Below are 221,610 nucleotides of genomic sequence, written 5' to 3'. Positions count from 1 at the left end.
GCGCCTGAAGGGGGCAGCACCTGCCTCTCCCCACTTAGCCAGGGCGATGCGAACTCGGCACACGGGTTTGCACAGCGCCCGTCTCTCGTCTAACAAGGGCCCTCGCCCATTGCTCACGCTCACATGCCTACACACAACACACTCAACACTCACACGTGTACACACACAGTCGTACACACACTGGCACACACCTACAGCGTGTGTAACAGCTGTACACTCACACATTTATAGTCACACTCCTCAGCTCCTTATAGCAAACGTCCACTCACACGCGGCCCTGCAGCGTCCAGAGAACTGTCCTTCACACTTTATCTCACAGCATCCTCACACCTGCCTGTGGGCCGGGAACAGTCACTGTGTCCCTTTTGCACAGGCAAGTGAGGAGGCTATGTTCACGGTGGCCTTAAATCCTGGTGAAGGGCCAGCGGGGTCTGATGGCGAGGGTGTCTCGAGGGGCAGGGGCTGAGCGCTGGCCTCTGCGGGGCTGGATCTGAACCCACAGGGCTTCCCCAGGGCGGGGGCAGGGCACGGGATGGACGTGGGTGCTGAGCTTGTTCTCTTTGCCCCAGGCCTGGGGCCCTCTCTGCAGTACAGTCTCGGTGGAGAGTGGCCTGGCCATGGGGGTCTGCAGGCTGGTGTGAATGTGGACTCAGAGCTCAGCAGCTGTGCGGCCTTGGGCAGGTCACCTCCCTTCCCCAAGCCTCCGCAGTGTCATCTGTTAACTGGGGGCAGAAGTCCCACCTCACGGGGTTGCTGTAAGGATTAACAGGACAATATAGGCATGATGATGGGCACATAGTAGGTACTTAACTTAGGGCTAGAAACAAATAAAATAAGGCTGTTGTGGCTCAGTGGATTGAGTGCTAGTCTGCAAGCCAAAGGGTGTTTAATTCCCAGTCTGGACACATGCCTGGGTTGTGGGTCCCCAGAAGGGGGCGAGAGAGACAACGACACGCTGATATTTCTCTCTCTCTTTCTCCCTCCTTCCCCTCTCTCTAAAAATAAATCAATAAAATATTTAAAATAAATAATAGTGACAGTGAACAAGGTACAATATGATGATTTATTACCTTGCCAAAGCTTCCCTACACCCACGGAAAGCCTGAGGAAACTATTGAATGAATGTATGTGAAGCTCCTACTGTGTGTTCGTGCTAGCAAGACAGTGTTGTGGGTGGTGCTGTATTCATTTGGGTGCTCGGGGAGCCATCAGACCAGCTCTGCCCCCCAGTCTGCCCTGGGGGAGGACAGCCCTGAAGGGACGGCCGGTCCCGACCACCACGGGTGCCCAGTGCCTCACAGGGCCAACTGTGCGCTTGCCCTTGTGTGGAGAAGGAAAGACGGGTCTGCCTGTGGCCAGGCTCCAGGGTCCTGTCCTCTGTAGCCCGGGCTGTGGAGGTGGAGCGTCCTGTCTCTTCTTCCCGTTGTGGATGGACAGGGCCTGGCTTGGACAGAGGGTTCTGACTCACCATGACACAGGACACTCGGTCTCAGCTGCCCATGCTCCCAGCTGGCAGCCTGGCAGCTCTGGGGGCAGAGGGGACAGGGCAGAGCGGATGCTGGGGAGCTCTCCGTGCCCCCTTCAGCCTAAGAGGGGGGCAGCTGGGTGAAGCTGGGCAGTGGTCCCACCCAGAGTCACTTGCTCACCAACTCAGAGACATCCCAAGGATGGCATGAGAAATTCTGGCTATCCTAACTTCCGGCATCAGTGCTGGTCAATTCCACATTCTCATTGTATAGACTGGTGCTCAGAGAGGGGCAGGATCTTGCCCAAGGTCACTCAGCAAATTGATAGCAGAGTGGAGACTAGAACCCAGGTCTCCTGCCTGCCAGCCCAGCCCTGGCACCGGCCTGAGATCGGGCCACGCAGGGATGGGCAGCTCCCCCTTGCACGCCCACATTCACCTTCCCAGTCATTGGAATTCTGCTGAAGCAGACGATTCCCAGATTCCCAGACAGTCCTGAGATGCGTGCTTGTCCTTCCCCAGGGCAGGCTGTCCTTTCCCAGCTCAGCCCATAGCCCATCTGCCCTGTGCCCTTCCACTGCCCTCCCCCAGCAATGCCCCTGGCCCCACCCATCCATGAAGAGAGGAGAGAGGGACCTCTGGTGGGTGAAGGGACCAGAGGAGAGAGTGCCCAGGCTGTGCCCTTCACACCCCCCCGGATCCCATTCTCCTGTCGTAATTTTGCGGATCCAGCCAGAGCCCCCAGCCCTGGGGCCTGCCCCCACTCGCCTATTTAATGACAGACATTCACTAGCCCTGAGTGCCCGGCTCGTGGCTGGGCGCTGGAGCGTGGAGACCAGATGCTGCAGAGTCTGATCAGAGAAAAGCTTAATCAACAGAGCTGGCACAGTGATGAATCAGACTCAGTCCCTGCCCGGGCAGTGTTGGGAGAGGGGCGCAATGCAGCAGGGGGGAGCCACGTGCATAAATAACTTGGGTCACGGCAGGCAGTGGAGCATCCCCGTGCCAGCCAAGTGCTGTGAAAGGACAGTTGCTTCTGGCAGGGTCATGGCGTGGCTTTGAGAGGATGGGGATTCTGCAATGGCATTTGGAAGGTTGAGTGGGATGTGGCAGGCAGAGAACGGGGGTATGGAGGTATGGAAGCAGAGATGTGGGGGGCACCAGGGGATGGGTATACACATATGTGGCTTCTGGGGGGCCGTGGGAGAAGATGAGACTTCAGACTGGGATTGCCCACCTCCAGGCCACTAACATCTCCTCAGCAGCAGCTCTCCCAGGAAAGGCAGAGCTGGGGGTACAGAAGGAGAATGGAACTGGGAGCCAGGCAGATCTGAGTTGGGCTCAATACATAGTAGATGCTCAATCAGTATTTGTTGACTGAATGCAAGACAGTGAGGCTTGTCCAAAGTCACACAACTAAAAAGTCATTATAGCCAGGAAACAGATTCAATCTTTTATTCATCCAGAAAATGCTTATGGAGCACCTACTGTGTGCCTGACACTGTGTGTTGCTGAGATTCCAGCATGAATGATCCAGATGAGGTCCCTGGGGGAGGGAGGCATTAACCCAGGAAGGAGACAGGGCAATGGAGAACCACAGCCTTGAGAAGCACTGGGAGGGCACAGGAGAAGAGGACCTGATCTGGTCTTGGGTGTGGCGGGAGCGTCCGGGGGAAGTGGCAGTGACAGAGTCCACGGCTGACAGATGAGCAGGATTTGGCTTGGCAGATAGAACAGCGCAGCAACAGTGTGGAGGAAGGGATGGTTCCCGGGAAGAAGAGAGGGCCCTGATGGCCAGAGCCCGGAGGGTGAGAGGGAGAAGGTGGCAGGCGCCCACTCCCCCAGGGCCTCCCACTGGGATCTGTCTGGTCTTTATCTGAAGAGCAGTGGACGTCCCATCCTCTGCTCATCTGCAGACTAAGCTTCCTACCAGTCTCTCTTGGTGGAATCGATTTCTGGATGAGGCTTCCAGTCCAGTTCCCTGTTTCTCGGGAAGCCCAGCCTGTCTTGGGGTCCCAAGGGCCAGGGCTTAGGGCCTTTCTGGGGAGGCTGAGAGAGAAGGCCACACAGGCTGACCTTAAATAATGTGCTCACTCTTAGCTCTGACTGTGGGCTTTCAGCAGGAGTGGGGTGGCAAGTCAGAGTTCCGCATGGGTGACCAGCTGGACCAGGTGGGGGAGGGAGAGACAGAAGGGCAAGGCCCCACGCTGATGGGGGAGACACAACCATTGGGCTGTACACTGGGGACACTGGGGCAAGAACAGCCCCCGTCCTGGGGAAGCTCCCAGCCAGGTGAGTAAACAGGTGCACTGAACTTGTCTCTAAAATGCCTGGCCTGGTCCATGGTGGCTCTTCGTGACAGAATCCCCTTCTCAGGTTCTAGAGGCTGGTATCCCTGGGTGTTGGGTCTCTGCAGGCAGGCAGGAAGTCCCCTCCCCACCCCCCAGGACTAAGGCACAGACACAGGTAAGAGTCACCTGAGATGCTTTTCCAGAGCCATGGGTGTCATGCAGCATCTGGCCACCAGGGGGCAGATTGAGATAGCACCATTCTTCACTGCTTTCCTTTTCTCCCTTGGCCAATTGACCCAGAAAGTACCATGGTGCCAACTCAGATCCGGTCACACGGTTCAAGGTTGGGCATTGTGTACCCTGTACAAAGGCGCCCAATGGAGGGGGAGGGCGTGGAAACCCTGCTTGTCACCAAGCCCTGAGCTATGGAATAGGCTGTCAGCCTGGGTATGGGCGCCTTTTTCTAGCACGAAGGTGTCATCTCCTTGCTAAGCTGGGCACTACAAGGCTGCATCCACCTAGATTTGCACAAAGTCTCCATCGAGCAATGTCCTGAGCCCAGACATCGTCTGCTCCCGACCCCCACCGCACGGATGTGGGGACCGAGACCCAGGAAAGGGACCAAGGCCCGCTGGGAGCAGAGCTGGGGCTGAAACCCCACAGCGGGTGGGACCTCTGCTCGACCTGAAGGGCTCGGGTCTAGGCGCTACCTCTGGAGGCCAGGCCCAGCCTGAGGGTCCCAGGGCCTAAGGTTTGGGGTCTCTCTGGGAAGCCTGAGAAAGTCACAGGCTGTGCTCAGAATGTGCCCTCTCTCAGGTCCTGGCTCAAGACTGGACATCTCCAGTTGGAGTGGGGTGACAGACTGGACTAGATGGGGCGTGGTGAGACAGAAGTGGAGCCCTCAGTGTGACAGAGTAGACACAACCGACATTCTGGGCACGGGGGGAACCAGCCTCTGTTCCCTGCCCTGGGGAAGATTCCAGCTTGGTGGGCAAACAGGTGGTGGGGTGTCCCCAGCACTAGACATTCCCCCAGTTCCTTGAGGGACAGGCTTTCTTGTGGCTGTCATAGGCCCATCCTCAGGAGGGGAGAGACCTGCCGACCTAGTGGGGGCCACTGGTGGGAGCTTGGGAGGCCGTTTCAGATGTCTGGGTCGATTACAGCTGCAGGAACAATCATGGCAGCCGAGGCCTCCCCGCGTGCCGTTGTTGCGCCGAGACCCGTGCTGGGCCTGTTCTGTTTAATCCTTCCAGTAACCCTGGGAGGTCTGGCCACACTGGGCAGCCCTTAGTCTCCCAGGGGCCCTCCTATTTTGACCTCTGGGGCTATTCGGAGCCTGGTAGCTCTCAAGTACAGACAGCACCCCTTCTATCCCTGCCTCTGGGCGTTCACGCAGGCTGTGCATGGCCCCCATCAGTTCACGTCACACAAGTCCCTGTCATCCCAGGCCCAGAGGTCATGCCTTCATTCATCAAACATCAATCGAATCCCTGCCTGCAATGTGTTGTCTGCCAAAACAATGGGACACAGCTGAGTGTAATCAGACAAGGCCCGAATATCTTGGAGGTTAGAGTAGATGTCAGCAAACTATGACCCGTGGGCCGAATCTGGCCCTTGGCCTGCTCTTGTAAATAAAGTTTTATTGAAGCATATCCATGCTCATTTGTTTACCTATTGTCTCTGGCTGCTTCACCTTCTAATGGCAGAAACAGTGTAGCCCTCAAAGATGAAAATATCTCCTTTTAGGCCTTTCACTAAAAGTTTGCCAACATCTGGCCTAAAGTCAGTCCAAGAGAACACAGACATTAACGAGTCACTGGAATAAATTAATGCATTGACACATTGGGAGGAATGCGAGGAAGGACATAACAGTGGCTGGAATTGAGGCTCAGGGTTCTACTGGTCACCATGTCTCCTCACCTCCCACCGCAGATCCTCTATAAACGTGCAGGCGCCTCTGACAGTCAAATCTTGGGCTGGAGCGGCCTCCCGGCCCCATGTGTGCCAGGCAGGGGTGCAGGTCTGGCTGAGTCTGCAACTCCGCAGCTGTTCTCTTCCCCTCCCCGGACCTCACCTGGCCTTGCAGCCCGTGGTGAGCGCTCCCACCCCCGCCTCGCCTAGTCCCCTGGGAGGCCCTGGAGGCAAGTGGGGAGGAAAGCTCCTTTTACAGACAGGACAGCAGAGCTCTTTGGTTTACTGACTTGGCCCAGCCTTGCCGAGCTGCAGGCAGGCAGAGATCTCTATGTCGTGGGAAAGCCCCGGATGGTATTTAGGCCACTAAGGTTCTGGCCCAGGACTCACTTGGGCAAGTCTGTTCCCCTCTGGGCCTCTGTTTGTTCATCGGTAAAGGAGCAGGTTGGAGAAATGGGCCTGTTGTAAGCTCTTTTCTGGATCGGCCAGCAGGCTGGGGCTCGCCCGCCCCTCTCCAGGCCTCAGTTCTGATCTGTAAAATGGGGAGGGAAACGCTCAGCCCTCCCACACTCCTGGGGCTGGTCCCAGGCCAGGGAGATCACAGATGGGAAAATGCTTTGAGGTCTGAGGAAGAAAAGAGCTCTATAAACCCAGGGGGTTATTAGGGTGGTGGGGATGCGGGTAGGGGCTGAGGGTGCGAAGGCCCCAGGTCAGTGTTTGGTCTGACCAGCAGAGGGCGCTGTGGGAAGCTAAGGCTGGATCCTGAGCTGGAATCACTGTGTCCCTCTTAGGACACAGACCTAGGTCCTACTGTGTGCCAAGCCTGTGGCACTGGATGTGGGGACACGGTTGTGAATGAATGGGACATGAGATGCTCTCAGTCTAGAGGTGGCACAGGGGTGAGGACATGTAGCAAATAGGCCCAAACACAAATGAGAGCTATGGTGGGGGCCAGGCAGGGACAGGGACCCCTGCTGGGGCCCCCTGGAAATCAGGAGGAATGTCCAGCCTGGAGCTGCTGCGGGGCAGGGGTCTGGGCTGCAGAGCCAGAGGGGTAAGGGACAAGGGGAGCACACGGGCTGCCCGGGTTCGAATTCTGACTCGGCCACCTCTAGGCCAGCGACTGCACCTCCCTGGACCTCCTGCTCCTCACCCGTCACATGGGAAGAATAACAGCCCCCTACTCACCGCTGTAGTGAGGATTCTACTGGCAGCTCTCAGGTAACACCTCCAGAGCAGGGCCTGACCCAGGCAAGTGTCTGAAGTCAGTGGTTTGGGTGCTGGGAGCTGGAGCCCTGAAGGGTCTGTGTCCACTTGGGGGGGCAGAGGTGAGGACAGAGCTGAGGATGGGGCTGCCTGGGGGAGGAGGAGGAGGAGGAGGAGGAGGAGGAGGACAGGGAGGCACATGCTGAGAGATCTGGGGGGAGCACAGGGTTGGGGGCGGGTGCGGTGAGGCGAGGGAGGGGGTTTGGAGGAACAAAGACTAATCAGGCAACCCCCTCCTGCCCCTCAGCTGTGTGCCCTTGGGCATGTCCCTGGGCCTCTCTGAGCCACAGTTTCCTCCTCTCTAAAACTGGGAAATAAAATGGGGAAATAGCCCCTGTACCACAGGGTCTCAAAGATCCCTCAGGAAGGCCTGGCTCTGAGCCATGTAAATGCCCTGCCCCCACATTGTAGCCCCCAGGGCCATGACCCCCCCACCCCCTCACCCCCATCAGCCAGGTCTTTTGTTTAGAAAACGAGCCCAAGAGGAAACCCCCCAAACGAACACACCTCAGCTGATCTCCCCGGCCCTCCCCGGCCCTGCCCAGCCCTGCCCTGCCCACTGTGGGTGGGGTGGGCGTGGGGAGAGATCGGTTCCTGGGAAACTGTTTTTCCCAGCTCACATGGGGGTGGGGGGGCAGCAACCAGGTCAGGGTGGGGCTGACAGTGGCCCCCAGGACTCTCAGGAGAGAGATGTCCCTGTCCCAGCAGGTAGGACAGTGGGCATCAGAGTCCACTGGGGACCTGGTCCAACAGGCAGGTTCCACAGGTGGAAAAGGTGAAGGGACGGAGAAGCACACGTTGGCAGTTACAGAGTAGTCGTGGGGACGGAAAGTACAGTACAGGGAACACAGTCGGTAGTATTCTAACAGCTATGTGTGGTGCCAGGTGGGTGGGAGGTTTATCAGGATGATCACTTAGTCAGTTATATAATGCTAATCACTGGGGTGATTAGAAATGAATGAGCTGAAACGAATGTAATACTGTATGTCAACCATCATTGAAAAATAAAGTTATTTAAAGTAAAAAAAAAAATCACTCAGGTTCCAGAGCCCTGCTGTACCCCTCCCCTGCCACACACAAACACACACTTGCACATGCTTGCACACAAATGCACACACGGGGTCTGATTCCTTAGTCTGCTGAAGAATCCGTGCTGGGGTCCGATGGACGAGGCCCAGCCATCAGGCTGAGACCTGCTGGGACGGACAGAAGCCCCTTTGGGGAGGGGGCCAGGTGAGGTGGGAGGAAGAGGCTCCGGGACAGAGCCCGTCTGACGGTGGGGACACTTCCAGCAGGCTTGGATGCTGAGGGGGTGGCAGCTGTGGAAATAAGGAAGTTAGATATGTGGGGAGCTGGGGAGAGACACGGATGAAGGGCCAGCAAGTCCAGTTAAAATAAACATTCGTAGGATTCTGCACCTCCTTGGGTGAAGGCCCTTATTCACATGACTGTCCTTTCAGTTCTCACCACCAGCCTAGGAAATGGGGGGACCATTGTGCAGTTGAGGGACCTGAGGCTCAGAGGCAAGTGCCTGGGTTCCCTACCCATCTTCCTAGGAGAGCATGAGCAGGGATGAGGGGTGGATAGGGGTGGGGGGTGGGTAGGGGTGAGGGGTGGGCAGGGGTGAGGGGTGGGCAGGGGTGGGGGGTGGGTAGGGGTGAGGAGTGGGTAGGGGTGAGGGATGGGTAGGGGTGGGGGGTGGGTAGGGGTGAGGGGTGGGTAGGGGTGGAGTGTGGGCAGGACTGAGGGGTGGGTAGGGGTGAGGGGTAGGTAGGGGTGAGGGGTGGGTAGGGGTGAGGGGGGGGGTAGGGGTGAGGGGTAGGCAGGGGTGAGGGGTGGGTAGGGGTGGAGGGTGGGCAGGACTGAGGGGTGGGTAGGGGTGAGGAGTAGGTAGGGGTGAGGGGTGGGTAGAGGTGAGGAGTGGGTAGGGGTGAGGGGTGGGTAGGGGTGAGGGGTGGGTAGGGGTGGAGGGTGGGCAGGACTGAGGGGTAGGTAGGGGTGAGGGGTGGGTAGGGGTGAGGAGTGGGTAGGGGTGAGGGGTGGGTAGGGGTGAGGGGTGGGTAGGGGTGAGGGGTGGGTAGGGGTGGGGGGTGGGTAGGGGTGAGGGGTGGGCAGGGGTGAGGGGTGGGTAGGGGTGGAGGGTGGGCAGGACTGAGGGGTGGGTAGGGGTGAGGGGTAGGTAGGGGTGAGGGGTGGGTAGGGGTGAGGGGTAGATAGGGGTGGGGGATGGGTAGGGGTGAGGGGTGGGTAGGGGTGGAGGGTGGGTAGGGGTGGAGGGTGGGCAGGACTGAGGGGTGGGTAGGGGTGAGGGGTGGGTAGGGGTGAGGGGTGGGTAGGGGTGAGGGGTGGGTAGGGGTGGGGGGTGGGTAGGGGTGGAGGGTGGGTAGGGGTGGAGAGTGGGCAGGACTGAGGGGTGGATAGGGGTGGGGGGTGGGTAGGGGTGAGGGGTGGATAGGGGTGGGGGGTGGGTAGGGGTGAGGGGTGGGTAGGGGTGGAGGGTGGGCAGGACTGAGGGGTGGGTAGGGGTGGAGGGTGGGCAGGACTGAGGGGTGGATAGGGGTGGAGAGTGGGCAGGACTGAGGGGTGGATAGGGGTGAGGGGTGGGTAGGGGTGAGGGGTGGGTAGGGGTGGAGGGTGGGTAGGGGTGAGGGGTGGGTAGGGGTGAGGGGTGGGTAGGGGTGAGGGGTGGGCAGGACTGAGGGGTGGGTAGGGGTGAGGGGTGGGTAGGGGTGGAGGATGGGCAGGACTGAGGGGTGGGCAGGGATAAGCAGGGCTGAGGGGCAAGCCGCCCTCTCCACATCAGGAGGTGGAGACAGGAGGTGGGAGGCCAGGATGAGTCACTGGGGCTTTGGTGAGAGCTGGTCACTTTGGGGACGCTGAGGTTCAGAGCAGTCACTGTGACCCTTCCAAGCCTGTCAGGGGGCAGGAGGAAGGTCATGGCTGAACAGGGGCAAGGTCTGATCCTGGATGCCTGGGGAAGGGTGGGCATCGGGGGTATTGCTAGGCCTTGGGTGCTGACCCCGAGGCAGGAGGGGCCAGTGGTCACTTCTCGCCAGAGGAGCCCAGAAGGGCAGCCCAGGCTCTGCTGTGCCCCCGGGTCACATCGGGACACCCTGCACTGCCCTTGGGGCCTTGCTTTTCGGGAGACACAGCTGTGCAGACCCCGACCCCTGGCAGAGTCAGCCAGGGGGGCTCTGAGGTGTGTTCCGTGGAAGTGTCACTGTGGAGACTGAGCCACCTCTCCTCTCCCTGCCACTGAGAAGATGCCACCCGTGATCGGGCCCTGGGCTCCAGGTTTTGGGTTGGGAGGTCTGGTCCGAATGTGGAGATGAACACGAAGTGGCCAGGCTGAGGGAGAGGGACAGACGTGGGCAGGCAGGAGCTGACCTCTGTGGGACCTGGTTCCCAGCCTCAGAAACCCCCAGCTAGGGGCTCTTCAATCCACTGATTCCTGATCCCAAACGGGCTGGCTCCCTGCCAGGCCAGCACTCTGTCACCCCCCCTGCGCCCCCCCCACCGCCCCTTTACTTTCCCCATCACCAGTTCATCGCCCTGCGTCTCCCCGCCCCTCTCCCCCCTCCAGCTGCAGGCCTGGACCACCTGGGCCCAAGTGCCTCTGATCTAATTTGGACCTTCCAGCACTTCCTCTCACTTGTTCATGCCCGCCCGGGCTGAGTGCCTCCTGGGAAGAGGAGAGGGAAGACAGGCTTCGAGATGGGGGTGCGAGTGGGGAGCAGATCTCAGAGCAGGAGAGCGGAGGGAGGACTCTGTGGGGTGCTGGACAGAAAGGGGAAGTTCCACTGTGGCCGAGTGGGCCTGGCATCCTCGGAGGGTTCCGAGGATGCGGGGTCTGCACTTCCATGTACTTAGAGAGCTCGGGGACCTTGGCTGTGGTTATTGGAGAGTGGCCTCACCTGACCCTGTCTCACCTCCTCACTTCTTACGGGGAGACCTAGCCTCAGAGAGGGCGTGGGCCTTGTCCCAAGTCACACAGCCCTCGGAGACAGCGGCTGGCGCCTCCCCAGGGCGGGTCCCGTGGGGCAGGCTCCTCCATTGTGCTCTCCCTGGCAGGAAACCGCTGCGCTCAGCAGCCTGGGCAGCGGGAGAGGAGGAACCAGTTTGGCTACGTGACCGGCAGGCCCTGGAGGCTGAGCCGGGCCCGGCTCCAGGAAAACAACCTGCTGGGGCTGCCTGGGCAGGGCAGCTGGGGTGGGCACCCGGGTGGAGGCCTCCTGCCTGGAGAGGGCGTGCTGGGAGGCGGCCTCAGGGCCCTGTGCCCCAAGCCTGCCTGCGAGGGGCCAGCTGGTCGAGTTCATTGCTCCCTGACACGCAATGCAAGGCTGGTCGGGGGCGGAGCGGGCCTGGGGGTAGGCGGCAGAGCCTGAGGGCGCCCTGGGTCCCTGGGGTGACTTGCACAGGCTGCCTACTCATCAGCTCTGGTTTACAGGGGTTTGGGGGGGCAACCAGGAGTTTGGGGAACACAGTCCTTGTCTGGGCTGCCCAGCCAGGGGGCTTGGAGCGAGGTGCAGTCTCTCTTTGTGCCTCGGTTCTCCTTGGGGATGCCAGGGACCGTTTTGTCCCTCACCTCCAGACTTGGGGCTGACTCCGGGCCAGGAAGCCAGCTCTGGGGAGAAAGCCCCCCAGGCCCAGGTGGCTGTTGTCCTGGCCGGTCACAGCAGGGAGGGCACCAAGCACCAGACCCAGCAATCAGGACTTAACAGAGGCCAAGTGGGGCCGCTGAAGGATTCAGCACAGGGGTGGCCATGGTCAGATGAGGCTGCTGGGCATGGCTGGACTGGGGGCTGGAAGCTGGAGGGGGTACAGCTGGGGCAGCAACAGGGGACTGGAAGGGAGTGGGGAGCAAGGCTTCATGGGGGCCCGAGCGGATGAACTTGGAAGGGCCTGCCTGGGGTCTGCCCCTGCCTCCCTCCGCTTCTGTGTGACCTAGTGTGTTAAATTCCCTGCTTCTTGCTCTATGAACGTAAAACAAAAGCGAGGTTGAAACTGACTCAGAGCAGAGAGCCTCTCTGCCTCTCTGTCTGGACACCCCAGCGCCAAAGTGCCCCCAGAGGGGAAGCCCAGAGCCGGGCAGTGCTGCTCAAGGGGGCAGGGCGCATGGGCGGGACGGCAGTCGGAGCTCCGGCCTGGACGGCAGAGGCGCCAGCGAGGGAGCTGGTCTCCCTGGGGCAGGTCCGAGGGTGATCCCATGCACAGGGGGTGGCTGGCATTGGCCAGAACCTCATCCTGGGGTCAAGGGTGGGGCCTGGGTACCAATCAGTGTCCTTAGAAGCTGCTGTGCAGCGATGACAGTTTCTTAAGGAAACGAAACTGGGGAAGGCGACTGGAAGAGAACATCATGCCTGGACCGCAAGGAGCTCCCCCCGAGATGGGGCCGGCTGCAGCCCTGAGCCCAGCCCAGAGCCTCTCCTCCTGCAAGCCCCGCACACCCAGGCCTCCGCCCGGCCTCACCGCACTCCTGCGCTCTCTGAGGGAGTGGGACCTGTCCCAGCTTAGCACGTGCCTCCCTTGGACGTGCTAGGCTCAGTTTTCTCATCTATAAAATGGGCTATAATGGCGACTCCTCCGAGGGCCAGTGGGACGTGTCCCACCAGGGAGTGGTCTCACATGGGCCCTGAAAGGCAGATACACTCTGGCCATCACACATGAGGCTCGGAGAGGTCAGAGGGATTCACCCACGGTTGCCCTGCCCCGCTAACTCCGTGACCCCCAAGCCCGGGCTCTCTCCAGGGGCGAAGCTGACAAGTGGAAAGGGGTGGGCGGGTGGGGAGGTCGCCCACACCGCGCAGCCCTGGGTCTCTGTCTCCTGGTCTGTCTATGTCCCCACCCCATAAGCATCCCTTCCTGACTCCAGCATCTCTTTGGGGGCTCCCTCGACTCCCTCAGGTCTCACGTGAATCTTTCCCTTCTTAGCTACAGCCTGTTTCCGCCCCACCGGCCTCTGGGCCAGCCCCGGATGTGGAACAGAGAGGTCACCAACCCCTTCTCCACGGGAGTTGCTGCGGGCCCAAGCGAGAACCCCGGGCAGAGCCGGGGAATCAGATACCCGGTTCTCAGTGAGGGTCCAGAGTCCTCTGTCCCCAGCTATCCCTGCCGGTGCCCAAACCCAGCAGCGGCAGAGCACTGAATGCCGGCAGGAGCCAGGCAGGAGCCCGCCAGCTTCTGGGGCACCCGGCCAGGGGAGCAGGCAGCGAAGCCAAGAGCCAGCTCATCGCTCGGGTGTAAACAGCAGCCCAGTGGGAAGTTGGCAGCCGCCTCCTCTGCCCTTTCCCCCACCCCCTCCCCGTGAGCCCCACCCAGGGAGAGAGGGTGTCCCGACTTGTTGGAGGAGTTTTCATCCCACACCTGTGCCCACTGTGTGGGGGTGTAGGGGTGGCTCTAGGGGCCCACAGAGAATCTTTGTCCTCCAGACGCCCCCCCACTTCTCCTGGCTGGTGCTGGGAAGGTGCCAGGGTTCCTGGAATGCGAGGCCCCCATCTCCACCTCCCCACCCAGATGCCTTTGCCACGCACTCTCAGGGCCCACGCCAGCCCGACGGAGCCCGGGCAGCCTGGGAGCCAACTGTGCACTGAAGGGGGCCCTCCTGGCTCTCGTTCCCATCAGACGAGAGGAAGGGGTGCAGCTCTAAGGTTCCAGGAGGAAGAAAACAAATTTACACCCCGTGCTGAACCTGATGAAGCCCCGCACTTCGCAGACATTGTCTGGAAGATGGGTACCGCCACCCCACTTTGGGGATGGGGGGCTAAGCCTAGAGCAGCAGTTGAATGAGCGACTGGACTCTGTGCCTAGTTTGCCCCTCGTCTCCTCAAAGCCTGCATAGAGCAAGAGCTCCAGCCGCACTTGGGGAGCGCACGAAGGAGGTTCAGAGAGGGCAAGTGACCTGGTCAAGGTCACACAGCCAGAACGTTACTCAACTGGGAAGTGACTGAGGCCCGTTTGCATCCTAACGCCAGGCTGTTTCTGAGACCCACCACCAAAGCGGGGGCATCACACATGCACATGTAAGTGTGACCCCACCCTGCTGTCGGGTCCTGCCACACTCACACACACCGACACGCGTGACCCTCAGCTGACAGCCCCCGTTTGCTGTAACCACTCAGGCCCATGGAGCCACCTCCGGCAGGGACACAAACATCTTTCTGTGTTGGTCTCACACCCTCCTCTGTCACCACCCCCTCCTCCAGGCCTGAAGAAGGCAGGATGGTGCATGCCCTCCTCCACCCCCACAGCCCTGGCACCTTCTCTGCCTCCCCAGGCTCTGGAAAAGGCCAGGGAACCACAGGTGGTCAGCACCAGGAGGGCACCATCCCGGCATCCGGATGGTCAGACTTGGGAGGGGGAGTGGGCACAGTCAGGGGCTTGGCTGCCTGCAGGGCCATTCCAACATCTGGGGCCCCTCCCTTGCTGTGTCACGTAGTTCAGCCCCGGGAGCAGCTGAAAGTGCAGACCAGAGGGGCCACAACCTCCTCGAGCTTTTTGTAACCACAGATGTGCCTGGGGACCAGCTGGGGTCTCAGATTTCTAGGCAGCGGGGCAAGGGACTCACACCCAAAAACAGGCCGAGCTCCCTGCTTCCCCACTAATAAGGGGCCACAGGGCAGGATGGTCAGGGAGGCAGGGACCCCTGGGGAGTATAGGTCAGCAACCTGGGAGATAGGCACTAATTTATCTTAGGTACCAATGTTATTCCCATTTTCTAGAGGGATGAACTGAGTCCTGGAGAGTTTAGGCACGTGCCCAAGGTCCCCAACCCCCAGCATTTGCTAGGTGTTTATTTGTTGAGTGGATGAAGGTGCAGGAGACGCACCCCAGAGCATGTGTGGAGTCAGGATTTGAATCCAGGTCTGACGCTGGAGCCTCCGTCTTCCCTGCCTCAGCAGAGCTTCCTCTGAAGCTTGGGACCCACAGACAAGGCATGGCGGGCATGTTCCCTCCTGGGCACCCTGTGTGAGGTGGCCAGCTTCCCAGGGCTCCACACTGCTGCCTTTCAGACTGAGAAAGACAAAAGCAGCCCTCTCAGCGAGGCCAGGGTGCGCTCCTGTTATGCATCAGCCATTTTGCAGATCGCCAACGTGAGATAAGGCCACGCAATGACCGTGATGGATCAAAACAGAAAACAAGACCACTCTGCGGTCAGGTCGGAACACAGAGAGAAAAGCGAACATGGTCCAAACCTCAGAAATGACCCCGTGCCCCTCTATCCTGGCTGCGTGTGTGACGGCTGCTTCTTTGCCAATCGCAGCTTTGGCTTCCGTTCCTCCTTCTTCCCCTTTAGATCAAAATTAAGACACACGGTCACAGAATTACCCTTTTCACGCTGGCATCCAAGCCGGGGCGGAGCTCCGCCCCTGAGCCTTCCCCAGAGCACCCCACGCAGGTGACCTGGATGCTGTCCTAAGTCCTCCCTGCTGGCCACTCACTGAATGGCCTGCTCTTGCCCCAGGCGTGTGTCCCTACTCCGCGCACCCGCGAACCCACTTTGTCCAGGTGTGTGTCTGCTGGTCTTGGCTGGAAGGCGTTGACAGGGACTTAGGACGACTGAACAAAATGTGCTTTGTTCAGCCCATTTTGCTGATGCTCCTGGAGCCGCAGGCCAGGAAAGTGTCAGCATCTGACGAAGCGTGACAGGGTGGGAGAGGAGCCTTCTTCTCCCTTTGTTCCCAGGAGGCCGAATTTCAGGCTCTTGGGCTAGAGAATGGTTACCTCCTCGGTTAACTCCTGCAGCACCTGCCGGCTCCATCCACCACAGCCCGAACGTGAGCCTGGAACCCCCACTGCCACCCGGGCAGGGCCTCATGGGGCATCTGCGTGGAGGGGACTCAAGAAGAAATGAGCTCTGGGCCAGGGCTCAGGAGACCTGGGTTTGAGCCTCGCCTGTCTCATTTGCCATGTGACCTGAGCCTCGGTTTATCCATCAGTTCGATAGCTCGGGTGGGACCGAGTGGGATAAACGATCAAGGGAATCCCTCCGAGGTCAGAGTGACTTACCCAACGCCCTGCTGGAAACGCTTCAGTGGTGAGGACAGACATCTAGTCCTCCCCCTTCAATTCCTGGTTTCCTGGGGATGAACCAATCTTCCCCTTTCAGGCTTGATGTTGGAGTGGCCTGGGGAACAGGTGAGGGGCCGCAAGCCCTATGTGTCCCCGTCACTAGAATCCTGGATGAATAGAGAGCCTAGTACTTAGGACTGTTCCTGAGGGTTCAGGGCTCGGTGCCTCTGCATCCCGCCCCGTTCGCAGGCCAGGGACCACGTCCAAGCCAAACAGGATGGTGAGGACGGCACCGCAGGAAGGGCCTCGGGGCCTGATCAGTGGACACTCTGGCAGGGGCAGTTAGAAAAGACAGTCTCTGTGGCTTTATTAAGCTCTACATCCTGCTTCTCCTGAGACAAGGGGATGTGGCCGGTCTCCATTCTGCCCCAGGCAGGAGGAGAGGAAGGAGGTAAACCTGAGGGATGGAGGCAGCCAAGGATGCTGACCTTGACTGAAAGGCATTGTTTAGCCCAGAAGGTCAAGGGAGTTTACGTTCCCTCAAGCGCAGGGTCCTCCTGTTTGGCAAAGTCAGACGGGGTGCCGGACCCACCTCCCAGTCTCGGCCCTCGGTCCCCTCCGCCCTTGGACTCCGTCCTGATTCACCAGCTCCACTCTGCGCCTCCACAGACGATCGTCACACTGCCTGTATGCCCTTCCCTCCCCCAGCCCTGTTCGCCAGGTCACTGGTGCACGTCCTTCAGGCCTCAGCTTAAATATGGGCTCCTCTTGGAAGCCTCCCTTGCAGGATTGTCTTGCAATGCAGCCCATGGCTCCATCTGCTTCCCCTTCTGAACCTCCATCCCACTGGGTTACAACCAACTGTCTATGGCCCTCTTTGAGGGTAAGGGGCAGCCTCTGTGCTGTACACAGGTGATCCCCAGTGTCCGGGATGGACCTGGCATACTGAGGTGCCACATAAATGTTTGGTGGTAAATAAATGTAGGGATGGAGTAGGGACTACAGCTGAGAGCAAGGGACCTGGAGTGGGGAGACCTTCTGCTGGCAAAGCTCTGTGTAGGGGCTTTGAGATTACAAGTGCCTGAGATGAACAGAGAGCGGGTGTATCCCAGCCTGAGCACAGCCTGGGCAAAGGCAAGGAAATGCCGGTGGGAAGTTGTGGCTTTGCAGGGCCTTCTGCCTCCAGTAATGGGGGAACAGGTCGTTGGACTAACCCTGTTGCTGAAAACAAAGTCCCTAGATCTGATTCAAAAAGACCATCTTTTTAAAAACAATTTTAAAAAGATTTATTATTGTTATTTTTATTTTTAGAGAGAGGGGAAGGGAAGGAGAAAGAGATGGAGAGAAACATCAATGTGTGGTTGCCTCTCTCGCACCTCCCTACTGGGGGCCTGGCCCGCAACCCAGGAGTGTGCCCTGATTGGGAATTGAACTGGTGACCTTTGGTTCGCAGCCCGGTGCTCAGTCCACTGAGCCTCACCAGCCAAGGCAAGATCATCTGCTTAAGATCATCAAACAATTAACAAGGTGGTGAAGAATTCCCTAGCAAGGATCTAGGAGAAGCCCATGTGGAAGACCGCAGTGGTCCAAGGGCATTTGCCAATCTGGAAGAAACAGCTTCCAGAACAGGCCCTGGTTTTGATGGCTTCCGGGGGTGGGGAGGGGAGGAAGGAGGACACAGGGTAAGCCCAGCCTTTTGTCCAAAATAGGGAGCCGGACACCTCACATCTTCTTAAAGCTGAGACATCCTCAGAATCAGGGTGAACCAGAAGGAAATCAGGCCGTGAGCATAGGGACCTCAGTGACTCAAGAAACACAAGACTTGAACTTGAATTCAAGTGTTTCCGGGTGCTTGTTAGATGCAAACAAAAAACATGTCTGGAGGGAGGTGTCATTATCTTAGACTGCGTATTCTTTTCACGTGAAATCTTCAAACACAATGAGCAAAACACAGTCAAAGAAAACCAGGCTCCATGAGCAAGAATCAGCACAAAACAAAAGGCAACTGAAAAAACAATTATGTAACAAAACATATTGCAATATATGACTGTATTAAATCATCATGGGTACACCTTAAATTTACTCAATGTTATAGGTCAATTATATTGAAATGTACAACAGGTAACAGAAATAGACCACGATGACTTCAGGTATTGGCCTTCGGAAGTTACGGCCTTGGAATCACAAGTTCAAAGACCCTAGTGGACAAGTACAACCCTCAGTGCATCCAGAAACTCGAGGAATCTAGACTAGCCATGACGATTCTGAAAACAAAGAACAGACTTGGAGGACTCACACTTCCTGATTTCACATCTTCCCACGAAGCTACAGTAACCAAACAGTGCGGCACTGGCATCAGGAAGGACGTAGAGAATCGAATGGGGAGTCCAGAAATAAACACATACATTGCGGCTAAGTGGTTTCTGATGCCGAGAAAATTCAACGGGGAAATAGTCCTTTCCACAGATAATGTGGGGACAGCTGGACTTCCAGGTGCACATGAGTGAAACTGAACTTCTATTTCACACCACCGTACAGCACATACTCCATTAACTGAAAATGGGTGAAAGTCCTAAATCTAAGAGCTAATAGTATAAAGCGATTAGAAGAGGTGTAAGTCTTTGTGACCTTGGATGAGGCAATGATTTCTTTTTTCTTTTCTTTTTTTAAAGTTTTTAAAAATTATTTATTTATTTTTAGAGAGAGGGGAAGGGAGGTAGAGAGGGCAAGAAACATCAATGTGTGGTTGCCTATCACATGGCCCTTTACTGGGGAGCAGGCCCGCAACCGAGGCGAGTCCCCTGACTGGGAACTGAACCAGCAACCCTTTGATTCACAGCTCACGCACAGTCCACTGAACTACACCAGCCAGAGGTTTCTTTGATAGAACATCTAAGTACAAGCAAAGAAAAAAAAATGAATAAACTGGACTTGATCAAAATGGAAAACTTTTGTGCTTTAGGAGAAACACTACCGAAAACGTGAAAAGACAACCCACAGAATGGGGAAAACATTTGCAACTCACATATCTGACAGGGGCCCAGAATCCAGAATCTATAAAGAACTCCTATAGCTCAATAATAAAATGACAACTCAGTTAAAAAATAGCAAGGGATTTGAAGAGGCATTTCTGCAAAGATGATACAAATGGCCAATACGCACATGAAAAGATGCTCAATACTATCAGTCATGAGGAAAATGTAAATCAAAACCACAATGAGATACCACTTTGCACCCACCAGACGGTTACAAGAGAAAATACAGACAGTAACAAGGGCTGGCAAGGGTGTGAAGAACCCAGAACCCCTCGCATTGCTGTCGGGGACGTAAAACGGAAGAGCGGTTTGGCAGTTTCTCAAGGAGCTAAACAGGGCTACAGCCCCAGCCCATGCCAGGAGGTAGCCTTGCTGTGAGTGCTGGGCTGCGTGGACGGGGCGCCTTCTGCTCTTGCTGCCCCTTCCTCCGCCCACCACTTGCCACCAGCATCGGGGGTTCCTGGGCGCTCCCCTTGGGATGCCTGCCTGACCACCAGGCCTTTCAGCCTGTCCCCCCTCGGCCTGACCCTTTTTGGCAGGACCTCTCAGGCCCAAATTCCCTCACGCAGTCCTGGAGGGCACAAAACTCCAGACAGGTTTAGGAGGAGGTTTGTGTCTCTGGGTTTCACACTGGCTCAACCCTACAGAGGTCCCCATGTTCACATGACACACGTCTGCCCCCCCTGGGGGGTTGGCGGGGAAGAAGCAGCCACTCGCTTCTGAAGGAGGCCCCTGCCTTTTGCAGTGTGTCATGGAGATGAGTCAGTATCCTCCAGCCAGTGCTCATGGCCTCAGCCTCCTGTGACCTCTGACCCTAGCAGCGTGCTCCCCAGAGAGACTTCAAAGACCATGACTTACAAGCAGGAGATTTTGTCCATCGGAAGAGACATCTATTAAAAAGTCTCTCCAACCTCACTGGAACGGACTTATCAGGTGCCTAACTGCAAATGGACATTTGCCCCTGTCTCAAGACACTTGTTTCTGCCTGCAGGGGATGTCAAAGACTTCCCGAGGACAAGAAGCCGCCAGCCTGGGCTGTAGATAGATGTTCCAAGACATTGAGGGGGCCCCTTTGCCTGCAAATTGATGGTGAACTTAAAAAAAACGTTTGTCTTTACCGGTCTACTAACACGATTAGTCGTAGTAATAGTCACTTGTCCTTTGGGTCTCCCTCAAACCTTGCTCTTACATAACCCAACTGTTAATGATTGCTGAGGGTGTATGCGATAACTTTTTGCATTATTGATAATACTTCTTTATGGTTTCCCTTTTGAAATTTAGAAGGAATGTTATTGCATAAGGAAGGAGATGTGTGTGTGTGTGTGTGTTTATAATCCTCACCTGAGGATATATTTTTATTGATTTTAAGAGAGAGAAACATCAGTGTGAGAGTGAAACATCTATTAGTTGCCTCCTGTACAAACCCCTACCAGGGATCAAAACCTAAACTTAGGTACGTGCCCTGAGTGGGGATGAAACCCACAACCTTTTGCGTTATGGGGTGATGCTCCAACCAGCTGAGCCACCCAGCCAGGGCGAGATGTGCATATTTTTGAGAGAAGTTAAAAGGAAGCAGTTTGTTCTCATAAGTTGGTTATTTCTGAATGAGTGAAAAGAGACAAACTGAGAAAGACAAAGGAAGTTGTAGGTGGTAGAAGAGGTATCTTGGACAAGAAATTTTATGCACAAATGCTAGAGCCCAATTATGGGGAGGTGCTTAGCCCCTAACTCAACCAGGGCCACTCTCTTTTTTCAGATGGAAGGTGAAGTGGTTCTGAAAAAACCGCCCTCGGCAAACAGCGGCTGCCACACGGTAAGTTTGCTTACGATCCTGGCCTCTGGAAACATTCAATGGTAATTATAATCTACACCATTGTGTTCTTACAACCTTGAGGCCAATTAAACCTTAAAGTTACAGTTCCCAATTTTACAGCTAGCAGGAATCAGGTTAATAATGAATGGCACTTGACTGCTTCCAATGGGAAGTGCACGGGCCATCTTAAAATAACAATAACAATGACATCAAATGGGGACCCATCTCGTGGTCAGATTGCAAAAACCGAAGAAGAGTGTGGTTGTGCCCTCAAACCATGGTTGCAAAATGCAGGAAAGAGAAGCAGGCAGCCAGTCGTGGGCAGTCACACCCTGGGCCTGCAGCTTCATGACAAAGGTCACTCTTTACCTCGGTGAGCCCATCCATTTTTTGTGCATCTGAGATAACCTCCCTTTGAACTGCCAGACCCGTAGCCCCCTTCAGATCCCTCAGGCCATAACCTCTGAACCAGAGCAGAGACCTCGGAACCCTCGCTGTCCCCTTGTCCCCAGAACACACCTCTGCAGGCTGCAAATGTTGATATCCTAGTCCCACCGGTAGCAAAGACGCATGCTTCTCATTTTGCCTTTTTATCCAATTCAAAAGATTACCTTGCTTTGCTTCTTTCTGCTGCCTGCATCTTCCACTGGTGGACTTCACGCCGCCTCCTTACTCTCCTCCTCGGATCGTAATATACGAAATGAGCTGCCAACTGCCGTTCCCTGGGGCATTTTCTCAGAGAATTTAGAATTCAGGGGTGTCAAACTCATTTTCACCGGGGGCCACACCAGCCTCACGGTTGCCTTCAAAAGGCTGAATGTAATTTCAACTCCTTAACAGTTAAGGAGTAGTTACATTTTTACGATCCTAAAATATTTAGATTATACTTCTCAGCAATTGTCATCAGTTTGGTTCAAATAAACTCATTAACATTCTTTAAAAAAAATTAACATTGGGAAACCCCCCTGGGAGGAAGTACTATTATTATATTCCCATTTTACAGACGAAGAGACTGAGGGTAGAGTTCAGGAAGCTCGTCACAGATGCAGGGCTGAAACCAGGCGGTCTACTCCACAGACTACGTTCTGCACCACCGAGCTGCAATGTCGTTCACAGGTTTATGTACAGAAAGAGTCTTATATCCAAGAAGCAGAGAATACTCGTGTTTTTCAAACGCACTCAAAATATTTAGAAATAGGTTAACTGACAAACTAGTTCATAAAAAAGCCTCAACAACTTTATTTTTTAATTTTAATTTTAAAAAAGATCCTATTTGTTTATTTCCAAGAGAAAGAGAGGGACAGAAACATCATCGATGTGTGAGAGATACCTCGACCGGTTGCCTCTTGCACTCCGCCATCTGGGGACATGGCCCATCCCTCAGGCGTGTGCCCTGACGGGGAATCGAACAGGCGACCTTTCAGTTCACAGGCCGGCACTCAGTCCACTGAGTCACGCCCTCCAGGGCAGCAGTTTCTTCACTAACAAAAAAAAAAAGAAAGAAAAAAATGTCTGTTTGGAAACTAAAACCACACTCTTAAACGACAGATGGTTAAAGTTGAAATCACAATAGAAATTACAAAGTATTTAGAATTAAATGACACCCGATATGCAACTCAAGTGCTCATGAAAATAAATGTATGAATTAAAGCTAAAAGCCTTTATATAGCTACATTATAAAAAATAAAAGCCAAAAGAAACATTTAAATTTAGAAGTAGAAAAGGGACAATAGAACAAAACTAAGAAATATATTTAGAAGTAGAAGCTAAGAAATATTTAAAATAGGACCAGCCCTGGCTGGTGTAGCTCAGTGGACTGAGCGCTGGACTGCAAACCAAAGGGTCACCGGTTCAGTTCCCAGTCAGGGCACATGCCTGGGTTGCAGGCCAAGTTCTCCAGTGGGAGGCATGAAAGAGGCAACCACACATTGATGTTTCTCTCCCTCTCTTTCTCCCTCCTTTCCCCCTCTCTAAAAATAAATAAAATCTTTAAAACAAAACAAAAATAAATAAAATAGGACCAGAAATTAATGTAATAGAAAACAGAAAGTTAGAAATGATAAAAATACAAAAAAACCCAAGGTGTTGTTTCCCTGACATAGAAAAACTGATCTAAACAGACCCCGAGAAAGCAAGACAGCCCAGGAAATCACACGGGGAATGGAAAATGAGTCGCTGGTGGGGACACATTGGAGTTAAACTTCCTCTAGGCCGGCTTTATCTTGATTGCAATTTCAATGGGAAAATTTCTAGCTTAACCACCAAATATGATGATTAGAGTTTTTGGAGAGGTTGGTTTTTTAGATTAAAGAAGTTACTATATAGTCCTAATTTTCTAAGAGTTGTTTGTTTCTTTGTTTGATAATGAATGGGTATATAATTATATCAAAAGCATCTATTGAGATGATCATGTGATTCTTCTCCTCTTATCTACGAGTATGATAAGTTGTAATGATTTTTCTTAAAGCTAAACATGGAGTTTCCATTTAATCCAGCTTTTCCGCTCCAAGAAAGATACCCAGGAGAGTGAACAACATAGGTTCACACAAAAAATTACACTTGGTTGTTCACAACAGCATTATTCATAAGAGCCCCAAAGTGGAAAAGACTCCATCCATCAACAAACATGGAACATCTATCCGTATGATGGAATATTATTCAGCCACGAAAAGGAATGAAATACTAATACAGCATAAATGAGCCTGGAAAACATTGTGCCAAGTAAAAAAAGCCAGAAATAATACTGCATATTCCATTTTACATGAACTGTTCAAAATAAGCCAAGCCACTGCGACAGAAAGTAGATTACTGGTAGCCGAGGGTGAGGGGCTCAGAGAATGGGGAGGGACTAATTGGCCCTCCAATTAGTTTCATCAACCCAAAGTACAGACAGTAACAAGGGCTGGCAAGGGTGTGGAGAACCCAGAACCCTGCGCATTGCTGTCAGGGACGTAAAACGGTGCAACCACTCTGAAGAATCAGATACTGTGGATGGTTGCAGCAGGATGGTAAGAAGCTAGGAAAATTCCTGGGCAAGTGCAATGAGGAAACTGAGACAAGATCATTAAACAAGGACAAAAATAATTTAAACAATTTACAGCCAGCTAGTGGATTGCGAGGCTTTATCTTCCCTAGCCAGGGCTCTTGGGAACAAACAGTTTACACCTCTCCTCCCTTACTAGAGAATACATAGCTTAAATCACCCTGGCCAGAGAGATAGAGGCCCGCTGAAAGCCATTTGTGCCAGCCAGACCCAAGGACCGATGACGTCAGAGAAACAAGTCACACAAACCCCATGAGAGCTGCACAGACCCAGGATAAAAGCAAGGCAGTGAAGCTGGCCAGAGAATAACCCCAAACTCCCTTATATGCTCATTTTGATGCATCAACATTCTAAAAACGCACCCGGAAAGCTGATACATATTCTGCCAAAAACTTCCCCTAAGACCGTCCCCTGCCGGAGAGAAATGAAAAACCCTCAGGGCAAAGGATGGCAGTGTGGGCTCTCTCTCTGGAGCACATGCACGCGTGTTCTCGGGCACTTTCTTCCTCTCAAACTCCAAGGGTCTCCGTGACACTTGCAGCCAGGGGAGCAGCGGGCAGCAGCTGCTCATCCTGGGCTGAACCCCTGAACCTGCCTCTAAGGCTCCCTTGTCTCCGACTTCCCGTTGAGCTCAGACAGGCCCACCTGGGCTCTCCTGTTGCTTCTTTTACCCTAAGCCCTTCCTTGTCTCACGGTTCCCAGCTTCAACACACGTACTCTCAAAATCACCTGGACTCGTACTGTGGAATCTGTCCACACGAGGTCCAGCGCCCCCACCCTGCTGGCCGGCCCCAGGCAGACACGCTCAGGCTGACCCCTCACCTCTGCCTGGTACTGTGGTCACGTAATCTTGTGAGTCAGCTAAAAACACCGGAAATGTGTGTTTTAAAGGGGTGAATTTTATAATATATAATTGTATTTCATTCAGAAGAAAGGTCCTCAGAGATCCTGTCAGCTAGTAACAGTGGGGGTCACCTCGAGCTTTATGTATCGTTCTAAGGGCTTTACATCTATTAATTCAAGTATTAATTCAAGTATTGCTCTCAGTTACCGTAGGTAGGTACTATTATTATGAAAACTAAAACAGAGAGAGGTCGCTTGCCTGCGGTCATCCAAGCCAGCTGGTCATTGTTCGGACTGGGAAGCAGAGACCGAGAGGGGCGTTAACTTGCTCGAATCACACAGCATCGCAATGGCAAGGCTGGGACCAGAACCCTGGGTTCCTGCCTGGCTCGCATCAGGAGGCCTTCAGAATCAGGTCTCACTTGAGCTGAGGCTGCTATTAGGGGTCTGTGTGTCCTTAGAGGCCTCAGGAAACTTTTTTTGTGGAGAACTTAAAAATAAAAATAAAAATAAAAAAGGCTCCTGCGAATTAAACACCGCAAGCTGGGTGCTATGCTCAACACTCTATGCCTCCTCCCGGCGGAGCCTCCAAAACCCCTATTTACCGTCCTCATCGTTACTGTTGCAAAACTGAAGACTCAGAGAGGCGATGGGACGTGCCCAGGATCACGCAGCAGGCAAGTAAGTGGTGAAACAAAATACTGACCCAGCCACACGGATTAGCATCCATGCCCCGGCCACTTGCACAGTGAAAGAATGAACGATGACAAGTCAGGAGTTCCCCTGAAGATCCCAGGTCCAGACCGTCACTGGATCGCCTCTCCACAGATGCTAGGCAAGGGGCCAGGGCCAGAAAAGGAAGTTTCGGGGAGACTGGGGCAGGACGGTGCAGCCGCTGTGTTAGCCAGGAGGTACCCGTGCCTGGCAGAGAGGACCCAGGGATATGCACAGAGGGGTGGCTGCTGGGGCCTGGACTGGGCCAGCAATCTGGGCGGAAAACAGCTCTGGGCGGCCTTCCAGGTTCCTCTCCCCAGCCCTGACAGGCAAGGGCACCCACAACTTCCTCCTGTCCCCACTGTCCCCGCCGTGACGTCCCCTCTCGGTTGTGGTTCTTCATGAGGGGCTGCCAGCTGGAGGAGGGAGGGGCCTCAGTGCAGGGCTCAACACAGCCCTGGGACTCCCCCTACCCCGGCCCGCCTCGCCCTGCCAGGGAGGCACAAGGAAGGGGCGCGTCTCTGCCCCCGCACCCAGGAGTGCCTGGGAAAGTCAACAGTGACTCAGGGCAGCCGCTGTGCCCTGGTGCAGTGACTGTGATGGGGGATCTGCAAAGTGAGGAGCCCTCCTCTCTGGGTCCCCGAGTCTCCTCACTGGGGGGACCTGCCGACAAGGGCCTATCTCCCTGCTCACTTGGAGCAAAGATAAGGAGCACCCCTGACCTCTTCCCCTTCAGATACCTCAACTCTATTGACAGCAGCACCCCAGATCTGGGGTGGGGGAACGGGGGGCCAGGGGACGGTGCAGAGAGTCTTTCTCACGGAGAAAGACAGGGGCCTGGTTTGTGGGAACATGCACCCCGGTGACCTGGTCATACATCCACTCAACTCACATTTGCAGACAGACTGTGCTGAGCACTAAGGTCATGAATGAGGAAGCCAGCCTGTCTGGGTGCCAATCCCAGCTCAGGCACTGACAAGCTGAGTTACTTTGGGCAAGTCGTTTGACCTGCCCAAGCCACTGTTTCCCCATCTGTGAAATGGGCATAACACTTCATACCTCGTACAACTGAAATGAGTTGATATATGTAAAGGGTTCCAAGCAAAGAGTTTAAAACAGCCCCTGGCTATTCTAAGCAAGCTCTCCATCTTAATGCCCCATCCTTAGCATCTGGGCACAGCTGGGAACCGGTCTTCAGCTGTCACAGAGCTCCCAGCCAAGGGGAGGGCGGACAGACTATAATAAGGATCTGAGTAAATAAACAAGATCGCCACGGTGCAGAGAGAAGTGCTGGGAGGGAAGTCATCAGAGGTTTATGACAGGCAGTGAGGGAAGGGTTGTGGATGTCAGGGGGAACTGCTCCAAAGGGGGCTATTTGAGCAGACTCTGGAAGAGTGAGAAGGCAGAAGCTGCATGGTCATCTGCAGAAAGCATATTCTAGGCAGGGCTAACAGCAAGTGCAAAGGCCCTGAGGCAGGAGCTGATTTGGCTTGTCTGGGAATAGAAAGGAGGCGATCGTGCTGGATTCCGTCGCAGAGGCTGTCCTGTAGAGTGAGACCTCAGTACCCACTGGCTTCAGGACTCGTCAGACCCTGTACTCGCCAAGTTTTGACGAGAAAAAGATGTTTCACCACTGGGGCCTTGTTTGGTACTCACCAGTTTCAGCACTCATCCCGAATTCCAGAACAAATTAACGATGAGTACCTGATAGGATGCTTAGCCAGGTCCCTGGCCTCTGCCCCATTGAGACCAGCAGCATACCATCCCAACTGTGGCAACCAGGAATGTGTCCAGACATTGCCAGCGGCTGCAGTTGAGAAGCGCTGGATTAGGGAGAGCAGGGTGGTACTGAGGCAGCCATGGGGCCTTGTAAGCCACTTAGGGGAGCTGGATGAGGAGAGGTCCCAGAGGGGTTGGGCTGAGGCTGGGGCTGGTGAGGAGGGGACCTGACCCTGCCCTAACCCTGCCAGGGTGTGGGCCTGCCTGGCTCTGCACCAGCTCCCTGCATATGGCAGTTGCCCTGCTGCCGCTCCATCTGAGGTCAGCCTCCTTGCCCCTGTCCTCCCCTGCTCTCAGGGCATACCTCGGGACCACCACCTGGGCTCTCCGGCCTTGAGCTTGGGCTCCTTCAAGTAGACCCCAACCCTAGAATGCACATGTAACAGGTCCTCAAAAAACTGCATTAAGGATGGGTGACCTCAGATGACCTGACAGGGACAAAAACCAGATGTGAGGTGTTTTCCCTCAGTCCCCTGTCGGGGAGGGGGACGTGTGAACAGAAAACTCCGCAGACTGACGCCCCCTCCCCTCCAGGGCCTCCCCTCCCTGCTCTCTGGCTTTCTCTTTCTCAAACTCGGCCTTTCCCTGGGCCTCTCCTTGCCTCCCCACCCGACCCGACAGCCTCCATCACCCTGTCTGTCTGTCTGTCTGCCCCCCTTCCACCTTGTCCCTCTGTCTCTCTGTCTTTCGTTGTCTCTTCCCTCTCTTCCTTGGTCTCTTTCCCTCCCTTGGTCCCTGGCACTGCCCGCCTCCCCCCGCAAGTCTGTCTCTCTCCCCCCGAGTGGCTCCAGTGGTTTGGACGAGCGCAGCTCTCTTCTGCCCAGATGACCTCACTTCCCGCCGCACGCATGCACACATGCACTCACAGTCACACTCAAGCACACACACACAACACACACACACACACACACACACACACACACGTCTCTGGCTGGGTTTCACCCTGAATCTGAAGGGCCCCAGCCCTGGTCCACCTGGCCATGTCCCTGCGAGCCAGCGAGCGGAGGGCCCAGGCCAGCCTTGCCGCAGGCACACTGTGGTCCCTGGTCTCTCTCTGCACAGCATCCCCTTCCCATCAACAGTCCTCTCAGCTCCTAGGCCTGAGGGGGCAGCTCATGGGTCAGGGTCCCTCTTCCCCCTCCTCAGGAAGGACAACCTGTCCCCACTGTCCCCTACCCACCCCTCTGCCTTCTGCTAAGGCTGCTAGCCCTGGCCTGAGAGCTGCAGACCTCCGGCTCGGCCACCAACACCCTGGGTGACCTTGGGCTCGTGCCTCAGTTTCCTCCTCTGTAAGAGGGAATCTTGACATCAGTCTAGCTGTTCTGCTGGGAGAACAAATGAGCTAATTCAGCCTGGTGCCCGGCATGCGGCGGGCACTTGGCAGTGGCAGGCATGAAGATTTTTGTGGAGAGTCGCCCGCCTGCCCAGCCTCTCCGGCCCCCCAGTCTGCACCTTGGGCACCTCAGTAGTTAGCCCCCCACTGACAGCCTGTCTCCAGGAGAACTTCCCGGCAGACTTGGGGGGTCAGAGGGAAGGGGGAGCCAGGCTCCTGCCTTCTAATTTAGATTCCTGGGTTTATGGCAGGAAGCGCAGCTAGGCTGATGCTGTAATTAAGGCGATTCCTGAGGCTGCGGGAGGAGGCAGGGAGAGGAGCCCACCGCAGGGCTGGCCCCCCACTTCTCCCTGCCCCTCTGCCAGGAGGCCCGGCCTCAGACCTGCGCAGCAGCTCTGCCTCAGAGGCCCTGCTCCCACACTTCACAGCCCAGGAAACCGGAGACAGGCCGTTGCACACCAAGGGTCACTTAGCAAGCGGGGACGCATGCCTGAGCCACCCACCCTTGGGGGCCCGCTTGCCAGCTGCGGTCCAACCCAGAGGTGCTGGGAGAGTCTGGACACGTGGCTTCTTTGTTCTGTCCACCCCTAGACCCCCGGTTCCATCTTCCCTGAGCCCCCCTCCCCCTGCATTCCTGAGGTGTCTGGGCGGAGTCCGGCCAGGGCTATGGCAGGAGGGTCAGGTCCCCCGCCCAGGGCCCAGGGGTCAAGACCAGGGCAGCTGGGCCTGAGCACTCTCCTTTAGGTGGCCAGGGCGGGGACCCTGGGGCTCAGCATTTCTGAACGTCCTTCCCATCCTTGGGGTCGCAGGGCTGGAGCTGAAACCCTTGTTCTGCTCCTCACCGGCTGACCTTGGGCCTGCCCTTCCTGAGCCTCAGCCGTCTCCTCTGTTCACAGGGGAAAACTGTCACCCGGGGGGCCCCTCCTCCCTGCCCCGGCTGGGATCCGAATGAGACCCCCACCAGAGCCTGAGTGTGCCCTGCATCAGCCCCCACTCTCCTCCCCCCACCTGCGCAGCAGGCTCTGGGGCCACCAGTGAGCCGTTGCCCCTCCTGGACCCTGCACCTTCCTCTGCAAAATGAGGGGCTTAAACAGAGTCGGGGCTCAGACTCTGGGGTTTCACATAGGTTCAAAAAATGGGGTAGGTGTGGGTGGGGCTGTGACTCTGCTCTGCCAGGTTAGGGTGTTTCTAAAAACATCCTCGAGCACAACGGCAGGAGCGCAGCCAAGGTGAGGCAGGGCACGCACTCGGCAGCCTCTCTCCTTCCCAGCCGGGCTGCGGCCCGGGCTGAGCTGTTTGGGGGACGCGTGTGGGTGCGCGCATGCGAGTGCATGTGTGTGCACACATGCGCATATAGTGGGCAGAGGGAGTTGCAGAGGGTCAGGGGTGCACTCCCACCCCATGAAGGGGCGGGGCTACCTAGTAGGCTCAGGGCAGGGCCAGTGCCCAGCTGAGCCGCCCCCTCCTGCAGTGACCCCGGAGCAGGGTATCTGGGTCTGGGCTAACAGATACGGATCAGGGTGGGGGCGGGAGGGGGTGACAGGCATTCCTCAAGCTGGGGAGAAAGGGGACTTTGTTGCCTGAAACTGAGCCGCCCCCGGCCTCTTGTGTCCCCCCGGGCACTCTGCCAAAGGTGGAGAAACCCACTTGAGAGTGGGATGTGCCAAGGCCTCTCCTGAGGCTGCTGGTCCCCCCACCTAGCTGTCCCCAGTCAGCTGAGCCCACCGCCCAGCCCGGGGCCTAAACAGGTCTTTGAAAGGGTGCAGATGCCAGCCTGGGAGGGGGCTTGGCTGAGGGCCGAGCCAAGGACAGACGGCAGTTGGGGTGGTGTGACGACTGGGAGATGCCCTGGCCCCACATCCAGCTGGGGTCCGGTGAGGGTGGGCTCTTGGCGAGGAGCAGTATGGCGGCACTCACGCCATCCCTCACGACAATCCTGTGAGGGGCTACTGTTAATCCTGTTTTATGGGCCAATAAACAGAGGCTCAGTGAGGGGAGGGCGTGCAGGTTAGTGGCAGAGGAGGAACTGCAAATCGGGCCAGCTGGTCACAGAGCTCCAGCCTTGGGGAGTCCTGCCCCCTCCTCCCTTACTGACACCTGGGAGGAGGGGCCCCCTAGCCATCCCCAAGCTAGGTCTGCCTCTCTGAGCGCCTGTCCAGCATGACCAGGTCTGGGGTTGGCACAGGCCACACCACTTTCCAGGGTTCCAGGGTCAGATGGCCTGTAGCGCACACCAGCGTGGCTCTGATAAGTGCTCACTGGGCCCCGGCTGGTGTGGCTCAGTGGACTGAGTGCCGGCCTCCAAACAAAGGGTCACCGGGTTGACCCCAGTCAGGGTACACACCCCAGTTGCCGGCCAGGTCCCCAGTCGGGGGACGTGGGAGAGTATCTCTCACACATTGATGTTTCTCTCACTTTCTCCCTCCCTGCCCCTCTCAAAGTAAATAAATAAAATCTTTTTTTGAAGTACTCATTGAGGATGCCGGGTGACAAGTCCGGTCCCTTCCCATCTGTGGGATGGGAGCACAGGCTCCCATCTGTGCCCTGAGGCCTTGCCCCCCCCAGGCCTGGCTTCCAGGGGCTTTTGCCCACCCTGGTTCCAGCCGGCTCCGCCTCCATCTCCCAGCCCAGGACCTTGATGTCCCTGGGGGCCTGCCTTCCTCATCTCAGAGGCTGACCATCATGCAGGGGACCCAGGAGGAGGTTCTGCCTGTAGCTCCTCCTCGCAGTCTCTGGCCTGGTCTCAGGGTGACATGGGGGGGAGCCCCTTTGTCTCTGTTGTCCCACTTGCTGGGAGCCCAGAGAGGAGGCTGGGGACATGGGGCAGCGACTGGTGGCGACAGCAGGGCTTCTGGCCTGACCTAGAGGCCCAGCTGGGGGAGATGGCGGGCTCTGGAATGCACAGCTTCCTGCTGTCCCTCCCTCTGCCGCCTGCGATTCACTTAACACAGGGTTAAAGCGCCGAGCAGCTTCCTTTGTCCCCAGCCCAAGCTTAATAGGATTGGGCGGGGGTGGGGAATGGGCCGCTGGGGGGCGCTTCCCCCTCCCCTCCAAAGACACAAAGGGGCCCTGTGACATCATGCTGCCCCCTGCTGTGATGTCAGAGGCCACCACAAAGGACCTTTCCAGACAGATGGCTAGGGGTGGGGCGGGTGGGGCGGGTGGGGGGCTGGGCGGGAGCACCTGCGTCCTTGGTGGGGGACCAGCCTGTGGGCTCTGGTCTCACAGACCGCCAGCAGCACTTCATTGACACTCAGATGACTATCGGTTAACACACACTTTTTTTACAAGGGGGACCGCACCATTTCGAAGAAAATGAAAGTTGAAATTTTCTTTTCCATCCTCCCCTCCCCCTAGTTAAGAACCATTAGGATAAGAATAATGCCCTTAGCTGGCTGGGCAACAAGGCCTCTGGGTTCAGGGCCCTCTGCCCCTCTGCACCCTTGACCTTTTCCCAGCTGCTCGGGCCTTTCCCTCAAAGCTGCAGCCACACTGGCTTCCAGACCGAACACCCTTCATCCTCCCCCTATTACCTCGTCGGTCAAGTCCTCTCAGACACCACTTCCTCCAGGAAGCCTTCCCGGACCTGCCCCAGACTAAGTTCCTCTTTCTCTGGATCCCATAGTCCCCATGCTGCTCGAACCATGGCGTTTCTATTCTGAGTGATCTCGATATTTCCACAGGCCTCCCTCCACGGCAACAGAAACCTGTGAGGGCGCTCTCTGGCTTCTCTCACTCCCCACTCTCTCCCTAGCACCAAGCACCAGTCTTTGATTCTGTTGTCAAACATGTGGGGGCACCCGGGTGTCTGGGGGCCCAGGAGCCAGGACCAAACAGACCTGTCCTTGCCCTCCCTGGACCGGCAGGGGCAGAAGGTGGGATCAGTGGCAGTCACCACGGCCAGCCCGTGAGCCCAGCGCGGCGAAGGGTCAGAGGTACACAGAGGAAACGTAGCAGAGTGGGGACCACCCGTAAGGAGAGAGAGGCTGCCACCCTCTGCGGCCGGGACCCAGGAGCTGAGAGGTGAGGGGAAGCCAGTGGGTCGTGGAGAAGACCTCTAGGCGGTGGGGCCCGCCGTGGGCCCTGGAGAGCGCTCGGGCCCACTCACTCTGAAACCCAGCAGTGCAGAGGAGGGATCTGGGGCGGGGCCTGGTTCGAATCCTGCCTCGGCCACTTTCTAGCTTCGGAGCTTTGGGGTGAGCCCTTCACCTCTCTGTGCCTGCTGCCAGGGTGACCAAATAAAATGTCATCCAAAGAGAGACAGAGTGAAGGGGACACTATTACTAATTAGACAGAACAGCAGACCTAAAATGGGCCATGGGCAATGGGGTGCATGTACCATTCCACCAAGGGGTAATATCTTTTTTTTAAAGATTTTATTTATTTATTTTTAGAGAGGGGAAGGGAGGGAGAGAAACATCAACGTGTGGTTGCCTCTTGAGGACCCTCCACTGAGGACCTGGCCTGCAACCCAGGCATGTGCCCTGACCGGGAATCAAACCAGCGACCCTTTAGTCCACGGTATGGTGCTCACTCCAGGGCCATGGAGTTCTTGAAGAAAGTAATAGGGAGAAGGGAACTGTGCTGCTCAGGGGAGAGAGCTGGACAGACAGACACCTCCGAGGTCGTTCCGCCCTGCTGGATCCGTGTGCTGAAGTGGGAGCATGGGGAGGGGGGCCTGATTTTTCCCAAACAGTTGGCAGCAGGGCTGGTTCTTGAGGTTTCTTGGAGGATGAAGCATTTGAGTTGGGCTTGGAAGGGTGAGTGTATTTTTTACCAGCAGAAATAAGGCGGGTGGTGTGGGGAGCGGGGAGGGCTCAGACGGAGACGTGACGGCAGGTTTGGGGTCTGGATGGAATAAGAGCGCAGTGGGAGGGGTGCGGGGTTTGGGGCAGTCGGCAGGGTGGCCGTGTCCTGAGGGCTTGGGGGTGTAACCGTCTGTGCCCAGACGCTGGGACGGGTCTGCCTGGACCCCGAGGCCTGGTCCTTGAGGACAGGACCCCTCCACTCAGCGGGAGACCTGGTCATGAGCGGCCCGGCTCTGCCAGACCAATGTGGAAAGTGCATCCGTCTGTCCGGGCTGCCGAGGCTGCTGGGGAATGTGATGAGGCTGCTGAAACGGGGCCCAGGCCCAGAGGGAGAGGGGCCCCCACCCCTGGCAGGGCGGGCTACGGCCGCAGCTTCCCAGAAAGCCAGTCTGGTTCTGCCGATGGAGAGAAGGGCTGGCAGGGTTTGGATTGGAGAGCCAGGCCTGGCAGGGCTGGAGTGGGGCCTGCTGCCCGTGGCTGCGTGGGGAGAGGGTGTCAGGAGAGGGGAGCAGGCGAACCCCGGGCGGGGCAGGAGCCCCTCACGCCAGCCAGGACGGACTGCCTCGAGCCCTGTGTGTTACTAAGGGGGGAAACCGAGACCCAGGGACACAGAGGGTCCCCCAGCAAAGTCAACGGAAGACACCCGATAAAGCCTGTCTCCCTCTTCCAGCAAAAGGCTCTTCCTGCTGCCCTGCCCCCTGGGACCCCCAGGACCCCCAAATGTCACCCCCTGGCTGTGGGATCTTGGTTGGATACCATAACCACACATAACCCCAGTGTCCCCGTCTGTATAACAAGGAAAAATCCATGTGTTGAAGGGTCACTGTGATTCTTCAATATGACATGTGGGTGTCGGGCTTGGCACGCTGTCACACAGTAGGTGTTCAGAAATGCTGGATCCCTTCCCCTTACTTCCTGCATGGCCCTGGCCAGCCGGGAGGAGGCGGGAACTGGGAGCCCGTGTGGCGCAGACCCCGCACCACTGGTGTTTAGGTGTCCTGAACAGTCTGGTTCCATATGCTCCACCGGGCCCTCGGGTCCCAAAACTCTGGCCCCTCTTCCCCTCATTCATTTGTTTATTGAGCAAACAAACAAGTTCATGGAGGGTCTACTGGGTGGGAGACACTGTTCTGGGGAGAGGGCGAGGGGGTTCACACAACCCCCACTCCTGCAGCGCCCACTGCGTGCCAGGCCCTATCCTCCGCCATGAGCCACGGCTGGAGTGGGGCGGGGCAGAGAGCGTGCCCATTCCTCTCGGATTTACTAATTAAATAGGAAATCCAAGGCTGGTTCCTGGTGACACAGTTGTAACTTGCCACCCAGACTGGAAGCAGCAGAGAAAGATGGTGACTCCCAACCAGGCACCCTCCTCATTGCTGCTTTCTCCTCCTTGGGGGCTTTGCTGGTGCATCAGAGGGCCACCAAGGCCCCGCAGCTCAGAGCACGGAAGGGCCATGCCCTGCGGGCCCCCTTCCCAGCTGAGATGAGGGGTCAGAGGTGAGGGTTCTGCTTGTGGTGGGAACGAGAGCAGGGCTGGTGTCATAGGGCTGCTCATGACAGGAGAGCCAGGAACTAGGGTGGCCTTGGAGCCGCAGTAGGGCTTGTCCTTGTCAAATGGGGGGACCCAGCCCTATCCACCAAGGTCTGGGGCATGGAGGTCAGGGACAGGCTCTTCTGGGGACACCTCTTTCCCCCTCACCTGGTAGACTCCTACTCGACGTTGGTCTCAGCTTGGATGGCTGGCTCTCTTCCTACAGGAAGCCTGCCTGAGCCTTCCAGGCTGAATCGAGTCTCCCCGCTCTGGCTCCTGTAGCACCCAGCTCCTCCCCCTCTTGGCCTGAGTCTTGGCGTATTTGCCGTGGCCCCTCCCACCTGCATGAGTGGCCCGTGGGACAAGGACCTTCCTTATTCTGTGGCCCCAGGGCCCCACCCGGCACAGAACAGGAGACGTCGACTGAGGAACGGAGTCAAGCAGCAAACCCGCCTCTCCACCCTCTCCTCCTGCTCCCCAATCTGGGTGCCTGGGTGGTGGGGCGCTGTGGCATCTGGAGACCTGGGGCAGGTTTCCCCAAAACGGGTGCCTCTTAGACTGCGTGTACCAGGTGGCCATGGTAGAGAGGGGATGTCCTCACTTGGCAGCTGGGAGCAGCAGGTGGACTCTGTGGGACCCAGGACCAAGAGCACCGGGGCTGGTGGCTCTGGCGGGTTACCTAACCTCTCGGTGCCTCAGTGGTCCGGTCAAAAAAATGGTGACACTGGTACCTGTCTTGAAGGGGTGTTGAAAAGATTAAGTAAATAAACGGGCAAAGCACTCAGAGCGGTGGGTGGCACCCCGTATATCTTTCCTGTTTGCTGACACCGATCTTAAATTCAAGCAACATACTCCTGCTGCTCTGGGTTTGTTTGTTTGTTTGTTCCCCTCCCATTAACGTTAACTTGGTTACCATGGCGCCATGGTTACCTGGCACCATGGTGGTGTTGCCAGGCTTCTGCAATGTGAAAATTTTTTTTCAACCCTTTCTGCGCTTCCTTTTTTCGTAAGGGTGTCCCTAGGCCGGTCCACAGGCCAAGCCATGGGGAATGAAGTCTCACCCGCTGGAGCGGGGAACCTGTGTGGATTATTTGGAAGTATTTTCCTGGTCCCCCATGTATTTATTTCTTCAGTCATTCTTTGTATCAGTATGGACTCAAGTACTTGTATTTTCTGCTTTGACTTAGAACCTAATTCTATGTTATGTGTTGGTCATTTGGGATCTCTTTCGGATGGGCTCCTGTGTCTGACACCCTCATCTGCTTATTTTTCAAGCATTTCCTGTCTCTGCAGCGATGAGATGCTCCAGACTCATCTTGTATTTTCCCCACCTCAGCCCTGGAGTCAGCCCTTTCTCTAAGGGGCCCTGGTTCCTTTCATTAGAGAGTGGTGTTTAGGAGCCAAGATCTGGGGCCTGGATGTGCTCATTCTTGACAGGGTGTCCCTGCTCCTCAGCCCCCTAGAGGACAAAGCTGGGTTTGTTTTAACTAAGTTTCCCCTCTTGCCAATTGTGGGGCCTGTTGGAAGCTCCAGACAGCAGCCCACTGGCCTTGGAACGAAGACCCATCTGCAGCCCAGGCCTGTGTGACCTCATGTGCCTTAGCGGGGGCTTCTGTCTACCAGGGTTCTGAGGGAGAGCACGTGAGGCCACCTTCCTCCAGGCTGAGCCACTTCCTGTGTCCACTCCTGCTCTCCAGTGGGGCCACTGGGTGGCTGAGCTGCTTTGGGAAGGGGACTCAGGCCTGGCCTCAGGTGCTGTGGCAGCCCAGGCTGCTGTGGGAATGCCAGCTTGCTCCCTGCAAAAGCAACAGCTCTGCCAACAGTGGTGGCAGCAGACGCAGCCCGGAAGCAGAGCCGTAGTCTCACACAGGCCAGACAGGGCGAGAGCGAGGTCCCAGGAAGGCCCGACTCAGCCACATGCTCAGCGTGTCCAGGCGGCTCAGCACCACCAGGAGGAAGGCCCGCCAAACCCGTCCCTACGCTCCCTTACCTTCCCAACCCCAGCCCTGCCCGGCACCCAGTGGCGCTCAGTGGGCCAGGCCAGGCGTGGCTCCCCACGGAGGTCAGGGGCGTGGGGGGGTCCTGGCAGAGTCTCTGGCCAGCCTTAAGACACCAAGGCAAGCTGAGGGCAGGCCTTCAACTTCACCAGAAATCTCTGCTCTCCCCCCACAGGCTGGGAGTCAGGAAGCCTGTCACTCGGGCCTGCCTGTACCAGCGACTTCTGTCTGGAGCACAGGAATCACACTTCTTCCTGCGTCAGATGTTCAGGGACTCCTCCTTGCCCTCGGCTTAAATGCCCTGGGCCGGGTGGCTCAGTTGGCAGGAGCGCCATTCCATACACCAAAGTGTTCCGGGTTCAACTCGGGTCAGGGCACAAACCAGGGCTTTAAGTTTGATCCCTGGTTGGGGCGCATATGAGAGGCAACTGAGCAATATTTCTCTCTCACATCGATGTCTCTCTCTCTCTCCCTCCCTCCCTTTCTCTAGAATCAATGAACATATCCTTGGGTGAGGATTAAAAAAAGAAAAAGCTCCGCTCCTAGATTTGCCTTGGAGGCTCTGGGGAGTCTCTCCAGCACCCACGTCCCACCCTCATCAGGCCAGACTGCCTGTGGTCCCCCTTGCACAACTGCGGCTCCACGCCTCCGCAGTTCACTCTGCCTGCATCACGCTCTTCTGCTGCTTCACTGGTTAACCCCCAGTTGTGCCTGAGGTCTGGCCTCTGGGATCCCCTCCTCCAGGAAGCCTTCCTCCTGTGCCCCAGTCCGTCTCGGCTCACCTGGGCATGTCCCCCGGTCACCTGTGTGCCACATCTTCCTAGGATGTGAGCAACCTCTGGCATTCAGGGAAGCAACCTGGCGTAGCAGAGAAGGCTCAGGGTTTGCAACCGGAACTCTGGCTTCCCTCAAGGCCTCTGCTCCTTCCGGCGGTGTGGCTTACAGCCAAGTCACCCCCATAAATTCAACTTAAAATTGTAACAAAAGCAAGTCACTGCACATCTCTGAGCCTCAGTGCCCTCTGGGAGAACAGCGTCTAATTGGGGTCTCCAGCCCTGCTTTCAGTCCTGACTCCTGTCTCCAACTTGCTGTGAGGCCTCGGGCCAGCCCTGTGGCTGGACCCGGCCTCAGTTTCCCTCTCCTGTAAGCTGGGGCCGCCCACAGAACTCAGTGTGCCGCGGCTCCAACCAGCCAAAACTTGTGAAAGTCTTTTTGTCAACCTCAGAGCCCAACACGGGCCATTGAAGGATGTGTTTCACAGCTCTGTGGAGACGTGTAGGAGGGAGGCGGGCGGCTCTCACCGCTCTGCACCGCCAAGCCCCCCAGAGCCCACAGATCAAAGGTGACAGAGGCCTGCTGGCAGGGGGGCCGGGCCTGGCTGGGCCTGCTCCCTGGCTCGCTGCCCACCTGCCACCCGCCCCCACTCCCAGGGTTCTATGGCATGTGCCTTGCAAAAGAAGCTGTTTAAACAGGCAGGGTGGGGGTGAGCCCCCCACTGCTTCTAACACAGAAGGCCCCTGGACCCCACAGCCCCTCCAAAACTCAAAGCCGAGATCAGTGTGATCTATCTGCAACTTTATTCCAGAGCAGAAATAAGTCATTTCCTAACAATAAATATAAAAAAGTAATAAATTAAGGTTCGAGAAAATAACCAACAAAACAAAATCATTAACACTGTTGGAGTAATGATATTGTCTTAAAGCGGCAAGAGATGGATGGACCAGCCCCCAGCCTGGGAATGTCTGACACCGGCTGTCCTCTGTCCCAAGCCCTGGCTGGGCCCCCCTGTCACACACACATTCTCCCCACAAAGTATAAAATATATATTTTAAAAACCTCAACACAACCAAGCATCCTGTGAGGGCCCTTGGGAGGCAGGAGTTTGGCCCACGGGGGCCGAGGACAGGGCCTGGGGCTCTGCAGAAGGCACCGGAAAGTGAGGGAACTACTTTGGGTTTCACCCAGCTGAGTTCGCTGTCTGTCCTCTCCTCCTGAGAGGGTGGGGCTCGAAGTACCCTGTTCCTGTGGCCACCTCTCGAGACGGCGAGAGGGAGGCCAGTTTGGAAATGTCCCATGTGTATGTCCGAAGGCCTCGGTGGGGCTCCTGCCTGCCCCAGGACGCTCCGTACAGGTGGCGTCTGCTAAGAGCTCGGCTGGCTGTCCTTTGTGGGCGCCCAGCCTGGGGTCCCTGAGCATGTCCTCAGTTCAGGCCAGGGCGTCGTCCGAGAGCCCCCTCTGCCCGGAGCAGAGGCCTCGAGGTGGCACCAATGAGAAACAACTAGAAATAAATAAGGTCCCTGGTGGCCAGGTGCAGGGCTGGCGGGGAGGCCACCGTTCCTTCAAGTATTCTTGGCCGAGGGGCGCGCGAGGCCCTGTCGAAGCTCAGATGGGGATCCCCACTGTGTTCACCTGGTCCTTGAGTCCCAGCAGGCTGTAGGCGATACGCTTCTGGTGGCCGGGCAGCCGCACCCCGATCTTCTTGATGTCACTGTGGGTGGGAAGGGGAGAGGCAGAGTGAGGGGCTGGCGTGGCGAGGCAGGCAGCTGCGGGAGGGAGGCCCAGGAAGAGAGACGAGGAGGGGGCCCTGGGGACCTGGGGGCGCGCGGGCTCCAGCTAGGCAGAAGCCTCTCTATACCTGAAAGCTGGCTACCTTGGACAAAATTAAGAAAATGATACAAGTGCCAACTGTGAGCAGTTTTTTTGTTTACATCAAATCGGCAGGATTATCTGTGAGGCAGGTGCTCTCTTCACAGTCATTTGTTAAAAACTTTTTTAATGTATTTTTTCCCATTACTATTTAGTCCCCTTGTATCCCCCTCCGACGCTTATTGTCTCGAATGGAAACCTGCGGCTCAGAGAGGTAAAGTGACTTCCCCAAGGTCACACAGCAAAGAGGTGGGAGGCTGGGAATCACACCAGCTGTGGCCATCGATTGCATTCCCTCTCCCACCTCGGGTCTGTCCCTGCTGTCCCCAGCTAGGGCTTCCTCCCAGGCAGTTTGGAGGCCGACAACAAGGAAGAGCAGGGACCCTCTAAGGCTGCTGGCTCAACGGTCTCTTCCCAGCCCTCAGCTCATCCCACCCACTCCCTCCAAGTTCCCACGGCCAGCCGCTAACTGATCAAGGACTCGGGAAATACTTGCTGAAGGACCCTCAAGGTTCGAGCCCTGCTGGTCCCTAATAAGAGGGCCTTGTAGGTGGTTTCCCTTCAGCATTCTCAATTTCCTCACCTGTGAAATGGGATCATGGTGCCCACCTGGAGGGTGGGAGGCCCCGGAAACTGGTGGCGGAGGGGGAAGGAGGCATGGGTGCCAGACAGAAAGGTGTGCCTGGGAGCGCACAGCACCACGTGGCCCCCCCATGCCCCTCCATCCCCTCGTAAAACCACCCATGCTTGGGGAGCCCTGGAGCAGACCGGCTGTTGCTCACTCTGGGAGTTTTCTCCTCGGCAGTCCTCACCCACCAGCCCAAACCCATGAAAACACCCAGGTTTTTACGGGCCATCTTCTGGCTGTAAATGGAGCTAATTATACAGTGCAAGCTCCCCACTGGCAATTCCGGAGACATGACTTTCCCACCGGCTCTGGGAGCCCTCGGAGGAGTGCTGAGCAGGGAGGGCACACCTAGGGGGGTGCGGAGGGTGGCCCGGAGGTGGCTCGGGGACCTCCAGGAGGGGCTGGCGGCTCCCACTACAGCAGGAAGGCCAGGGGTTGGACACCTGGGAGAACTTCCTAACCTTCGCTGCAGCGTCATTTCACACCGAAGCAGTTGGGGGTGCTACAAAAGAATTGTTTTCCCCGCCCCTGGAGGTCTCATCGTGGGCTCCCAGAGAAAATCTGCACCACTGGGGGAAGAGGTCAGATGATCCTGGGCCAACCTCCAGACTCCCTGGCCTTGACGTTCTGGAGGTGGGGCAGGGAGTCTGCATGTTATCAGCCCCCAAAGACCCTGACACGATATAAGAACCCATGGGCTATGTGAGCTATAGGAGGGCAACGGCTGAGACCTGGTCCCCTGGGCCCATCCCTCTGCTCCATGCCCTCCTGAAGTCTAGGAAAGGCCTGGTGCACAGTAGGTCTTCAAGGAGTGTCTGCTGAGTGAAAGAAAGAATGAATCCTTTGCTGAACACTGAGCCACTGCCCAGGCTGGCGTGGTTCACGGGACGGTGGGAGCCGAGGCTGCTTCCGAGACCCGTCTAGGAGGAAACACCCTGAGCTGGGAGGCAGGAGGCCAGATTCTGGGCCTGGACTCACCAACGCCTTGGGCAGTGGTGTCCTGTCTTCGGGCCTCCGTTTCTTTATAGGTAAAATGAGGGGCTTTGATTAGATGCCCCGGAGCCACCTGCCCCAGCCCCATTCTCTCTCAACGCATAGCCCCCCAAGACTCCCCTGCTCATTTCCCAGCCACAGAGACACGCCAGCCTCCACTGCCCACTCGGGTCCAGGGCTGTCCCTCCCTTCTGCTCCCATCATGGGGGTGAGGAGACACAGGGCTGAGGCCAGCGTTTCTGGGACACTTGCAATGCCTGCCCTGGCCCCAGAAAATTCAAAGGCCACACCTCTCCAGGGAGCACCTACTACGTGCCCCCTGGACACGAGGACAGGGGAGTGAGAAGTGGCCTCACTGCCGGATCGTCCATTCACACAGCGAACATTCCATTAGCGCCAAGCCTGCGCCGAGGGCATGCGGAGACCAGAAGACCCCTCGGCCCGTGTCCCCCACCCCTCAGAGGACGTGGCAGGCAGCGACCGCAAACACTAGGTGGGGCCTTTGTGAGGCGGAACATTTTCCTGGGGTACAAAACCACTGCTTTCACTTGCTCCTCAAAACCATCTAGGCCCTGGCTGGTGTGGCTCAGTGGACTGAGTGCCAGACTGTTAACCGAAAGGTCTCTGGTTCAATTCCCAGTCAGGGCACATGCCTGGGATGAAGGCCAGGTCCCCAGTTGGGGGCTGTGTGAGAGGCAGCTGATCTGTTTCTCTCACAGCACATTGATGTTTCTCTTCCTTTCTCTCTCCTTCCCTTCCCCTCTCTCTACAAAATAAATAAAATCTTAAAAAAAAAGACCACTCGAAACCTCTAGTCTGGCTAGAACCTCTGTGACTCCGGAACAAGGTGGTGATGCCCAGGCTGACAAAAGGCGGCCGCTGCGGGAGGCCACAGGGCCGGGAAGGGCCTTGAGGCCTAAACCTGGACCCCACCGAGAAAGAGCTGAATTCTCCTGAGACCGGCTCAGAGCCTCCCACCGGGGTCCGTGGCACGGACGGACACAGCCTTCGGGTTGAAGAAGTGCTTTGAGATCCCCGTTTATCAATTTGTTTCAAACAAAGAGGGAGGCCGGGATGGTGTAAGTCACGCAGACCCCAGCTCTGAGCACCAGCAGCTGGGTGGGAGGAGCAGGGAGCGTGGAATGACTTCCTGCCTTTATCCAGGCCTTTTCAAAACACAGCACGCACGCACACACACAGACCCCATCCATCCAAGATAGTCCCGTCACAGCTCGTGGGAAAGGAATTGGCCGAGGAGCACCCCGGGCTATTCTGGGAAGCCATTGAGATCATGTGTTTCCTGTAAGCACTTTGTGCCCTCAGCCCTCCTCACCCAGAAGAGAAGCCACGTGCTGTCCTTGGTGGGAGCCCCCGGAGGGGAGGGGGGCTGTCCCAGGTTCCCAGGGGAAAGGAGGGGGCCCAGGAACCAGGCATTTGCCCACGGGCTGTGGGCAGGAAGCAAGGGAATAGAGAATTGAGCCTCTACTGTGTACCAGGCACGCAATCTGTATTGTACCCATGCAATCCCCACAATGGGGAAACGAAAACCAAGGCTCAAAGGTGGAGCCAGATTTGACCAACGTCACCTGCTAGGAAGTGGCAAACGTGGGACTTAAACCCAGCAAGCTTGGGACCCTGCAGCTGGCTGGCAGGCAAAGACATCCTGGGGCCTGTCTCCTCACTCCCCATCCCAATGTCTCCCTCCGGTCAGCTCTGTCCTCTCCTGACACCCATCCCCAGCCACTGCCTGGGACTGGCCATGGTCTGGTCTCAGAGGCCTTGATTAGCAGTTTGGAAGCCCAGCCAAGCAGTCTTCAGAGGCCCTGGAGAATGTTCACGCACAGGCCCAAATCCCAGAACTTCTGGGACCCCGAACTGTGGGAGGCTGGGGTCGTCCCCTGCGTGTGGTTCCCAAAACCGCCTAGCCCCAGGGCCCATTCCCGCCATGACCTTGGACCCTGTACAAGTGCGGCCTTTGGGGGACATACCGCTATTTTTAGAAGTACAGAAGGCCAAGAGGGTAATGTCTCCTCCCTGCTGGGGTGGGAAGACATGTCCCTGCCAAGGCCGTGCTGGGAAAGGTCCCCAGTGCTGGAGCTGGGAGGAAGATGAGCTCCTGCAGGGCAGCCTGACAAAGGACAGACCCAGGACTGGACAGGGGTAACTGGCACTTCTCGTCATGCTAGAGCACAGGGCTGACAGTCAGCCACGTGGGGGAAGGTGCTGGGGAGAGGCTGGCCCAGGCCCTTTCTCCTGGGCATCACCAGGGTGTCCAAGAGCACTGGCCATTTCTCCTCAGCATCCTGGGGAAGAGTGCTGCTCCTAACAGGCTGTGTGACCTTAGGCAAGCTCTGTGACCTCCGAGCCTCAGATTCCCCACTTGTGAAATGGGGGAGTGATGATAGCATGTATTCAAAAGGCAAACAGGGCACTCGATCAGCGATGGCTGTGAAGGGAAGTCATCCTTTTCCCGGATTCCTGGCTGTGAACTGTGGGGCCTGAAGAAGACCATGTAATCTCGAAGCTTCAGTGTCTCCACTGAGGACCTCGGTGGTCCCTGAGCTCTGGACCCGGACTAACTAACCAGGGCTGGAATCCTTCTTGCCCTTAGTGGCTGCAGGACCCTGGACAGGTCACTGCACTTCACTGATCTTCACCTGCCCGTGGAAAACGCTGACAGGACCCGCCTGCCGAGTTAGTGTGAGGGCTGATTCAAGGGGCTTGCACATGGGGGCCTGCACATGGCCCGCCCTTGGCACACGAGGCTGCTGTTATGACAATCACTATTACTTTCCCACTCTGGAAAAAAGATGCCAGAAGAAGAGGCAGCCAAGCAGAATTGCTGGCTGCTGGCTGGGTCTGCCCGTCCTGCGAAGCCTTTCTCCAAAATAGAGAGAGAGAGAGAAAAGAGAAGAGGCTAGAGAGGAGCAGGAGGGTTGGGAAACTGGGGGCGGGGGCATGCCCAACTCACTCGTTGGTCATCTGCACCACCTTCTCGATGGCCGTGTAGCCGGCCGCCAGGAAGTGCTCCGTGTACTGCTGCATCTTGATGGACTCCAGCCACTCGGGCACCGTGCGAAAGGGCACCCCCTCCGAACCGCTGGTGCTGGGCAGCCGGATGGACACCCTGCAACATGAACCGCCCACCCTTCAGTCAGGGGCTGAGCACCCAGCCTTCCCTGGGCCCTGAGCCTGCAGCTCCCTGACCTGGGCCGTTCACCCGGCTACCCTAGGCCTATTTTCTCCCCTGGGCAACAGGAAAGGCAAACCAGGTAGGTTCGGGGAGACAGCCTGGCATATTGGGAGCACTCAGAGTTTGTAGGTTATGCTGCCCCCTGACCCCCTACGGACTAGACCACTAACCACAAAACAGAACAACCTTAACAGAGACTCAGCTTCCTTGAGGCACGGTTCCAGCCTGGCCACTTGCCAGCATGGAAGATACTTAATTGCCTTGCCTCAGTTCATCTACAAAAGGCAGATGACTCTGGGCCTACCTGTAGGTTGTTTAAATGAGTTACAACATGTGAGGGCTGAGCGCTGTGCCCGGCACACTTACCACAGCGTTGATGGCTTTAATTAGTGGTACCTGAGCCAGCCCCTGTCCCGTCCAAGCAAAGCCCATGCACAATTCCTGAGCCCCTCGCCCACTAGCCCCGGTTGGCCATGGCACCAAAGCAGCTCAGGAGTAAAAGGGGGGGGGGGCTGCCACGGCTGGAGGGCATGGGACTCACCGGGGGTCAAAGTCAGCCAGGGTCTTGAGGGAGTCGGGGGCTCGGATGAGCTTGTCCAGGATGCTGACGATGTCGGCGAACTTGGGGCGGCGGGCCCGCTCCTGCTGCCAGCACTGCATCATGAGCTGGTAGATGGCGGAGGGACAGTCCATGGGCGTGGGCAGCCGGAAGCCGTCGTTGATGGCTTTCATCACCTGGCGGGGGTGGGGGCAGGATAGTCAGGGTGCCTCCACAGCCACCAACCCCATGCAGGTCCCCGGGGGAGCACCAGTACATGGAGGTGGGCAGAGGACAGAAGGGGAGCCCCGGAGACAGACAGGATGGGTCTCCTTTCTTGGGCCGACTCACAGCCTTTAGAGCTGCACGAAGGGCAGGTGCGAAGGGGCTGTCTCCAGAGTTCCATGGAGGAAGGGCCTCCTGACCGGACCCCTCCCAGGGCACCCCAAGCGGCAGCCACACCGGGCGCCCAGCAGCCAGCCTCCCTCCGGTCTCTGGATGTCAGTACTACAAACTGCCTCCTTCGGCTAGAGTCCTCTTCGCCTCCCTGTGTCCCCGGCTGCCTCACCATGTTTAGTCTCAACAGAGACGCGACCTCCTCTGAGCAGCCGTCCAGACCTCCAGGCTGGGTGAGGCACCAGGCATGTACACACCCCCATGTGTCCACCCATGCACACAGACACGTATGTGTACACGTGAATGCACGTGCATGCACGGACACACAAACATGCACACGTGCACACACACCACTAACTGGCTCCTTTGTCCTTCTGGTGACTGTAGTCAGAGACTGGGTCTGGAGCCCCGCACAAGGCCTGGCACACAGTAGGCCCTCAATAAACACCAACTGAACAATCCCACGATGGTCTATACCAGATGAAGACTGGCTCCCTAAACTCTTCTCTGCCTAGTTCTTAGGGTTGGGAATGAGTGAAGAGTTTCGGTTCAGGTCCAGGGCAGGCCTGGGCAGGAAGAGGCGGCTACCTCATGGTTTGACAGCTCCCAGTAGGGCCGCTCGCCGTACGTCATCACCTCCCACATGACAATGCCGTAACTCCATACGTCGCTGGCCGAGGTGAACTTGCGGTAGGAAATGGCTTCCGGGGCTGTCCAGCGGATGGGGATCTTGCCGCCCTGCAGGGGACCCAGGCCCGGTCACCACCGTCCCCTCTGATCGGCCGCAGGACTACTGCAGCCAGACCAGGTTTTGCTGTCGGGGTCCCTCCCCTCTACTCTCTATGGTATTTTTGCCTCCTGAGGTCTATGCCCAAGGTATGTGGGTACAAGGAACCACGCAGAGCAGGGCCAAGGCTGCTTCACCCTCAAGCCCCCCACCTCGGTAGTGACAGCCCTCTGGCACTCACACTGGTGGTGTAGGTGGCCTCGGGGTCGTCCTCCAGCACGCGGGACAAGCCGAAGTCAGACACCTTGCAGACCAGGTTGCTGTTGACGAGGATGTTGCGGGCGGCCAGGTCGCGGTGGACGTAGTTCATGTTGGCCAGGTACTTCATGCCGGCCGCGATGCCCCGCAGCATGCCCACCAGCTGCAGCACGGAGAACTCGCCGTCCTTCTCCTGCCGGGGCACAGGCTTCAGCCACCAGCGACCCCGAGCCCAGCGGGGCACCCTCATCAAGCCTGCCACCACAGGTCCCGGCCACCCCAGCCCACACCCTTACCCGAAGGAACTTGTCCAGGGCCCCATTCTCCATGTATTCGGTGATGATCATCATGGGCTTGTCTGCGGGGGTGGACACAGGTATAAGGGGACGGTGCCGGGGCGGGGGGAGGTGTGCAGCTGTGGGTGTGGATGGCAGGAACAGCCATGGGCGAAGCCCCTGTTCAGGGGCCCTAGTGGGCGGCTTCTCTCCACTCCCCTGAGGATCAGGCCCTCCCCACCAAGAGCCCCGCCCCCCGACCACACTCCTGGTGACAAGCCTCACATTTGGAGACGACGCCCTCCAGGCGGATGATGTTGTGGTGGCTGAACTGGCCCATGATGCTGGCCTCGCTGAGGAAGTCCACTCTCTGCTTCTCCGTGTAGCCGGCTTTCAGCGTTTTGATGGCCACTGGCACCTCCTTCTTCCCCGACGCCTTCAGTGTCCCCTTGTACACCTCCCCGAACTCTCCTGCGTGCGGGCCGGCACGGTGGGCAGAGCAGCCCGGTCAGCCTGGACCGGGCACTCCCAACCCGCTCCAGGCCCCTCCGCAGGTGTGCCAAACTTACCTGCCCCGATCACCTTCTGCCGCGTGACACAGGACGGATGGATCTCAGTGGTGAACTTGAGCACGGCCTGGTTGGGGTCCTCATATGTGTGGGGGTCCACATACGTCTTTAGGGGCTTCAGTTGTTCTGGAAGGGGGAATAAGGGCTGGGTCACAGGCAGGTCAGGGAGGGTCACCAGGAACTGTTGCTCTAAAGGAGGATGAGGTGGCTCCCCCATGACTTGGGGCCAGGAGACTGGGACCAGCCCATAGGACATGGAGCTTCCGGCTCAGTCCCTTTGCGCTGTCCCAGGAGGTTCTGGGAGCGCCCTGGCTGCCAGCTGCCCCTGTCTCTGCCACAGAGCTGAGGAGGCCGGTGGGGACAGCAGGGACAGCGGGGATGGATACAGAGGGGCTGCATCTCACCTGACTTGGAGAAGTAAACGTCCTCCGAGGATTGGCGGGTCCGCAGGCTCTTCCTCCTGAGAACCCCACAGGGACCAAACACACAGGGAGGTCAGCAGCCTGCTCTGGCCCCGAGTGGGGACTGAGCGCGCTCAGCACCCTGCCCAGTTGGCAGAGGGCGCAGGGAAAGCTGGGGCGGGGCAGAGAGGAAGTGAGCAAGCGGGCTTGCTCCTTGGGATCTGTGCCCCGGCATGGCCAAAACCAGGGCTTTCCTCATTAGCGCTCTCTGGCGCTTCCTGCCCGAGTGTCCGGAGGAAGTGTGGACACACCGTTAGTAACAACAGCAGAGATAATGACCGCCGTGGCCCAGGCCCCTGTGGTGTGACGGGAGCTAGACCGAACACTTCATAGCTCCTGGCATCCTCACACCTCCGAGGCAGGGAGCGGATACCATCAGTCCATTTTCCAGACAGGAAATTGAGGTCCCCACCCATCTGTGTCCCACCTGAACCCAACAAACCTGCGGTGGATGAAGATGCCGACTCCCGCCAGCACTAGAACCATGACGATGACCACTACCACGCCGCCAATCACCGCCATGTTGGCAGATCCTTCTGTGGCTGTTGGAGGAGACCCACTGATGACAAGGGTGCCCCCCCACACCGACTCCACACTCCCTAATGCACCCAAGGCCCGCTCCAGGGACCCAAGACATGCGCTGAATTCCTTCACTTGTGGTGGTTTGGAAGGGTCTTTATTCCCATTTGACAGATGGGCAAAGAAAGGCTCCCCGCCAGCATTACAGCAGGCAGTTCCAGGTGTGCAGGACTCTTTCCACAAGGGAGGATTTGAAGTGGGTCTGCCAGTGCCAGCGCCCACGCCTGTCCTTCCCACAACACTGCCCCGGGCCCCTTCCCTCGGCTGTCAACCCGCACAGGCTGCCCCGGAATCAGGCTGACCAGGAGGGAGGGTTTCTAGGTTTTATAACCCATTTCCTTCTCTTGTGATGTCCTAGCTGCCCCACTTCAGGGCCCTGGCCTGGCTCACGCCCTGGTCCCCAACTCACACAGTGTCTGGAACTCGTGCACCTTGCTGCCGGCACCCTGGCCCTCCTGCGTCAGCGCCTGCACTTGGACCAGGTAGGTGGTGTCTGGAGCCAGGTCATCCAGGGTCACGGAGAAGTCCTCAGTGCGGCGCACGTTGTAGCTGTTGGAGTCCCCCTGCGGGTGGCCAGCGGGTGCAGAAGCAGATGATGAGGGCTGGCGGGGGCCTCGCTTGGCCCACGAGTGGCCACCCTGGCTTAGCTCGCCTGTGCTGGCCAACTCTATGCTCCCCTTACAGAGAAGGAGACTGGGCTCAAAGCAGTCATAGGCAGCAAACGCACGGCCGGGACTCAAGCCCCGGTCTGCCTGACTCCCCAGGACCTGGCTTTTCCCCGACCCCCGACTATCTTGTCTGGGAATTCAACAACACTGCGCCTTCTCTGCCACAAATCTCTGTCGTGCTGGCCCAGGAGGGCTGACTCAGGAAGAGCCCAGACCTCAGTCTCCCCATCTGCAGAATGGAACTTCCTCAGATGGCTGTCACACAGGGAGCAACTGTGTGGCCAGCTGGGGCCACCCCTGACCCTCTGTGAGTTACCTTCTTGCTGTAGGTGACCTCGTACTTCCACACACGGCTACGCTGTGGCAGGGGGATGGTCCAAGACACGCTCAATGAGGTGGTGCTGCGGTCCTCCAGCTTCACCTTGGGAGGCTCTGGGAGAAGCAGCGGGTGTGGCAGGGGTGTGAGGAGCCACGGTGGGGGGGGGGGGGCTGTCCCCAGACCCATCCACAGCGCAGGCTCTTTAGAGCCCAGCCTGGGATTCTTCACTTCCTGCTCCAGAGCATGGAGTCCCAGCCGCGGGCCCCCCCCCCCCCCGCCAGCACAGAGGTGCCCTGAGAACAATTACGAGGGCACAGGTAATAAAAACAAGATAACAGCCCCCTCCTGCTAGCTCCTTTCTGTGGACTAGGTACTGTTCTAAGAGTCTTATACGGAAGAATTTATTGAATCTTCTCAATAGCCCTGTTAGCCATCCTCCTGTTACAGGTGAGGAAATGGAGGCTCAGAAAGGTTAGGCCCCTTGCCCACAGTCACAGAGCTCAGAAGAGACTCCAGAGGTTACACTTTTAACTACTTGCCACTGCCCCTCTCTCGCTGAACACAGCTGAGCCCTGGGTGGCTGTCCTCTCCCCGGAAGCCCCACCTGGGCAACAGCCACCACTGGCAGGTGCTCACCTGTCTGGTTGATGCTGACGCTGGCGGTGCGGACGCTGCGGGTGGTCACCAGGTCTGAGACGCCGTTGCGGGCCTCCACGGCAAAGGTGTAGTTCATGTGGGGCTCCAGGTCGCTGACCGTCACGCTGGTGCGGGTCAGCGAATCCGGTGGCTCAGAGTAGCGCACACTGGCCTCGCACAGCCTGCACTCGCCCGACTCGGGCAGGCACTGCTCACAGGTGACCTTGTAGCTGATGTCTTCACGGCCCCCATTGTCCAGTGGGGGCGTCCAGCGCAGCTCCACTCTGGCGCCCATGCCCACGGCTGTGAGGTAGCTTGGGGCAGAGGGTGGGCCTACACGGAGGGTAGAGGCAGAGCTTCAACCCCGGCCACGGCCAGGCCACGCCCACCGTCCGGCCACGCCCACCTCAGCCAACCTCCCCACCCACCACCGCTGACTCACGAGTGCAGGGCATCGAGAGCAGGTCCTGCGGGGCGCGGAAGTAGCCCTCCTCACATTCACAATAGGTGGCCCCCTCGGGGGACTGCAGGGTGTGCGCGGGGCACTCCAAACAGGGGCTCTCAGTCACCTCCGACTTGAAGAATCCAGACGAGCAGGCTGGCGGACAGAGGGGGACAGCATTCGGTTCCGCCAGTTCCCACCACAGGCAGCCGTTTCAACCCCTGGCCTGGGACCCTACCCAAGTCACTAAAGCTCTCTGGGCCTGCGTCCTCGTTCGTACAGGGTCTTCTGATGACAGAATGCAGGGCCGGCACCCAGCTCGCACCGGGCACTCAGGAAATGCCTCATCTGCTTGTTCCAAACCTTCGCATCCCTCCCCACTGGCTCTTGCAAGAAGCACCGCGGCCCCAAGCTAGACATTCAAGGCCCACGCCTCACCCTTCAGCTTCCAACAAATCCCATCCCACGCCTGGCTCCGCACTGGACAGAGCAAGCTGCATCTCCTTTAACCTGTGCAGACCAGCCCAACGGGTGCCCACCGGGCAGTAACTGTGTCTTCTTCACTGTTTGTTTTGATGACTATGGCCGCCACCCTGACGGATTGGCCAGGCACAGCAGCTCAGAATGCCACCCCCGCAGGTGCTCTGCTCACTCCAAGACCCGACCGCCTTCCCATCTTAGGGCCGGCCGACCAGGAAGCAGGAAAGGCCAGGCCCCGAGCGTTTTCTCTGGGTCTGTTTCCAGGACCGAGTCATTTCCGCCACTCACAAAGGCAGCCAGGAAGCAGCTCTTCCTCCCCCTCACGTTAGGTCCTGTCCTGGCCTGGCCAGCTAGGGGCTCAGGCACCTGACTCCAGAGGCTTCTTCCTCCCACTGCCCTGTCCTGCCCCTGGCCCAAGCCCCTTCCTGGACCCACACGCAGGAAGTTGCCCAGACATGAGGCCTACTGTGCAGGGCTGTCTGAGACTTGAAGTGGCCAGAGTACGGTGGGGTCACCTTAGAGACCTCTTCTAGAACCCTAAATTACCAACACCCTTCCTCAACCTATTCCATGGCAAGAGACCTGGGACACTTCTAACCCCAGTGTCCTATTTCTCAGTCACTGGCTGGCCCTCTATTCTGTGCTCGACCCTGTGCCAGGCATGGGCCCTGACCTCAGGGAGCGAGGCCTGGGGCAAGGTCAACCATGAAGGGCACAGGGCTAAGGGGGCAGAATCAGCTGCAGCCTGAGGTCTGAGGAGTCCTAGAGGAGGCGTTTCAGCTGGGGCTCAGAGGCTGGGCAGGTCAGCAGGACAGAAATACTGGGAGGGTTAGGGCGAGAAACAGCAAGACCAAAGAAGGCATGAGGGGCTTCGTGGACACAAACTAGGGGGAGCAGCAGGCAACAAAGGCCGAGAGGTCTGCAGGAACCGGAATGAGAGAGGCCTTTAATGCGAGGCCAGGGCAGGGTGCTGGGACTTCGTCCTGAGGGCCACGAGGGCCTCTGAAGGTTCGGTAACAGCACAGTCAGATGTGCACTGTCGGGGAAAATCTTAGACGATGTCTCCCTCCCGTCCAGTCCCCTATTTGAGCAGAGGTGGGCAGGGGATTGGGAGTCAGGGGCAGGACTCAAAGTACACCCAGTTCCTTGAGGTTTGGACAAATGACTTCCTGTTAATGACTCTTCCTATAGGAAGAACATGAGGACCACCCCAGCAGTCTCTCTCACCCTCTCTGCTTGGGCCCCAAACCTCAGCGCAGGCCCCGAAACAGCTTGGGCATGCGCTGTAGGAAAGGGGGCTTGTCCGGGACAGAGGGGGCCTGGGACCCGACTCCTGCTCTGTGCAGCTTCTGGGCCAAGCACTTGGCATTCACTTAGTCCTCACAATAAGCCTGTTGTACTTGGGCACTGTTACCACTCACTCTCCTTTGGAGGTGGAGACACTGATGTGCAGAGAGGCAAAACAACTTGTCCAAGGTCAGCAAGCTCCTAAGGCCCAAAGTCAGAACCTAAACCCAGGATGTTGGACTTGGATTCCCTCTTCTTGCGCATGAGCGTCTCAGTTCAAAGCAAAGAGGAATCGATGTTCTGGAACAAGCCCAAAGGGAGAGGAGATGGGGCCTGACCTGCTTCAAGAGCCAGAAATCCAAAGACTGACTTCAGAGCGGCTGGAAAGGGGAAGGGGGGTCTCCTAACATAGATAGGTCTTCTCACGCTGGGCACACTATGTCCTAGGGGAAGTAAAGAGTGGACCCAGCCCTGGCTGGTGTCGCTGAGTGGATTGAGTGCGGGCCTGTGAACCAGAGGGTCACCAGTTCGATTCCTAGTCTGGGCACATACCTGGGTTGCAGGCCAGGTCCCCAGCAGGGGGTGTGAGTGAGACACGACCACACATTGCTATTTTTCTCCCTCTCTTTCTCCCTCCCTTTCCCTCTCTAAAATAAAAATAATCAAGTCTTAAAAGATAATAAAAACATAAAAAGGTTTTAAAAAAGAAACAAAGAAAGAAGAAAAGAGTGGAACCAAACCCAGGGGGCGTTGGTTGGGGAAGCCAAAGCAGCCTCCTTCAAGCCCCAAGATCCTTCAAATCTCCTATTGCATTTAAGAAATCCATGTGTATTTTGCATTCATCCGCATAGCCCTTCTAATACAGAAATACTCTCTCCTCTCCCAAATCTTCAAGTGAAAATGAGACTCCAGAAAGCTGAGCCATGTTTAAAATCCCAGGATTTCAATTCCCCCAGATGCTCTGCCCTGGGGCCTGCCCCCTGGGGAAGTGCTGGCTGCAGGAGGTCCAATCCCAGCAGGGATGGGTGCTCAAGGGCCTCTAGAATCACAGTCAGGCCTTCCCAGTCCAGGCTCTCAGACTGGGGAGGGGACCACGAGCCCCCACAGCTCAGGCTTGGTTCTGCTAAAGAGGCTTTAGCCACCTGCAAAGCCCCACCGTGCCCCTACTCCACATCACGTGGCTACTCCCCAGCCCCGCCCAGCCCTGTGCCAAGAGGAGGAAGTGGGGGAAGTCGGGTTCCATTCTTTGGCCCCAGAGCCTGGGGGTGGCCCGCCTGTTGCCGGCAGGAAGGAGAGAATTTGGAGAGATTTCCGCTGCGGATGTGCCAGATAATACAGTGGAGAGGCAGCATCAACAGGGCATGTGCTTGCCAGGCGAGAACATGCTGCCCCCTCCTCCAACCACGGAACTCCAGGGGGCCGTCCCTGGGGCCACACCAGAATGCGCCAGCTCTCAGGGGCCTCAGAGTTCATGTGCAGGACACCAGCAAGTTCCTGGGTCCTCCTGATTTCGCCTGGCTGGATTTCTTGGCATTCTGGACAGGTAAGTGGGGACAGGGGTCACACGCTGGGTGCTCACATACACTCAGAACCCGCCACATACACAAGATCCTCACTGTCCCTTAGCCATCCTGCAGGCTCCTATGCATCCTTCAATACCCAGCTTGCGGCTTACGGAGCTCCTCTACACGGCCCGCCCAGACTGCTCAATTGCTGGCGGCCTTCTGCCCCATCAGGGTGTCCATTACTCAATCTTATGTTTAACAAACAGAAATTGAGCACTCCTACGCATCTGGCACCATGCTGGGTACTGGGATACTGTGGCGAGAGAGATAAACACCATTTCTGCTCCAGGGGAATTCACAGCCAGGTTTCAGGACTCCATCAGAAATGATTTCTGCACATACTAGGAGCCTCTATGAGACTGGCAGCTCCTGGGGAGCAGAAATGGAGCCCAACAGAATCTGCGTCCGATTGGCCCAGCACAGGGCCTGGCACGCAGCAGGTGCTCAGCTAACGTTTGGGAGGATGAATGAATACATGTGCGAGTAAAGGGCAGAACCCATGACATGCACAGTAAACGTGCGTTCCGGGACCAGAGCAGTGAGCAGTGTCCTGGAACCCAGGGAGACCCCGCAGGGAAGGCGCCCCAGGACACGCACTTGCCTGGCCCAAGCACCTGGCTTTGCCACACCTGTGGGGACCTTCTCGGGCCCCAGTTACCCAGCAGGCCCCGACCATTCTGACCAGGGGAACTAGGGCGCAGTGGCTGCACCCTGAGTTGCACCCCAGTTTTTCCAGTTCTCAGTGCCAGCCCCTCAGGTGGCAGCGTGGGGTGACTCAGGGACAGGCTCCCGCTGGTGTGACGCAAATCCAGCCCCTGGCAGAACTCCTCCCCCCAGGCCCAACCACCTTCCAGGCCAATGGTGGTAAGGTCAGAAGGTCAGGGGGTCATGGCGGCGATTCACCCGGGGCCAGTCACTTCCTCAAGCCATGTCTAGCTGGTGTGCGCCACCTCGGCCTGAGGATGTGGACTCTGTCAATGGTGACCCATAAGTTACTGACCCAGCAAATGAGGGGAACTGATAACTCCAGGCCCTGGGAGCTTCTCACTCCACCGCAGGCCCTTTTGTCCCCACAGAAGCAGGTGGCCCCGATGGCTGCCAGCACCTTGCCCCTTTCACACATGCCCTGGGGAATTATCTTGGGGCGAATTCCTCTACCAAGCCATGATAAGCACGGAGGCTCCCCAGCCTCCCCGCTTCCTGCTCTCTCCCTACCACCGGCCTTTTATCTTCTGTTTGCTTTCCCTCACCTCCTTCCTTCTGTTCTGGGGACCCACTCACCTCCGGTGAGGGCGGGAGGGGCCTTCCCAAGGAGCTGCCAACCCCTGACTTTGCCCCCAGTGTGAACTGAGGGTGGCGTAGACAAAGCAGGAAGAGTGGGGGGGGGACTGCCACCCACGGCCCGCCCTCTCCTGCCGGCCAGAGGTAATTCCACAGAGCTGAGGCCTGGTGGCACTCCCCAGGGAGGGGACAAGCCCAAGTGCACACAGAGCCCCCAGCCAGGTCCTGACAAAGCAGGGTTCCCGCCACGGCCAAGGGCCCCGCTGCCTAAGAGCCACTTCAACCAGAGCCATCTCCTGCCCCGGGGATGCCTCCTCTGCAGCCACGGACCCTGGACCCGGCTCTGGCCACTCGGGACGACGCCAGGGCTAGGACTCTGCTCCTTGCCACACGTGGTGAGTCACAGGGTCAACAGTCTACCAGAGCAATCCAGGTTCTCGGACGGAGCCACAGCACAAAGTCTCAGGAAGTGGACCCTGCTCGCAGAGGTCCAGAGGGGACTCACCAGGGTCACACTATTGCGTGTAAAAAGACACACACTAGGTGCAAGTGGGATGGCGCAATGCCCCACTCATGCCAGGCCCCGGCTCTTTTGGCCACTGGCTGCCACTTCCATTCTCTGGGCCTCAGTTTCCTCATCTGTAAAGTGGGGATAAAGTCCTCAGCCCCCACTGGGTTGTTTGTGAAGAGGGGAGAAAACCTTGCTTGTGAAATGCTTAGCAGGGTACCTGGAATGGGGTGACCCTATGAACCAGGAATAGAGAAACTAATATGGAGAGGGGACATTCCCAAGGTGCTGGGCCCCTTAAGGGAGCCGGAGTCTCCCAGGAGGGAATTCCCAAACGGTTGCCTCCCCTGCCTCCAGCTCTGGCCTCCCAGCTGCTGGGCTGAGTCTCCGGCCGAAGCCGCTGGCCACCTGCTCACCTGGCCGGCAGTCCCCGTGGCCGAGGCGCCAGCCGGGGGCCTCCAGCTCAGCTGCCAATGCCAGCACAGGAAGCAGAGACGAGCAGGGAGACAAAGCAGCCCCAGGGGAGATGACTGTCAGCCTGAGTGACTCCACTGTCCTCCAGGCAGGGACGGGGGGACAGGGCGGGGGCGGCTGCAGCGGAGCTGGCTCATTCCTGACATAGCTCACGAGAGCTCTCCGGGCAGTGTGCCCACCTGTCCGACACAACACCTGGGAGGTGCCTCCCTTCCGTTGTCCGTTTAACTCTTTCCTGAGCTCCCAGCTTCCTGGGGAAAGACCCCTGAGGAGAAACAAACTCTGGGAATAACGCGCACCAGGTGCTGGGTGACCTCGGGCACCCACGCCCCCTCTCTGGGCATGGTTTGTCCTCCACAGAAGCCCCAGTGGGAGAATCCAGGTCTACGGCCCCGTGGAGGGTCAGGCGGGGGAGGGACAGACCCTGCACCTCCCTCAATTTCTCCCTCAACATGCTCAGTAACTGCCCACCAATCACGCCACCTCCTGCACCAGGACCTGCCATCCTGGGGCTGCCCTGCAAGCCGGCCGCAAGGCCAAGAGCTGAGTCAGGGATTCCGAAGGAACTGGTCATTTCCCACCCCACTTCCTGACCTGGCCTCTAGCCTGGACGCCGGCCTGGATTCAAATCCTGATGCAGCCTCCTGTTAGCCGGGTGATTCCAGGCAAGTCTCTGAGCCTCTCTTGAGCCCCAGATTCCTGTCTGTTAAATGGGATTGATAACCATCTCCACCTCTCAGAAAGGCGGTAGGAACTCAGCAAGAGCATCCAGGCAAAGCACTTGCCTGGCTTGTGCCTGCCCTTGGAAAACACCTGTTGTGGAAGTTACTGTTATTCTCTCCGCCGGCATCACGGTCGATGGTGGCTGGGAGAAGTCTGGAGGGGTACGGAGTAGCCGGGCTGGAGGTTCCCAGGCATACGGAGGGCCCCGAAGGCACACAGAAGGGAATTCTGATAGGGGGGTCCCAAGGAGGGAAAAACAAGGCAACAGGTGGCTGGCGGTTGAGAGGGTCCCACCAGCAAAGTCCAAGATTTGGCTCTTGGAAGCCAGTCCTCCCTACAGGGGGCTTGCTAGCTCTTCACAAACAAAGCCTGCCAGAATCCTGACCCCCCACCTCCGGAGGAGGGAAGGCCACTGCCCTCTTCCTGGAGAGGCCCCCCCCAACCCCAACCATCCACTTATCTCTGCAGGGCCTGAATCACCAGCCTGTGGAAAGTTTTCAGCGGCCCCTCACCCCCACCCCTGCATTCCTGTGTGAGGATGTCATGTGGGAGGAGTCCGCTCAACCCACTGGGCTGCCTCAGCACCCCCCCAAATCCCACGGTCATTGTCTGAAACTGGGAGTGTGCACTTGAGGTCACCTAAATCAGGTGGAGGTGGGGGGCCACGTCACACTCAGCAAAGGGGAGCTGGGAGGACCACCAGGTGGTAAGAAGGGTGGGAACAGACTCCACACCACAGGCTAATGGCCGGAAAGGCTCTGAGGGGGTCTTCTCATCTGAGGGTTTGAAAACTGTGTTCAGCAAGGTGCTGAGGATCTGTTTTAGGAGGCAGGTGTTTTAGAAGTCCTATCAGAAAGGGGCGCAGTCTCCTCCAACACTTCAGCCCACTTCATCGGTTGCAGGATCCATGGCTAAGCACCAAGTACGAAGTCAGCTGTTCAACTTGAACTTAGCATTTTATTGACAGGAAACCTGGGGCCAGAGGTGAAGAGAGATCTACCCAAGGTCGCCCAGTGGGTATGTGCAACAACTGTGGGGACTAACCCCCAGTTTCTCAACACCCTGCTTATCTCAGCAAAGAAGCTCCCAGAGAAAGGGGATGAGCTGGCTTTCCAAAGGTCGGCCCGCATTCCACAAATGCCCTGCCCCACAGCCCTTTCCAGAAAAAAATCACCCATTGAAAAAAACCCACGTTGCTGTAGAGATTTCCGCTGTCATAGGCCCTGACCGTGCCAAGCCACAGCCTCCCCATGTGAGCTCGCCAGTGCCCAGGCCCTGTTCCCAGAGGCAGTCTGAGTGCATTGGCCCCCCTCTCTGGGCTTGATCTGTCACCAGTAGAAGCCCCTGTGACAGAATCTGGGTCTACAGCCCTGGGGAGGGCCCGGGGAGAGGGTAGACCCTGTGTCTACCCTCCACCCTCTCCCATGCACAGGCATTTTTCAAAACCTCCCCAGGTGATTCTTATGTGTGGCCAGGGGATATGAATCCTGTGTCCCATTTACTTACCTCCATGCACAAAAAAGGAGCTTGAGACCCAGAGAGGTTAAGTGACTTGGCTAAGGTCACACAGCGAGTTAACCGAGATGGGACTGGCCCTTGGCACTGTCCCAGGTGCCCACAGTGCTGGCACATATGCAGTCGATACTCAAGACAGTCTTGTGGAATGGAACAAAAATAACAACCACACTTAAAGTGCTTACGTGTCAGACACTGACCTAATCACTTTACAAGCATTAAGTCACTTAATTATCATAGCAACTCTACAAGAGGGGCACTATGTCATCTCCATTTCACAGAAAAGAAAACTGAGGCACAGAGAGGTTAAGGAACTGTCTTAAAATCACACAGCTCCTTTAGAGCTGGGGTTTGATGCCAGGCATTCTTGTCTAAGAGTCCTTGCTCGTAACCTCCATACTAGCCTCAAATCATTCATTTCTCAATTTGTTTATTCTTGGTGAATGGATGAATCCAGTCATAAGAGATAAACCTGAAGTCCAGGAAGGCTTTGCAATTTTCACCAAGTGAACCACTGAACGTCAGCGCACAGACGACCTTACCAAGGTCCCTCAGTCTCAGAGCCAAGAGTAGGGCCTGGGAACATATCCTCCACCCAGCACCCCCTTTCCTGCCACCTCTGCACAGTGACTCACCCTGGCAGGCGTCCTCCACTTTCTCGTATCCCGCCTCGCACAGGCACTGACCGATGGGCACCAGCCATTCGCCGTCGACCGCACAGTGCATTCGGGGCTCGTCTCCCCCAGGTGGCACCATCGCGTGATCTACGCAGGTGCCGGCCACCGTGGCCAGAGAGGGTGCATCGGAGCCTGCGATGGTCTCAGGGAAGCGGGCCAGGCCCTGCAGCTGCTCAGGACACTTTTTGTAGTATACTCGGACAGAGAGCAGTGCCACGCAGGCGCCGATGTCCTGGAAGGCCAGGTAGAAGCCCTTGCGGGTGAGCGGCCCCACAGAGCGCTCCTCCACATTCAGCTTCACGTGGCGGGCCTCGAAGTCGCTGCTGACCGTGATCTCATCGGGTGCGATGGTGTCGATCTTGGTGAACTGGCGCTTCTGGAAGTTGGTTCCATAGTCTACATCTGACTCGGCGTAGTAGAGGTTGAAGGTCTCCTTGCAGGTGCTGGCGCCCCCCGGAAAACTATTACAGTCACGCACGGTGAACTTGAGCTCGATGAAGATGCGCTCAGCCTCGCCGCGGTACACCCAGTTGGTGCGGAGCCAGTTATCCTGATCACCAGCTACCACGTTGCACACAGAATACATGTAGATGGGCGCATCGTTCATGATGTTCTGCATCAGGTCCCACTGCGTGGGGTGGACAGGTTAGCGTGGGTGGGTGCCTGGGGGCCACCTGAGGCCCAGAGGCACTGCCCGGGCAGCCCAGCTGGGCATCCGGAAGACCCTTGGCAGTTCTTGCCGTCCTTATTCTATAGGGAAGGAAACTGTGGCCCCGAGAGGTGCTGCCTCTTGCCCACACACACACCGGAAGTGATGAGCCAGGAGTTGACACCCCCCCCCCCCGGTGTTTCTGACTCCAATGTCATGGTGCTGACCAGAGGGTCACCTTGGACCGCGAGTTGGGGCTGGAGACTGGGGGCCCATTGTGACCTCAGGTGGGTCACCGAAGCTCGCTGTGTCTCAAAATCTACATCTGCCTGCCGGGGACAAGATCTAGCTCACAGAATCGCTGTGAGGACCGACGACAGAATGTCCACAAATGCTGAGCACACTGCCTGGTGGGGCAGGATGCAAGAGCTGGCACAGAGGCTGCTGGGAGCAGCGGCAGCAGCATCATTACCCACTGTGTGCGTAGGTGAATGTGAGGGGCAAGGGAAGAGGTTAAGTCAGAAACAGCAGTGATCCCCCATCACATAGGTTTTGGCTTTGGGACAGATGAGTGCATCTTTTTCCCTCTCAGAACAAAGCTCAGCCTCCTCCAGGAAGACTTCCCAGGTTGGGCCAAGGTTGGGCCAACTGCCCCTCTCTGGCTCCTAGTCTCATGTCCCCTTGTTGCGATACTTGGCACCTATGTGGTAACACCTACATTTGGCTCCCACGCCAGGGCCTGAACTCCTCGGGGCAGGGATTGCATCTAATTCATTCCTGTATGCCCAGGGCCTACCTGGAACAGCAGGTGCTCAGAACAGTATTTAATGAATGAATGAATGAATGAACAAACGAATGGAAAGGGGCCAAGGAGAGAGGCCTGGGCCTCACTGTGTGACAAGCCGAGACCTCAAATGCCTTTGGGCCTCAGTTTCTCACTCTATATAATGACTAGGTTAGATTAAATGGCCTGAGATCCCTCCCAGCTGGACATTCCAGGATCCTGGAAATCCGCTAGAGCTACACCCCAGGCCTCCTCGGAGCTAAGGTGACCAGGGACGAGCACCTAACTCACACAGATCTGGCCCGCAGTGGGGACTGACCCAACTAGCCCCCTGGAGATACACTTCTCCCTGGCTAAGGGCCCAGGACACACTCAGCAAGGACAAACCCATTATACAGAGGGGGGAACTGAGGCCCAGAGAGCTACAATATCTTCCTCAAGACCACATGGTTGTGTCATGCAAAGCTGGAGGAAAGACCCCAGTGTCTTGCCCTCTTGTCCTGGTCCTAACAGTCCAGAGCAGAGGGTAGAAAACCTGGGTGGGGATGAGGCAAAACCAGCTAAACCAGCTCAGCCCAAAGCAGGAAGGGGAAGCAACAGCTGGGGGAGCAGAGGGGCCCAGCAGGAAGGAATATGATCCTTTTCCTGGCTGGGGGCTGCGGGCACCTGGGAGGCACTGCTCCCTGTCTCCCCCTCACCCCTTACCTCCTGCACTGGGACCTGGAAGACACGTGGGGGGCCTTTAACCCCTTCCCTCCCAAGATGGTTCCCCGGACCAGCTGCCTTCGAAGGCATCCAAGGGTCTCTGCTCTGCTAGGGCCTCCAGCTGTCTCCAAGCTCTTTCCACCTCTCGGGTCCCTTCCCTACCACCTTTCAACCCCCAGCCCACCCTGGGATGGCTGCTTCTGAGCCTGGTGTGAAAAGCAGGACACTAAGTATGAGCCCTGGCTGAGCTGTTTGAGGCAGGCTGGCCCCATCCTCCCTGGGTCTCAGTGTCCCCATTTCCACACCCTTGCCCGACCCCAAAGTCTTACCCCTTTGCCATATGGGTGTGTGAGCCAGCCGAGTTCCCCTTTAGCTTCAGCGAAGTCCAACAATACAACTGGAAGAGACAGGAGGGGAAGCCAATTAAGTTTGGGGGTATCTCTCAGGGTCAGACCATGGTGGAAAAGGTGAGAGCCCCCCAGAATCCCCAAGAACCTTGCTGGCTTCCTCAGCCCTCAGAGAGAGACCCCACTATATAGGGTCACCATAGCCAAGAGACCCACCCCTCAATAAATAGGGAAACAGAGGCCCAGGGAAGGGATGGGACCTAGTCAAAGTCACAGAGCAGGTTGGGTGAGGACTAGGCCTCCTGTCTCCTAGGCCACAGCTCCAGTCACGCCACCTTCTCTGTCAGCCTCCAGCTGGGCACAGCAGGACAGAGCTCAGCCCAGTGGGGGGACAGCAGCTGGGCAGAGAGCTGGGGCCGGCAGGGCTGGACTGTTAAATGACACCACGCTGCCCCGTCTGCTCCCTGGAACGAGGCCTCTGTGCCGCACTTCACATGCAAGCAAGCTTTGGGTGCCCTCGTGTCCACTCCTGCCCGTCCCCTGCCCCCAGCAAGAAAGACCCTCAGCCCTAACTCACACACATGTACACACGTGTTTCCTGGCACTCCAGGGAGGGAGGGCTGTTAGCAGGTGGGAACTGCTCCAAGGAGGGGAGGGCGAAGCAGTGGGGGGTGTCTGGAAACCGATCTTCCCACCACAAAAGCCACAGAGCAGGCGGGATAAAGCCCTGAGCCCACAGGGGCTTTTAGGAGGGGCCCAGAGGTACAGCTGGCGGGGTCTCCTCCTCAGGAAAGCCGCTCTCGCTGCCCTGCCCCTCATCCCCTGGCCACCGCTCGGCCAGGGGTGCTGGTGGGACCAGGAATGGAAACCCTCAGAGGGGATTTCCAGGCCCAGAGGGACCAGGTTTCAGGACAATGCTGTCCCCAGAGAGGCAGCTGGAACCTGAGGAAGGGACTCACTGCCAGGGGCTTCCTTAGATCTAGCAGCTCCCATCCGTCCACCTGGCTCTCCGCCAGGCACCGTGGAGGCAGCCAAGTCCCAAAACCCTGGGTACTGCCCCTCCTCCATTCCCAAGTCGAGTGCAGGTAGCTACCAACAAGGGCCGCCCACCCTGGAGGAGGAGGGAACTGGGGAAGCCGAGGCATGAAACCTAAGCAAGGTCCCCGGACTCAGAGGGTAAAGCCCTAACTTGGAAAGGGTGAGGGACCAAGTACCCCTTCCTTTGGACCCAATGCCGGCCCAAGAAGCAGCAAGCCTGAAGGCCAGGGCCCAGGAGAGGGACTCTAGGGTGGGGCTCCAGGCAGGCAGGGAACAGAGTGGGGCCTGATTTGGAGAGGGGGGTGAGCGTGGGTCAGGCAAGGGACCTGCCAGGAGTCTCAGAAATCCTTCCCTAAGGTGAGGCTGCCCGGCTGGCCTGCACTTACGTCCTGGTGTGAGGCACTGCCACCTGACTGCTCACCGGGGCCAGATCTCTCTAGAAAGGGCCCGGCAGCCCAGACCAGGGGTCGGAAATCCGATGTGGCACCTGCCCCAAGCCTGTGAGGGCTGGGTAGCGGGGCTAGAAGGTGGATGGAGCAGGGATGTGTTCAGACATGCCCAGAGCCCAAGCTTGGAAAAACTAACTCCTCTAATACATGGAACGTTCCGGCTACACAGGAAGGAGCCTGGAGGCTCCTGGCTCCGGCTGGGTGGGTCGGAGGACAAGGGTGAGCCCTGCACATCCCTCCCCAGAGAGGGAGGGGGCTCACGGCTCCCAGGCTCTGACGGGTTAACCTGACACAGAGGGACCCCCACCACCCCTGCCAGAGGCTCCTCTTCCAGCCCCCACGCCTGGCTCTAGAAGTGTCACAGGGCTCAATCTGAGTGGACAAGGGGCCTTCACACAGGAAGGAGCCCCCTCCCGGGAAATTCCCTAGAACCGATCACCGGGAACAGGAGCCCAGCCCTGCCGGCCCCTCCGCCCTGACTCGGGCGTGGCTCTCCCCTCAGCTCTTCCAGGGATTGGGGCACCTGCTCCCTGAAAGCAGGGGTTCTGGGGGCCCCTCAGCTACCCCAGAAGGCTTCACTGAGGGGCCTGGGCTGGGCAGGGCTCATCCAGGAGCCGTGGGTCCCTCACCCTGGCCCATGGAAACCCTTCTTCTCTGTCTTAAGTTCCATCACCACTGTCGCCCTTGCACGTGCAAATGCAATACTACAACCCATTCCCTTAGTGTCACTTCCCAGACTCCCGTCCCTCTGAAACCAAGACTGGCTCAAGGGGGAGGCGAGAGACTCTGGGGGAGCCCTGGCCAGTGTGGCTCAGTTGGCTGAAGCATCATCCCATAAACCGAAAGGCTGCAGGTTCAGTTCCTGATCAGGGCACATGCCTCGGTTGTGGGTTCGGTTCCTGGTGGGGGCACATACAAGAGGACAACTTACTGTTTCTCTCACATCAATGTTTCTCTCCCTGCCTCCCCCCCTCTTCTCTCTCTCCCTCCCTTCCTCTCTCTCTCTAAAAATCAATCAGCATGTCTTCGGGTGATGATAAGCTCTGTGGGTGGATGAAGAAAAAAAGAAGAGAGGAATGTAGGCTCTTACAGAATCAAGAAGTCTAGGACTTTCCAGGCCTCCTGAGCCACCTCCAGCCAGCAACCCCGGCGCCTCTGCCCAGCTATTCCCGCTGCTGCTCGGGAGAATCCACCATGAAACCACAAGGCAAGGGGCCCTGGGCTCTGGCAGCCCAGGAAGCCAGATGCTCAGCTCTGACCCTCGCTGTGCAGACGGCGCTGACTGGTGAGGGCTTGGGCCTCCCTCAGTTTCCCCTTCTGTAAAGATTCATAGTCTGTTGAGAATTTAACGGGCTCCATCTGAGTCTCCAAATACAGCCTGACTCCCCTACCCACGGGGAGGGGGGCGAGAAAGAAGAAGGGAACTGGGTGAAGGTGCAAGGGGCGTATGTGTCCTCTGGCCCGCAACCCACCCCTTAGGCAGATCCACCCCAAGGAACGTAAACCAGCAGCTGCCAGCTGGGCCATCATTCCCCGCGGCCCCCACCCCCACCCCTAAGGCACACCTCCCTGCTGGAGTCTTTCACAGGACTGACTCCTGAAGCCTACAAGGAAATGCTGCCGTCCCGGGGCTCTGCAATACACACCCTGTCTTCCCCCACCCCATGGACGTAGGGGGCTCGCCATCCAGGCTGGAGAGCCCTCAACATGGGAACACAGGGACAAGGCAGCTCCAGGCTTCCAGGCTGCTGGCTGGGGCGGCAGGATAACAATCGCCCAGCGGTGTCAGGCCAGCCTAATCCCCCCGCCCCCACAGGCAGCCTTTGAGAAAGGCCTGTAGTGATTCCAGCTGTCTCTCCCCTTCTCTACAACCGCAGTCCCCCAAGGAAGGGGGAGGACCCAAAGCTGATGGAGTGGGGGGTCCGGAGGGTCACAGAAATCCCTGCCACCCGTGCCTCCTGCAAGTTGGGACCAAGAGCCTTGACTGATGCGGGACAGAGGCTGGGACAGAATGCCACCACACACCTCCTCCTCCAAGCGCTCCAGCTCTGATTTTTACCTCCCAACTTGCAAGAGCCAAGCCTCCAGCCTCAGCTTGGGGGGTGGAAAAAGGCACCAGGCTCAAGGAAACTTCTCACAGGGCCAGGGCTTCCTCTGAACTTCCCCCTGGTGGAGTCTGGGAAGCCTCCTTCTGCCCAGGCCAGCAGGGAAAACTTGTTCTCACTTTTGGAAACCGAAATCAGCCTCTGCTGGCTGGACAGCAAGATCCTTGGCCACCAGCAGGAGCCCCCATTCTCTGTTGGACCCTAGCTGAGCGGCAAAGCCCTCATCCACGCACCAGCCAGCCCAAGGCAAAGTCTGTGGCCCCCTCACCCAGCACCATTCTGGGAGCTCCGGGGCGGGGGTGAGTGATTCAGTCCCCAGTCTCGGGTGCTCGGACACCCTGGTGGCCGTGGGGTGATGCCTCCACACCTTGAGAGGCCGCGCCTCCACCTGCTGCATTTCCTCTTTCTGAGTCACCCACTTGCTCAGAACGCTCGACTTTGGGACTTCCTGCCCGCACTCGCGGTCGCGAACCTGCCCCCCAAACCTGGGAGTGTGGGATGGGAAAAGTTGCGCGTGGGCAAACTGGCCTGAAACTCCCCTCTACCTCTCGTGACGGACTGGAGGGAAAAGGGGGCGTGGAGAAAAAAATCTCAGGGAGCAGGGACTTCCGCGGTGTGCTCCCTGCCAGCCAAACAGCCCCCTCCCCAAAATGAGAGGCCTCCACTGAAATGCCTTCTTCGCAAAAGCGAAGCAAACGGGTTAGTGAATTCAGGTCACCAAAAGGCCGAGTCCGCGCACGGAGAGCCCTCCCGACACCCCATTCTCCAAGAAACCCCCGCACTCCGCCGCGACGCGTTCCTGAAGCCGCCGCCGGAGCTGCGACCACGCGGCCCGAGTCGCGTTCCCTTCTCCTCGGCCTCCGAGCTCCCTGCTCCCAGGCCGTTACCCCTTAGACCCCGCGGCCCCTAAAACCCCGGGAGGGGGTCCCAGATTCGTCCCAATCGCAGCCCGAGCGCCGGGACTGAGCGGCGCCAGATCCGTTTCCCAAGTTGCGCGCGTCGAGGCACTGGGGCTCCGGGAGGCGCGGAGGTCTGCGAATCCGGCTGTCCCGGCTGTGTCGGGCTGGGGCGTCTGCCGCGAACGCACTCACCTTCCTTGCCCTGCGCCACGACGGCGCCCAGCACGCAGCCCCACAGCAGGGAGAGGCAGGCACGGGGCGCCAGACGCTCCATGCCGCGCTCCTCGCTCTTTGCGCGATCTGTGCTCCCCTTCCGAACACCCGCACGCCGGCCTCGGTGTTCCGCTCTCGCCAGCTGTTCGCGCGCAACTTCTGCACCCTCCTGCCCCAAATCCTTAATGGAAGTTGGGTGAGAACCGGCTCGTGTTCATTCATGCCCTGCGCCGACGTCACCGAAGCCACGCCCTCAGGAATGTCTTTAAAGGGGCCGGGCTGGCAACCGGAGAGAAGGGAGGGGAAGTCCCTAGAGGTTTGCGAGAACTGTGAGGTCCTCTGGACTCGCTGGCGCCCCCACTCGGCCCTCCGACGTTTGAGTGCCTCAAAGCGTCAGTGCCCGCAGGGCTAGGCCTACGTGATCCCTGAGCCGGGACCCTGAGCCAGGACCCTGGCCCCAGGCGCCGCGATGGCGACGCCGAGCCTCCCCACTCCCACCCTTTGCCCTCTGGGACCTGGATGACCCTTGGCCTGGCCTGAGACCTGGGCTAAAATGAGCAGGGTGGCGGGAGGGGCAAGATGCAGTTGCCTCCTTAGCATGGATAGGAGGGGAGCTGCAAAATAGACCCAGATGCCCTTCTTCCTAGACCTCTGAAGTTGGAGAGAGCACTTCTGCTCAGGGGTCTCTAAGAATACAGTAACCGCCCTGGCTGGTGTAGCTCAGTGGACTGAGCAGGGACCTGTGAAGCAAAGGGTCACTGGTATGATTCCCAGTCAGGGCACATTGCCTGGGTTGCAGGCCAGGTCCCCAGTAGGGCACACAAGAGAGGCAACCACACATTGATGTTTCTCTTCCACTCTTTCTCCTTCCCTTCCCCTCTCTCTAAAAATAAACAAACAAACAAATAAATAAATAAAAGAATACAGTAACCTTCAGCTCGAACCTGAGTCTTGTTCTCTCGCCTTCTTCCCTGAACTACATGGACTTCAGCACCCGCTCTGGCTTCTCCACCAACTACCAGATCCTGGGCTCCGGGAAGTCATGCAGGCACTGACCTGGCCTGCCAGCAGCATGGCCAGTGTCCATGTAGGTGCCTGGGGCTTGGGCTCCCAGATCCCTGTGCCCCACTCCACCATGTCCAGCTGTCTAGGGGTCTGAGGGACTTGCCCTGGAGATGGCCGGGGGCCTGGCTGGCCTAGGGGGCATCCGGAGCAAGAAGGAGATTATGCAACGTCCGAATTACCACCTGGCCTCCTACCTGGAGAGGGTGAGGAGCCTGGAGGCTGACAATCAGAGACAGAGACCAGAGAACAAAAATCTGGGAACGACTGGAGAAGGAGGGACCCCGGGTGGCAGACTGAGGGTGTGACTTCCAGACCAAGGTCCTCATAGAGGGGCTGCTCTTCATGGTGAAGAACCACGAGGAGGAAGTAAACGGTCTACAAAACCAGATTATCAACTCTGAGTTGACCATGGAGTTGGATGCCCCCAACTCTCAGGACCTCAGCCAGATCATAGTAGGCATCTGGGCCCAGTATGACGAGCTGGCTCAGAAGAACCTAGAGGAGCTAGATGAGTACCGGTCCCAGCAGACTGAGGACGGCACCACAGTGGTCACCTCACAGACGGCTGAGATAGGGGACATACAGTCCAGTCCTTGGAGATCAACCTGGACCGATGAGAAACCTGCAGGCCAGCTCGGAGACGTGCCATGGCATGCAGATGAAGCAGCTCCGTGAGATCCTGCTGCACCTGGAATCAGAGCTCGCCCAGACCCAGGCAGGGGGCAGTGTCAGGCTCAGGAGTAAGAGGCCCTGCTGAACATGAAGGTCAAGCTGGAAGCTGAGATCGCCGCCTACCACCACCTGCTGGAAGAAGGGGAGGACTTCCATCTTGGTGACACTCTGGACGACAGCAACTCCACACAGTCCACTCAAACCACCACCACCTGCAGGACTGCGGATGACGATTGTCTCTGAGATCGAAGACACCAAAGTTCTGAGACGTTGAGGCAGCAAAAGCAGGCCCCCGCCCCTTGGTGGGGCAGGAGGTCAATAAACAGCTCAGAGACCACTGAACATAAAAAAAAATACAGTAACCTTGGAGCAGCCACGTCTAGAAATGAATCTGACACGGTTATCTCATGTAATTTTCATCTGGGAGGCAGGCATTATTATCCCATCTTATAGAGGAGGAAACAGGACTTCTAAGGGCTTCGACAATATGCCCGAAGGTTGCACAGCCCAAAGGTGCAAGAGCTGGGATTTGAACCTGGGTAGTTTCTGCTTCAACCACTGCCCCATACAGGGTAAGGGCGGGCAAGGCACTGCTGTGCAGAGCACCTACCCCCCGACCCTGGCTCGGACAGAATCGGTTGGTCTCTTTGATACTTTGGAGGACACCTGCCTCCCACCTGCCTCTCCCCAAAGGTTCCTCAGACATGAGCTCACCTCCCCTCTTGACGGAAGCGGCTAGCATTAGTGAACAAACGGGAAATGTCCCTTCACCTGCCTGCCTGGCCACCCACGGCTGTGTTGCCCAATCGCCTTGTGGCCCGGCGGGGAGGAGCAGCCGTCGCAGGCCTGGCTCCCGGGGAGAACCCAACCCCTTCTGCCTGCCTCCTTCTCTCCAACCCCATCCTCTCCCTGGCTCCCCTGGACCCGCTGGCCGCCTCCACAGCTCCTCTGGGCCACTCTCGCACCCGGGCCCTCCCGGCCAGATGTGGACTTCTGGGCCTCTTGGCCTTGGCGCCTACCTCTGGGAAGCGGGTCCAGACGTCTCCCCTGGAGGGGAGGGTTAATTACAGGTGTTGGGGCAGTGTGATTAAAGCCTTTGACCAGCGTGGTTGGAGGAGAGGCTTGGTCTTCTGAGAGTGAGTGTGCAAGCGTCTGTGAGAGTGTGTGTGAATGTGTGGGTGTGGGTGTGGGCGTGTGAGCATGTGTGGACACGAGAGGATTTGCCTGGGTGTGCGGGTGCTACACATGGCAGTGGTCGAGAGAACAGAGACTAAGGAGTCGGCCTGTGGGGTTTTTTTTTAACTATTCTTTTTTTAAAGGATTTTTATTTATTTATCTTTAGAGGGGAAGGGAAGGAGACAGGGAGAGAAATATCAATGTGTGGTTGCCTCTCATGGCTTCCCGGTTGCCTGCCCGGAACTGGCCTGCAACCCAGGCATGTGCCCTGACTGGGAATCGAACTCCAGTTGTTTGGTTCACAGGCCCACGCTCAATCCACTGAGCTACAGCAGCCAGGGTTAGCCTGTAGTTTTTGAACATTTCACTTCTTAAAGTCTCCAATTGCTCACTTGGAAGGTGTAGAAATGCTTCAGAGATCACATAATGTCATGTAAACCACATGGGCCATGACAACAGAATGCACTTGTTAAACCTCAGCTGCCGTTACTGTCACACGGGGCACAGCCAGAGGAAGTGGCATCTGCGGCGAGAGGGACGCAGGGTGCGTGCACAGGGCCCTCAGTGTGCGTGTGTGCGTGCGTGCGTGCATGTGTGTGTGCTACACAGAATGGATAAGTGTTTCCCACGCCGTGTCAGACCTCTAGGCTGTGGACGCTGTGCTAAGACTTCATGTGTGTCATATGTGAGACTCTGCCTGTACCTGTGTGCTACATGCCATTTGCAGGCTCTGCATGGGGACGTGTCACCGGAAGACGTGCTCCGAGAGGGCAGGGAGTCTGCGCAGAACAGACGCCGTCTGACCTACAGCAAGTGTCTGGCAAACCTTTGCTGCATGAACGGACTCAAGAGCAGACGGCAGTGCGGGCAAGTTCTGTGTTGGTTGGTCCCGTGTGTGGCACGTGTGGGTTTCCACGCATGGCTGCTCGCGGCTGGACCCACGTGGCCAGGGTGCGGGCAAGCCCTGCTGCCTGTGTGGGCTGTGGGGCCGAGAGCACCGCCGGGAGTCGGTGCGGCTCATCTCTGATGCGCAGTGTGGGCAGAGGCCTGGGAGGAGGGGCCGTGGGGGAGGTGGCGGGAGGGCCGTGGGTGGGGCGGCTTCTCTGTCTCTAGTCACTCACCTGGTGACACACTCTCCCCTCTCTTCCTGCTCCAGCTTGGAGTCTTTCCCGCCCTGGGTGACCAACGGAGAAGGAAAGTTCTTCAGTGAGACTTATAAAGCGGCACTGAACGGTGGTATTTATAGTGACATAATAAACCCTAATGGAGATGGAATTACCCCGTAAAGGCCCCAAAGAGCCCTCAGGGCCCGAGTGCCAGTGCAGCTCGCAAGGCTTCTGGTTCAGGCAGGGGGAGCCCGGGTGTGTTCGGGGGCAGCTACCCAGCCTCACCCGCCCATCCCCAGCAATAGCAGCCCACGGGCCTTCTCTAGGGCTGGGCAGGGGGCTGGGGCAAGCAGATGACAAAGATAAATGCTCAGACAATACTTTCGCTCTCCCCACCATTGGTCTGCGCCTGCCTCTGGCGAAGAGCACCAGGAAAAGTCATTGCAGCCGATACTTAGTGCTTGCCCTGGCCAGGCCCATTCTTGGCACATCGCCTACCTGACCCCGTTAGTTCTCATCGTACCCCTGTGAGGCGGCCAGGCAGTCGTACTGCCCCCGTGCTGCCGAGGAGCAAACTCGCTTGTAGAAGTTGGAGCTGGCCCTGGCCAGTGTGGCTCAGTGGGTTGGAGCATTGTCCCATGAACCAACACGCTGCCGCAGGTTCGATTCCCGGTCAGGGCACATGCCTAGGTTGTAGGGTGTTGGGGCATGTACAAGAGGCAACCAATTTGATGTTTCTCTCTCCCATTGATGTTTCTCTCCCCCTCTTTCTCCCTCCTTTCCTCCCTCTCTAAAGCATGTCCTCCGGTGAGGATTAAAAAGTAAATAAATACAAGTCAGAGCTGGATTCTGGTCCACGGTCCGGACCCAGTACACACCCTCACAGGTCCCTCTCTTGTCCGTTGCCTCTCGAAGCACTGAGTCCCCCAGAACCCAGACAACCATCCCCCAGGCTGGAACAACGTGCCCGCTCTCTGGTGCCAGAGTCTTCAAGCCTGCCTAATGCCAGGCTCCCAGGGACCAAGCCCTCCCTTGAACTGAGCCCCCATATTCCACAGCCACTGGACCTTGGTTTCAGTGAGCCAAGCTCTTTCTGGTCTTCTGGAGCCTCTGAACTGTCTATCTCCCCAATGAGACTGTGAGAACCCCAAGGCGAGGAACGAAGGAAACACCCCTTTGCATTCCAGGCACCAGCTCCAACAGTGCCGAGCACACAGGGGCCGCTCTACCGAGGCTCACGTTTGACGCTGATGCTCTAAACCAGTTCCCTCCATTTATTTCAACTCACACTCCTTAAAGGCCTCTTCCGGGCCAAGCCACGTTCCCCATTGTGAACTCCCCGCAGCCCTGAAAGCAAAAGCTAATAAATACTGTCCCCATTTTTGCAGGTGAAGAACATGAGGCTCAGAGAGAAGCGCGTTGCCTGAAGTTACGCAGCTAGTACTCGACAGAGGAAGACCTGGAAGGTCGTGTGCCTCACCCCAGAGCCCAGTCTGCCTGCTCTTTTCGGAACACTGCGTGTCTTTACACTGCATCCCTTTGTCCAAGCTGCACCCTCTCCAAGGATGCCCTCTCCTCCTTGGCGACTGCCACTGCTTCTTCAAGACCTATCTTGGAGCAGCATAGGAGAAGGGGAACCCTGGAGCCCCCCATGCAGGCGACGGCCTGGTCTCCGTTGTGTGCATAATGGATCTGGTGGGTGGGATCCATGAATGAACCCAATGGGGGCCTGGCAGTCCTCTATCCGGCCACGTATTCAACTGTGAAGCCTGGGACACGCCTCGTTTACCTGTAAAATGGGCATGGTGACGCTCTCCTCCCTCCAGGGCTGCCGCTGAGGTTAGGTGAGGTCATATCTGTGAAGCCCTTAGCACAGCGTCTGGCACACAGTGAGTGTGAGTACATCTTAGCTGTTGTTACTGTCACCATCTGAAGTCACTTCTGCAAAGCGGGCTGTTCGCCCTGGAACAACCCTGCGCTCACACTGCCCTACAGCGACCTCCTCACTGTCCCTCCCCCTTTGGCAGGGAGCTCCTTGAGGGACAGAGCCCCAGTTTTGGGGGGGGTTATTTTTAAGATTTTATTTATTTACTTAGAGAGAAGGAAAGGGAGGGAGAAAAAGAGGGTAAAACTGATGTGTGAGAGAGACACCAATCCTTTGCCTCTATGCACGCCACCAGCTGGGCCCTGACCAGGAACCAGACCGGCCACCTTTTGGTTTGCAGGCAGGCACCCAGTCCACTGAGCCGCACCAGCCAGGTCCAGACTCCTGGTCTTATTCCATCTTGCCCTATAGTATGTGCTCAGTAAATGTTTGGGGGTTGCACACTCATGGAGGTATTAGGGCCCCATCTTTTTCAAAAGAACACATTTCCGAATGGCAGCTGCAAAGTGAAACTCCATGTTCAGCTTTTCAGGTGAGCTTTTCGGGGTGAACGTGCCTGAGCAGTTTTGCTCAACTCCCCTCCCCCAGTGAGGCGGTTTGAGGCCGGGGGAGGAGAAACTTAAATGTGGGCTCCCGCATTGGGAGGGGGACAGTGTGGGAGGAAGCCGCCCCCGCATAATTGTGGGGCTTCCCCTACCCCCAGAGCTGGGTTAGAGGCTGTGCTGCTTCCTTTGGGGCTTGGTGAGACTTCCTGGGACCCTTTGAAGTGGCTTCCAGATAAATCCTGCCCGCAGGGCTTGGGTACGGGGCGGAGCCTCTGAGAGGGGCGGGGCCTCAGCCTGAGCCTGTCACGGGGGCACTGCCTTCCGCCCACCTCCCACCTCCCACGTGGATTTACAACACCCCCCACCCCCACACCGCCCTCTGGACTCTGGATCCCGGCCGGCCGTCACCCCTCATTCTTCATGGTTTTCCCTTCCCCATCTGACCGCATCCTCCTATCCTTCCAAACTCAGAAACCCCTCACTCCCCAAAGCCTTCCCTAACGACCCCGACCACTGGCCTTTCTCCCTCCTGAGTGCCGGCGTTTAACCAGGTTTTTTAAAAAACCAAAGTGCCCCACTTCTTGAGCCCCGGTCGTGAGCCAGGCCTTGAGCCAAGGGCTCTGCAGCACCACCTCGCCTCATGCACACGGGCACCCTGAGAAGAAGGGACTCTCCCCTCATTTTACAGATGAGAACTTTGACGTTCAGAGAAGCCCGTCACTTGCTCAAGGTCAGAAGCCTAAAGGGCCAGAAGTGTCTCCAAAACCTTTCTCTGACCCCCAATCCCCTCGCCTTCCTTGACCGTGCATGGAGAACCCGTCTATAGCACATACCGTGCAAGGGAATCTTGGGAGATAAAGTCCAACCTCCGTATTTTATGAAGGAGGAAACGGCCCCCAGCAGGGGAAGGGCTTGCTGGAGCTCACAGAGGCTCCCGCCTTCTCCCCGCTGCTGCCTTCTCGGGTGATCGCTTGTCTTGTCCCCAGTGCAGCCCCCAAAGGCTGTCTGCTGCATGGAGGGGGCTTGTCACCTGTCAAGTAAGTGAATCTAGAATGCACAGACAGACGGCCTGCCTCAGGGCTTTTGCACTAAGTGTCGCTCCAGTCCCCATCACCGGCTCCCCGGCCTATTTTCAGGGCTGGCCCCTCCCCTCGTTCAGAACCCCAAGTGAAGTTCAGCTCATCTGTGATACTTGACCTGATCACCCACCCCTGGACTCCCCACCTCCCTTCCCTGCGGTCTTTGTCTCCATCGCACGAGCTGCCACGTTCTACATGTTATTGCTTATTGTCTATTGTCGGCCTCTCCCTCTCCCGTTAGTGTGTAAGCTCCAGAGGGTCGGGTGCCCACCCGTCTGGCACTGAGCATTGTTAAATGGGTGAGCAAACAGTGCGGGGGCTTCCCAGCAGAGTGGTACCGAGAACTCACCTGGGCTAGTTACTTCTCCTCTCTCTATCCCTTTCCTCATTGGTAAATTGGGGGATAACAGTGGCTCCCCATCTTAAAGAGATATGAACATGGCACAAGTTACTATATGCCAAGCACCGAGCTCAGCCACACCCAGAAGCCCACTATGAACGCCAGGACAACTAGGGGACTAGTGGGAGATTCCTGCTGCTGCAAGAGGTGGGCTGACCAGTGCCCAGGAGCCCCCCGTGGCCTTACCTGGGTCCCGGGATCCTCTGCTGAGGCCCTGGGGTGCTGCGACCTGCCAGGTGCTTCTCCTGCATTGCCTCATTTCATCCTCACCACAGGCCCTGTGAGCGGCATGTTCCCCATTTCACAGACAAGGAAACTGAGGCTTAGGCAGGTACAGGGACTACTTAATGCTATACAAGTAAGTACAGAGCCAGACACTGAACCCCAGCCCGCCAGACTTGATGCCACCCTGCGGTGCTCAGCTAATAGTATGACCTCCCCACCTTGTGTCCACCCCAGTGCCCTCCCTGCTCTGCGTTCTGACCGTCTAACCTCACGAGCAGAGTTCCCTGGGCAGATGTGGCGAGGAGGATGGGGCTGTGGGTGACCAGGGGCTGAGGGGACACCTCTGGCATCCTAGGGTCATCGCTCACTGTGAGAGCCAGGGAAGGAGCTCCACCTCTCCCTCAGGGCTTCTGTTTTCTCCCCGGTCAAGTGGGGATAAAAATAATGCCATACCCACCTTGTTGGGGGGCGGGCCATGACGGTGTGGAAAAACCATTGGCGCACTGCCTGGCACAGGGCAAATCCCCTACAAACGTCAGCTGTGATTATTTTTTATCACCAGCACCATATTCGGGGGCCCATGCTGGCACCATACCTGCAAGGTGCCACCCTGCTTCCTGTGTCCTGCTTCCTGTGTCCTGGTGGGGCCCCAGGAGGAAAAGGGGGGAAGGGTAGGGAAGCTGCTCTGTTTGTTTTCTGAGACCCTCCAGGTGTGACCCAGCCCCTTCCCTTCCCTTCCCTGGTAGCACTGATGGGCAGGCAAGGCCCCAGTCACTGAGCGGGTCCAGGCCCGGGTCCCCTCCCTTTCGGGCCTTGCTCCCTGAATAAACCCACCAGGACTCATCCAGCCCCTGGGGAAGGGCAGGGACCACACACTCCAGGCTCCTATTTCCTCCGCATCACCAGCCTGTGTCCTCACGGGCTGACACACACCAGGGAGTGCCGAGAACGCAGCCCTGCCCCAGCACTGCACATATCTGTGTATACACCCACACCCACGCACACGCACACACACACACCCCTTTCCTGCACGCAGATCTCAAGGGCTCTGTGGGGACTACCTCAGCACAGGAGGAGGGCTCCTACCCCCTCGCACCCCTGCCACTCCTTCCTGTCCTGAGTCCCTCCATGTGTTTATCCATCTCTATCAGCCAATCAGTCAGGTCCAGTGGGGCCCAGGTCACTGCTTCCCAGCTCCCCCTCTCCCTCCCCCCACCCAGCCACAGTCTGTCTGTCTGTCTGTCTGTCGGCAGTCAGCTCAGTCCTATGCCTCATCTCCGCACAGCCTCGCCAGCAAGACCCCGTCTCCTCTCTCTCAGCAGGGTCCCGTCACTCCTCCCTACCCGTCCATCCCCACCCCCTCATCTGTCTCCCTCATCTGTCAGTCTGTCTGTCCATCTCTCCACGCTACTTCCTTCCTCCCGCATCTGCCTGGCCTCTCTCAGCCGGCTCTGGGTCCCATCCATCACTGTCAAGACAGCCTTGCCCAGCCAGGTAGTCACCTCCCGGCAGCTCCCAGCTGTCTGTCTGTCAGTCTGTCCACCAGCCCATCCATCCATCCGTCTGCCATCCCATCCATCATGCCACTGCCACTTGTCCATAATTGCCACCGCTCCCCTATTCTCTGCCTGGGCCCCCTGCAGCGCCCTTCAGCCAGCCCAGGGTAGGGGCGCGTGCGTGGGGACACGCCCGTTCACATCTGTGGCTGTCTCCGTGGCCTCTGACCCACATGCACTCAACCTGTGCAGAGCTCCAGGGACCAGGGACTTGGACACAGCCCCGCACTGAGGAGCTGGCGTGTGCGCGTGGGGCGTGTGTGTGTGTGAACTTGGAGCGTGGTGGGGGCGAGGGGTCCTGGGAAAAGGTTGGCTATTTTCCTGTGTATTCTCCCTGTGTGCCCTTTCACCACGTTCATCAGTGATCTATTCAAAAATAAAGATGTAATTTGGAAAAAAAATCTAGCCTCTATTCTCATCTCCTGATTCCTTAAGAGGGGTTTGACCAAATGCCTCCACGGGTGGGACGGTTGGGACACTGGCATCCCTGGCCCCGGAAGTCCCTGCCTGAGGCCATCCAGTCCCCTCCCCCTCCGGGTCTTACTGCCGAGACCTCCACACAGGGAGAGACCGAGAGGCGGAAACTCGGGGGAGCCCAGAAAAGGGCCTGGAAGAGCCGGGCCGCGTCCAGAGGAAAAAGCCTGGAGGAGGCCGCAGGGAGGGGAAGGCGGAGCGAGACAATGGGGGCGGCGGCGGGCGACCTCGGGCTAGGCGAGAGGACGGGGTGAATTAACGGGCCCTGGCAGCGGGCAGCGCTCTGGCGGGGGAGGGGGGACGGGGCCAGGCCCCTGCCCCGGATACCTCCCTGGTCTCGCACCCCGGCTGCCCGGGCTTCCGGCCCTGCAGGTGCTGCCTTTGAGGGTCGCCGCGTGCGGTTTACTGCCGGGCCCAGCCCTCCCCTGCTGCTAGGAGCCGCCTCTGCGCCTCGTAAAAGAGGTGGGGGCCTGGGGAAGGGTGGCCCCTGTCTCCATGGAAATGGGGGCAACTCCGGGGACCGCGATAGGGGACCGGGATATCCTGGTGTAGTGGGCGGATGACACTTTGTAGACAGTTTGCTTGTTCCCCTGAGGCCCCGGCCTCCCCTCCTTCCCAAGCCCCATTAACTGCCCCCGCCGCCCCCCCTGCTTAAAAATCGCTTGCTCCAGAAATCCTTCAGCCACTACCACCGGGCCTAGAGGCCTCAGGGGTGCCTCATAACAGTAATAATTAATAATAATCACAGCTGCATTCTGAGCTCTATCTCTGTGCCAGGCACTGGACTACCTGCCTCACAGCCATCATCCCATCCATCATCATTTGTCCTGGTACCAGTCCCAGGAGCGAGGTGGACGAGGAAGCTGATGCTGACGGACAGGCCGCTTCTGGCCTCCAGCTAGCGCACTGCCCCCCTCTTCTGGTCTCAGTTTCCCACCTGAGACATGGAAGGTCGCGCCTGGGGCCTCCGCCCACTGGCCCCAGGAGCTGGGCCACAGGCGAGTCTGGGTGTGTGCTGAGCAGCGTGTGAAGGCCTGGCTTTGAAGGTCTTCCGACGGAATGTACAGCTCCTGCGTGCCCCAGAGCCTGCGCTTCACACCCACCCCCACACTGTGAGTCCCAGCCCTGTGGTCCTGAGTGGGTCTCCCCATGCCAAGCCCCTGATGACTCCAAACCAACTGTAAGGAGCCTCCCAGCTCTAACATTCTGGAGAGTCCCAGGTCACCAGGGGATGCTGTGCGGCACCCCTCCCCCCCACTAGATGCCCCTGGGGAAGAAGGGTTGTGCCTCTCTCATTACACTGCCCCCCCAAGGGTAAGTACATCTCTGACACCTCCCCAGGCCTGTGGTCACCAGAAATTCAAAGCCCCGAGTGGCTGACCACACCGGTGCACCCCACCCCTCACCCTGCCCCTCAAGATCTGGTGTCCCTGTGACTGGGCGAAGAAATGCAGGCTTTGCTATGGAAACAGATGGCCTCGCCCCAGAGCCCGAGACCTTCCCCCAACACAGGCTCAGGAGGGGAGAAAGGGGCTCAGGGACCACCTGCTAAGGAGCAGCCACACGGAACCACCAACCTTCTGCTTAGTGGCCGTGCCCAGCGCCTCCACAGTGTGGACAGCAGCCCAGTGAGCCGGCTGTGTTCACGCCCGTTTTCTAGAGGGGAAACTGAGTCTCAGCAAAAGAGAGTCACTTGATTATGATCACCCGCCCCCGTAAGTGGCCACCCCATTCTTCTCCCCGGCACCCTGCTGCCGCCCCTGTGCATCTCCCAGCACGCCCCATTCCGACTTGAAACTGGTTGTTGCCTCCTCACCGCCAGTGCTGGGTGAGGGAAGGAGGGAAACAGGGTTTGGTTTTGCTCTGTTTTGTTTTCAGTCTGAGGCCCCGGTGCCCAGGCCAAGACCCGGAATACAACAGGATTGTTGAATATACCAGATAGGTAACACCTGTCACCTTCCACACTCCAGGAAGGCAGGGGCTGCCTCGCAAGGTCAACCCAGCCAGGGTTTATGGAGCGCCTACCGTGTCCTGAGCATTTTATACACTTTGCACCCCTTCATACAGACCAGCGCGTAGAATCAACCCCCTCTCCCGTGGCCTTCCCATGCCTATTCACGTACCCATTTTACAGATGAGGAAACTGAGGCTCAGGGCCAGAGTTGGCAGTTCAAGCCAGATCTACATGTCTTTCGCACACATCCTCCTCCTTGCCAAACTGGCATTTCCCTAGGAGAGAGGGTGAGGTCCCCGCCGAGTCTGCCTGGGACCTGGCTGACTTGAGGGTCCACCCCAGAGACAGAAAGCTGCAGGTAGAGGAGTGAGGGCTCCCTTTGGGGTCTGGGAACCCTGCCACAGCCCCCCCCCCAACTTTAAATACACATGCGCATGCATTTCCGTGAAGGTCTGTGAGCAGGGACATGTGGGTGTGTTGCATGGCGGGGGGGGATGGGAGCAGGGCTGCACAGACTACGCGAGTGCCCAGGCGAGTGGGTAGGAACGCATGTGCTCGTGTCTCCATTCCCAGGGGAAGGGGATGGGGCGGGGGCCGGAGGTGCTGGCACACGTGAATATTGTATACCGAGGTGTGCATGCTATTATGAACCTCAGAAGATCCTCAGAACCTGGGGCTTAGGGAGGCGAAGGGACTTGCTTAAAACCATATAACTAGCGTGTCTGTCTGTGTGTGTGTGCAGGTGTGTGTCTCTGCACCTGGGTCTGTGTGTGTTGGGGAGCTGTGGGCAGGGCGGGGTGGGGAGGGCTGGGGTGAGGACGGAGGGCTGCGGCTCCGAGCCTGTAATAGACCCTCCCTGTCTCGCCGGGCCTGGAGGAGCGGGTGGTAATAACTGTTTTGCACAGAGGATCTGCCTCATGTCACAGCCTGAAACGCACCTCTGGACCAGTCTGACGCAGACCCCCACCTCGCCCCAGCCAGAGCCTGACCCCAGGCTGATCCCTGGGGTGTGTGTAAGGGGGGGAACAGGGGTGTCTCTGGACCCTGCCCTGCGTTCTCCAAACCGGCCTGAGCAGGCTTCACAGGGGAAGGGCCGGGTGGTTCAACAGTCCTGCCAGTTAGCACAGTGCCTGCCTGCCTCCACCTTCAGACTGAAGCTCCCGCCTGAGGAAAGGGGGTTGCAGCTCCCCCAGCAGACTGGGTTCTCTCCCACCGCAGAGATATTATTCCCAGGGCAGAGGCCGGGACTTCCGCCATCAGACTGGGGCATCCTCCAGCCTGTCAGCACTGCGGGGTACGTCTCAGAGGAAGTCCCACAGACACCTCTCTCAGCCCTGACCCCTCAAATCACTGTCCAGCCCCCTCGCCGTGAGCCTGCTGGGGGAGCCAGGGCAGTGGAACAAAACCGCTAAGCAACCTGGGAGTCAATGCCTCCTGCTCCTCTCCCACCCACCCCACCCCCGGCCCACCGTCTCCCACAGACTTCGACCACTCTTCTTTCTCTTACCGAAACGCCACTACAATTAACCCTCAAAACTCCTGGCCTCCTTACCCCGACATCCAACCCTGCCCACCCCTCTGCCCCCACCCCTCTGCCCCCGCCCCCGGGCACCCGGGGCCCACAACCCATCAATTTGGTTCCCAGGAAAGCCTGGTGTGGGGGCAGAAATGGCACTGCAAGACCGTCATCTAAGACCCCTCGGGTCCCCACCCTGCCCGGCACAGCACCTCCACCGCCACTCTGGTCTCCCCTGACATGAGCCCCTCTGTGCCCTCTGGATGCCAGAGCAGGGTGGGGTGAGGTGAATGTGGTGCCCAGGGACAGCACCCATAAAGCTAAAGGGCTCTGAAGGCAAGGAGACCAAAGTCTGGCCGGAGGGCGAGACCCATTCAAGGGAGGTGGCTTGTCCCTGATGAAGAGCAAACAGCGCTGATGAGGAAGTTGTGGGCCCCTCATCTTCCCGGCCTTCTCAGGGCTTGGACAGGCCCTCAGCTGAGCACTGCAGAGTAGGGAAACTGAGGCCGGGGAAGGGGCCAGTCCAGGCTCGCACAGACAGGCCGGTGGAACAGGGAGTCCCACCTGCCCTGGGCACAGTGAACAAGGGCCTGAGTCACAGGTCGGTCAATGCCCTTTACTCATTAAGGACTTGGTGCCCCTCAGGTTCCCCACTTGGACAACGGAAGATAACGATAGCGAGCCAGTTTTATTACAGGAGATAAGAGAACTGCACAAAGCAGCCGGCAGGCGCCCAGCGCAGAGGTGACTTGCAGTTGCCTCCTGTCTGGTCTGAAGTCCTCAAGCTGGGCCTGAGCTCCCGGCCCCCAACTTCTTTCCTGGCAGGAGGGAAGGTGGGGAGGAGTCTCACTCCCCCCCCCAGGAGGACCCCCTCCCGGCTGTGACTCCCCCCACTCTCAGCCTGTGTCTCCAGGTGCGACCCCAAGGCGCGCCCCCTCCCCTTCAAGGGAAGTGGAGCTTCCTCTCCCGCTCTGCCACCACCTTCCTGGTGATAGTGATTCGCTGGGAGTGACCCGCGGCCCAGCCTGCTGACTCAGCGCCTGGGGCTGGGGCTTGCATAGCAACAGGCACAGGCCCTGGGCAAACAGAGCCCTGGGCAGCCACACCCCCACCACAGGAATGCCGCCGGATTCCCGGGGAGGGGGGGCGGGGGGGCAGTGCCACTAGGCCTGCCACTGGGGGTGGGGCAGGTAGGCACCTTCCTTCGCCACCTTGGCTCCAGGAGGGAGGTGTGCTCCAACCAGGTCCCAGGGCCCCACCGCCAGCCTGCTGGGGTCCAGCCCACAGCCAGGGCCTGGCATCCTGAGGGTGGGGTGCGAGCCAGAGTGAAGCCACGAGGCTCTGAGATCTTTACAAGCTGCCTGGCCTTGGGCACGGCTCTGAGCACCAGTTTCCTCATTTATCAAGGGGCAGGGGGTGCGGGAATAACAGCAGCCTTCTGGTGGAGCTGCCGTGAGGACCAGATGAAAGCTCGCAGGGTCTCACCGTAAGGATTCAGGGACAGGGACCCTTGGGATCAAGCCCACACCCTGTGACAGAATGAGGGAGGTCTTTGGGCTCTGGGGCCCAAGATGGAGACTGAGGCTCAGAGAGGGATTCGTATCTCCCTGAGGCCACACAGCAAGGCCAAACCCCAGGGCTGTCTGCCCATCACACCACTCCCACAGCCAGTGTTAGTGAGACCCACAGTCCCTTCTCTCCTGGGCCAGTCTGAGTCCCAGGGCTGGGTGGACCTCCAGGCCCCACTCCGAACACTGCCCAGGGGCAGACCTGGCTGCACGAGGCTCCAGGTGGGGACCCCTGCTCTTCCTCTGCTCTGGGACCAGACTGGGCACTGCCCAGGGCAAGGCCAGCGGAGTCGCTCCAGCACTCATCCCCCCGCATCTGGCAGTCGGGTGGAAGCTTCCCTCAGGAGACCCACTCCCCTCTGCGCCTGCCTCTACCACCTGGTGTCTCGTCCTCCCCTCTGTCTGCCTCTGTCCTTCTCTCTGTCTCTGGAAGAGGCCACAGGACAGGCTGTCTTAAGCACAAAGGGACCCTGTTTGTTGAAAAAGCCCATGACTGGGAGCTGGGTCACCTGGATTTGCACCCCTGTTCTGCCTCTGACTTGCTGCGTGACCTTGGGCAAGTCCCTTCTCCTCTCTGGCCTTCCATTTCCCATCATCCCATCAGTCGCCATGAGGATTACACAAGATCGGAGAGTGCCCAGCACACAGTAGGGAGTTCCATGCGAGTGCCCCAGCCCCCCCCCTTCCCCCAGCCTCTCTCACTGTCTCCTTTAATCCCCCCAGATCTGCCCGCCTTTGATATTCCTGTCGGTGGCTGAGCCGGGCTCTGAATAGGAAGCTGAGGGCTCACAGGCAGGCTTGGGGGGGCGCGAGCAGGAGCAGAGCCTGCCAGGCCTGCCTTCGGGAGGGGACCGGGGCCCCTCACCATTCACCGCTAAGCCTGGATCCGGACGCCTTTGTGCCAAGAACAAAACCCAGCGGATCAGCTGTTCTCAGAGCTGCCTCTCTCAGCTCCGGAAGGGACAGGAGCCTGGGCCCGAGGGTGGACTCTGCCCTCCGCAGGGGCCCTGGTGGCTGTACACCCCAGGAGCTCCCCAGCACCCCCAAGTGTGGGGGCCATGATGGGTAAACAACTCTGGGTTCAAATCCCACGTTACTCATCGTGAGACTCGGTGAGTGTGCTCACTGCTCTAAGCCTCGGTGTCACGGTCTGTAAAGTGGACATTATAGTGGTCGGCCACACGGAGCCTGAATGGCACCAGATGAGCTCTCCCGGGCGTGGCAGCGCCTGCGGCCCAGTGATACTCCACAGGCTGCAGCTGCTGTTCGACTGACTACCTTGATTCTTGCCTGGATACGTGGGGTTTAGGGCAGGTCCAATACACGGCCTGAGTGTAAAATATAGGTGGGGGGTGTGTGTGAGTGTGAGTTGGGGGCTCTGAGCAAGCCTGGCCAGGGGCTCCCGGAGTCAGCTCATGACCAATCCCCGCTTCCTCTTCCTCCTGAAATGCCCTCCACAATCCCCGGGGCACAAGGCCCAAGTACCCTGGGCCTGAGGCTGCAGGGGCCTAGAATGCACCCCTAGAGAGGAAGGGTGGACGGGTGGAGCCTCTGGGGAATTCGGGACCCCTGCTGATCAGGCCCCCAGGGAAACCCTCCCTTCTCCGGCCCTCCTCCCTACCCCAGTCCTTTGCCAGCCCTCAGCCCCAGGCCTGGTGGGGCTGGTTGCTGTCAGCCAAGTGGCCACAAGGCTTGGCAGGGGCTGCCCTCTGAGGGCATGTGGGAGAGGCCTCAGGGGGCCTCTCCTGGGACCCTCAGGGACAGGCTCTGTGTCAGAGGTGACCCAGAACAGGCCCCGGCAGCCATCAGTTGAGTTTCCCAGGCGGACGGCCAGGAGGCCTGCGGTCACGCGCAGCCTGGGGCTGGGCTCCGGCCAACCGTCAGCAGCGGAGATTATTAGGTGGGTTCTCTTTTAAGCAAAAAAGAACTTTGAGTGGAAACATGTGTCTCATCCCCCCTCTGCAGCTCTCCCTCCCTTTCTCTCGCCATTTCATTTTTAAATATTTCTCTTTCTCTTGGTGCCTCTTTCTCGGTTTGTTTTCCTCTGTCTTGCTCTATTTCCGCCTCTTTCTCTCTCTTGACTTTCTCTCCATCTCTGCCTGGTCTCCATCTTTCTCTCCAGCTTCCCCGGGTCAGGAGCGGTACCATTCTCGTCGCTTGCATGTGGCCCAGGCCCCTGCCATTCCACCCTCCTTGCAGATGACATCTCCAGCAGGTGTCACGGCCCCAGGCAGGAGTTCTGCCCTAGGAAGGGCTACTTGTCCCCTCCAGGGTGAGGGGTGTCAAAGCGGTTTAGACTCCAGGACCCCGCGCCTCCACCCTCCTGTCTCCTTCCTTCTAAGCCCCACCTTCCCCCAGATCCACCCTTCTTGTGTTTCTTTTTATACCAAGCATGTAGAAATAATTCTGTAGCTTAAAACAAGTTTTCAGCCACCGATCTGGTCCAAGCCACCCATTCTGCGGCCGAGAGACTGGTGCCAAAAGGGGGACCACACGGCGAATTAGGGGGAAAGCCGGGCAGACCCCAGTCCCCATTGCAGGCACCTTCACCTGCACCTCAGGAAGGGGAGTGTCCCACCCCCAGGGTCACAGTCACACGAGTCCTCAGTCCTGGGTGTTGCAGAGGGTGGTCAGCTTCTGGGGAGCGACAGACTTTCCCTGAAGTGGTCACCAGCATGAGAGGTGCCCCAGAGAAGTCGCTGGTTTGGGCTGGTCGCCCTTCCCTCCAGGACAGCCCTGTTGTCGGGTCTCTCTACCTTCCAGGCCCCTCTGACGCTCAGCGGAGAGCACAGAAAAGACACTGGCCATCGGGCACTGGGTCCAGGTCTCGGCTCGGCCTCCGAGTCCTTCTGAGACTGCGCACGTGAGCTTCCCCTTTCTGGCCTCGGGTCCCCCACCTTCATAGCAGAAGCTTGTCTTTGCCCCTGAGCACCTTTCTCCCGAGCATTTTATCCTGTCCTTGTCTGCAGAACCCCTGGCCAGAGTGCGGTCTTCCCTCCCAGCGTGGGAGTGGCCCTTTCAGCGTGAGCAGCTCCCCTTAATTTCCAGGATCAGTCGCTGCCCCCAGGGTACAAGCATTTTGGATGCCACTGCTGAGAGGAGAGATGCAGAGTAGGGGATGTCACGGTGATCTGGTGCCCCTTTGTCTCAGGTGTGCCCCTGGGGTGCCCAGGGTCCTGCCAGCACGCAGGTAGGAGGAGGAGGGGTGGAAATGGGGATCCCAGGGGGTCCCTGCCTGGGTGGCAGAGGGGAATTTCTCCCCTCTTCTGTGCTGCCAGGAGTTAAGCCAGGTAAATGAGGGGGATTAGCCAGACTGGGGCAGGTGAGCCTGTCTTTCCAGGTTTGGGCAAACTCTGCCATCACCACGGAGCTGTCCTGCCCTCCCCTGCCCCGCCTCGCAGTTCGGCTTTGGGAAGTGGCCCAAAGGGAAGAGCAGGGGGCTGCCTAGTCACCTCCTCCAGGCAACCTGGGAATCCTTGGGCCAGGGGTCAGGAAGGAAAGATAAGCCTCCCGGGAGCCCAGGGGTGGGAAGGGGGTGAGGGGCCAGTCCCCACAGTGGCTGGTTCTCTCTGCCCTCTGGGACCCCACAGCGAGCCCCAGCCAGGGCCTCAGAAGTGGGACCTTCTACCAGTCTTGCTGCTCTCCCCACGGCTGGGCAGGAACTTGGAAATGAATCATTTCATCTTCACCAGGGCCCTGCAGGTATGAACCTTAGCCTCCCACTTTACAGATGAGGACGATGAGGCCCGGAAATGGGAAGAGGCTGTCCTGAGTGTGCGCAGAGCCCGTGCCGGGCTGGCTCAGGGACAGCGGGTGGTTACATCTTCGTGAACTTTGGAAGGCAGGTTTCATTCATACCTGGGAATCATTGGTGAGTGGAAATATTTACACCACAGCAATTGGCAAATGAAACAAACCTGGGTGTTTTTTTTTTGTTTTCTTTCAGAGAGCGAGTTGTTAAACATTTACCAGCTCACCACTGGCTGGAGGCCACAGCTTTTATAGTGTCTCAAAAAGGTCCCCGGTTTAGAAGGTTTAAGAGCTTAGCAAGACTGCTCCCTTGTCTCAAGACCTGTGACAGATCTGAGCCTGTCTGACTTCAAAGCCAAAGAAATTCCTCCTTTTCCTCCTGACACCAAGGGTTAGCCTCTCTTTCTGCTCCACCATGAAAACTTCCTGTCCAGGGCAAGAACTGTCCTGGCTGTCCCTTGTGGGCAGGGTTTAAAGGTACTGCAGGGTTCAGAGTGCTGGGCCAACATGCCCTGCCCTGGGACACTGTGATCAATTCCATAAATATTTACCGAGCACCTCACTTAACCTCCCTGAGCCTGTCTCTTCAGCTGCGAAACGAGGCTCTTCAACCTGACAGCACCCGTCCAGCCAGCCCGCCAGCCAGCCATCTCCTGGCTCTCCTGCGCCAGCCGACCCCTGCTCACGGTCCTGGCCTGCCACCGGCTTCCCGTGTTACCTTGGGCCTCAGCCTTCCCATCTCTACACTGGCATCACCTGTGAGGGTTCCTTGCGATTTCTCGCCCCATTTCAGGAGGGGCTGGATCCCAGAGGAGACTGTTGGGGAAGAAATGGTTGTCAGGGTAACCAGCATAGCTGGGGACACAAAGGATCAGCAGTGGTTCACACCCTGGACATAAAACACGCCTGTGTGACTCACGCCAGCAGGGTCCCTATTTCTGTTTACTTGAATGCAGAGTCCAAAGAGCAAGGAGGTGTGGGACATTCGGGGCAGACTTCCTGATGGGTTTATTAATGCAGTCACGGCTAATATTTGGTGAGCACTTACTATGCTCCAGGGCCTGTACTAAACACCTGCTTGATCCCACTTAATCTTTACAACAAATTCACAAGGGATAACATCCATTCCTTTAGATAAGGAAGCTAAAGCCCTGAGCAGGAAGCAACTTGACCAAGGTGCTTATTCATTCAGAAAATATTTATTGATGGGAAGTTATTGTCCCAGGGATGGTTTCTGTCGGGATGATGAAACGTTTTGCAGATAGCGGTGATAACTGCAGGACAATATAAAAGCACCCAACGCCACTGCGCTGAATAGTTCGACGTGGTTAAATGGTCGATGTGATGTGTATCTTACCGCAATAAAACCTTCATTGAAAAAGTCTTCGCCGATCCCCAGCTGTGTCCCAGGCACTGTGCTGGGTGCTGTGGACAGCAGTGAGAAGCAGCCAACTATCCCTACCTTCGTGGGGCTGCTGTTCCAGAACAGTGTTGACCGAGAGAACTTTCTGTGGGTGGAATGCCGGCCGGTGTTTTCTATCTGCTCTGGGCCACATCGTGACCATTAGGCACGTGGGGCTCCTGAGCGCTTCAAATGTGGCTGCTGTCACTGAGGGACTGACTCCAATTTTACTTCATTTTAACTAATTTAAATTTAAATAGCCACCAGCCCTGGCTGGTGCGGCTCCGTGGATTGAGTGCTGGCCTGTGAACCAAAAGGCCACTGGTTCGATTCCCAGTCAGGACACATGCCCGGGTTGCAGGCCAGGTCCCCAGGAGGGAGTGTGCAAGAGGCAGCCACACATTGCTATTTCTCTCCCTCTCTTTCTCCCTCCCCTTCCATCTCTCTAAAGTAAATAAATAAAAGCTGGAGAACAAATGAATAGCCCGCAGAGGCTAGTGCCCACTGAACTGGACACTGCAGGTCCGGGTCAGTCAGATGACAGGTCGGTGGCAGAGCTGGGCTGGACCCCACGCTGGTCCCCCCAGTATCGCTCCTCTCAGCTTTTCCCTGCTGCGGTTCTGCAATCGGGCCGCCTGCGCCAGGATGGCCAGGGCTGCGTGCACATTCCCCAGGCCCCACTGCAGACCAGACACACAAGGAGGGGGCCCCGGGTCTGCATCTGTGTCGGGGTTCATGACAAAGATGGGCTGGTGCACCAGAGGTCCGGTTTGAGACTCATCGCCCTCCTCGTTCGAGACTGCCAGCTGGGAAGGCCTTGATTAGGTCCAATGTGTGATGTTGGGCCTCCTGGGCCCGGACAAGGCCTGCTGAAGGGGCCGTGCCCCGCTCAGGGCTTCCCTGCCCAAGGCTAACCCGGCCTTGAAGGAATCCTGGCTCCCAGCCTGTGTTTCCTTACCACTCTTCCCCAAAGAGCAGAAAGAGACGGTCTTGTCAATACTCCGGGCAGAGGGGCTGGGGAGGGCTCCTGAGTTCCCTGTGTCATCTCCCACCCGTCCCTGGGGCTCCCCAGTCCATCAGCTCGGGGCTCTGGCCCTAGCGGATGGGCAGCGGGAGAGAGCGGCTTGGCCTGGCGCCCCACCCTGCAGACCAGCCTGGCCAAGCAAGGGGAGGAAGGAAGCAAAGGCAGGCCAGGGGCCCAGCAGGGACAGGGGTGGTGGTGACGAAGGCCTCAGGAATTTGAAAACAAACATGTAGCCAGCAAAGGAAGAGGCTGCTGTCGGTTGCTGAGCCAGGACGGGCCCAGCTCCCTCCCTCCCGGGGCACAGGGCCTGCAGGAGTGAGTCCCAGCCCTCCTCACCGTGGCCCCGGTGCCCGGGCAGTTTCCACTCCGCTAAGCAGATGGGAAGGCCTCTGGGGGCTGTGGGGACCCCTGGGCTCTGCCCGGGGAAGCAGAACATCCGGCCTAGAGTGAGGGGAGGAAGCCACAGGGAGCAGGGCGATTTGGGAGCACCCGGGAGGAGGCCGAGCAGCAACGAGGTGCCGCATCAAGCATTTATTGAGCACCAACAGTATACCAAGAATTCAGAGACAAAAACATTTCCCAGCTGGTAAGGGACGCAGGCACAGGGGAAGGTGGTACTGAGGGAAGCCCAGGAACATGTGGGCTCTCTGCAGAGGAAGTCAGGGAAGGCTCCCTGGGCGAGGTGGCCCCTGAGCTGAGCCCTCAAGGGCAAATTTTGCCAGGGCAGAAGAGAAGGTCATTAACCTCACCGCTCCATCTCCCGGAACCAACACTCAGTGAGCTGATGAGCAAGCCAGTGGGAAGGAGGGAAGGAAGGAAGGAAGGAAGGAAGGAAGGAAGGAAGGAAGGAAGGAAGGAAGGAAGGGAGGGAGGAAGGGAGGGAGGGAGGGAGGGAGGATCATTTGGAAAATGACGTCTGAAGCCTCAAGGTCCAGACCGTGAAGTCCGTCTTCGACCCCCTCGGCTGTATGCTCCCTCCATGGCACTGGGGCGACGCTTCCTATTTGATGCCCGGAGCCTGAAGCCGACCTGCACGGTTCTGGTGCCCACTCAGGCACTTACCAGCCATGACTTTGGGCCCCTTACTTAACTTCTCTGCACCTGAGGGCGGGGGTCCATTCTCTGTAAAATGGAGGCAATAATACTGCCTGTTCATGAAGTATTTGTGAAGACGGAGTGAGTTCAGGTAAGCGCTTAGAACGGTGTCGGACACACAGTCTGCGAGAGCCGCAGAAGTGGTAGTGTTCTCGGGCACTACCCTCCCCATGAGTATAGTCACTCTCGTGTTCATTCACTGATTCACGCCCCTGTTCAGTCCCCCACTCACGCACCCCTCCCGCTGCACCAGTCATTTCTTGAGCAGTCCCTCTGCCCGGGCCCTCTCCTCCCTGCCTTCGGAGCCCCCTTCGCCAGCCCGGGAAGGTGCCCACCTGCTGCTAATTACTGTGACAACTTCACTAATTCCTCCCAAAGCCAAAACAAACAAGAAGAAGCTGTCTGAAGCAGGGGTGACACTAAGAACCAGGGTGTGGGCACCGGGCCTCCAGCACGAGCCCCTTGACCAGGGGTCATTACCCAGAGCTGCCTCAGAGAGGGCCAGGCCTCCCGGTCTGGGGGTGCCAGCAGAAGCAGTCCCCAGGGCGGCCTTGCCCACGCCCCTCTCTGACAGGCTGGATTCTTCCAAGTCCCAACCTTGCCCGGACAGTGGCCTCTGCAGGGCCCACTCCCGACCCACCCCTAAGACTCCCTAAGGCCAAGGGCGCCAGCGCTGCCCAAGCTGGGAGCCCAGAGCTGGCAGAGGTGAGAACTCTGAAGCTCAGTCCCATTGCACAATTAGAGCTGTGTGTTGAGCATAACGATTGCGTGCTGATTAATGTTAGATGGGTGAGCAGAAGATTCCACGGCTTCCTTCTTCCCCACGGGCCCCAGGAGAACAGGTCATGCAGGGGACGAGTCTGTGAAACCACTTCCTGGACACCTCCCACAGGCCGGCCACTTGCTGGGCACTTTCAATCCTTTTAACAGTGTGTCCAGTGGAGGTGATAACCTGAATCTCACCCATGATGGGGAAACCGAAGCTCAGAGAAGTCAAGGGACTTGCCCAAGGCCACACAGCCAGTAAGTGTGGTTCTGAAATTCACGCCCAGGTCTTCTACTACCTCAGGGACGATCAAGTCTGGCATCTGGGGAACTGGAGAGAGGCTGGGTTTGGGCATGAGGTGATGTTTGAGCCAGAGGGTGGGGTGAGAGAGGAGAGGCAGCACAGGGCGGGTAACGGGAGCCTGGCCAGGCCCGGGGCTCCCGGGCAGGCCCTGCTGGGTCCTGGAAGCAGCAGGCTCGTCCTGTAGAGCTGCCAGGGCGATACCAGCTTGATCTGCCAACTCAGCGATTGCGTCGGTTTTCCTGGAAAACAGCAGACGCGGTGGGGGTGTCCAAGAGGGAGTCACCTGTTTGGAGAAAGGGGGTGTGGGCCCTCCAACCTGCCCTGCAGCTCCTCCCCCAGCCGGTCCCTATGGACTTGCCTGCAGGTGCTTGGGCCAGCCCCCTGCTGTGTGTTCAGACCCCCAGATCAGTGGGTGCAGCTGCAGAACTGACTAGAGCTGAGTCCAGGGTGTCCCTGGGCCCCTAGTGACCAGTGCTGCCAGCCGCCTCCTCAGCCAGGCAGTGAAGCCTCCCAGGACACGTCCACACCTGCCTTCTGTGGCGCCTTGTTCTGCCCCACCCTATAGGGGGCAGGTGTAGACGGGCACTGAAGTAAGGTGGATATGACACCTTTTGGTGTCACTCTTCCTTGGAAGATGCCACGGGTCACAGCTTTAGGGACACTAACGATCTCTACTGAGTCAGGCTTGAGGCATCTCACTGCCCGGCGGGGGATGTCACGGGGGATCAGAGGAGGGGCTGGGTCAGGAGCACCCCAACTCACAGGTGGGAGGGGGGCAGGGGGCCCCACTCAAGGGCATTTGTCACACCCTGGAGGGGATCAGAGGATCATCCTCACGTGAGGCAGGACAGGACAGAGGGAGGGACGGCAGAGGCACTGGGAAGGCCAGGCCGATGGCCTGCAGGCATCTCCTGCAGGCATCTCCTGCAGGCATCTCCGTTCCCCTCCCCAGCATCAGCGCTGTGCTGGTAAACGATTTGCAACTGGCTCTGGTGCCGGGCGAGGACGCACTGCCGGGGGCTGCCGTCTGTAGTGTAAACACTAACACGGCCAATTTCCAGCACCGGCTTGACATCACTGAATGCAGGGCCAGGAAGAGCAGCTCCTGAGAGCCGCTCTGAGTGAGCTCCAGAGGACACGGCCCACGGCTCCCCATCTCCGTCTGCCCAGCCTGCAGGGCTGCTGCGAGGCCAAGGTTGCCGGGGAGGTGGTTGTTACAGCAAAGGGCCTCAGAGAGCAGCTGGGGCTCCCCAGTGAAGCGGGCCAGGGTTCAAAGAGGCCCTGCCTCTCACTTGCTTTGAGACCACAGGCAGGTCCGTTCCCCACTCTGAGCCTGGGTTTCCTCCTCTTTTGTAAAATTTGGATGATGCAAGTGGAACCTGCTGGGAGGGTTGTTACAGGTTAAGGAGGCAATCAATGCAGATGATGTGGCAGGCAAAGTTTAGTACCCCTGGTGACTTTCATGGGGGGGTCTCCGGAGTCTCTGGGGACAAATATCTCTCAGCCTCAGGAACCCACCCTTCCCCCTCACCCCACTTCAGGGCAGCCTCAGAAGGAAGGGGTGCCGGGTCCAGTTCAGACACCCCCCACACCTGAACTCAGTAAACCTGAAGCACCCCCAAATGCCACAGCCCATGCTAGGGCCCCCCAGAAATGTCAGAGAGCACGGTCCTCGAGGTGCCAGCTGTCCCGTGGGAACACAGAGATGGTGACATGCCTTGTGGTGCTGTTACCCCCGAGGCCAGGGCGATGGGGGCAGGAAAGGGGCTGCTGACCCATTGCTGGGTCATCAGAGAAATTCCTGGAGGAGGGGCTGTGACCAACTCCCATCTTCTTCGTCAGAACTTTTCCTCTCAGGGCTGAGGTCAGAGCTGTGGCTGTGATCCCATTTCCCCGATTCTGTGCCCTCCCTTGCTCCCGCCCTGCCTGCTGCCCCGCATCCCCACCCACCCGCACAGCTACGAGTCAGGCGGTCTCAACGCTCTGGAACGTAAGAAGCAGGTAGGGCAACACCCTCAGGACCCCTGGGTCCCAGCCCTGGGTTCTGCTGCCCCCTGGTGGCAGAACAAGGAAGGATACCACTGCCACCCGGCTGGGGGGTGGGATCCAGTTAATGAAGAGCAGTCACCACAAAAAATAAGATGATGACATTCATCACAATTAATCTGTAAAGTACCTTCTCAGTCAACCAACAGCTGCACAGAGCAGACTGAAATCAGATGGGGACTGAAGTCCTGATTCAGTTTCCAACTGGTTACGTGACCTCGGGCGAGTCTCATCTGCTCTCTGAGCATCGGTCCCCTCATCTGTAGAATGGGTGACAGTTGCCCTGACCCAGTTGCTTCCAGCGTCGCCCCATACTCAAAAAGGTTGTGGGTTCGATTCCCGATCAGGACACACACCTAGACTGTGGGCTCATCCGTGGTCAGGGCGTGTACGGGAGGTATCAGATCAATGCTTCTCCTCTCTTTCCTTTACTCCCTCTCTAAAAAAATCAACAAGCATATTCTCGGTGAGGATTTAAAAACAACAGGGTCGTTTTTTAGGATTAAAGGACCTCGTCCTTGGCACACAAGTCTAACTGGAGACAATAACACCACCATGGTTATTGTAACCAGTCGGGCCTATACCACTTCCCCTTTGCATAATGCGTTTTGCAAAGTCCTTTCCCAGAGTGTCACATCCTTGGATCTGCATTATTATTCCCATTTACCAGGTGAGGAAATTGAGGCTCCGAAAGGGAAGTGACTTTCCCAGAGCACCTGGCTTGTCAGTGGTAAAACAGGACTGCAAGCCGGGTCTGCCTGACTCCCCACCTTGGAAGCTCTAGTGCATCTGAGAACTTCCCATGTCTCCACTGCCTCATTTGCATGAGCAGGCCCTTCCAGCCTCTTCCTCCACCTTCTCCCACACCCACGCTGCCGTCTAGAAAGCCAGGCCCAGCAGCCAGCCCTTCCCTGCTTCCTGACCACGTCCCCAGCCCTCAGGGCAGCTCATGAGCCAAGAGCTTGAAAGTGGCTTCCACAGGTCATCCTGTCCACCCCCTGCACTCCTCCCAAGCAGGTGACTGTTCGTCCTGTTCTTCGTGCCGTGCGGGGAGGGGATTTCATACCTGCACTTCCGCCAGCTGCCCAGGTGTTTGTCACTGCTGCCACAGCTGGGAAAGTGTACCTGTTGTCTAGCCAGAGTCCCTCCTGCCAAAGGGGTGGCCAATGTCCCTTTGTTCTTTCTCCCAGGAGTGTCAGCAATGCAATCTGGGGAGGACACCTGAGGCCCAGAGAGAGGGACCCTGCTGCGGGGAAGGGTCACTCGAGGACAGGAAGTGAGAGCCGAGCCCAGGTTCAAATTCAGGTCAGGGCAGCAAGAGTGGCCCAGCCAGTCTCTCGGTGCCCAGGGTGGCCTCAGCCCAGGTGGGGCCACCTCACCCATGGCCTGCAGGCACCAAACCCCTTCCTGCCCCTGTGGCTCATAGCCTGGGCTGGAGCGGGGAAGCAGGGCAGGTCTGAGGGTGTGAAGAGCTCAGGCTTGGGGTTGGTGTGGAGCTGGGTTCGAATCCCTTTTGAACATCTCTGTACTGAGCGCTGCACTGGGCACCGGGGCCACAGCCAAGGTCCCAGGGACTGAGCTCCTGTCCTCCTAGAGCTCACAGTCCAGTGGGGGAGGCGACAGTACACAGATTGATAAAGAGATAAACAAGGAACCAGAGTGGTGGGCGGGAGGGTGGTGAGACCCCACGTGTGAGCGTGACCAGGGAAAGTCTCCTGAGGAGGTGGTGTTTGAGTGGAGGCCTGAATAACAAGAAGGAGCCAGACTTCAAGATGTGAAGGGAGAATATTCCAGGGAGATGAGCAGCCAGGGCAGACTCGGGAGACTGGAACGAGCCTGGGGCCTGAAGACCAGCTAGAAAGGAGGCCGGGGCAGCCGGCCTGCGTGGGGCCCGCCCAGTGCCTTGCTCTCAGAAGTCAGTTTTCTCATCTGTAAAACGGGATCTCCAATACTGCTTACTATGGAGACAGATGCACAGGCCTCATCCCAGGTGGGTGGTCCCCAAGGGGCACCTAGCATTTTATCACTGCTCTAATGTCATCTCCATTAGTGGCATCCTTCAGGGTTTAATTTCAACCCCATCTCCAGCCCAAAGCACTCATATCAAGCACACAGGGCCACCCGACCAGTCAGTCAGGCGTGGAAGGGTTTCAGGCTTCTCCGAGTGCACTGCACTTCACAGTTTACAAAGCGTTTCCTCTGAGCCTTCCATTGCCCTTCGAAGTCAGGCTGCCATGAGGATCCCTGGACTTGCGCCCGACACAGGGCCTGGCAGTCCCTGGCCCACAGCAGGGCCTTGCAGAATGTCAAGTCCAAGTCTAGGTCCTGCCACTCACGCCCCCTTGACGAACTTCAACCTTCCAAAGGCCTTGCTTACCAAACTTCCTCTACCAGAGAAAGGGCCACTTTCCAGTCACACAGATCCCTGAGTGAGGAAAGTTCAGGCTCACAGCTTAGCTCTGTTGGGATCAGAAGGTACCTCCACCAAAAGCCAGAAAAATTATCGGAGCAAGAAGGGTCTTTGGGCCCTCCCACATGGCAGCAGAGCAGGAGCAGGCCAATGCCACGCTCAGGTCAAAGCCAACACCAAGCTCAGGTCAAGGAGGCAAGCCACTGACTCCTCTCTTCCTCACTTCTCAAGTCGCTGGTTCCCAGGGGACAGATCCTGGGTCCAGCTTGGTCATGTCCCTGACCCACCACCTGCAGTTCAGCTCTCGGGATGTAGTTGGGGGGGCACTGCCCCCAGGAAGCCCGCCCTGACCTGCTGTGAGAGCTGACTTCTCCCTTACTTGCGCACCCACAGCCACAGGGCTTCTCCCACCAGGGTACTGAGGGGAGGAGGTTCTGTTAAAGTGTGACTCCAATGCACAAAGGTACAGACCTTCAGTGTGCTGCTCCACAGGTTGTCCCAAAGTGAACGGTCTCTGTGAAGAGCACACTGGTTAGTAATCCTGCTTCGGGGACCCCACTGTGACCTCAGGGCACCTCATTCTGACCTCTAGCCATCAATTCATTTGCCTGCTTTGGTGCTTTATGCAAAGATAATCACCTAAGACATCCTCTGTCATGTCTCGCTCTCTCCCATTATGTTTAGACTTGCCCAAGCCCTCACATGTAATTGTGGATGGTCTATTCTCATCACCGGGTAGCGCTCCCCTGTGTAAACAGACCACAGCCGATCCATTTTCTCGTTGACCTGCATTTGGGTGGTTTCTAGTTCTCTGGCAATGAATGCACAGTGCTGCTAAGAACATTCTAGTTTGCGTCTTTTGAGACACATCCCTGAGCATTTCTGTTGGGTCTACACCCAGAGAGAGAAGTGGAATCGCTGGGTCAGAGTGTGAGCACATGCGCAGCTTTGGCAGATGCGGTCACGCTGTTTTCCAAAGCAGTTGTGCCAGCGGACACCCTGCCAACAGTGCAGGAGAGTTCCTGCCACCCCACATCTTCGCCGCCTCCCAGGGCCGCCTGGGAGTCCCTGCTCTGGAAACCAGCACAGGAACAAGTGACTGCCTCCATGCTGGGGCCCCATGCTGGCCACCCAGAGGTGAGTGCCTGCTGGCGCTCCTGGTTCACTCTGAAACCTCAGTGTGCCCTGAAAATGAGCAGCTGAACAGGAGTTTTTATAACTTCTATTCAGGATAAACTCAACAATAGGTTCAGGTAGGGGGACTGCAGAGAAGCGGGTTGGCCCTGGGTGGGGACGGGGTTGCCAGAAGCCATGGAGATGGGCTCCCGACATTCTGTGGTTTGGAGACGCAGAGCAGACGGCCTCGGGGGCCAGAATCCCGGCCACAGACATGCCCCCCCCCCACCCTGCCATCTCCCCTCCTTCCCAGTACTACCCCACCTCCCTCCTCCTCCTGCAGCAAGCAAAGACAGGGCCCTGGGTCCCTGGCCAAGGCCAAACACCAGGGCAGGGCCTACTAGGCAGAGGCAGGTACCACTGAGATAGGGGCTTTTCCAACCTGTCTTGCTTGGATCTACTGCCTGGGCAGGTGGGGAATGAGGGATGTGGGCCTGGTGAACCTTGTGCAGCCCTGGTCTCCCTGCCTGGCAGCATGTCCTCAAAGCCAGCGGACCTCCCAAACCCCCATCCCAGCCCCCGAGAATCTAGCCCAGACACAAGTGCCAGCCAGCATGCAGATACTCCAGGGCAGGCTGAACGCGTTTCCTGTACTTCGCCAGCCTGGACTCTCACCCTGCAGACTCGGCACTGGAAGGGCAGAGACCTGTCGGCCTTCACTCAGTGCAGGAATCCCATTCTTGCACTTCCTGAGTTCCTTAAATCCTCAAGAGACAGAGGCCTCACCCCCTCGCAGGGGCCCCCATGTTCTGGCTATGCAGCTCTGGCTCAAGACAAGCCACCTTTTTTTTTTTTTTAACTTCTTTTGGGCCACGTACTATGTCAACCTTCCATAGTTTAGTTCACAGTAGTTCCATGAAGCAGGTATGGTTTTCACCATCCCCGTTTTTCAGAAATGCTAACTGAGGACTAGAGCCACTGTCTTGCCTTAAAATCACACGCATGCACACATGCACACATACACACACACAGTCTTTTTACCTCTATTCAGTAGGAGGGACGAGCAGCAATGACACCTCAATAGCAGTGAGCACCCAGAATTTGGCTCCTAAACACCACTCACCAGTGAAAGGAACCACACGCCTCAGAAATGGTGGATTCTACCACTGAGGCAGGGGAATACAAGGGGAGCTCGGAGCATCTTCCAGTGCCAGAAAGTAAGGAAAAGCTCGGAAAACAAAAGGATGGGAGGATGTCCAACCAACAGGAGCTAATCTGAAAGAGCTCCCAATGGCCCAGAGCGGAACAACTTACACAACAAAATAAGTACCTTAGGACTGAATTCCAATCCAAAGGATAAGAGAGATAAATGAATACATGGGTCCATGCTGATAGAAAAAAATGGTTGGTTAAATAAGTTGGGGGCGGGGGAGGAGGGACAAATCTCCCTGGACAGGAGAATCCCATATATTGGGGGTAGATACACCCTCCGGGAGGTGGGCCCTGCCTCCCACCCCACCTCACACACTTTTTGGTGCGGGCTCCGCTTACCTCCACAGAACAAAGCCTGGCACACACCACTGGGAATAAGTCACCTGCCTCCTGAGCTCACGTGATGAGAAAGGCACTTGGCCTCTGTGGAATTCTTGCCCCAAACCCATAATTCCTGTCTAGCCAGTTGAAAACATCAGAGAAACCCCAAATAGAGGGACAGTCTAACAAAGCACCAACTAGAACTCCTCAAAATGGTCAAGGTCATGAAAAATAAGGGATGCCTGGGACGGTCACGGACCAGAGGAGACAGAGGAGACGTGACGACTGAGTGCAACGTGGGTCGTCCCGCAGTGGGCCCTGGGACAGAAAAGGGCCGTGGGCAGAACAGCTGGTGAAATCAGACCCCGTCTGTGCTTCGGGGAACAGTCACGTGCCCGTGTGGGTTCCTCGGCTCTGACAGCCGTGCCAGGCGACACGGGGCGTGGACAACAGGGAGGACTCAGAGCCCGCATGGAGCTCTCTGTACAGCCTCTGCCACGTTTCTGAAACTAAAAGCTTTATTTTTAAAAAATCACACAGGTATAAACATCTGAGCCAGAATTTAAATTCAGAACGTGCCCGCCTCCTTAGCCGGCACAGTCCACTCCCTGCACCGTCCCCTGCACGTTAGAAAGTCACCCTCAAAGGCCTCCTGTGGGCAGGGCCTTCTCCCCACTTGCCCACATCCACCCTCTGGGACCACCCCCGACTCATGGCTGCTCTGCCCCACGATTTCCTGAGGGCTGAAGGATGCTCCCGTCCTCACAAGTGTTCTCTATTCCCTGGTCCTCCTACTCCTTTTGGGTGATGTGGATGCCAATGAATTGGCCTCCCCAGCATTTATTTACCCTTCCTTTGCAACTGCCACCGATTCCTTTGGAGGGGGTCCATAGGGTTTCGGGGCACACATTTCCCCAGCCTGGCTCCAGGGATAGAGCACACAGCCTGGACTTAGGTCCATCAGTACACACCACGCCCTGGCCTCCATGATCAGCCCAGAGGTGACCCAAGCTGGTCCTATCAGAGAGTGTCCCAGGACTCTGAGAATGTGGACACAAACCCAGTTCTCTTCTTCTATGCTGGATGTGAATGAAGACGCCCCCGGGAGCCTTAGGATGCAGTTGACACCAAGAACGACAGAGCTGAGAAATGTAAAGGGCTGAGCCCTCAGAGACAGCAGTGAGCCACTGGATCAAGCCTTGCCTGAACCCCACCCTACTCTATACTCCTGTCATGAGAACTGTGGTACAATGAGAAAAGGTCTCCCAAAATACATCTACATTCTAATGCCTGGAATCTCTGAATGTCATCTCACATGACAAAAAAAAAAAAGGGGGTGGAGCTTTGTAAATGAGATTTAAGTTAAGAATTATAAGATGGATTTTTCCCCAAAGATTTTATTTACTTATTTTTAGAGAGATGGGAAGGAGGAGAAACACTGATGTATGAGATACATTGATCAGTTGCCTCTCACACGCCCCCAACCAGGGACCTAACCCACAACCCAGGCTTGTGCCCTGATCATGAATTGAACCAGCGACACTTCAGTTGGCAGGCCGGTGCTCAATCCACTGAGCTGTACCAGCCAGACTATAAGATGAATTTATGTTAAGAAGTGAGAATCAGGGTGGGCCCCAAATGCAATCACAGGTAGCCTGATAAGAGGGAAGCAGAGGAAGACCTGACAGATGCTGTGGGAAGGCAGTGGTCTCAGGGACAGAGACCGCCAGTCTAGGGGCTGGCAGCCGCCGGAAGCTGAACTAGGCAAGGAACAGATCTCCCCTTGAGAATATCTCCGCTGCGGCATGGAGCCCGGACGTCCAGGCACCAGGGTTTTGACCCACTGATACCAGAGACTGCCGGCCTCCAGAACTGTGAGAGAACAAACTGCTGCCGTTTACATCATCTAGTTTGCAGTGATTTGTTAGAGAAGCTGTAAGAAACAAGTACAAGAACTAATATAGTTTCTTTAATATTTCAGCCTATTTGAATGTGCTATTTTGTTAGCAGCCCAAAGCAGTTGACGCACAGTCCCTCCCCAGCCTCCCCTGGTTGAGAGGGGAGCTCTATAGAAGAGCAAATCCCTCATGGGAGGCAACCCAAGGCCCTCCTGGTCTTTAGCTGGGGAGATGGGGCTGGGTGGGCGCAGCATCAGACGGCTCACAGACTCCAAGCAAAGACATGATGGGAGTTTATTTACAGACAAGTAGTAACCAGGGCCCACGCAGGCTCTGGCCAGAAGACCCCGATACATACAGCTGCAGGACCCATTAGTACCAGAGCCTTTCCTCGCCAGACCCCTGGTAAAGGGACCAGGAGTCAGGCAGCGTCAAGGACATGGAAGGCAGAGGGCCTCAGTCTTTGCCGGATATCAGGTCACCTGTTGTGGACCCTATGCCACCCCACCCCCAGCCCTGGAGAGTGGACACCAAGAAGCGTGAGGACAGCTGTACTCTCAATGCCCGGCCACAGGGCAGAAGTCCCAGCAGCAGTGGCTTGGGGCACAGAGACACTATAGGCCCCCTCCAGACCTGTCCAGGAGCCAGGCGTGGAACTGGTGTCCCAGGCCATGGCTGTCCATCACACAGGAGGCTCCCCGAGTTTGCTGGTGGCACTGGTGATCCGCTTATTCTCCCGAAGGTTTCGGAGGCGGGCACTGAGGCTGCTGATCTCTTCCACGTAGGCCTGGGGCACCCACCCCTTCTCGCCATCTGCCAGGCGGACCCCCTCCAGCCAGCCTAGGGGCACACAGGTCGGGAGCAACATCAGTGACATCAGAGCCACACCGGGGCCAGGTCTGCAAAAAAAGTCCCCTAGGCCCTGATGCAAACCTCATCTGCACCACTGGGGCCAAGGTGACGTCATCTGAGCGTCTCCCAGCTCCAAGAAGGACCCTGCTTCTCGGAGTCTCATAGAGGAACTTCTGGCCTGTTTTGCCTAACATCCTCAAAGAAGGGTATTTCCCACTCTCCCCATCAGTCACTGTTAATCCTACATCTTTACAAGTAGGAAGTTCCTCCTCTTGTCTAACTTCATTCCAGCATGCTGTGGCTGGTTGATCAATGCTTGCGTAACCTTTTCCTGTGATGTCTCAGCCATCTAGCTACCTCCTACTCATGCCAGCCCCATCAGGGAGCCCTTCCCAGAGGGCCCCTCTCACCGTCACTGGTCCGGGTCCTCACTGCCAGGATGTCAGTCTTCTCCAAGGTCAGCTCGTCTGGCTGCAGTGCCTTGTATGTCCTGACACACTGAACCTGGGGGCGGTCTGACAGCCCAAGAGAGACTGAGGGAGTCCCAGAGCATGATGGGGTGGGCAGGGAGGGGCAGTTGGAGGAAGTAAGGGGGTGGGAGGGTGCTCGCTGCTGCTTCTTTTCCTCTGCCCCTGCCTAGCCCTCCCTGGCCACTCTTCTCCTCTCTTACCCTAAACACAAGCCCGAGGTGAATTCAGTCTCTCCCAGCTTCAGTTACTGTTTCTGCACCCAGGGCTCTCTCCTCCCAGCTCAGCCCGACACCTTGCTCCTGACCTCCAGGCCAATGCCCAGCTGCTCCCAGAACCACCCCCCCCGAAGGGTAATGGCCCCATGATATGCTCCCTAATGCTACTCTGGTACTCCCCTCAGGCCATTGTTCTCGATTGGGATTCAAGCCACATCACTCCCCCCATGTATCACCCTCCGGGGCTTCCTACTCCTCTTAGAATAAAGTCCTAAGTCCTCCCAGCAGCCTACAAAGCCCTGTGCAGTCTTGCGTTGCCCCCGGCTAACCTCATCTCCTCCCCTCTTCTTTCCCTCTCCCCTTCGCTCGTGAAGCTCAGCCACACTGGTCACCTCCAACACTCCAAGCTCCCTCCTGCCTCAGGGCCTTTGCACTGGCTGTTCCTCGTACCAGGAGCGCTCTGCCCCAGGTCTTTTCATGGCTGCCCCTCCTCATCCTTCCAGGCCCTTCCCTGACCACCTCTTTGGAATGGGAAGCTCACCCACCAGCCCACACAGGATTCCTGCAGGGCTCATGCCAGAGAATCTATTCCAGTCCAGGCTCTCAGCTCTCTCTACCATACCGGGTGGGCTGGTAGTATTGGGTAAACTTAGACAAGTCACTTTACCTACTGAGGCTCTGCTTTCTAACTTGTAAAACAGGCTTCTGTGGGGAGGAAACAGGAGGATATAAAAGGCCTTGCCATCTCCCAGGTACTGCCTGTGCACACGGGGGTCGGCCTGTCCTCTGTAAATTCTCCCTGTCCTTCAAGGTTCCGCAGAGCCACCCAACTACCCTAGGCCACTGGATCGCTGTCCTTGGTAGCCTCGCTGGCCACATGGTGCCCAGGATTGGAGGGAAGGGGGAAAGCAACAAGGTACCGAGCCCAGGGGATGTGGGCCTTGGAGGGAGGAGAGTGGCAGGCTGCTACCTTCCCCCTCGCTGATGACCTCCTTGTCCTCCTGGGGGCTGGAGGGGCTCATGGCAGAGATCCATCGCTGCTTCTCACTTCTAGGAAGGGAGGCTGAGTTATCACAACATGCAAACTGCTTTTCCCAGGGCTGGGGTGGCAACATGGTTGGGAGAATGAGGTATGATGTCCAGACCTGGAACCCAGGTCAGGTCTTCCCTGCCCCAGGACACACCTCCCAGCCTTCTTCCCAGAGCCCTGTGCCCCACCCAGCTCGATCAAAAGAACAGAGCAGGCCCAGAACCCCCTGGGTGCCAGCTCTGTTCATGCCCTTAAACCAGAGAAAAAAGGCCAGTGCCTGCCTGAGGTGGGGTCCTCTCTCCCCATGGCCAGGACCACTTACTCCGTCTGCGCCCTCAGCAGGAACTGGTGCTTCGCGTGCTGCCCGTGGAGAAGCTGAAGGAGGAACACGTGGCCAGGGATGCCTTGGGGCTTTAGGCTCAGGTCCTTCACCTGCAGCTCGGCCATCTTGGCATGGACAAAAACGGCAAACTTCCCCAGCCTGAAGGACCAGGGAGGCGAGGTCAGCCAGGCCTCACCCTCAGGACAAGCCAAGTTTCTATTAAAGAAAGAGGGGGGTCACCTGCCCCTCTAGGACCTTCCCCAAGGAATCTTGGCTGCGCAGAGCACTGCCTCCCTGGCAGCCAGCAAAGTCCACTAAAGGAATTGGGAGCTCCGTTCCTGCCAGGTTACTAACAAGTGGAAGGTGAGCAGACCAGCCCCTGAGGGCTGGCGTGCTAATACCTTCTCCTTGAGCCTCTGCCCTGAGCCCATTCTAAGAGCCAACGGGCAGAAACTTCCATGAGACCTCCACTCTGTTTAGTGCCTGACCCACTAACTGGTCTGGAAGTGGGACTTTGTCTCTTGTTCTGCTCACTCTGGTCCAGTAGCCACTTGCAGGAAGGATGGGTGGGTTGTGGGGCGGTGTGGGGGGGGGCCGATTTAGGGATGTTCCATAGGTTCCTTTGTCTCAGCTCATCTAAACAGAATGTGGTATCTCCCACCCCAAACCAGATCCCTTCGCTGCTCCCCATTCCAGTGAAAGACCCCTCCTGAGAGGGAACTCGGTCATCATCCTTGCTTCTCCTCCCTCTCCCCTGACCCCACACCAGCAACTACATCCCATCCATCTACTTATTGTCCCCAGAATCCACCTGTCCGTTCTGCAGCATCTACTCTCACCTGAGCAATTGTGAGAGATTCGGTCTCCCCCTCCCGTCCATCCTCCACATTGGCCAAGAGTAAAACGCCACGCCTCTGCTTCATCCTCCATGTTTCCTACTGCCCTCGGAAAGTCCAACCTCTCTACCCTGACTTTTGACACTCCAACTTCCCCTCTGCACATCTGGGCACATAGGCTTCACTCCCTACCACACACACTCTGCTCTTACACCTTCCTGTGACTTTACCATATTCTCCCAAACTCCTTCCCTACCAGGAAAGCTCCTACTTATCCTTCAGAACCCACCTCAAATGTCCCTTCCTTCGTGGCGCTTTACTGATTCTCACCCCACACTGGGGTGTGCTACAGTATGAGTACACCCTTCCATCAAAACCCTGACCAGGTGCTTGTCGGGATGTGTTTTCCCTGGTCTGAGACTCCTGTGAGCAGAGAACAAGTCCCATTTACCTCTGTGTCCCCAGCACCTATGAGAGGGCCCAGTACAGAACAGGGTTTTAGGGACGCTGCACTGAACAAAGAAATAAATCAGAAATGAACTCTTCCCATAGCGGAAGATGTCCATTCTTGATCCCATCCAGCCTTAAGGCTGACCTCATTCAGGAAGTCTTCTCCATCATCCCAAACTTATAATAACCACAGTGTAACACTGAGTGGAGTGTTTACTATGTGCCAAGTGCACGCTAAGTTCTTTTCGTGTATTGTTATCATGTGACTCTCCCTACATAGTTGCCTCTATTTTACGGGTGGAAGCCAGGGCAGTACAGTTGTTAAGAGCTGAGATCTGGCATCACACGGACCTGGCTTCCTCCTGACTCCTGCATTTACCAGCTCCAAGATATCAAGGATAACAAGGGCAACTACTTCCCAGGGAAACACTTAGAGGACAAAAGGGAATAGCCCACACAACGTGCCTGGCATGGAATAGGCGCACAGTAAAAGTTGGCTCCTATCATTATGACTCAGGGCAGACCTGGGACTCCAGGACTGCGCTCTTTAATCTCTGCTCTAACTGACTTCAGCTCAGAGCTTCAATTCCTCTGCACATAGTCCGGCTCTTGATTCTGAAAGATGAAGTTGCCTTGAATCTGTCTTTTCTGCCAGTGCCTCCCGGGCTCAGGGTGCCCTGGCAATACTGTCTGGAGCTGGCCAGGGTTTCCAGGCCCAGAGATGGACTGGTTGTGAGCCAATGAGTGAAGCAGAAGGGAGCCTGGCTCCAGTCAACCTTCCCTCACACCCTCCCCCGACTCACTCCTTCCGCCGGGAGAGAAGCAAGCAGTCGTTGAAGAGGTGCAGGTAGACCGCCTTGCTGGACAGCTTCAGTTTGGCTGGCGGGGCGGCAGGCAGTGGTGCCAGCTCCACCAGCTCCCCGTGCCGCACCAGCCAGCGGGCCTGAGAGATCAGTGGGAAGATCTGGGAAGGTGGAGGAGGCAAGGCAGGGAACGGGTCAGGCCCAGAGCAGCAGGGCAGAGGGCACAGGCCAGGGATGGGAGGGGACAAGAGCTGCCCTTTGTGTGCCTGTCCAGCCTGCTGTGGGCACACACCTTGCCCTCAAAATGGATCTTCTTGCTCAGGTGGATGAGCTCCTCTGTCCTCTTCATGGACTGCACGCTGGCATTGCATTCTTGCACCAGCTGGGGAGGCCATAGGTGGGTCACTTGCAGCCACCAAACCCTGGTCCTAGAGTCCAACCTCAGACCCCCACCTGGGGACCAGAGGTTCCGAAGGCTGGGGCTGTTTTAGAGATTCACTGAGGCTCCGGGGAGGCCCCTGGGAGCCAGACAGCTCCTGCCCTGCCAAGCTCACCTCCTTGAGTGCATTGAAGGCCTTGGTGGCCATGTCTTCATCTTCAGAGCCCTGTGCTGTCCGCTTCAGGATGTTCTAGAAGGTGGGTGAGTTCAATGAGGCAGGCTATGACCACCTCCCATGATCCTGCCCACCCGTGGGTGCCCAAACAGGGCTGTGGAAGGCCCAGCAGCCTCTCCTTCACCAGCCCTCACTGCAGCCCGGTGCCTGCCCTGTAGGTACCTCCACCAGCATCTTGAGGCGGGTGATCCTCTGAAATGGCAGGATGAGGAAGGAGGTAAGGGGCAGACGTTGGCACACGGGAGACTCTTCTAATCGAGCCAGGATGCCAGGGAACTTGGGGTTCTCCAAGCTGGAAAATGGGGAGGGATCTGGGGTCACAGTTGGGCCTGAACTCCTGGGATTCATGAGCCAGCTACCCCATTGGTTCTTCAGGTGCTTTCTCAGCATGACCTTCCTGCATTCTGGCCACAGATCCCTTTTCAGGGACCCCTCCCTCTCAGGTCACCCTTCCTCACCCAGTCCTCTGCACCTAATCCCACCTGAGAATCCCTTTATCATCCCCCCTTTCAGAGTCCCCAGCCCTACAGCAGGCGCTGGTAGGTGCGCTCCTGGTAGGCCTGGTTGGTAACGTAGGGCAGGTAGACACGACGGAAGGCTGGGCAGTGGTGCAGTACAATGTCGCATACACTGAAGCGCAGTACATTTGCCTCTAGTCGCTGCTCCAGGTCCTGCAGGAACCTGAGGGGTCAGCAATGGGTCAGGGCCAGGGCGAGACCAGAAACCTGGGAGCCTGGCCAATCGCAGGCTTGGTCCCCGCCCCCAGCCAGGCCAGGCCAGTCCCTCACCTCTCGCTGGTGCTCTTGACCTCAGGCAGTTTGGAGAACAACCACTGTTTGTCCTGCGCCCCCAGACACTCACTCAGCTCAGCTGAGCCTAAGAAGTGGTCCACGGCCACCGATAGGCTGTGGATGTATGAGGCCTCGGACGTGATCAGCTCAAACTTGGCCTGAGCAAGGGCAGATGCGGGGTTGAATCTGCCGGACCAGACCACCAGGACAACCCCTTCTCGAAGAACTCCCACCCCAAGCCGTGGACATCACCTCCTTAGACACAGCCACACCCCGTGTTCCCGACCCCATCTCTAGCGCCATCCCTGATCTGGTGCCTGGTGGTGTTCGGGACCCATCTCCTGTCGCGTGCAAATTCAAACCAAGCCGAAGCCTTGGATTAAGCCCCTAGCCCAGCGTTCAGAGCCCTGCCAGTCATCCAGTGGCCCCGCCCTCCAAGACTCTGCCCCAGCTCTTGGCTACTCTATAGGCTCTAAAGCTTCCCGGTCCCAGCTTTCAGCGAATTCCCTCCTCCTCTAGCCCAGCCTGAACCCGCCCCTCCTCTTGTCCCTGCCCTATCCTAGGCCTTGCCCCGTTGGACCCTTCCCTCACCCCGCCCCCTCTCTCAGCTTCTCCTCTGGCCTTTGGCTCCAAGGCTCCTCCTTCTTCGCTTGCAGCCAGCTCCGCTTTGTCAGGTCCTAGCAACCACCTTCGGATTTACCTTTCCATTGGTACCTTCCTCCTGTGGCCCCGAGTTCCCCGCCTTCTACAGTTTGCTGTCCTGCTAAATCTCGGGACCGGGTACTCCTGTCCCGGCTCCTACTGTTGCCCCACCCCCTCTGGGCCTTAGGACCACTTCCCACCACTGGCAGCTCTGCTGGCCCCGCCCCGCCCCACCCCTCCAAGTCCCCGCCCGCACCTCCTGCAGTTTGCAGTCGCGCAGGCTCAGCGTGGCCAGGACGCCGCTCCCTCGCACATCGGGGATGTCTTGCCACAGGGAGAAGGTGGAGCCTCGCGCGGAGCGCTGCGCCCGGAAGGAGCTGCTCGGGGAGAGGTTGGCGCGCGGTGGCCCGGGCCCCTCCTCCGCGCCCTCGGCCTCCTCCCCGGGGCCCTCCTCCTCGCGCTGCTGCCGCCACAGTTCGCGGGCACTGGCCACGTCGCTGTATTCCTGGTAGAGGACGGCTGGGAGGGGAGAAGGGCAGGGGAGGGCTGTGGGGAGCCCGCCAGCCGTGGTCCGGCGCCTCCTGGGCTCCCCCAAGAGCCCGCCTCATTCAACAAGTCTTTCTGAAGGTTCAGATAGCCGCACACAGCGAATTCATTCATTCATTCACTCACTCATTTATCCCCAAAACATTGCTTGAGCACCAGCTGCATGCTAGCCACTGTGCTGGATACTGAAATTCAGTTCTCCCCCTCTCACACGATCCCTGCTTCTCAATTCTTGGAACCCGTTTCCCAGATTCCCCAAACCCCTAGCCTCTACCTCCAAGACCCCCTCCCGCGTACAGTTAAGGAGGAACCGTGACTGTCGTCGCTCGCTGGCACTTCTGGAACCCAGAGCCGGCTCTTCCTGCGATTCCAGCCTAGGAAACAGAGAAAGTCAGGGCTCTTTGCCTGCGCCCCGCCTCACACCTGACCCTGGAGTGGGAGATGGTACCTGGACTCAGACCAGCTGCCATGGCCCGTGCCCGGGTCCACAGGGGCTGCCATTGCCACGACGTCTGCCTTCATCTCTACGCTGTGCGACTCCCTTCCAGATGCTTTCCCTGGAGAGGGAGAGACCGGAGGGTAGGTGGCCCAAAGAGAGTGGCCCTGGACACCCAGGCACCACACTCCAGCTGACCAGCACCCAGTCTCAGGTGTCCAGTGAGTGAGCCTTGCTCCACCCTGCATCTGGTTCATGGGCTGCTCTCAGGGCCAAGGGGAGGAGCAGGTACCTTCCCGAGGTGCTCCAGTGCCTGACCCTTGGGTCAGTGTCCTGGCTGCTGAATTCCGCCCCAGGCGCAGGGAAGAGTGCAGCCGGGTCATCAACTCAGAGGCAGAAAAGCGCCTCCGCTCAGGCCCCTCGAGGCCCACTCGGCTGGGCCCAGACAGCTCTAGTGACCTAGGCTCCTCTGTGCCCAGGGACTGCTCTGCCACCTGGCCAGGCTCAAGGAAGACGGCGTGGGCCTCTTCACGCTGGTACACCCGCATCTTGCGCCCTGCAGGTGGGGTGAGGACACAGGCTGGCATCCACTGGGGTCTCTCCCCAATGCCCCCTCTGCTGCTGCCCTGTGGCCCGGAGCATCTGAGCAAGATGCCCAAGGGAAAGGGCAACGTTTTGGCCAATATCTGCTCCCTGGAGAAACGAATTTGACAAGAGGGGTGGAGAGAGTGCAGTGCCTGAATGCAGTGGGGGGAGTCTGGGCAAAGGGCCAGGGAGACCAGGACAGCCACTCATGTGCTGTGTGACCTCAGACAAGTCACTCATCTTGCCTGAGCTCCAAGTTCTCTGTCATAAAATCCACTTGTCCTGCCTATTTGGGGAACTCTGGGGCTCAGGAGTCCTAAAAAGCCACCCAACCTGCCCCCTATTTGTTCCCTGGGCCACCACCCCCTCACCCAGAGTAACTCACAGGCTGACTTCTTCTCTGAGCCATGGCTGGCCCGGCGCTGTGGCTGGGGGTGCTGGGGACTCCAGGGTCCCTCCAGAGCTGGGGGCTGGGCACTAGGACAGTGTGGCCAGCTGCCAGCCCTGCTGGGCCGCATCCCCCCACTGGTAGCAGTCTCGGTGTCTGGGACTCCTGGGGACGGTGGCCATAGCAGCCCTTGGAGAGGAGCAGGGGTCCCCAGGGACCAGCGGCTGCCAGGAGCCTGCAGCTCCTCTGGGGTGACAGGAAAGAGATCCAGACACACAGGGCTTGGGGGCTGCAGGGTGGGCAACTCCGCAAAGGATAGACTCTCCTGCTGGCATACAGCTACTGGGTGGCGGGCAGTACCAGGTGGCCCAGCCAGGTGGGACTGGAGGGTGGCAGGCGGCCCACAGTCCATTCCTCTTTTGCTCTGCCCCTCACCTGGGCCTGCAGGGGAGAAGGTTTCAAAGCCAGACACAGGACAGCAGGGCTGGCCAGTAAGCGACCATGTCCTGGAGGCCTGGACAGAACCTCATGTAGACGTATGCACACACCTGTCCAAGCACACCCACATGCCTAATTACACAGGAATAGCTGATACTTACTTGGCATTTAATGAATGACAGGCCAAGTGCTTTATGCATATTATCTCATTTAATCCTCACTGCAACCCTGAGTTGATGCTATTTTTAGCCCCACTCTGTAGGTGAAGAAAGTGTGGCGCAGAGGTTATTTGGTGACTGGTGGAACCAGGGTTTGAGCCCAGGCAATCCAGCCTTAAACCACCTGGTACATTCTCTCTCGCTGACCCACCATCAGATGCACAGACAGGCGCACTGTCACACAAACCCACACGTTTCACAGGCATCCACACACACTTCCTCCCGGGTATACATGCTGACATACACACTCCCACAGGTACACTCAGACATTCACACTCACAGGCTCACACACCACACACACAACTACATATTTTCACACACACTGACCCAGCAGTTATTTACACATCCACTCAAGCTTTCTCACACTCCTGTCCCATTCACGCTCACTCACCAGGATGCAGACACAAACATCCAGGCCCAGAAGTCCCGGCCTTGGTGTTACCCAACCTCCCTTCCTGTGCCCCGAGTAGCAGCCTTCAGTGCTGAGTGGTGCCCACACCCATGCCAAGCTGGCTGGGAGGGTCACAGACTGCCAGGAGTGCCACCACGCAGATCAGGCTGCGCCCTCCCAGGAGGACAGGGCGTTGTCCCAGCCCCCCAACTTGGGGGGAGGAGGATTTCTTCCCTGCGCCAGCTCCCAGCCCAGGCTGAAGGGATCCTCTCTGCCCTAGGCAGTCACCCCGGGGAGGCTGCTGAAGCCTCCGGACAGGCCTCACGATCCAGGGGTCCAAGCTCCCACGGCTCTTGCTGGGTGGCCCTCCGCCGCCTGCCCTCCTACAGCCCCTCACCTCTCCAGACGAGGCGCGCTGCTGCCGATGTTCGGCTGCTCCGGCAGGGGAAGCCCTCTCTCTGCCCAGCTGGCTGGGGGAGATCCCACCCAGACAAAGAGTTTGATTCATCAAACCCTGTGGTGAGGCAGGCGGTAGGGAGGGAGGGAGCAGGCAGCGGCTGGGCGGGGGCCTACCCTAGACTGGCCTCGCGGTGGGCAGGCGGGGCAGCAAGGAACCCCCCCCCAACCCCAGAGGCCCCTCAGGCCAAAAGGGCAGTGCCCAGCCTGGCAGGGCTAGAAGGCCCAGGAGACAGAGACCAAGACAGCGACCCTTTAGACAGCAGCTTAGAAACCGAGACCCAAAGTGCTGAAAACCAGAAATCACAGACTCTGGGACATTCAGAGACACCGAGATGGAGGCAGGAAGAGACGCGGAGAATTTCAGACAGACCAGACACTCAGAGACAAGGGTGAAGCCCAGAAAAACCCAGGGAGACAGATGGACGAACATTTCATGCCCTGCGGGGTTGCCAGTCCAGTGGGGAAGCCAAGAATGAAACGGTTACAATGTAGGTTGGCAAGAGCAGAACCAGAGGAACCACAAGAGCAGGGTGCTGGGCTTGACTCAACCTGAGCATTCCGGGAAGGCTTCTTGGAGGAAGTAATAGCTAACCATTCTGGCTGAAATACCTAGTACACAAGGAGAAAGCTTTGGCCTGAGAGAAACAGTGACAGTGTCAGTGACCCAGGGAGAGAGGTAGGGAGGAGAGAGTAGAGGACCCAGTGGGGACAGCTGGGCCTGTGACTGGGCCCCACTTTCTCTGCACAGCCCCTCAACTCTTCCCCTGCTCTCTTCATCCCCTGCCTGGGTCGGGGGCATGCTGCTCCTAAGGGACAGTTACTGTCCCCCACAGGGGCAGCTTTAGCTTGTACCTTAAACCTCTATCCATCTAAGTAAGTATCTCAGTTTCCTCATCTGGTAGATAGGATAGTCATGCCAGCTTCAAAACACAAATGAGAATTCAGGATACCATAGGGGGAGCTCTGTCATTAAGGGTCATCCTTCTGAGTATTATTAGTCTTTCTCCAGTTCTGGAGATGGTTGGGCTATCACACAGATGGAAAACCTGAGGCCACGAGGGCGAGACACACCCTCCTTTGCAGAAGCATCTAGCAGGTGACATGAGACCGAGCACTCTCTGCTGGACAGGTCTTCTCTCCAGGAACCGGAAGTCCTCAACAGCGGTCCCACTTGCTTCTGTGGGCACACACATGCAAGAATACGCACATGCCCCTGCTCCCTTGTATTCTGGGAGATTTTCTCCACTTGGGCTCTGGAAGTGCCTGAAGGGCAGGAAGGAACCCTCACCTCACTGTCAGTTGCAGAGATAAATGAGCAAAACATGGAGCCCTTGGGGCAGGAATAACCCTCCTAAAGCTTTGGGGGGAAGAAGACTGGGTGAATATGGGGTGGTGGTGGTGGTGGAAAGCTTTCTGAGGGGAGATGGGGTTTGGAGGCAGGTCTCTAGGGGAGAAGCCAGGGTCCAAGCCAGGGAATGACCCAGCTAGCTGTGCTGCCTGCCCTGTGGCCTTCCGGAGATGTGGCCCACCTGGCCAAGGGAGCAGGGACATTACCTGCCCAAGACATGACCACAGGACACTCCAGTGCCCATGAGGCCAGAGTCGTTCTGGAACCCACAGGGAAAAACCCTGCCAAAGTTCAAGGCCCTGTGTGGACATGGACAGCTGTGCAGCCTTATGCCCTGGCTGGTGTGACTCACTTTAGTCAAGTCATAGTCTGCCCCTGGGCCTCAGTGTCCCCATCTGTAAAGCAGCCCCTAAGGCCCCTTCTGGCTGCCCCTTCCAGGAAACCTGTGTCATCAAGAGCATCTCTGCAAGCTGAGAAGGATGGGCAGGGGCCAAGGGCCCATCCAGTGGGAACTGCTAATCACAGGACAATGGATCCCCTTGCAAGGCTGGCAGAGTGGGTCCCTGGACACCACCATGGTCCAGGCAAAGCACCTCTGGCCTCCTGTGCCCAGTTTTCCCTACCCCTTCCGTGGTGCCCCTTGCCCTGTTGCTCAGAGTAGGGACCCTGCTAAGATCCCTTTGCCCCTAAAGGGACAAAGCCAAGCGGAAGGTCATGGCTGGAAAAGGGGATCCAGGCCAAGCAGGCTGTGGAGCCCCAGGAGGCCCTAAGTGAGTGCGGTCCAGGATCAGAGGCCAGTCAGGCAGCACAAAGGACTCAGTCTGGAAGACTGGCGGGAGGAGGACGGGGCTGCTGGCCGCCGTGGGGGCCCTACCTCAGCTGGGGAGCTCCGTCCAGCCTCCGGCACGGTCCAGGGCTCCGGGCCACCCTGGGGGCTCTGGGGTTGCAGCCAGGTCCTCAGGGGGCGATGTCAGCATGGCCCCTGAGCCCGGGCAATGCAAGCTCCTGGGTATTGTGTGGGGCAGGGAAGGGGGGAGGTGAAGGCGGAGGGAACCTTGCAGGCAGGCAGGCGGGCGGGCGGCTGTCTCAACGTGCCTGCTCCCCGCCCCCCTTCCCCAGAACCGGTTTGGCCAGTCTGGGGTACAAGAGGGGGGCTGGAACAATGGGAGTCCTATGCCCAGGAGAGGATCTGAAGGACCCCAGACCGAGTCCTAAAGACGGGGAGGTACTACTTTTCTTCCCAGCAGACAGGACACCCTCTTCTAGAGCTTCCCAAATGTGAGATGTGATCAGGAGTTTCCTTGGGGCAGGAGAGCACTGGGGGAGCTTCTCAGGGAAGCTCTCAAACCTTGGACTCTTCAGGGACCTTGAGAACTCCTCAGTGGGCTGACCCTCTCTGAGCCCACTCCAGCACCTACCAAGCAGGGTCCCTGGTCTCTACGCCTGGGGGACAAACTGAAATCAGGAAGGCAAGTGATGTGGTGCATCTGGCATCATCCTGGCCAGTCCTGCCAGCATCACCGCTCTTCATGAATGACACATCTCAACACCTCTAATGGCCTCCTCCACCAGGAAGCCTTCCCAGACTCTAGCCCACACTCAATGAGCCCTCAACAAACCAACTGAAATAGCCCAAGCAGAACCAGCATCAGGGAAGGAGGGCCTACTCTGTGCTTGGCATGCAGTCTTCCCACACCTGTGAAAGGGGAAGCTGCCTTCTCCCTAGAGCCACCTGCCATTTATTTGAGCACGTGGTAATTGCCAGGCACTTAGCATGAACGTGAATATGTACCTAAATACTAATATTCATGTTGCTAATAACTCTTATTGTACACTCCCTGTGTGCCAGGCGCTGCTCTGGATGCTGGGACGGCTCCTGTTTTTCCGGTGAGGATACGAGGCTCGCACAGGTTGTGATGGGCACTACCCCACTGAAACCTCTCATCAGCTCTAAGAAGCACCTATCTCACAGACCATGAAATTGAGGTTTCAGGAATTAAATAACTTGCGCAAGGTCACACAGCTGATAAGAGTCAGAAGTGATATTCAGTGGGAGGTCTGTGAGGTTCCACCACCAACAAGTGTCCTTAATCACTGCCCTGCACTGCCTCGCCAGGCTTTGGAGAGGGTCTGGCGAAGAGTGTGAAAGTCCTACCGGGAGGGGTCTCAGCTGACCTGACTAAATCCTTATTTTCAGCCGTACATGACGGGCCTTGATGAACATACGGGGCAGGGCGTCCAGGGCCCAGGCCCCAGTGAACTCCCCCTGCCAACTGGTGACCATTCAGCTCAAAGTGATTCCTGGCCTCCACTCCCTCATATACTCCTGGCCCACCCCCCACAGAGCATCATCACATAATGAGGAGACACTACACAGAGGGAATGGGGACCAGGTGTCCAGGGAGAGGCAGCAAGTGCAGACGCAGAGAGAGGTGTATTGTCAACATTGCACCCAGGGCAGGACTAGGGGTCATCAGAGAACTCTGACCCTCTCATTCTGGCTCTGGGGCGACCTTGAGGACGCTGGCCAAGGTACTGCCCAGACCCCTAGCTAGAAGCAGAGAACCATAATCGAAGGAGCATTCTTGGGGAACTAGGGTCCTGGAAGGGCAGTCCTGCCTCACCCGCTCCTGCATCCAGGGTTCCGGGGACAGAGCTTCTGCTGCAGCGAACGGAAATCATGACTTTGTCAGGCTGAGGAGGCTGGCCCGCAGAGCAGAGTAGACCCGAGCCAGTATCTAAGTTTAAGAGGGGCGTGGGCGGAGTTTGGCGAAGGGCTGGGCGAGGAGATAATTAGAGGTAATCGGGCCAATCCTCCCTCCGGCTGGGACAAACCAGAACCCGAGGGATGAAAGTTGAGCTAAGGCCCAGGGAGGGAGGGGGCGGGGCCAGGGGCGGGGCCAGGGTCCCCAGGCCCTCTGACTGCAGGCGGCGCCCTTGCGGTAGCCCGCTAGCGCCTGCTTAGCCAGGTAGCGGTCGCGCTTTATCTTGGTAGCCAGGTCGGCTGGCACGTTGGGCACAAGCCAAGCAACGAAGCGCAGGAAGAAGAATACCACGTGCTGGGGAGAAAGGGGACCAAAGAGAGAATGATTGCCTTAACAATCTTAATTTATAGAGCGCTTACTAAACGCAAGGCACTATTCTGAGGGCTGTCCGAGTATTAATTCATTGAATCCTCACAACTCTAGAAGGTAAATACAGCTCCATACCTGTTTTACCAGTGAAGAAACCGAAGCATAAATAAGTTGTCATTTGCCCCCAAACACAGACATATCATTAGAACCCCTTCACACTGGGACCCTGTTAGAGGCAGGGCTAGAAAAGAGGGATCTAGAGCAAAGCTGGAGAGAACAGGCTTCCTCCCTACCCCCAAGTCTGCTGCCAAGAGGTGGTAGTAGTTGTAGTGGTGAGACTAAATCACTGAGAACTTACGATGTGCTAGGCAAGTGATGGACATCGAATCCTCGTGATGATACTATGAAATAGATCCTATTCTGTAATATATCCCTATTTACAACCAGCCGGCGGCAGAGCCCGAACTTGAGCCTACCTCGAAAGTGATGATGAAGCCCAGACGGACAGCCAGCAGCTTCCTGCAGAAGAGAGGGAGGTTCCCCTGCGCGGAAGGCTTTGCCCCTGGGCTGCGGCGGGCGCCGGATCCTGCGAAGCTCTCGATTCCACTCCGCGCACTTCTGCCCCTCCTGGCCCCGCTCCTCCAGACCCAGCTTCCTGCCTTCCCAGCTGGGTCCCGCCCCACCCGGTCCACCCGTGCCCTCCCCTCTCAGAAAGGTCCGGCCCCCTCCCCGCCAGCTCCCACCCCTCATCTGGTGGATATCCCAACTGCTGGGCCTGTGGTTGCTCTGGTCAGGGTAGGCTGGAGATGCAGGCGCCAGCATTGAAGCTGACCTCGCAGCGCGGCTGGTGGCGCTGTTCCTACTGGTCCGGGAGACGTGGTAGTCCAAGGCGAAGGTGCTGGGGAAAGCTTACAGGGCTGAAGGGTCTTCAAGGAACAGTCTTCTAACTCACATCCACCTGGGTCCAAACCCACTCCCACAGGGGTATTATGGTCCCTATTGCCCCCCCTTCACTCAGAGAGAAGCAAAGACACAGAGCTTTACAGGAGATAGAACTAGCCCACATTCTCCTTCTCCTGACCCCCAGTGCGGGAGTCTGTGCTTCATTCCCATGTAAGCCCTCCCCTCGGCCTGACTAGGCCCAACCTGGTGCCCCTACCCCTCCTGTACCCACGGCACGACGAACTCCTCCAGGCCACTGACCAGCTGTTTGCCCACCGTGATGATGAAGAGATGCTAAGTGAGCTCGAGGAGGCAGCTGCTGGGTCACACCGTGGGTGGCAGACACAGGGCACCGCACTCCAGGCCTAGAGACTGTCTGGGGAGGCCCCCACCTCCCCGTCAGAGCACGGAGCTGGGCCCCTGCTCTGTGGAGCCCCACAGGCAGATCCTGCCCCTGCCAGACCTGAGGGTGGGACGACCCCTGCAACCCCTAAGAGCCACCCAGGGGGCATTCACATCCCCATTCTACATGCTTAGTAACCAAGGTGTCCCACACACCTGCGGGTATGTGCCCTCCTGCGGCGGAGCCAGGCCACAGCTGAACCCCTCTGCCCTCTATGCCCCTCCCCTGCACTGAGAGCCAATGCTGGTGACAGGACCTGCCCCGTCCCCACTGGCCCCAGAGGGCTGCGTTCCCAGGGGCATGTGGGACCAGGGCCCATATGTACTGCTCAACCCCTGAGCAGCCAAGGAAGGCCCAGGAAGAGGGTGTCATGCTTGTGGGGACAAGTTCTTTGGGTGATTCCCCCTTCCATTCCCATCAAATGCAGGGCAATTACAGGGTAACGCCTCCCCCTGGGAGCCTAGCCCTTCAGGACTCCTGACCAGTCGTTAAAAAACAGAAGCTTCCTGAGGGAATGAAAAGCTCTGGTTTATTCCTGTCCCAGCATCCAGTCCAGGGTGCTCAGCGAAAGGTTGCCACAGGGATGGCAATGACCCCAAACTGCACCACCAGGAGGTAGGTGAGACAGACCTGGGCCCCCAGGGAAAAATGAGTAAATGAATGCAGGTGTTAGAGTTTCACATTTGCCCTATGAGGTGTTGGTCTGTTCTGGCTGAGAAAACTGAAGCCCAAGGAAATCAAGGTCCACTTTCAAGGTCAACAGCAAGACCTTGGTAGAGACAAGTCTGGAGGCTCAATGATGCTACTGCTCTCCTGCTGGGCCACGTCCTTGGGAGGCAACAACTTCAGAAGGCAGGGGGCCCTCACCTGCCCTTGAAGAATGCCGCACAGAAGGGAGAGGAGCAGAAATTGACAAACTGGAAGATGATGACTTTGAATGTGAAGGCATCTCCATGGAGAGTCTGGATTCTATGCATCTCTGGGCCAAGGGCAGAGCTGGTCCGAGTTCTATGTTTATGGGGGCTGGCACAAGCCATCTTCCCCTAATGCCAACCATGTGTCCCTGGACAGCCTCACTAGTGAATGGCTGAGCAGGCTAGTGACACCAAGGCAGGAGCTACAGGCTCTAAGGTGTGGGTAGACATTCCTTGGGACTCTTAATTCCCAACTGATGGCAGGACACCACTGCGTCCCCCTGCCCTCACTCACCTCTCCTGGTGAGCTGCTCAGCCAGCGAGATGCAGACCTGACCCGAGAGGAGGGTCAGTAGCAGGTTGAGTAAAGCGCTGCTGATGTTTGCAATGTTGCCAGCCTAGGCAGAGTGACAGCCATCACCTAAGGGTCCCCACTTTGGGCCTGGAACCTGGAACAGTGACCCCAAGCTCTGTCCCCCCAGGTCACTTGGGCCATGAGCAAGCGTTGCCCATACGAAGCACTGCAGTGCATACGATGTCACAGTAAATGACAAAAATGCCCAGACAAAGCTGGGGACTTGCAGGCCACTCTGCCAGAGCTGGAAGGCAGGCCTCAGGGTCCCAGTGACCCTGGAGGGGACTGTCCTTCTACAAGAAAGGCCCAAAGCGGCCTCACTATGATGAGAATGGCTACAGAGCCAGTGAGTAGGCCGCAAAGGCAGACGTGGGGTGGGAAGGAGGGCTCCTTGGGACCTGTCACTTGGTTCTGGGCCATCTACAGAGCTGGGACAGCAAGCTCTGATGTGAGCTCACCTCTCAGAGGGATGACAAATGTTTATCCCAGGGCCCGAGAAGCTGGGAGTCATGGCCCTGGGGTGGAAAGCCTGCCCCTTACCCTGCTTGCCCAGGGAGCTCTGGAAGTGCGGGAACGTGGGCTGATTCACTTTGGTTTCTGTGGGTGGGGCCTTCTCCCTCAGGGCCTGGCCAGGAACTCGTGGATGGGTGGGACGGATAGCTGGGTGGACGGACACATAGGTGGGCGGGCAGATGAGAAGCTAAAAACAAATGGATGCACATTCGTCTGTGGGTGGAGGCCTGGATAGACGATGGATGGGTGGGTAACTAGACAGGAAAATAACTGGCAGAGCTCCACAAACGAGCACACATGGAGGTGTACGGGAAGACTGGTGGACAGATGGACAATGGCTAGGTGGGGGGCAGATGAAAGCGTGGACGGTGCACATGAAGATGGGGGGCGATGAACAGATGTGTAACACATAAATTTACTCAATGACTGCTAACTGACTGCTGTGCAGTAGATATTGTATATGCCATGGTGACCAGACTGGGATGGTGCATGGCCAGACTCTAAAGCCCAGGTCCATTTTCTCCCCTGCTCTGTTCTTCCCCAGGGAGCTGGCAAAGTGAAGGTGGGTGATGGGTGAGTCTCTGGCTGGAGCAGTGCCACCAAGGATAAGACGGGCCTGCCTTGTTGTTGGGGAGACCTGGGTTATTTCTCCAGCGCCACCTTCTGGCTCTTAGCAGAGCTGGTGCCCAAGGATCCAGAAGCTTCCTTTCTGGTTGAGCTTCAAGCCCAGAGATAACCGGCTGGGATGTGGAGTAGCTGGAGGGTCATAGTCAGGCCCAGGGGCCACCTCCCTGGGTCCCACTCCCACAGTTGGCTGCTGCCCTGGTGGGCCAAGGTCAACAGGAGCTAGGAACAGAGGGGACCAGGCTGAATGCTACTGTCTGCAAGCAGAGCCAGAGGCCACCGTGGGAAGGTCTGGGGTCTACTGGCTGTGCCACTGTGAGTCTTGGGGTCCTGCCCCGACATTCCTCCTCTAGGGCAAGATCAGGCCTCAGCTATGAACTGATTTGGCAGTAAGAAGATGCTGGTCAGTCCTTTGAGTCCCAGAAGGGTTGACAAGCAGTGCCCTAGGGAGACAGACATGGCAAGTGCCGCACAGGCAGTGTGCTCCCAAGCGTGAGCGGGGGGCACGTAGGATTCCCTTGTGGGGATCAGGAGGGGGGAGCCTCCGAGGACAGTGCTGGGGTGTGTGTGCACACTCACACATGACCACGTGTGCATGTGGGTGTAGAGCTGCCAAGGTTGACTTCTCAAGAGGGGGCTCCAAGGGCCAGCTGGCTTTGGGGGTCACTATACCTAGGCCCCCCGGGCCCTGCCCTGCGGGGTCACTCAGGCCAGGCCTTACCCAGGGGGCAGTCTATGGAGCCAGGTATCACAAGGGGTCGTCAGAAAGTGTCAGAAAGTGTAAAGGCCCCTTTCGTCGGCACCCTCCTCCCCACCCCTCACTTCAGCTTGCATTACCAGTGTCTCTCGCCGGTGGGGCAGAGGTGAGACACAAAACCCAGCAAGTTCACCCACCTTCCTGCTCCTGTCCTTGCTGGCTCCCCTCAGGGCAGAGCTGCCAGCAGGCCCACTCACTCCCTGACCCCCACCTGGCTCAGTGATGCTCTCTGATTCCCCCAGGGCCCCTGTCCTAAGGCTGGCCTGACAGCCTCAAGATCAAGAAGGCACTGCAGTGCAAGGGGCTCGCCTCCTGGACACACAGGTGGACTACATTTCCCAGTCTCCCTAGCAGCTCCATGTGACCATGTGACAAAGTGTTGGCCAAAGGAATGTGGGCAGAATGAGGCACACTGCCCCAGGCCAGGCCCACAGAAACCTCCTGGGTGACCTCTCACTTGCACGTGTCGCGTTGGTCTGCTCACTGGATGGCGGTGCCCCAGGAAAACTGGGAAGCCACATGCTGAAGATCTCAGAGCCCGGGTCTCTGAATGAGTGCATGCAGCAGAGACCCCCCACGGCCACTGTCCCCTCCACCTGAGGTAAGATGTAAACATGAATAAAACTTCGAGAGAGTTCAACCTCTGACAGTTGTGAATATGTGAAACAGTTTATTCTTATATTATTATTTACTAGTTATTGTATCGTTTTCCGCACAAACAACTGTAAACCTATTTTTTCCCCACCCTGTAATACGAGCTCTCAGTTGAAGTCACTTCAGGTCCATGGCTCACCTGAGCCACACCTTCTCCCCTGTCACCCTCCCCATCTGCTACAGAAGGGGAGGGACAGCAGGTTGGTGGAGATGCTACAGTCCGGGGGCCCTGCCTATTTGATTCCTCAGTTTCCAGAGCCTGGAACCCCAGGGCCCTGGGAGAAGGCAGAGGGCCTCCGACCACCACCCTGGGAAGCCCATGTACCCACCGCACTGCCACGGATTCTGCAAAGTGCTGCTGGGGCAGAGTCTTTACAGGCCACCAGCCTCCCCGGCCAATCCTCAGGAGATCACTATCCCTGTCCCAGCCCTAGGACTGGATCCTGTCTCCTGCTCCGGGTCACCTGAGACCTGGGAGGAGGGACCACATGTGCCCACTCATGTCAGCTGGGTGTGTCTTCTGGGGGGTTAGGGAGCAGGCCAGCTGCCACCTGGTCCTGGTGCCACAGCTGCTCTGCCAGGCTATTAAGCACGTGGGCAATATCGGCCAGCCCGGCCCGCCCATCCAGCGTGCGCCCATCAGCCAGCCGCCGCCCCGGCACACTCTTCACCCGTAGGAGGGGCAGCTCCCAGGCCTGCCTGAAGGCCGTGATGTCGCGCTCAGGCACGTCTGTGTGCATGTACTGGTCAAATCTGGAGGAGGGTCAAGGTCAGGCGTCTCTGCTAACCACCCCATCAAACCCAGCCTTCTCCCTCCTCCCTGGAGCCCCAGACCCAGGGTCTGGAGGAGGTCCAGCTGCAGTCTTGAAAATAAAGCCTGTGGGACTGGATCCCATGGCGGGGCAGGGGCAGGGTCCATGTCTTGCCAAGTGTGGCCCCTGACCATCCTAGGGGCCACCCAAAGGATACTTAGAGCCAATGACCATCCTGACAACACCAGGGGCCTCGCCTGCAACTCGGGTCAGCTGTCCAGGGAGGTCTTCGAAGGAGGCACGGTCGGTGAAAGAGAACAGGAATAGGAAAGCATCTGTTTTCTCCTTACAAGCCTGGGGATGGAGAGGCCAATCCAAGGCAGTAATCATGGGACCAGAACCCTCCCATCAGCTGCAGGGCCCAACTTTTACAGACTGGGAAACTGAGGCCCAGAGGAGTGAGTGGCTGGTCCCAGGGCAGAGCTCAGGCTGGGATCCAGTCCCCACTGCAAGCTCAGAGCTTGCCCCGCTGGGGCAGTACCCTCAGCCCATTTATGCCCAATTCTGGCTCCTGCAAACTCGGCAGGCTGGGCTCCGACACCTGGACTCAGAGGCCCACCCCAGACAAGCAGCCCCTCCGGGACCCACCCAGGCCCCCCTCCTGCTCACCGGCAGCATGTGATCGAATTTTTTCAGTGCAGACTCGCCACAGTCCCAGAACTCAAAGCGGAACATGATGACCCGGTCACTGACCTGCAGCTTGGCCGGCCAGAATACCACAGTGGTCTGGATGCCTGGGGAGGCCGGGGTCAGCCACTTAGCATAGGAGAGGCAGAGGTGGAGAGAGGTTGGGGGCCCCGGGAAGAAACAGGAAGACTGCGTCCCTGCCCTGGGGGGTCGGAGTCTGCTGGGGGGGTGGTGGGGAGGCAGAGTCCCTGACCCAGGAGCATTCTCAGTCTGACGAGGGAACCTGACCTGCCCTGGAGGAGCCACTGGCCTAGCAGGGAGATACAGCCCGAGCCCCAGCCAGGACAGTGAAGCTTCACTCACATGTACAAGGGGACCCAAAGGTCCCGGGATACAGGAGGATGTTGCAACGTGATGCCCAATCAACACCCAGGGGAAGGAAACAAGCAAAGATGTTTCCTGAGCACCTATTTTGCACCAGCTCCATGCTAGGCATGTTACCACCACCATCTCTAGCACCAGCCTCCCAACAACCCCACGGGATTGGTACTGCCATCCCTGTTGGATGGAGGAGCCAAAATCAGCTCAGAGAGGGCACTCGACTTCCCAAGCCTGTAGGGTCAATGGTGGGGCTGGTTCAAACCCTGGGCCTGTGGTCCAGGGACAGTCTCCCTCCACCCTGGGGAAGGCCTCCAAGGAGGGACTCACCGATGGTCTCATGGTGTACCACGGGCACCTCCAGGCCAGCTAGCTTGGCCACCAGTGCCGTCTTGCCCACACCACTCTTCCCAGACACGAAGATCTTATAGCTGGCCGTGTCAATGGCCACGGCTGGGGGCAGCACTGGTCGCTCCAGTAGCCCTGGGGCAAGGAGGGAGCCCTGTGGGGTCAGGTTGTCCCACCTGGTCTTGCCCAATCAGACCCTGGGGGCACAACCTCATCTCTAAGGGCTTTTTCAGTGCCAGCCATCTGTGGCCCTCTCTGCTCGTTACCGAGGCCGGGACACCAGCAGCGCCCCTGGACACGCTGCTCCGCAGGGAATGCCTGTGCTCTGCCAGCTGGGCCAAGGCCCGCTTCAGATGACACCATTTTTTAAGTGTGATGCATGAGGTGGCTTTTATTGGTATTATTATCACGTGTTCTGGATTTCTTTGTCATTAATGCTCTAGATTTCTCCCAGATAAAGGCAAGGTGTTTCATAATTCTTTCTTTAGTAGAGAAATATCAGCAGAAGTATTCTCAATTACTATATACTCCTTAGAGCTAATACAGCAAGAGCTTTATGAATGTTTTCGTTTTAAAACTTGCAAAAGTCAAGTCTAAATGGTGATACGTCTGTAGACATAGGACCTCAAAGTCCTCAATTGTGGGTTGCCCTCCCATTCTCCGGTTTTAGGCCTTTTGGGGCGTTGTTTTTCCTGGGCAGAGCTGGACTCTCACGGCTGCCGCTAGCTGCTTCACCAGCCCCGCCCAGCCTGGCCTGGGGGCTTGGGCTTCATCCCAGGGAACATGAGTGGCTAAGCCTGGAGACAGCAGGATATGAAAGAGGCTTGTGTCTGCTCACGAGCCTTAATGAGTCTGTAAGAGATGCTGTGAGAAGGGAAATGGGAGTCTACTGTGCAAAGTGCCCAGCAGAGGGCCTGGCACAGGATGGGGGCTCAGTCAACAGCCTCTCTGGTAACAGTAGTTCCTGGCAGGGTTCCGCCTGTTTCCGTGTTCCTGGCTCTGATGATGGAATTAGCTCTTAGCAGATTTTGGGGAGGCCTCGCGGATAGTCCAGTCCTCAAGCCTGGAGAGTGCAGTGTGGCGGGCCCTCGCTGCCCTGATTCTCCGCTCCCCCAAGGGAGTGACAGGTGACACTGTTCTCCCTAAGGAATAGCAGGTGCCAGGTTTGGGGTGTAGGGAGTTGAGAGGACTTACCAAACACCCGCCGGCGGCTCTTGCGCAGGATGCAGGCCAGGTACTCCTTGCCCTCGGTGCTTTCATGCCAGTCTGGGACGATCACCGAGCCCGGGGTCGGTGGTCTGGCCATGGCTGGGCACCCGACGATGGGGCAGGGAGATGGCAGAACGCTGAAAGCAAGGGAAGGGACAGGGTGACTGCTCCAAGCTGGACCTGTGAGCCCTCTTCATCTGCCGTGTGGCTTGCTCCCTCCTTGGGTGGTGAAGCAGTCTGGAGCACCGGCCTCCTTATTATCCCAATTACCATTTTGGGAGTCCACCCTCCGTTTCACTGTCGGGGGCGGGGGGGGGGTAGTGATTACTCATCCCCGTCTACCTCTTATTACCCAGAAGGTACAATTCCATAGTCTTCTACCCCATATTGCTCCCGGGTGGGCGGCAGCCACCTTATTTATTGCCCTGAGGGTATTTACACAGCTCCTCTCTCCCTGGTCACCTCTGGGAGGAGTCACACGGACTTGCTTTTCCTCCGCCTCCTTGATACTGAATCCCAGGGCCAGCCAACCCTCACAATCAGCAGTCCCCTAGGGCGAACAGGCCAGTGTAGTGAAGGTCCTTTAAAAGTTCTATCCGAGCTCCCGCCACCCAGCCCTCCCAGCCAGCTTCCGCCCGGCGTAGGGGCCGGCTTCGGCCAGGCGCCGGAACAGGAGGCGCTTGCGTGGCTGTTGTCATGACACCAGGGGGCGGAGTTGGGTTGCAGAGTTTGGAGCAGGGGTGGTCTCTCCAGCATGAGCTACTAATGCCACGCACCTGGGACGGGACCCCTCCTACCAGGGGTCCTCTTCTCCTCGGGTCGCTTAGTCGGAGCCCCAGTTGTTTCTCTAAAACTGAATTAAATCCCCCTTCTCCAGGAGGAGAGAGGGTCCACTGCCTCTCTGCGCCACTTCCCTCTTCTATGAAGTGAAGGCGAAATACTATTACCTCCTCGGGTTCTCTACACCAGTGGGCGGTCCACAGTGATGCTCAGTAAGTGCTATCTCTACTCTACGGATCCTGCTGGGCAGGACCTTGAGATGAGCTGCACACCTCCGCCTTCACGGATGGGGGGGAAAAGCGGCCCAGAGAGATCAAGGGATTTGCTCAAGATCTTCAAATATGAGTCCCACTGGATTGTACTTGCCAGTCATTTGTTGATTGAATGATTCACCCCATTCATTCAACAAGTAATTACTGAGCACCTACTCTGTGCTCAGCCTGGGCTAGCTGCTGGGAATACATGGGCAAACCAGAAGTCCCTGCCCTGCTGGAGCTGACAGTTCAGCGCTGAGGCCATAAACCCTTCCACACCGTTCCAACATTGGGCACTGGGCTCCAACCACCTGAAGGCGTGTGCTCAGTAAATGCCTGTTTAGCTGGACAGGGTGCTTGTGGGTCATTACGGAGAGGTTGGCTATGACACTTAATTTTTTACCCGTGTCCTCTTACAATGCCTTCAGGTAGGGCAAATCACTGTTATGTAAGGAATAGCCTATGAGTTGACCTTTACTAAAGGCCAACTAAGTGCCAGACAGTGGGAGCTGTACAGAGGTTGCCTCATTTAACTCTATACAGAAGCCTGTGTAGGAGACATTATCATCCCTCTTTTTTTCACAGCTGAGGAAGCTCAGAGACAGCGTGATTGTCTGAGGCCACACCACACAGCCGGTCAGTGGGAACACTGGACTCAGAACTCTGAAGTATGTATCTGTTCAGCCAGGTTGGGTCTTTTGTTTTTCGAACTTTTCTACAGCCACCCTGCCTGCTGTAGCTCAGTGGGTTGAGCGCAGGCCTGCGAACCAAAGGGTTGTGGGTTCAATTTCCAGTCAGGACACATGCCTGGGTTGTGGTCCCCAGTAGGGGGTGCACGAGAGGCAATCACAGTGATGTTTCTCTCCCTGTCTTTCTCCCTCCCTTCCCCTCTGTCTATAAATAATTTTTTTAAATTTAAAAAACAACAACAACTTTGCCCCAGCCCCTAGGAGGGCTGTTCCTAGTAAAGCTGGCAACAGCCACAGGACCACAGTCCCACCAATCATGGGGCCCCATTATGTCCAGTGGGGTGGAGGGGACAAGGATGTGGAAGACAGAGCACCTCCCTCAACTTGCTGCCACTGCAGCTGGGCAGGGATACAGCAAACGAATAACCACGTCTACAGGATTCTGTGCTTGCAACTGGCCCACACCCTCAGGTCACTCGGTCCCCTTCCTGTGGCCCTCGCCGGATCTGCCCGAAGTCAGGGCACTCCGCAGCTGTGGCCTCTCCATGGGCCAACAGTGCCTCCGTGGCAGGGCTCAGGACTGACCCACCTCTGGGTGCCCAGACCTCACACACAGCCCTGTGCTGGCTTGCCTTGCAGCGGACTCGGGGAGAGTGAGGAAATGAAGCCACTTGGAAGAATGAGCTTGCCTGTTAACCTGGAGGCCAAATGTGAAGTCTTCCCATGCACAGGGAGGGAGGCTGGTGGTCAGAGCCGGTGGCCAGAGGGTTAGTCTCAGGAATCAGTCTTGACTGCCCTCGGGGGCTCCTGGAGGGGACACTATAGGGAGCATCGGGAGACTGTTCAAAACATGGGTTCTTGGGCTCTGTCCCCCAGAGATTCTGTTCCAGGGCATCAGATGGGTTTCTGTGCCTGCACCTGTTACAAGAGCATTGGGCAGTCTCGGGAAGCTAAGCTCTGTGCCAGTCTGCTAGGGCTGCCGTACCAGATTGCCGCGGACTGGGTGGCTTAAACAACAATTTACTTTCTCACAGTTTGGCAGCTAGAATGCAAGATCAAGTTGCCAGCAGGGTTGGTTTCTGGTGAGGCCTTTCCTTCTGGCTTGTAGGAGGCAGCCCTCTCATTGTTTCCTCATGTAGCCTTTCCTCTGTGCACACAGTCTTTTTTTAAAAAAAATAATCTTATTGATTTGAGAGAGAGAGAAACATCAGTTTGTTGTTCCACGTATTCATGCATTTATTGGTTGATTCTTGTATATACCCTGACCAGGGATCGAACCCGCAACCTTAGTGCATCAGGATGATGCTCCAAACAACTGAGCTACCTGGCCAGGGCATGTGCATGCACTCTCTTCCCCTTTTTATAAGGATACCAGTGATACTGGATTAAGGCCCCACAATTACTACCTCATTTAACCTTGTATCTCCTTGAAGGCTCTACCTCCAAATAAGTCATACTGGGGTTTAGGGCTTTGACATGTAGATTTAGTGGCAGGTATACAATTCAGGCCATGATAGGGTCCACAAACCTAATTTAGATAAACTGCTGCTGGGGACATGAGGCCAGTCAGCAGGTGGGACCTAGCAGTGAGGTGGTCAGAACTGAGTTTCAGAAGGATGCTCATGAATCTATGTTGGTCTAGTGAGTTGCCCTCACCTGTGCCCCCTTGACCTCTAAGTAGTACATCCCCTTAAGCAAGTTATTTCTCCTCTTGGGGCCTCAGTGAAGCAGGTGACTATCTGCCTAAAGGCCCCTCGAGGGTAGAACCTTTTGATTAGTCCACTCTTTTCTTCACTGTCTGGTCCTTCCCCCATGTTGATTGAACACCTCCTGAGCAAGGCCTCACAAGGTCTTGAAGGGAGGACTTACTAAGATAGGGACACAGTCACCAGCTGCCAGTAGTGGCCCAAGTGGGCAGACTCTCACACTAGCCGAGGCCCTGGATGGTAGGGGCAGGAGTGGTGGGCTTCCCAGGTGGGCGGAGGTCAGTGGAGAAAGGCCTCGGTCAGATTTGTTTTCACCTCTTGCCTGGCCCCGGCAGCTGCTTCCATTGGAGTTGCCCTGCTTGCCCTCTGGGATGCCACACGAGGGCCGGAGTGCTGGTGTCAAACGTAAATCTGGCAGTACCACCCCCGTGATTAGGGTCTTCACTGTGCTCAGAATAAAACCCAAATGCCATGCCTTCAAGGCCTTCTGTGACTGGCCCCTGATCTCTTGTTTTTCATTCCAACTGCCACCTTCTTCTCCTTGTCCTGTGCCCCTGTAGGGCCTCTGCCTTGCAGTCTCTGGCACCTGCCACTCCCCACACCAGCCCCAGTAACTCATATGGGTACCTGCTTCCCCCACTCAGGTCTCAGGCCCAATGTGGCTGCACAGAGAGGTCTTCCCACCTCTGCTCCAGGATTTGCCCCAGGCTTGCTCTCTCACACCACCCTGTTCTTGTCCTTGACATTTTAAAATGTATTGTCTGTCTCTCTCACCTGGACATAAGCTTGAGGACACTGGCCAAGGCTTTTGTTGTCATATCCCTGTGTTACTTCCCTAGAGAGGACCACAGGCTGGCTTCAGAAATGCATGCAGTCCTGGAGGTTAGAAGCTGGAGGTCAAGGTGTTGGTGGGGCTAGTCCTTCTGGGGGCAGAGGGAAAATCTGCTCCAGGGCTGCCTGCCTCTGTAGCGGGTGGGTGTCTTCGCATCGCCTGTCCTTTGTACGAGTCTGTGTCCAGATTTTCTCCTCCTATTAGGACAGCAGTCGTATTGGTTTAGAGCCCACCCCAATGACCCGCTTTTACTTTAATCACCCCAGCAAAGCTCCCATGTGAATGTGATCATATACTGAGGTACTGGGGTCAGGACTTCAACATTTCAATTTTCCCGGGGGGGGGGATAACTCAGCCTATAATAACCCATACTTCCTAGAAATCTGACATATAGTGAAAACTGTATAAAAATGTGTTGACTGACAACTGGCTAGGGCTACAGCGTGGAGAAGGGCCTGCAGAGGGTGACCCCGGAAGGACCAGTGAGGAAGCGGCGTGGTTATTCCTGGCCTGAGTGGGCTAGGACATGTATTTGTTGGATATTTATGAGCACTCCCTGCTCAGGCTGGACACTGGTAGGAAATAATGAAAGAGACTCTGACCTTGCCCTTGGGTATTCCACACGCTGCTGGGAATAAAATCAAAGAACTAGGCCACTACACGGAGAAGCAGGGCAGCAGGGTAGAGAGGCGGGGCAGATTAAAGATGTCCAGATTCCATTTTTAAACACAGGATTTGGGTTTGGAACTGCCAGATCATGCCCAGGGAGTTCTTGAGGCTGCAGTGTGCGAGGCCTGGGCTCAGGGCTCAGCAGCCAGGTTTGTGTCCTTGACCCGGATGGCCTCCTGTGTCACTCGCCAGCTTAAAACCCTCTGGTGGCTTCCCACTGTGTCCAGAGTAATGGCTGCGTGTCTCCCTGCCCCAGGGCTCAGGACATGCTTAGGGCATGCGCACTGAGAGTGAACAATCCCCCAGCTAGTCCTGGGCTCTCCTGGTCTTCCTATGGGTGGGCAGCAGCCCGGGACCCTCAGCTCTAGGGCAGGAGCTTCCTTCCTTCTTCCTCCCAGACTTCTGCCTGGTAAGACCTGGCCCTGCGCCTTCCTGCAGACAAGTTCCCTGGTGGGGGCATGGCACACTCTACCAGCCTTTCAGACATTTAACTAAACCATCAGCTTTGCTTTGTGCCTGCTGACAGGGCCTGGGCCCTGAGCCCAGCCCCTTGGGGGAAACGGCTTTCCCACAGGTGGGGGAGGGGGCAGAGAGGGCAGGCGGGCCAGCCTGGCAATGGTGCTCAGAAGCATGGTAGAGGCCAGAGAAGTGGTCCTACCCAAGCTTCACCAACAGAGGTCGGGGGAAAATGGGCATTTTTCTCCTCCAGCACCTTGTTTCTCCTTAAGGCTGCCTTTGACAGAGTACCCGGGACTCAAAAACCTTTCACAGGGTGCCCCCAGGTGGTATTTTGGGGAATCACATCCATTTCCTACATGAACAATTACTGCTGGTTCCAGCTAAATCCACAAGGAATCCACAAGAATGCTAAACTGCTTTTGTTGGTACATTGTAGAGACTGTAGGGGATAGTTACGGCCACAGAACAGAAGGCAGACCTCAGCTGGGCATGCTCCCCTCTACCTGGGGGAGGTGGGGAGGCACAGAAAAGCCAGGGTACACCCTGGTCATGGGCAACAGCACTATGATCAGGCCAGCCTGCCGGATGTGCAGGTGATGCCTCCTGTCCTGCCTGGGCCTGAGGGTGCTCAAAGCCCGGATTAGGCTGTCTTGGGCCGAAGAGCTACTGGGGTAGTGACATGTACAGAGTCTGTGACCCCTGTTTGAGTTAGTGATTCCTGCACTGCCTTCCAAAACAGCCAGCTGGAGAGGAGGTGCTAAGGCCCGAGGAGAAAGGACAGTCTGGAACTGCCTTTTCCCCAGCTGGGTGCCGTAGCTTAGACCTAAATGTTCACAGGCCTCTGGTCCTTTGGTACCCACGTGAGTGGCCAGGGAGTGCTGTGCTGGGCCTGCATGGGAAAGCAGTGGCTGCCAACTCCTGCAAGGCCTTAGGTGAGGTGTGGACCATCTCTGAGCTGTGTTCTCAACATTAAGGTTTCTCCCCCAGTCAGCAAGTCCCCTCTTCTCTGCTCCCACACGCCCTCTGACCTGGGGCTGATCACTACACTGTCTTCATGTCCTGATTGCCTTCACAACACGGCAAGCTCATAACAGCCTCTGGCTCGGACAGATGGAGTCAGCATGCTGTAGGAAGGCTCACAGGACCAACCTGCCCTGAAGGCTGGGCACGGAGGGTCTTCCCAGGCACTGATGTTTGCCTCTTTTCCAGGACCACCAACCACCCCTGGCACCCTATGTACTGACCATCTCATAGACTGATGATCTAGGCAGCGCTTGAATTCCACCTGTTACACAGAACTAACAAAGCTCTTCCCAATGACCCTGAAATCTCGTCCCTAGGGCTTCTACCCACTTGACCTCTACCTCCATCACTGCCAACACAGTGGCTGTCAGCACATGGTGCCAGGCCCTTTGCACCCAAGGCCCTTCCTCACATCACATTCTACTTTGCTGTGTGCCTTAAAGTACAAAAAACAGCGTGGCCAGCATCAGACCACATTGTTAGAAATCAAAGTTTTGCCCTTGCCCGTGTGGCTCAGTTGGTTGAGCATTGTCCTGCAAAGCAAAAGGCCACTGGTTCAATTCCCAGTCAGGCCACATGACTGGGTTGCTGGCAAGTCCTGGTTGGGGTGCATGCAAGAGGCAATCAGTTGATGCGTCTCTCACATATTGACTTCTTTCCCTCTCTTCTCTAAAAAATAAAAGAAATCAAAGTGTCATCGGGCAGCTTGGGACAGGAGCTGTAGGCCTACAAAAACTGGGCCTGGAATAGGGTGATGACCCATGTGTGCTGAGTGAGAATGAAACCACTCAGCACAAAGCCCCAGGGGCCTAAGAAACCTACACGTACTCAGCCAACCGCTTCCGAGCTCTTTGCCGCCTGCCCTGCAGCGCCTGGCTCCTCCTAGGTCCCCACACAAGTAGGCAGACTCATGTCATCAGCTCCCAACTGATACTTCCAAACTGAAAGCAAACTAAATGTACCTTTGAATCCAGGCAAAGAATGTACCAGAGGCCGAATGTGATTGGCAAAGAATAAAGCCTGAAAGGGAGATTAAACAACAGACAATTCTGACCTGATTTATGGCAGCAGCTGCTACTTACTGCTCTCGAGAGGCAAAGGCCTCTGAGGTTCTCACGACATCTAAAAGATGACCCCGACAACTGCAGACATGCACAATCCTTAGTACGGGCACGTGCCTAACAACTCCCACACTGAGCTCAGCCCGTTCCTTCAAGGTCCCATATCATCCTCAAGGGCCAATTATAAATAAGAGACCCACCATTTTTTGAACACCTACTATATGCCAGGTACTGGCATATAGTGCTTTTCATATCCGACTTCAATTAATTCTCATGAAGCTGTAAGAGAGAAACAACTATATTCATGGGTGAGGAAGTTTGTATCCAAGGTTGAACTGTAAGTAGAGCCCAGGCCTCTAGGGCTTCAGGGTGGCGTTCCCAGGCACCACTCTCTATGTGGTTTCCAGATCCTGGAGCCTCCTATCCCCGCCTCTGTCAGAAGGCCAGCGATGGTGTAGATGTCAGTCAGGCTGGCCCCGGGGTCCCTGCTCCAAGCTCAGGAGCTCGCCTGGGTCTCCACTGCAGGGGGCACTGAGGCTCTGAAACACCAAGTCCTTGGAGCACCTCTCCACCTCCACCCAGCACACAACCCTCCTGAAGAAACAGCTTTCCAACTTCGCTTACTTTCCGTCACGGCTTTGGTTCTTTTCTACCAATAAAATAGTTAAGACGACTCTGTCTATTTTGTTTTATTAGTTAAATTGCTAAAAAGTCATCAGGGGAAAACAACAAAAAAATGAAATTGGCAGAGATTTAAATATCAATGAAATCATATCCACTTTTCATTCTTACACAAGTATGTGCCTAAAATGATCCTCTCAGGGTAAGCCACCCGGGACCCCTGAGTTTTGTGGGAAACATCGCTCAGCACCAGCTTCGCCGGGGCACACCAGGTGTGCGCTGGCAAGAACCCTGGTTGGTGGGAGGGGAGCAGAGCAAGGAGAGTAGAGTAGAGATGGAGGCAAAGCCTCGGATTTGCTCTGATTTGACAATGACCATGGTGAGAGGGAGCCACGTACTGGTGACCATGCAAACATGCCTTCTGTAGTTTGTGGGGAGGCTGCACGGGACCCAGGCCACAGAATCCAGCTTCCGTGCCCCGGGGTGGTGTTCGCTCCTCCCCACTGACTTGCACGCTGGCCAGAGACCACAGATAACGCAGAGCAGAGCACATTGCCATGCCAGGATCGCCACACGGACAAGGACGGACAACCCGATCAGGAACATCACTTTTAAGGGGAAGGAAGCAAAGCAGAAGGAAACCCAGGAAGATACAGTGAAAAGGAAGGGCGGCATCCCTTTATTCTCCATCAGCTGGTGGCTTTCTGTCCTCCAAAGTCAAGATTTCTTCAGTTGTTTTTTTTCTCCCTTTAAAAAATTTTGAAGAGTTCCAACACAGTTCTTAGGATAGTTCATAGTTTCAGCTCTTGATATAAAACTCAAACATTAAAATCAAATCAATCCACAGAGGGCAGGGAAGAGAATAAGCCCAGTAGGGCCTTACAACTAAATTTAAGCTTTTTCAACACCTAATTTGTGCTCCCAAAATGTGGGGTAGGTGGAGGTTGTGGAGCCCAACACCCAAATGTAGAATAAGGGTGAAAATATGAACAAAAATACAGAACCCTCTCTGCTGCCCAGACTGCAACATGAGAAAACAGGAAGCTCTGTTCAAGAGGGTGGGAAGAGACTCAGACTCTTGCTTGAGGTCAACGAGGTGGCCGGGGAAGTCAGTATGACACGGGGGCTCTCAAAGGCACACTTGCAGGAATGGAAGGGGTTAAAGCTTCAAGTAGAAACAAAATGTACTTTAAATACTTAAATACTGATAAATATTTCCTTTAGGTGCTCCTGAGGGCTTAACAAAAATATTTTGTCTCATTTTTCTCAGTAAGTTTTAAGACAAAATTGGCATCATGTCAAAACCGGAGATGTGGTTAAATCAGATCTGCCCGAAGCATCCAAGGAGCTGTGGAAACGGTGACCTCGGCTGAGATGCCTGAAGTTCCGCTGCACGTGCGGCTTCTCGGGGCGAGGAGGTCATCCCCTTGACTGTGCTGAGTCACTCTCCCAAGGTACATGTACTCGGTGCCCCAGAGCCACCAAAGCCAACACCACTGGGTAGACACGAGGCAGGTTTTTCTTGAGGAGCTGTAAACAGACGGTCTGGTTCCGAGGGTGCGAGCAGTACTGGGATGCCAGGGAGTTCCGAGGAGCCGGGCTACCTTCTAAAGGAATCCTGTTACCTGCCTACTTGGGGAAAGCAGAAGGAATCAACAAGTTAACAGCTGGCTTAGGAAGGCCACGGGACAAAAGGAAAGATTACAAAGTTGGGATTCTGCGCTTTCAGGCTTCCAAATACTTTGTATTTAAATGGGAACTGAGTTTGGAGGCACTGTTCCATGTACAAAGGTGATGTCCTACAGAAGGTTCAGCAACAGCAGTAATGCCAAAATAGATAATCTTTCGGGCCAGCTTTCTCTTGTGAGGAAGGACCCCACATGATCTAACAGTCTTTGCCAAAAAAGGACCGGCAGCAGCCCTGGAGCAGAGTCTGGAAAGCTATGTGTTGAGCTAGGAGCAGTAGGACACCAGAGTAAGTAGGCACGTGATAGTCCTCTCATCTAAGGGAACACACGCCCCTTTGTGTGAGCGGGCCCTTCCCTGGGCCTGGCACCAGAGGGGCTTTCCCACCAAGACCACACTGTAAAAGCTAATGGTTAGGGGAGAGGACTGGACATGACGTAATGTAACGGGAGCAAACACACCTACAGACAGACTGCTGAGTGCAGGCTGAAAGCCAGGACCCAGGGCCAGCCACGGGCTGTGCTTGGGAAATGATGACAAGAAAAAGGAGAGTGCGGAGATGGAAAATGCAATGTTTTGAAATTTAAATGTTAAAAGACAAAATAAATCCTCTTTTCATTGATGAGAAGTCATGAGAAATTATCAAAAATCCACACTGAAGTGGTTCCAATGTGTCCAGGCCATGGTTTCAGAGACCATGTTAACTTCCTGTACCAACCAAAGAAATTCCCCAGGTGGTTGCAACTTATCTCAGAAATGACATAAAAAAACAAAACAAACAAAAAAAAAAACCCAAGCCTTGTCTGAGTGACACAGGAACAAGATAATCACAAAGAAGGAACTGCTCCCAAGGTCAAGCATGTATCGAAGAGGTCAAGCCTCGTGATACTCAATCCAATCACTGGGTAATAGCCAGGCAGAAAAATGCATGTCACAACAAGGGCAAAAGTAATTTCTAGAAGGAACTGTTGATGGGTGTCCACTGTGCTTTGGAAGTAAAAAGCAGCTCATAAGAAAAAAATAGTAGACGATGCTTCAAGGCTCTCTCATGACACTGGCATCTTGAAATTCCCTACCAGCCCCTTGGTGACACCAGAGAAAGCATTCCAGAAATATTTCAAGAGATCTCTCTGGGCACTTGAGCTTAATAAAAGAAACAAAAAGTGAAAAAGGTTTTAGAGCTTAAAAAAAAAATCTCCATATGCAAAAAAAAAAAAAAAAGAAGAAGAAAAGAAAGGCAGCTTCTGAAGATCAAGTTTTAAGGGGAGGAAAAGGAGAACAAGTGTGGTTTTTGGCAACTTGCAATCAAGTACGATTGTCAGGAAATTCCACAATTAGACACTGAAATGTTTTCCAAGACACAGAGGGAGCACTCAAAATACCGAAAGACACTAGGTGGTCAGGTGTCGCTGCATACACGCTGTTTCACGAGGGTCTTGGCACACAAGCGTGGACCAAAATCCTTTACTAGGCAACTGCCCCTGGTCCCAGAGGGCAGACGGAGCCAGGTATAAGACACCACCGCACAGAGCAGTTCCCACAGGTCCTCCGTGGTCTGAGAGAAGGGGAGGAACAGCTTTCTACAGGTTACTTTTACCCGGCCAGTGCCCAACACATGCGCATCTGAAACCTCCGCTGGTGCACCTGCCATGTGCCCTTCCTTTCTCTAACTCTGAGAAGGCCACATAAAGATTTACAGCGGGCTCTTCAGTTCCTTTAGGAAAGTTCTGATATTAGTCTGTTCCCTAAATTCTTGGTCTTGTTACCAGCAAAGTAGAAAAAGGCAGCACAGCCTCTGCTAAAACACAGCAACGATTTTGTCTGAACCAGGACAGAGATCTCTCCCTCTTTGTAAACAGAGTTGGCTAGATAATATATATTTATATATAATTTTTTCTTAGTGGAGATCTGATCCCAGCCTGGCGTGAGTGAGGCTGGGAACTGGGGTTTTGGTTTATGGGAGTAATTTTGTCCTTTGTTCTTCCTAGTTCTCAGTCCGAACACTTGCGCGCTGGAAAATTCCAAATTAAAAGCCACAGAAAGGGAAAGGGGTTTCGACATATTATCTCTTTGCTCGAACAAAGTACAAGGCGTTTGTTTTTGGATAGTACTTCACATTCTGTTTTTTGTCCATGAGTCCTCCAAATATGATGAGTTCGCCCCTGCCTTGCACCACTGTGTGCAGGCTGGTTTCAGGAGGTCCGACCACAGAACTGCTATTAAATACTTTCCATTTGACCCGCCCCTTCTCCTTGGTGTCTTTAATGTCCAGCACATACATCTGCATGGGCTTGCAGTTCATACTCTGGTACAAGGGTTTGCCAACATTTAGGGACTGTGGAGGATGGTGGCCCAGGCGGCGGGCAATAGGAGGTAAGGAGTGTCCATCTCCTTGGGCAGGCCCTGGCCGGGGAATAGGCACCGTTTCTCCGCTGCTCAGGTTCTGACTCCCTGGGGAGCCTGGAGAGGATCCCAGAGGAGGACTTAGTGCCGCGGAGGCTGAGGGGCCTTTGGATGACATTGCTTTGATGGCTTCTAGGCTCCGACGCAGGGCACCTGGGGAGACGGCTCCTGCAAGGGCACTGGCCACGTGTGGCGGGGTATGCACACCATTCGCCTGCTCAGGAAGGTGTCTCACACTTCCCCCAGCTGTCCTGCTGTCCACAGTGTCCATGTGATTGCTACTAGAAGTGGATTTCAGATCCCAATTTAGATCTATTGATCCCAATCTCAGATCTTTCTGATCTGGTAGTGACCCTCGTCGAGGGGCCAAAGAAAGTCCCATTTTTAGGTCATACCCCTCGGTGGTAGATGGAGTGCTAGGAGACATGGCCTGTACAGGGCTGTCCAAAGAAGAGCCACCTACAGCTGCTGTTCCTGGAGATAAACTGCCACCATTGAGGACAGGAGAGCCATCTCCTCTGGCTGGGGAAAGGCTTCCTTCCCGGGAACCTGAGGGGGTCTGCCTTTGAGCTCTGGGTCTCAGTGTTCCCCAGCGGCCGTTAACACAAGGAGCTTCATCCATGCTCCTTACTGGAGACTGTGAGCGGTACTCTCGGGTTTCGGGAACCAGGGCTGGAGGAGTGGCACTGATAGGTGATGGGCGAGAGTTCAAACTGGGGCTGAGTGGGGCTCTTCCACTGGGAGCTTGGCTGAAGACCACCACACACTGCCCCACCTGGAAGGCAAAAGACTTGTGCTCAGTTCTGATCATTCATTGAACCATCAACCATTTTATCACGAGCATCTGGGATACACCAGGCATTTTGCCAGTACCTGAGATGCAGAGATGAAAGTAACATAGTCTGCTTTCCAGGTCAGAACGGCAGACAGACATGGGAGCCATTTGTTGCTATAACGTGACCTGTGCTGGCATTAGAATTATGTGTACAGAACAAGGGTACAGTGGAGGAAGGAATCAGTTTTTGTTTGGGGGATCCTTAGGGGATCCTGGAGAAAATTCTGTAGACAAAGAGATGCTTAAAGCTGGGACTTAAAGGATGAGGGGGGCCCACTAAGTTTTTTCTTCTAGTGATTCACAATGTGAGAAACTCCCAAGGAGCTATGGTTAAGATCTACCTATTTTGTGACATCCAGATGTCTTATTTTCCATACAGATTTGCTCATAAATCTGACAAGTTAACTTGGTTTTACATTCTGGGACCTCTCCTCCTGCTGGCCCGTCAGTTCCCCACTTACCCGGCAAGCTGGATGGCACCACAGCTCTGGGGCCCCGTGATCTTCATTTTCTACCTTGAGTGGCTGCCAGGCCCAGGGACTCGAGTGCATGTGCAACAACCAGGCATCCTTGAACAGCTGTAAGAGAGGGACCAACAGCAGGGCTCAGGTGTGGTTCCTATCACACAGCACACACAGACCTGAAGTCTCAAGACCGTCTACCGGTCTCGAGAGTGTATGGGCTCTTCCAGGAGGAAGAGCAAAACCTTCACTACTCTTCCATCTGGGCCTGTGCTCATCCATATATTATCATTGGCACAAAAATTTGTGCTGGTGACCCATGAATCAATTTCAAGTGTTTTTGAATTTTGCCTGTGCTTTTGTGTGTGTGTGTGTGTGTGTGAGAGAGAGAGAGAGAGAGGGAAGTTGATAATATGTCTCCATAAGTTTCTGAACCAGTATTTTTTTTTAAAGATTTCATTTACTTATTTTTAAAGCAAGGGGAAGGGAGGGAGAAAGGGGGAGAGAAACACTGACGTATGAGAGAAACATCAACCTGCTGCCCCTGGCACACCCCCAACCAAGGGCCAAACTGGCAACCCAGGCATGTGCCCTGACTGGGAATTGAAAGACCTTTCGGTTTGGGGGACAATGCCCAACCCACTGAGTCCCACCAGTCCAAGCTGAACCTGCTTTTATGTCCCCTTCCTCCTTGAAAAGAATGATAGCAGCAAACCTTACAGCCTAAAGAGGAAGTGGGAGTGGAAAAAAAATACAGATAGGAATATTCAAGAGATGAATGTTTCTGATTAAAAGAACTCCTTACCCCCCCCAAAAAAAACCCCAGAAAATACAGAGACTATATATATACCCAAAGGGAAAAGGTACTCTCAATGAAAGTGCCACAGAAAGTCTTGGGAGACGAGAAGGGAAGCAAGTGTGAACACTCAGAGCACACGCACGGGAATGCCGCAGCAGCCATACTCACGGCGTTGGGACCGCCACACCCTCCAAGGATTAATATAGTTGCATCGTCTATGACAATCTGGGGACAGAAAGAAGTTTAAAATACAACCATAAAGATACAGTATCTGACCTATGCTTTAGCCATACATGAAAACAGCCTACCCACCTCCTAAGTGAGAGTCTTACTTCTAGTTACCATAATAAGCTCTGTATTCTCCCATGTCAGTTTTGGTCCCTGTGAACAAACTGATAATTCACCTGAATGGAAATATTCTTTGTTGATCATATATTAACATGAGAGTGCCAACCACGTAAAATGCAGGGTTCTCTTATAAAACAGAAAAGTAAATGCTTTGAGGAGAGGCATAATATAAAACCACTAAAAATATATGTAACCCATTAGAAGTTGAAAAGCAAATATCAGAAAAGGTAATGACAAATTTTCTTTTGGCTTATGCATGTCAGCATCTTACCTGACTCCCTCCTCCCTCTCCCGCCCTAACTAAAAGATGCTACAGTGCTTGCTGAATAGTTATTTTAATTCCTGAGCACCTGAGACTGGCCACCTCGAGGATGAGGACTGGGGCCTGAGATGTTTGGCTTGGACCACGCCCACTGCTCGAGGTCAAGGACCCAGACATCATTGCTCCTGTAAGATAAGGACATAAGAATGAAGGAAGTGGGAGCTACTGGGGACCACAAGAGCTGATATAAATGACGTCACACTTATAAAGATGCCCCGTAAAGTGCCATGCTCATAATTAGCACTTAAAACTATATACTTTTTCTTTTTAAAAGATTTTATTAATTTGTCTTTAGAAAGAGTGGAAGGGAAGGTGAAAGAGAGGGAGAGAAACATCAATGTGTGGTTGCCTCTCGTGCACTCCCAACCAGGGACCTAGCCTACAACCCAGGCATGTGCCCTGACTGGGAATAGAACCAGCGATCCTGTGATTCACAGGCTGGCACTCAGTCCACCAAGCCACACAGTGGGGCTGAACTGTATTTTTCTTCTGCTTCTTCCCTTGGAACCCATCTCTAGACCATCAGACCTTTGTTCTTTCCATTGACCCATACAGCCTTGCTTGTGTGAGTCCTGTCTGTTGTCACACACTAATACCTAAAGAGTTAATAGATGACAGCAGGAAACAGCTACTGGCCAACATATAGTCTTTCTTTTTAAAAATTTATTGATTTTAGAAAGAAAGAGGGAGGGAGAGAAAGAAAAATCAATTTGTTGTTTTGCTTATTTATGCCTTCATTGGTTGATTCTTGTATGTGCCTGGACTGGGGTCGGGGTGGTGGTGGTATTGAATCTGCAACCTTGGCATATCAGGATAACCAATTGAACGAACTGACCAGGGCTAAGGTACAGTTTTTCAAAAGCAAAACCAGAAGGAAGAAGAAAAATTATTCAAAAGGCAGAATAGAATGATTTACCGATTCTGGCTACAAAAAGTAATTCACCATGGCTAATGACAGCTGTGGTTTCATCAAGGACAAACTGTCCTCTCCACCCACCAAGGGACGAGTGTGGCAAGGACAGACTCCTAGATGGCAGTCTCTGCTTTATGGTCCGCTCTGTAAAGTCATTTATTCACACACTGGAACACAGCAGTAAGGGCTCTGATACCTTAAGCCCTGAACCCCCTCACCTGGAGGAGAGCTCACACTGCCAAATCAAATACACAGTGGTTCAGATGGAGGACTCTGGCTCTGGACTCTGGCCTGAGCTGGTCGGCTGTGGCCAGAGGTGGAGAGGACAGTGCATATGAAGAACAGCCTAACAGAAGTGTGTCAGATCTGACACAGTTTTCTTGCTCCTACCCACTCCCCCAGCCCAGTCCATTTGGAGAGTGAACCATTTCCACCTGTCCTGTTAATTGACCTCTCTCCTTCTCTAAGGCCCCAAAGGGCACAAACTGGGTCACAGAGGAGAGCAAGAAAAAGTACTGTTTCTTGGAAGGGGACCTTCCGCAGACACAGGTAGAAGCAGACAAGATGGAGGTTCCTTTAGAATTTGATCCCACTGAAGAGAACCACACCAAACAAAAAGTGACTGCACAGCCCTGATTCTATGGAGCAAGTTTCCTAACTTTACTGGTACATGACTAGGGGATGAAAAGTTGGAATGCCAAGGTCAGATGACTAACTAGATTAATTCGAGACGTGTTCAGGAACACTGGCCCTGACCAGTCCACTTTTCTGACCTGTCATTCCCAGGACTACTTACCTTCAGGACGACAGGCAGCAAGCCAGATATACTTACATTTGCCGAGATCCCAAGGAACCACCAAAGACAATCATTTTATCCTCTATCACACAGGAGGAATGGCCGGCCATGGGAGGCGGCCCATGGGTTGTCACAATGCAGTTCCACCTAATATAAAGTCAGGAGGAAGCCGAGAAGTCAGGAGCCATCTGGACCCATGGCACTCTGGGAATTAGTAGCCAAAACTGAAGAGATCCCTGTTCTTCAACTGGCTCGTTCATAGTTCTTGGAAGAGCAATGTATCTCTCCCACTTTTTCTCTTTGGAATAAGAGTTGTTAACTTTAGGTTTTAAGGGGGTCCTGGAAACCCTCTGAAGCTGTAGGCAAAAATATGTGCATATGTCAATTGTTTTTTCTGGGAAAAGAGTCCATAGTTTTCACCAAATTCTCAAGGACATTTCTGAACACAAAAGAAGACAAGGAAATCCACTCATTTAACATGTTTTATTCCTGACTGAAAAGATCTTTGTGGCTTACCAGTTTTTAGAGGGTGAGTAAGTGTGTATTTCATCAAAGAATCTCTCCGGCTGGTGTAGGGGATAAGGGCTTGGCCGAGTCCAGCCACCAAACAGCACCAGCAGGTCCTTGTACACGACCAGAGTAGCTCCAGCTTTGGGGGAAGGATAAGACCCTGGGAGAAGCCAGTAACAACACAGTTAGGATTCAAGGTCTATGACAAGCCACAAGTGGGTCATCTGTAGGTTACCTTTCCATGGAAGAGTGACCAAATACCACAAAGCATAAGAAAAACGGGGAGAACAAAACTGGGTTTATAGGTCTGAAAGAAAACCATCACCAGTTCATACATCTTTTATCATTAAAACAGCGAAACCTGAGTTAGAAGAAAGTTCCTTAGCCTCTCCAGACTTGGTTTTGCTCACCTGAAATTAGGGATGAGAATGCATAGCTCATTAGGCTGTTTCGCATGTTAAATACATTCAAAGCACCTAGCACAGAGCCTGGCACATAGAAGGTGCTCAATAAATGTCGGCCTCTCTTGCCCATCCCTTTAAAAAGCTTAATAGAGAGTACAAAGGAAGAATTTAAGGGATCCAGGGAGGAGTATGTATAGAGGCTAGATACCTGGATGCCACTTAGAAATAACTGCTACCAAACACAGGCAAAAAAGGAGGCAGAATGCAGTTCTCGTTTCTCCTATAAATGAAATGTTAACACAATGACCTTAGCTATGGGCCTCACTAGCACCCATGGGAGCAGACTTTCAAGGCCCGATGTAAAGGCATTCCAATGAAACTGCAACCCTTCATACCAAGAGTGGCTACTAAACCCTCCAGGCTGGACCTCTGAGCTATGTTGAATGAATTTTGAAACAACAGAAATTTGGCTTATGCTGGGACACTTTAGGAATGACAAATGTTCCACAGGAGCATAATTTGCAGAGCTTTTGGTTTCTGAAACAACAATCGCCATTTCTCTCAATCCCTTACTCTACGTGCCACCTTTAGTCTGCTCGGGACCAATATCCAGGGTCAGTAAATACTGAACTATTAAAAAGAATTCGTTGCTGCTGTTATTAAGGGTGCAGGACCCATTTTTCAAAGGAAATCTTAAGCAGAAGGAATTGCAATAGTACAACATATTGACCTGACAGCAGCTGAGGTGTTCCAATTTAGGTGGACCACTTGGCTTCCCCCTTCCGCAAGGGATTATGGGAACGTGGTTTGAAAGTCCTACTCAGGCTGCTTTAATGGTGTCCATTACAAAGTCTTGAGGTTGAAAAGGTGAAGCAGAGAACTGTCTTCCCTGAGAGCCAATTTAAGAGTAATTTCACATGACTTACTGAGAAGAGTCTTCAGAACACAGTGTGAGCATCTAAGAGCATTTTGCGGCACCCGCTATTCTGAACAGTTTCTTCAGAGAACAGACATCAAACCAGCAAGAACGTCACCGCAGAAACCAACCTTGCCTAGTAGTGTGGCTCTCGGGTCAGCCAGTTCTTGTGGCCCTCACCCCCTCCCTTGGAAATCATGACTAGGGGTCTTCAAGATCTGTAGTCCACAGAACTTCAGATTACTAGTTAAAAACTTTTGCCTTCCTAGGAGGAAGACCCTTAGCCCCACTAGAAAATCTAACTAAATGTAGCAATCTAGTTAAAATGTGAGTGTACCCAAAGATGATTTAATTTGTGATATGGCACAGAAAGCTTCAAGTTCTTGTTCTTACCTTGGAACTCATAAGTATGGTGGAAATGCTGGGAAAAGCAAATAAAATATGCAATAGACTTCACCAGACTAATCATTTAAAAACCTTCCAGACTGAAATTTGGATTTGGATTTCAGACACTGAAAATCCTGGCTTTTAAAATCAATCGTACAGAGTGAAGCAGACCAAGGGTCTATAAAATAGAAAGCGGAGTTCTGGAAAGCAAGCAATAAATCTTTACTAAAATTTTGAGAAAAACAAGAGAAGTCCTGTCCAAATTACATATCTTTATTCATTATTTTAAAGTTCTAAGAAAAGCAAGCTATTTAAATGTTTCTTACCAATAAACTTTCTTTAAAATGCCCCCATGGCCACCTGTCATCAGACAAGGGGATTCAGACCTGGAACTGCCCTCAGTAAAACCTCACGTCCTGCAGCGTGAAGAGCTGGGAGCACTCTGAGGACCCCAGATCCTCCACAGTGCAGAGACCCATTGTCAGCCTGGTGACGCATGAAATAACTACCCTTCCCTCCATAAAACTTACAAATGAAGGTTTTACACTCATTAGGACACTTCTTGGCCTGCCTTCAAAATAATGAGATCACTGGGCCTCTAGACACGGTCTGAACACCGTTGCACCACAAATGTGGACAAGAAAGGGTGTCGCTCCCATGCAGCTTCCCACCGAGCACCACAGGACAAAATGCGCCCTGCATCAAAGCTGGACACCATGTCACTCGAGCCCTTCCCCCCAGAGCCAATGCTCTCCTCTCAGGCTTCATTCCCCAGACACACTGAAGGCTGCCTAATCACGCAGCAGATATGATCAACGGAGCAAATGCAAAACAAGGCACAAGCCAAAAAGGCAGCTGTGGGAAACGGGACGATCAGATAGGCGCCTATGCACAGAACCAGCATCCCCAAAACTGCTAATTGGCTCAGGTGTTTCCCAAGGTTCCTATGAATCAGAAGAAAGTTTCACATGTGAAAGACAGTGGTAGAATTACAAGGCATTCTTGTTTACTTTTGCAAAGACAGTAAAAACAGTGAAGCAATTCCTAACTCTGGTCTGGTCTGGTTTCTATGCCACTTTCCCACAACTGCAGTTTCTATTCATGGAGAACCTAGGGCTGGAAGAGTAGCTCAATTGTTTGATACAAGATAAAACAGGAACCTGTTTTCATCAGGGTGCCTGTATTTTATGTGAGACTAAAAATTATTTTTACATTTCCAGACTATGATTATTGATTAATATTAGTTTATTATTAAGGTGTTATAAATAATAGTTACCATTCCCCTACAGCTGTAGTTTTTTCAAGGTTGATTTATTTTTTTACTGAATTTATTGGGGTAACATTAGTTAACAAAATTATGTAGGTTTTGGGTGTACAATTCTACAACACGTTGCCTGTACACTGCCTTGTATGTTCGCTCCCGAGTCAAGTCTCCTTTCCAACACTTCGCCCTCCCCCACATCCCCCCCATACAGCTGTAGTTCTTGTCACAACACATTCGGGGGAGGGGCCGCTTCTGAGTTCCGTATTTAGCAGGAAGGGGTGAGGAAGGAGAAGGTGCATTTCTAACAAGCTCACAGGTGACTGATTTTGGGATCTAGACTTTGGGACTCTTCATTTTGATATTAAAGGACAAAGATCCAAGGTCAGTTTTCCTTGACAAATGCTTCGATCAAAGAGGGACTGAAAGAAACTACTTTTAACATTTTCAATATACAAACATTTCCCTAGTTGTTCTCACCTACGAATCACTGAACATACACTCTGCAAAATAAATTTTAAAATTTGTTCCACCTACTGGCTTTCAGGCAAATCATTTTAATGTCAGTATCTTAAATCTCTCCATAACTAAGCAGGGTCATACTGAAAGTTAATTTAATCATGTTCCTCCGTGATTTGTCACTTTTGCTGTGACCTAAGTGACAAACATAATAATTATGACATAAGTGACTTGCTAATAATTATTCTCCATGACTTTGAAAATAGAAAAGTCTAAAACTAGGAATTAGGGCCTTATAAGAGGTAAAGTTTGAAAATAAGAAAACTATGAACATAAAAAATTTAACTGTCATTAGCATGCTAATGAATCCAGAAGAAAAGCACTAAACAAAAACATTTCCACTTCGCTCATGAAATTCCAGAATGTTTTTGTGTGTGATTTGCCTTTTAAAGGGGGCACAGACTTACTGCTTAACTGGCAGTTACAATTTTTTCCCTGAATGCTTTCAAATTACTTTATAATTGTGACGGCAAAGGGGACATCAGAGACTGAGTAATGGTAGCGTGTTTCAGACCCGCTCTCCATTTCGCACTCACAACCGTCACACGCATTCGCTTTCTCGGGAGAGGCCCATGAAAGGCACTATTCACTGTCCACGCGGTTCACCAGTCCTTCCCATACAAAACTGGCCTTGAGGGCAAAATGAGACCAGAGAGACCAGATTAACCAACAACCCTAACTCACAGTTTCTTTGGTGTGGGTAATTTTCTGTGGTGGTAAGGAGTCTTGAGTTGGTGTGTACATGGGAGAGGAGTGTGGGGGGAAGATATTTTGCTGATAGGACCCAAGCTGGGTCTTAGGAAGCTGATCAAGCATCCGGCTAGACAGAGCTGTCATGATGGTGGTGTGTGAAGAAACTGACCATGACAGCAGGAGTTCAGAGGTCGGGAGAATAATTTGGAAAGGCATTTCCCAGAACGCCACATTAGCATCTGAATCAGAAAACCTCCAGGGCCCAAGAGCACAGGTTGGCACTCACAACTTAGGAGGCAAGAGACCCTTTTAGTTTTTCTTCAAACTACTGGAGTTATAATTTAACTGCTTACATATCTAAACTGTTTTAATTTTATAGGCAATATTTTGTAATGGGAACAAGAAAAGCATGTTTCACAGTTTATAATTTGAGGAATAAGGAGCCAAGAACGCTTCATAATTCATGAGTATAAAAAACCCTCTTGGGCTGTAAACACCTAGACAACTATTCTGAATAGTAAAAACTATTCAGAATGGTCTCCAAAGTAGGCTGCCAGGAGTTCTGTCCGGAGCAGATGTCAATTTCTCTTCTGATGACGAAAATATTTCCATTTTAATATCAATGTGGTGGATAATTACAGTAAGTCTGCATTTAGGTGGAAGTCCACAGAGGATACAAAACTACAATGCTTATCTTATTTTTTATTGATTGACTGATTTTAGGGGGAGAGAGATGAAGAGAAGGGGGGGAGAGAGAGAGATGAGATATCAATTTGTTGTTCTACTTATTATGCATTCATTGGTTGATTCTTGTACGTGCCTTGACTGGGGATCAGAACCCACAGGCTTAGGGTATAAGGACGATGCTGTACCTGCCTGAGCTCCCCAGCTTGAGCTATAATGCTTATTTAAAAAAGGAAAGTAGGAGGCCAACAAAGTTATTCTTTGGCAAAGTCACTGCAGAACCCCAAAACTCCTGCTTTCTACGACTTGGGTCTAGCCAAGTATGCTCTTTAACTCAGTTTAAAATCAGGATTTTAAGTTAGTCACCGAGGACATAGTACTGAACTCAGAAAGAACTAAATTATCTGCACAGCATGGCTTTTTTCCAGATTACTGCCAGCGACATCTCTCCCCATTCGGAAGGAGGGTTGATGGGGAGGAGACAACCTCTATCTACCTCAATCAGCACTTAGCACACTGTGCTGCAATTATCCCAATAAGATTGGAGTCTCCCAATAAGATTATACGTACCATATTCTGCCTTGTATAATGTGCACTTTTTAGCCCTATTTTCTTGAGGGAAAAATAAAGATGTGCATTATACATGGGTATAATGATTACGTACCATGGGTATAATGATCCCATTTATAACACACAAAAACATAGGTGCACATTACGCACAGGAGCACGTTATACATGGCAGAATATGGTACTATGCTAGAGGATCGGAACTATTCTTCATGAAAAAGCTTACCGAACTGAACCAATCCACGGAAGCCAAATGGTTACAGATCCCTCATGAGTTGGTATGAGGACTGGCTCCGGTTAATCTCATTCTCACTGCCGAAAGGCCACCCAGCAGTGGGCCTTTCAGCAGGGGAAAGGTCAAACACTCTTTAGGCGTCCCCCGCCCTCCACTCCTTTTATTTTTAGTTTATTCCTCAATGCAACACGGCCAGAAAGTTAAAGCTTGATATCAAAACAACTCACTGACATCAGACAAAGCTTGTCTGGATCCCAGGCTTCAGGGCACACATTTTTATTATTAAAATTATACCCACATCTTTGTAAACATCAGTCCTTAGGTCATTTACAGTACATCCAAAACAACAGGAACTTTTGTAATGGGGCATGAGAAACTTTTAGATCCTGTCTAACTATATGTGCCACAGGCAGAAATAAAAGAAATTCCCTATTGGCATTGTTTTCACTTCTAAACAAACCCCACATGAAAGACCATCTGATAAATAGGGTAGCACTTATCAGCTAAAAATTAACAATATGAAAACCTGTAATAGTTCCTTGTTACCATTTCAATTAGTCTTTTGATTCAATTTCTGGGGAAGGAGAGGAGGTCCAGAGTCTCAGTTTAATCTGATAAATTTGTTAATTGCAGTTCTAATGGTGTATGTGTGTGTGTGTGGGGGGGGGTTCTCTTTTAAGTGGCTCTGTTTAAAAGTGAAAACAATGTTGCTAGTCATAAAGTTTCTGGCCTGGTGTCAAAATAGGACAATCCTAGTCAGGTAGGAGAGCGCCAAACTGAAATATGGGGTAATCTTATTTATTCTCTCCCCCAGAGTATTAAAGTTTACCCAGATTCGAGCTCTGCAAATTTTTCCACTCTTCTCTTCAACAGGAGAGAATGTGCATCCACCTTAGAAAAGCATGTATTCTGGAAAAATCCCAGGATCTGAACTTTATTCATAAACAGGAAGGATCCCTTCCTTTCCTAGGGGAACCCACTGGCTCTGCTCTCATCCACATCCCCTGAGACCACCACAGATCGGGTTGTTCCTGGACCACATACGGCTAGAGGAGAAATCACCATCTCAGGAAGAGTAACCAGGACCGGGTCGTGCATCTGGAAGAAGCTGATACAACAAAGAATTTAGCCGCTTCAGTAACATCCTGTGCCTTCTACAGAAATTAGTGTATGTAAATGGTGTCTGGGCTCTGGGTGCCTTCCTTTCAGAAAAACAAGAAAATGTAGATGGAGATTCAAATACTTCGTAGTTATTTTCATCAAATACACTGTCTTTATAAAAATAATCAGCCTTATAAATAAATTATAATAAACTGAATAGAATCCTAATTGCTACTTTTCTCCTCATAAATCAGATTTTCTTAAAAAAATCTATCCATGTATATATATGTAAATCCTGGGTCTGTATGTATTTTATAACTTAAACACCCCATCTACTACTCTCTTGTATTACCAGTTATTTTCTTATTTCTTTATATTTTCTTTGCATTGGTTTATTTGTTTATCGTCTGTCTTCCCCTAGTATACCTTGCTTCTTGTTCACACCTGTGTCTGTAGTACCTAGAACAGCACTAGGCATAAACACTCAATAAACGAAGGCGTGAAGATGAATAAACAAAGGAATGAATGCAGTCACTTTTCACACTTCAGGAGCTAGAGGATAACTTATAACCAATGCCCACTCCTTAGCTTCCACACCCCCTCTCCATCTGAGTATTATATTGTATGGGTAATCTAAACAAAAAATATGAAAGGTAGGTATTATCATCTACGATAAAGGTGGTACAAATGAGATGTTAAGTAACTTCTCTAAGGGCCCCCCATTATGAAGCACCAGAGATCTGGATGCAAGCCTGTGTTTGCCTGGCACAAAACCCATGCTCTCAATGGTATTACTGACTAGCCTCCCTCCCTATCACATCATATTCCTCTCATCACTTTAGGCCATACAGTCCTTAAATGATGAGTTGCACCTTTCATTTAATTAGCCAAGTGGTTTTTCCTCCTCAAACCTCTGTAATAGTTATATCATCAAATCTTCCTATTTAGAGCAGGACTAAGTGAATAGAGAAATCTCTGGCATACTTACTATGTCTAGAATATTTCTTCAAGTTGATAAGTCTTAAGTAAGAAATGAGTGCTTATGCCCTGGCCAGTGTAGCTCAATTGGCTGGAGTTTCATCCCGTAAATTGAGAGGTTGCAGATTCAATTCCTGGTCAGGGCACAAGCCTACGTTACGGATTTAGTCCCAGCTAAAGACACATACAACAGGCAACCAACTGATGTTTCTTTCCCTCTCTCACTCCCTTTCACTCCCTCTCTCTAAAATCAATAAGCATGTCCTCGGATAAAGATAAAAAAAATTTATAAAGGTTGCATCAAAACCTTTTAAATAGCTAATAAACAGAATTAAAGTTCAAAAAGAAAAAGAAATGAGTGCTTATGCCCACAAACTTAAGAATATTGAGTGCAACTATATTCAAAGTGGAAATAATCCAAATATCCATCAACAGGAGAATGGGGCAAAGAAAAAGTGGTATATTCACATTACAGAACATTTAAACAGCAATAAAAAGGAATAAACTACTGATAGATGCAACCACATGGATGCATCTCAAAAACAAAACAAAACAAAACAAAACAACTAAAACCAGAACAAAACCCAAGAATCACAAAAAACTCTGTTAGAAGGCAGAAGAATAGTTTCCTCTGTTGGGAGTGGTATTAACAGAAAGGAGTTAAGGAAACATCTGAGGTGACACAAGTATTTTGTATCTCGATCTAGGTGATGACCACATGGCTGTGCACGTACATAAAAATGTCTTCAAGTTGTGCACCTAAGATTTGTTCATTTTACTACATGTAAATTATGTCTTAATAAGGTACTGTTAAGAAGAAAAGAATGGCTAGTACCAAAGCGGGTAGAGTGAAATGTAAACCCTATTTACACTGTTGTCACACGGCACCTACTAATTTCAACAGTAAACAGAAATATTGGCAACCCATTGTCAGAACTGAAATTCATTATGTGAGGTCTTCAAGAACACATTACTAACTTAAAATGCAACCACCCTGTAACTCATATATGTAAATCAAACAGCAAGAAACATTTTAAGATTGGGCCGTGGGATTTCAGAAAGCTTACTAAAATGGGAGAGAAGGCAAAAAGAGCACAGTGTAAAAACCAACACAACAAACATAAAATCCGTGACTCATAAAGTCCATAAAAACTCAAGATCACTTCCAGAGAGAGCTGAGAAAAAGAGGAAATCATCAAGGCACTATTTGTTTGGAAAATATAACCAATTAAGCGTAGTTCAAGAGTTCATCTCCCAAAGGAGCTACAAATCTCAGCTACAAAAAAGAGGTAGCTGCTGAGATTTGAAAAGATAGTCTCCCAGCATTCAAGTTGATCAATAGTTTTAAGTTAATAAATGATCAATCACAATTCTCAACCACCTAGGAAGAGTGCTCTGTAGCTTCTTCACAATCTCTCCTCAAATCACGAGCTAAACAACTTGAGAAATGGGCCTGACCCTGATTCTAGAAAGAACAGAAACCAAGGTGCACAGGGGGCACAAGCAGGTACACGGCACTGCTGAGTGTTCCGGACACGAACAGTCATGTATGGGTAAGTGGAGGTTAGAAAGGACTCAAGGATAATATCGTTCGCATTCCCCCACACAGGAGTAGACTTCTGCAATTCCATTCAGAATATAAAATAAAGTCAATACATCTAGAATGCATTGGAGCTGCATCGGATGAAATGGAGTTTACTGGAGTCATGAAACACAAAGTGCAGTCAGGGGGACCTTGGGTGCTGGAGAGTAATCAAGTATTACTCAGTCTGTATTTCTGCTGCTTGGTGGACAAGCGACCAAACACTGCTTGTCAAGATGGCAGGCAGACAAGATTACAAAATGTGCAGATACGAAAGCTCAAAATTCTAAGGAAAGCCACTGCTTATTCTCAGTGACACTCTGGATTTCTATCTGAAATAAAAGGTTTAAAGGATTTTAAGAAAGGACAGAAAAGCCTTGTGACTTGGACCAAATAAATAAAAGTTAAAGAATGCTGGATTTTCAGCATGGGAGAGAAAAAGCTAAGGTCAGATTTTAATACATTTTGGTAATCAATACGTTTGGTAATCAAGAAAAGATCCATAAGGTAGAATTGGCCTTCGCATTCACAAAGAAGATATTAAAACAGTGAACTCAATGCTCTGTTCTTAGGACAGAGAATAGAAGCTTGCGGTGCACTGGACAGGCGAGTGTGTCCTCTTGTTACATGGACCAACTGATGAGCATCCACTTCCCCTGCATCTCTACAAACCTGGCATTCTTATAATGTATTGCATACAATGGTAATTTTTAAAAATGTATAAAGTGCTTAAATGCAAAACAATTCCACATCCAGCTATTGCAATGTCAGCGCTGACACCTGGGACCTAAGCCAAGGGAAGAACTGGGTGATGTTTTCCAGAACAGACTCTCCAGTCAGCTGTTTTAGTTACACCTGGTGCCAGGTAACAGTTCCAGACTTCTTATTTGTTTTGACACTTCCATAGGATTGGGAAAGGGCAGCAGAGAATCTAAGACTAAGCTTTTTTTTATACTAGAGCAGGACGTCAAACTCTTTTTCACCAGGGGCCACATCAGTCTCACGGTTGCCTTCAAAGGGACAAACGCAGAGCTCCTTGCCCCTAGTTAAGGAGTAGTTACATTTATACAGCCCTAAATTACATGCAGCCCTTTGAAGGCAACCTCGAGGCTGATGCAGCCCCAGGTGAAAATGAGTCTGACACCCCTGTACTAGACACGGAACAGAAAGCGTCATCCATGAATCCAAGAGCCCTATGTGCAATGTTTGTAAGGCAGCATTTACACTTGACAATACTGGACTGTACTCCTTAATTGCTGTGGGCAGTTATTTCTGGACAGATCTAGCACATTCCAGCTGATAAGGGTTATCCTGGCTTTCCTCCAGACACCCACTATGCCCAACACTTTTTTCTTTTTCCTGCCCGACTCCAAACCTGATCTAGCTTTTCTGAAGGATGACTCAGTGATTCTGGAAGATATGATTCTTCTAGGGGGTAGTCTTGAAGGAACAAAATTATTCCCAATAGAGCTTCTGATTCTGGATAGCTAGAAAGATCTTGATTGTGTTAGGTAATAATAAAAGAGATATGTGGTCTTCAGTATCCTGCTCCCCACAAAAAAATTTTAAAAGGCAAGTCATGTCAATATTTAAAAATTCTTTAAGCTGTGAAGTTTCCTTCAAATGACATACCTCTCTGTTCATTATCCTTTCCTGACTCTGTTAGTAGAGTAATAGCCAAGAACTTAGTTATTCCCCCAAATTCAATGAAATGTTAAGAAACAAGGGCAACTACAAATAAACAAAAAAATCACAGAAAGAGAAAGAAAAAACTATAGAAAATAATTTTAAAAGGAGGGGGAAATAATCTTAAAGCGGAAAAATCTACAATAGGCACTATCTCAGCCAGGTGATCAAGGTTAACATCAATAGCGAAAAATCACGTTGACAGTAAGTACATACCCTGGACATGATGTGAAAAGAAGGGCACTTTCTCTCTGTGGTCTTTCTCCCCCAAGCCCATAACTCCAGTCGAACAACAAGAAAAATGTCAGACAAACCCAAACTGAATGACGGTCCACAAAATACCTGACAACACGCCTTAAAACTGCCACGATCATCAAATAAGAAGTCTGAGCTACTATCACAGCCGAGAGGAAAACTAAGGAGACATGAAGACTAAATGTAACGTATCCTGCATGGGATCTTGGAACAGAAAAAGACATCATATTAAAAAAAATAATAAGGCGTCTTTTTGGCCGAAACTGCCATTTTCCAGTAATTTGCCAAAATGACTTAACACAAAGGGAAAGAGGAGAGCCACCCGCTATAAATGTCCTCTAGGCCCCTTAGAAAACATGGAGTTGCTCCTTTGGCCACGGACTTGTGAATGTACAAAAAAGGCGATGCTACAGACATCAAGGGAACAGGGACTGTGCAAAAAGGAATGGCCCACAAACATGACCACGGCAGAGCTGGGAGTCTATAATGTCACCCAGCAGGTAGTGGGGACTGTTGTGAACAGGTTAAGGGCAAGATTCCTGCCACGAGAATTAATGTACGGATGGAGCATATTAAGCACTCTAAGAGATGAGATAGCTTCCTGAAACGTGTAAAGGAAAAGGATCAGAAAAAAGGACACCAAAGAGAAAGGTACCAGGGTTCAGCTGAAGCGTCCGCTTGCTCCACCCAGAGCAGCGCACTTTGTGAGAACCAATGGAAAGGAACCTGAGCTGTGGGAGCCCATTGTCTATGAATTCATGACATGATGAGTAGAACAACGACAACAACAAAAAAGACCTCTCTACTGACAATACATACATACATACATAAGAAATCTAAATAAAGTATGGATTTTAATTAATAATATTGCACCAGGCCCTGACTGGTGGGGTTCAGTGGACTGAGTTCCAGCCTTTGAACCAACGGTCACTGGTTCAATTCCCAGTCTAGGGCATATCCCTGGGTTGTGGGCCAGGTCCCCAGTAGGGGGCATGCAAGAGGCAACCACACACAGACGGTTTTCTCCGTCTTTCTTCCTCCTTTCCCCTAAGAATAAAAACATAATAATAAAATAATAATACATCAATATTGGTTCATTAACTTCACAAATGCACCATTTTTTAATTTTTTTATTTACTTTTAGAGAGAGGGTAAGGGAGAGAGAAAAAGAGGGAAAGAAGTATCAATGTGCGGTTGCCTTTAATGTAGCCCCCACTGGGGACCTGGCCTGCAACCCAGGCATGTGCCCTGACTGGGCATCGAACCAGTGACCCTTTGGTTTGTAGCCCATGCTCAATCCACTAGGCCACAAATGCACTATTATGACTAGATATTAAAACAGGGAAAACTGGAGGTAGGACAGATGGAATCTCTCTGTTGTATTCTAAAATAAAAGTCTATTTAAAAGTTGACAAATGAAATAATTACAGAAAAAAATAAAACTACTCATAGCATGGCACAGCAGAAAAAATACAGACTCTAGGGACAAAATCTTGGGTTTCAAATGCTATACCATCACTCATTGCTTGTGTAATCTCAAATTACTAGGTGATTCTCTGAGCTTTAGTTTTTCCTTCTGTAAAATAGATATAATAGTAATGCCAACCTAACTGGGTTGGTTTGAAGGTTAGATAATATGTACGGAGAATCAGGGCGAACAACACCCCACCCTCCAAACCCTGTCCACGTGCATTTCCTGGGACAGCAGGCTGCTCCTGACTGACTAGGGGAAAGAAACAACTAAGACTGCACACAGCAGCCATCCTTCCTCCTTAACAATGGTTAAGGAGTCCAGTTTAGCATATTATACACCCACCTAACAGACTGTGATAACACAGTGAAGTCACAGACTGTACAGTAAGAAAACAAGAAGCCCTGGATGGTGTGGCTCAGTGAATTGAGTGCCAGCCTCTGAACCAAAACAAAAGGTCACCAGTTCGATTCCCAGTCAGGTACACGCCTGGGTTGTGGGCTGAGTCCCTGGTTGGGGGTGTGTGAGAGGCAACTGAATGAGCACATAGATGTTTCTCTCCCTCTCTTTCTTCCTCCCTTCCCCCCTCTCTAAAAATAAATAAATAAAATTTTTTACAAAGAAAGAAAAAATTTTGTAGAAGTCCAGGACTTCCAAATTTAGCTAGGTTTAGAGTCAACTGGGACATTTTCTCTTTTTAAAAAAAATACAGATACACTATGCTGTCCCCAATCCCCTGAGATTAGGTGAGCAAGTCTGCTATGAAGCCAAGGAATCTACAGGGCGGGGCAAAAGTAGGTTTACTGTTCCAAGTACATGAAACACAGAGTTTATTCTTGTATTATTATTTACTCTTGTACTGTTTTCCATACTAACAACTGTAAACCTACTTTTGCCCACCTACCCTGCCCCCCGCATATTTTAAGTTTCCTGGTGACTTGGAAAAAGGTGGTCTGCTATGTGGGTTTTAGAACAGTGGTCTTGTCTCTTCCATTTTACAAAGAAGGAAATGGAGGCCGAGAGAATGCAGAAGTGATTAGGTTCAGAGACAAAGCAGGCCAGGAGTGGCGACGCCAAGCTTAGCCCAGGCAACTAGTTTGTACGTCTCTGTCCTTGAGTGCTTTTTCCTAAAACAAAGGGCCTGAACCACAAGTCATCACTTGGAACTGCGTGTGTGACTGAAAGAGAAGAAACTGGAAAGAAAAAAATCCTTGGGAAAGAAGAATCTATGGGGAGAATGCAGTGGGAAAATCAACAGTGCTCTAGCACTAGTTAACCGAGATGACAGGCTGAGCTTTAAATCTTTACCTAACATCAACAGACTCTCCCCCAACATTTATACACTCTCCTAACTGAAACAGGGTGGGCTAATATTTAAGAAGTTTTGAAAACGTCTATTTTGATTAAGTTACCAAAAAAGGCTACGACTTATGATGATATTACATATTAAACAGATGCCAAAATCAGCCTCGGTCTGAATAAAGGGCACCGTAGAAACAGTGGTTTAAACATTAGTCTTTTGCCGTACCTATCCCAAGAACTGTTCATGTGCTTTGGGAAATGACCACAGGCTGAGTCAAGCTAACTGTGATTAAGAACTAGGGTGTTACCCTGATATATAATACCAGAGGGAAACACTCAACTTCCTAGAAACACCTGGCAAAGACTATAATGTACACAACTGTACATTCATAACCACTTGCCAGGATTTCCAACCGTTTCTGTTCTGTCCCACCCACATTTTTTTCTCCAAGTGATAAAGCGATCAGTAAAGAACTGCCACCAGTTCCCAAATTTAGCCATTCACCAGTATCAGCAATGATACATTCCTTCCTCGTTCCTTTGGATCAACAGTCAGTGTCTCTACCTGAGGCCAACCTCTCCACTGGTAGGTATAGGAGATTCTGCCCAGCCTCGAGAACACGGCCCTAACAATTCTTCCTCTCGATCCAAATCAATTCCCCCCTCGAGAAGATCATTCCCATCAGCACATAAATGTTATAAAATCTGCCATCTTAAAACCAAACAAAACAGCCCTTGGCTTATGTGGTTCAGTGGATTGAGCACTGGCCTGTGAACCAGGGGGGTCGCCGGTTTGATTTCTGGTCAGGGCACATGCTTGGGTTGTGGGCTGGGTCCCCACTGGGGGGCACACAAAAGGCAGCTGCACACCAGATGTTTCTCTTCCTCTCTTTCTCCCTCCCTTCTCCTCTCTCTAAAAAGTAAATAAATAAATATTTAAAAAATAAAAACAAAACAAAACCTACTAATCCTACATCCATCTCTACAGCCCCTCATTTCTCAGCTCTCCTCCATAGCAAAACTCTTTAAAAAAATGCATTGTGGCCCTGGCTGGTGTAGCCCAGTGGATTGAGCGTGGGCCTGGGAACCAAACAAACACGGTTCGATTCCCAGTCAGGGCACGTGCCTTAGCTGAAGTCCAGTTCCCAGCAGGGGACACACAAGAGGCAACCATACATTGATATTTCTCTCCCTCTCTCCTTCCCTTCCCCTCTAAAGATAAATAAATAAAATCTTAAAGAAAAATGTATCGTGTATACTTACTGTCTTTAACTCCTGTTTTCCCATTGTCTTAAAACCATTCCAAATAGCCTTTCATCCTTACAACTCATCAAAAACACTCTTGAATTTAAATTCTTTTAAAATTCAAGGTCGTGCCCTGGCTGGTGTGGCTCAGTGGATTGAGTGCTGGCCTGTGAGTTGAAGGGTCGCTGGTTCAACTCCCAGTCTAAGGTGCATGCCTGGGTTGCAGGCTGGGTCCCTGGTGGGGGATGCATGAGAGGCAACCACACATCAATGTTCCTCTCCCTCTCTTTCAGCCTCCCTTCCCCTCTCTAAAAATAAACAACTAAAAATCTTTTAAAAAATAAAAATAAAATTCAAGGTCAGCTCTCAGTGCTCATATGACCTGACCTCCTGCCAGACATGGCTGATTATGTCCTCCTTGCCAGGAAACACTTTCAAGTATGGTAGCTTCCAAGATGCCACATTCTCCTGGTGTCTTCCTGCCTCTTTGGTGCTCCTCCTCTAGTCTTTTGCTATTTCCCCTTCTCCTCCCTGATCTCCAAATGCTGGAATCTCCCACACTTAGCCTCTTCTTCACTCACTCCCTTGGTAAACTCATCCAGTCTCATGGCTTTAAATCCATCCAGATAACAATAACTCCCACTTGGCCATCTAGACAAATGTCTAACTTACATGTCTTCCCTGAACTTCAGACACATACATCTCCACCTGGATGTCCTAATAGACATTTCGAACTTGACAGGTTTCAAACCGAATTTCTCATCTCTGCTGTACTTTGCCAACCTTGACCACCCCTCTACAGACTTACCCATCTCAGTTAATGGCAACTCCAGGGAAACACCCAGGCTAAAAACTCTTAGAGCCACCCTTGACTTGTCTCTTTCTCTTTCATACTCCATATCTAAACCATGGGCAAATCCCATGGGCTCTATCCAATTCATCCAGGTTCTCTTTTTTAATTTATTATTTAAAAAAATTTTTTTAAGATTTTATTTAGGACAAGGAAGGGAAAAAGAGAGGGAGGGAAACATCAATGTGTGGTTGCCTCTCACATGCCCCACACCGGGAACCTAGCCTGCAACCCAGGCATGTGCCCTGTCTGGGAATCAAACCCATGACCCTTTGATTCGCAGGCTGGTGCTCAATCCACTGAGCCACACCAGCCAGGGCCAATCCATGCAGTTTTTATTTTTCTCTTAACACCCTAGTCCAAGTTACCATCCTCTCTCATTCCTCACCTAGATTACTGCAACTTCTTAATTGGTCATTTCCACACTTGCCCTCTTTACACAGTCTTTTCAGTAACCTAAATGACCAGCCATTCACTCAAAAAATATAACAATGTAAAGACCTTTCTGGTCCAGAAAGGCTTACATTTATGATACCCTTCCCTCCATTATTTATCCAACCTCCTCTCCTAGTACATTTGCTTTTGTTTGCTCTGTCCCAGTCAATTCCTCATTACCCCTTGACTGTCCCTTTGCACTGGTTATTCTCCCCATTTGGAATGTCCTTTCCTAAGTATCCCCATGGTTCACTTCTTGTACCCATCAGGTCTTTGTTCTAACGTCACCTTCCCTGTGACATTATACCTAGGGTGGTCTACCCTGATCACCCTAGGTATAAACCCCTCAATCCTGACCCCCCCTTACCATACTATAGTTTTGATTCAACAGCATTAATCACCCTCTAACATACTATGTTATGCATTTGTCCTTTTTCATATCTGTCTTCCTTCATTTGAATTAAGTGGGATTTTTGTCTGTTTTGTTAGGCTATGTGTCCCCAGCAACTGAAACAGTTTCAGGCACAGAACAGGCAATCCATAAATATGTGCTGCATGAACAAATGAAAGACAAGGGAAGAATTAACTGAACTAAAGGAAAGACTGTGCTGTCATTTATAGGAAGTGAAGCCATCTGTTTTGCAATAAATGTCAAACTCTCATAAGAATTAATGACTTAACACCACCACTTAAAAGTTTAAAATATTTAAAAACAAAACTTCTCCCAAGTATTTATTCTCCACTTCAGCAAACAGCCCCACTGTCTACAAAGCTGCACGAACCTGAAGTGTAAGTCAGCCTGTTTGATCCTCTCACCTTCCCCTATCCAACCCATCAGGAAGTCCCATCAATCTAACATAAAAATGCAGCTCAAATTCATCCATTTCTCTGTATCTCTACTACCAGCACTCTAGTCCAAGCCATCAGGCTCTCACCTATACTATTTTGATAGCCTCCTACCTGTTCTCTTTTATTTTCTTGCTTTCTTCAACCCCCTTCCTACATAGCAGCAAAAGTATTCTTTAAACTGTAAGTTGGGTCATCCTGACTGGTATGGCTCAGCTGGTTTAGTGTCGTCCAGCAAAGCATAAGGTCATAGGTTTGATTCCCAGTCAGGGCGCACACCTGGGTTGCAGGCCTGGTCCCCAGTTGGGGTGTGTGAGAGGCAACTGATCGTTTTTTCTCTCACATATCAATGTTTCTCTCCCTGTCTTTCTCCCTTCCTCTAAAAATAAATACATAAAATATTAAAAAATTTTATAAGAAATCAATAAAATAAAATGTAAACTGGGTCATAACACTCCTCTGCTTGAAACCTCGAATTTTCACATAACTGGGTTTGCAAGTGAGACGTCTCCGTGTACACCGCTCTACCCCACGCTCATCGTGCTGTGTCCACGAGGGCCTGCTTTTGGGTCCTCCAAAAGTCCTATTCTTTGCTGCCCCAGGGTCTTTGCACATGCCGTTCTCACTTCTCCACTCTTCATCCTTCAGATCTCAGTAAAAAAAGTTCCTGTCTAAAGTAACTACCCCTCTTACTCTGTATCTCATTCCTTGTTTGTTTCCTTCATACTTTCTAACAAGTTACTGACTTGTTTTTTTGTTTCTTCCCCACTACCAAGAGCTCCATGAAGGTAGGGACCACAACAGCCAGTATACAGGGTGTCTCTTTGGAAATGTCTGAGCAGCGCCAGCTATAGGTCTCTTGGCTATAAGAGCTGTCATTCATTCCAACACTCATCACCACAGAGCTCCCTCCAGATGGAGCACCTCTGAGATTCCAAAAGGAACTAAAGACAAGGTTTCATTGGCAAATCGCATCAATTCCAACTGCTGTGGACCAAACTGTATCTCCTCAAAATTCACATGTGGAAGCCCCAACCCCAGTGTGATAGCATCTGGAGACAGGCCTTCAGGAAATAATAAGGTTTCGATGAAGTCACCAGGGGGAGTCCTTATGATGGGATCAGTGCTCCTATAGGGAAGAAGAGGAGGAAGAAACACCAGAACTCTATCTCTCTTCCATGCAGGACAGAGCAAGAAAGCAGCTCAAGAACAGAGCTCTCACCAGCATCCTGATCTCAAGATGCCTAGCTTCCAGAATTGAGAAATTCCTGTTGTTTAAACCAACCGACTCATTTTGTCATGGCAGCTTGAGCTGACTAAGCAAGAACCCAGCCAAAATGAGAATGCTCCCCTCTCACTGTAACCAAACACACATGTAAAGGGTACCTGGTGCAGTAGCATCATCTGTCGAGACTCTCCCAACCCACACTCTCCCACTGCTTGTCTGATGCTCTTCCCCAGACAGCCCCACTTCTGAAGACTACAAACTGTTAAAGCTATTGCTCATCACTGGCAAATACTCAAATGCTAGAAGACGACTTCAAAGTGGGCACCAAAGGGTGGTGGGTAGCACCCTCCCCCAGCCACCCACCAACCTGTCCACCTCCACACACTAAAACGGGTGGGTGGCTCAGGCACATCAAACATAACAACTGTGTCTTGCTCAGAAACACTCACCCAGGTCCCAGTTAGGGAGTGATTTTGGCCGACACTCGTGACGGCATACAGAAACACCGCCTCGGGCAGTCTTCCCGTGGGATTCCCGCCTAACCAAGACTCTCAGGGGTTGTTTATTAAAACTACTGAATGCTTGCTTTTTTTTTTTAAAGTAGACATTTCAAAAAGCTAAGACTTCCCCCTCTCTAAAACTAGACTGTAACTGTAGAGTACAGCAATTGGTGATGCAGCAACTAGATTCTTTGACATACTTCGTTAGAAAACTACTTTAAACATTCAGGAACTGACATGATTTTATAAAAGGGAACAGTCTAACATTGTAGTTTTAAAAATTCATATTCTTTGTACAATCTGAATTATCAAGTCAGTTATTTCTCTGATATTTTCTACCTTGGAAACTTTAAAACAGTCTAAAAACTCAGTGGTTTTTTAAAAACACCCATGTCCATCTTACAGGGAGAGATAACGAAAAATAAGCAAAGCAGTAACAGATGATGAAGGTCCCAAAGCCAGAGCTGCACTTCTACGAGACAGAGTAACACACAGGCCAGGTTATCACAGGCATGAAGTTTAGCTACAAAATGGAAAAAAGCAGTGTAAGTATTTTGCAACTGAACAATCAAAGCTGCTCTGGGGCCTGGATACCAAGTGCAGTGGTAATAGGATGTACAGACTGAAAAGACTCTCCACATTTTAGAATCCGTGACTCTGAATGTTAATCAATATTTCACTAAGTGCAACAGGGGGCAAAGGGCTAGAAAAGGAAACTATCCAAAGTACAAAAATCTGAGGGCCCTAAAATAGCACTAACTCTTAAATTTTTAAAAAAGATTAACACTTGTTCCCCTTTCTAATACTTTTATTTTTTATGTATATTTTATTGATTATGCTGTTACAGTTGTCCCTTTTTTTCTTCCCCTTTATCCCCTTTCACTCTGCACCTCCTCTCCTTCCATCATTCCCCCACCTTAGTTCATGTTCATACATGTAAGTTCTTTGGCTTTTCCATTTCCTATACTATTCTTCACCACCCCTGTCTATTCTGTACCTACCAATGATGTTTCTTATTCCCTGTACCTTTTCCCCCATTCTCTTCCCTCCTCCTCCCCAATGATAACCCTTTACGTGATCTCTACTTCTGTGATTCTGTTCCTGTCCTAGTTGTCTGCTTAGTTTGTTTTTGTTTTTAGGTTCAGCTGTTGATTGTTTTGAGTTTGTTGTCATTTTATTGCTCATAGTTTTGATCATCTGTCATCTTTTTCTTAGATAAGTCCCTTTAACATTTCACATAATAAGGGCTTGGTGATGATGAACTCCTTTAACTTTACCTTATCTGGGAAGTAACTTTTTTAAGGCTTTATTTATTTATTTTAGAGAGAGGGGAAGGAAAGGAGAAAAAGAGGGAGAGAATCATCAATGTGTAGTTGCCTCTTGCATGCCCCATACTGGGGACCTGGCCTGCAACCATGTGCCCTGACTGGGAATTGAACCTGCAACCCTTTGGTTCGCAGTCCAGTGCTCAATCCACTGACCCACACCAGCTAGGGCTGGGAAGCATTTTATCTACCCCTCCATTTCAAATGATAGCTTTGCTGGATAGAGTAGTCTTCGATGTAGGTCCTTGCTTTTTATGACTTTGAATATGTCTTTCTAGCTGAGTCTTATGGAAATCATCTGATAGTCTTATGGGACCTTTTTATAAGTAACTCTATCCTTTTCTCTTGCTGCTTTTAAGATTCTCTCCTTATGCCCTGACTGGTGTGGCTCAGTGGATTGCATGCTGGCCTGTGAACCAAAGGGTCACCAGTTTCGATTCCAGTCAGGGCACATGCCTGGGTTGTGGGCCAGGTCCCCAGTAGGGGATGCATGACAGGCAACCACACAATGATGTTTCTCTCTATTTCTGCTTCCCTTACTCTCTCTCTAAAAATAAAATCTTAAAAAAAAACACACCCAAAACTTCAAAAAACACTTAAAAAGGAAAGATTCTCTCCTTATATTTAATCTTGGGTAATGTAATTATGCTGTGCCTTGGTGTGTTCCTCCTGGTGTCCAACTTCTTTGGGACTCTCTGAGCTTCCTGGACTTGCATGTCTATTTCCTGCACCAGGTTGAGGAAGTTTTCTTTCATTATGTTTTCAAGTAAGTTTTCAATTTATTGCCCTTCCTCATTTCCTTTTGGCACCCTTACAATTCAGATGTTGGAATATTTAAAGTTGTTCCAGAGGTTCCTGAGAGCCTCTTCATTTTTTTTTTAATTGTTGCTTCATTCTTTTCCTGTTGAATGTTTATTTCTTCCTTCTGTTCCAAATCACTGATTGAATCCTGGTTTCCTTCCCTTCACTGTTAGTTCCCTGTATGTTTTTCTTTATTTCATTTTGTATAGCCTTCACTTCTTTATTTTGCGACTATACGCAATCATTTCTGTGAGCATCCTGATTACCAGTTTTTTGAACCCCGAATCTGATAGGCTATCTATCTCCTCGTTCTGGAGTTTTGATATGTTCTTTCATTTGGGCCACATTTCTTTGTCCCACTGCATCTGTTACATTGTAAGTGGCTGAGCTTTAGACATTCGCCAGGGCGGGGCAACCCACGTCACTGCATTGTGATGCTGTATGTGGGGGAGAGGTCAGAGGGAACAATGCCGCTTGCCCAGCTTTGCTCCCTTTGTCACTTCTCCCCCTACCCACAAGCAAACTGCATCCTTCTGGTGCTGATTCCCATTGAGGTGGGTTTGTATCTGTTCTAGGATCCTGTGGACCCCTCCAGTGGACTCCTCTGTGAGACTGGGAGTTTTTCCTGCCCCCACAATGCCCAAAGATTTTTACAGTCAGAAGTTTTGAGGCTTTATTTTCCCCGTGCTGGAACACTGGGTTGTGTGGTCTGTCTCACTCCCCAGTTGTTCCTCCTGGTCTGTCCTGGCTGTCTGCCTTCCCTCCTCCTACCAGTCGGCATCAATGTTTCTTCTTTAACTTCTTGGTTGTCGGACTTCTATACAGTTCCATTTTCTGGCAGTTCTGGCTGGTTTTTTATTTTAAATTGGCTGTTATCCTTCTTTTGGTTATGTGAGGAAGTAAAGCATATCTATGCCTCCATCTTGGCTGGAAGCTTCCAATACTTTAAAGAGCTTCATCTGTATAAAATTGAGTCCCACCTAGGAGTGTCCTCCACTGTCACTGTGCTACTCCCTCCTCTCTTTGCCTATTGCAGGAGGAAGGAACAGAAGTTCACAGCTTTGGGGAAGCAACATATAGCAGCTTCTCATAAAAGGGTTTTAAGCCCCTGGCCTAGACACTCATAGCAGTTGTTATACAACAAAAGAGAAAGATAAACTAGCCTTCCCAATCCATTTAAAACTAGAATCATCTAGTCCTACACCATATGTCTCTCAGAGAGATGCAGTAACTTGTTCATAGTGACATAGAGAACTGGTGATTATGCCAACAAATAAAACTCATGTCTTCTTACTCAGCCCAGTGCCCTTTCTAATACACCAGGTTGCCTCCCATTTAATAATCAAAGTAGTAAATTAAGACCAAAATAGATAGGGAATCTGCACAAGGAAAACCCAAGTTGCCCTAGTCCTAGAGTGATAAATCAATCAATCAATCAATCAATCAATCAATCAATCAAACAAACCCTGGAAAGCCAAATGAAGACTGTCTGGGAAAAGCCTGCCAGCAAATCTAGCAGAATATTTCATACTCAGTGGACTCTACTTCTTTCTCACGCCAGCCTCTCAAATCTTATAACTGTGCCTTTTCAAACTGCCCCACCTCATGAGTGCAAAAACAATTGTTTTTATTTTATTTTTTTACCCCAAGAAAGTTTAGGTCAAAAAAGGGGAAATTTGTCTCATTTCTTTCTGCCAGAATTTTGGCACAGTGGGTCGGTGCAGGAATGCACCTACTGTGGAATCTTCCCACACTCCTGTGTGGTTGAGAGTAACCGGCAGAGGCATGTTCCATACACTCCCCAAATATCTCAGCTGGCAACAATGAAAGATATTCAGAGATCTTAGCCCTGGGACAATAGCTTCTGTCAGTCAACTCCCGTTCTCACGACTCTGTGTTTCTGCTCTTACTTCAATTTCATACCAAAGAGCATATCATACCTGTATAAGTATTTGAGAAAACCACGCAAATGAATTCACACAGTAGTATATAGCAATTTTGTCAAGGCACAACTGCTAATGATAAAGTATAAAATTTTTTTTAATTCAAAGACCTTATACAAGCATAGTACTCTTAGCACTTTCACAGCATATCTGACAAAGAACTCGCGGGCCCATTAACCTGTTCTTGAGACTAACACCAAAAACGATTCAGTAGTTTCCATGCAAAGGTAGTTACATGTTAAGAAAGCAAAGATGAGCAACTTATCTCTTACCTGAAGCCAAAGGTCGAATCCATTCTTTGCTATTCAGGTCAAGTCGCCAGAGGTCATTGAAAGCAGCATTGCAGCTGCTTTGGGTACAGCCTCCAAACACATACATAGACTGATTAGCATCATAATAGCATGCACCTACAAAGAGAACAATAAATAAATAACTGATGTTTAATTCTGAAGTCCATTTAATACCTTAACAATAGCCCATATCTTTCAAAGATCAATTATTTCACATATTTCACAACTCTTACCAGGTACCAATTTTCTATAACCAACCTGTTGTCTTCAGATTGGTCAGCATCACACTAACCTTTAAAATAAGACCCGGAAAAAAGCAAAGAAAAGGTTATTTCTGAGCACATTAAGCAAAGTGATAATGTCATTAAATAAGACAGTACAGCCCCGGCTGGTGTGATTGAGTACCAGCTCAATCACAGTGCATTGAGTGCCAGCCTGCAAACCAAAGGGTAGCCAGTTCAAGTCCTAGTCAGGGCATATGCCTGGGTTGAGGAGGCAACCACACACTAATGTTTCCCTCTTTCTCCCGTCCTCTCTCTCTAAAATAAATAAATAAAAGATCTTAAAAAAATAAGACAGTATAATTCTAGCAGAGCACACACAAATTCACATTAAGGGCACTCAATGAGTGACACTTCAGCACAGCTGCATACTTATCTAAATCTGCACAGGGTTAGGGAAGGAGAGTCAGCGCAGACAGATGTACTGTCCTCCCATTTCTCTCCTCCAGTCCTCTTACTGGTTTTGCTTTCACATGAAACCCAAAGCACAAACCAATAAACAAGGCTTTACATGAAGGAGAATGAAGGAAAACAATTTTAACCAACGCCATGAAATAAGCACACATGAAAACCAATGTAGTGCAGGGATCTCAAGCAGGGATCTCAGAAGCAGTGTGGTCCCAAGCAATCGAGAGAAAAAGCATGAAAGCCCCTAGGTATAACCAGAAGCCACCAAGGCAGGCTAAACAGAAAAACAATGCAGTAAGTAACATTTAAAAAGCAACAAGGTCTCTGAGAAGAGCCTTTTTATTAAGTTGATTATATACACCTCACCAATGGCATCATTCTGAAGAGGCAATGGTTGTGAGAGGGTGGTTCCTCTACAACTAGAAAGATCAGAGCCAGAGTCTAGACGAGAGACTTGAGAGCTAAGCTCTGCCACCTTGCTTCTCACTTGAGATCTCATTTAGCCTCTATCTTTTGGAAAAGATGACCACATTTTCTGCATTTAGCATCCTGGATCTCAGGAGAAAGGCAGAGAAAAGCTTCTCTTTCTATTCACTCCATGTATACCAGTGGGAAAAAGACCTCGCAAAGTTCATGTGAAACTAAGCTTGAACAGTTAAGGGTCACATACATGGAAGGGGAAAGTGAAAAGAAAGTCAGAGACTCAACCCACTAGTGCAGCGTTCCAGTGATCATTTAGCGTATTTGCTGATCTTGTTCGATTTGGCACATCACTGATTTTAAGATCTATTCTGAAAACTGGCACCACTTATTTAAGTTTAGAAAAAGGGAAATGCCACTGCTATATGACCCCTGTGATATGTACTAGCTCTGGGAATAACTTTCCCTTTTATTTTTTAATAACTGAGCCCCCTCAACAGGCACTTTAAGAAATCTCCACACTAGGAAGGCCAAGTCAGAAAACCAGGTGAGTTAAGGACCAATAAAAGCAGTGTGTTTAGTCACTTACACCCAGTAATTTCAGTCACTGGAAGAAGTACATCCAAATCATCAGACCTCTGACACTGTGTAACAATGGAGCTGCAGACTTCTCAAATTCACAAAGAAATTAAAGAGACTAGAGATGTGAAGAAATGAAATACCATCTAATCATCAATAAACTCACACCTGCAAAATAGTTAATATACTCCCAGAATTCAAACCCACTACAATGGCATATAAAGATTTAAATGATCTTAAACCTTCCACTGACTGTCTTTGCCTTTGAAAATAACCTCTAAATCAGCGTTTTAATCCATATCCCAACAAAAAAGTCTATTAAGAAGTAAAATCCTATGGAATTACATTGCTCATGTCTCAGATTTGTTAAAAATTACAAATAACAAAGGATCAAATTAGATGACATTAGGTACACAACACGGATAACTAATGGTACCATATTTTAAGCTCCACTGAAGAGCTACGCTTCAGATATGTTCAGCCTTCTCATACATTTCTTCCTTTCTTTTTAAGCCTCACCCGAGCACATGCCCATTGACTTTAGAGAGGGGGTAAGGGAGGGAGAGAGAAAGGGAGAGAAACATCAATCTGTTGCCTCCTGCTTGAAGCCAAATGGTGACCAAACAAGCAACCTGGTGTGCCCTGAAGGGGGATCAAACCAGCGACCTTTCAGTTTTATGGGATGACATTACAACTTATTGAGCGACACCGGCCAGGGCTCTCATACTTTTCTTGAACTAGCTATTCCAACAAATGGGAAAGTTTTGAACTGAACCAACTGGTGCCAAACATAAAGAATATTCTTTTCCTCTTGGTAATCCATACCTCCAGAACAGAAACTGGCAATGTCCCATGGCTTCTGAAACCTTAATTTGTGTCCTTTATAACAATGTTTAGTAAGGCAAACTCATGCCGTGCTATCTAAGAGTGAGGGCTCATTTATGTCTCACCATTCCTCAAAGATCAACTCTCAGCAGCTGCTTCCTTTGTGTAGCAAAGGAGCACGATGCCTTTATTTATCAAAGAGGTAGTAGCAAACATTCTTCTTCTCTATTTGGATTGAAAACTCAGCCAGCCGCTGGGCCCCATGAGGTTCTTAACCACATGTATTTTAATCCTATACTAAAATAAGGCAATTGGCATCTTCCTGCTTCTCTTTGAGCAAACAAAGGTTTCTGGAGAGGAAGGCACAACCCAAACTATACAAAGATAATAGGGCCAAAACGACGACAAGTTTCACACAGTATTTTCAATGTCCAGCAGTCAATTATCAACAAAGCTTGGAGAGGAAGGGAGTCAATTTAGTCAGCTAAGTTTAGAACTCAGATATAATGGAATGAGAAAACTGCCATCGATAATACATTCAAATATTTTAGACATCCTAGTGAACTTTGTTTATTGTCTATTTTTATTTTAGATACCTACATGTTGTTCTGAGTGGGAGTGGGGGAACCAGACTACTTCAATGGGCCTTTTAGAAAAAATTAAGAATTTACACAAATACCAGTATTCAAGTAGTCATTTCCCTTTTACCAAAGTTCTCCACCCAAAGAGAATATTTTCCTTTCAGACCATTGGAATGTGCCATACAAAAGTTACAGTTCATAATACAGTATGAATAACCTGCTAAGAAATAACACTAAGAACATTTATCCAACTGCTAAATCTCCTCAATCTTCGGAAACGGGTTTGATGGCTCCATGAACAATTATTGCAAGACACATACCTCAAGTGAGTGTCTAACAATCCCTACCCAAATGCGAGTCAAACATTCCTGATTACACACGCAGCAAGTGGACAGTTCTTCAGCATTCCAGATACTTCCCTCCTATACTGCAACCCTCTTAAATGCAAGGTATTCCAGCTGTTTCCCATTTTCCCTGGTGCCTGGTAATAATCACTCAATAAATGTCCACTCTAACTTTTTTGCACTTTCAGGTGTTAAATTCTCTTCTGCTTCCCCAAATGTCTCCAGGGAAAGGCCCTGAGGCATTGATCCCATGTTTACACAGACTCTGCTGTCCTGTGTCTCCCGCCTACAAGCCGGGACACATTTGCTAAGGCCTGTAATTACATAACTATGGAACGAGCACGGTTGGCCACCCAGTCTGGACCTGCTTGCTGTTGCAGGAACACGATTAGCAATGCGTATGTGGAACGACCTGTGTTTGGAGCCGAAACACTAAAACCTTTCAAAGCATGACGCTGGGAACCCAACAGACCACTACATCGATCTGAAAAGGGCATCATCGTACATGTACTCACTAAAAACCCAGGAGAACTGGTTTCATTTACTTCCCCTGCCTTTTTTGACCCAGAACTTTTAAAAAATTTTTATTTATTTATCTTTAGAGGGGAAGGGAAGGAGAGAGGGAGAGAATATCAATGTATGGTTCCCTGCCGGGAACTGGCCTGCAACACAGGCATGTGCCCTGACTGGGAATCGAACCCCAATCCTCTGGTTCGCAGGCCTGCGCTCAATCCACTGAGCTACACCAACCAGGGCCCAGAACTTTTTAAAAAAACACTTAGGAAAGAAGCTGTACTGCTCATATCTTTGTTATATTTAATTCCACATTATTTAATAGATTATGAATTATGATCCAGGTATTGTGAAAGGTGCACAGGTAAGACACAGAACCTATCTGTCCTCAAGTAGACAATTATTTTGTGGAGGATCATCATCATCATTATCCTATCATTTTGCAATTTAAACCCCCCCCCCTTTTTTTTAACAAGTGCTTCTTCAATTTCCTAGCAACTCTGTGGCACAAGAATTTTCATTCACATTTTATAGATGAAAACTGTGGATTAGAGGAGCCAATGAAAGTGCTTTCCAAGTCTAAAGTTCTCTTGCACGCAGCCTCTTGTATAGGGGGAACTATGGTAAGAGACAGTAAGTTTATAACTATGGTTATAAACCGTGAGAGGAAGGGATGAAGAGTGCATTAGGGGAGTACAAGCAGAGGGAGAAAAGAACTTAATCTCCGTGGGGGGAAATTTGAGAGTAGTTTTTGAAGAAAGTGGCTTTTGGCTTTGTTTATAAGACGAGTTTTAGAAAATAGGACATTGTCAGTCAATTAATAAGGGCAAACAAGCCTGAGGACAGAGAAGGAACAAACAGGAAAGGGTGGATGAAATCAGGGCATCCAAGAAAAGCTGTGAGGGCGGGAAGTTTAAGACATAACAAGGAGTCTTGTGCCCATGGAGTCTGACTGTGTAAGGATACAACAGTGAGTTAGACTGAAAAGGTAAGCTAGGGCATCGGAAGCCAGGTGGAGTGGAAACTTCTCCACGTAGTACAGACAGGCTGAGGAGTTTTGGCAGAGGAATGACGAGGCTCGTTTTAGGCTGGTTTCAGATGTGCAGTGTTGACTGAAAGGAGCGCCTGTCATTCTGGGCAGGCTAATTCTTTGTGTGTAGGATCATCCCATTCACTGCAAGACATTTAGAACCCCTGGTCCTTGCCTACTAAATGCTTGTAATGCTGTCCAGTCAAGACGATGGACTTCACACATTCCCAAATGCCCTAGGAGGTAGCACTGTCCCCTGTTTTACAGACGACCGCCAACAGTGTCTCATACAGCTTCAAATGAAGAGAGAGGAAAAGCAAGAAGGCTATTTAGATAAGACTTTGGAAAGATGGAATGATTAGATCATATGTGTGCAGCATTACTGGGGGAGTAGTGGGGGAAAAATAGAAGTATATGAGAGAGAATGCTGAGACAGGAAAAAAGTCACCAGGATCTGACTTCTGTTGTGGAAAAGAGAGGTATTAAGTATGAATCCAAGATTTCAAGCTTGTATAATTGGAAGCATAATAATGCCATTAACTATATCAGGGAGAGGGAGAGATTTGGGAGGTACTACTGAATTCTGCTTGTAGCTGACTAATATGAAACATCTGTATCTCTGTGGCAACAGAAGCAAAGAATTGGAAATGTGGATCTTGAGCTCAACATGAACCAAGGATAAGAAATAAAGTCAAGCTCAAGGGATAAATACAGGGTTGGAAGAAGTAGAAACTAAGGAAAGAAATTCAAGGAATTCCTTGTTTTCAACCTCTTTTGAAAACTGCTATTTCTCTTAGTCCTCATCAGTTTGCCAGTTAGACAGCATGAGGAGACAGATGGAAAAAAACATGAGCAACAGGCCAAAAGAGAGAGTAAGACACAGAGGAACCTCTTAAAAATCTATGGCACCTGTTCTCAGATTTGAAGTAAAGAAAAAAATTTTAAGTAAAAACAAGTATCAAAACCTACCAATCTCTGAACTTCTGGGAGCTTACCAACTCTACTATTTCTTTCCATTTCTACCCCAAACAACTGCCTCCATTTTGCGATAATACTTTTTCAAAAGCTAGTTAGCCCTGGCCAGGTGGCTCAGTTAGTTGGAACATCATTCTGTACACCAAAGGTTGCAGGTTCCATCCCAAGTCGGGTGCGTGTAAGAAGGCAACCAACTGATATTTTTCTCTCACATCACTGTCTCTCTCCCCACTCTTCTCTCAAAAAAAAAAAAAAATCCTAAGGTGATGATTAAAAACACATTTTCCCTCTCTCATCAGAAAGCTGCACTTTTACTATGATAATTTTTCACGTCTGAATACTTCCTACTGTGGTTTTTATTTTACCCAGATTCATTCGATTCCCCTCATAGTTCTAAAATTTTTTTTTAATCTAAAAAAAAAAACATCTTTAGACTTTAGAAACCTTGTTTCCACCTCTTATTCCAATTTGTGGGTAACTGACATTATTCCTCCCGCAACAATGACCTAAGGTGGATCCTTCCATAATTGCATTAAATATTCTTAGCAAGGACTCATTTTACTGTCTGTTGTAGTATTGCCTAAGTGTGGTCTGTGGGCTCCTGAAAACATTCAAAACCCTTTCGAAACTATTTAAACAATAATAATAATAAGAGGAGGAGGGAAGTGAGTAGAAACAGTTAACCACCCTTTTCACTGTGTGGATATGGGCACTAATAGTGCAGAAGCGATGCTGGGTCAAAGTGCTGCAGCCTACGCACAATCAAGGTGGGGCCTTCAACGATTCCAGGGATCACGGTGCTCTTCCAGGGATCACGGTGCTCTTTACGGCCACACACTCACAGGTGAAAAGAGACAAGGCCAGTTCTGACTTCACAGATCCCCAAAGGGTCTCAAAGACAACCTCCTTCCCAGAGGTCCAGAAATCACCCTTTGAGAGTCATCGCTGTAGCGCACAGGTGGCAAATAAAAGGCCCGAGGGCTGAATCAGCCCCCCACCTCTTTCATCCAGCCGCGCACCTTGTTTCTAGCCGGTGGCAGCAGTAGGAGCTCCTTACCCCTAGGTAAGGAGTAGTTACATACAGTCCTAAAATTACATTCAGCCCTTTGAAGGCAACGGCGAGGCTGGTGTGGCCCCCGGTTAAAATGAGTCTGACACCCCTGCTCTAGGGGGTGCACAATACCACAAGCGAAAATAGCTCCTTGAGAAAACTAAGAACACAGCATTAGTTTGGCCTATTCCTTTGATCTGTTTAGATACCAAACATAATAATGAATTATAATTTTTCACTGAACTGTCTTCCGCATACAGAGTACAACGCGTGATCAGTAGCCAGCTTCCAAGATGGCCTCCAACGACCCTCACTTCCCAGTGTTTATTCCTGTGGTCAGCCACAGTGTGCCCAACAGAACGTAGCAGAAAAGATGGCATTCACCTCAGAGATTAGGCTGTAAAAGACACCACATTTTCTGTGCTGGTGTGGGGAGCCGGCTGCCCGGGGTGAGCAGCTCTGTGAAGCCCGTGTTTGTGGGGAGCTCCTCTCCTGGTCCGCAGCCCCCTGAGCGAGCTCTGAAGTAGACCCCATGCCCCCGTCAAGCCTTTGGGGGACCCAGGGGCCATCAGCAGAGCTGAATGCAGCTTTGGGGGACCCAGGGCCAGAACCTCCCAGTTAGGCGTCTCCCAGTTTCCTGACTTCAGAACTCCATGAGATAATAAATGTTTCAGACTGCCAAGTTTTGGGGTATTTTTAATGAAACATGGATAACTAATATCCTCTCTTTCCCCTCAAGACTTCAAAATATAGTTAAAAAAAAAAAAAAGAAGACACAGCCCTGGCTGGTGTAGCTCAGTGGATTGAGCACAGGCCTGTGAGGCAAAGGGTTGCTGGTTCGATTCCCAGTCAGGGCACATTGCCTGGGTTGCAGGCCAGGTCCCCAGTAAGGGACACATGAAAGGCAACCACACATTGATGTTTCTCTCCCATTCTTTCTCCTTCCCATCCCCTCTGTCTAAAAATAAATAAAGGTATTAAAAAAACACACATACATTTAAGCTAACAATGAAAGACAGTGAGTTAAATGCCAAATCAGAGTTTCAGGCAACAACATAACTCAGAACAGACAAATATTTCCTGTGGGCTAGGGAGCTGGGAAAAGGTTTTCATGAAGGAGCTGGAACTTCCAGGAGTCTTCAAGGAGAGGCAAGCTTCTGCTAAGTGGGCAGGAACACTCGCTGATGAGGAAGTGGGGAATAATATTCCTCCCTGAGAAACCCAGCTCCTTGGGGAGGAAGAAACAAGTACAGCGAAGTGATAGCTTGAAAGAGAAGAGCTTTTGAAAAAGACTGGGAGGTGAAGTGATTAAAAGTAGACACAGGTCAAATTACAGAGGGCTCTGAATATAAGACCAAGTTTAGCTTTTAACCTGTAAGCAACGGACAGGCACGGAAGGTTTCTGAACAGGGAAGTAATCAAATTAAAACAGGGCCCTGAGCGCCGCCCTGCATTCCCAGTCAGGGCACAGGCCTGGGTTGTGGGCCAGGTCCTCTGTAGGGGGGCGCATGAGGGGCAACCGCACACTGATGTTTCTCTCCCTCTCTTCCCCTCTCTCTACAAATAATCTTTAAAAAATTAAAAATAGGTTTGCCAAATAAATGTTTAGAAAAAGCAGTAATTATGAGCAGTAATTATAAGAAGCAATCCTCTCCTCAGTGAGCTCTCTTTTTGCAGAACCATTAATAAATACACCTCTACTGACCTAAGATATACTACATTTCAATTTCACTTTGATGAAGAAATATGAATCACAACAGAATAAAATGTGACTACAAAAGTCAATTAAAATGAAGAGTTAATTCTAGAATAATTTTAAACCTCTAAATTAGCCCTGGCTGGTGTAGCTCAGTGGATTAAACACAGGTCTGCAAGCCAGAGGATTGCAGTTCGATTCCCAGTCAGGGCACATGCCTGGGTTGCAGGCTGGTTCCCTGCAGGCCAGTTCCCAGCAGGGGATGCATGAAAGGCAACCATACATTGATGTTTCTCTCCCTCTCTCCTTCCCCTCTAAAGATAAATAAATAAAATCTTAAAAAGAAAAAAAAACCCTCTAAATTATGTCTACTTGTCAGACATTTTATTTACTTATAATTTTACCACTTAAATTTGTGTTTTATATTCAATAACTTTCACATTCAGAAATTTTGTGTGACTCCAGTCAAATTTAGTCTTTGCTGAGCATATACTATGTTAAAATAAAGAGTTATTATAAGACAGTGCTAAACTCTGGCTACTCCCTAAGCAAAATCTCAAAAATACCCTTATTTATGTCATTCCTTTGTTTCTCTCTAACATAATGTCAGATGTTTAAAAGTCTAAGCAGGACCCTGACCAGTGTGGCACAGTTGGCTGGGCATTGTCCCGCAAAGCAAAGTTTGCTGCTCTAATTCCCCGCCAGGGCACATGCCTGGGTTGCGGGTTTGGTTCTCGGTTGGAGTTCTCTCCCTCTTTTTCTCCCTTCCTTCCTTCCTCTCTCTCTAAAAACTAATAAATAAAATATCTTTTAAAAATTAAAATAAATAAAAGTCTAAGCATAACCCTGACCTCTTTGGAGAGCAGACACCACAAAAACTCAGTGAAAAGCAGAATATAAAATTATACCAAAGCTCCTACAAATGTACTTTTAGGCTCATGCTCTCCCCTCATTCTGAATGTAGAATTAATATAAGTCCTCATTTTACATTCTCTTCATGAAAAAGTCAGACAAAATATATACCTCCAAAGTGTTTTTGGAAACACAGGCAAGGTGGGCTGTGTTTTCACAGTGCATACTTACTGTGTGAGAACCGCTGAGTGATTGGGGTTCCAGGATAAGGGTACGTCCGACTCTCCCACTGGATGTTTCCTTCCTGAACAGCCTTTATGAAACCATGGTAACACTGGTGGGCTACACCTACAGATGAAAACAACAAAGGCTTCAGCCTGGGCACTTCGCTTATGTCCGATTATTAAAACTGCATTTATTAAATGTCCTATCACTTTTATAAGACATAAATTTCTTTGAGATACTTCAAAAAAAAAAAACCACACCTCTAAAGATACTTCAAAAAAAAAAACACCTCTAAAAATTCAAATTTCTTTGATTTTTTCATTCAGGAAAAGAAAACTGAATCATATACTTCTAAAACTGGAAGATCCAATCCTTTCATTCTCCAGGTTCAGGAAGGTTAAGTGACTTGCTCAAGGTTACAAAATTAGCTCCTACTGTAACTCCGCTCCCTTTTGTTATATTATGATGCAACCCATCCAATAACTGGTATTAGTTATTATAAAGCAAAGGGGCTGGAGGGCAATGTAGCTTTGTGACTGAGAGTATGGTAAGACAGTACCTGGAACTTAATAAGTACTCAGTAAATATCTATCATTAGAACATGGCAACTAAGCATTCTCCATCTTAAACAAGGAGATAAAATTTAGTTTACAATGGATTATTGTTTATCACTAAGCTATTATTTATAATCAAGAAAAATCTATTTAAAAAAAGGAGAACTTGGGTCAATTTTGCTCTGCGACATATGTCAGTTTGACTAAAAAACTCACAAAAATTTTACAAAATAAGTGATAACTTTTACTATAATGGCATATACAGGTCTTTATACTTTTGTCCAAACCCAGAATGTTCACCAAATGTGAACCCTAATACCACCTATGGACTTTGGGCCCTGATGATGTATCAGTGTAGGTTTATCCGCTGTAACAAACCCAGCGCTCTGCTGGGGCACGCTGACATAGGGAGGGAGGGCTGTGCGCGCTGTGCCAGGGGTGTATAAAATATCTCTGACCCTGCTCAATTTTGCTGTGAACCTAAAAACACTTTAAAAAATAAAGTCTATTTTTAGCCCTGGCTGATATAGCTCAATGGATTGAGCACATGCTGAGAACCAAGGGGTCGACTGCTCAATTCTTGGTCGGGGTACATACCTGGGTTGCAGGCCAGGTCCCCAGTTGGGGGTACACAAGAGGCAACCACACACTGATGTTTCTCTCCCTCTCTTTCTCCCTCCCTTCCCGTGTCTAAAAATAAATAAATCTTAAAAAAAAAAATACAGCATAGCTAGTATCCTCAACATTTAGCTAAAGCTGAACTTTTGATTACAAAGTGAAGGGAAAAAGGGGAGAAACTCATTTTAAAAAGCAACAGGTATCCATAACATAAGGACTGTGCTGTTTATAGAGATATGGGGTAAATGCTCTTACAAATCCACATTCGCCACAATTAGCCACTTTTCAAAAGATATATATTTTATAGGTTATGCTATTATAGCTGTCCTATTTTTCCCCCCTACACTCCCTTCCACCCTGAACCTCCCTCCCACCAGCATTCCGCCACCTTAGTTCATGTCCTTGGGTCATACCTATAAGTTCTTTGGCTTCTCCATTTCCCATACTATGCCTAACTTCCCCTGTCTATTTTGTACCTACCATTTATGCTTCTTCCTATACCTTTTTCCCCATAGACCTCCCTTCCTGCTGATAACCCTCAATGTAATCTCCATTTCTGTGATTGTGTTCATGTTCTAGTTGTTTGCTTAGTTTGTGTTTGGTTTTTTTCAGGTTCAGTTGTTCATGGTTTGAGTTTGTTATTATTTTACTGTTCATATTTTTAATCTTTTTCTTTTTTTTACATTTTTTAAAATTTATTTTATTAATTATGCCATTACAGTTGTTCTATTCCCCCCTTCATTCCCCTCCACCCTGCACACCCCTGCCCCACCATTCCCCCCTTTAGTTTATGACATGTCTCAAGTTCTTTAGATTCTACATTTCCCATACTATTCTTGCCCACCCCCATCTATTTTCTACCTACCATCTGTGCTACTTATTTTCTGTACCTTCTCCCTCCTTCTCCTTCTCCCACTCCCCTGTTGCTAATCCTCCATGTGATCTCCATTTCTATGGTTCTGCTCATGATCTAGCTGTCCTCTTAGTTTGCCTTTGTTTTAGGTGTGGCTGTTAATAACTGTGAGTTTGCTGTCCTTTCACTGTTAATATTTTTTATCTTTTTCTTAGGTTAAGTCCCCTTAACAATTCATATAATAAGAGCTTGGTGATGATGAACGCCTTGAATTTGATCTAATCTGAGAAGCACTTTATCTGCCCTTCCATTCTAAATGAAAGCTTTGCTGGATAGAGCAATCTTGGATGTAGGTCTTTGCCTTTCATGACTTGGAATACTTCTTTCCAGCCCCTTCTTGCCTGTAAGGTGTCTTTTGAGAAATCAGCTGACAGTCTGATGGGAACTCCTTTGTAGGTGACAGTCCCCTTATCTCTTGCTGCTTCTAGGATTCTCTCCTTCATTTTAATCTTGGCTAATGTAATGATGCTGTGCCTTGGTGTGTTCCTTCTTGGGTCCAACTTCTTTGGGACTCTCTGAGCTTTCTGGATTTCCTGGAAGTCTGTTTCCTTTGCCAGATTGGGGAAGTTATCCTTTATTATTTGTTCACATAGGTTTTCCACTGGTTGGTCTTCCTCTTCCCCTTCTGGTACCACTGTAATTCAGATGTTGCAATGTTTAAAGATGTCCTAGAGGTGCCTAAGCCTCTCCTCATTTTTTTGAAATCTTGTTTTCTCGTTTTGTTCTGGTTGAATATTTCTTTCTTCCTTCTGGTCCACTCCCTTGATTTGAGTCCCAGTTTCCTTTCCATTACTATTGGTTTCCTGTGTATTTCCATTCATTTCAATTAGTTTAGCCTTCATATGTTCCTCTAATTTGTGACTAAAATCAACCAGTTCTGTGAGCATCCTGATCACCAGTGTTTTGAACTGCGCATCTGAAAATTTGGCTATTTCTTCATCACTTAGATTTCTCGGCTCTGGGGCTTTGAGTTGTTCTTGAGCCATGTTTTGATCTGTTTGTGCCTGTTACTTATGAGAAGCGGAGCCGTAGATGTTCACCAGTGCAGGGCCACCCAGGTCAGTGTTTTGTGACACTATGTGTGGGGGCGAGGTCAGAGAGGGACAATGGCAGTTCCCTCTGCCGCTTCCTGCCACTGGGGCCTGCGTGGTCCATCTCACTGCTAGCTCCTCACCGGTTTATCTGCGCACAAATGTGTGACCGCAATCAGCCTTCAGTGAGTCTGCACGCTTTTCCACACCTGGGACCCGCCCACAGCTGCTGGCGCACCTGGGTCGTGTTCCCGGGTCAGTCCGGTGTATTTTTCCTGCCCAACCCCGCTCTGCTGCTGGCTCTGCCCCTCTTACTGGTTTGGCTGAAGGGTTCACTGTTGTCAGATTTCCGTGTAGTTCAATTTTCTGTGGTTTGGCTGCATTTTTGTTGCTAAAACTTTGTTGTTTTTAAACTTAGTTATGTAAGAAGGCACAGTGCTTCCACCTATGCCTCCATCTTGGTGGAAGTCTATTTATCTTTTTCTTAAAAACTACAGAACGCTTCATGAATTTGCGTGTCATTCTCATGCAGGGCCATGCTAATGTTCTCTGTATTGTTCCAATTTTAGTATATGTGCTTCCAAAGGGAGCACACAGTTAGCCACTTTAAGAAGCACTATGGTATCCTCACAAAGAACAAGGGCTTTAACGACAGACTGCCTGACTGTAAACCATTGATCCTTAATTTACTACCTGTGTGACCTGGATGAGCTACTCAGCTGCACCTCACCCAGTGTCTGCATCTATCATAGTATGCTGAGGACTGTAAAGCAGTTACAACAGTGCCTGACAATGGTAAGAGCCATATTAATGTTAGCTGTTACTGTTATATCTATCCCCTCTTCGCCTATTCAAGAGCAATGTAATTTACCACATCAACTCTAAGAATATGCAGAAAATAACCTTCATTTAAAAATTTCAAATTGATTAAATATTATAGTCTTCAAGCTGCTCATAAAACTAACCAGGGTAGACTTCCAGCCAAGATAGAGGCGTAGGTAAAAACATTGTGCCTCCCCACACAACTAAGTTTAAAGACAACAAAGTTTTAGTAACAAAAACGCAGCCAAAACACAGAAAACTGAACTATACAGAAGTCCGACAACAACAAACCATTCATTCAGACTGGTAAGAGGGGCGGAGTCAGTGGTGGAGCAGGGTCGGGCAAGAAAGATCAGCCAGACCAACCCAGCAGCTCAGGAGGGCAGGCAGCAGGCAGTTGGCGGGTCCCAGGCTTAGGGGGGGCAACAGGCAGACCCAGTGAGGGCGCAGGGCAGCTGGCTGACCGTGGACACACATTCATGTGCAGATAAACCAAGGGAAGGAGCAGGCAGTGGCCTGAGTGACAAGAATTAGAGCCTGAAAGCACCAATTGCAAAGACTTTTGGGGTCCAGGTGGCGGGAAAAGCTCCCAGGCTCACAGAGAGTTTGTTGAGAAACCCACAGGGTCCTGGAGGGTGCACAAGCCCACATAACTGAGAACCAGCAACAGAAGGGACCAATTTGTTTGTGGAAAGCGGCAGAGGGGACAGAAATCTGAAAGAGATCAGAGCAAACGCCACTGCCCCTCTCTGACCCCGCCCCCACATAGAGTCACAACCCAGCAACTGGGTCCTACCCGGCCCTGGTGAAAACCTAAGGCTCCACCCCTAGAACGTAACAGACTTGACCTGACCAAAACATGGCTCAAGAACAGCTCAAAGCCCCAGAGCCAATACTTCTAAGTGACCAAGAGATAGCCAAGCTTTCAGACACACAGTTCAAAACACTGATGATCAGGATGCTCACAGAGTTGGTTAATTTTAGTCACAAATTAGAGGAATATATGAAGGTTAAACTAATTGAAATGAAGGGAGATACACACAGGAAACCAATAGTGATGGAAAGGAAACTGGGACTCAAATCAAGGGAGTGGACCAGAAGGAAGAAAGAAATATTCAACCAGAACAGAACGAGATAACAAGATTTCAAAAAAATGAGGAGAGGCTTAGGAACCTCTAGGACATCTTTAAACACTGCAACATCTGAATTACAGTGGTACCAGAAGGGGAAGAGGAAGACCAACAAGTGGAAAACCTATGTGAACAAATAATAAAGGATAACTTCCCCAATCTGGCAAAGGAAACAGACTTCCAGGAAATCCAGAAAGCTCAGAGAGTCCCAAAGAAGTTGGACCCAAGAAGGAACACACCAAGGCACATCATCATTACATTACCCAAGATTAAAATGAAGGAGAGAATCCTAGAAGCAGCAAGAGATAAGGGGACTGTCACCTACAAAGGAGTTCCCATCAGACTGTCAGCTGATTTCTCAAAAGACATCTTACAGGCAAGAAGGGGCTGGAAAGAAGTATTCCAAGTCATGAAAGGCAAAGACCTACATCCAAGATTGCTCTATCCAGCAAAGCTTTCATTTAGAATGGAAGGGCAGATAAAGTGCTTCTCAGATAAGGTCAAGATCAAGGAGTTCATCATCACCAAGCCCTTATTATATGAAATGTTAAGGGGACTTAACCTAAGAAAAAGATAAAAAATATTAACAGTGAAAGGACAGCAAACTCACAGTTATTAACAACCATACCTAAAACAAAAGCAAACTAAGCAAACAACTAGAACAAAAACAGAACCACAGAAATGGAGATCACATGGAGGGTTATCAGCAGGGGAGTGGGAGGTGGAGAGAGGGGGGAGAAGGTACAGAGAATAAGTAGCATAGACAGAGGGGAGAAAATAGGGGGAGGGCAAGAGTAGTGTGGGAAATGTAGAATCTAAAGAACTTGTGACACATGGACATAAACTGAAGGGGGGAATGGTGGGGGAGGGGTGTGCAGGGTGGAGGGGAATGAAGGGAGGGAATAGGACAACTGTAATGGCATAATCAATAAAATATATTAAAAAAAAAAAAGAAAAAAACTAACCAGGGCAAAGCTTGGCTGGTATAGCTCAGTGGATTGAGCATGGGCCTGTGAAGCAAAGGGTAGCTGGTTCGATTCCCAGTCAGGGCACATGCCTGGGTTGCAGGCCAGGTCCCCAGTAGGGGACATAGGAAAGGCAACCACACACTGATGTTTCTCTCCCTCTCTTTCTCCTTCCTGTCCCCTCTGTCTAAAAATGAATAAGTATTAAAAAAAAAAAACAACTAACGAGGGTAAAGAGAAAAGGGAAATGTACAATGTTAACTAACACTAAATTTTAGAACCACAGTAAATTTAAGGAAGAAAAGAGAAAATAAAATTGAAAGTTTAAAAGTAAACCATTCCAACAAATTTTAAATAAATACATAAGCCTCTCCAGTTTCCCCAATACCTTTGATGAGCCGGTACCACTGTTTGCAGACAAGGGCTGCGGTTTTGTGTTCCTGGTACGGCGACAGAAAGGACAGGATGTACTCCAAAACCTCTTCCGGCAGCTCGGACATGGACCTGTTATGTCTAGTCTCCTCAACCTCTAATACTGGCTGAGGCTCCTCATCTTGCTCCATCGTCCCTTCCAGCACAGTTTCTTCTTGGTCCACCGCCATGAAACTGTCATCTTCGCTGTCCGAGGAGCTGGCCATGACATTCCACTAGACAGCTACAGTGGGAAAGAAATGGACATGAGTGTACACTGCTGGGAGCTCTGAAACAGCATGGGCACACGCACAAGCCATTCAGGACTGGTTCGAGACCCTCAACAGGAAGTCTGCTCTTCAGCACTGGTTGGGAGCCACCTTAATTTGATAGGCACAGCTCGAGTACCAAGCCCATTCCAAATATCAAACAGCTGCTACAGGCTTGTTATTTTTTTCACACCACTGAAAACTATGATAGCCAAGTTCTAGTATAACCAGAAAACAAGAAAAATGGTTCTCCAACAATTTCCCTCGCTCAAAGATCAGACTGGAAGACAGCAAAGGGAACAACGATTTGCTTCCCTTGGCCAGTACCATAACTTAAGACCTCAAACTTAGAAGGAAAAAATAACTGGGTGCTACAAAAAGTAGTAAGAAATTCTGAGGATGTGATTTTAGAAGTAAATTTTTCTAGCTTTTACACAAGGTAATTCACTTAAAAGGGTAATAAATGTTCCAAGAATAGGCCTAATCAGCTAAAACATCAAATACAAGGCAATATTTATACTAGAAAATATCATAATAAGTCCAGGAAGTGAAAAACTGGAAATAATACAAATGCCCCTCAACAATAGAACATTCAGCTCTATTGTGGTACACTCAGACAGATCATTGTACAGCAAGGAGCCACAGATAAGTCTCAACATAATACTGAGCAAAAGAAATCAGCGGAGCCCTGGCTGGTGTAGCTCAGTGGATTGAGCGTGGGCCTGCGAACCAATGGATCATGGTTTGATTCCAAGTCAGGGCACATGCCTGGGTTGCAGGCCAGATCCCAGCATGGGATGCATGAGAGGCAAACATACATTGATATTTCTCTCCTTCTCCCCTTCCCCTCCCAAGATAAATAAAATCTTAAAAAAAAAAAAAAAAGGAAATCAGGAGAGCACATCCACATGACCATGCTTGTATCAAATTCAAAACTAGGCAAAATTACTTGCTACCACAAGTAAGGACAGTGCTTTGGCAACCACTGGGAGGCTCCTAGGCTGCTGGTCAAGTTGTTTCCTACTAGATAATAGTTACACAGAATGGTTCAGTTTGTGAAAAATTCACCAAGCTGAATACTTAATGCTTAATGTACTTCTCTAAAGTTTACCAAATCAAGCCATGATCAAGTTACCTCTAGTGAAGATAATTAATTAAAAAAAAAAAAACGATTTTGGGTGACTTTAAAATTTCTTCTTTGTGCTATCCGTATTCTCTAAATTTTCCAGAAAGAGTGTACATGTTAAACATACACACAGAAGCAACACCTTTATACTACTCCTCTGATGTTTCATGCAATGCCTACGGTAAAAAGAGGAACATGAAAGAAAGGACAATTTACATAGGAAGTGCATCGCAGGTTAGATTCTCCAGGAAGCAGACGCTAAAATACATCTAGGAATGAAAAAGGCTTAAAGGAGAGAACTCTTGTGAGAAGAGCATTGAGCAGGAGAAGCTTATCAGCTCACGGCGCAGATCTGGCAACACTCGTCCAGCGAAAGCTCAGGAGCGAGGACTGTCAGTGAGAGGACCGTAGTGTTGGGTACAAAGACAAGGTGCTCAGGTCACTACTCTGCCCAGTCCCCAGCTGGGGGCTGCTCTGAGAAGAGGGGGACCCTGGCTCCAAAGCTGAGGCAGTCACTGAAGGGATTTAACAGTTTTATTTAGCTACACTTGTTATGTTTAGGCAACAAGTCCTTTCTTAAAGGTATATCTGAGTTCATTTCATTATTTTGTTAGTACATCTATTTTGTTAGTACATCTGATCCCTTGATCCCCTGGTACCTGCCCAGACAAACACTATGCCATCCACCTTATAAATTTCCAGCATTTTCTCTGGCACTGATGAAAATAAGAAATAACAGGAAGAGAAGAGTGGTTCTGAAATACACTTTGGGGCTTCAAGAAAGATCTGAAGTGTTCCAAAAGGTGAGGGGGTTGGGAAGAGCAAGAACCAGAAACCTCCTACCTCATCTCTACCACTCCAGTAATTCACATACTAATTATGTATGACACCTTAAAAACTGGATGATCACATTCAGAAAAATGAAAACATAAATCAAAACTCAAGTGGCTACTAGAATTTGACATTTTTAAAACTATATTCTTTCCCTCCCCTGTCCTTCCCATTCCCCCGCTGATAACTTTCCACGTGATCTCCATTTCTGTGATTCTGTTCCTGTACTAGTTGTTTGCTTAGTTTTTGTTTTTGTATTATTAGGTTTGGTTGTTGATAACTGTGAGTTTGTTGTCATTTTCCTGTTCATAGTGTTAATCTTCTTTTTCTTAGATAAGATCCTTTAACGTTTCATATAAGGGGTGGTGATAATGAACTATTTTAATTTAACCTTATCTAGGAAACATTTTATCTGCCCTTCCACTCTAAATGAAAGCTTTGCTGAAGAGAGTAATCTTGGATGTAAGTCCTTGCCTCTCAGGACTTTGAATACTTCTTTCCAGACCCTTCTTGCCTGCAAGGTTCTTTTGAGAAGTCAGCTAACAGCCTATGGGAACTCCTTTGCAGGTAACTGTCTCCTTTTCTCTTGCTGCTTTTAAGATTCTCTCTTTATCTTTAATATTGGTTAATATAATTATGGTGTGCCTTGGTGTGTTCCTCCTTGGGTCTACCTGCTTTGGGACTCTCTGAGCTTCCTGGACTTCCTAGAAGTCTATTTCCTTTGCCAGATTGGGGAAGTTTTCCTTCATTATCTGTTCAAATAAGTTTTCACTTTCTTGCTCTTCCTCTTCTCCTTCTGGCACTCCTATGATTCAGATGTTGGAATGTTTCAAGATGTCCTGGAGGTTCCTAAGCCCCTCCTCATTTTTTTGGATTCATATCTTCATTCTGTTCTGGATGAATGTTTTCTTTCTTCTGCTCCACACTGTTGATTTAAGTCCTAATTTCCTTCCCACCACTGTTGGTTCTCTGTACATTTTCCTTTATTTCACTTAGCATAGCCTTCATTCTTTCATCTAATTTGCGATCAAATTCAACCAATTCTGTGAGCATCCTGATTACCAGTGCTTTGAACTGTGCATGAGATAGGTTGGCTATCTCTTACTCACTTAGTGGTATTTTTTCTGGAGCTTTGATCTGTTCTTTCATTTGGGCCATCTTTTTTTTGCCTTGGTGTACCTATTATGTTGTAAGGGGAGGAGCCTTAGGTTTTCACCATGGTGGGACAACCCATGTTGCTGTGTTGTGATGCTGTATGTGGGGGAGGGGTCCAAGAGGGAAAAATAGTGTTTGTTCCGCCCTGCCAGTTTTCAGTCCCTTCCCCCACTTCCCACAAACAAATTCCCAGGTGGGTGGGTTTGTGTATGTTCTGGGACCCTGCTGGTCTCTCCAAGGAACTCTCTTGTGTGGCTGAGAGTTTTTCCTGCTGCCCCCTTAACCCCCACAGGTGTTTTCAGAGGTTTGAGGCTTTATTTCTCTGAACTGGAACCCTGGGTTGCTTGGTCTGTCTTGCTCCCAGTTGCTCCTCCCGGATTATCTGCACACAAATGTGGGACCACCCACTTCACAATCCGCTGCCTCGCCTCATTCACCAGCTGCCATCGTGCCTGTCCTGGTCCTCCACCTGCCACCTTGGTGCCCCACTCGGTCCCTCATACTGATCTGCATGAATGATTCTTCTTTAACTCCTTGGTTGTCAGACTTCCCCACAGTTCGCTTTTCTGTCAATTCTGGTTGTTTTTTGTTTTTAAATGTGTTGTTGACCTTTTTTTGGTTGTGCGAGGAGGCACAGTGTGTCTACCTATGCCTCCATCTTAGCCGGCAGTCCCCAGCTGCCAGAATCTTGATGATGAGGAACAAATGGCTAACTGGAAGAAGTGGAGCAGCCTACTTTTCCTAGATGGTGGAGGAGGCAGCAGTGGTAAAAGAAGGACAGCAGCATTTTCCCCCACCACACACCCCAAGTAAAGTATCGTCATGGGTTTACTGTAAACTGTATCAGATACAGGATCCCAGCTAGTTGTTACCCAGTCCTGCCCACCTCGGATGAGATGTTCCTGCCATGCTTAAGTTCCTAGAGGGAAGGCCTTTCTACTTCCAGCCCCAACTCCTATCCAAAAATCATATAAATATAAGACAAAAAGTAACATTTTTTTTCTGGCAAAAAAAGTTGCCTTTTTCGACTGGAAAAAAATCATTTCCCATAGTCCCTCCTATTCTTTCCCTGCAAGTTACCATTTCTCATCTCCTACTGGCTATCTACTGACTTTCTCATATTTTTAACGCCCACTCAGGCCTGAAATTCAACAAAGATTACAAAAAGCCAATTCCTAGCATCTGCCTGCATTTTTCACATTTGAATTAAATACAGCATCTCAAATACAGTTGTTTTCTATATACCTGACAGACTGTGAAACTAGGGTCTGCTTTAGCACAAACTGAATCACAAAGGCTGCAAAAGGTTATTTATATTACTATTTTTCCCCCAGCAAAATAAATCTGTTTGGCTCAATAAAACAATTTGCTTCCTTTCCAAATCTTCTCAAAGTATAATTAGCAAGCCCAAAGAAAGGGGCTCACACTTTTGTAATACCCAGTTTTAAACAATTCTCACCATTCAGCCATTTCACTGTCCACAAAAGCATCAAACCCCATGCCCCTGAGGGCATGTCTGCTAACGTAGCCTCTGAACACACATGCCAATGAGAAGACAGAGGGGTGGGCTTGGATGCAATTCCTCTCTGATTACATGCCCAGCATTAATTTGCACAGCCTTTCCTTTTCACTTCCTTGATTAAGTAATGAAATCATCACTCATATTCCCAGAGCACACAGAGGTATTTTGAAAGTTTTTCATGCCAAAAAAGCCTTACAAAACATTTCACATATAAGTCTATTAACTTAATTAACGAATGTGGTTTTCATGAAAGTCTTTAAAAGAAATCTTCCTCACCCTTCACATTTGAGTTAGGCCTTTCGGCTTCCCCAAAGTGAGAAACCACAATCTGAAGTCAATTTATTGGACTACTTCAGAGCAGAGACCATTTGCCTAAGCACCTTGTCAAATGAGCCAAGGTTTATGGACACTTCTACTCACAAAATCCTTGTGCTAACTTCACATTATTTTGTAATAGAAATTACATCATTAGTATATCCAGGAAATAGACCCTTATATGTCACTAGATATTGTCAAGATATTTTATTGGTCAGAATGAATATACTTCTCTGGTTCCTTGAGTTTTGACCTTTTAAGGTGCACACTGGCCTCAGTCTGCTGCCAGAGGCCTGCCCCGCACCCAAAGAGAGGACTGGTACTGAAGAGTTAGGCCCAATGGCATCTTTTCCTTTGAAAAGCTACTATACTACATCCAGCTAAATTCAAACAAGTTTTGACAATCCTTTTGAAGTATAAATTAAGGTTCAGATTTTGAAACAGGAGATCTGGCTACTGTTTCTAGCTGTAGTGCTGTGTGATCCAAAGTAAGTAACACAGAGTTAGATAGGAAAACCTCTTAATCCCTAAGTAATGTAAGTTTCCCACCTACTTCACCAAGATTTTGTAAAAATAGCAGACACCAACAAACTACTCTGAATTTGAGGGAAATTGATTAAGTTGTAAAGAGTTTAAATTGATTCAAAAAGCTCCAGCTGGTATGGCTCAGTGGATTGAGTGCTGGCCTGCAAAGCAAGAGTCACTGGTTCAATTCCCAGTCAGAGCACATGCCTAGGTTGTAGACCAGGTCCCCAGTAGGTCACACACGAAAGGCAACCACACATGGATGTTTCTCTCCCTTTTTTTCTCCCTCTGTTCTCTAAAAATAAATAATTAAAGTCTTAAAAAAAACCTGATTCAAAGAAATTCAAGATAGGGATGAAACTCCTTTGTATTTCACTTAAAAGTAATTGCTAGTCCTAATATAAAATTTGATTAATTGTGCCTTTGATTGTATACAACTAGACATGTGACAATCCTCTTGGAGTAAACACATCTTTATGAAAATCAGAATACATTTCACCTACCTAAAAGGAAGCTGAAAATTTAAAATCAAGACTTACAGCCAAGATGGAGGCGTAGGTAGACACATTGTGGCTCCTCAAACAACCAAAATAAGGACAACAATTTAGAAACAAAATAACAACCAAAACCGAGAGAAAACTGAACTGTATGTAAGTCTGACAACCAAGAAGTTAAAATACACACATTCATCCAGACCCATAGGCGAGGCGGAGTCCGGTGGCCAAGCAGAGAGGGGTCGCAGCACAGGAAGCGAGCAAGGCACCCCAGGTGGGTAAGACGGCACCCGGCAGACCCTGGGCGCCCAGGCAGCAACTGGCAGACCCCAGGCGTGCTGTGCTACCAGGCAGACCCAGCGAGGCAGCGAGTGAGAAGCGGGGCACCCTACGCAAGGTGGTTGGCTAACTGGGCGGCAGTCCCACATTCGCACACAGATAACTGGGGAGCGAGACAGATCACACAACCCAGGGTCCTAGCATCAGGAAATAAAGCCTCAAAAGTCTGACTGAAAATACCTGTAGGGGTTGAGGCACAGGGAGAGACCCACAGTCTCATGAGACTCCCAGTCTCATAGGAGACTTTGTTGGAGAGACCCACAGGGGAATCAGCACCAGAAAGGCCCTGTTTGCTTGGGGGAGGAAGCGGAAGAGACTGAGGTGCAATAGACAGTGGAGCAAAGCACCATTGTTCCCTCTCTGACCCCACCCCCACATACTGTATCACAACCCAGTGACTTGGGTCACCCCGCCCTGGTGAAAACCTAAGGTTCTGCCCCTCATACATAACAGGTTCGAACAGACCAAAACATTATGGCTCAAGCAGAACAGCTCAAAGCCCCAGAGCCAATACTTCTAAGCGACCAAGAGATAGCCAACCTATCACATGCACAGTTCAAAACACTGGTGATCAGGATGCTCACAGAGTTGGTTGAGTTTAGTCACAAATTAGAGGAATATATGAAGGCTAAATTGAAATAAAGGGAAACACACACAGGAAACCAATAGTGATGGAAAGGAAACTGGGACTCAAATCAAGGGAGTGGACCAGAAGGAAGAAAGAAATATTCAACCAGAACAGAACGAGATAACAAGATTTCAAAAAAATGAGGAGAGGCTTAGGAACCTCTAGGACATCTTTAAACATTGCAACATCTGAATTATAGGGGTACCAGAAGGGGAAGAGGAAGACCAACAAGTGAAAAACCTATGTGAACAAATAATAAAGGATAACTTCCCTAATCTGGCAAAGGAAATAGACTTCCAGGAAGTCCAGGAAGCTCAGAGAGTCCCAAAGAAGTTGGACCCAAGAAGGAACACACCAAGGTACATCATCACTACATTAGCCAAGATTAAAATGAAGGAGAGAATCCTAGAAGCAGCCAGAGATAAGGGGACTGTCGCCTACAAAGGAATTACCATCAGACTGTCAGCTGATTTCTCAAAAGACACCTTACAGGCAAGAAGGGGCTGGAAAGAAGTATTCCAAGTCATGAAAGGCAAAGACCTACATCCAAGATTGCTCTATCCAGCAAAGCTTTCATTTAGAATGGAAGGGCAGATAAAGTGCTTCTCAGATAAGGTCAAGATCAAGGAGTCATCATCACCAAGCCCTTATTATATGAATTGTTAAAGGGACTTACCTAAGAAAAAAAAGATAAAACACATGTATAGTAAAATGACAGCAAACTCACAATTATTAACAACCACAGCTAAAATAAAAACAAACTAAGCAAACAACTAGAACAGGAACAGAACCACAGAAATGAAGATCTCAAGGAGGGGTAGCAACAGGGAAGTGGGAGGAGGAGGGGGAGAATGTACAGAGAATAAGTAGCATAGATGGTAGGCAGACAAAAGACAGTGGGAGGGCAAGAACAGTATGGAAAATGTAAAAGCTAAAGAACTTAAGACACATGGACATGAACTAAAGGGGGGGGAATGTGGGTGGGAGAGGGTGTGCAGGGTGAAGGGGAATGAAGGGGGAAAATGGAACAACTGTAATAGCATAATCAATTTTTTTATCAATAAATTTTTTAAAAATAAATAAAATGCAATCAAGCTTATTTGCAATTTCAAAAGGTTAAAAAAATGCAATTAAGGGATCTTCTCCCGGATGGGTATTTTACCAAATGCACATACTAATTAATATTTTATCTATATTAACAGAAGCTCATAATCCGGAGGCTCCTTAGGTCCCAACAGTCAACATTTTGACAAAACAGTCTAGAAATAGAATAACCCGACATAACTACTGTTGCTCTTAGTAAACTATGAGCTATTTTGACAAGAAAATTCAGAGAGCTGTTTCTATAAAGCATTCCAAATTTAATAACAGATATCAGCTGCTGTAAGTTTTTTTAAATGAATAACTATCGGTGTGTTATGCAATTAAAACTCCCTTTAATAAAACAGAAAAATAAAGTATTCCCCCAAACTACCCACCAGTATACTTTATCATTTTTCACAATGGTTGATATTAAATGAAGCCGATTTAAGACCATTACAGAGAAGTAGTAGAAATGGACCAGTTCTGAGCCATTCTCTATATTCATATGTAGCAGCCAAAGGATTTGTTATTACTAAATTTAAGTGGTCAACAAAAATGTACTGGTTTCAATCATCAATGAAAATACTCTAGGTTCTGCAAATACTATATGGAAAATCATATATTCTAGGTTCAGCAAAATGTTTCATTTGGTAGAAAAAGTAATATCCAAATTTAGATTTTTATGGGAGCTTGAATTTTCAGATTTTAAGAGACAATAGTAATAATACACAAAGTATAGGATAGTTCTTTTAAGATTTTTATAGGGAACCTATCCATGTGGTATGGAAAATGTAGTCCATACCCTACTTGGAAAGGCCAGTGGGGAGCAAAGTCAGCACATAGGACCCACGCTCATGGATAGGTTTTCCCATGGGGAACCAGGCCTGCATTGTACCTAGGCTGCTATGAGACTTGCTTTTGCTAAAACTCTCTCACCCTGAATTGCAGCAGAAAAATGTTTACTGCGTTATCTCTAAAGTAACTTCCTAAGATCTGTACTAACCCTCCCAAGTATGGAGTGTAATCAGTTCAACCACTTTTCCCCTTCATCTGCAACATCCTTCTCTTTGAAGTAATTAGCAATACTCTTTCCTTTATTATCTGTAAAATGTCATCACCAACAGCCAACCTGTGCATAGTAAATGAGGACCATTTACTATGAATTACCCAGAAAAGCAATAAAAGTGTCCAGGAGGGGTCGGGGCCCTCTCTCACTTAGAGAGCAGCTGTGCTGCCCCTTTTTCTCCATAGCACGTCTGTAGTCCCTGTGCATTTGTCTGTCACAATCACAACACATGGACCCTGAGGGGCCGGGATCCACACCAGATTTAATTTAATTAATTAATTTTTTTAGAGAGAGGGGAAGGGAAGGAGAAAAAGAGGGAGAGAAATATTAATGTGCGGTTGCCCCTCATGTGCACCCACCTGGGGACCTGGCCCACAACCCAGACATGTGCCCTGACTAGGAATCAAACCAGTAACCCTTTGGTTCACAGGCCCACGCTGGATCTACTGAGCTATACCAGCTGGGGTCTGATTGTAACAATTTAACATAGCAATGACTTAAAACAAGGCTTTCATTTGAAGTACAGTATCAATTGGAAGGGAGTTAAACAGAAGAAAGGTACATTAAGATACATTTTTCTGGGCTTGGAAATTTTTTCCTCTCAAAAATTATTTCAGAAAGAAAAATACAAAGGAGCAAATAACCATACTGTAACAATAACAAAAACTGTATTAACTCAAAATGGACTGCATCAGGCTACAGAAATGCTCAAAGCACACTGACCTCTCCCTCTATGGCCCCACAATACTAGTACCTGCCTGCATAACAGCAATTACTACGCATTAGTCACCCCTTATCTGCTGGGGATGTATTTCGAGACCATCAGTGAATGCCTGAAACCTCAGATGGTATCAAAGCCTATATGTACTATATTTTTTCTTATACATACACATATATATATATATATATATATACACACACATATATTATCTATGATAAATTTCAATTTATAAATTAGGCACAATAAGATATAAACAATAACTAATAATACAATAGATTATGACAGTATTTTATAAAGAAATGATGTGAATGTGGTCTGTCTCTCAAAATATCTTACTGTACTGTACTCACCTTTTCACTTAAAAAACACACTTTGGAGCTTCTCTCTGTCATATCTGAACTGTCAGTATTATTACTCTTGCACTTTGGGGTCATTATTAAGTAAAATAAGGGTGACTTGAACACAAGCAGAGATACCATGACAGCTGATCTGATAATGTATATAGATGGCCATTAAGTGACTAGTGGGGCAGGGAGCATTTACAGCATGGATACGCTGGACAAAGAGATGATTCACCTCCTCCCAGGTAGGATGGAGTAGGATGGGTCAAGATATCATTATGCTATTCAGAATGATGCACAATTTCATGTTTTTACTAAAGATTTTATGTATTTATTTTAGAGAGGGGAAAAGAGGGGGGGAAAGAAAGATCAATGTGTGGTGGCCTCTTGCACGCCCTCTACTGGGGACCTGGCTCACAACCCAGGCATGTGGTCTGACCAGGAATTGAACCTGCAATCTTTCATTTTGCCAAATGACACCCAACTAACTGAGCCACACTGGTCAGGGCATGATGAACAATTTCAAACTTATGAATCGTTCATTTCTGGAATTTTCCATTTCATATTTTTGAACTATGGTTAACTGCAGGAAAGTGAAACCACGGGTAAGGAGGGCCAACTGTACTTCAGTTGTCTGTGTCTCTTCCTCGCCCCTTAAAACACAATAGGAAATAATTTTAATTCCCGCATCCATACAAGCTCTCAGCAAAAGACTACCTAACAAATAAGCGAACACAGCTTTACCAATTCATTTTAGAGTCAACAACAAATCCTAAATGTTAATTTGTAGATATTCTGATGGGAAAAAAAACCCCAAGAACTTCCTATCAAAAATTAAAATAAAAAAATAAAATCACAGAGTTCAGATGGTTAAAGACAAAGTTAAAAGAGGAAGGGTAAAACCAGGGCATTAAGAAGCAGGAATTAAAAAAAAAAAAAAAAAAAAGAAGAAGAAGGAATTCCTATTCTTAAATTTAAAACACACAGTATCTAGGCAAAGCATTTCTGTTTTTAAGATACTCAGATGTTTCTGCCATTACACAGCCTTACTCTGATAACAAGGGTAGCGTGTGCAAAAACCACTGCATGCCGGGATTCTCTTAACCTTTTAGGAAAAGGTTCTATTACCATAATGGTTCCCAGACTTCTGAATTTCACAGGTCAGCAATTTTTCTGGACTGACACAGGGTCAAAAACTTCATTTTCCCAAATAAGGACCCAAAACCCTACAAAACTCAAAACATATATACACACACATACACTACTCAAGTTAGCTACTTCAATTCACCACTTACTTGCTCTGTGAAAAAATACCCAAAGACATTTAAAACAAGTTATATAATCTAAGTTTTGTTTTTACCAAGTGTGTATCTTTTCTTTAAGACAATTTAAATTAAAACTAGCTGTTTCCAGTATGCTGGGGAACCACTTCCTAATACTAGACAGAGAGATGGTAGCTGCTGGCCAGTGCTCATAAAGATGAGTACAACCTGATTTCTTTTAGAAATAGCTCAGCTGCTCTTGACTTCGGTTGGCTGGTAAATCTATACTGCTTTTTTACTTATGTGTTTCCCCCACTAAATTAAGGTCTATATTTTTAAAGATTTTACTTTTTTCCTTTTAAACTGCATTGAGTAGTATATCAGTTAAATTTTATTATTGTTAATCGGGGTATTAAAGTCAAGGTATAGAGTTTCAAAACTTTCCACAGAAGCTAAATTTTTAAACACCAGGTTCTCATGCAAGATGCTATTTTATGCTACTTTCCAAAATGGTCTAAGTTAGAAAACTCTTTAGGATCCAGAAAAAAAAGCCTGTGAAATAGTAAGAAAAACAAGTCTCCCCAGGCTAAGAATGCCTAAAGCAATCACCCCCTCCCAGCACCAGTTTTACCCACTGCAAGTGTAGTTCAATGGAAGCAATAAATTTTTAAAATCAAATTTGTCTTTAATGAGAAGTACATTTACTTCTCATTAAGTATTTCCCCTATAATTAAAAAATTAAAGAAAACTTCTACTTTCAGTTAAAATTTCTTCTATATACATCTGTTACCTTATACAAGTACCTCTGCTATAGAACAGAAATACTTGGGTAAGTATTTCCTTCTTCAGAAGGAAAAGTTCATACAAACACAGGAGAAGTTGAATATATTGGATTTGACAGTGTTTATCAAATTAAAATGTGCAACCCTTTTGATTCAGCAAACTGATTTTCTCTAACGCAGACATCCAGACATGTGCACAGAGATGTATGGACAAGTGGGGGTTTGTTGCATCTTCTTTGTAATGACAAAAACTTCTAACTATATATGTCCATTAATAAGAGAACAGCTACATAAATATGCTCTATCTAAACCATAGAATTTAAAGCACTAGTTTTTAAAAATGTACATATTTTGGCATATGTTGACATGAAGATCCCCAAGACAAATTTATGTAAAAATGCAAAAATAATATGATTAATAGCATTTATGTTAAAGAATAAAATCAATGGCTGCCCACCACCAGAATTCAGATTCCTAACCCACTCAAACCAAACCAATCAGTACCACCTCAGGGGATGTGGGAGGCCGCAGCCCACTCCCTCTCACTCTTAATGAAGCACTCAGACAACTCTCTCACACTGGGTCCGTAACAATAATAAGACAGTAAATCAAAATTACAAATCCAGAGCAGTGAAAACGCACAGAAAAATGATCTGAAAGACACACATGAGCTTAATAGTATCATCTCTGAGGAGGGAAAGGAGCTTTTTTTCCTTTTTAAATTTAATTTTAGCCCTGGCTGGTGTAGCTCAGTGGCTTGCGAACCAAACGATCACGGTTTGATTCCCAGTCAGGGCACATGCCTGGGTTGCAGGTCAGTTCCCAGCAGGGGACGCATGAGAGGCAACCATACATTGATGTTTCTCTCCCTCTCTCCTTCCCTTCCCCTCTAAAAATAAATAAATTTTAAAAAATAAATAAATTTAAGTTTAACAGCCAAGTATGCCACAGATACAAAACTGCATGGAGGTGCACACTGAAAAACCGTGACAGTTGCTCAAAAATTAACCAGAACTGCCACGTGATCCAGCAAGTCTACTTCTGGATACAAACCCAGAACTGAAAGCAGCGACTCAAACAGATATTTGTACATCCATGTTCATAGCAACCTCATTCACAATAGCTAAAAAAGGTGGATACAACCCAAATGACAATCAGTGGATAAACAGACAAAATGCAGCTTATAATCACCATGAAATATGTTATTCAGCCTTCAGCAGGAATGAAATTCTGACACATTAAATGGAAGAAGCCTGAAGAAATTATGCTAAGTGGAACAAGCCAGACATAAAAGGCTAAGTACTGTATGATTCCATTTATACGAGATACTAGAGTAGTCAATTCACACAGGGGGAAGGAAGAATGGTGGCTGCCAGGGATTGGAGAGAGAGGAGGACTGGCAGTTCTTGTTCCATGGGTTCAGAGTTTCAGCTGAGGAAGCTATAAACATTCTGGGATGAATAATGGTGAGGACTGGACAACAACATGAATATTCAACGCCACTTTCCTGTACACTTAAAAATGGTTACAATGGCTCTGGCAGGTGTGGCTCAGTTGGTCTGAGTGTCTTTCTGTAAACTAAAAGGTCGTGGGTTTGATTCCCAGTCAGAGCACATGCCTAGGTTACATAAAATCAGAATTATCTGTTCCTTGAATATTTGACAGATATCGCCTGTAAATCTATTTAGATCCGGGGCTTTTTTTGTGAGATTTTTCTGCCCACTGATTCCATTTCTTTGTCTATTTGAGTTTTTGGCTTCGTCTTGAGTTTATTATTATATTCCATTTTTTCGTAAAAACATGACAGGAGTTACACAGATGGCAACTAAACAATGGGAAAATGCCCTTAAACAGGGCACATCTGCTCTGAAAACTTTCAATTTATGACAGGCCATTTAACCTCTTAAATCTCCAACAGATGTCACCAAGAAGTCTATTCACTGATACAGCACCTGTCTCTATTACCAACTTCTAAATTTCAATTGAACTTCCTTTCTTCACCACTACATTGTATACTACTTGAGGGCAGAGACTAAGTCATATTTATCTTTGTATATCTGGCACATATAATTTAGGTGCCACATTACTGTTAATACTTTTCTCTTTTTTTAATCTTTTTTAATATATTTTATTGATTATGCTATTACAGTTGTCCTAATTATTCCCCCTTTGCTCCCCACTCCCTCAGATAATCCCTCCACCATTGTTCACATCCATGGGTCATTCATATAAGTTCTTTGGCTACTTCATTTCCTACACTCTATTTTATATCCCCATAGCTATTCTGTAAGTACTCACTTGAACTTCTCAATCCACTCCCCTCTTCACCTATTGGCCCACACACCTCCTCCCGTCTGGCAACCATCAAAACATTCTCTGTATCCATGATTCTGTCTCTGTTCTTGTTTGCTTAGTTTGTTTTCATAGATTCAACTGTTGACAGATTTGTATTTTTTGCCATTTTATTGTTCATAGTTTTAATCTTATTTTTCTTAAATAAGTCCCCTTAACATTCCATATAATAATGATTTGGTGTTGATGAACTCCTTTAGTTTTTTTCTTTGTCTGGGTAGCTCTTTATCTGCCCTTCAATTCTAAATGGTATCTTTTCTGGGTAAAGCAATCTTGGCTGTAAGGTCCTGCTTTTCATGACTTTGAATATTTCTTGCCAATCCATTGTAACCTGCAAAGTTGCCTTAGAGGAATCAGCTGTTGTCTTATGGGAACGCCCCATAGGTAACTTCTTTTCTCTTGTTGCTTTAAAGGTTCTCTCTTTATCTGTAACGTTCGGCATTTTAATTAGGTTGTGTTTGGAGTGGGCCTTGTGCATCCACCTTGTTCTGGACTCTCTGTGCTTTCTGGACATGCAGGCCTACTTTCTTCTCCAATTTCCTTCATTATTTTTTCAAGTAGGTTTCTAATATCTTGCTCTTTCTCTTCTCCTTCTGGTACCACTATAATGCAAATGTTGGACCTTTTGAGGTGGTCCCAAAGCTGCTTATATTACCCTTATTTGGGGGTGGGGATTCTTTTTTCTTCTTGTTCTGATTGGTAGTTTTTTTGCTTTTCATTTTAGTTGTAATTTGATGTTGCATGAAGAGGCAAGCCATGTTTGCCTATGCCTCCATCTTGACTGGAAGTCCCCAAGATTTAATAATGACAAATTCCAGAAGAAAAACATTAAAGGGAAACCAAAATGAGAAAGACAAATATTAGTTAGATCCATAGCACTTTAGAGTTAAAAGCAGGACTGAAAGTTATTTTGGTCAAACCATTTTTAAAGCATAAAACTCAAGTATAACTTACTACCCCAACCCATATTTGTCAAAAGCCACAGAACTTTACAGCACAGAGTGAAACTTAATACAAATTTCAAAACAACTTATTAGGAAGGAATGACAGTGTGACAAAAGAATCTAACTGTATTATAAATATATAAAACAGCCATGGGTAGAGGTAATGGTGCTGATCTAAGTAATTTTTGAGATGAGTGGCAGTTATAAGACTAAATGCAAAAGGAACTACACATAGCACTAGACTTTACTTACAGTCGTTTCCCACAGGAGCAGAGTCAGTCATTCTAATACAGCTATACGTGTGCACTGGAATTGAACAATTAGATAAATAAACAGCGGATGGCTGGAGCCAAGTTTCTCACAGCTGCAATGGGAATTTACAGATAAGCAAGGGAGAAAAAGCACAGAGTGATCATGCGATAGTAGATTAGAATGAGTGGCATTACTATGAACTCATGTTTAGCTTAATATACAGGGTCTGACACAAATAATGCCCCTTTTCATCTTTTTCAACGTCCCTTACAAAATATTAAGCATGTAATTTGGTAACCTAACAATGTCACACTCAGGCACACCACATAGCGTTTTAGGTAAAATGTTCAAATTAAAACCATATAAATTATTTCACCCATATTATTACCCTACTAACCACACTCAAGCAGACCTTACTTCTGCCAGACCCTATAGCTACATACAGAAATGTTTACAGATTTATGTGTATACACTGGTTAGTATACACACATATACTTCCTTACTATGTAGCTGAGAGGGCCTAGAAGCAACACAGTAGCAATAAGCACAGCACTCACATCTTGACTTCTCATACCATTCTCCAATGAATGGAACTAGGGCCCACTGGTGAAACTGCAGAACCTACCACTGGCACAGGAACTATACAAGATAAACCTGGATAATCTTGTAGAGCTAGAAAGTAAGAATGTGATCCAAAACCAAAACATTTATAGAATGATGCCAAAATGACACAGGTAACAAAGGAAACGGCCAATGCTGAAAACAATTTGAATACAAAATAAATATCCATGAGTTTATATAAAATAAGTGACTGAATTTAAAAAGGGAGGGCTGCCTTGCTGATTTCCAAACAATTCATGTAGATTATTTCCCTTTCAGCAGCTGGGGCTTAATTTCACTCATATTCATATTCCTAACTTGCCTCCACCCTGGTAAAATTCTTAACATTCACTGTAGATGGGTACTAAGCTAGTTTTACAACGCAAGAAAATTGTTTCCACCAGAAGACAGCTGCATAACTTCATTCCCTGGGCAAATAAAACTTCTGTGTATACCTATGCCAGGAAATTCATAATGGGAAAATTAGGCATAAAAATAGATGAAAATAGACAAATACTTCCCACAAAAAGACATCACTAAGGTCCCTAAGACCTCATTTCCCACTGTGATATGATTTCCAAGTTGTGTTTACCGCCCAAAAATTCCCTTACATTTGCACACCTAGAACTAGATTCTCAGTTTGAGCAGATGACTTAATAATTAAGTAAGTATATCACAAAACTCTTGCTTACAAACAATTCTTCCCTTTTGCTGAACTATCAGTACTTATTAATACATATTCAGCTTCTCTGCAAATAAAAAATCAAAACAGAGATGATAACAGAACTGTGTAACACAGCATATCAATGTTGAGGCAGCAAAGCCTCACTCAACCCCCCATGTGAGGATTTTCTGAAACCCAGTTTTGATCACATTATTAAGCAAACTCTTTAAGATCTATTCATTTCCTTCAGAAATTTTCTGGAAATAACAAAAACATAAAATACTGATGAGTAACTCATTACCCTCTGCTCTGGACTGAATGTTTGTGCTCCCCTCAAATTCGTATGTTGAAACCCTAACCTGCAATGTGATGGCATTTGGAGATGGGGCATTGGAAAAGTAACTGGGATTAGGTGAAGTCGTAAGGGGGAGGCCCTTATATGAGACTAGTACTCTTACAAGAAAAGACGCCAGAGCTTACACTCTCTCTCTCCACCAAGGTCACAAAGAGAGGGCAGCCACCCACAAGCCACGAGAAGAGCCTTAGAATGAAAACTATCTGCCAGCAAACCTTGATCTTGGACATCTGAGTCTCCAAAAATGTCAGAAGTAAATTTGTTGTTTAAGCCACCTAGCCTACGGCACTTTGCTATGGCAGCAAAGAGAATGTCACTAAGAGTACATAGGAATTAAGCTACCATGGATTTATAGCATAACAAACAAACAAGCAAACAAACAAAGAATTTAGATAAAGTATGTAGTATCAGTTCCTGGTTATATATCTCATTATCTTTAATACTTAGCCACTTCTGATATAGATTTTTTTCCTTAGAAAAGATCCATTGATTCAGGGATGCCTTTTTATTTGTGTAACTTTGTTTCCCTCCCCTCAAATTATTGATAACATGACTGATTCCGGGATAATGAACAGATATGCAGAAGGGGAAGCAAATGAAATTAAAATGCAATGGTTCCTTTGCCATCTTCAGTAAATTTAACCATATATGTCAAGGGCTTTGCTTATACTTAAAAATGATGTAGGTTAAAACATTTATAAGTTAAAAAATTTTAAATTTCTCCAATATACCTGGTTGGTGTAGCTCAGTGGATTGAGCGCGAGCCTGCGAACCAGACAATCGCGGTTCGATTCCCAGTCAGGGCACATACCCGGGTTGCAGGCCGGTTCCCTGCAGGCCAGTTCCCAGCAGGGGATGCATGAAAGGCAACCATACATTGATGTTTCTCTCCCTCTCTCCTTCCCTTCCCCTCTAAAGATAAATAAATAAAATCTTAAAAAAAAAATCTCCAATATAGTAGGAAAGCAGGCTGCTATTATTATTAAGGAAGACCAAACATATTTCCCTCCAAAAAAAATTTATGGAATAGATGAAAGGATTTAATGGATGAATCTTTGATATGTCACCTGGACAGAAGGTAAATAAAGCTATATTTCTGGTTCCTAGAAAATATCTCATTTGGTTTAATTCTTCCTATAAACAATATAAATGGTTTGGTAAAATAAATTAAATTACCAGGCAACTGCTACCAAAGCATGCCAGAGATTTAAGAATGAGAAGATTAACGCCTCTTTCTAAGAGATTTCCATGCAGTCATTTTGCTCTACTTATTCCTGAAATACCCTAAGCACTTTTTTCATCTCTGGTGTTTGTTCTTACTGGCTACCCCATCTTCCTAAAATACTCTTCTCTTGCTTGCCAGAATGGCAAATTCCTGCTTTTTAAATTTAAAAAAAATTATTTTTAGAGTGGGGAAAGGAGGAAAAAAGAGAGTAACACCAATGTGAGAAATATGGAATGGCTGCCTCTCATATGTGCCCCAACTGGGGATTGAACCTGTAATCCAGGTACGTGCCCTGACTGGGAATCAAACCGGTAGGTAACCTTTCACTTCGTGGGGGAATGCCCAACCAACTGAGTCACCTCTTCTTTGAGACTCTCCCGTTCTCTCCGGCCAATTCAGTACTTATCTGGCCTTCTACTGATTTTGTACAGTATCTTTATAATCTAAGAGTTGTATAAATATTTGTTGAGTTAGGTGGCTTACAAAATCTAAGCCAACATTAGAGAAATCACACATATAATTTCTACTTTCACCACTTTACAAGTCATATTCTGTTCATTAATAAACTTGGCTAATTGAAAGCCATATTTTACTTCTTATTGCTTTCGTTTCCAATAAAGTCCACACAAAGGCAACAGCACAAATGGCAACCCAGATGCAGCAAGTACAGCTAGAGTTCTGCCTTAAGGCAGACAATATGACCTGAGATAGGGTACCCAAGAGCACGTGGAGACTGTCAATGCCAACTGCCCCTTCATACACGCCACACCATGCTGTACTTCTCAGATGGGCAGTATGAAGGCTGAAAGTCTTTAACATCCTAATTCAAACTTAAGAGTCTACATTTAAAAGGATGTAACCATGAAAAATAATTTCATCTCTGATCTTCCTTAAATTTGCTGTAATCTTGAGGAAACTGATTTTGTATACTTATCATTTGTCTGGTAAAAAAATGAAATACCAGAAAAAAATTTAAATATTTTATTTATTTACTTTTAGAGAGGGGGAAGGGAGGGAGAAAGGGAAAGAAACATCAATGAGTGGCTGCCTCTTGCACGCTCCCTGCTGGGGAGCTAGTCTGAAACCCAGGCATGTGCCCTGACTGGGAACTGATTCAGTGACCCTCAGGCTCATAGGCCGGCACTCAATCTACTGAGCCACACCAGCCAGGGATAATTCTCAGAAATTTTAAACTGCAGTATTTTGTACCATTTCTATAAAAATAAGTGAAGCCCTAGTGGGTGGCTCAGTTGGTTGAAACATCTTCCTGTACACCAAAATGTTGCAGGTTCAATCCCCAGTCAGGGCGAGTTTGAGGATTTAAAAAACAAAACAAAACACATAAGGACCCAACTTGAAGGAATTCCCACAGATAAGATGAAACTATTTGAGCATCAAAACCACACACATACACAAAACCACTAGGAATTCAAACACTGTTTGTTTGAAAGTTTATAAACTCTGTAAGTTTATAATGAAATTAAAGAAAACTCGTTAGTCAGCCCAGGCTGGGTAGTTCAGTTGGTTAGTGTCATCACAATACATCAAGGTTGCTGGTTTGATCCACGGTCAGGGTACATACAAGAATAAAAGAATCAACCAATATTCTGGCTGGTGTGGCTCAGTGGATTGAGTGAGAACCTATGAACCAAAAGGCTGCTGGTTCAATTCCCAGTCAGGGCATATGCCTGGGTTACAGGTAGGTCCCCATTAGTGGGCATGTGAGAGGCAACCACACACTGATGTTTCTCTCCCTCTCTTTTGCCCTCCCTCCCCTGTCTCTAAAAATAAATAAATACTTAAAAAAAAAATCAATGTGTATCTCTCTCCCCCCTCCCTCCCTCTTTCACTCTCCCTTCCTTCCTCTCTTCCCCGCTGAAGTCAATAAACTAAAAAACAATTTCACTGGCTACCAGGAAGGGCTGTGAAGAGACTACTTCATGATTACTCTAAAACCTGATAAAGGGAGAGCACCATCAAGTTCTTTTTCTGTCTTTCCTATACTAACCAACAGAGTAACCAAATAATTAACGTGGGGAAGTTCTGTGTGAGGAATCAATTTAGATGAAGAAGGAATGACAGAATAAGAAAACTATCATTTTTGCAAATCCTAATAACTTATAATCAACAAAGCGTGTTAAAACCATTATATGAATGGCTGACTGAAAACATTCTGAAGGAGAGATTAGGCTAATATCACCCGAACCGGAGGCCAATCTGAGCATAGCTAAAAAACAAGACCACCAGGAAGTATGCCTCCTGAGTGATACAATGAGAAGTAGGCAGCACTGCCTAGGAAGAATTCCTGCTCTGAATTTTTAATTTAATCCTGCTTCTAGATAAGCTAATTCCCAGAGGAAGCAATTAGACAAATTCAGACTACGGAACATTCTGCAGTTCAAAAGACTAACTGCCCAGGCTCTGTGCCTGAAGGCAATTTTTGGATTTCAATGAAGTGAGGGGGAACTAAAAATGCCCATGAAGCTCCCTGAGTCCTGGAGATGAATTCCAGAAAGAAACGAAGCCACACAGAAAACAGACTCCAGTAATATGCAGAGTGTCCTCCAGTCTTTCCTAGTACTGGGCAATACATACCGAAACTTCACAAAGTCAGGCAAAGAATGACAGGGAAATGCAAAGCTGAAATCAATTCCCACAGCTCACAAGCAGGAAGAAATTCAAACTCCACAAGTAAGAGTAGAGAGTTCTTGTCCATCTCCTGGGATTTTTGGTGGAGGCCTCAGAGAATTCACCCCTTAGTACAGAGCTGAACTGTCCCTGAAATGAAGACTACACTAAATCTACCCTAGTAAGACTTAAAAAAACAGACCTCAAAAAGATGAAGAACTGATCAGCAGGCAACTTAACTTGTCTGCCAAAACACTCTTTAAAGGACAACAAAAGCCAGAAGTTCATCCAATAACCAACCAAAAATTACTAGACATGCCAAGAGACAAAAAAAAAAGGGGGGGGTCCCATACTACGAGAAAATGTCAGTCACTCAAACAAACCCAGAAATGACAGAACTAGGAGACAATGATTTTAAAACAGCTACAGGAAGTGGTGCTGGCCGCATAGCTCAGTTGCTTCGAGCGTCATTCCCATACACCAAAGATGTGGGTGTGAGTCCCAGTCGGAGCACACACCAATGGAGCACATCAACCAATGAATGCATAAATAAGTGGAACAACAAAAACTGGTGTTTCTCTAATATCAATAAATAAAAATAATATAAAACAATAAGAAGTACACCATTATTATGCTCAAGGATTTAAAGGTTAACTACTACAAAAAAATAAAAGATTTAAAAGAAAATAAGGAACTTTCAGAGATTAAAAATATATGAAATTAAAACATCACTGCGTCTAATTAAAAGCAGGTTAGAGCATACAGACTAAAAGAATCAGCTGGAATTTAAGGCATAGCAACATAAACTATCCAGAATGAAATGGAGAGAAAAAGATTTTAAACAATTAACAAAGACTCAGTAACAATGGAGACAATATCAAGTCTAACATAAATTTAATCAGAGTCCTGATGGAAAGAGGAGACGGGCCAGATAAAGATTTTAAGAAATGGTCACGAAAATTTTTCCAAATTTGATGGAAACTATAAACACAGAGATTCAAGAATCTGAACAAACCAAGCAGAATAAAACATAAAGACAAAACTACCAAGGCATATCATAATCACATTGCTGAAAACCAATGAGAGAGTGACTGTCAGAAACTGAAAGCCAGAAGACAATGGAATGACATCTTTAAAGTGATGAAAGAAAAAAATCAACTTGGAGCCCTGGCTGGTGTGGCTCAGTGCATTGAGCATTGGCTTGTGACCTGAAAGGTCACCAGTTCTATTCCCAGTGAGGGCACATGCCTGGGTTGTGGGCCAAAGCCCCAATGGGGGGTGCTTGAGAGGCAACCACACAATGATGTTTTCCTCTCTTTTTCCCTCCCTTCCTTTCCTTAAAAATAAATAAATTTTAAAAATATAAATAAAATCTTAAAGCAAGAAAAGATGTGGGTAATAACAATACTGTACCAATCTCATGGAGGTATTGTGAAGATTAAATGCTTTAATACATGTATACTCTTGGAAAAGTGTAAGGCATACAATTAATACTCAAATGGTTTTTATACTTTCCTTTACATTTCCATTTGCAGAACTTGTGGTTAAAGTATAACATTTTAAACAAGCCAGAAGTGAAAGTAAATTTGTTTTATCATATACCAATTTTATACCAGAAGATGTGTGAACTAACCAGTTTCCTTTGAGGAAAGCTGTTGTATACTCTAAGCAAATTAAACGAACCAATGTTTTTAATCAGCACGAAAAATGTAAACATACTCAGCTTTTTTCCAACTGGTGGCAAAAGAGTACACCCTATATTATTACAGAGGGAGGCAACAATTATTCAAAGAAAAATTTGCACTTTACAATCACTTATACCAAGAGTTCTAAGCGTAGCAAAGAAATTTCCATTGAAAGCAGTACCACATACTACAAGTCCAAAGGGAGACAAAAAGTCTCTTGCAGGACCTGTTCCACTTGATCTTGGTTTCCAATGGGCATAACCCTTGTGTGTCTTTATACATGTAAGGCATACACGAAGAAACAATATATATGTCTGTTTATGCTATATCTTCCTAACGTCAAATAATCATTCCACAATTAATCCCACGCTGTTAAGGGAGGGTAAAAGTTCCTGAAACTATTTTTCATCATGTAAAAAATATATTATTTCTTGATTTCAAAATTTCCAGTTGCATTTTAATAGAGCTTATTACTATTACTTCATACAAATATATATTCCTATTTATGCCTTCTGAGTAGAAAGAACACTCTGTATGTAAATAAGAACTATTCTCTTTAAATGTCCAAAAAGCAAACAATTTTCTACTTATAGTCCTTTACAAAGAATTATAGAAACTGTATTTACCAATAAAGTAACTAAACCTAGGCATTTTACTTGTACTAATGCTCTTCTGCTTATATGATACTAGAAGAGAAAAAATATTCTCCTCTCTTATATTGCTCCAAAATGACTCATAGTATGGTTAAAGTAAAACACTTTAAACAATCCAATTCAAAAAATATTCCAAATCAAAAAGCCTAACACAAAGGAAACTTAAAATCAGCTTAGCCGCAAGTTCTGTTTACATCCATTTTTATAAAATGCAATGGTACCTGAGGGAAGCCTAGAGTTACATTTCTAAGTATTTATTTTAATTTTATAAAGAAAAGTCTAGTTAACTAAAACAGCAGGTTAGCATAATTATCTTCATTACTACTTCCTATTTATATAGTGTTGTAGCCAGAACAGGAGTTATCGGTAAACTTAAAGAACTGAAGGAAAAAATTATTTTTCAGATTCCAGACAATACAACTGCATCAAATGTTTGTTGCCTACCAAATCTGATTTAGAAAGAAATGTAAGATGATACATATGTATGTATTGGGGGAAGACACTTATGATTTAAATGTTCCAAAAGAATTTTATTATTAACATTTACTTGCAGTAAGGGTATCAAATTCATAATAATCAAGATATAGTCTAGCCCTGGCTGGTGTAGCTCAGTGGATTGAGCACGGGCCTGTGAACCAAAGGGTCTCTGGTTCAACTCCCAATCAGGGCACATGCCTGGGTCGCAGGCCAGGTCCCCAGTGGGGGACACATAAAAGGCAACAACACATTAATGTTTCTCTCACTCTTTCTCCTTCCCTTCCCCTCTCTCTAAAAACAAACAAACAAAAAAACCAGATGTAGTCAATTACATGCTAAGATAGAATCACCAAGACATTTCTGTTTATCCTACTTCTATTCTGAAGCAAATCTTCAAGTTTTCCGATCAGAATTGACATTGGCAGATTTTTACATTGCTCAGCCCCCTCTGCTGGTTTAACAGCAGTAGGTATAGAAAAACTAGTTGCAGTACAAATTAATATGCTTTCTAGAATTAATAAATTAATGGTATTTCATTAAATATACACTTCATAAAATGCATACTTTCAGCTTAAAGCTAGCTGCATTAACGTTGACTTTAAAAATAAAGGAATTTGTTAATTAAAAAAAGTTATGTACATTAGTAAAGATGTGCTTCACCAACTCATATTTTACATTCACAAAATGGCTTCATAAAACAGAATCTAATTTGGACAATACTGCTCACTTTTTAAAAGTTGACAGTCATATTAAGTAAACACTTATATAACAATACTATTACCATCTAGTGTTATGAATACACGAATATACAGTATAGTAAAATATACAAACATGGCTGGGAATGGCAAACACCAAATCCATTTTGGTTATTTTAGAGAGAGAGAAAAGCAAATGAGGTCAGAAGGAGAACACATAGACCCTGGCTGTTGTGGTTCAGTGGACTGAGTGACAGCTTGTGAACCAAAGGGTTGCTGGTTCGATTCCCAGTCAGGGCACATGCCTGGGTGGCAGGCCAGGTCCCCAGTAGGGGGTGCTCAAGAGGTGACCACACATTGATGTTTCTCTGCTTCTCTTTCTCCCTTCCTTCCCCTGACTAAAAATAAATAAATAATAATCTCTTTTTAAAATATAAATAATAATCTCTTTTTAAAATATATTTTATTTACTTTTAGAGAGAGGGGAAGGGAAGGAGAAAAAGCATGGGAGAGAAACATCATTGTGTGGTTGCCTCTCATGTGTCCCCTACTGGGAACCTGGCCTGCAACCCAGGCAATGTGCCCTGACTGGGAATCGAACCAGTGACCCTTTGCTTCACAGGCCTCTGCTCAATCCACTGAGCTACACCAGCCAGGACATAAATAAGAATCTTAAAAAAAAAAAAAGGGAACACACAGGATTTCAACTGCTATCTGCGTTTTATACTTCCCTTTAAAAACTCTGAAGCAAATATAGCAAAAGAACAAACTTGATACCAGTTGAAACATTAAAAAATTTTATTGCCCCAAAATATATTTTGTAAAATAAAATATAAAACATTGTATTTCTAGACTTCCACCAAGATGGAGGCATAGGTGGAGACGCTGTGCTTTCTCACACAACCAAGTTTAGAGACAATAAAATATTAGCAACAGAAAACACAGCCAGAACGCAGAATATTGAACTTTTCGCAAGTCTGATAACAACAAATGCTTCAGCCTGACCAGTAAGAGGGGCGAAACCAGCAGCTGGCAGAGCGGGGTTGCACAAGAAAACTCAGTCAGACGGACTCAGGTGCGCGGATCCCAGGTGTGGAGTTGCAAAGGGCGGACCCAGTGAGTGACCCAGTGAGCCACCCGTGGATCCGGTGGATCCGGCGGATCCGGCGAGGGCGCAGGGCGGCACGTTGACTGTGGTGCCGCATTCCTGCGCAGATAGACCCGCGAGGGAGTGGGCTGTGAGACGGGACCAAGTGGGCCCCAGCAGACCAAGTGGCAGCAGAGAGGGCCGCCATTTCCCTGCTCTGACCCCACCCCCAAATACAGCGTCACAACCCAGCGACCTCACCCTGGTGGCCCCACCCTGCCCCTAAGGCTCCGATCCTCATACTTAACGGGCTCGAACAGACCAAAAATGGCTCAAGAAGTTCTCAAAGCCCCAGAGCCCATAACTCTAAGCGACAAAGAAATAACAAAACTTTCAGATGCACAGTTCAAAACACCGGTGATCAGGATGTTCACAGAACTGGTTGATTTTAGTCACAAATAAGAGGAACAATGAAGGCTAAACTAATTGAAATGAAGGGAATTGCACAGGAACCCAATAGTGATGAAAAGGAAACTGGGTCTCAAATCAAGGGAGTGAACCAGAAGGAAGGAAAAAAATGACCAAACAGGAAAATATGAAGAAACAAGAATTCAAAAAAATGAGGAGAGGCTTAAAAATCTCCGGGACATCATTAAATGCTCCAACATCTGAATTATAGGGGTACCAGAAGGGGAAGAGGAACAGCCACGAGTGGAAAACTTATTTGAACAAATAATAAAGGAGAATTTCCCCAACCTGGCAGAGGCAATAGACTTCCAGGAAATCCAGGAAGCTCAAAGAGTCTCAAAGAAGGTGGACCCAAGAAGAAACACACCAAGGCACATCATAATTACATTAGCCAAGATTAAAATGAAGGAGAGAATCCTAGAAGCAGCAAGAGATAAGAGGGCAGTCACCTACAAAGGAGTCCCCATCAGACTGTCAGCAGATTTCTCAAAAGAGACCTTACAGGCAAGAAGGGGCTGGAAAGAAGTATTCCAAGTGATGAAATCCAAAGACCTACAACCAAGATTGCTCTATCCAGCAAAACTTTTATTTAGAATGGAAGGACAGATACAGTGCTTCTCAGATAAGGTCAAGATCAAGGAGTTCATCATCACCAAGCCCTTATTATATGAATTGTTAAAGGGACTTATCTAAGAAAAAGAAGTTAAAAAAACATGAACAGTGAAAGGACAACAAACTTAGTTATTAACAACCACACCTAAAACAAAAGCAAACTAAAAGGACAGCTAGATCAGGAGTGGAAACATAGAAATGAAGATCTCAAGGAGGGTTAGCAACAGGGGAGTGGGAGGAGGAAAAGGGGGGAGAAGGTACAGAAAATAAGTAGCATAGACAGTAGATAGAAAATAGATGGGGGGGCAAGAATAGTATGGGAAATATAGAATCTAAAGAACTTGAGACACATGGTCATAAACTAAAGGGGGGTAATGGTGGGGACGGGGGGGTAGGGTGGAGGGGAATGAAGGGGGGAACAGAACAACTATAACAGCATAATCAATAAAAAAATAAATAAAAAAAAAAGAATAGGCCCTCATAGTTCTTTGTATGCTATCTATTATTGTTTGATCCTTATTGTTTGACAATGATTAATGAACTTTACCTGTATTCCCGTGTAAACTGAAACCCAATAAAAGTCTGTCTCGTTGAGGGTCGGGCACTCCCGCCTTGAGGCAGTAGCCGTGCCATCCCTTTTCCTCCACAGGACTCCATAGTCCATGTGAATTTGTCTTTTACCTTATCCGTAACACCGTAGACACCACCAGCTGGTGTCCATGTCATTTCGCAAGCTTCCTTGATCATAAAAAAAATCACCTACTCTATAAATTTCCTAGATATTGTTTCTGAAGATAAGGATGGGTCCAGGAATCTTCCATTTTTTTTAACAAGCACCACAGCAGACACAAGTTCAGAAAACCCTCAGTAGTACTTCTAAAACTTAAGCTTACGTTCTCAATTATAGTATTCTATGCCTTACATATTTATTGAATAATAGGTTTAAAATAGAACCAATAAAACTTCCAGAAAAATATAAAACATTATGGCAAAAAGTCTTTAATATTATGAAACAATTGAACCCTGATTTTATTGAGGAAACTCAGGTCAGAAAACTTAAGTCACTTCCTTAAGGTCATGAAGCTAATTAGTGGCAAAACAGAGACTCTATCTTTTGTCTTTTAGCCTACTGCGATATCAAAATCTATTTTTCGAAAGATCAATAATAAAGCATCATTTACTGATGTTCATCAAAGAGTAACTAGCCCTGGCTGGTGTGGCTCAGCTGGTTGGCGCATCCTCCTGTAACCAAGTGGTTGCACGTTCTATTCCCAACCAGGGCACAACATACCTAGGTTGCAGGTTCAGTTCGGGAAGCGGACTATCCCTAGTCCATGCAATCCTAGGTCTGTGCGATCCCTGGTCCAGGTGTGTAAGGAAGGCAACCAATTTATGTTTCTCTCTCTCCATTCCTCTCTCTAAAAAGCAATGAAAAAATGTCCTCGGGGTGGGGAAGATTAAAATAAGAAAAAAGTGACTAGCTGAACACCTCTAGCATATCCACAAAACAAAGCTACAAAAGTAAATGATTAAAGATTGCCTCTGTTCCAATATGGCAGAATCTCCAAGATACCTTATGTGAACAGAGAGGTGGTGAACAGTGTAAATAATAGGGCAACCTTTTGTATGAAAAAGAGGCAAAATAGGCTTGGCTAGTGTGGCTCAGTGGATTGAAAACCTGTGACTGCCTGTGAAGCAGGTTTGAGTCCTGGTCAGGGCACAGGCCTAGATTGTAGGCAAGGTCCCCAGTTTGGGGGTGTGTGAGAGACCACTAACTGATCGATGATGTTTCTCACGTGTTTCTCTCCCTCTCTTCCTCACTCCCTTCCCTTCTCTCTAAAAATAAAAATTTTTTAAAAAGGAAAAAAATGTAGATATTTGCTTATTTTTGCAAAAAGAAACACTGAAAGGATAACCCAGAAACTAATAAAAACTAGGGGAAGGAGGATGGCTCACGCACCAGACATGTGGTTCTTGGCAATCCCTCCCCACAGCCCCAGTGGAGGGATTGAAAGTGGAGGCAGTGCTTAAGGTGGTGATCCTGCCTCCATATCCTTTAAAAATTCTGGGAATGACATCTATCCCTTCTGTTCCCCCAACTTTTGAGTTAACAGTTTCATCCTAAAGTTATTAATTTCTAAGTGACCCTACCCTACTCTTTTCTGCTCTCAGTCTTACAACACACATGCAACCAACTCCCTACATTAAATCTTCTTTACTTGAAATATCTAGTATGTTTTCCATTTTTTGACTGGATCCTGGCAGATAGAATATCCTGAGCATAAAAAGAATCAGCCCTGGCTGATGTGCCTCAGTGGGTTGAGTACTGGCCTATAAATGGAAAGGTTGCCAGTTCAATTCCCACTCAGGGCCAGGTCCCTAATAGGGGGCTAGTGAGAGGCAACCTATCGATTCTTCTCTCCCTCTCTTTCTCCTTCTCTTCCCCTCTCTCTAAAACTAAATAAATAAAATCTTTTTTACAAATCACAAAGAAATCTTAAGTTTGCTTAGGTAATTTTGTTAGTAGTAGTATAGTAACTATATTTTTTTATAAAAACTTCTCATATACACTGTAAGATAAAGGAAATAAACGTGAACAATACTAAAAACGTATGGATTTTCAGTTTAAAAAAGGAGACATAAAATCTAAAGCAAAAACCTGTAACATGTTAAAATTAAACTGGAAATATCAATGTATGTAAAGCGTTGATTTTTTAAATTAATTAATTAATTAGTTTTTTAGCGGGAGGGAAAAGGAGGGAGAAGGGGAGAAAAAACATCACTGTGGCCTGGCTGGTGTAGCTCAGTGGATTGAGCGTGGGCCTGCAAACCAAACAATGGTGGTTCGATTCCCAGTCAGGGCACATGCCTGGGTTGCAGACCAGTTCCCAGCAGGGGACACACAAGAGGCAACCATACACTGATATTCCCTCCCTCTCTCCTTCCCTTCCCCTCTAAAGATAAATAAATAAATAAATAAATAAATCTTTAAACCCCCCCCCCCAAAAAAAAATCAATGTGTGGTTGCCTCTCCTCTGCCCCCTACTGGGGACCTGGCCCACAACCCAACCCAGGCACGTGCCCTGACTGGAAATTGAACCAGCCACCCTTTGGTTCACAGGTTGGCATTCAATCCACTGAGCCACACCAGTCAGGGCTAAAGTTTTGATTTCTAAAAAAACATTTTCTAAAGTGATACATACTTTGAGAGACAGTCATGAAAATGCAGAGGAGAAATTGCTTTCACCTCCAAGAGGTGGGGCAAAGAGTAGAGAAAGGGCCTTTGATACCTTAAGGGTTGCCACTGATGAGTAAGTTTTCTCTGTGTAGACAACAGAATAACTAATTTCTCTGTGGTACGTCTCATCACTCTGCACCACTTTTTTAAAAATGAAATTGTTATTAGATTGTAAAAAAAAATAAATTCTAGCTCTGCCTGTTCAAAGGACCTATAAATAATGAAGACCTAGCAGCAATGAGCTTGGTTTCTAATGGGTTCCCTACAAAAAAACCAATCAGATCTTCCCGGAAAAATGACTGATTTTTAGGTCAAGGATGGGGAGAGTACAAGGTTAACCTAAGATAATCTTGTTTTGATAGAAAACAACCCAAACACCAGTGGGGGCATGTCAGAAGGACGTATCACCAGCTTGAAGAACAGACTTATACTGGCCAAAGGTCAGCGTCGAAAAAACTAATGGCTGTAACTATGTGTAAAATAATAAATAAAAATTCATGTGCCTATAGTGATACAGAAGATAGCAAAGAAACTTATTTGCCACCACTGCAGAGATCAATTCTTCACTAAGAAAACTGACAATGAAAAGCAGAATTAGCCCTGACTAGTGTGGCTCAGTTGGTTGAGCATCATTCCACAAAGAGAAAAGTCACAGGTTGTGCCCATGGTAAGGGACGGGCACATGCCTAGGTTGCAGGTCTGGTCCCCGGTCGGGAGAGAAGCATCAGTCAAGGTTTCTCTCCCTTGCTTTCTCTCTCCCTTCCCACTCTCTAAAAATAAAATCTTAAGGAAAAAAGAAAAAAAAGAAAAGCAGAATTAGACTGTTAATAGCTCATCCATAAATGATAATATCTTGCCAGCTAATAAATGTGGAAGGATTAACACCATCATCATGCTTTTGCAACTTCCAATGAAACAACTGTTTCAGGTAAGGATCATTAATGGAGGTAAAAACAACAGGTGAAATATGGTTGAGAAATAAGAGTAATTACATTGTATCACACTGACACCCCACAAAATATTTGATCACTGTAAAGGGAAACCTTTAAAATGGAAAGATCTAAGACTTCCAAATTAACCAAATCATCAAATTAATGAAAAAAAGGTGACATAAAATGATATGAGTCCGCAGTGTCACAAAGGATTGCAAATCTGAATACAATCAAGCCTATAGTCTTGTCTTACTTAAAAAGGGATAAAGGAATTAAATAAGCACTGAGACAAATCATGAATGTCAAAAAGTCTACCAGAGAACCAGACTGGTCTCTTCAAAAAGGCAATGCCATTAAGGGAAAGAAAAAAAGGGGGAGGAGGTCTGTTAGATTAAGAAGCAAAATCTAAATAACAACCAAATGCAATTTGGAAATCTGAATGAATCCTGGTTCCTACTTTTTAGTCCTCTGCACTTGCTATTCCTTCTGTTCCCAAAACTTAGCATTACACAACCTGCATTGTCTCTTTCAGCCTAAACATCACCTTCGCACTGAGGCATTCTCTAAACCAGTAATCTCAATTACAGTCATGTGCCGCAAAATGATGTTTCTGTCAAGGACAGACTGCATATACGACTCAACAGTGTACCAGAGAGTCTCGGTGTACAGTAGGTTATAACCATGCCCAGCTCTGAGTAGGCACACTCTACAATGTTCCCACAACAAAACCACCTAAAGAAGCATTTCTCAGAACGTATTCCCATTGTTTAAACTGTGCATGACTGTAATTAGTCTCCCTTTCTGCCTCATGTCATTATCACTGTTTCATTTTCCTTATAGTACTTATCATCTGAAATTTTGTTCATTCATGAACTGCTTTCTCTAATCTCAAACCAAGATCAAGGAAATTAGAGACCTTGCCTGTTTTTGTCCACTGCATCCCTAACACCTTAACCCATGCATGACTAGCCCATAGTGGCAGCACTGAATAAATATTTGTTGAATGAATGGCCCAACGAAACAAAAAGGCAAGAAACATTCAACAGTTGGGATCAGGTAATATTTCAGAAAACTCATGAGGAACATCAACCTGTAAGGATCAAAAGTACAGTAAGTCCTCACTTAATGTCTTCAATAGATTCTGTGACTTTAAGCAAAACATGTAACAAAACCAATCTTACCATAAGGATAATTGATATAAACAAAAGTTCTTACGGCATCTCATGCAACAATATAAATGACACTGGACAAAATGTCAAGGATCTGCTATATATGCTGAATGAATGTTTGACTGCCTAGTATAAAAGCACTAACTGTGCCTATAAGACACTAAAATATTACATATGAATTATACTGCATGATATATCATTTTTAAGTTGTTTGGTAGGAAATAATTAGCACAATACTTTTCTTCTAGGATATAAACTTTAACCTAATTGTACAAAGGCAACAGTGGTTAAATGATAGAGCATCCAGGTATACTCTATAGAACTAGATAGAGTAGTTAAATGAAAACAAAATTGCCTCCTACCTAGGAAGATAAATGTTCCAGTTGTGCAAGTGAACATGATACATGAGAGGCAGTGAGACTATCCTGGCTGGAACAGACTGCATGACGGGTGTCATGGAAAATAGGGCTGGAAATGTACAATGAGAGCCATATGGAAACCTTCAAAGATAAGCAGGGGAGATAGGCAACAATGAGTTCCCGTAAGTTCTTAATCAGCAGAGAAACCATTCAGCTAGCAGTCCTTTAAGACTGGTCTGTCATAAACTGTCACCTCAATCTTAAATAACAGTAACTACCATTAACTGTTTACCATGTGTTAGGCTTTTAGTTAAATATTTTACACATGTCATGAGATAAGAATTGTAATTCCCATTTTGAAGATGGAGACTGAGATCACACACAACTAGCAAATGGCAGAGCACGGGGAAAAAAGACCAGCTAAGAAGCATAACAACTCATCTAGTTTGCCTTCAGTTTGTAAGCCTGGTCGAGTCATGGCAGCAAATATAATAAGAACAGGGAGACACGGGGATACTGAGGAAGACAATACAGAACTACATGGCGGGATAGATACAAAGATGAAGAAGTATAAAAAATGACTTCCAGTTTTATGGCCTATCAGACCACAATAAAATTATTCTAGCTACAGAAATGGGAATATTAAGAAATGAACTTTGTAGATGTAGATTTTTTAATTTAATTTTTTTTAATTTTATTCATTTATCTTTAGAGGGGAAGGGAAGGAGAGTGGAAGAGAAATATCAATGTATGGTTGCCTCTCCTGTGTCCCCCACTGGGAACTGGCCTGCAACCCAGGCATGCGCCCTGACTGGGAATCAAACTGAGATTCCTTAGTTCGCAGGCCCTCGAATCCACTGAGCTACACCAGCCAGGGCTGATGTAGGTTTTTAATCTTAAGGGAAGAGAGATGAAATAATGGACTCAGTTGTGAATACTTGTGCAGCCAAATTAGAAGATATGCTCTACTAACATCCCTGGAAAACCAACAAGCATAAAATATCACATTAGATGGATTTAAGAATCATCAGAGCAATGATGTCAAAGGAAGCCACAAATAAGCCCAACTCTCCAATCAAGGGCAGAGAGAAAAGCATGGAGAGAAAGAAAACAGGTACTTCTGATGCTGGACAGGTGTACCACTGGGACTACACCATAAAGAAGCTAGGACATAAGTCCCCCGGTTCCAGTTTTAATGTTCCATAAAACAATAGAATAATGTTTAAGATTTGAATGTTTACTATGGGGTAGGCGATGTGCTAAGAAGTTCACATGAACTCCCACATTTAATTTTCCCACAATATAGACACCATTATCCTTATTTTATAGATTAAAAAACTGAAACTTAGCCCTGGCTGGTGTGGCTTGGTGGACTGAGTGCCAGCCTGCAAACCTGAAGGTTGCAAGCTCAATTCCCAGCCAGGGCACACAGCTGGGTTGCTGGCCAGGTCCCCAGCTGGGGATGTGCGAAAGGCAACCTCTTGCAAATCAACATTCCTTTCCCTCTCATCCTCCACCCGCCCCCCAATAAATAAATAAATAAATAAATAAATAAATAAATAAATAGTTTAAAAAATAAAAACCTGAAACTTAGAGAAGCTAAGGACCATGACCAAGGAAAGTAGCTAAACTAGGGTGCAAGCCTAAGTCTACGTAGGGCCAAACCCTATCTTAATTACTACTTCGAAAAAAATGGTCATCAAGCCAGCTCGCAGGGAATATATAAACCCTTACGTTATATTTATTAAAAATTATGGTAAAATATACACAAAATTTGCCATTTTAATCATTGTCTGCATATGAAGTTCAGTGGCATTAAGTACATTCATGTGGTTGTACAACCAACTCCAGAACTCGGTCATCGTCTCGAACTGAAATGCCATGCACATTAACCACGAACTCCTCTCCTTCCCACCCCCTGGTGAGTACCATTCCTCTTTCTCTTTCTGTGAACTGGACTCCACATGCATCGAGTAAGTGTAGTCCTGCGATATTTGCTCTTTTGTGTCTGGCTTATTTCACCTAGCATAAGGTCTTCAAGATTTCATTACTATTCAGTTACTTTTAAGTTAAATAAATGTGAAATTCTAACCCACCTGTCATTATGCAGCTCTATAGGAAATTATATTCCCAAATTCCATTATGATTTATGGAACATACATACTTTTGGAAAAAAGAACTGCATTTACTAAGAAAAAGGAGAGAGCCCTGGCTGGTGTGGCTCAGTGGATTGAGCACTGGACTGCAAAGCAAAGGGTCGCCAGTTCTATTCCCAGCCTAGGGCACATGCCTGGGTTGTGGGCCAGGTCCCCAGTAGGGGGCATACAAGAGGCAACCACACACTGATGTTTCTCTCCCTCTCTTCCCCTCTCTCAAAATAAATAAATTTTTCAAAAAATTTTTACAGGGGAGAGATAAGATAAACAAATCAAAATTTGAAGAACGCACTTAAATTTTTATTGGCTAACACACTAAAATAAAAGTAAAAGTAAATTTAAAAAAAAAAACACACTGATTTGTTGTTCCACTTATTTATGCACTCATTGGTTGATTCTTGTATCTGCCCTTACCGGGGCTCAAACCTGCAACCTTGAAGTAGCAGGACAATGCTCTAACTAAGTGAGCAGGCTAGCAAAGAGCAGAAATATAAAACTCTAGATTCATTAACAAGGAAGAAAGCAGCTTGCTTGATCTTGAGTAGACCCAAGAATCTATTTACAAAGTTATTAAATATCCCAAAGCAAAAGCTAAGAAAGCAGTCCTGTGAATACAATACTGCTTAATCCCAAAACAAGACAATGTTGCTTTTTGGCAACAGACAGCAAGACTACTAGAAAAAGAAAGAAAAAGAAGCTTGAAGAAGAAATACTGAAATAAAAGGATAAATTCCATTTTCCTTTGACTTCCATCTGACATTAGTAAAATTACACTGATGAATTAATAATTAACATCAATCTCTCTTCAAACAATGAGCCGAGAGGTTCACTCTGGAAAAAAATTACTTGTTCTCCAAATCACAATGCAAATTAAACATTTAAAATGAAAATAATAAAGGAAACACAAATTTGGAGGAGTATGTGTTGGGAACCGCCCTGCTTAGTTTCAGAAGCTGTAACCCCCCAGGGCTAAGACTGAGTGAGAGACCTTGTGACCATATAGTCACTAAGGACACAAAGCTTATCTCCCCAGCCAGGGGTGCTACCTCTGCCCCCTTTACTTCACCCCGCTTGGCCCTGAGCCTGACCAGTTAGCCAATGACAGGTAAGATTCCTCAAGGGAGGAACGACCTAAGACAGGGATGGTCACGAAGGGGCCCCAGGGAAGAACTTGGGGAACTATAGAAAAAGGGAGTGATGGACCCTAACCCCTCAGCTTTGACAAAGCCTGAGTCCTCACTCTGTCTGCAAGAAGTCTCCTAATCTCTTGGCTGCCTTACTTCCTCTGCCTGACTTAAGTCTGAAACAATGCCAGAGGGCAGCCCAGCCCTGTGTGGGAAAGGGCAGGTTCCTTGGGGTGATCAGGCCTAAGAAAGAATACAAAAAATCCCGTGAAATCTACTTTGCTAAGAAGTCTATCAATTTCCTGATAAGGGTCTGAGCAGGAAATGAGTTTGTTTCCCAAAGTTTTGTAGCCCTTTAGCTAACTAACCCTGACTCTGAATAACCCCTTGTAGTTCTTTGTTATTACGTATTGATGACAATGACTGATGAGCTTTACCTATATTCCTGTGCAAACTGAACCCAATAAAAGCCCATTGAGGAAAAGGCTCCTGGCCCTTCTCCTTAGAGAGCAGCCACCTTTCCTCCCCAAGTAGATCATGTCTTGGTAAACTTATTCTCCTCCGTGGCAAGTGGGGGTTGCAGGGGGACTCTGTGGGCAGGGCCTCCACACACAAGCATATATGCCATATTAGTGGATCCCTTAAAGTAGTTGAAATAAAAAGTATCCTAAATATTAAATATTCTAAGGGAATAGTATTGGCTAAAACTAAACCTGGTTTACCTTTATAGAATTAAATGAACTACCTCAAATCTATATGTTACCCCAAAACAGAAAATAAGTTACTATCCACAGTAATAAAATTATTTTTTATTTTTAGCCCTGGCTGGTGTGGCTCAGGGAATTGAGTGCTGGCCTATGAATCAAAGAGTCACCAGTTCAATTCCTAGTCAGGGCACCTGCCTGGGTTGCAAGCTGGAGGTGGGGGCCACGTATGACAGGCAACCACACACTGATGTGTCTCTCCCTTTTTCCCCTCCCTTCCTCGCTCCCTAAAAATAAATATTTAAAAAATTATTTTATTTTTACTTATTGATTTGAGGAAGAGACAGACACATTGATTTGTTATTTCACTTAGTTATGCATTTATTGTTTGACTCTTGTATGTGCCCTGACTGGGTATCAAACCCTCAACACTGGTGTATCAGGACAACACTCTAACCAATTGAGCACCTGGCCAGGGCCAGAATAATAAAATTTTTCAATTAACTATTGCTCTGTATAATATCTACACATTTATTGGACTTACATAAATAAACAGGCATCAAAATACACAACACTCTTCCACATTTGAAGCAAAATATGGACCAGCAACACTGGAAAAATAAATAAATAAAAACTTGGGAGAAAACTTTATAAATTAAAAAATAGAAATTTAAAACAGGAAAACCAGAATTCAAGGGAAATGTGCTTTCAATAGACACATGAGTAAGGAAAGGCAAAACTATACTATAGTTTGTAATTTTACAAGACATTGAGAAGAATATCACGAAAGACAATTTTAAAAACAGGATGTATTATGAGCATGATACTGGGCAATTTTTCTGTAGATCACATCCTTCTACATGTTAACATATCACACTATAGAAAATGAACACATTATCTTCACTTTTCTGTGAACCGCAACCTTGAAGCATTTTCAGTTAAGACACAGACTGTACATATTCAACCAATACTGCACCCTTAAAGATTCCATTCAATCCAAAAACTCATAAAACTTGAGCAATATAGGCAACAACATGAAAATTAGTTATAAAACTACCACTGCACTAAGACAAGGAACTTGTAATGGGACACAGTAAGTTCATTATCAGCAATACTAAGTAATCTCAATTCACAAAAACAGATTCTATAAAGTAGTTTACTATGGTTTTGCCTTATGCGTCAGTTTTACCAAAAAAGGGAAAGGACATTCTCATTTTATTTATTATTGGGAGAAAAAGAGACAGTACTAATCACCACCTATAGTCAACATTCTGAGTGACAACTAAACATTTATTAACAAAACGTGGTCAAGTTAAAATCACACAGTGCTGCCTTGACTGGTGTGGTTCAGTGGGTTGGGCATCATCCCGAAAACTGAAGGGGCGCTGGTTCCCTTTCCGGTCAGGGCATGTGCCTGGGCTGCAGGTTCAGTTGCCAGTTGGAGGCACGCGAGAAGCAACCAATCAATGTTTCTCTCCCTCTCTTTCTCCCTCCATTCCCCTCTAAAAATAAGTAAGTAAAACCTTTAAAAAAAAAAAAATAAAACAAAAACAAAAGCATCACCACTCTAAGCTACCACCACTCAGTAACCTGAGATACTTTAATTGCAGCGGCCATGTCTGTGTTAGTTACCAGTGCCTATGACTCATTCTCAAAAAGGTTCTCCCGAGACTCTTGGATTTTTGAGAATGCAGGAACCATAACTGGGGCACACTGTGTGGGAAGTGTCTTGACAGTGAATGAATAAATGGAGAAAATAACTCATGACAGAATTTTTTAAAAGTTTTTATAAAGAGCAACTCACTCACAAAAGGCAGATTTTTCTGCAGAACAGGAAAGGTTGGGGAAGCTATCCTGGCACTGAGAACCCCTGGTTGGTTGGATTCAGGCCCTTCTCACACTACAACATACAGTACTTAACTGGGTTCCTCGTCTGACTCCCCACCCAGACTGTAGGCAACTTGAGACCACAAGCTGTCTTCTCCTAGAATCATTAGTACCTACTTCCAAAGTGGCCAACACAAAGAGAGCCCTAGAGAGATGTTTTCATAACAGTGATTTATTGAATAATCAATCTTATGTTTACCCTTTATTTTACAAAGTAGTTTTACAAACATTACCTCCTTTGATGCACAGAAGAATCTTGTGAATTGGGAAGAGCATTAAAATGGCTTTTGGTTTTATAAAGAGTTGTTAGCCCTGACTGGTGTGGCTCAGTGGGTGGGGCATTGTTCTGCAAGCCCAGAGGGTCACCCAGTTTGAGGCATATGCCTGGGTTGCAGGTCCCTGGGTCAGGGCATGTGAGAGGCGACCAATCGCTGTCTCTCTCACACATAAATGTTTCTCTCCCTCGCCTACTTCCTCCCTCCCCTGCTCACCAAAAATAAATTAAATTTTAAAAAAAAAGAGTTGTTAATTCACAGACCTAAACAAACCTGAAATCACAGATAATCACATACTTGTTCATCACTGTGATAGCATCTCCTTGGGCCCTCAATGTTCTTGTAAAGCCCAGAGCTTTTTGCTCGCCTTTTCTGTGCCTGTTCTTCATAATAGGTAGGGATCACACAGCTCTGAATTTTACAGAATGATTTTAACTACACAAAGCAGTGTTAAATGAAGTTTCTCTTCTAGAAATCAGACATTGAGAAGCATCCTAAGCTATTTTTCCTGACCGTGTACTTTTTGTAAAGACTCTGAGAAGGTAGGGAATTGCAAAGGGCAAAATGCTGGAGTGAATGATGTCATGGACATCATGAAGTTGCATCAATACCTGATGATGATTTAGCACAACAATGCCACACATTATGCCAAGAAGCATGATGCTGAACTGCCAGAATGTTTCACTGCATTAATTTTGTGACTCTTTATTATTAGCAAATTGAAAGACACGGTGGCTCTCCAATTTTCCACAACAGAGAAGTTGTTGGTTCAAGTTTATATCCTTAGCAAAGGCACTAAACCTGCGCCCCCTACAAATCTCTATGGAGATGGTGTTAAGAAAAGGTAAAACGATAAAAATCTAGGCTGATATTAAACTAAACGATTGTCATTTTAGCATTAAAAGATTTTGAAATCGATAAAACATCTGTGGGTCAATGTAGAGTGAATAACACATTTATACTGGGCTTGTCAAAAGCAAACAATTACAGGGTATAAAATGACAAGGATCATTTTATACACATGAAGATGCTCAAAGTTCGGATTTGACACAGAGCATCACTATTCATTGTAAAGGCTACAGAATGGATTTTCAAAGTTCAAATTTAATGATGGCATTTCCTCCGAAATTTTCCCTGTCCCCGTCAAACCCACATAAAACATTGTCATTCTTAAGCACTGTAAAAAACAAATTTAACTTTACAAAAGGTATTTGAAGTGTCCAATCCAAAGCCATCACCTCCCCAATTCCCCACAGCACAACTCCAACTGAAGCCATCAATTCTTAAGGAAAAAAAACCGCGGGACTTCAAACCGACTCCCCTAGTTACAGAATCTAAATCAGCCTCTAAATTAGCATCTGAACAACAAAAAAGTTATTCTCGAAACAGAACGAGCATAGATGACGTCCCTGCCAACAAGTGAGAGCTGGTAATGTGTCTGAATCTGCATCCAGAACAATCAGAATCCTACCGTACAGAAGTCCAAAAGCTTGGCAATTAAGAAACAAAGCTTTTATTTTCCTAATAAAATTCGGGAGACTGTATAGACCAAAGCAAATGGCTATTTCGAATCTTAACAACTCAAAGGTTTCAAACGAATGAGAACTTCATTAGCACCGAAGTTACACTGCAGAGACTATCAAGATCTTTTCCTCGTTTACAAATGTATCCCCACCCTCTCACCGTTCTGTTTACACAAACAATTCTCACCAGAAGGCTTCCGCAGTCACAACGTGGACTGCTGTCTCAACCTAGGAGAGCCACGGTTCCCACTTCGCTGGCTGATCACTCAAAAAGCTAAGGGGTAGGAAAGGCTGCTCGTGTTTTATTTTTTAGGTCAATTCCAAAATCTTCCCTTTGCAGCTGCAGCTTCAGAGAGGCTGCCCCCCCCCCCCCCGCCGCCGCCGCCGCCGCAGCCCCAATTTCGCAGGGCACCAACCTCCGACTTCTCTCACAAGACACTAAACATTCGCAGGTGCGGAAAGATTACCTGACATCCCTACAGCCACCCTTGCCCACGTCACACCCCCATTCTCACCCGGTGAGGGGATAAGAACCGCCTTGCTTGAGGAGAGGGGCTGGGTTCACTCCCATCCCAATGGCTGGCTGGAAAGGGGCTCTCCTCCTCCTCGCCTAACCTAGGGAGTCCGAGAATGACCACGGCAAGGTCTCCAGGCGAGCCGACACCGACCACCACGCAGGGTGCAGGGCCTGCGCAGAGCCCGGGGCGCCCACTGCCCGCTGCAAGCCCGGAGCATAAAGGGCAGGAGGCTCCAGCTCTCCCCCGCGGCCCTGGGATGGGGAGAGACCTCACCTGGCCCAGCCCGCGCCACGCTCTCGGGTTAGCTCCGCTGACAACAGCAGTGAGGGAGCCGGAGCAGGGCCAGTGAAGAGGCGTTCCGCCTCAGGCAGCGCTTGCCGCACTCAGGGCTCCTCACAGCCGGCCAGACCGTAAACCGCCAGGAGCCGCCATCTTCCTCAACTCAAATGCCACCGCGGGGGCTGCTCTGGCCTGGAGAAGACAGCGTGGAGCACGCATGCGCTGGGCCCGGCCTGGAGGACGCGCACGCGCGCACGTCAGCTCAGCGCCCACACAGGCGGCCTGGGGGCGTTGCCCTTTTGGGAAGGGGCGTGACCCAGCTGAGGTTCACCACAGATGGAACCCGCCCCCTGGAATAAAGTAAAGTCGTGCTTCCACGATCTTCTTCCTTTGGTCTTTGGAGCCTATCCCAGGTCTGCACCCACCCTTGTTCTCAGTGCCTGGGGCAACTGGCTTGAGACTGTGACGGAAGTTCCGCCAGAAATAAACTCTTTACCTCTGGGGGCCCAAAGAGCACAGGGGTCAACTGGAAATGGATGCTCTTGGTTGTTAACTGAAAGAGTGAAGTCTCTATTAACTATAACAACTATTATGTGACTTGTTACTAGCTCCATTTTTCAAATGAGGAAACAGGCACAGAGAAGTATCAGACATTTTCCCAAGGCCACACACCTTAGGGGAGAGGAGGCACAGTAGAATTTGAACTCTGGCTTATCTGGTTCTCAAGCTCCTGTACTTTCCGCTGTCACTGTCCCCAGGCCAGACAGCGGAGTCCAGCAAAATCCCCCTCCCAAGGATGCAGTGTGGTGTGTAGATGAGAACCTTGAACCCAACAGGACAGCATGTGATCTAAAGGAAAGGAAATGCCAGACATACCAAGACCAAGGGCTTCAGTCCTCATTGTTTGCACAGAAAACCAAAGGAACCTTGAGGTGCCAGTCTGCCACTCTGGGATAAAATGGATCTTCTGGGATATCTCTTGGGGTACCCAGCTGGATCAGAACCCAAGTGCCCTCTCAAATTGGGTGGGCACTATTGAGCAGACTTGAGTCATTCTCACTCTAGAAATCATGAGATCTGTGTTCCTAAAACATGAATAATAAGGAGACCTCTGGAAGTAAACTCATGGAATCCCAGTGTGAGAAACACTGATTTACTTCCGGCCAAGATGGAGGCGTAGGTAGACACATGGTGCCTCCTCGCACAACCAAAAGGACAACAACAAATTTAAAAACAAAAAATAACCAGAACTGACAGAAAATTGAACTCTATGGCAATCCAACAACCAAGGAGTTAAAAAAGAATCATTTATCCAGACTGGTAGGAGGGGTGGAGACAGGCAGCTGGGCAGAAGGGACTCTCGGCAAGGTGGCAAGGTGGCGGCTGGCAGACTGGGCAGTCCCACATTCATGTACAGATAAATTAGGAGAAACAACTGAGGAGCAAGACAGACCATGCAAACCAGGGCTCCAGTGTAGGGAAATAAAGCCTCGAACCTTTGATTGAAAATAGCTGTGGAGGT

General features: G+C 50.8%; 4 protein-coding genes, 1 long non-coding RNA gene, 1 other non-coding gene and 1 pseudogene across 14 annotated transcripts; 2 read left to right on the top strand and 5 right to left on the bottom strand.

The window, feature by feature from the left end:
• Nucleotides 1-38,506: 38,506 nt before the first annotated feature.
• EPHA2 (EPH receptor A2) lies at nucleotides 38,507-66,175 on the bottom strand. Its single transcript, XM_037146088.2, has 17 exons — nucleotides 65,845-66,175; nucleotides 61,144-61,211; nucleotides 58,635-59,304; nucleotides 50,167-50,322; nucleotides 49,725-50,057; nucleotides 49,086-49,201; nucleotides 48,511-48,664; nucleotides 47,965-48,064; nucleotides 47,466-47,521; nucleotides 47,062-47,187; nucleotides 46,778-46,963; nucleotides 46,514-46,575; nucleotides 46,201-46,410; nucleotides 45,821-45,970; nucleotides 44,840-45,033; nucleotides 44,077-44,232; nucleotides 38,507-39,326 (listed from the first exon to the last, which is right to left on the bottom strand). The coding sequence occupies exons 1-17, from the start codon at nucleotides 65,924-65,926 to the stop codon at nucleotides 39,221-39,223; spliced, it is 2,925 nt and encodes a 974-aa protein (XP_037001983.2). The 5' UTR covers nucleotides 65,927-66,175; the 3' UTR covers nucleotides 38,507-39,220.
• An 865-nt stretch (nucleotides 66,176-67,040) lies between these two features.
• Nucleotides 67,041-67,687, top strand: LOC119049971 (keratin, type I cytoskeletal 18-like; annotated as a pseudogene).
• Nucleotides 67,688-98,699: 31,012 nt separating this feature from the next.
• ARHGEF19 (Rho guanine nucleotide exchange factor 19) lies at nucleotides 98,700-113,929 on the bottom strand. 3 transcript variants are annotated; one of them, XM_053660173.1, is made up of 17 exons: nucleotides 113,814-113,929; nucleotides 112,888-113,322; nucleotides 107,407-107,850; nucleotides 106,729-106,992; nucleotides 106,449-106,557; nucleotides 106,298-106,374; nucleotides 105,711-105,973; nucleotides 104,810-104,970; nucleotides 104,550-104,702; nucleotides 104,184-104,313; nucleotides 103,962-104,036; nucleotides 103,700-103,789; nucleotides 103,408-103,568; nucleotides 101,319-101,477; nucleotides 100,937-101,016; nucleotides 99,692-99,796; nucleotides 98,700-99,269 (listed from the first exon to the last, which is right to left on the bottom strand). In XM_053660173.1, exons 2-17 carry the CDS (start codon nucleotides 112,943-112,945, stop codon nucleotides 99,112-99,114), a joined length of 2,487 nt encoding a protein of 828 aa, XP_053516148.1. In that variant the 5' UTR covers nucleotides 112,946-113,322; nucleotides 113,814-113,929; the 3' UTR covers nucleotides 98,700-99,111. The 3 variants fall into 3 exon arrangements, with proteins under 3 accessions (XP_053516148.1, XP_053516149.1, XP_053516150.1); XM_053660174.1 differs by lacking the exons at nucleotides 112,888-113,322; nucleotides 113,814-113,929 and adding an exon at nucleotides 111,138-111,751; XM_053660175.1 differs by lacking the exons at nucleotides 112,888-113,322; nucleotides 113,814-113,929 and adding an exon at nucleotides 108,854-109,012.
• A 4,590-nt stretch (nucleotides 113,930-118,519) lies between these two features.
• CPLANE2 (ciliogenesis and planar polarity effector complex subunit 2) lies at nucleotides 118,520-122,513 on the bottom strand. Of its 6 annotated transcripts, none has more exons than XM_037146138.2 (6): nucleotides 122,216-122,513; nucleotides 121,859-122,010; nucleotides 120,647-120,799; nucleotides 119,921-120,045; nucleotides 119,469-119,605; nucleotides 118,520-119,252 (listed from the first exon to the last, which is right to left on the bottom strand). In XM_037146138.2, the coding sequence occupies exons 1-6, from the start codon at nucleotides 122,242-122,244 to the stop codon at nucleotides 119,003-119,005; spliced, it is 846 nt and encodes a 281-aa protein (XP_037002033.1). In that variant the 5' UTR covers nucleotides 122,245-122,513; the 3' UTR covers nucleotides 118,520-119,002. The 6 variants fall into 6 exon arrangements, with proteins under 6 accessions (XP_037002033.1, XP_053516152.1, XP_053516151.1 ...); XM_053660177.1 differs by having other exon boundaries at nucleotides 122,313-122,513; XM_053660176.1 differs by having other exon boundaries at nucleotides 122,336-122,513.
• Nucleotides 122,514-122,606: 93 nt separating this feature from the next.
• On the top strand, nucleotides 122,607-124,826 carry LOC128626651 (uncharacterized). The gene is made up of 3 exons (XR_008390639.1): nucleotides 122,607-122,865; nucleotides 123,493-123,575; nucleotides 124,236-124,826. It is a non-coding gene; the product is annotated as an uncharacterized LOC128626651 (long non-coding RNA).
• Nucleotides 124,827-130,020: 5,194 nt separating this feature from the next.
• Nucleotides 130,021-220,268, bottom strand: FBXO42 (F-box protein 42). Of its 2 annotated transcripts, XM_037146083.2 has the most exons (11): nucleotides 220,083-220,268; nucleotides 211,626-211,763; nucleotides 178,746-179,012; nucleotides 172,331-172,447; nucleotides 162,527-162,661; nucleotides 139,047-139,200; nucleotides 138,567-138,677; nucleotides 136,850-136,946; nucleotides 136,320-136,376; nucleotides 135,353-135,469; nucleotides 130,021-134,831 (listed from the first exon to the last, which is right to left on the bottom strand). In XM_037146083.2, the coding sequence occupies exons 3-11, from the start codon at nucleotides 178,993-178,995 to the stop codon at nucleotides 133,716-133,718; spliced, it is 2,154 nt and encodes a 717-aa protein (XP_037001978.2). In that variant the 5' UTR covers nucleotides 178,996-179,012; nucleotides 211,626-211,763; nucleotides 220,083-220,268; the 3' UTR covers nucleotides 130,021-133,715. The 2 variants fall into 2 exon arrangements, with proteins under 2 accessions (XP_037001978.2, XP_037001979.2); XM_037146084.2 differs by lacking the exon at nucleotides 211,626-211,763.
• LOC119049984 (U6 spliceosomal RNA) lies at nucleotides 175,928-176,033 on the bottom strand. Its single transcript, XR_005082646.2, has one exon. It is a non-coding gene; the product is annotated as a U6 spliceosomal RNA (small nuclear RNA).
• Nucleotides 220,269-221,610: the final 1,342 nt, after the last annotated feature.

The sequence above is a fragment of the Artibeus jamaicensis genome, unplaced genomic scaffold (assembly GCF_021234435.1).
Source record: "Artibeus jamaicensis isolate MK-2021 breed Jamaican fruit bat unplaced genomic scaffold, CSHL_Jam_final scaffold_847, whole genome shotgun sequence".
Classification (NCBI taxonomy): domain Eukaryota; kingdom Metazoa; phylum Chordata; class Mammalia; order Chiroptera; family Phyllostomidae; genus Artibeus; species Artibeus jamaicensis.
This window is presented reverse-complemented; position numbering and strand designations above follow the sequence as displayed.

Coding starts and splice junctions, on each gene's coding strand:
- EPHA2 (XM_037146088.2), bottom strand. CDS start 65,926: ATGGAGCGTCTGGCGCCCCGTGCCTGCCTCTCCCTGCTGTGGGGCTGC. Junction 49,202..49,724: donor CGTCAGCATCAACCAGACAG/GTGAGCACCTGC, acceptor TGCTTCTCCCAG/AGCCTCCCAAGGTGAAGCTG. Junction 45,034..45,820: donor GGGAGCTGTCAAACCATGAG/GTAGCCGCCTCT, acceptor CACCCCCGCCAG/GTGATGAAAGCCATCAACGA.
- ARHGEF19 (XM_053660173.1), bottom strand. CDS start 112,945: ATGATTTCCGTTCGCTGCAGCAGAAGCTCTGTCCCCGGAACCCTGGAT. Junction 106,993..107,406: donor CTCAGAGAAGAAGTCAGCCT/GTGAGTTACTCT, acceptor CCCCACCTGCAG/GGCGCAAGATGCGGGTGTAC. Junction 106,558..106,728: donor CACTGGAGCACCTCGGGAAG/GTACCTGCTCCT, acceptor CTCCCTCTCCAG/GGAAAGCATCTGGAAGGGAG.
- CPLANE2 (XM_037146138.2), bottom strand. CDS start 122,244: ATGGAATTGTACCTTCTGGGTAATAAGAG. Junction 120,800..121,858: donor GAGCCGCCGGCGGGTGTTTG/GTAAGTCCTCTC, acceptor TCCTTGCCCCAG/GGCTACTGGAGCGACCAGTG. Junction 119,606..119,920: donor AATTCGATCACATGCTGCCG/GTGAGCAGGAGG, acceptor CTCCATCCCCAG/GCTTGTAAGGAGAAAACAGA.
- FBXO42 (XM_037146083.2), bottom strand. CDS start 178,995: ATGGCCAGCTCCTCGGACAGCGAAGATGACAGTTTCATGGCGGTGGAC. Junction 135,470..136,319: donor GGTGTGGCGGTCCCAACGCC/GTGAGTATGGCT, acceptor CCTCTCTTACAG/CTGTTCAAGGATGCCTGGTT. Junction 134,832..135,352: donor GGTGCCATCCAGCTTGCCGG/GTAAGTGGGGAA, acceptor TTTGCCTTCCAG/GTGGGGCAGTGTGTGGTGGT.